This window comes from Rhipicephalus microplus, chromosome X (genome assembly GCF_043290135.1).
Source record: "Rhipicephalus microplus isolate Deutch F79 chromosome X, USDA_Rmic, whole genome shotgun sequence".
NCBI classification, from domain to species: domain Eukaryota; kingdom Metazoa; phylum Arthropoda; class Arachnida; order Ixodida; family Ixodidae; genus Rhipicephalus; species Rhipicephalus microplus.
Window position 1 is genome coordinate 75,761,735 of NC_134710.1, and position 240,116 is coordinate 76,001,850.

Sequence of the window (240,116 nt, forward strand, 5' to 3'; positions counted from 1 at the left end):
ACGCCATCTTGCATTGTCTTCCAAGTGAATATAGGCATTGCAAGCTCCCCGTTGAATGTGTACCACTATACGCGATTCATGGAACAAGTCATTTTTGATTGGTTGGCCTAGTTAACAATATGTTAGCGTAGTTTTTGAATTTACATATGCGTCCACCACACCGGACCGTTCACTGTATTGAAAAACTATTCGTTAGTTTACATTTACATGAGCTTCGAATACTGCGCGTTCAGGCTTCTCTTACAGGCGATAATAATGCCTCACACATCACGTCGGGCTACATATCGCTCAGAAAGCGAAAAGCAAGCTCAGGAGTACCTATATCCAGAGGCACTCCTATTTTCTCCCCCTCCCCTTCTTTTTTTATGCAGAGATTTTCATGTGTAAGTCGGTCTAACTGCATTATGGGAGCATGCAAAATAAGTGATTAATTGTTCTCACCAAAAAGTTGGTGCATCCACGCCGACAGCAACGCATGCATCATTCAATCAATCAAACATACGTACTGGCTTGTACCAAAAGCACGGCTGCCAAACATGTGTGGATGTCTTCGCGACGACACAATTTGTGTATCAGTGGGATCATGCTCGTGTACATATATAGGCGACGGTGACGCATGACAGCTTTCGAGAGTGGAACGGGACAGTGCCGTCGGGCTCCGTCGCCTTCTTTCCACGCTCCTGGTGGCCAGCATGCGGGGCGCGAAGAATGGGACGTCGGTGCGCCTGACAACTACCTCGGAAGTGCAGTTGCGAATTGTGACGACAACGGCATTATTGATCATTATATACGAATCACGAGCGCCTGTTCAGCTGCACTCTTCGTTGATGACCGTGATGACGAATTATGCCTGAGCGTTTCGTGATTGGTCTCTACAACACTCACTGCTTGCGCAGTCCATATGCATTGCGATGCCTGGTGTGGGTCTGCAAACATGACTCCAGACCTATACGTGGCGCTTATGTGAGACTTTTTTTTTTTTGCAGGCTTCAACTGCTGGCGTGGCTCTGTGGCAGAACAGCTAGATGACACGCAGAATACATGGGTTCGATTTATGCTTGAACCCTCTATTCTTATTATTTGCTTCCATCGCTACCTTTGGCTCACGGACAAAGTAGATTTTAGTATTAACTTGCAGGAATCAGCCCAAACTCACGATACGATTTCGAGCGACACTTCGTAAAGAGCTCCGGAAACATAGACCACCTGGTGTTCTTTAACGTGACATCGCAAAGCACTAGGGCCCACTGATATTTCGTTGCCATCGAAATGCGACTGGCGCGATCGGGATCGAGGCCATTTTCGGGTCAGCGGCTGAGCGCCGCAACCACAGCCGAGCACCAGAACCAACGCCGCCGACGCCGAAAATTTTTGCGACGTGTTCTTTTTAAAACTATGGCGTTAAAACATTCATTAAGGCTGAAAGACGTTCCACGTGAGTCAAATTTGGTGACAAGACAGAAGCGACGTCAAGAAAGCACAGGCACGGGGATCATTCAAAACCTCAAAGTAAGGTTTCCATCATACGCTTAAGGGTGACTTGAGCGTTGCCTAATCCATTTGTCGTAACTTTCAATCGAGAAAGACGATGGAGTGCTATAAACCAGGTATTTTTTTTCTCTCCATGTCAGTGACGACCATCTGCAAGTATAAAAGTCTGTATATTTCTTTTCGCGGTTCAGACATCTTGAAAACACTTTCAGGCCTCTACTCATGCCGCTTCATCAAAACCAAGACGCTGAGGGCGAGCGGACTTTGACTTGTTGACCACTTGAGGTCCGGACGGTTAAACATAATCCCCCCGGGCCGTGTGTACGGAGCTTGCAAGCTTGCTAGCATGGTCCAGATTCACTCAGAAGGCGATGCCACGTGGCGATCCGAAATGAGCCGCGGAAGTGAGGGCGAGGCCAAGAACAAGAACAATAACGAAAAAAAAAAACTACGCGGTGAAGGGCGAGCACTCAGTAGCCCAACAAGGAGGGGCACGCGCATGCATTGGAATGGATCGAACGGCCCAACAATGTCCTTGAGCGAGGAAAACGCAGCGCCAGCGCGAATTGCCGAGACACGCGCTAGACAAAGAACGTGACGGAGAAGCAGCTCACGGGATCCGGACCGGACACGCGCTAGAGGTGATGCTTGACAGGCCGCCAAAAGACAGCGAGAGAGAGAGAGAAAAGGGGGGTTCTTTATTGAGAACCCTTCCGCCGTATGTAAAGGTACGTCGAAGGAAAACACTTTACAGAACCCTTACTAGTGCTGAAGGTAAACTGAGCAATAATTGAAGTAACGAACTCCAAGCAAGGTGCAACCGTGTACCATGCTGCTCTCTCTGTATAGGGAAGGGGACCGCACCGGGACAGAAAGGAGGTGGAAGGCAGAAACACACACACACACACACACACACACACACACACACACACACACACACACACACACACACACACACACAAACACACACACACACACACACACACACACACACACACACACACACACACACACACACACACACACATATATATATATATATATATATATATATATATATATATATATATATATATATATATATATATATATATATATATATATATTCCAATGGGCCAAACGTACACTTGGGAAGAGAAGAAACAGAACTTAGCGGTTGTCTTTATCTTTATTACCAACGGTTTCGACCGGTGGACGGTCTTCGTCAGGGTTTGCGAACAAGTGCGACGCTATGCGAACATGCCGCATCGACATGGTGGTGCAAGAAGGAAACGGGAGAGAGCGACAAATTCGTGGTGTTTTACAGTGGTGACATATGCTGTGCCGAACAGTTTCTTCTTCGTCTCATTCGCTGGAGCAAACCAAAAGAATCCAAAAAAAGAAAGAAAAAGGAAAAAGAAGAAAAAAAAGAAACAGGGGGTAGGAGGAGAGAAGAAGATGGGGCTAGGGCGGCTTCGGAGACGCGTCTTTGAAGGTCAGGGAGGGGCATTGTGGGTGAGCCTGGATTGCTACAGGCAATTACCTGTAGCAAGACGAGGGACTCCGGCAGGAAGAGTGCCTCATTCGGACCCTTCTGTGGTCAGTTAGAAAAAAGGAAAGGAAAAACACGCGTTTCGTTTTCGCTGAAACTATACTGACACATTCCATATGTGGGGAGAGGGGGAGGGGGCAGATTTCGGGGCAAAGATGGTGAAAGCACAAAAGGCGGTTTGGAAAGTAAAGCCGACATCTAGGGCGGGAAGGCACACGTTGTCAATATGACTGCGTGCGTGTCTACAGCCCTTTTGTACCACTCCCAGAAGCGCCAGTGGTTGAAATCGGCTGGTGCTGGTTGGGCTCTCCCACTTACAGATAATAAGGCAAACATAAGTTCAACAGAATGGCAAGGAAAATATAAAGTAAGGTGAACAGTGAAAATAAAACGAATAGTAACAAACATAATGGAACGGGTGATATTGTGCGAGAGATATGTGCACAAATCCAGAAACTCGGGGAAATGCAGACAGACAAGAAGTAACACAAAAATGAAATAAATATGATCAATTATTAATAAAATAATAAAGAAATAAAAATCACACAACTAAGGTACATATACGAGTAGTACATGGAAAAAATTTTTTCGGTTGGTTCGTTCCCCCGATAACTATTGGGTACCTCTGTTGAGCATATCGAGGATTAATAATAATTATACTATTTTTAAAAATAACAGTTACAGTTAAAATGAATTTTTCTAATTTAAAAGTTATTGAAAACATTTGAAAAGATTAAAAAAAAGAAAACTCTGCCAGAATCGATTCCTGTCCCATCTCACCGCTGCACGACCTCGGTAGGTTGCCGATGCTTTCATTGATACCATGTGTTAGTGTTTGGAATTTGTGGATGAAGTATGCCTCCCTTTGTTCCCGTTCACGAGTCCCGCGGAAGCCTGACTGGAGGAGGGTGACTCGTATTTTCTCGAATGAGTGCCCTGGCAAGTTCAGATGCTTGGAAAAAGGCAGATCTGCGTGCGTGGGCTCTGTGGTTATTGAACCGCAGTCTGAATGCCGTGCCAGTCTGACCGATGTACTGCTGGCCACAGACATCGCAATGCAGCACGCTCTGGCTGTCACAATTCAGCGTGTCCTTAATTTTGAATGTGGAGTCTGAGGACGAAGCCTCGGCAACAGAGGTTGTAGTCATGTGTTCGCAGACTTGGCAACCCTATTCACTGCTTTCAGACTCGGTCGTCTTAGCTCTAACTAGGATGTCTTTTGTGTTTTTTCCGCGGCGGTAGACCACTCGCGGCGGCTCCGTGAAAATTGAGGATGGACGCGCACTCTGCTGTAAAATGTTTTGAAAGAATATTGTTGAGGTGCGGTAGTGTGGACGAGTATGTGATGGCAAGGTTAGTTTGGTTTTTCGGATGGCGTGGTTTGGAGCCCGACAAAATTTCATTCCTGTCTAAACTACGTGCCCGGCTTATAGCATCATCAATTATTTTATCTGGGCCGGTACTCTTTTGCCACAAGGGCCGTTTTAAGATCCTTGGCATGATCTTCGAAATCTGACACGTCCGAACAAATTGTCTGTCTTGCGGGGATGCGGATGGCTACTCTTAAAATGTAGGTACTGATGGCGATCCGTCGGTTTTTTGTATAGGTCCGTGCAAATTCGTTTCTCATTAATTTGAACAGTGACATCGAGAGAGTTTATAGTTGACTTAGAGTACGTGTGTGTGAACGAGATTGATGAGTGAGTTGAATTAAAATCATCCAATGACAGCAGACTTTCCTCTCCGTGGTGCCAAATAATATATATATATATATATATATATATATATATATATATATATATATATATATATATATATATATATATATATATATATATATATATATATATATATATTCCGCCCATATTCTTGTAGGTTTCTAAATAAGTTACCTCATTACCGCTTTAGTGAAGAGAAAAATGTAGCAAATTGTGTTTGCCACACATTATATGTTGCCGGAGGCAAAGCTCATTTCCGTCTTCTATTGCTCATTTCAGCGGTCCGCATCACGTCGACAAGCTCCAAAAAACACTTACGGGTGACCCTGGGATCCTGTGACCTCTGACACCAGTCACTTCGTTGGCGCATCTTCGTGCTGCACATCAGGTGCTCCCTGCCGGGCGCCACAAGTCGTCCGGTCTGCGCGCGTATACGTTACCCGTTATTGTTCGCGTTGATCGTCCCCGCGGGCTTCAGCGTGGACGTGCCGCGGATAACAAGTTCGTCGTCACGATCAATGGCGAGCTTGGCAGTGTCTCCCACGCACACTGTCTCCATTCCGTGCCGCGAACATCGCCCATTGAGGCAAGGCATTATTAAAGCTACGCTCGGCTAAGCGAACTTGTCCGTTCGTCAGCTTGCACGTGCGGGGATGGGTTTTATACAAGCTCTCGTTCCTTCCCTGTGACCAAATACCTAACGCTCTTGTCAATGAGATCGACAACGGTAATAGAAGCGCCAGAAGGCAAAGGAGAAAAGAGCCGCCAAGTAATCAGCGAGACACTCGGCACCCAATCAGCCACAGCGTCTGCGAATCCATCGCACAGCGTGTTGCACCCCGACACCCGATACACGCAGAACCGGCAATCGGAGGCACTGCGCCCACTCTCAACTTCTGGCCCAATCATCGGCCCTGGGACCTGCGACACCGGATACACCGGCGCACCGCGAGAGGTCTCGAGTAGCGGTGAGGCAGCCCGTTGCGTGCCACCCCGCCCCTTCGATGAGGCACGCGAACTGCAAATGTGCGGAAATGAGCATACCGTGGGTGCCGGACCTTATGCCTGGCGTAGTGACCTCCGTGGACGCCTCGTTGCACGGCAGGAGTAATCGAGACAGCACTCGTCCTTTTCTGGGTCGCCAGCAAAAGAGGCATCTGCTTGCAAAGGCCAGCTAATCGGTGCTGCTCTCATGTCACTCCTCGCACGGACTGTAACGAGGCCCTATTATGCACCCGACAGGTCGGTCTTCATGGCATCACGGCACTGCATGCAAACACTCAGGGAAGGGCTTTTTAACCGGTGTTTTACACTGAACTGCACACGAATACGTGACACGACTCTTCCAGTTCGCAACTTTCTTCTGTCTGTCGATAATGGTACGTATCTACTCACTACGAGTGCATAGTTTATAACCGGCTCGTCCAGCTTAAGTTCCACGTGCGCGCACATGAGTTGAACTCGACTTCTGCCTCATTCATCATTTTGCCGCGGCGAGCTCCAGCGGGATGGTAAAGAGGAATATTAAAAGTGACCTCTACAAGTAACGTACCAGCCGATATACCAGCTTCTGTGATAGTTACGTATATAAGTAATGGTACAATATGCTCACTTGGGAGCCGTCTCGGCGCTAAACCATGCAGTCAAACAATAAAAACGAAAGTTATTAAGCGAAGGCTGTCTTGCACTGACTCGACAGCATCATGCACAAGATATCAAAGAAAGCGGGACCAAAAAGAAAAAAAGAAAAAAGGAAATCAAATTCACAACTCGACAACAAAATGTATATATTAAATGTAGAGTGCCTGAAGCGAGAGTTTCTGAAAAGAGATGGTGCTTCCAACTATAGTTTTTTATATATATACCACTTCGAGCTGTTTTTATTTGACACATATTTAAGTACTCCATCGTTTTTTTCTACATGTTAAATGCGACTCCGGTAACAGGGATTTGAACCTGCGACGTCGTGCTGAGCTGCACAACGACGCATATGCATCAGGAACGGCATTTATTCACAAGACGCGTGTCCATGTGGTTTAAAACACACAGCGGAGCACTATATGTTGACTACATACGTTAAAGCGTATCTGTTCAAAGCGTTACTCAACACGGACAAGAGTATACAGTATAGTGAAAACACACTGAACACAACTAACACGCATCATGCAGCGATCTACTGATCCATCTGCTGAAAAGACCATATATCAGCTGATGTGTTCTAAAAACATTTATTTAACACTTACCAGAATAATTTTGCTGCGGCACGTATGTTATGAAAAACATGCAACTAACTAACTTTGCGTCAATTCACTTCTAGAACACGATACCGTAAAAGCAATTATATCTCAAGTGGAACGTATAAGTTTTTTTTTTTATCCGTGTCACAAACGAACGCTGCGAATCCGAGATTAGTGACAATTCGTCACTGTTAAGCGAAAATATTTGTGCACACATTTTGTTTCATATTTTCGCGTGTGTTTGCATTATTATGCCACATTTATATTTTTATGGCGTTTAACATAATCGCGTATATTTCTGTTATTCAACTGTTGCAGCTTGTCATTGAATGCTGCTTTGTTGCATTCAGCTGGTTGATTGTAACTTTATTTCATTGACCTGCAGATTTTATGGCGACCCGTGCTCAGGTCTCACGCGGTGGGACGTAAAGGTATTGTCCGACGTCACGGGTAGCCACGCTATCGCGGGCCTGCTCGACGGTCCAGAGTTGGTCGCCAAGGTCAGCGATATGGTCTCGAAGTTACACTCGTTAGCGTGCTGAGCTTTGCAATCCTATAGCATGTGTGAGTGTAGCAGTTTCCTGTTTGCATATCGTACATGTATCCTTTTTGTGCACTTCGGGAAATATCCACTTCAGTTAAAATGAATTCAGGAAGGTATTTATTTGCAGTTGGTACACGGTCACTGCTTGCACCCTGTTTATGTCTTGCTCAGGTGGTGGGGTGTTCTTCTGCTTTGCCTTTCTCTCTTTATATATATCTGCACGCGATTACTAACAGGGTGTCCCCTTTCAGTAATGTGATACCGAACATGCTTCTTTATTATACACCCCAGAGCACGTATTTCATTGCAAATAACCAAATATTTTTCATTTGATTTTAAGCATGCCCACAGTGAGGCAACAAGAGAGATAAATAAACGAAGGAGAAAGGCAGGGAGCTTAATCAAGCTTTGGCTCTGTTGGAATTGCTCTTCACGTGGGGTGGGGGAAAACAGTCCTGTTGTTTGTGTTTCGTCTTCGTTTTTTGTGTGTTTTTCAAGTTTCCTCTTGTGGGGAAAGCTCTCACAGCTTCAGTGGTATTTGCACCAGCGAAAAGGAAGTCACACGTTAAAAATATGCATAGGCGGCCTCAGTGACAGCGATGATGCGGGGCAAGGGTCACTTGCGTGACTCGCCAACGATACAGACACGGAGCGAGGGAGCTTATACGCATAATTCTCCAAAGAACTGCGATATTTATCTCTACTTTCATTACTCCAGGCCACTTAAACCGGAGTTCTGTCTAACTCCTGACTATATTAGCATTTTCTGCGTTCGTTCATTCTGCACCCGTTCGGGTGGTTCGGGAAATAAAATTATAGCGTAAACAGAAAGAAATTGAAAAGAGAGGCTGGGCTTCATTAGCAAGTTAAATCGAAAAGGAAAGCAGGTAGAGGCGGAGGTTATTTCCGATGAGACGATATTGCACATATTCCGCGCGGTGCGCGTGGCGAAGCACCTTCGATGCATGAATGAAAACACGCACGAAGAGTCTCTCCCCCCCCCCCCCCCACACACACACACACACGTCGGCTCCTTGGATGAAAGGCCCACCATCAGAAGGGCAGTGGGCCGTTGAAGAAAGGGGCGCGCGCCCACCTCAGTGCCGAGAACTTTCGGGGCCGGAGGCAGCAAGGAAAAAGGCTGCTGGCACGCTTTCTCGGGATTCCTGAGCTTTGGAACTCCCGCGCCGCCGAGGCCAGCGCGTTGGCCCCTTCGGGGGAGGCCGGCGCTTGGAGAGGGGGCCTGACAGACCTCTTTTGTCCCCCTTGCCGCACCGGTTTCTCAGCGCGGCCGCCGCCGCGCGTGATCGTGCGCTCCAGAAGCATGACGCGGCCCGGCGAAGCCATGTCGGCGACTGACGTTTCTGGGAGAAGCCCGCGAACGATGCAGCGCAGGTGACCCACCGTGTTGTCGTACACCATGCTGCTGTTCCTGCTGCTCGAGCTGTGCTCGGCGGCGGGTCTCGGTGACCACAGGGACCTACATGCCCCGTTCAACATGGCAGGGGTGCAAGGCGAAGTTCGGCTGAGCCCGACCGATTCTACCAGCGTCAACATAACGGTGCGTCTCGTCGGGCCCCCAGGCGAGTTCAGCTGGAGCGTGCGCGAGATGCCGGCACTGTTCGATGCGGCGTCGCCGTGTGGAGACTTGGGCCGCGCACGCCACGACCTGTCGCGGCGCCACGGGCCGCTCGAGCTCAACGGCACCGAACTGAGCTTCGAGGACGATCAGCTGCAGCTGCAGGGCTCGGCAAGTGTGTGGGGCCGCGCGCTATTGCTGCAGCAGGGCAAGACGCAGGCATGCGCCAACCTGCTCCTCGAAGAAGGTTCGCTCCACTGGGCCGAAGCGCTGTTTGCTGGCCCACGTGTCGCCGGACGCGTGCTCTTCCTTGCGTCGCCCAGCGCGTCGCTGCTGACCGTGCTGCTCTTCCAGGCAGGCCGCTCGTCGCGATACACATGGCACCTGCTCGAGGCCGACGTGTTGGATGCGGCACCCGGCTGCCGCTTTCTGCAGATGCTCTACGATCCGGACCGCGCTGACGGCGAAGGCTGCGGACGCAGCGCGCACGAACGTTGCCGTGCGGGTGATCTGACCGCCAAACACGGGCCCCTGAGCGTCGGCTCGCCGCGCGGATCGCGCCGCGCCGTACTGGACACGCACTTGCCGCTCGGCCACCGGCGGCTCTTCCTGGCGCTTCGCGAAGAGGACACCATGGCGTTTGCAGCGTGCGCACCGCTGCGCGTGCTCGAAGCACGCACAGTGCACGCCAAGTTTCCGGATGGTGGCCAACTCAGCTTCACCCAGCAGAGCCCCTTTCAGCCGACGCTACTGCGCGCAAAGGGGCTGCTGGGCGCCAGCTTCGCAGTGCATCCGGCCCCTTACTGCGAGGGACCACTGCGTGGAGCCCCGGCCTATCAGCTGTTGGCCCCAGTCTCTCTGGAACCGCAGCTCGTTCTCTTCGGACCCCGTCGCATCATCGGCCGCTGGATATCCGTGACGCGTGCCGATGGCGGCCAGGCCGAGTGCGCGCGCGTCGGTTTTCCCGGACCTACTGTGGTGGGCAAGGCAACCTTTCATTACCCCGTCTCCGGTCAGGTGTTTCTGCGTCAGGACGCCGATGACGAACAGTCGGAGACTGCTGTGCTCGTTAAATTCGACCCGTACGGTTTCAATGACACCACCCAGTACAAACTGCAAGTGCACGAGCGCCGGCCGGGCCGTGACTTTTACAACTGGACCGCGCGGTGCGTGAGCGCCGGCGACGTATTCGACCCCCTCAAGGTGGGATCGGGACCGTGTCCACATCCTTTGCTCTGTCCCATTGGTGCCTTGACAGCGAAGGGAGCCAAGTTGACGGTGCCCAAGAACTTCTTTTACACGGACCTACACCTGCCGCTGTCAGGTCCGAACAGCGTACTGCAGCGTTCGATGGTGCTGCACGACAGCGGAGCACCACCGCACCGCGGTGACCGGCTGGCGTGTGCCCATGTGCTTCCCCTGCACCCGATGTCGGCGGCCGTACGACGCTGGCTGCCCGCTGAGCAGGGCGTCCTCGGCTATATGGTCTGGTCACAGGACACTCCCGAGGACACTGTGCACGTGGAAGTGCGCCTTCGAGGACTAGGTGGTCGGGCGAGTGAATACCGGGTGCACGCTTTGCCGGTGCCACTCGAGCAGCACTTCCCCTGCAAGGCCGTGCGCGAGGCCCACGGTGCTGTCACAGAGCTGAGCGACCGCTACGGGAATCTGGCCGGCAAAAATGACGAGTCACTGAAGGCACTTGACACCGAGCTGCAGCTGTTCGGCAACACCAGCGTGGTGGGGAAGTCAGTGGTCATCCAGATGGGTGAGCGCCGCTCAGCCTGCGGCACCATCTTGCCCGAGATAGAGTCCCGCCAGGGCCGTGAGCTAGTGGCCATAGCCACCTTTGACCACCCGGAATCTGCATTGCAGGGCTACATTCGGCTGGTGAGCAGCCCTCAGAGTTTTCTCGTAGTGTGATTAGCCTGAACGATGTGTTCTATGCATGCAGAGGCAGCTCGAGTACAAAGATGGCGGCACCAGTGACACGTTCATCTTGGTTGACTTGCGCTATCCAGGGAAGTACAACCGAAACCAGGTAAGTCACCATCTCTTCGTGCGTAAAGCATCCGTGATGTTACGCAGACATGAGAGGCTAACGACGTATCACGGGTCCTTGACTGAGAAAGGTAACCATTGCTAGAAAAGTTAAGCTGTGCGCTGAGAGTGAGCGAGGTACACAAAGTGATCCTGTCATTGTTGAGATAAACATTTATACTGAGTAAGGTACATTGCAGCATTATACCTCATGTCTAGAAAAAAAAATTACGCCTAAGTAAGGCTGCTAAGGAATGCGGCATGGGGGGAGGGGGGCAAGCGCCTCCACTGCCCCATCCTTCCTCTTTCCGTGATTGGTGCATACTTACATAGCCGAAGTCTATGTTAATTTCACTGTGGCTCTCTCATACATAGACCAGGGGTCACCATTGGGCCGTGTACGTGAACCAAGTGGCGCACGATGCTGTAGAGAAGAGCGAAAAGTCACGTTGCATCGCGGCCGGCTACCGCTGGAACCCCTACCTGGCCCAATCGGACAAGGTAAGACGGCGATTCTCGAAGTTTCCGGAACGCGTTCATGAGGCTCGTGTACTGCAGGACAGCTACCACAGCGAGTGCAGCCCACAGACACCCCTCCGGTGCGAGATGGGTGACCTGTCGGGAAAGCTGGGGCAGCTCAGCATCGGAACGGGCCCCGCCATTTACACAGACACAAACCTACCACTGGTTGGAAACTTCTCAGGTACAGAAGCCATTTTGCTCTTTAGCTCACGGGAAGTGACCTACGTTTACGTACTTTCACCTGGACAAGATACTTCCTCGATCTGCACTCGGCGACTTTACAAGAGGTTATGCTCGTGACTCCTTGATTTTTATTCTTCTTTTTTTTCATCACAGGAGACCTAAATAAAACTGCTCGTGTGCCACACTCACATTCTGAGTGATGGACAAGCTTAATTTTTTTCCTAGAGTAAACGCGTTGCGTTCCATTGAGGCAAGCGCTTGCCGCTGCCGTTTTCAGATTGCCTGCCATTTTGGCTACCGCGTTTTCGGAACAGGTGAATCTGAGCAAATCTACCAAGCAACTTGACTGCAACGTCTTTCTGTGTCACCTTGAGCGCGAGTGGACACGTGCACATGGAGCTAAGGCAAGTGTTCCGGTGTTCGTGGTAGCGGTTATCGCAATAGCGACACACTTCTCCCTATACGAAAATGTACGTGCACAAACATACAAACTGTGTACAGTTAGGACCCTACGAACGGTAGGGTGATTTCCTTTTTTCACTATACATGCTCACTTAATAGACCCTTTTCATAATTCGCAAGTGCGCTTCTCGGCACTGCATCTTTGCCCCAATAGCGGCACCTGTCCTACTTCAAATGGAGACCAGGTCCTAGTTAAACACGCTGGGGCTTATGTATTACGTGCATTAATGTCGAGATATCTAAACCTTCATTTTCTATGTCTTAGTGCAAATAAACTGCGCTTGAACACTCTGTTTGCAGAAAGTGACTAGCCGCCATTAGTAGGGCAAACTGCATAGCAGGAAAGCTAACTTTACAAATATAAAAATGGTACGTGCAAATTGATAGAAGAAAACAGCGCGAAACCACAAAGACAAAAAAAGCAATCACGACTTGCGCTGACTATCAAAAACTGCGTTAATTTTTTCACTGCAAGTATAGACACATTCTGGAAAGGAGCAAACAGAGGGAATGGAGACGATTTTCTTATTACATGCGTAGATGCACACGCGGACAAATATGACGATTGATGTGTGGGGTTTAACGTCCCAAAACCACTATTTGATTACGAGAAACGCCGTAGTGGAGACCTCCGAAAGTGTCGACCACCTGGGGTTCTTTAACGTGCACCCAAATTAGCGGGCACACGGGCCTACAGCATTTTCGTGTACGAATATGGTGTGGAATGAACCATTAACACTAAGCACAAAATCTTGATCTTGGCATTTGTTATGATGTTGGTCGATAGAAGCCACCACTGGTGCGGGTTCAATTGTGCTCGTATGCCAATTAGCTTTAAACGTGGTTCTCTGAAATATGTTTGCACCGCAACTTACTTTTATTAAACAAGGCTTCACTTGAAGGAGAAAGTTCTCACTCTTTTATACAGCACCGAGAACTTTCTCTTCCGTGTTGAACAAGGAAAATAAGAGCAAACGACGACCTCGGTCTTTTAAGTTGTCACAATTGTTCACATGAACCCCCCCAAAAAAAACAAAGAAGCCGGTGGAAGCATACAGATATTCAATTGTTTTTCAACTGAAATGTACAAATGATACAACGGTAGCTATAGGGTTCATTTACCAGATATACCTAAACGTAAAGTTGACGTTATATGTGGCGGCTGAGGTTGAAAGGACGTTCAGATTCGTCGTGACAGTCATGTGTGACGCTGGCTACCACTCTTCTGCAGGGCTGTAACTGGCACATGTGCACGAGTTCACGCACGGAAGCACAAGTTTCGGAGAAGCGAACGGGTAGATTGCCGTTTTTGTTCAATTGGCACCGCGCGCATAAATGAACACGATGACACGTATGTGGACAGTTAGTTGTTCTTTCTATTCATTATGGGAAACTCCTTATCATTTCCACGCGAAAAAGGAGAAGAAAGGAAAATAAATTGAATGTCCCCTTTGTTTTTCCCCGCATCATTGTCTGGCGGAATGGACAGTGGCGAGGCAAGATCTGAGGATAGTCGAACAGCACGTCCGCACCGCGCTGTGCGTGGTCGACGTCTCTGGAATTACGAGGCAGTGGGCGACATCGAGCATCATTTAGGGCACGGCAAATTTTCCTGCTCCACTCCTCCTCCCGTATCGTCTCAATCTTTCCTCCTTCCATTTTCCTTCTTGCAAACCATACTTTATTACGATTCATGTACGCTTTTTGTCTCGCACTCTGCGCAGCACGGACACGTGAGAGCGTTGGTTGTTTGCACCGCATCAACTGCAGTACAAGAACCACCTTTCCTTCACGTCGGCCATGCCCTCTCCTGCTGTGCAACATGAACTTGACCTGATGTTGTTGCATGCTTATATAACCACAAACTCAAGATCTTAGCTAAAGGGGTCAGCCCTAATTATTGTTCATACTGTGCAATTAACATGTCGTTTTTCCCCTATTGTTTCGTCAGATGGAAAAGTCGTGCAGAAAGCGTTGTATATATCCAAGCTGCAGTGTCGACGCTGTTGAGTGCCGTTCTGCGCAAGCGTCAATGGTTTGAATCTTGCACGCAGTGCTGGGCCGCTCCATCATTGTGTTCGCCCAGGACGGCTCGATGCTGCGCAAGGCCTGCGCCAACATCAAGCACGACATCCACCTGGTGCGGCACGTCTCGGTGCGAAAGTTCCCCGGCTTCTCCAGGTACGGCACGCGCGGTCTGCGCGCCGAAAATGTAGCCCACACGCGCGTAGCCGTGCGCGCTGCATTTTCCGCATTCCGGCTGCAAACGCGAAAGCTCGAGTGTTATACGCAAGCGCGAATTCTGGACATGGCGCGCGAAGTCTGGCACTGTGACGAGCAGGGGCGGCGCCAGGATGTTTTTACTGGGGGGGCAACCACGAAAAGTGAGTTCCTCCGGGGGGGGCAAGCTAGCTCTGCTCCTACTAGGTTTTCAATATATGCTTCCGGGCACTTGGGTGGGCATAGGGGGGGCAGGCGAGAATTTTGGGGGGGCTCCAGCCCACCCTTGCCCCCCCCCCCCCTGGCGCCGCCCCTGGTGACGAGCAAGAGAAGTGTGGATACCGAGGAAGCCACACAAAACACGGCCTCTTGTGTTGGTCAAATAGCTCCAGCAACCGCTCACGCACAAAGTCACGTACGATTTTTTTGCTCTTTTGTAGACATTACTCCCATCCAAACAGACTTTGCTGCGCAGCACGCGGAAGTATACGAGCATCGCCAAGGGCAAAAAAGGATTATCGGCAGGTTTTTGGGACCCGCGAGGAACGAAAGAAATTGGTGTTCCTCGCGACCTGGATCGTGAATCTCGGGTAAAATCAATATCTGCCGACACATACACAAGTGAACACCTTCGTCTAGTTATCGCTGTAGGTGTTTATAGGCTACGAGACGTTTGGGGTTCTCTGCGGACTCAGAGCCTTCGAAAGAGGCATAATTCCAGCAGCCTAAACATGCTTCGTGTTTCATATACATAGGCCTCTGTATCCCGCAGAACCAAAGTAATAGAAGGATCCTCCGCTTTGCATGTCAACGAACGTAATTTAAAAAAAATTGCGCATCTTTAACTATACCTCGCTGCGCAGAACTTGCATACAAGCATAGGAAGCCAATGAGTACTTAAGGCGTATCTGTTGTTAACACGTTCCACGGCCAGTGTGCAAAACTTGAGGGCAGAACACTGGCGCGTCGCTCACTGAAATATACGGCCAGACTGAATGGACGAAACTGGAGCAAGCAGGCATATCGAGGCCAAATTTTGGTGGCAAGCATGCCTATAAATTGGACTTTAGGTTCATGTTTATAGCATACGCCTTCAAGCAGACGGATGAGAAGTTGCTCAGTCATTTTTGGCATTGCAATGCCTTTGTGCGTCATGGCGCACAAAGGATTATATCACGCTAAATAGATGCCAACGGGCACGAAAAACATGACGCAGTAAAAAAAAAAAGTACTTCTTTGTGCGTATTGCGGCGATGTGAGCAATTAATAGAACCCGCCTTAAACGCCATTTCATCCGCGAACGCTTTCCTTGCTGTTTCAAGCATCGCTCTTTCGGCTGAGCAGGTTTTAAAGGGCTGAAAAGTAAGTGCATTCAGTTCAGTCTTCTATCGTCGATTTCCGTGGGTTCGTTCTTTTTTTTTTTTCCCCGTCGACTATATATAAGCTTTGTGTGTACACTCTTTAGTTGCATGATCTAAGGCAGGGGTGAGCAACCTTGAAGCCGAAATGGCGGAGACCACGCGACAAATCTGGGAAGGGGGATGGGGTTTTTCCAGGCAAACAGAAAATCTGCCGAACTGACCATAATTTTGTACGGAACCAAAAAAAGAATAATATATGGAGTTTAACGCCCGCCCCAAAACCACGTTATGGTTATGACAGACACCGTAGCAGAGGGCTTCGGAAATTTCGACCACCTGGGGCTTTTTAGCGTGCTCCTAAATATATGCACACGGGCCTCAAACATTTCTGCCTCCATCGAAAATGCAGCCGCTGCAGCCGGGATTCGATCCCGTGACCTTCGTAATAGCAGTAGGCACAATAACCACCATGGCGGGGCGGAACTCTAAAAGAGAAATAGTTTATTACAGCCTTGTAAAATGCCCCGCCGCGCTGGTCTAGTGGCTAAGATACTCGGCTGCTGACCCGCAGGTCGCGGGTTCGAATCCTGGCTGCGGCGGCTGCATTTCCGATGGAGGCGGAAATGTTGTAGGCCCGTGTGCTCGGATTTGGGTGCACGTTAAAGAACCCCAGAAGGTCGAAATTTCCGGAGCCCTCCACTATACGGCGTCTCTCATAATCAAAACCCCACAAATCAATCAATCAATCAATCAATTAGCCTAGTAAAATGCATGTCACATGTAGGGCAGCAATTTATAAACATAGATTACAAGAAATAAAAAAAACAGAAAAAAAAACTTTCATTGCGACTTTTGGTCTACACCAAGGATGTCCACCTACAGACACAGGCAGTCATGGCGGTGCTTATTGGTTTATTGATCATTCCTTCTTTCGTCATGCGCGCTAAGCGCTGTTTTGGGAACGTACCAACTCGCGCAATCTGCGTGCCTTTTTCACTGGGGCCGCGTAATGTATACCACGGCGCGGGCCAGAGGTTGCCGACCGCTGATGTATGGAATGCGCTCCTGATATACTTTGTAAGATATTTGTACAACAAGAAGGACACAGCTAAATTAAGTATTGAACGTTATACCGACAGTTCGGCTTCAAATTCACGCTATTCTGCATCGAATCCGCGAAGACGATGGAGAGAGAAGGGAGGTGGTGCGAGCGGGTCTGCAGTTTTGCGGCCTGATTTAATTATCAAATTCAAAGGGTGTTGCTTCAGTGTAATGTACGATTTTGTCATGAACAAGTCGACTCGCTCTGATGAGCACTCAAATAGTGTGACCATTTCAAAGAGGAGATAAACAGCGCCAAACAGGGCATCGACGAGAAAAATGAAACGTTAGGACGGCCGCCCATTCTCGTGTCTTGTTTTGTTAGTTCCGCGTATGCGCGGTTAATCTTTTCCTTGAGACGTGAGCCAATCGAATGAAGAAAAAATACCAGCTCCACCCGCAGAACTGCTGCGCCCCTGCAGCTCTTCCCCCGTTACACCCGTATACCGGGAACACTTGTGTTCATACCGTAAAGTCAACCATCTGAAACAATCGTGAAGTGCTTGACCTCGCGATAATCAGGGATATTTGATGGAGCATTCATGCGAATTATCTCTTCAAAGTGGGGAAGGAAGCGATTGCTGTGGGAGGAGCGGACTTTTTTTTTTCTTCTTAGGTTGGAACGATGAACAAGCGAGATAAAGACAGCGATAAAGACACTGCAGTGCGTATTTTTCACGCTCTCGTATTCTCCCTTCGGGTTCAAGTGAACTCCGTTGCTCTCTTGCGACACAAAGAAAGACCGCGGAATAAAAACAACATTTCACTTCTAAGTTCGTGGTGACCTTTGATGTCGCCGTGTATATGGAGCTGTATTGACAAGACACGAGTCGCTGATTCTGTCTGCTGGCGAGCGGGACGCATTAGCAAGAACACGAATCTTTTGCGCTGCGCTAACTCTTATTGACTTTGGACAGCATTGCCCCGCCGTGGTGGTCTAGTGGCTAAGGTACTCGGCTGCTGACCCGCAGGTCGAGGGATTGAATCCCGGCTGCGGCGGCTGCATTTCCGATGGAGGCGGAAATGTTGTAGGCCCGTGTGCTCAGATTTGGGTGCACGTTAAAGAACCCCAGGTGGTCGAAATTTCCGGAGTCCTCCACTACGGCGTCTCTCATAATCAAATGGTGGTTTTGGGACGTTAAACCCCACCTATCAATCAATCAACCATTTGGACAGCATTTAGTTGACACACTTTCTTCCATGCGTGCATGCAGTGCGCATACATATACACCGTAGGCGGCTTGTCGGTTTCTTTATTTGATACTTGTACCTTTATAATATTATCTAGGGTTATACGTCCTATACAACCACGGTGCGATTGTGAGAGACGCCGCAGTGAAACGCTCCTGAAATTTTTACCCTCTGGGGCTCTTTAACGTGCGCTGACATGGCACAAGCCTTTGTACCATTTCGCCAAAATTGTACCATTTCGTCTAAATTGGACCGCCCCGGCTGGAATCAAACCCGCCACCTTTGGATAAGCAGCCGAGCACCGTGTAGCCACTGTTCCACCGAGGCGGACGATGCTTGTACCTTTAACCAGAGTCCTTTAATACCGTTTAATACCGAAGGGCTCTGCTTTAACGTACACTTTGTACTGACCATTATTAGTTGATCGAAACCAACTAGCCGACAAGTTCACTCTTAACCATTATTGAGTACCGGTCGTGGCGGTCGCATTTTCGATGGATGCGGAAATTCTTGAGGCCCGTGTACATAAATTTAATAATAATAATAATAATAATAATAATAATAATAATAATAATAATAATAATAATAATAATAATAATAATAATAATAATAATAATAATAATAATAATAATAATAATCACCAGCCAGATTACGCCCACTGCAGCGCAAAGGCCTCTCCCGTGATCCGCCAATCCACCCATTCTTGTGCCTTCTGCTGCCACGTTATACCTGCGAACATTTTAATCTCATCGGCCTACCTTTCTCACTGTCTCCCCTTCATGCGTTTGCCTTCTCTGGGAATCCAGTCAGTTAGCCTTAAATACCGGCGGTTTAGGTGCCCGTTAAACAACCCCAGGTGGTAGTATTTTCTTGAGCTCTCCACTACGGCGTCATTTATAATAATATCGTGGTTCTGGGATGTTAAACCCCAACAATCGTTATTATTATTATTATTATTATTATTATTATTATTATTATTATTATTATTATTATTATTATTATTATTATTATTATTATTATTACTATTATTATTATTATAGCAACATACATATTGCGCTGTCAAAGGTATATACGGTACAGATTTGAACACTTCTTGCGGCATAACTTTGATACAGAAAACTTCATGCAGAGAATGGGCGAATCGACAGCAGGAAGAAAAAAAGGTGTTAAAGCTTTGCTAGGCATTCCTTGAACTTCTTTAAAGAGAGTTCTTCTGACGAAAAATTAGAGCGCGTACTTCGAAAGTGGACAAAATATTACGCAATATATGTCATACCTTATACTTCATAGACCAACAACGTTCGACACTGCTAAAGCTCCCGCGTTAACTGTATCATGTGACATCCTGGCGAGCTACTGCAGCAAGCTCGGATAGACAGATAACTGATTGTTATGCATTGTGGGATGTTGCACGCGCGTTGAAATATTCAAAAACGTCGTTCAATGAGGTGACGGTCCGCGCTTCGGCATCTCCTCGCCGGCAAGCTGTGGAGATGCACCAGCCCTAGGTAGCTTTGTGACATCGTGTTGACGTATACTGCTTCTAAATTACACACATTCTTATTCCGTTAGCTTTGCCGAAGAGTTGTCTGCAGAATTAGACGAGAAAAAAAAAGTATACCAACTGTGCGTATTTGTTCGATTATATATATATATATATATATATATATATATATATATATATATATATATATATATATATATATATATATATATATATATATATATATATATGTGTGTGTGTGTGTGTGTGTGTGTGTGAGTGTGTGTGTGTGTGTGTGTGAAATTATTCTGTTTACGCGTCGTTGTCGTCAGGCTCCTACTATGCTCCATTAGCAGCATTTAAACGAATCATTAGCACCTTACTAATGTTGGTATAAAGAGCTTACGTGTCGGGAACATCAATTTGTTAGGTAATTAGACCAAAGAATGCGGGAATTTCCGACGCTGCTCTTTATGGCGCGGCGGTGAGTCTCTTTGAGCAACTCCTTTGCGCGCTGTTTGCATAGGCAAACCGCCGAGCACTCGACGGGGCTAGTGCTCGAAGCACGAAATATCCGTTGCTATTCTCGGCCAGCACACGGGGGCGAGATAGGTTTCTCCTTGGAGCTTTGCGTCCTGCGCGGAAGCTTTCGTCGCGCACCATGAAGAGAGAGGCGAGCGAGCGGCGTCGGTCAAGCCATGGGAGTTTCGCGAGCAAGTTCCAGTGAGCACGATCTGACCGTATAAGGCATTCCAAGAGAAGCTCTACAATTTCGCCGAAGGGTGGTTATAATGCATAAATGCTGTATACCAAATCCTCTGAACTCGGCAAACTTTGCACACCTTTTCTCTTCCACCTCCATGAACAGATACAGTTTCAACGAAAGCTGCCATTTTTTCGTTGATGCAGATTAACGTTAGTTGATTATAAAGAGGTCAATACGTCAGTCAAGCAGCCTTGTTCTTCGCCAAAGAGAGGCAATCACGTGGAAACAATACACACGCGGAAGCACTCATGCGATCCTATATACGTCACATGCGCTGTCGTAGGATGGACACACGAGCACACCCCATAACGTTCGCATGCATCTAGCGGGAACGCAGTGGGAAATAGGGCCACCCCGCTTTAGGGTTCGCTCGTATGCGCGAACGGACGCGCACAGTCGCACGGAAACCCGCATGCGTTGCTGTTTAGACAAAACCTTCCTTCAACGACCTTCTTCAGGCTGCAGTTCTTCTCGATCTCCGCAGTGACAAACTTAATTGTTGGTTGAAAGGGCACGGAGCGTTTGTCCCAATTGGGCGCATTTATGTTCGTCCGCGAAGAACAAAGAGGCACGAGTGGAGGAGAAGCCGACGCCTAGAAAAAACCGAGAGCCGGAACGGGAGCAACTCGGCGTCCCGAGATGCTGGAAGAAAAGCATTGCGTAAGCGACACAAAAGAGGCGTAGGGCAACGAGAGGAACTCTGCCGGCGGCGTTCGGCGCTTTCTATACGCGCCGTCGTTACGTCGCGAAGCGGCCCGTTTAAAAAGCCGCGGATGACTCGGGGCAGTTATGCAGACCCTGCAACAAAAGAGACGGAACGTTTTGTGTGGGGACACGCAAGTATTCTCTCACGTCTCGCGTTCTCCGTACTCGAAACGCAAAGCGTATTCCGAAGGCGAAGTCGCAATGAGAGCCTGCTTTCCAGGCCACGGGTCAAGCCGCTAGTGGCCTGACTGGACATCAAGTCGTCTAAAAAAAAAACATATTCCGACTCGAACGGTGTTGCCGCGGGTTGGATTAGCGGGTATAGGCGGGCTCGACATCTTTCGGAAACTTATTTCCACATTGAATGTGTATGTTTGAGCGCATACAAACACATGCACGAACATACTTAAAGGGGCAGCCCCCCTCCCCCCAAAAAAGATTTCTGGCTATGCACCAGGCTGATCTTTGATATACTTTTATTTAAATGTGGAGCATGGTTACATGAAATCATAAAGATTGTAATTTGGAGACAAAATGATAATTTCGCCTAGGCCTAGCGTGGTAGCAGCATCGAATCTGGAAACTTACGCGACGGTCTCCAATACAGTGAACATGGCGAACAGCGCAGCCATCGAGACATGTAGTACGAACAGGACAAGTGTGTTGTTTGCGCTATCCGCCATGTGTGACGAACTTAAAGGCGTCCTGCCAATGCTATTATGCCACCATAAAACTTCGTTAATTAACTTTGTAATAATTACCTACTTATTGAGGCGCGTTATGATTAGAGAACTGAAGTGAGCTAGTACGCAGAGCATGGCCTTTTTGCTAAATTCTTTGTCTTGCACCAGATTCGAGGAATGCGGAATGCCGAAACGTATACCATACATTCACGCACATTGCAGCTGCAGTGAACAGCTTGCTAAAGTGCGTTATTTTGACGTTGCGGAAACATTAATTGGAGCATCAGTGCATCTGACTGGAATTCGAGCGCTTATTTCTCAAAACTTGTGGAAGCCTCTAAGTTTCCAGCACAAGCTTATACGTACTGGCAAGTTGTAGTAGTACAACTACAACACAAACTACATCAGGCCCTGGAGTCGATCGCCATAATCATTAGACTATACCATAACGCACTATTAACGCACACTCATATACGTACGTCATTCATCAGAACGACCAACATGCGATACGCCTCACTCGTGACGGAACACTCACGGAATTCTACGTGTTTGCTTTATGTCTGTCCGCCATAGAGGCCAAGTAAGCAAAGCTTTCCGCGTAGAACATACGTATGCAGATATATACTTATCACGTACCTAAGGTGTATACAGGGCAGGACAGATGTTAACGCGAGAGCGTCGAAGAGCTCGTTTCGCAGAAATTCCGGCATCAGCGTCGTTGGTTGCGAACAAAAAAATCATGATCTTGTACTTGACAAAAAAAAATCTGGAAAGATGCAAATAAAATTAACGAAAGGCCTGAGTGGGAATCGAACCCGGGTCGTTTGCGTAGCACGCCGGTGTTCTAACACACAGCGACACGTTTGCTTGTGAATGCCACGAAAATATCTTCATCTGCTTGGAAATGCAGTGAAATTAACTGTCGTGCTTTACAAACACACGAGTTTTAAACACATGCTTCCCAACACACTGTCTAGTGCTTAGCGAAAATCAAATAGACATTAGAGACTCCATTATCCATTAATTCACTTGGTGTAACATTCGATTTGCCAATGAAGTGGACAAATCACGTCACTTAAATCCAAAAAGGAATTGCATAAGACAGTTGTTTTTTTTTTTCCTTCCAGATGTCGTTTTGATTTCTTTACCCGCTTTAAACTAACCATCTATTATATTGTGTTTCAATCGCCCATAAATTTTTGCCACTTGGTTCGGGGCACTGCATCAAAAACTAACCTTAACAGACTACTTGTACTACAAAAGAAAACCATGAATCATGAGACACGCAGCACTATCACATGCAGCGAAAGTCGGAGGAGTGCACGACCTTCGCGTCCGCAGTTAGCTATCTTGGGGCGACCGCTACAAGTACACTTGCAAGGTACCCACTACGCCAGGAATAGTCGTATTTTTTCTCAAGTACGAAAGCACCCACTATGCCATCATTCGTCATTCTGCGGAGAACCGAGGTACCCGCTACACAGGCATTGTGCACGCATTGTTGATGCTGTAGTGGCCGTAGCTCATGGCAATCGAGAATTATGGCTGATTCGTTTCATTTGTAATGATTTGAAATCATTTTGTTGATGCTAGAGGATCACGATGAACAATTGTGACTTAACTTCTTTGTAATGGGTTTGAAGCATTAAGCGACCCACTCGTCATACCATTGCATTGTGTGACAGCTGACTGGTATTTTTTTCTTTCTACCACAGATTATTATACATGTGAATGCTGAATGCTACCAAGTGCATGAAACTTTACTCCAATGCCTGCCCACTACGTGTGATACAAAGGAAGACGCTAACTTCGACGCTGGCAGGCATCGGGGTAACAGCGGTTAGTGAAAGTTGCATTTTGTCCGCAATATTCAACCAAACAGTTTCGAAAACTGCTACAAGGGCTGCTCTAGATTGTCTCAAAAGCACTGGGGACTGGGTACTAAGCTGTAGAGAGAGAGAGAGAGAGAGAGAGAGAAATAGAGAGGAAAGGCAGGGAGGTTAACCAAGCTTGGCTCGGTTGGCTACCCTACACTTGGGTGGGGGAAAAGGAGAATAATAGAACGGAAAGAGATAAAAAAGAAGAGGAGTATGAAAGAGAAGCATGAATAGTCAGCTCGAGACTACACAGCACGGTCTCGCACAGTTCTTTCACAAGCGGTCGTGAAGTCTGGTGGTCCTTAAAAGTACAAGAGGGATTTCGTGGCTTTGCGCGTATGGGAAGCCGTCGGCCAAGGCCCTAGGATCTTCTCTTCTGTAAGCGGCCGTGAATCCAGCTGACAAGAGCTTGGCTTCCATAATACGTCGTTCGGTCTGGTAGGCTGGGCAATGACATAAAATGTGCTCAAGCGTTTCCTCGCAGGCGCAGATGTTGCATGCCGAAGCGCACTAAGCTGTAGGGTGATCACTGTGCTACTCTACATACGCACCACTTCTTTCTGTCCCCATCGTCACTCTTCATCTCTCTCTCTTTTTCCTCCTTCCATTAGGGTCGCAGACTAGAGAGCATTAGCTCCAATCAACCCGTCTGCTTTCTAATAAATTATCACTCTGTCGATTCCTTGCCCCGCGTTACATTTGTATAAGGTCGTTTTGCGACGGAGTGTCAAGCTCCGACGTGTACAGCTGCGGGGTAGAATACTCGACTGCCACTCTCAAACCTCACCCGATCCTGGATATTACCGCGAAAGCTGTTATCAGATCACAACGGCAGTGCATTGCAGTGCGGTGGTTGTCAGCCGCCGCCGCCGCCCGTAACCACTATCGCGATAAATTCGAAAAAAATTAGACCAGAAAAAAATTGTTCTCACTGACTGTCATCATCAATCAAGCATAAGCACCTCAGCGGGTTAGGTTCCGTGCCTTCAACGTCGCTGTTCAATAACAACCAATGGAATTAACTATGAATGGTAGATACCACCGGTGGTGGCTGTTATTCTTTGCGTCCACCCACTGAGCCAGGAGCAGCCCTGTATTGTGTGCTCTCCGCCATGACTCTGGCGACAGTGGTGGTGGTTGAGGCCCTTGTATATATATTACAGTGCCAACTGGACTGAGATCACAAAGAGCGCCAATTTAGGCGCCGTAGTTGTACGCCTCCACCAACGCTACTCTTCGTAACCACCACGTTAATTATTGCGAGAAATGAAAAAAATATTTATGTAATTAAAAAATTCTCGGAGTGGATGGGATTTGAACCCGCGGCCTCAGCGTGTCCATCGAATATTCACAGAACCACGCTCGTTAGTGAAACTCCTTCGCTGAAACACGCTATGCCGGCGTTGATTGATTGATATATGGGGGTTTAACGTCCCAAAACCACCAAATGATTATGAGATACGCCGTAGTGGAGGGCTCCGGAAATTGCGACCACCTGGGGTTCTTTAACATACACCCTAATCTACAGCATTTTCGCCTCTGTCGGAAATGCGACCGCCGAAAAAGCCTACAGCATTTTCACTTCCATCTAAAATGCGGCCGCCGCAGCCGGGATTCGATCCCGCGACCTGCGGGTCAGCAGCCGAGTTCCTTAGCCACTGGACCACCGCGTCGGGGCGCTATGCATTCGTCATGTCGGGCAAGAAACCGTGTGAACATATATAATATAGAATCGTAGACGACTAAAATAACGACCATTGATTGATTGATTGATTTGTGGGGTTTAACGTCCCAAAACCACTATATGATTATGAGAGACGCCGTAGTGGAGGGCTCCGGAAATTTTGACCACCTGGGGTTCTTTAACGTGCACCCAAATCTGAGTACACGGGCCTACAACATTTCCGCCTCCATCGGAAATGCAGCCGCCACAGCCGGGATTCGATCCCGCGACCTGCGGGTCAGCAGCCGAGTACCTTAGCCACTGGACCACCGTGGTGGGGCTAAAATAACGACCAGGCGCCACACAATGCGAATCGCGCAACCAATGCCTCCGACCCAATATAAAAGACTGAGCCACATCTTTTCACCGTCATCAGCACAAAGTGCGCATAATGCCTTACATATGCGTAGCGGGTACATCGCTTATCCGCAGAATAACGAAGAACAGCATATTGGGTGCTTCCTAAAACTTATACGGTGGCATTTGTGGCGTACTGGGTACCATGCATACATGCATGTTCGTGTTAGTTGTCCCAAGAGAGTCTACAGCAGTCTCCGGAAAGGACATCCTTCCAGTTTTCGTCCGGACTGTACTGCCTGTTCTTGTTCTTTTTCACCTTCTACTTTGGCTCACAGCCACTGTGGGGGATTGGCCAAGAATTTAGAGGTTTTATGAAATTTTATGAACATTTTGAATAATAGCGCTTATAGAATAGAAACAGCACACATTTTATATGAAATTTGGTGCTCAATAAAATGTACAAATAATAATACTTTTTCATTAGTAATAGACAATAAATTAAATCTACACCAACAAGGCACCGGCAGAGCATTGGACTGAAGAAGCCGAAAGGATAAAAGAGAAAACTCAAAAATGGGGTTGTCATAAGTTCTCAATGTGTTTGAGAGCGAGGGTGTGCATTATATTCCTAATCACCATTTTTTTTACGTTCTGAAAATACTATGCATGACAAGCATATCAGTTCAGAGCCTGCACAGAGTGTTTGCCGTTGATATTTGGGGCTCGAGTTGGGAGCGCACGAGTCGTTGCAATCTCTTTGAGAGGATGCAGCATGAGGAACCATGCATGCAGGCGTGTCTCACCTTTTTCTGAAACACGTGTTTCAAAGTTTATTTTTTTTTTCAGAATAGCGTTACAAGTTCGCCTGCGTGAGCACCTCGCGGACTATGTTGCAACATAGTGATACCTGGTCCACTACCACTGTTTTTTAGATCTCACTAATATTGCGTCTAAGAAAGAAAACGAACCCTTAAATGTACACTTCTGGTCCACCACCCGGATTTCTAAGCGAAGTAGTGGCTTCTTACAGAATGCTTAAAGCACATTTTAGCATTGATATTCTGTAACTAGTCCCAAAGAATAAAGCTGTGTAAGAACGTAACACATGTACCATAATAGATCAAAATACTTTTTTGGATTCAGAACGCAATGTGCTTAAAAATAGAGCGACGACATTCATTGAATCTATTTAAAAAAACACTACATGAATGTCACGTTGTGGAAGGGGCCTCCTTGGCGCATCATATATTGCGTGGCAGAAGCGTATCGCGCTATGCGTCAAAGCATGTGAACGTGCAGAGGGTGATTTAAAGACCCACCCACTACGGAGCACTCAGACATACTTGATCGTCATCATCAGCAGAACCATCAACAAAGTGAACAGCAGCTGCGTAGGTTCGCGTGTTGCCCTACGTGGACGCCCTTCGCTGATTTGCGAAGAAATAATTATGGCATGGTGGGCACCGCTCAACTGTGCTTGCAATAGGCATTAAATAACACTTTGAAACGACCAATGTTACGGGCCCAGTCGTTCGTTTCCTCAAGGCACGGTTGAGGCATGCGTCGAGAATCGAAGTACGCTAGCACTTCCGAAGGCGATGCGCGCAAGGCATGATTACGCTATCGCGACCCACTCTTGAAGGCGAAACTCAGTCTTCCTTCAATATTTATTATTCGTACTCATTCGGGTGCATAGTTAAAGACGGGGAGCTGACGGACTGTGGAACATATCGCTTCATATTAGAAAAAAAAATGCGTTGATTGATGAAGTTGCCCTGTCCGTATCCGCCTTCTTTTTTTTTTCTTCTTCTTCGTAGTTCTTCATGTACCGCGACAATGCTTCAGCCATTGTACCTTATTTTGGACGAAGTTCGATGATGTGTATAACAGGACGAAATAATAGGGCATGACTGGGCACACACGTGCTATCGATCGTGAACTGCCAGCTACGAATACTGCAGGAAAAGGTGCGAAAGGGTGAGAGAGGAGAATAATTGAAAGGGAATAGTGCTAAGGTTAAAGCTTGGGCGAGTTGGTTCAAATACATGATTAAAAACACAGCGCAAACAACGGCAGGAAGAAAGGAAGAGACAGGACAGAGCGCTGTCCTGTCTCTTCCTTTCTTCCTGCCGTTGTTTGCGCTGTGTTTTTAATCAGGAATAGTGCTGTCACTTTAGTAGCATTGAGAAGGGGAATGTGCATTAAAAGGAAGAGAATGGGCAAAAAGGGCACGTCTTTCGACAAGTCGTGCAGCCGGAGTTATGGCTAATCAATAAACTCGATGCAGCGCATAGCAATTTAATTCCTTATGCGTGTGCCTTGTATACTGCACAAGTAGTGTTTTCCTTCGGAACGGCGGATGAAGCAGAACGGCTACCTGTTGACGCCTGAAGAGCTCACGAACTATATATACTGTCTCTGCTTCGAAATGCATGCAAACTATATTGGGAGCACTTTGCTATGACGCATAAACTTCGCTGGCATGCGCTTTCGGCGGGCCGTGCGAGGAATCTCTGCTCCGCAGTTGCTGTACATAGAGCAGCTCATGCCTATGAATTTTCCGCCTTACGGATGCGTCATTTCTCGTGCATCATATTACACATTCCTGGTATAATCATATTAAACCAGCAAGTAATGAAGATAATCAAACCATAAGGGAATTCATTTTTTGTAGCTTCAATTGATGTATAAGAATTATAAAGGGCAGAAAAATCAAAGAGGACGAAACAACAATTTGGGAGCATTGTTGAGAGCCCAACCAGGCTGCCGTCGGTTTTCATCATCGCGCACAAAATTAACTGAGCCACAGACAGTATATATATCTACAAAACAAACATTTGTGTTTTTGTTTCCAGTCTATTGTGTCCATACTTGCAGATCTTACTTTTTTTGTTTTCTGCCGTGAATCCACACAATAGTCGGTGACAGCCTAAGGACAAATACAGACTCCACACACAAGGTCGCAATGACCTTGTTTTTCATGCCTCCGCCGTGTTGCTTCTTCACGATGCGGAAACAATGGAACGTGATAAAGCGTTGCGTAACACTCTGAGCTGCTGCAGCTTCGGTGCACCTCAAAGGCGGCGCAATCACAAACTTTAATTGATATGCGGAGTTTAACGTCCCAAAACCTCCATTTGATTATGAGAGACGCCGTAGTGGAGGGCTCCGGAAATTTCGACCTACTGGGGTTCTTTAACGTGCACCCAAATCTGAGCACACGGGCCTACAACACTTCCGCCTCCACCGGTAATGCAGCCGCCGCAGCCGGGATTCGATCCCACGACCTGCGGGTCAGCAGCCGAGTACCTTAGCCACTAGACCACCGCGGCGGGGCAATCACAAAGTTCAACTGCATCGTATGAGGACCAGCGACGCTGACGCTGTGCACCTGTAGATAAGAGTAGATTTTTTTATTGGTACTTTCTAACCATTACGGCATAGCAAAGGACAGCTCTATAGCTATACGCGCATAAAACAAATGGATAAAGGTACACTTTACTTCTTTTTATTCTTAGCTTGTCACCGACTATAAGTGTAGCTCAACTTTCTGTCAATGCCGTCGGTGAGTTCGGGTCCCACGGGTGGCAACTTGTATTTATCTTTACTTTCCCTGTGAGTGTCAGACCGCAATTGGAACTACAAGCAAGTTCTCCCATGCTTTGGTTAGGTTTTATACAATTTTTGTCAAACAAAAAAGGAACCGCCAGTCGCTTTCTATTCCTGGCACAAGCATGGAAAAAAAGAAAAAGAAAAACATGTCTTACGGTGGAATTTTTCAAATCACCCTGTGACCTCTCCCTGCAGCCGTGTCACCTCTGCTAAGTTTTGCCCTCTAGAAAGTTCATCTTTTACGTTTGGTCCTCTGGTCAGTTTGTGACCTTGAACATGCACTATCAAGCGTGGCAGCTGAACCGTAGAGCGCAATGGAAGCAGTTATCTAATCATTCGGAAACCACAAGAATGACATATCACCGTCACGTACTTCAAGGAAGTCCCATATCTAGAACATATACGAGCATAAATATGGCTAGCGACGAATGCCCTGCAGTCACACAAGGCATTTGTTGCATTCACCATGTATGGCCACTGCCACTGGTCACACTAATATTTTCCTTTAGATTCCTGGACCCTGTGGCATACGTGAAAAATGAAAAAAAAAAACACGAATTTAGCCCGACTGTCTCGTGACGCATCCATTCTCGGAGTCATTAAAGGATCACGTATATCATCACGCAGCCTTAAAGAATTCGCTTCATCGCACATATACACCGAATATTTCTGTGTATATGTAACCCCTTATGTAATACCCCCTTGAGGGGTCTTTAAAAAAATGAAGCGATGTGATGTGATGAATATGCCGCTTCTATGGATCTTTCAACTGTCGGGTCGGTGTCGCCAACTGCTTCAACCGAGGCAGTCATCGTACCGGACTTGTAGATTAGAGTAAACGCTTCCACCTCGGTCGCCCTGTTGTCAATCATAAGGCGATTCGTTATTATATCAGCTATTATATTAGATTGTTGTCAATCATGAGGCGATTCGTTATTATATCAACGGAGCTGCTTCAAGTCCGGACTACTGGCATTGCGGCACCGAGTTGCACGACTTTTCCCAGCGAACTGGTCCCCGCATAACGCTTCAATGCATGGATTACGGGACACTGTGGCTTACGTGGAAATGGGCTCGCCAACGTTGATACTAAACATTACACACAAAAAGGCCGCGTAAACGCGGGCCTTATATAGTAGCGAAGCTGCGTAAGCCGGAGTTACGAGAGTTAGGTGCGCGCAGGAAAAAAAAAAGCCCTCGCCGAGCGACAACTACGTCACCTTGCGTCGCCTCGCAACGTGTTGGGGGAAGGAAGAAAGAAAGAGAAGTCGAGAGGAAGAAAAGGCGGAGAGATAAATTGGCGAGGCGCCATTCTATGTCTATGTCTACGCCTGTGTCTATGTCTATAGACTTAAGTGTCTGTCTGCTACGGAAATATGTCTAGCTCTGCTGTTCCTCGACTGCAAAGCTGCCTTAATTTTTTTTTCATTAACGGGCCAGTAATTTGTGTAACACAACATATTGTGCGCTGATATGGCGACGACGATGACAGTTTCTGCCGTCAGGCTGATCTTTTTAACGCTGCTAAGGTTTAGTAACGTGAGTAGTCAGAAAATGTCAGTCAAGCAAGACGGTGTCCCGCGGCTTCATTGTCGTCGTTTGTATCACAGTCATTTTCGTTCTCGTTGTACGCTCTCATTTCGCATTGAGTTTCAGTTAACCGAGAGAATGGTTAGGGTTGGAGACGAGTTGGGAGGAATGTGGTACACTTGTCAATGGAAGACGCGGAAATTGTCAGCGCATGTGACACAAGCACGATACACGATGGCGCATCATTGTGATCGTTGAGAGAGAGAGAAAGCAACAAATTTAATAAAGTAAGGCTTCTTTGCTGATTCTTCAGAGGTTTACATAGCTAGCAACACAAATGAATACAAAAATGAGATTGCCATCATGGAATCACACATAATTCAGGAAAGGTATAAGTTCAAGGGCTCGTGTTCTTTGTCAGACACATTACGCGTATTAATGTTTGTTATAGTTCTCGTTAATAATACAATCATAATTCGTAATTCAAAGGCTCTGGGTTTTGATTTCACAAAAGAAGAGTGTGATATTTCGTCTACTTTAGTTTCTTTCAATTTAAGTGAGAGTCATTACAGTACAGTTAAGAATAATGTTCCCTGCGGTTTTTTTCTGTTTGATTGTTTGTCTGTTTAATTAGTTGTCCACAAGAAAGAAGACAAAACACTGGGACAATACTTTCGTGTACTCATATATCTGTGTTTCGTGTCTACTGTGTGCCAGAAGCTCATTTTGTACTACCACAGGAAAGTTTATATTTTGTTCTGTTCAGAAAAACTTGTTCTTGTGCGTGTGTGTGTAACTTGTGCCATTTTATTTTGTTCTGTTTCCTTATATACCATTCTCGTATATCTTTTTATACCCTTTGATTCAGAAAACAGCAGTATAGTCAGCACTGCCTGCACGCGAAATTATTTGCTTCAATTCAGGAAATAATAATAAAAATAACTGGTTCAAAGTATTAAGAATACAACATAAAAACTATGCTATAAGAATACATTGATAGAATTTAGAACAGCATATCGCATTCCCGCAGTGACCGACATTTCCTTTGTATTAAGAAACACATAAAGGTCACACGTGGCGCAGCAAAGGCCGGAAGTGGCTCCTCAATCACTCCTGGCTACTTTTGCACTTCGTGAACCGATTTTTTTCGAGAGCAGCGTGCCTGTGAAACGCCCGAGCGGTCATCCGATCGCCCAGCGATGTGAATAGACTTGTGTGATGCTTACGTGATGTGCTTGTGTTGGAGCTGAAGTACGCCTGATCGGGTATGTTGCCAACGGACGCCCTTTTTTTAATTGCAGCGGGGCCTTCATGGACCACATGCGCACCATGCTGAATGGCAGTGACTGGTTGGTCATGTCGGACTCCCAGGCAGAGCAGGACATCCTGGAGGGACAGTGCACCCAACTTACGGTGCACTTTTTCGGTACGTCTGCGCACGGCCAGCGCTTCGGGGTGCCTCGCTCGTATCCCAATGACGTATACACAAAAAAATCCACATGACGTACGTGAAACAGAGCACGTAATCTGACAGTATATGGCGTATACATATTCGTCCACTGAGCTGCCTCGTGGCGAGCTGCATCCCACACGCGCGCCGTCAGTGTGCACACGCCCGCTGAAGTGTCACGAATAGCTGTCTGATTTGATTGATTTGTGGGGCTTAACGTCCCGAAACCACCATATGATTACGAGAGACACCGTAGTGAAGGGGCTTCGGAAATTTCCACCACCTGGGGTTCTTTAATGTGAGCCCAAATCTGAGCACACGGGCCTACAACATTTTTCGCCTCTCTAGGAAATGCAGCCGCCGCAGCCGGGATTCGATCCCGCGACCTGCAAGTCAGCAGCCGAGTACCTTAGACAACCGCGGCGGGGCACGAATAGCCGTCTGATTCTTCGGAGACCTTGTGCACTCTGACGTGTTCTGAAGAGTGCTTCGAATTTTCCTAACCTTCTTTCGTGATGCCAGGATGGTTTTATGACTGCGAAATGTACGGGTCGAAGTAATTTGGATGACGCGCAACGTATTGCTACTCAATGTAATGAATCCAAGACTACACTGCGTTTCGTAGTAGGTGGCGTTCGGGCGGAGCTATTGCCGGCAGCCTTTGCGTGGTCAGGGCCGCCTGCTGCAAAAATAATTGCTCCTTTGCATTCGAGGTACAGCAACAACACAGTAAAACTAGCTACTTTTGCACCTTTTGAACTTTCCGTGTGCCTAGGCAGAGAAAATGAGCTACAGCTGTAACAAGTCAGATTTATTTTCTACCCAAAATGAATACTAGTTGAGGCATGTTGACTGGTAAGACAAGAGGCGTACGCGAAGCGAGTGGTGGGGGGGGAAGGGTCGGAGTGAGTAAGCTTCATATTTTTATCATGTCCGACCCGGCCTGCCGCACGTTCAGTTCAATGGCCAAGGAGTTTGTTTTGACGACGGTGGCAGACATTGTATTCCAAGAACATTTACCCCTGTAAAGCTGGTGACCAAGGGCAGGCGACTGCGAGCAGCAAATAATTGCTTCATATCTGTTATTGCATCCATTGCAACACTTGATTGCATTCGCCCATTTGAGGGGAGGGGACTGCGGGGAATCTTCTCTTCCTAAGTGTGGAACGCCGCGGACGCCCTACAAGTACGACAGATTGTCAGCGGAAAGTTCTAGCACTCATTTAGCACTGAAACAGCAGCTTAAGGCTCTTGTGGTCATGCGAGAAAGTCTGCAGGTGAATTGTTACACTCCGGCTATGTCTCAGAGTAGCTTGCGAAAATTGGGGCGCGCACATTTCAAGATGTCTGTCAGTCGTGTCACGCGCAGTACTACTGCATGAAGGATATAGAAGTTATATTGTGATGACCACTGACTAATGGTCGTCTCTCAACACCAACTCATGCTCTGGTCGTACAAGGTTACAGCTAGCCAGTGTGAACCTGGGAACAACGACTGGGGGTTGGTCACATGTTCTCATTGGTAAGCGATGGGTGAGTTTTTATTCAACAGCGAGACTGCCTTTTTCAGTAAAACATGGCCATATCATGTAGCCCGGTGTTACTCGCATGGCGATCCTTTACCGTCTTGCTAATTCATCTGCCTTGACGAAATCAGCTAAATTAATTCGAAAACGAAACTTCATGTAACGGGGTTGAAATATGCGGACCTGTTCTTTAATTAAGCTTCATTTCAATTCGTTTGAGTCTACATCGCTGCTCGTTGGACGAAGATGTTGAGAGGCCCAACAGTTTAAAAAAAGGGCTCCCAAAAAATCAGCTTCATAATTCCCCGCTCCCCGTTCTCACACACAAAGTACACAAAGAAGACAACGCATTAATCCGATAGCATCACGCAAACTACATTATTCTACATTAGGAACCCGTAAGAAAGAAGAAAAAAAAGAAGCTGCTGGCTTCTACATAGGTAACCCACCACACGACAAAACAGTCAATCCAAATTAGTACAATGAGTAATGATTGAGTGTAATGAGATAATCAGAATAAGGAGGAAATCAGTAGGAGGTTCAACGAAACGGAATCGGATGAACGCGACGAATGAAAAATCTCAAAAGTGAGCAAGCGAATTCATTAGGTAACAGTGAAAAAGACGTTACCATACATATCTGACCTACGATCGCAACATGCCCTCCGATCACGTGCATAAAATTTCACCCGCTATCGTGTCGTGCCTAACGAGATCTCACAGGACTGCAGTGCAGGTGCATGCACTCCTGTTACAGACAACTCCAGGAGCTTTCGCGGAAGGCTGTTGACCTGCAGGTCGCGGGTTCGAATCCCGGCTGCGGCGGCTGCATTTTCGATGGAGGCGGAAATGTTGTAGGCCCGTGTGCTCAGATTTGGGTGCACGTTAATGAACCCCAGGTGGTCGAAATTTCCGGAGCCCTCTACTACGGCGTCTCTGATAATCATATGGTGGTTTTGGGACGTTAAACCTCACAAATCAATCAATAAGCTTTCGCGCAATGTAAGTGTTCCAATTTTCGCTGGAACGTGAACGTATACATGCTTGTTGATGTTTTCAACAACGTTGCTTGTTGGGTAAGTTTTTTTTTAAACACATCGCGAATCAACGATATGATTATGACACACACCGTAGTGCAGGGCTCAGAAACGTTTGACTATCTGGTGTTCTTTAACGTGCACTCACATTACACACAACACGGGCCTCTACCATTCCGTCTCCATCGAAAAGCGACCGCCACGGCCGGTACCGAACCGGCGACCTTCGGATCAGCAGCCGAGCACCCAATTCCAATATTCCACCGAGGCGGACAGTCGGGAGGTTCGGAACAAGTCAGCCACAATGGCGTTTAGCGCAAATGCTATAGACAACGGAAAAACGACAGGACGTAGATGCAACGCGTGATGCGATTGTAATGTTTTGCCAGTCGCCGGGAAAAATGTTTTCGTACACTCTAAAAAAAAGAGCGAGTAAAAAGGGTGTCTTTTTGTCCCACAACAATAATCGTCATCTATATTGCGTTCCATCCTTGCGCTATCGCCCCGCGCCCGGTACATTCCGGTCACGATCGACATGGCCATTATCAGGGTTATATTGCATTTTCGATAGGAAAGTGGCCAGTGCCAAGTTTTCAAGAAAGGAAGCGCACGCAAGCCTGATGACGATTATTGTTGTGGGACAAAAAGACACCCTTTTTACTCGATATTTTTTTAGAGTGTAGTAGGGCTCAGTCATTCCTGTACTACGGGATATGATCCGTACTATACGGGATATGACTTTCTTTTTTTACGTGTTAGGTAGCCAAATCGAAATAAACTACGATCTCCCTGCTGCTCGCGAGTATACACGCAAAAGCCAAGCGCTCGTTTGTGCACATAAGCGCGCAGTTGCGGACGGTGAACATTTGTCGCGATAATCTTTACGCTTACAGATAAAAGCAAGTTGTCACGCACTAACCCCTCCCCCCCCCCCCCCCCAAATTTGCTGTATCCTGCAAACAAGTCACAAAACACCTCCTTTGCTTTATCAATCGTGGGAATTGCCAAGCTGCAACGCTTTGAGAGATTTTATCTGAAGCCACGGGCGGCATAAAAATTCCTGCTTATTAAGAGTCAAGGAGGAAGCGGTAGCACTTTTTTTTTCTTTTTGAAATACTAAGTGGTGCCTCATGTTTTCAGAACGATAATATGGGGGAAAAAAACAGACAAAAAAGTGCCGCCTTCAAGGTTCGCCAGACAGATGTCCTTGAAGACGCAATTGAAGAAAATGCGAATTCTAAAATACGCGCTGCGGAGTTCAGGCGTGCGCCTCCGGAGCAGTGTGAATCATCGTCGTCCCACTATTTTTTCTTGTTTTTTTTTCAGTCGAATAATTTACGCGCGTTAAACGGTGTTGCACGATTGTACAAAGTGCACTAAGAGGTAGAAATAGAAGTGTTTGAAAAATGGATTAGATGAGATGCATTTTAAAGGGACGCTAAAGAGCATAACGATTTGTGACGTATTAATAATATACGATTTCACAATCCCGAAAACACCACTCTTGGCTCGACACAACGCTTGATAATGCGCGGAAAGTAAAAGCATGCGCAGACACCACCTTGAGATTTCCGCACCGAACACCATGACGTCATAAATATTAAAGGTGTCTGAAGGTCGTACGTGTATCTTCTAATCGATAAATATATGAAGTACACTGTTAACTGTGGGTGACATAGATCTAGCGTACGAAATAGCAGAAGTAGTACACATTTTTTATAGTCTCTAAAAATTTCATCGCGCCAATGTCGCGAAACTAGGAAAAAATGCAGCTGGAGTATTTTTTTTTACGTCACGCGGCGAGATATCGGCGCGAAATTTAAAAATGAAACTTCAACTCTATTTTTATCTGCTAATAATGAACTTATGATAGAGAAACATGTGACGTTAAGAGTTCTCAGAGTGCAGTTTGTCAATCTAAACCAAGTCAGTGTGTCTTTTTTGTGTCCCTTTAATCAATAAGGCTTCCAATGAATCTACATTTTTTAACATCTCAAGTCTGCAGTACTCACCGTTCGTACAGCAAGCTTGTTACTGATTACACACGGAGCACATACATAATTTGAGCAGCTTGAGCAAGCGGGGCTCATGGCCGACCTGAATTATTAGCAAACTTTCAGCGCGGTCCCGCCTCTAGAATGATCAGGGGACATCTACGCGCTATCTCAATCGGTGAGGTTCTCTCTGTAGATCTGTTCCCGTTTGTTCCTTCCTCTTGCGTTTACCTGTTCTTAGCTGCAGCTGGCACCCACACACACGCAATGTAAAACGTTTACATTGTGTAATAAATGAATGGATGGGCACGACGGATGCAGATTCATCGTGTCAACCTCAATGAGTGTGCTGGCCACAGGTCTTGTTATCCGCCAAATTACTAGGCGGTAGAGGTCACTCTACTTTGACTATCGTCATTTCGGGAATGTACGTCACCAAGAGCGAATTGCTCTCACTTATATAGTCCATCCTAAGACGAATATATAGGAGGACAAAGAGAGAGCCCGCCAGTTGAGTTTACAAGCGCTAGGCGCGGCTTAGTTTTCTGGTCCGATGGAGGCGGAAATGTTGTAGGCCCGTGTGCTCAGATTTGGGTGCACGTTAAAGAACCCCCCAGGTGGTCGAAATTTCCGAAGCCCCCCACTACGGCGTCTCTCATAATCATGTGGTGGTTTTGGGATGTTAAACCCCACATATCAATCAATCAATCAATCAATCAATCAATCAATCAATCAATCAATCAATCAATTAGTTTCCTGGTCACTCGAAACGGCGGAACAAAAGTTCAAACAGCTCCGCTGTTCGTGGGTGAAGGCCTAAATCAGCAAATTCAGCTTGTGCGCTGATGCAAGTGCGCTCTGCCAGTCGCTCACACGGAGCAAACGATCCACGAATAAGGCATGCCTGCTTCTTTCGAACCGAACTGCTGCGTTTATACGCGAGTATCCACGGTGGTGTATGTATCTGTTACACCGCTAATGGTTAACCTGTTATGACTGTTCTGCCGGGCACGCTAAAGCATTCCAGATGGCCTCGGGCCGCTGTAGACGCGCGCCCTTGCCCTAGCCCGGCCAGAAATAGTACCGCCACGAGCCGTTTTTACTGTGTACACACCGACAGGTCACGATTGCTGCTGAACAGCGAGCTTTCAGCGGTCATTAAAAGAAAAACGCCGACCCATGCCCTGAATGCGGGCATAATGAGACGCGTTAAGGACGTCGTCCGTCGCTATGGCAAGTATATATATACGCTGACACACGGCACTCGAAAGAACCCACTTTTGATTCTGGGAACCGTAGTTCGCATTCACGTTCGTAATTCTCTCACATTGGGCCTTCCACAATAATAGCTACACCAGTCTAGTTGGATGAATTGTTTTCTTACGCGATGTAGTTTGTGAGCACTGGCGCTGTTGAAGAATAGCCACGAAAACAGTGCTGCAACCTACAAGTTACTGACTGTAACAACAATATGTTGTGTTTTACATGCCGAAAACACGATACGATTTAGAGGCATGCTCTTGCAGAGAACTCCGGGTATTGCTACCTCCTTTAGGGTTCTCAGGCGTGACCTATAAGTCTATAGGTACACGGGCCCCTAACATTTCGCCTCCATCGAAATTTGATCCCCGCGGCAGGGGGATCGAACACGCTACTATCAAGTAGAACTGTGAAAGCAAGAAAGGCGGAAATTTAAGCTGGGATTAGCAGATAACAGTTCACTGCAGGAAAGCATCTTTGTGTGTGCATATAGCGGACGTGCGAGCGCGATTGGGCGAATAAAAACACCCCGCAAAATATTGCCGATTACTCTGTCAAGCGAAGTTTTTGTAATATTATACACTTTCCCTTGGCAGTTATATCACGTTGTCGTTCTAAACAGTTTAGACTTTTTTCTGGCGGAAGTAATCGATACCGTTAATGCCCCTTCATTACAATTCCATTCTTCAATCTTTTTACAGTGTAGCTGTTATGGTCAAGGTTCGCTGTTTGTCGTAGATCGAAAACTATCGTCATCACTAACAGGCACGTGCCCGATCAATGCCCAATCAAAGCGTTGTGTACAGATGGTTAACAAGAGAAGCTGAAACGTGCCCACCAGCTCTGCTGTGATCCAGCCCGGCGCGACTTGATGCAGACTGTGCCATTTTCGAGAACGCATGCTGCAGTTGCGACAGAGAAAGTTGTGACGTCAGTGAAGTCTGCACATTACAACAACACGGAAGAATACGTGTCAGAGGAACCCTGAACAACCTCTGAAAATACTAAGAACGGGCGCGTCGTTTTCTTTTGCAGCTCCCCGTCTTTGCAGCCCCCGTCTTTGCAGCCCACACGTTAAACCCCACATATCAATCAATCAGTTCTGCCTTGTCCCAAATGACTATTGTTCGCGATAAGTACCCATTGTTTTGTGCGATTTCGACTGTAACAGCGCGTAGCCTGAAAGTGTGAAATCCTGATAGGCTCAACGCTTACTGCAGACATTGTCCACGTGATTCATGAACAAATGGGTGTCAAGGAGTAAATAGTGCTTGTAGGAAGGGTAGTGAAGGTAAAAAAGAAAGCACTTTCTCGTCGTTCTACTCTAGGTGGTTCACAGACCCTTTGAAGCACGGTTATTTAACCGGAAAGTTCCGCACAATAGACGAAACAGTAGGACAAGTAAACCGAAGCATCCTCTTATCGGGAATATGCTCTTGAGCAGTGGATACCTAACGATTGAAGCCTGGAGTGATATAATAAGTCCGATAAATTCTTAGATCTCAATTAGGTACTTTCAAAACTCCGGTTCCGAACATGGTGGAAAAGATTAGAGGGCTTTGTCTCAAAGGTGCGCTAAGTGCGGTTTAATGGAATTACATTACCCGCTCTTCAGATCACTTAAGTTTCATCACTATGACCTTTCTAATGAAAATAATAGTGACGAAATCAAAGAGGGGATCTTCAGCACAAAGCCGTATGCAAGAAGTTCAAATTGATAAAAAAATAATTACCAATTGCAAATATCAACTGTAATATATTTTTTATTGTTAACCGTGACAGCCGTAGACATATTGGAGCGCCCTCATCTAAAACAAAAACAACAGCGAACAACTTAGAAGTATGACAAATATTATATGTAAGTATAATATGTATATACGTAATCAAACTGACTTGAAAATTGGCAGTTTACAAGCACCCGCCCAGTCCAGCTATGACATTGTTTTAGTGCTGCTGATACTATAGGAGTTCCAAAAAGAGATGCACAAAAGAGCACGTATTGCTTTCCACAATTCGCCGGCATCATAAAGGGATTTATGGCTGTTGTATACGCGAAATATCTCCGGCCGTTCCTTTTCTGTATCGTTCAAACACAGTCGATGCCCACGAGTCTTCCTAATCTGCTTGCTCTCCATATCATGCAATTCAGGACATCGCTTTTAGTTCACAGTTTTTCACACCAGGTGGCATACAGACCTTCATGCTGTACTTCATGCTGTATTTCATGCTGTATTTTTGGATATCAAGCTATTGAATTTATAAGAACAAGGGTGACAGAAAAATTTCAACAAACAAGTGTCTTATGCACCACAATAGACAAGGATGGATCAAGTGGCGTAATGGCTGCATTTTCACAACGAGAGTGGGAAAGGGCTGAGGATAGGGTTCCTAGTAGTACATCAACAGGCCCAGATGGCATTCCAATTATGCTGATAAAGACATTAGGTCCGAAGTCTAAGCAGGCTTTGAGAGAGACAGTGAGCAAAATAATAATCGATGGTGAAGTCCCCGATGGATGGAAACTCAGCAGGATGAGCGTGATCTATAAAGGAAAGGGGGACAAAGATGACATAAACAACTACCGTCCTATAGCAGTGACATCAGTGGTCTACAGGCTGGCAATGCAGATTATGAAGGAAAGACTGCACGTGTGGATAGAGGATGAGGGGGTGCTGAGGTAACTGCAGAATGGGTTTCCAAAACACAGGAGGTTGGAATACAATCTGTTCTCACTGACGCAGTGCGTCGAAATAGCAGAAAAGGAACCCAGGCCCCTGTGGCTGGCATATTTGGATATCATGGGAGTGTACGATAGCGTGGTTCAAGGGGACTTGTGGGGAATACTGGACACACTAGGTGTGGAAGATGGAGTCACTAATCTTTTAAAGGATATCTATAAAAGTAACAAGGTAGTTATACAGTGGGAAAAACAGGTATCCAAGCCCACAGAGGTAAAATGGGAGCTTAGGCAGGGGTGTCCCCTGTCTCCCTTGTTATTCATGGTGTACCTACAAGGATTAGAGGCCAAATTAGAGGGAAGTGGACTTGGCTTCAACCTCTCTTTCGTCAAACAAAGAAAACTCATTGAACAGGCACAACCAGCATTGATGTACGCAGATGATATAGTGCTAATGGCCGACAACAACGAAGATTTGCAGAGATTGATGGACATCTGTGGTAATGAGTGAAATAGGTTATTAGATTTTATATTCAGTAAGGAAAATCAGCAGTCATAATTTTTAATGATAATGAAGGTGGTGAACTTAGGATACAGGAGGTCACGCTAGAGATAACAGATAAATGCAAGTATCTGGGTGTAGGAATAAGGAATGGGACCAAGTACCTAAGGAAACATGAAATATACGTAACGACTAAAGGTAACAGGAATGCAGTGGTGATAAAACTAGGGCACTGTGGAATTGCAATAGGTATGATCTTGTGAGAGGAATGTGGAAAGGGGTCATGGTTCCTGGTTTGACGTTCGGCAATGAGGTCTTCTGCATGAGATCAGAAGTTCAAGCAAGATTAGAAATTAAGCAATGTGGAATAGGTAGGCTTGCTTTAGGAGCTCACGGGAATACACCAAATCAGAGAGTACAAAGTGATATGGGATGGACATCATTTGATGGCAGGGAAGGTAGCAGCAAGATAAAATTTGAGGAAGCGATTGGGAGAAATGGGGGAGGAGCGTTGGGCTAGGAAGGTTTTCAGCTACTTGTACACGAAGAATGTCAATACAAAATGGAGGAAGTGAACCAGAAAATTGACGAGTAAATACTTAGAAAAGAGCAGGGGGCCAAACCATAAATAGCTATCAGTTAAGAAGAAGGTGAAGGAAACGGAGACCTACATGTGGATAATTGGCATGATTAAGAAGTCCGCACTAGAAATCTATCGAACTTTTAAGCAGGAAATTGCCAAGGAAAGGGTCTATGATAATACTCGGGGTAGTTCTCTACTGCTTGAGGCCAGGACAGGAGTATTGCGAGCCAAGACATATTGGGCCAAATACCAAGGGGTAGACACGGTATGCAGTGCGTGTGGAGAGAAGGAGGAAACTGTCGAACATTTGATAATGTTCTGTAAAGGGCTTCGCCCTATTGTTCAGGGTGATGGCGCAGCGTTCTTCAAAGCACTGGGGTTCAGGGACAGGGAGGGCAAAATAGACTTTAAGTGGGTATAATTAACTAGAAGGAGGCTATCTGATTGGTGGCTAAAGTCAGGGCACCAGTGAAAACTAAACCCTTCACTGCAAAGTACCAGTCCTCAACTTCACTATTTAAAGGGAAAAAAAGATAAACCTAGTTTTTGGTTCACTAAGTATTACGGCTAGCCCCGCCGCGGTGGTCTAGTGGCTAAGGTACTTGGCTGCTGACCCGCAGGTCGCGGGATCGAATCCCGGCTGCGGCGACTGCAATTTCGATGGAGGCGAAAACGTTGTAGGCCCGTGTGCTCAGATTTGAGTGCACGTTAAAGAACTTCAGATGGTCGAAATTTCCGGAGCCTTCCACTACGGCATCTCTCATAATCATACGGTGGTTTTGGGACGTTAAGCCCAACATATCAATCTAACCGAGGGCAAGTGGAAGTAAAAGAGGGCAGGTGGAAGTAACGGACATGACACGAAGGCTCACATTAGCAACAGTTAATGCTTGTTAATCAAAGCAGGAGCATGTACGCGCGAGACAGGGCCGGGGCAGGGGGGGGGGGGGGGGTTATTTCACGGAATTTTTTTTTCAGTTGTGCTGGCGTATATACACACGCACATGTACAAACGCACGCGAAAGCATACGTAAAGTGTGTTTTTTTATTAAGAGATATATATTCGTTCGGCGTCTCCTAGATGTTCGTTCGGTCGGAGCCTTCGTCGAACAGTTTGTCTGCACATGTTTGAGTGGCGACGTGGTCACGTGCCTAGGTTCTTGCATGCACATGCTCGTGCTTTGATCAAAAAGAATGAGCAGTTGGTGCCTTGCCTCTATATCGTTCGTTCCTTTCGCATCTACTCGTTTTTTTTTTTTTTTTTTTTTTCGTGAAAGCACGTAATCCCTTGAGAAGTGTGCTCCGCCTCATCGACCATGTGTATTGCGGTGAAAGATACATCTGCCAACCAGGGCCGCTTCTGGATGGTTCGCCTGTGGTCATCTTTCATCATCATCATCATCATCATCATGATGATCATCATCATCTTTACAACTCCTTAAAACGTTTGCTCCTGCATAAGAAGGACTCGGAACCACCACGCGAAGCGTTGACCTGTGGGAAATACGCACGACTGTGCGACCATTTAGGAATGAATGAATGAATGAATGAATGAATGAATGAATGAATGAATGAATGAATGGCACGCACGAAAATTTGCATATACACGCCAGCAAGTGTTAGAACCCCGAATCACAGGATTTCTTTTTTTCCGCAATTTAGCGGGTACAGTGTTGCATAACACTCACCTGATTACAGCCTTTAGGGCAGCTTAAGGGGGCATGGATGTCGTCGTCGCTTTGCGTAACGCAGACAAAACCGCATATATAGCATAGCCAGCTGTAGCGTATTGAGTGCGCGCTCACTCCAAAGACAGATAGATAAATGCTTTTATTAGAAAAAGGGATGCCCCATGGCATTAATGGAGTGATTGGAGGAGGGTAAGTCACGCGCGCAAGAGCCAGTGGTGATTACGAAGTGGCCTAATGTGACAAGCCGATGAGGATATGCCCTTTTGTTCCGCTTCCAAATCTGGACGCAGAAAAAAAAAATGGTAGATCCCACGTACGGTAAGAATCGATGATATGTGAAGCACGAATGAGGAAGGTTGAATTGTCACATTAAAATCAGCACAACTACACTAGGCGGACGTAAATTATGCCGTACATGACTTCCATGTCATGAATATCATGTTTGCGCCTGGCATTTGTACTCAGTCGTCAATTCACGTCACGTAATACCAAATTCGGTATATGTGAAGCTAGCGAAACGGCCGCGAGCGCATCATGAGCGTGGCATGTAGTCATGTTCTTACATGACACGCATATCATGATTTCCACGTGAGGGCCTGTCACTTATGTTCGCCATGCAGACATGTCGTACCATACAAGTTTTGCGATATGCGAACGAAACCACCGCAGGAGAAGGAAAACCCCTGACATGTAATTCATGGCATACATGTCATGATTCTCATATTATGACTAGTCACTTCGGCTCGTCGTGCAGTCATGTTATGTCATACCGATTTTGGTATAGATCCCATTATCCAAACGGCCAGAAGAGCTAAGTCACAGACAGACAGACAGACAGACAGACAGACAGACAGACAGACAGACAGACAGACAGATAGACAGATAGATAGATAGATAGATAGATAGATAGATAGATAGATAGATAGATAGATAGATAGATAGATAGATAGATAGATAGATAGATAGATAGATAGATAGATAGATAGATAGATAGATAGATAGATAGATAGATAGATAGATAGATAGATAGATAGATACGCTCAAAGTCGCCGAAGAAATGCTTCGCATTTAAAATTGCGTTGTTCTTTCGATAATGATGTAGAACAGGACAGTGTAGAATGAGGTACTCCGCGTTGGCTTTGGATGAAGAGTGGCAAAATTATACATATGCAGGGGGTGAAGGTGTTAATGACCCTTTTCGGGTCAGCAAGAGTCTGTCGTTATAAATTATGTGAGGCGTAGTGGCTTTTTGCAAGTACTTTGTTATTGAATATTTCCTAGGATCGGCTGAGGGCGAGGGTCCGAAAGATACGAGGAGGGGTGACATCAGTGAGTCTCTCCTGGTTAATACACCTTAGGAAGCGCCGTATGCGCGCCATTTAAAAGTAACAGCTCGGTGACAAACTCGAGTAGGGGTGGCTATACCGAGATCGGAAGATCCATGTGGGAGAGGTCGGGGATGATAAGGTAAAACTCCAGCATTTGACGTGGTGTGTGCCTCCTCGTTACCTCTTCCTTGGATCCACACGTGATACGGCGTCCAGGTAACTCTAGTATCAATGTCATTATTCTGTTTGTGCAGGAGAATGTCACGGAAACCTAAAGCTGCGAGATCTCTATTTGGATTGTCTATGTCCTTCAATGCTTCGAATGAGTCTGTCTAGATAGGTGACGGCGCTATGTTATCCTGTAGGGCGGACCAGATGGCCGAAAATTCGGCTTTTGTAGGCGCCGCGTAGCAATTCTTCTTCCTCTTGTTCATCGAGCGCCCTGATGATTATACAAAGTGCGGAAATCGATCCTATGACTTGAGAAATACAACACAGACCACGTATAAAATCGAAAGATGACGCAAGCAAAAAATACAAAGAGAGAGAGAGTGAGAAATGTGGAGAAAAATATAAATGGATAGAAATAAGGACAGAAAAACACACGAGAAACTGGAAAAGATAACAGGAAAAAAAAAGAAGAGGAAAGGAAAAGAAAAACGGAGAGAAGGCTGCCCATCTCCGCGCTTCGTTCAGGCACTAGGGCGAAGCCGCCTTAATTTTTTTGTTTCACCTCGGAGCCCCAGTTTTTGTTTCACCTCGGTGCCATCAGACTGACACTAGATGCCGTATCTATAGAGAAAACAAACATCTGGGGCGCGTTCACAAAAAACAAGGAATCGCTTGTCTCGCTGAATCGCTTGCCGTCGTCGTGATCACTGATCACCACCCGGGTAGCACAAGGTGTCCAACGCACAGTCAGTTGGCGCCACCTCACTCAACCTGCGCGGCGCTGAGAGTGACGTGAACCAACCCGAAGAGGAAACAAGGGCTTCCCTCATTTTTCGCCCCTGATCGTCCCAGGCCTCACGCACGGATCACTGGCTCACAGTGGGAGAGTCCTCCTTTGCCATTTTCCATCCGGTATGCGACTCTCGCTGAAAAAAAAAAATTGACTGACGAAAATCGCTGGTTTCGTTTCACTGCACGGATTTGGTTGAGGCGCGGTGTGGGTTATCGGACGCATTTCCTTTGCAGCTGTTTGACGACCCTCCCATTCGAGTGGTGACTGCGTGTGTACATGATGTCGCTGCTCGCGTTCGATGCGAAAACCGGCCCATCGGTCAGGCATGCACACGAAAGCGATAGCTGCGAAGATAGCCGTAAAATGTCTTCACTATTATTATTATTATTATTATTATTATTATTATTATTATTATTATTATTATTATTATTATTATTATTATTATTATTATTATTATTATTACCTCTTCAATAGCAGGTCAAAAAGTTTGGACAAGCATTATCCATATCTTAATATGACTGGCAGAGCAAGGACATTGCCCTGCAAGAGACAGAGATCGGTGAGTCCTGCTAACGCGGTCCGCGTCCTCCAGCAAAGCGAGAGGCGTCCGTGTGCGCCACATCGAACGCGCATCAGCGTCGGACAAGACGCGCGTGCAAGGACGAGGGTATAAAAAGAGCGTCGCGTGATCGCTCAGCGCTCTCTCTCTCTCTGTCCTTCGCTTGGGCCTGTGGTCTCCCATGTCATGGCGCGTCTCGACGCCTAGTCTATTGAACTCATGTAAACACGTGAATAAATTATGTGTGTGTGTCGTCAAGAAGCCTCGCAAGAGTTCCTCCTGTCCCGGCGCCTATAGGTGTCCGCCTGTAGCCCACTCCTCGGTCACATCAATCTATAGGCCTGTTATTGAAAGGTCTCAACGTCGCACTGTCGAAAGAAATTCGCGAGCTCCGACCCGGCACGTAATATGAAGAAGCCATACTTTAACTTGACGAGCAAAAGAGGAAGACCATGCATGACCAGCCCTTCCAACTGATCCCACTTTTCTTTTTTTTTTTGTCCACATTTTAGTTCTTGTATAAAAAAGCCAATCACTCGAAAGATGGGAGTCTCTGTCGTTAACATAAACGCCGAAAGCAGCTCCAGCTTTTTATCGCCAAAACACGACATGCTGAGCGCACGTTATTTCCTTCAGTACAGTGCGCATTCCGTACAAGAGAAAGCGACGGAAAAAAGCCGAGCCACGGCTGATCGGCTCCTGATCGAGTCCGACGCTTGAGATGGGTCACGGTGTTTGTTATACGCGACGTGCGCTGGCGCTGCGCACGCCAACTCTACAAAAGGGTGTAAGAGCACCCAGATGACCCCCTTGGATCAGTGCATGCTCACGGCTAACGCAAATGAGACGTACAGCGTAGTTTGTCGCTTCCACCTGTTCGGCCAGAGGGTTCTCTGTGGAAACAACTCGACTGTATAACCCTGGCTTATTAGACGGGCAATTTTAGTGAGACTTTGAGCAACTGACACTATTCGGCAGGGAATGCCGTGTAGTTGGGTGGCGGGCGCCCTGACGGAACATAGAACAGTAAGTTGGAAATGAGATATCACGCGGTCAGTATATCAGTCAGCACAATGTGTACAGACCACGTTATACTTGGAAGTACAACGTGCTGTGTGCACGGCAAAATGAGGGCGATACAGAGGAATTGAGTATACGGCTTCCGTCGGCAGAGGACAAAGGCAAGTTTTCTGCGAGGCTCAAACGGTCTTATGTAACACAATGGCGTCACGATTGAAAATTATTTTCGAAACACCGATACCACTGTTACAAAGTGTTTGGCACGGCGAAGTCAAGCACCGAAATGCGCTAAACTGGGCCAGGAAGAACTCCCCCCGTCCTCGTCGAGTTTTGCGCATTCCATTCTCCATTATAGGCGTGACCCAACTCCGACCTCCAATAAGTTTAACTGAACTTCGGCAAACGCCATTGCTGGCCGAATGCGATCTGCACAGGCTGCCATTAAACTTTTCCGTAAACACGGTAGCCTGCGACCAGCGCATGTGGAGACAATGGGCGAGAATTACTCAACTTCTTGGTGGGTTCCTGTATATTTTTCACACGGTAACTAACAATGTGGCTGCGGAATATCAAAATGACACACTAACAAATAGTATGAAGCAATTTTCACCAAAATACGACCATTAGTTTGCAAGGAAAAAAAGTGGGGCGTATGTGTCCCCATTGACGCGCCTTTGGAATAGTGGGACAACACCTGTCCCATTGACTGATGAGCGCACCAAGCTGCGATTCTTTCGCTAAATTTCACGCACAAAATGATTTGAAGCCAGTGCTTCAGAGGGGCACTTCATTACCTGTGCAAAAAAAAAAAATGAAATACTCTGGCGCAACTCATTTCCGGCCGTGGTACAGCGAAATGGGCGCCTGCGCCTGCTGTGATCATACAACCACCATTTCAGCTCATTTCCCTTTCTTCCGTAGGTGTAGATAAGGACAAGCACCTCAAATGTGCCTGAATTTCCGCACACAAATAAATTTGCGGCTATGAATCAAGGTATAAGCCACACCACGCAACGTACGTGGTGTCTCCGAATTCACGGAATTTCCGCAAATGCATTTACGAACTCCATCCATGTCTGAGGTATTCGCTTGTCTTTTAGCTTTTGTACATTTGTGTTCTATTTCGCTTCCTCACTGTCCAAAGAAGGGGTCAGCAAGCTGTCCCCCGCCGTGCTCTGTTGCGGCCCGAGGCACAACATAAGAGCCTCCCCCTTCTCCTTGTCACTTCCTATCCCGACAGCTATACTTCCTATCTCTAATGTAAAGAAACTATGCTGGCATTGAACATGATTGCTGTTTCAGTTATAAATAAAGATGATTTCTATTCATGTTGCACACATTACGGCCAATTAACCATTTTTTTTTTTTTTTTGTCTTGCCAGCAAAACCCCACTCCGAATAGCTTTGTGGCCCCCGCCAAGTCGGCTTCATTTAAACTCGGCCCTCCACCTCAAGAGGTTTGCCGACCCTAGGTCTAGAGTATCAATCGCGTCATTCTTTTTTTTTTTTTTTTGGGGGGGGGGGGGGGGGGGCTTTGAATTTTCGGAACAACTTCCTAGCCACAACTTATGGTCTCTTTGCCACTGTTACCGTATAGTCGTAAAAAAAGGACAAAAAAAAATTCAGGGCTTTCTCGGTCAGAAAGCGTGTCTTGCGACGTAATAGTGCCCATAAAGGTTGAACTAAACATTTATGGGGGATTGTTTTGTAGTTCGAATCAGCAAGAAACTGCTTGAGTTGTGTGCGAGTGCGCTTGGACACGCTCGTTGGCCAATTTACTGCTCCAATTTTGAGACAAAGTCCAAAGATTCATACCACCACTTCTCTCGCAATTCAGAAAAGGAGAAAAAAACACCATAAGTCTATAAAGTTCAGCTATCTTGCTCGCAATAAAACAACAATTTTAAAAATAATCCACAGAGCAAAGCAAATTTCAACACCACGCATCACTGACCCCACATATCGTTAACTTGAGAAATATTCTTGGATGTTTAATTATTTGTGCCTACTACATCATAATATCATAGGGCCGATTTCGACGCGCAGTTGAGAGGGAAGCTTTTTTACAGAAAAATACAAAAATTACGACAGATTCGTTCCATTGCCAATCAAAGGGTTGACCAGAGATGGCACGCTGACGAACTTCAAAACTAATTATATCCCTAGGTACCTTCCAGTTATTCTGTCGAAAGCGCGCCCCGCCGCTGTGGTCTAGTGGCTAAGGTACTCAGCTGCTGACCCGCGGGGCGCGGGTTCAAATCCCGGCTGCGGCGGCTGCATTTCCGATGGAGGCGGAAATGTTGTAGGCCCGTGTGCTCAGATTTGGGTGCACGTTAAAGAACCACAGGCGGTCGAAATTTCCGGAGCCCTCCACTACGGCGTCTCTCATAATCATATGGTGGTTTTGGGACGTTAAACCCCACATATCAATCAAATCAACCAATCAATCGAAAGCGCAAACGTTCGTGTGCCAGCGGTCAACTTTTGGTGCCCTTGATTGCGTTTCGTATAGCATCGCCGGAGAGGGAGAAGAGGCACAGACTATAGGGACATATGCATACCTTTCACTCATTGACAAGATCTACCCACGCGTCGCTTTAGCTGGATCAGTAGAACTTTTATTGGGGCGATTAGTGAATGAATAGCGTTAATCAATTTATATTGCAAAACTATACCAAGTCGGCTAAAGTATCTGAAGCAATCGCTCCGACAACGACACGCTAGGAAACAGATATGGCTGCTGTAATCAACCACGTGTTCCGTGATGCCTGCATATTAAGTAAAAAGGTGTTCGACGGAAAGCAACAGCCGGGACGAGGGCTGCACTTGGTTGAGACATTGTAGCTCGTCACGTTTACAGTTGCAGTGAAGTGAATGAGTGACTTTACAGCGAAAAATAGAGCTTCGGCACTGAGCGAGAGATTTAAAGTCGGTGCGACTCAAGGTACACAACAGTGCGGCAATGTCTGCAGTCTTGGGTACCCATTGCCGTCTTCAGATATGAAAGAGGTGCTCAAACCGGAAACATTACGTACCGTTAAGAGCTCCTCTGAAGTTCCTCCACGAAAAGCGCCATCGACGAATGGCACCCGCGTCGGATAGCAACTTGGCGTTTCGCGTCCGGTGGGAGCGTTAGGTCAAGGTCGCTCGTGTTAGCTGTGACGAGTTAGTTGGGTTACGAATCGGTTAAAAATGGAGCGATAGAGTTTATAATCGACACGAAACAACGTGATCTTCCGCATATGCAGTGTCTCAATCATTGGATAGGTGCAGACTATAATAAGCACAACGCCGAAAGTCTTAGAACAAAATTAGCAAAAACAAAAAGGGAAAAAATAAAAGCAGTTACTTCCTGAAAGGAATCGCCAGCTGTTCGGATCCCAGGGCAACAACACAGCAAGGCTAAACAGCGCAGTGGGTATTGCCAGGTGCATCACTTTTCCGCACATATGCAAGCGCGCGTGTGGGATGGCGTCTTCCGCGTCTGAGGTGGCATGGAAAAAAAAGAAAAAAATAGAGGAGTAGTAAGAGACCGCTGGGAGCGCGCAGTTAAGCGCCATCGGGAGAGCGTGCCCGGACGGTCGGCGGTATCGAGGCGCGGCGGCCGGGTGAGAAGTGGCGTCGACAGCGAGTGCTTTCAGGGGCGCCCATGGAGACCCTCACCTCGACTCGGAAGACGCGCGGCCGGCGAACCTCGTTGCGCAACGCGGGAAGACGTGGGCGGCCAGCGTCCCACGGCGCGTGCCGACACCACGGCCGGAGAGTTTTTGCGTAGGCTCGCACGGCCGCCGAACACCTGTGGCCAGCCGAGTGCCGGCCGCTCACTTCGGACGACCGGGTGGACGCCGGACTGGACGTTTCCGCTTTGCACGTGCCGAAAAGACGCCCCTCCCGTCGGCGCAGACTCCGACGCGCGATGGATGAACCGCGATGCACTCGGCTGTTCTGGCGGCACAATGACGCTCGGTCAAGGCTGCGTCTCCTGCCCGGGGGGGACCGGATGCCGGCTGAGTAGTACACTACTCGGTCTTTCCTTCTTTCTCTCTTTTTTTCTTTCTTTCTTTCTTTCTTTTTTTCTTCTTTATTTCTTTCTTGCTTTCTTTGTACATTCTTTTTTTTTTTCCGCCTAAAATGGAAAGCGGCTCGTCCTGATTTCCGTCACCTGCATACTCACGCTGCAAACCTGTCGCATCTTCACTTTATCATATTAGAGCGTTACGCGCTACTCTTTGGGCCATTTTTGGGAAAGAAAGAATGAGAAAGAAAATAAGAATAAATACAGAAATAAAGATCGCAAGGAAATTTAAGGAAGTCGTTTAAAGGTTCCGCGAGAAAAGGAGATAACACAGGAGCGAATGCAAGCGAGTTCGATAAACGGCACGGCCTCGTATTCACAGGAAAGTTCTTCTATAACTGCTGGGAAATTAAGTGGCTAAACCAAGATACGAATATAAGGCACAGTCAGGGATAGAATAACGTATACATATATAGTGAGGGACTCGGCATCAACTTCGACCAGCTGGGGTTCTTTAACGTGCACATCAGTCGTTCCACTTGCGTCTCGCCCCCATCCAGATGCGACTGCCGAGGCTGGGAAACGAACCCGCGCCCTCTAGCTTAACGACGCGACACTTGCTAAGCTAGCACAGATGGTAAGCAAGTTGTGTCATGCACTATATAACTTTGAAACGGTTCGTAAATGTATACGTGAAGGAGTCAACCAATGGAGAGACCGAACCGTTCTTACAAATGAACAGCTTCACGAATCCAGATCTTGCGCTTCAGGTCATCTAACGCTCAGCGCATTGCTAACATGCGGATATCATTCTTCGTTGATGAGACCTCCGGCTAACATTTGTGATATGTTTATTAATATGTAAGATATGCCACGCTTCCCGAACTGCGGCGGGCTGCCAAACCTACTTTTGCGCACAGAATAGAGAACCGACCACGGTGAATCGGGCACACTGATGTGAAACATTGCCGGCTGCGTACATCTGTATGCGCGGTTTCGCAAGCCTACAAATTGTGCGATCAGCAGGCGAGAGACGAAAGGCGTCGCCAGGCGCTGGTCGCTGGGCGCGCTCCTTGGGACCAGGGCGCTGCTTTGGCCCTGTGCTAATTGGGCGCACACTCATCTGCGCCGCCAGCACAACGCGTAGGGGGGAGCGTGCTGAGTGAGTTCCGGATGTGGCCACCAATCGAGCGGGGCACCAAAGATACGCGCGGGAAAGAAATAACGCGAAAAGAAGAGACAGGGAGAGAAGATGAACTTAATTTAGGCTCACGTAATGCACAATTGGAATTAAAGAAAAGGACAGCAAAAAGAGAGAATATAGGAAAGATTCTAATAGTTTGCATGAGCAACTGCCACTTCAGTGAAGGTTTTGCGTAGTAGTTGACCCCAGCGAAGCGGCGTTTCTATGGAAGAAAAACGTACTCGCAAATTAAAAGCTTCCTGAATGCGGCACAAAGATATTACAGAATACGTCACGCGGTGTCGCCCATGCTTCACAAGAAATAAAGATTCTGGAGATGAGGAACAACGAATCTTTCAACCGTGAATATCATTATCAAACTACAGTTAAACATGATCATCTTTTTTTTTTTTTTTCAAGTGCGGAATCGGGGCGTGGTGGCCGTTTATGCTTTAGTTCACCTGGCGTTCACCCGTAAGCATATCGGCCGATATGTGGACTGCAGAGCCCGCGCGGAGCTGTAAAGGCCAGACCAATCGAGAAGCACTCTCCTTGAACAGAGCTACTCGAGCCAAGACGGATGACCACACGCACAAAAAAAAAAGTTATAACCATCACGAACTGTTACGTGCCACTGAAATCGTGGTCCACTAAAAATGATGCAGGCCAGAGGCGGGCGGCAAACGCCAAGATTTCTGGACAGACGAAACGAGTAAATGAGAAAAGCTTTATAAACCATGCCGGGATTAACCTACAGTGATGAACACCCACAACCGGATGGCGAGCATAGCATATATCCTTGTATATAGCGGCAGGAAAGGGAAGTAGTAGTAGTAGTAGTAGTAGTAGTAGTAGTAGTAGTAGTAGTAATAATAATAATAATAATAATAATAATAATATGTCGGGCTTTACTTCTCCAAACCATGATACGATTATGAGAGACGCCGTAGTGAAGGGCTCCAGAAATTTCGACCACCTGGAGTTCTTTGAAGCGCACAGTAGTATACACTGCATCGCAGTGGGCAAAGGAGGAGGGAAAAGAGAAAGTATAGAGACGAGAAATTGAGGGAAGGAAGACAGAAATAGAAAGCAAGACAGGCGTAATTAAAGCAGGAAAGAAACACGGAGGATAAAAATACAAGGAAATAAAACAAAATAATCGACATAAATAAAAAAACATAAATAAACACAAACAACCGAAGAAAGAGAGAGAAAAAGAGAGAGAAAGTAAACGGAGTTAACCGAAAGGCTTGATTTGATTGATATGTGGGGTTTAACGTCCCAAAACCATCACATTATTATGAGAGACGTCGTAGTGGAGGGCTCCAGATATTTCGACCACCTGGGGTTCTTTAACGTGCACCCAAATCTGAGCCGAAAGACTTGAGGATCGACAATGGCATCGCTGTGCCAAGCGTAACCACGACATTGTGCAAACTTCCGACGTGTTTTTTTTTCTTTTAATAGTAAAAAAAGGTTAGGTTAGATTTATACGTTCACGTTTCTCACAGAAACGACATAACAGTCGTAACTACTGAACGGCTCGTGTTCTTGTACGAGCATTTCTATAGAGCGAAAACTGCGCATATACATACATGCCCGCGTGCGTGCTTTTGTGAACGAGGTGATCAGAACTATACATATATTGATTGATTACTATGTGATGTTTAACGTCCCAAAACCACCATATGATTATGAGAGACGCCGTAGTGGAGGGCTCCGGAAATTTCGACCACCTGGGGTTCTTTAACGAAAAAAACTATACATATATTGAACCCCTCGCTATAACACTTGACGTATTACCCGTAATGTGCGCCACTGCGCATATATATATATATATATATATATATATATATATATATATATATATATATATATATATATATATATATATATGCACGTCCCACCGCGGACACGGCATGCGGAAAACGTTGGTGAACACGTAACAGCATGTTTTCGGAATGACATCGCCCTTGAACGGAGACGAGAATATCATCTATCTATAGCTCCTGCATTCGACGGCTGGGCTATTGTGTTACCGGAGCGTTATATATTGTCCCGCCCATCTTTTCGGAGGAGTCGGTCGGCTAAAGTGGGATTATTTTACGCTTCCCCCCCCCCCCCCCCCCCTGTGGATACGTGCTTTTCGCAAACAAATAACTCGTGCCTCAAGTCTGTTTCGAAACGGTCCGACGGCGAAAAGCGAGAAGCATTATCGGATATTTATTACGGTGGCCTATACATTAAAGTCCTCTTTTCGCCAGAAACAAGCGCGCAAGTTCAGCGGGAATAATGCGAAAGAAAATTCCCCTCGGGACTTGGGAAAACAGATGTTGAACAACAAGCGAAAACATGCCACGAAAGAAAAAGTAGCCGATATACACCTTGCATAATTGCACAAGCTCGCAATCGCCAACCGAGTTTAGGCCACGTACACGATGTATACCGCTTTGGGGCGCGTCACGTACATCATAGACTGCGTAGGGAATGTGGTGAGAGAAGTTCGTGGGACTGCACATTTCCCCCTCCCCCACACGGGGCCACTTTCTTTTTTTCTTTTTTTTTTTCAAGCCGCGTCGAGCGCATCCGACTGACTCGCCCAAGCAACCACGTTAGCAACCACGTTATAGTGACTATATCGATGGCGGCAGATATCTCGCGACGCCCGAAAGCTGTGGCGTGCATCTCGCTAGATGTCGCACGCACTGCGCGACGGGAAAGTGATCGGTCGAGAACATCTTACAATGAAGCGCCTCGCGATTGCAGATATATGTAGTGCTCAAGGTCGCCGACTTGCTCGATTCGAAGTGCTGTCGCAGAGCACGCGACATAACCAGCAGGCGTGCCGCGCATAATTACCCTCAAGGTAAAATAGTTTCGTTGCGTAAGGCCTCCTTTAACTTCGGTCGGCGGGGACGCGCGCCACCATTTTGGAAACGATCGCGCGTGACACGTGTGCTAACTCGACCCACGCTTAAGGCAACTGTTTCGATATACGAATGTCCATTGCTGTTGGCAGAATGACCGCGAAGCAGCGCGCCGACAACATTCCACAGACCGCGATACATGACCGCACTGAGTAACAATGCGCGAGCGATGTTTTGATGCAGCCGAAACGCGAGCATTTCAACTAAAGTTCCGGATTAGTTTTTCCCGCCACAAGCGGCACTTCAACATACGGGATCTGTTTTTCCTTTTTTCTTTTTAATGCACTTCGTGAATAGATAGATAGATAGATAGATAGATAGATAGATAGATAGATAGATAGATAGATAGATAGATAGATAGATAGATAGATAGATAGATAGATAGATAGATAGATAGATAGATAGATAGATAGATAGATAGATAGATAGATAGATAGATAGATAGATAGATAGATAGATAGATAGATAGATAGATAGATAGATAGATAGATAGATAGATAGATAGATAGATCTGTCGTTTATATGACCCTATGCTCAGCATGATGAGCGCTGCAAACACAGAAAGTGAGAGAGCAGAGCACCGTCGTTCGATCCCTTTTCCGCCGCATTCAACGGGTGGAAAATAAGTCCGAGAGTTTGACTGCATGCAGATAACGAAATTTATAAACGTTCAAGCTGCTCTTGCAACTCAGACGGATTTCTTTGTTGCGCAAATACACGCCTCTCATCGGCACCTACCTTTCTCTCGCTATGCCGATATATGTCACGGAAGATTAGCTCTTACGTATGCTATACACGTATACGCAACAAGTGACCCCGGTACCCATTGTGGAAGCGCGTTCTCGCGGCAGCTTTCGGAATACACAGAAGCCGCGCAAAATCCATCTCAGCCGGAAGGAGCAGGCTTGAAAATAGGGTTCACAGGCACTGCTCGCTTTTCTGAGAGCACTATAGTTTTCAGATTCGACCAACAGGGTCGCTACGACATTCATTTTTTTCAAGCTTTTCTTCGCTGGTCTAAATTTCCGGAGACCTCCACTACGGCGTCTCTCATAATCATATAGTGGTTTTGGGACGTTAAACCCCACATATCAATCAATCAATCAATCAATCAATCAATCAAGCTTTTCTTCGCTGAGAGAGAAAGGACCACGCGCGAGCTTTCGATGCGAGGCTCGCATCGATTTTTCTTTCAGCCCTCTGCTCATCGTGCAGGTTTGGCAGGCTCGAATGACCGAAGGTACCTACAGAGTTCCATTCATTATGTCGCATGCTTATGAGGCGGCTACCGGTGAGAGGAGGTGCAACGTTCCTCACGTCAGGAGGCAGCGCCAAAAGAAGAAAAAAAAAAGAAATAGTGGTTTCGTGCATAGTAGAAGCGTTGGGAATCGTACACTTTTCGACTACAAGCAGCGCACAGGAACAGGACATGTACGCGCACAAACACACACACGCACGTACGTGGTGTGAAACGGTTTGCACCCTTAAGAGTGTTTCGCGTGTACTAACACCCTACGTTAAGGGTGTTCTGACAAACCAAAACACCCATGACATGTTTCCGTTTGTCAAAATACCCTTATTATAGGGTGTTAGTTACAGACACGTGCACGCAAAACTGGTTTACAGTGGGTGAATCATGGAGAGAACGAAGAGATGACCTATAGAGTATAATGTAAAAAAAAAAGTACTTAGTAGGCGTGCCCGTTCTTATTGTTTTGCATATTCTACCGTAAAGCAAAAAAATATTAGCTACGGATAAATACTTAACGCGTATGAACGAATGTGTGAATAGGGCCATGAAGCCAACGAACGCACGTGTAGTTTGTTATTCAAGTAGTGTCTTAGCTTCTGCAACTACAGCCTCTCGAGTCATGTCAAAGAACGCAGTGTTAAGGTGAGATCCCAGGAGTTTTACAGAGCACCTAGACACGAATGAATTCGGCTCAGAAAAATTTCGGCGAGTCTGAGTGAGTCCAAGGCACAATATATATTTCTTGAGTGAGCCCGAGCCAGTTTCACTTTTTTTTTTGTTTTTACCGATCTATGGTTTTATCTACTCGTTTTCAGCATTGCTGCGAGCCTCACCTTGATGAAAGTTTACACTCATGCACACACGTATTTCCAATTATTGTCATTCACAGAGCATTTCGACAATTATTGATGAGAGGTGCGAAGTACGTAGGGGAGGGGGTGCGTTGACCCCCCCCCCCCGTTAGATCTTCCAGGGAAGTCTGTCATAAATTAATCGCATGTTGTCATCTCTTTCAAGAAAAAAATGATCTTACTGTCTAATTACGAGCACTCGTAACTCGTATTCGAAGGAATTATATCAAAAAGGCGCCAAGAAGAGCACCGGTCATTATGGAAGATGTTGTTGTGAAAGAGCACCGACACCATGGCCGAAAATGCCAATTCTAATCAAACGGACTCAGCGCAGGAAAACTTTGGTCAGCCTTAAGCGCCAAATATCCGAGTGAGCTCCACAAGTTTTTTTCGACCTACGCGTGACAGATGCCACACGAGGTTCCGAAATACACACGCCGCGCACTGGCTGTTATCTAACGTTGTCTACAACTGCGCGCGATTGTTTCAGGCCTGAGGAAATTCAATTTGCGGCTGCGTACACGCGTTCAATGGCCTCCGACATGTTAAGAGCCGTTTAGGTGTACCTTACTGCTGCGCGCCAATTCGCACCTGATTGCAAATGGAGCCAAAAACTGCGATACTGTGGCGGACATGTTCTCCTCCTACTCAGTAAGGATTGATTGATTTGTGGGGTTTAACGTCCCAAAACCAACATACGATTATGAGAGACGCCGTAGTGGAAGGCTCCGGAAATTTAGACCACCTGGGGTTCTTTAACGTGCACCCAAATCTGAGCACACGGGCCTACAACATTTCCGCCTCCATCGGAAATGCAGCCGCCGCAGCCGGAAATCGAACCCGCGACCTGCGGGTAGCAGCCGAGTGCCTTAGCCACTAGACCACCGCGGCGGGGCCACTCAGTAAAAACGGAGGGAGAAATGTCTAAACGAACGGTCCCGCATTCGCAAGTGCAATGAGGTGTTTGTAATTTGAATCAGTGCTATGCAGCATATTGCGCTGTTAATGGACATACCCCATAGCCACGTCATGCGCATGGAATCTCATCTGTACGGACTCTGTCCGAGGTAATACGTCCGACCACACTGTCCGACAACACTGCGAGTATTGAACTCTTCACCACGGAGGTCGCCTTCATACGCCAGAGAACGTATGTGTACACAATGCTCCTGATGATCGTTATTATTTTGCGCTCTTTTTCTTGTTTCTAGTCTCTTTTTTATTCAATATTGATATCGTTATGATGGGATAGGCGGGCGTACCTTACCGCCATCCTTCATTCGTCTGTCACCGCGTCACCGAAGAGGTACTGGGGACGTTTCCTAGCGAGCGGCCAACTTGAAAGTGACGACAAAACAAAAATATGCCAGCCCGTCCGAGAAAGAATAAGCGCACGTTCAGCTCAGCGCGTGTCGGCGGAGCTCCAGTCATGAAGTACGTTCGTGCGATTGATCGCTGGCGGCATCTACGACTTAATGGTTAGTGCACACGCAAAATTAAGCTGACAAACACGCCTCACACAGCTGCTCTAGAGTGTGCGTATTCTTGGACTGTTTTATAAGCGGTGGTGGAGGTGCGAAAGGCCCATCTATACGTCGACAACGACAGCGTCTTTCGCAAGATACCCACGGGGAGCGTCATTAAGCGCACACAAAAATGTCACAGTTCGGGCGCGGCCTTCTGGCCCTACTACGAGGTCGGCCGTCTCCACTGCATCGTCCTCTCGCATCTCTTCGGCTAATGAAACATTGCGGCCAGGCATCTCATCCGCGTTCATCTCGGGGATGTTCGTTCATTCTGCTCAGCGAAGAGTGCCGCAATATCAGCGAGAAGAGCTCCTCACACGGCGATAAAAAAAAAGCGGCACGACCGGCAGCAAACTGGCTTGGGCGAACGCGAGCAGAATCGCTGCGGCCTCCCGAAAGCCCCGCCCCGCTTGTCGACCGTGACGTCGTCCGTGACGTAGAGCCTCGGCGTGACCGCGTGGCGAAAGCGCGTACGCACCGCGGCCTCCTCCCCCTCGAAAGCACCGGCGGCCTGAATGAGCGCGCCGTGCGGGGCTACAGTAACGCTGTCGTGGGCCCCGCCAGCTGTGAAGTAACCCGTTACTCGGCGCCACCAGCGCGACCCGATCGACGCCGCGAGGCTCCAGAGGGCGCGTGGGCTCGAGACCGCGGCGTGTAGTACGACTTATCGCCAGTGACCGACTCGCAATCTCCGTAAAACCGTTTTACGCACGCGCCGCTGCGTGCGCGCATGGCGCCCGGTTGACACTAGTATCCCTGCTCCTCAAAGCTTGGCATCTCAGTCCCCACGTGGGAGCTGCCCGCAACACAGTGATCTGTGTTTTGGAGGACCAAATAAAAGTTTATCCAATCCAATCCCTGCTCCTCAACCCATCGGAGAGAGAAAAAAAAATAAACGCAGGACGCGTTACGATAGAGAAAAGCACGCCGTTGCCGAAATTATCCACAAAAACGCGAACTGCCAGCTGCGCAATAAGCGTCTACGTCTCGTTTAGCGAAGCAAGCATGCGTGCTTGCCTTTGCACACTGCCGCTTTCATTAACAAAAAAAAAAAAGACGGACGTGTGTATGCCTAAGTTAGGAGGTTGCCACGATGAGCACCCAGTACAAACACATTTATGAATAACTCGCAAGCGTAATGGCACTTGAACGTCTGTAACTGCACCGCACAGGTAACTTTTACTCTGCAATGGCAGTCCAGCGAGTTTTTGCATTGACGGCTTGAGTGTGCATACAAAGATTGTGATACAAACGCCTAAATAATGAATCGAAAACGGAATAACTACAACATACAGCTTACGTTTTGTACTTGCATGCTTTATTTATACAACCAATCAAGAGACGATGCAGAATACAAATGCTTGTACAAGAAATAGACATTAAGCAGGTAGCTGCCCATTTTTGGTATGGGTGACAAAATGCCACCATACAAAATAATGAACTAACGTGCAGTGTGCCACTAATTATGTATTGTTAACACGATTTCATTGTTTGCCCGACCAGAGCAAAATTGCATGATTCTGCACCTGAAGTCTGTTGGTGAGGCCACAGCTGTTGCAAACTGACCGTAACTAAGTAGATGCTATAGCAGAACATTGCAACTTTTCGCTCCAATTTTCTTTAGTGTGCATGCTTGGTGACTTGACTTGCTCTTGTGCATCCAGGTCCCGAAGCACATCGTCTCCAAATTGAGTTTGGCAATCTGATCAGTTTTGGCAGCGTTCGTCGACAGACAAGGACTGGTCTGAAGCTAATCAAGACCTTCTACCGGCCTTGCAAAACACGTGAGTAATAAAAATTCCCCAGGGGAACCAACATACAAATATAAAATAATAATCTCACAACATTTCATATAAAACCACTAGCTTCTTTGAGTATGATGTGGTTTTACCACTTAACAATAGAGAGACTCTTTTCCAACAGTCAATAAACATATTCATTCCATCATAATGTGTAAACTGTATAAAAAGCCCCACTTACTGTAAAGGCACAAGTGAATCAATATGTCTTGAGAAAAGGAGTTGTGCACTTGAGCAAGCGGCACCTGCACGGTGCAGCGTTGTGCACCACATCTGAGTGCAGTGTGACAAAGAGTATGCATCAGGAAGCTCGTTTGAATTGCAGTGGACGAAGAGCTGAGTGACCAGTCCGTCCGTGTGGCAGTGAGTCTCCCATTGCTGCTGCTGCTCCTGCTGCTGCCCCTGGCGACGGTTTAGGACGGAGGGTTGCGCCGGGCCCGGGACTGCTTGCGTGCCAGCAGGAGGAACACTGCGGCCAGCACCAAGAGCAGAGCGAAGAGCACCACGAGCAAGACGAAGAGGTTGAGGCCAATGCTGGGCGTCGATGGCTCAGCAGCAGGAATGGCATTTGTCGCGTTGATCATGAAACCCAGTGACCAGCCTAATTCATAGCCATTGGCTGTCTTTTCAAATGACAGGTTGGGCCAGGTCTCCTCAGAGAAGCCGTACATGTCTAGCAACAGCTCTCGGATATACATAGCTTGCAGGCAGTAGCGAGACAGGAATCGCTCGGGTATGCCAGTCTTCACAGCTTCATCCCAGGGGACCGAGCAAATCCAGTCCGAGGCATTCTTGAAAGCGCTAAGGGATTTGTGAGTCGAGTTGAGAGCATTCAGGGTATAGTAGTAGGCAGAAACACCCTGAAAAAAAAAAAAGTGCATGATCCTTGAATTCCCACACCATGAAGGAGACAAAACGGGGACAAACTTACAAGAAACTTCATCTGATGAGGTACAGGAACTGAGGGTTTCTCCATGCAGCTAGTATAGTTTTTCTTGCACTCGTTAGGGTCCAACAACTGCTGAATATACTTTTGACATCCAGCACTTGTGCCATCTCCCACAAATGTGAAAACCTGAAAGAAAAACATTGTGACAGCTTTGTTTTATTTAATTCAAAATAAAGATTATTTTGACATGATGTTGTTGTCACTGTCTGAGTAAATGCAAAGTTCCATCTCTGGACTTACTGCACTGGGATGATCCTTCCGCCATTGCTCAGTTTCAGAAGTCTTCGTGCAGAAGTTGTCAAACACCTCCTCTGCTGTTATATTGAAGCTGAAGCCAGAGTTGTGACACGGACTTTTCATAGGTGTTGCATATTCGTAGTTCTGAAATAGCAGCCCCAACGCAAGCATAAGAGAAACCAAGTCAGCTTGTCGGAGCTCACCTGCTCAGTGATTATCTTGGCCAGGTACCTCCGATGCAGTTCGTTCACTCCATAACACAGGTATGAGACAGCGAACACGTTGTAGCGCCGGCCATATAGCTGCAGGCTGCTTATATCGTTTCCCGATGTATTGGCATCAACGGCAAAAGATATTTGCGTAGACGCTCCTCCGAGGTCCAAGGCACCAATGGTCATGGGATCTCCCTGCGCACAGACAAGAGGAAAGTAGCAGGCCAGCGGGAGATGAGCAGGTATCTCACCGATTTCGGAGGGATCACTTCGAATAAGTAGTTGGTAGAGAGCCAGGCAAAAAGGCCCTCATCGTGGCCGCTCAGGATGGAAGCTCGCTGCAGGCCCAGTGGCTTCAGTGCACACTCCACAGCCATGAGGATGGCATCAGCTTCCACCGGGTTGGTGAGGCTGCAAATTCAATGGTTAGAGCTCAGCGCTGGTGAGCCGTGAAGGGGGCAGCTTACTTGAGCACCCGCATGCCCGCTGTGGCGCCGAGGTAGACAGGTGCATCAAGCTCTCCGCGCACCTCGTTCACGGCTCGCTCCAGAGCGGGGCCCGTCTTGCGCGGCCCGAGGCTGCTGATGCCACCGTCGATTTCGCGGAAGTCCACCTGCACGACGCGCCCCGTGCCGAAGTACTTGGCGCCCTCCCAGTAGTAGAGCGTGGCCTGGCTGTGGCTGGAGCCGGCGTCCACCACGACGCCGTGCACGAAGGGCACACGGCCGCCCGTCAGCCCGTAGGCCATGGACACGAGCAGCAGGCCGAGCAGTCCGAGCACCGCGCAGATGACGCCCAGCAGCCCCCAGTTGGCGAGGAACAGGTGCGGCGAGCGCTGGTGGCGCACGTACAGCGTGTCGCCGGGCTGCACACGCATGGCCTGCAGCGACGCTCCTCCGCGCAGCGGCTCGTTGGAGTGCGTGTAGAGTGCCAGCCGCGGGTCGTAGTCTTGGCCCAGGTCGTGGCAGAATGCGCCAAGCAGGCTGTCGACCGTGGCGCCCGCATGCGTGCGCACGGTCACCGGGCTGCGGTCGGGTGCCGCGGCGCTCTTCAGCTTCACTTCCATGCTCGACGATTAGCAGCGGCCCTGCAAAAGCGCCATTTCAACCTGCGGCCACGGGTCGGCACCCGGGGCGCGCCGCCGGGCGCGCGCTTGCGGACCACAGCCACGCGCGCTGACGCGCACTGACGTAGCAACGCGTCAGCGCCTGTTTGCCGATCAATGGAGACCTACTATTTCGGGGACGGCGCAGCATCGCAAGCCGCGGCTCCGAGCCACGTGTCCAAGAAACGGCAGGTGCGCGGCGCACGCCCGGACAATTCCCGCAGCCGGGCCTCCGTCGCCATGGCGACGCGCCGTAAATGAAAGCTGCCCGAGCGGCCCGACGTCAGCGTGACGTCGCGCTCGGAAAAGTTCGGCTACTCTCGTTGACCAAATATGGACAGCGCTCCGGCGGGGAGTCACGGCTGCGGCCAGCATGCGATTTACGCTGGCCCCCGGGGGCTGCCCGGGGTTTCTAGCTCGACCCGGGGCCGTTAAATCGGCGGCTACGGCCGGAAAGTGCCGCCTGGCACCGTCAGCGCGGACCCCGAGCAGTTAGCGGCTGCGCGGGAGACCCTTTAAACATCATAAGGTGGCGCAGTGAATGAAGCCAACGTCAGAGCGACGTCAGGCGCTCCGCGCGCCGCGATTGGCTGCGGGGGGTTCCGGCTCGCCAAATAAGGCAGCGGGGCTCCCCGGGGCCCATTCATACGGCGGCGGCGGCCCGCGAGTGCGTACGTCGCAGACACACGGATGGGGACTCCCTAGCCGTCATGACGATGGACGGCCTGGACACGCTGTCTCGCGACTGCCTTCAGTTCAACCTGAGTTTCGAATCGTTCAAGGCGACTGGCGCCAGCGGCCTCGCGCCACCCGAGGGCTCCGACGACCCGCTGAACACGCCCGTGTCCACGACCGCCGAGTTGATCACCTTCTTCGCCACCGATGCGGTCATCCCCGACCCCGTGCCCATCTCAGGTGAGCCGGCCCACCGCTGGCCCGAGAGGCCGGCGAGCCCACTGCGCGATGCGGAGCAGCCGAAGGACCCGTACGGCCGGCTGGCCTACCGCGGCACCTTCACCACCGCCTGGCCCGGCCCCGACGCGGCGCCCTTCTTCGAGCAGCCCGAGCCTTTCCCCCCGCTCGACTCGTTCAAAGCCGCCCCGTACACGGCAGAGAGCGAGCAGGCAAAGTACCCCTGGTTCGCCTACGAACACACCGCACCCCCGGCGCCACCTTCCTCGTCGGCGGTGGCCAAGCCCGAGGAGCCGTCGGCGACACTGGCGGAGTACAACCAGGCGACCAGCAAGGGCCACGAGATCCTGAGCCAGGCGTACCAGAACAGCCCCGTGCCCCTGAAGCTGGTGCCCGTGAAGCCGCGAAAGTACCCGAACCGGCCGAGCAAAACGCCAGTGCACGAGAGGCCGTACGCGTGCCCCATCGAGGGCTGCGACCGGCGGTTCTCGCGCTCCGACGAGCTGACGCGCCACATCCGCATCCACACGGGCCAGAAGCCGTTCCGCTGCAACATCTGCCTGCGCTCCTTCTCGCGCTCCGACCACCTCAACACGCACATTCGGACTCACACGGGCGAGAAGCCCTTCACCTGCGACGCGTGCGGCCGAAAGTTCGCGCGCTCCGACGAGCGAAAGCGGCACGGCAAGGTGCACCTCAAGCACCGGCTCAAGAAGGAGGACCACCCGTGAACGCCGCCGGCCCTGTACATAGTGCTCTGTACATAACCCGACCCCATCTCTCATCTCCCCGAATAAAACAGTGCGCATCGACTCCCGGTTCGTGTCTCGCGCACCACCTGGTGACCGGGGTGCCCGCGCGAAGCAGCCACCTGTTCGCCACCTGGTCGCTCGAGCACCCGTGGTCCGGACCTAGGGCGTCTAGGAACGCCGGAGACCTCGTGGGGTCATCAAAGGGCCCGGAAACGTTCGTCTTCGCACGAATACCCGCGCCGACCGCTGCGCGAACGCCAGATATCGGCGAACAGGTGGCTGCAAGGCGCAACAGGTGATCGAAGTGGCGGCGGGATGGAGGGGGGGGGGGGGGGGGGGGGTGCTTCTAAGCGCTCCGCTATGCGCGAATGTTCGCATAACGACGCGCGTTCGCTGCTGCTTGCGACGCAGCTGCGAATTGATCGCGACGTTTGCAGCTGCACTCGCTCCTTTTGTGCCCGCGTGCTTGCTTGGCATCGACTCTCTCCACGAGCTTGGCGCTTTGTTTGCGGAAATACGAGTTATTTTTGGCAATCTCATCACCAGCGACCTGTGTGCCGCTGGTGCTGGGAACGCTACACTTTTGTGAAAATTCGCTTGTCGCACCTTAGACTCAATAGCGGCAAGAAGGAACGGTTCCAGTTACTTTGATGAGAATATTCAGTTTCATGTACACCCGTTTTCCTAAAACACAATTCAGAGGGTTGATTGAAATTTCTTGCTCCGCAATCGACACCGCGCTCTTAGTGCGCTTGGTACACTAACCATGCAGGCTGAGGAATCGGTTCATTAAGAAATGCCCCCTTAATTTTGTCGCGACAAAAAAAACTCATTCGCGCATTTCGACGAAAAGTGCCACTTTAAGTGGGCCCTTTTCGACGAAACTGGCGCTGTGCGCCCTTTAATCTAGCAGCGAACTTTCATCTGGCCCGTTCCGCAGTTGGGTAACATTACGGAGCCATGACTCACGGGGGCAAGCGTTCGCCAGATGTTGGTTTGCGCAAGTGTCGCGCAGCGACCGACCCCGATCGGCGGTTGCCGGGACCACAATCCAGCTTCCACCATCGTAAACCGACACTCGATCGCGTTATTTCCCAGATTAGCAAGGGATAAAACGAAAATCGAGCCAGCGACAGGAGCAGATTGCGGCGGTGACGTATATACTGCCCGCCGGCGCGCGCCTGTTCTTCGCGTGCCTCGCTGGAAGAGAGAGGCGCGACAACACTCGCCAGAATGAGCGGTGCACACGAAGCTGGCAGCAGCGATGGAATTGACGAGCGTCAACGAGGCGCCACAAAGGTGAGTGAACGAGGAATTCGATCAGCGACGCCTTGCTGTCCATGCCGTGGATTCAAACCCTAAGTGATTCATTTTTTTTTTTTTTCGATCAGGACTCCGAACCGGACGACTACACTGCATGAGGGTCGAGATTTCACCTATCAACATTTACTATAATCTTTCAACGGCAACTATAGTGATACTAATAGAGGGCTGGGCCATCGAAACTGTCGACACAGGCGACCCTACGCTTTCTTACGACATCTTCTTTCTTTTCAAACAACGCCCCGCCGCGGTGGTCTAGTGGCTAAGGTACTCGGCTGCTGACCCGCAGGGCGCGGGTTCGAATCCCGGCTGCGGCGGCTGCATTCCCGATGAAGGCGGAAACGTTGTAGGCCCGCGTGCTCAGATTTGGGTGCACGTTAAAGAACCCCAGGTGGTCGAAATTTCCGGAGCCCTCCACTACGGCGTCTCTCATAATCATATAGTGGTTTTGGGACGTTAAACCCCACATATCAATCAATCATTTTTTTCAAACAACAAAAGTTGCCCCGCAACGCAGTCACGTGCGTATACGGATGAAACATTACGTTCTGATACGTTCCGGTTAGCTACAAGCGCGACTGTTTGGAGCAGATGCATCTATGGGGGGGGGGGGGGGGGGGATTTTCTTAAATACCGATTTTTTTTTTCAGCAGAATGTTGAAAGCGACACGTCCATGTTTAAACTTCCACATAGAAGTGCAAAGAAGTGGGTGAACAGTGGCAATTACCCAGTATCCGAACGGCGAGAAGAGTAGTACTGCCCGGCGACGTGAACCCACCCCCACCACGAAAAGGAAATGGCGTTTTGTCCGCTACTCCGTGGTTACTGCTCGCATAACAGCTGTGCGCTTTCCGGCTAGGCGCAGGGCAACTACACCGCAGCGCACCATACCACAGCACTCGCCTCCATTAAGCGCCGTGAATGACAAGGATGTCTCTCTTCAGACGAGGACTTTTGATGAGGAATGTTTTTTATTTTTCTCCTACGTTCTCACCAACACGCGCGCACGCGTGTTGGTGAGAACGTAGCAGAAAAAGAAACACAGTCACCTTGACGTTTTTTTTTTTTACGTTACGAGTCAGGCTTACTGCCAGGCAAGTAAAACGGTGACGATTGACAGACACGAATGCTTCTTCCAGCGTAGCAAGTCTCCAAAGCATGATTGATTGATTGATTGATTGATTGATTGATTGATTGATTGATTTGTGAGGTTTAACGTCCCAAAACCACCATATCGTTATGAGAGACGCCGTAGTGGAGGGCTCCGGAAATTTCGACCACCTGGGGTTCTTTAACGTGCACCCAAATTTGAGCACACGGGCCTACAGCATTTCCGCCTCCATCGGAAATGCAGCCGCCACAGCCGGCATTTGATCCCGCGACCTGCGGGTCAGCAGCCGAGTACCTTAGCCACTAGATTCATCACGCTAACACACCGTTCTTGCACTAACATTGGGAGAAATAGTGGTTTTACAATTTCGGAAAAATTGCTCCCAGCGTGCCGGTAATAGCATGCCGAACTTCCTGGAGCTTCCAATACCTCCTCACCCACTCTCCTTGCTTTTCTAGCTCAAAGATGTCGCATGTTCACGAGAGTCATGCGGGAAAAAACAAAACAAAACAAAAGCCCCATCCCTCCTCTCTAAAATTAATTACGTTGACGACCGTTCGTGTGGCGCGTCGATTTTTCTCGCCAAGTTACACAACGGTCTAAATGGAAATGGGCATTACGTATTCTGTTTCCATTTGGCGGGAATAAGGGGGCACGTTATATTAGTTATACGCCGGCAAAATTCAAATTACATAGACTGATTAAAGCCTGCGTACTTACGTATTCCCGCGCTGTATAAAGTATACATAGATTATTCAGCTTTAAGAGCGGCGCAGCATTTCGTAAGTGGGGAGCATAATTCCACACACGATCGAGATTAAATTTAAAAACAAAAATGACTGGCCAACTACAGCATAAATAAGTGCACGAAGCTAAAGGTATCTGCACTTCGTACCATTTTCCCAACCATAATAATAATAATAATAATAATAATAATAATAATAATAATAAAGGGCACGAAAGCGTGACGCTGCCTCTTTCAGGCACTTTTCGAAAAGTATTCAATTGTTGGCGTTTAACGTCCCAAAACCGCCATATGATTATGAGAGCCGCTGTAGAGAAGTGCTGCGGAAATTCAACCACCTGGGGTTCTCTCACGTGCACCCAAATCTGAGACGATAGTTATAGCGCGAGAACGAAACGACGACACAGAGACAAGAAGGACACGAAAGACACGAGCGTCTCTCGTGTCCTTCTTGTGTCTGTGTCGTCGTTTTGCTCTCGCGCCATAACTATCGTCACGCCATACCAACTAGCCCAAGCTGCCACACTTCCAAATCTAAGCACACGAGCCTCAAGCATTTTTCGGCTCCGTCAAAAATGCAGCCGCCCGACCACCACGGGGGTTATGGTGCTCCACAACGGTGTCAAAATAACACGTTACAAGACATTTACATTTTGTAGAAATATGGTCCACCTTAAAGGGACACTAAAAGCGAGACATTGAGTTAGTTTAACGCATAAATTATACTCTAGAAACTATACCGTCATTAATGTAATCACCGCAGGTTTGTTAACGCTAAAGAAACTCGAGGTTAAAGTACCTATTTTTTAATTTCGCGCCGTAATCCCCGCAGGAGTTGCCAGGAATTTCAATGTTTCTTTTCTTTTTTTTCCCCCCCTCGCATGCTGCTAATATTGGTTCTACGAAATTTGATGATATGTGGGGTTCAACGTCCCAAAACCACCACATGATTATGAGAGACGCCGTAGTGGAGGGCTCCAAAAATTTTGACCACCTGGGGCTCTTTTTAACGTGCACCTAAATCTGAGCACACGGGCTTACAACAATTTCGCCTCCATCGGGAATGCAGCCGCCGCAACCGGGATTCGATCCCACGACCTGCGGGTCCGCAGCCGAGTACCTTAGCCACTAGACCACCACGGCGGGGCTCCCCGAAATTTTTGGAAACTTGATATGCTAAGTATCCGGCCGTCTGGAAGGACAATGTACTTCCTTTTTACCGACAAGGAGGGACGTACGCCCTATTACACGCGTAGAGTTTCCTACAATACTCACTAGAGGGAACTCTGGCGCTAGCGTCTATGGGAGCTGCAACGCACGGCGCTTCAGCGAGCATGGGAATGATGGGTAGTACACACATTTGTCTCATTTTCGTACTTCTGGTGGCTCCGTGTGCGTTCGTGTGGCTTGGAGCTGTTTTCTTACGAAACAAGTATTAGCGTACTTACGAAACAAGTACTTACGAAACAAGTATTTTTTTTTTAGAGTTACTTTCCAAATCAGCTCACGAAGATCAAAAGGGTTCAATCTCTCTTTCAAAACAAAACCGAAACACAGCAATAAACGAAGCCGCAAGTACGATTCGCCGCCCGCAAGTACGAAGACTAGGCAAATGTGTGTGCTGCCCATCATTCCCATGGTCACCGAACGATCGCAGCGCCAGAGTGGCCTCTAGTTAATTTTAGGAAACTCTACGATTACACGGCATCGAAATTCACGACGGCTAGGCGATTGGTGCGGGAATTTCAAGGTGGCGTCTTCAGCCGAATTTTCCTTCTGCACGTCTCCTCGCTTACAAAGCGTTCTCGGGGCTTTAGGTATAGCGAAATAATAATAATAATAATAATAATAATAATAATAATAATAATAATAATAATAATAATAATAATAGACTAATGCGAGAAATATTAGTTCTCCTCTCTAGTGTCCCTGCAAGCACAATGCGTCGCGAAATCCTAACATTTTTTATTTAACAGGCAGGATTACAAATGCCGATTAAAAACCTCGGTTTCTTTGTGTTATCATGCATTAGAGATTAGTCTGGAGTCCTAGTTGAACTGAACGAAGCATCTCGCTCTTGTCTGGGGAATGTAGGGACCATATTGTGCGTGACGTGCAGGCAGAGATGAAAATGGATGGGGTAACTACGGTATCAGCTATAAATTACCAAAGTCAGCGATCCGGACCGTTATAATAGGTCTGCTTTGAAAACAACGCATAATGTATGCCGCGGCCTTGAGAGAACTCCAAACGCAACAGAGAATAAATTTAGTAAAAAAAAATGCAGAAACGGGGAGTGCGAAACACAATGGTCAGCGTTACGGCGGGAAGTAAAAGTTGAGAATTAGTTCCGTTGTAAAAAAAAATCACCAACTAGTGCTTAAAAGCATTACATGAATGTTTTGAAGTATATGCGACTTGGGCAACCATTTCTTATTGCAACGACTCACAACAAATGGTCCGCTAGAAATTATGGCAATTATGCAAGGTCACTCAAGCCAACAGCTTTTTTTTTTTTTTAGTAACCACTTATGCGCGAAGAAAATTAGTCTTCGACCTGATGTGCCATGACTGGACTGAAAAAAAAAAAAAGAAAACACTGCTGCTAAAATGGCACAATAACGAGAGACATTCGAAAATACATATAGTAGCTGCCTAACTGTGCTATGAAAGTTGAGAAAACATTGCAAAAAGTAGCTTTAACGTCGCAGTGCGACAAAAGAGGGCACTGCTGAGTGGACTACTTACTTTAGAGTCACTGAAAAATATCTCTAGACTAGTCCGACCGCGCATGCTCGCACATAAGCTCACCGACTTGACTACGGTTGGCTGGAAGCCCAACTAAATGTGGAGGATTTACAGTATCCAACTACGCGCACAGCTGTAGGGAAAACTACGCTAAGGGCGCGGCCGCTGCGAAACATAGTGTTTACGTTCTTGCATTCCAGAACAGTCGAGGGAGGGGGGGTGGAGAAAAACAGTCACGCCAGCTACAGTTGCGCAGAACCTACGCTTGAATATGGGCAGCTGGATGCGAATTACGTAATAGCGCGCATTGTTCTTTCAGTAACGAGAACACAGAGCGCGCATAAATATATTTTTCCCTGGGTGCGGTTATATCACTGCTTTCCCACAATAAGCTGACGCACGGGTCACGCATCGGAAACGCTTGCTTTTAGCGTTTCTGCGTTCAGTTTACGCTAAACAGAATCACATTTCATGGACAGTCCGCGCTCGTCGTTCATTTCAGAGCGCTTCCCTAGCTGCCTATAACGTTCGCAAGTGTTCCGTCGCGTGATTACCACTAGAGTAAACATCAAAGGCGAGCGTGGTGGAAGAATGCCACGGTCGCGAGCCACCACACAGATCTCGGACATGCAAGGCCAGTACTTACCAAGTCCTCCACGTCGACTGCTTTAAAACTCGCAGAACCGACGCGACGGAGCAGAGCGACGACCAGATAAATCTGCCAAGCGCACGACAAATCTGACACGGCCGAACGCGGCCCCGCCTCCTTCGAGTAATCAGAGGCGCGGTTACACTGAAGCGTGTGTTCGGTGTCGCGTCCGAAACCGCAGACGATATTACAGAATCGACGCGGACGATAACGTGCGGTTAATGACCGAAAACATCGAAGCCCACATTTCCGAGGAAAAAGAAAAGAGGGGGGCGAATGTAATTATTTGTTTACATAGATGGGTTGGATGGTTTCAGATATTCCGGAGCAAGACATCCACTTCGGAAGGCAACCGTGTAGGCAGCTCCAGGCAATAAACAATATCTAGAGAAACTCCTTCTCCTAGACACACGCTATGAAATCGAGTCATCACCTTCTATCTGCTTGCGACATTCACAACACGCTAAAACCCATCTCACATCGATGTACTGCATTCGGCGAGAGATTCTATTAAATCAGGGGTCACCATGTACAGTCTCTTTGCGCCTGTTAAAAAAAAAAAAAACACGGCTCAAGACGCGATCCATCTTCGGCTTGTTCGCACAACTATTAGTCAACTTCATCGATTGAATTTCTAATTAGCGATTCATGACTAAACGAAAACGAGACCCAGCACATCATCATTTGAAACTAATCACAACTAGAGATACCGAATTTCGGGTGCAATCTGCAGCGGTTACAGCGGCAATTGAGCCGTTTATCGAGAATCACAAAGCTGTCGTCAACTTCGCGCATGTTTAGGAGTTGCCGAAAAATGAAGGCCGCCCACCAGGCACGATGCGGCGACTGGTAGCGGTACGTACCAATGCGCACCGGTAGCAGCGAAGTCTCCTGGGTGACTACCCGCGCCGAAAGCTCCCACACGTACTCGGAGCTGTTTACGCAACCGCGAAGCCACTAGCATCTCATACAATCGATCTTTGACCTCCCTTGAAGGCCAGACGAGATTCATGCAATCACGTTGCGAGTACAACAACACGACGAGCAAGATAGAAGAGAAAGCTTACCATTAATTTGTGCGATTCGGGTGCTTGCTGCAGACCCCGAGGCGGTCCCTGCACCGTTCACAGCTGGTGCAGCGATTTAAGCAGCTGTGCAACATGTGCACAGGCCCCGAAAATGTTTGTGCTAGTAGAAGAATAAAATTAAATGGTAAAACATTTTTACAAGGTCAATAAGGAAAAAAAATGCACTCAAGGTGCCAAGATTCCCGTGCAGTTGGCCAGCGGCGCGAAATTTGCGCGCTTGCAATCCAATACCGTCCAAGAAGCCGCACGCCGCTTGCAGGTATAATTAGCTGCAAAATAAATAGCGCTAAATAACAATTTAAGAAGCATAAAACTAACTAAACATGCATAAAACTTACCTTTTTATTGTTTTAAATGAGTTAGATTATAAATATATATATATGTTTTTAAAAATAGTTTTGTTGTGTCAGGCCGCTGCAATCGACATCGACAAGCCAGCTGGTCAGGACTGTAATCTTGCTGTAAGTGTTCTGTTGTAGCGTCCTCTGCTGCAACTATCGTGGAGTCGAGTGTTTTGTGTCGTGATGTCTTTGCAGGTGTACTCCTGGAGCTTTTAAAAGAATGGCTACGCAGTGTGTATAGTGCGGTTGCGGTCATCAGCGCAGGCACCGAGTAGCGATCACTGCGTTGAACACCACCACTCTACTGAGTCACGATGGAGTCTTGTTTAGCTGTTGAGCGTGAGATTGACAAAGTGCTTAGTAAATTTGGCACTCTGAACGAACACACGCAAACCACGCTGAGTGACTTGATAGCCCAGGGACAAGAAATGTACCGAGAGCTCGGCGAAGGTAACTACCTCTTGGCTGTCGCTTTGAAACTGCTAACATTTCTGTTTTGCGCAGTACCTGCCGACGCTGACGTGACGACTTCGCATGGCATAGCCCTCACGCAGTGCGCTCAGAAAATGAAGGACCTGAGCAGTTCGCTTGCGACAGAGCACCGAGATTTGCACGGAACCGTGTCTAAAGTTGGCAAAGCCATAGACAAGGTGAGTCGGTTGAGATTTGCCACGGCTTTACCGTATGGGGGTGCACGTTACATTTCCAGAACTTCGTGCCCGACTTCTGGGCCACAAGCAACGAGGATGTGTTCGATCGGAGTGACAAGAAGAAGGCGCTCAACCAGGTGATCGTGGAGCACCTGCTGCGCCAGGGCATGCTGGACATCGCCGAAGAACTGTCGCGCGAGGCACGTCTAGAGTCCGCCCAGAAGGAGCCATTCGCCGAACTCAACAACGTCCTCGACGCGCTGAAGCGACGCGATCTGGGACCCGCGCTCGACTGGGTGGAGCAGCACGAACTTCAGGGCACGGCCCTGCACTTCCAGCTACACCGGCTTCACCTTGTGGGGCTGCTGCAGCGCGCAGCGGCGGCCGAGGCAATCGTGTACGCCCGCGCCCATCTCGCGCCGTTAGCACGGCAGCACGAGCGCGATTTGCAAGTGCTGATGGGTAGCTTAGCGTTCCTGCGGGTGCCCGGCGGCCTATCGCGGTCGCCGTACGCCTTTCTGCTCGAGCCGACGCTCTGGAGCGACACGTGCGAAGCGTTCACGCGCGATGCGTGCGCGCTTCTTGGCCTGTCGGTGCGCAGCCCGTTGGCGGTATGCGTCGAGGCAGGCAGCTTGGCCCTGCCTGCGCTGCTCAACATCAAGCAAGTGATGATGCAGCGCCAGGTGGCCGGCGTGTGGAGCTCGCGCGACGAGCTCCCCATCGAGATCCGATTGAGCCGTCAGTTCCACTCGGTGTTCGCCTGCCCCATACTGCGCCAGCAGAGCAGCGATACCAACCCGCCCATGAGGCTCGTCTGCGGACACGTCATTTCGCGCGACGCCCTTCACAAGCTGGCCAGTGGCAGCAAGCTCAAGTGTCCCTACTGCCCGGTGGAGCAGAACCCTTCCGATGCCCGGCTTATTCATTTCTGAGTGTACAGTAAACTGTGAAATCGACCAACTCCTCGCGATACTGATGATTGATGCATGGCTGCCCGATAAATATTCTGGCGTGATGAACTGTAATATGTGAGATGGCATGAAAGTTATAAATCGTGCAAAGCCGCAGTGTTGGTATGTTTGACTTGACTGAACAAGTCCTTGATCAAAGACTTATTTGCACTCTGATGCAGACCTCTTTCTGCTCGCATTCACATTGAGAATTATTATGTTTTGCAAACAAACATTAAAAATTTGGCAGTGCATTTTTTCTGAATTTCATTCGTTTATGGTGGAAAATGTGCAGTGCACCATATTTTTTCATGTCAGGCCGCATATGGTGCTCTGCTAGAAGATAAATTTGGTGTTCGTGCGTTCATTACCTTTTGTTTCATTAGTTTTGTCCAATACTTTGTGGTATTTCTGTTTTATTAAATATAGTGTCTTTATGCCTAGGTTTTCGAGTCTCTTGAAGCTACAATTAGCCTTGTCAGTTTTACAAATCTGGTAGCAGAGTTTTGGTAAATTTCATTCAGTCGGGTCAGGTTGTTGACAGAAAAAAAAAAATTGATAAAGCACCTGTACGTATACATGCAGAATACGTGTACAAGGTTGAAATTAGTTTCTTGCTACATCGCTGACTTGGAGTGCCAAGCATTAAGCCGAATTCCCTGCAGGTGATAAGTGGTGGTTCTGTCCGCAAGGATACAAACCATATTATTGTTAGCTTTGCCGCTGCAACACCTCATTGCTTTTACATGCTTGGAGAATGTAAGTGCGAAAGCACTATCCAAAACTGCAGGCTCCATTCTCGGATTTCCATGGAAAAAATGTGTGCCACATTTTTTCCATGGAAAAAATGTGTGCCACATAGAGGCATGAAAACAGTGGCCACTCTTAAATACTAAAGGGCTTGTGTAGAGAACATGGAAGCAAAGCATCTTTAGCATGCAATGCAAAAGCAAACATCACATTGAGCAGCAGGTATCCAAAGTACAATCAAACTTGTAGAATGAAGTTTGGAGGTTGCTGCTCACTGCCAATGGGTAGACAGCTGTTCAGCATGTACAGGGCTCACAAATAGAGATGTGATCTCAAAACTTTTTAACATAACTGGTATGTTCAACTGCTCAAGATTAGTGCATTATAGGTGGGGAGTTTAACCAGTTTAGGACAACTGCTTTGCTACCCTAAGTATGGGCACAAGATGGGAGATATTGAAAGATGTAATGAAAAAAGTGATGTAGTAATCTCTGATGCTAGTGTTCAACTTGAAATTGCAACACTGACATGAACTGAACACAATGGAGATGAAAGTATGTGAAATGTATAAGCTTGTGCGAATAGTAAATTTTAGGTGCGGAGCGAATGGTGGTTCAGTTAGAATAATTTCAGATCAACTTTGAAGAGTATATATCCTATAATAAAAATGAGCTTATTTGTCATGACGAACTAACCTGTGCAATATCATTTTTTTGTTAATTGAAACGAGTGTACAAGTGTCATTCTTTTTGGTTAAAAAAAAAACTGGAAGCATTTTTGAATAGTGCCATGATTTGACTTTCGGTAGAATGTTAGTGATAACCTGTAAAATATGCTGCATTTTTGCTATACTTCGAGCATAAAACCACCAGGCCTGCACGGAACGTGCAGCACAGTCGCAGCGAAAGCTGGAAGAGCGGCCTTTCAAAGCCTTTTTTTTAAACACTCAGAGTAACGGCTACGACCACACTTGCAGGGTACCCACTATACCATAAATCATAATTTTTGTGTAGTAGGCAGGCATTCGCTATGCCATGCTTTAGAGAAGCATGGTACGTGCTACACACTTGCAAGAAATTTCGTTGCAGTTTTTCGATGCTGAGGCGGATGACGAAGAATTGTGCCTGAAGCTTTAGTAATGGGGTTGGAGAATTCGATGACCCCAGCCACTTGTTATGGAAGGCGCATTGTCCGATGCCTGGATGTTCCTAGTTGTAAAACGCTTTATTACTTATATTAACGCGGATCCTTTGCCGACATCAAGCCTGCCTAGGGTCAGTTTGGGACGGAGTTTCAAGCACAAGCTTGGCTCAGTGGTAGAACACTGGTCTGGCACGCAAAAGACCCGAGTTCGAATTATGTCATGTTCTTGGTATTTTTATGTATTACGTTTTTCTTCCTTATTTCATGTGATAGTGATAATGGACATCGGCGGCGGACACGACCCCTGTTGTGATCTCGTAACAGCTTTCACTGTAAAAGCTTTTGAATTTGAAGGAATAATTGATGTGAGGGTAGTATATTCGTTGAACCTTGAAGTAGGGCTTTGCAGCTGTGCAGAGTTTCCTTGTAAAAGTGTATTAATGGTACAGGATGATGATGATGATATGTAGTGTTTAACGTCCCAAAACCACCATATGATTACGAGATACACCGTAGTGGAGGGCTCCGCAAATTTCGACCACCTGGGGTTCTTTAACGTGCACCCAAATCCGAGCACACGGGCCTACAACATTTCCGCCTCCATCGGAAATGCAGCCGCCGCAGCCGGGATTCGATCCCACGACCTGCGGGTCAGCAGCCGAGTACCTTAGCCACTAGACCACCACGGCGGGGCAATGGTGCAGGATCCCTCCACTGCAGTGAAACTAGCTTCAAAGAGGGAGAGGGGCTACACGCAGATTTACGTACACCTATTCATTCATTTCAAATACTTCAAAATTTCCAATAATTTAAGTTTGAATTGAAGCCAATTCAAATATCTTTTTCTAATATTCGAAGTGCTCGAATATTTGCACAACCCTAGAAGTATATAACCCTAAATTATTGCATTCTAATTCGTGATCACTGTACAATCTGAGGCACTTGCTACTTAAATGGCCTCTTTTTGTACTTTCTAATGCTTAATGTAAACAAATACGGCCATATTAAACTTAGAGGGGTTCTGAGCTAAAAAACTTTTTCCTGTTGTAAGTTAATTACCCATTCACAATATCAAAAACACCGCTCTTCATGAAAGACAGCAGTTGGTAAACCAGAACATACAAAAAGAAAACATGTGTGACACCACCACCTCCAGGTACCAGCACCAATCATTCGTAATGTGCCAGATTTTGACGGCATCTGCTACAGCTACATAGTCCACAACTGGCAAGAGTAAAAGACAGGCCTCACAGTTTGAAACGTGAAAACTTAGAGCAAAGTAGTGCGAGTACTTTGGTTAGCACCAGCTTGTGTGTACCATCAGTGTAATATTGCCTCGCATGGACACTTGCATTGGCCTTCGTTTTGTAGTGATTGCTCACAATGTCAGCAGGACAATATATATATATACTTTTGGCTAGCAAATCAATGAAGCAATGACGAAAAGGTTTTCACAGCATTCAATGACAGGTTTTCGAAGTGAGAAATCACCAATGCACCACCCATGGCTTTAGCGCTGTTGCTTAAAAAAAGTTTCCTCAATCTGTAGCCTAGACCAATGGAATTTTTGCTGTGTAAGTTGCATAGTTTTCATTTTGTACCATGACAATGTATAACATGTAGTTCTTCTTGGACAATTTTTTTCTGACATAAAACTGTTATCGTTCTGGGCCATGAACTCATATTGCTCCACATTAACTTCGAATACAAATAACTAACAAGAAAGTGCATGTAAGACATTTTAATGGACAAGAAAAATTATAATGTGAGAAGTATCAGTATGCTCAGCCCATACGAATTACTTTAGGTTTGTGATAATTATGTAGGTGATGTCAAGTTTTTAAAGAAGATACTTACACTCTTCATATGTTAAGCAATATGTGGGCCATATTTCATCCTGGTCTAGCTATCGGAAGGACCAAAAACATAATGCCAAAACTCAAGAAGTTGCCCAAAAATGGATCTTGAAAAAACTCATTTTAAAGGTATAAGTGAAAGCTCATCTATGTAGCAAAGATATATATTTATTAATGATTTTTTTCCATCATGGTAGCTTGGGAATTATGGTCATTTTGAGCATGTGGCTTAGGTGAACTGCTCATGCGAAATGCAATGGCAAGCAGCCAGTTTTAATAGCTACCTAGTGCTTTTTAAAAGAAATTTTTACCAAATAAAAATTATATATATGTAACTTAAAAAAAAACGTGTTTTGACTTTCATCTCTCCTTAAATTGTTCTAAATTAGGTGAAGAGCAGCACTTCTAAACCAAGAGGCAGAGCCACGTTTTTAGTGCACTTTCGTGCCAAGCGTAATTTGCAAGGGGCAGACGATGCGTTGCAGGCTCGACCTCTCATGTTATCTGGAAAGGGGAAAGAGTTGTACTTTTTTTTATTGGCACTTGCCAATCAACAATGCCTGGCTGTTTTGCTGACCAATAGAGGTCACCGAAAGCAGGCATGCTTGCTCTCGCTCCAACATGAAGGAGCTGTAAGCAGCTGCTGCTACCGCAGGCCACATGCTCACGTGTTTCCTTTCACAGGAAAAAAAAAACACTGTACATTGTTCTTCAAAGAAAACAAGTTTCAGAAAAATTTATTGTGCAAATGTGGCTAAATACTTGTTTTAAAAATTGCTGACAATTACGATACTCCGTAACGCGAAATGTGAGCACATCTGTATGAATGTTTTCCATTTCGCCAGGCAACATAAATCCCAGCAGCATTAATTGTGCGCGTTTCACCACAAGTAACATACTTTTCATACTAGTGAGCATAATAAGTTGTCATTCAATGCTGCTTTATCCTTTGGAACATTATAAAGAAGCAAAAGGTGAAGATGACGTGTATATGTACATTAGCACCAGTAGTATGTCTTTTCATTGAAAGGTTTCAATGCACATGCGCTTTCGTCGAGAAAAAGTTATATCAAGATGCACAGAGAACACAGCTATGTCGTAAGAAGACAACGCCATGACACAAGGCTGCATTTTCAACTCTCGTTGGTAGGGGCACACACTATATGGCACTCTTCAATGTTTTTTTTTATCTTTTGATATGCTCATTAACTCTGTTACAATGAGCAATAAGGTATGCCAAAGCTCAATGCAGTAATGGGCACCTAAGAGATGCACTTTGAAAGCCCTTTTAAATTTGTGGTGTCATGCTGATAAATTATGCATAAGGATATATTGGTATGACATTTAAAACTGTACCATTTGCTTTCATTTTCTCTTTCAATAACAAATTCATAATTACGGGATAACAACAAATCATTTGCAAGCCTAACCTGATTTGCCATATCACTTCAGTGCCCCATTAATTTTTTTATTTGCACTCTGCTCTCTCTTAAAATCATTTGTTTTTTTAGAATAAGGAATTGTCAACAAAAATAACATCTATATACAACTAATCACTGAATGCACACAAGAAAACTACAGTTAAGGACTGGCAGTTTTAACAATTCAATAATTAGTAACTTAGTTTTTCAAAGGCTTCACTTTTCTTGCAAGCACTGCGTGCCTACTTCGACTACTACAGGGGAAGAAGGAGGGGTGCATGGTCGTCAGCAGGATAATCTCTTGGGGGGTGCGAACCAGTGTTACATCGCAGCTGGGGTAGGAGGAAAGCACTGGTGTAGAATTGGGAGAGGGAAAGCGAGACTTGAGGGGGGGCAAGTGCCCCTTTTGCACCCCGCTGCCGACGCCCATGAAGGGATGGGAGAAGGGAAGTAGACACACAATTAAGCAGCTGCATACATGCCTCTTTGCCTCAACATCTATGCCAAGGCTAGGGTAGTAAGATTATGGCTGGAACTTGTTACTGGAGGCGATCCATAGGCTACAATGCCAATATTACCTCTGATTATTCTACTGTCATCTCGCAGTACTTGTGGGCAGAATTCCATGAGATCTTCATCACCTGAGACAACACGGTGGTCTAGATAAATCCCATGTGAATAATTTCAAATGGCAACTGCAAAAATTTGGCTAAATTACTTCTGGAAGCACCCTACTTCATGCTCAAGATAAAGATAGTTCCCGAGTTAACTATGAAAAAGTCTGAAAGCAACAGGTAATGCATTCCAGTGTATTTGCTGGCACTCCTGAAAGGTTCATTAATAGCTGTGATTGTTTGAAGGCTAGAAATGTTTTGTTGACGTGTGTGTGCACACACACAACTTTTAGATACCGGGGTGTTACTGTGTATATATATATATATATATATATATATATAGAGAGAGAGAGAGAGAGAGAGAGAGAGAGCATCGAACGCATTATTCGGAGGTCGTAGGTTCGATTCCTGCTCACGGCAAGTTATTTTTTCACCCACTTTTCTTTGTTCTTATTTACTTTACATAGGTTCTAATAACTTCCCCTATACATTCCTTAGCATTATTGTCTGTTATATCTCATTATTTGTGTCAAATCGAGCCCTCAGGTTTACACTTTTTTCCCTTTTTTATATTATATATATATATATATACATATATATATATATCCACACAATCTCAGAAAAATTGCAGGATATCCACGGAGTGAATGATGAGGGGGGCAAAGCCTTTGTCAGCCCGTCCGCGCCTCCGCCGGTCCATTCATTCTTGCTTCCATCCATCTGTGTGCCCGCACGTCCGTCCGTCTGCTAGTCTGTCTGTCGGTCCGTCCATGCGTCCATCTAGTGCACACTTTACCCCCATCTCGCATCCCCTGTGGCACATACCCGCTCTAGAGCGGGTATGTGCCACCGGAGGCTACTTACTACAACTACATACATCGGAGGATCTACAGATCCACGCCTTAAAGAGCTTCGCCCCAAAAACATTTGAGAATGTATGATGTAGCTTATGCCGAGTGATAACACTTGTAGCAGTTTAGCCGATAGAAGGCGGCAGTTTGAGAAAGATGAAAGCTTGAAGAGATGAAAACATTGTGAACAAGGTCTACAATTAAGCATGTAAACTAGGGAGAAAATCAGCACTTGAAGAGCCCCCAAAACAGCCCAACCAGCCACTAGCATTTATAACCAAATATTCAAGTGCACTCCTGAACACAAATATTATGCTTCGCAAGTATTACCCGATATCACCAGGCAACAAGAGCCTTAGAACACTGTTTTCCTGAGTACCAAACATCTTGCATCACCATGATAGGAACTTCAAGGACATGTCAGTGCATGCAAAAGTAAACCCGCATTATAGTGCCTGCATAACTCCTTGCTGTCATCCCAGATGTAAGACTTGCAAACACCTTCAAAATGAAATTGTAGTTAAAATTATTGAAAGTGATTACGTCTGTCATATAAAATATATTCATACTTGCATTGGTTGAAAAGTTATGTACATAATCAGATGTTCATACTGTCGACGTATGCTGCACAGTAGAGAACAAGGACAAAATTAGATGGGGACGAGCGCAGGCCCTAGCCCAATCGTCCACTTCGATTAGTTCATATTGTTACAAAGTACATTGGCAAAACAGGACAGCCTGCCAATATTAGATTAAACAGACTTCGTGCAGACACAGTTAAGAAATTTCTGAAAGCAGTGTCACAGCATTTTGAGGTGGCAGGTCCCAATTTCAACTATCTTAAGCTTTGCATACTTGAGTCAAACTTTCGGTCCCCGATAGACAGATAACATAAAGTCATTCCTTATTCACAAGTTTGATACTCTCCAGTCAACAGGCACAAATGTTTCAAAGGGGTCTTTTGAATCTATCGGCTATGGTACATATGCAATGAAGACTAGTGAGAAATAAGCCTTTAGTCTAGGAATTTCTAACCATGCCTATCAACGTGAAATTATCATTGTTAGAAAAATTGGAATATCAAGGTCAAGCAGCCACAATTCAACGAAATTCCATCCTTTTGTTCTACCTTTCGACACAAATGCCTCCAACCACCCAACACTTTCTTTTCACTGACTGCTTCCACTTTCCTTATGAATCGATCAATTCATCAAGCCGCCCCCTTTTTTCTCCTGCCCCTTGCCTCTCACCCACTTTCTGCAGCTGCCCTTTTTCCCACTTTTGTTTGGGTTGGAGGAGATGGCACGAAGCATCTATGCACATGCACTAACGAAAGCAGTTGCAGCCTTGAAGCAAACAAGCTCGCTCGTCGAATTCGTTATCACCAACAACACTTCATGTTCATGAAGTTTTAGAATGTGAAACATGGTGGTTAAAAAACAGGCTCACGCATGTAAATATATATTGAATTTCAGTATATAATGGAAATCCACATTATTTTCACCACAATTTTCATGTTTACTGTTAGCATTCCACAACAAGCGCTTAACTATTTTTAGTAATGATGAAAGAACTTTCTTTTTATTCATTAAAAGGTACTATTTTTAATGGTACCATAAGCAATGCATCCAATCACCTAAATTCTTGATCATGCGATAGTGTCACCATTGCAGCTCACCTTGGTCGCAAGCCACGATAGCATGCATCACTGATTCCTTGGCTGTGTACTTTCCTGAAAATATTTGTAACCACTGCATTTGTTACAGATGTTTATGATCTGCAGAAAAACCATTTATTTAAAAAGCTTGGCATATCTGTGCCCCCTGAGGCTTGCTGGGATGTGCCATTGTTGCATCTGTTTTTGTGCGTTGGAGGGGTGGAGCGGAAGGGAAGTGAAGGCGCCACCAGCCTTAAAGGGGCCCTGAAACACTTTTTCAAGCAACCATGGAATGAATTCACTGGAAGGGCTTATTGCCTTACGAATTCAACACCGCAAAAATTTTAAGAATCCATCCAGTTTGAGTGGAGTTACAAAGGTTTGTCGCATGCTGTAATTGCATCTCTCTTCTCTCGTCCTGATGAAAGTGCTGAAAGCTAAGCAGGGAGGTATGGCAGGGCCACAGAAAAACGTCACGCACGTCTCGTGACCTTGAGCACTTTCTTCTTTTTCTTTTCTTCGAATGCGCAACTTTTTCAGTGTGATTGCCCGCGCACGCGTGGAGAGAGAAGAGAAAGCAATTTTTAACTGACTTTGATCATTTATTGTGAATTCCAAGCCGCATGCTGTGCTATAACATTTGGCTCGCCTGTTGTCGGGAGTCTCTACTACCGATCGGCAGTGTTTTCTGACCATGGTCAAAAAGTGTTGGAAAGCCCTTTTAAACAGGCAGCATTGCACTGGTAGGCTACCATGCATCTTCAAGGCGGTACACAGAGTAGAGCGGGCTGCCCTGCAGTGCACCACAGTTCTCATCGCCCCGCCGGTGCACACGCAAGTCAAGGCACTGGGGTGGCGTGGGTGCCTCACGTCGCATGCTCAGGTCCAGCACATGGCAGTCTGAGGGTGCCTCGTCCAGCCGCCAGCATGGTGGCCGATCCTCACCACGCAGGTGCAGCTCAAACGGCAGCAGCAGTCTGAATGGAATGAGTGCACAATTTTTGAGCCAAGCAATATTTTTGTTTATTATGTTACCAAAGTTTACACCCCTGAATAAATACTAGCAAGCACTCTAACTACCTAAATGTTCTAGTGACTGTTTCTATGAACCAGTTTTTGTACTTGCAAGAGTGACGTGTCATGCCATCATAAATTAGCTCCCTCTGTTCATGTAACTGCTGCAGCAGCCACGAGAAATGCTTGCAACACTCTACAACCTTTTCTTAATGCTACCATAATCAGCATAATAGTTTCAAAACTTTCTGTGTGCGATGGTGTGATAATGATAGGTCGGTGGTACCTATGCCGACTGTATATAAGTATTTCCTTGCCCGCCAACCTATGAAAGTATGTGTTTTCAAGATTTTGTTACCAGAACCACCCAAGAAGGTAGGGGGCGGGGAGGGGACATTGTATTCTTTTAGCAATTTTTTTAACCTTGCCCCAAGCTTTTTCAGCGATGCATATGCACTTATTAAACATTAATGGCGGCATAACTGTTTTGTATACTAAAACAACTTTTTCGGTGATATTGGTGCTGCATATTTAGGCTGCTTCAATACTTGTGTGTATCAACTTCCTTTACGAGAAAATCAGTTCAAAAGCAGTTGCATGGGAAGTTGAGCAACTGTGTCAGGCCAGCATTGCTGAGATCTATAGCTGATTCAATAAATAACGCTGTTAGCATAGAGACTCGTGAACTGATGACATTACTTGAGGTAGTTATTATGTAAGTCTTTGCAATTATTGGTTCGAAATGCCCATAAGAATTCCTAGATACGACAATATCTTGAGCAAAGTCTCACAAGCCTGCCGCCTGCTGCTAACTCAGGAGCATCCATGGAGAGCCCAGTTTCGATCTTGCCACCTTCTGTAGACACCCTTCCAGAGACAGAAATTGAGCTAGCTAATAGGGATTTATGAAAGAGTTTACAGCCAATGTTTCTGTTGCCTGGTTCCCTTAATTTGTGCCCCTATCTACATGCCTTACCTTTTGTCACGATGGCACCTTTGGAATACAAATAACTCATGCACAATAAACCCACTGACTAACTTTGAAATGTGATCCCTCAACCTCTGGGCACGTTCGAGCATAACTATGCAGAAGCAGATTCCACTCTTAACAGGATCAATGGTAGTCTACACTGGTATGAGCACCAAAGGCAAGCAGGTGGTTCCATCCACCGTGGTGTTTAAGTACCCATCCATATGTTCCAAATATCCATACGACCTTTCAACTGCAGTTCCATTCAAAAGAGCGGTACGAGTTGGGCAAGTTGGTCAAAGTTCATGATGGGTGGCAACGCAAAAAACAAGGATGAAACTGGTCAAGAAACAAGACGCTAAACTGACAACTCAAAATTTTTCGAAAAAAAAAGTAAGATATAGATATTACTACACTACGCACATCTCAAAATCTGCTAGCTCTATCGGTCAGAGTTTAACTTAACAAGCGCATGCAGTAGTCGTATTACTATTAGTTATCTCTTTATCATGGCCAAAATTTTTGTGGTATTGATACCATGTTGTTGCGAACGTTTCTTATCCAATTTCCACATCAACATAATGCAGCCTGAATGCTGTTCAACTTATCACGACAAACACAAAAAAGTACATTACTTTCCATGTTTTGGGAACACAGGCACAAGTACTGCACTATGACATCTAATACAACACACTTAAGTAGGTGAATTAAAACAAGCCAGCTACATTAAATGAAGCTCAGTGCTCTTTTTACAGAAAGTACACAAACATGCATCCTGGTATTGAATGTATACTAAGGAGGTTCAGGATAACCTTGGGAATCAATAGAACGTTTGGGGGTGCTATCATCCCCCGCAAAGTGGTTTTTGCCTCGTGGCACACATGCATCCAGCAAATTAGTTAACTTAAACACAGCTGAGCGAGAGGCGGCACTGTGCTCAAGTGGTGTACAGTGCCTCAATGCTAACAGCCCCTTCATGGTGTTGCCATTCTTTGAATGGGGTGCCGCCACTGTGATGTCATTTTTGGCCGTAAAGAAGTGAGACGTTGGCAAGATGCCGCGGGCACGAATATGGCAGCTGTGCCCCAGTAGACGCTGCATGTCTTCACCCTAGAGCGGAGAAAGCTTGCATAAAAGCACCCTTGCGGTGTGCGAGACTGACATGGTGGTGCCAGCAGCGCCTCTGGCAGGAGCGAGGTTATTTAAGCACCTATGGAAGATTTCTTTCTCGCTACACTTGAGGAAGACTTCTTTCTCCTTTGGGGTTTGGCGCGGTTAGCAACTGCTGGCTCCTGAGAGGGGGTCCATGGGTGCAATACTGCAGCTCGCTACCGCAGGCCCTCGTGGCGAGTGGACATCAGCGACTTTACATTTGTGGTACATAGCTTGTGTTTGGTTGTTTTGTGTGTATTATGTTCTCTGTGTGTTGTATTGACATTATGTAGGATTATTTGCCATGTAACTAATCATTAGAAGATTGGGCTGATGCGTTTGCTGTGATGTAAAAGCAGTTAAGAAATGTTCACAGGTTTCTTTTTTTTGCTCAACAGCATGACTATATCTGTTTGTTCTGATAGCAAATCTTGCAATCCCATACACATTATGTTCTGATAGTTTGAAAGCAGCCTTACTGAAGCCAATACGGCAGATAAAAAATGAAAAGGACACAAGATGAATTTCATGGACAAAAATACGAACGAGTGCTGCCTAAACCTTGTAAAAAGACAAGTCATTGCATGTCATGCAAGCTCTATTAAAGCGGTCTTGAACCACTTTTTTTAGTGACATTGAATGACCTCACTATCAGAGTCTACTACTTCATGAAGCGATTGCCGCAAAATTTCTCGAATACGTCAAGAATGAGCGGAGTTACAGGGATTAGTAATTCACTCTGACTGCTTCCTTTTTTCTCTCATCCTAACGAGCACACAGCAAGCTGCACAGGAAGAGATGGCACTGGGAAAGACTTCATATAAGTGCGCATCATGACCTTGAGCAAGTACAGTGGCTAGAAAGGAGAATGTGTGACGACCGGCGAGCAGCTCCTATGGGAGGCGCTGAAGCCTGAGGAGAGGGAACCGTGTGAGGGAACCATGTGGGGGTGCTTGCTTCCGCATTCACTCGCTGAAGCTCCATCGCACTGAAAAGCGCAGTTTCTTTTCATTCAGTGCCATGTGCGTGCAGTTAATTTTACGGAGCTGCATGCATAGTTTCACGCCGTCTTCTGTAGCCATGCCGCAAAGGCACAGTCACTGTTTCATGACTTGGTGTACGACACACTACAGTCGCCGACAGATTTTTCGTACTCCAAAAATTTGAACTCGTTGGATATTTTGGATTTCACAAATGCACCGTAAAAATTCCCATTACACTAATGCATTTTCGCGACACATTTTTTGGATTAATTTATGCACCAAAGTTCGATTTTCAGGACTAAATCAGTCGTTTTGAGCTATGCTGGTCGATTTTGAAAGCTGCCATGTTGAATTTTTTGTTGGTTTGGTCAAGTTTGGTTTGCAGTGGCTAGTTGTGTGGCCTCCAAGATTAGAAGCGCACACAATCTTCCAGTTTCGCTGGCCATATTTAATTTTTTCTTGGCTAGCAAAACTGCAAAACTTTTCTTTTTCAGTGAGCCCTATCATCATCATTAGTACGCCGGTAGGTTGTTTTTATTTTCTGGGCATTTGTTTTTCTGGTTGTCATTGCGCACGTGGTCATGTTATTAGTGTGTCGAATGTGTTTGAGCCATCGTGCGCATCACATGCTCGCAGCTGCTCCCGGTTGCTCAGTAGGCACACAGAACACATGGTGGTTCGTGGTCACGATGCTCGGCTACTCCTAGAACACACGCGTTGAATCGCGGCCGGGTCGCGATAGCATTTTGATAGTGCCGAAACGCTAAAGGCGTACTGTGTGATGTCGGAGCAGGTGAAAGAAGCCCATACAGAGTTGTTAAATTTCACCAAACAGGCGAGAAGTAGCATGCATCTTTTTGCGAGTGGCATCAAGTTTTGTTTTGCATGGTTCCATGGAGCCACCAACTTTGTCGCCCGCAACGGTTGGCGGCAGCAGTTGCCAAGGCGATTGCCAGCGACGTTACCGTAGCTCAAATAGAACAAAATTTGCCTGTCCCCAAGAACAGCGTGGAACATGGCATTATTGAGGATTTTTTTTTTTTAAGGCTTTTTTCAATCTGAATAAACTTCATTTTCACAGCTTGACTATTTTTTCAGACTATTTCGCGGTCCCCGCAGGTAAAAAGAATCGGTCTGCGACTGTATAAGTCTAATAGATTTAACTGTCTTTGTTTGGTCTATCGAAGGACCCAGCCTTGCTCGCACAGTGGCAACACACTGTTCCTTGCACCGAAAGAAAATTGTGCAGTGTGTAAACTCAACTTTGGTGACAGGTTCATTTCTAGATACTTTGAGCACACTTTGAAATGGAAGCTCGTCCGAACTGACAGAACCAGGCCTGTGCTGCTTGAGGGAGCAGTTCCAACGCAGTTCCCGAACCTCCCTGCCCATTGCTCAAAGAGGCTACCATCAGAGAAAAGCGCCCTACAAGGATTGACCAGTATGCCTCACTGAGGAAGGAATGTGCACAAAAAACTGTCACATCAGTAAGTGCTGAGAACGTGATCGACAGCGATTCATACATGCTGTTTGACAATCTCCCCTTACCGTCGCCTTCCAGGGGGAAGCATACATTCAGTGTACCTCCGCTAATTGTTGGTTACAGCATGTGTGAACCAGGAAAAGTCAACACCACGCACATGTGACTATACTATAGTCACATATGTGCGGTGGTGGTTGAGGCACGTAATGAGGGATGGGTTCAGAGCATATTTTGGTGTAAAACACGTCGGTCTTGAGTCCCAATGAGATAGTTAACGAAGACGTAAACAATTAATTTGTGGATTTTATACTGCTCTTATGCACAATAAGTACCTCATATACCTATATATCATGAAAATGACAATGCACTGATGTAATAAACACTTGTTAATTGTTTTCTCTGTGCTTCCAACAATTCGACATTTGGTTAATTCCAACATTTTTTCCAGTCCTGTGAAATCCAAATTAATTAGCTTTTACTGTACATGTACGGAAAACTATGTTAACATATTTTTATTTTTGCTAGCTGAAGTTTATGTCACTTCAGAATAATACTGGCTGATACACTTAAGGGTGTCTACCATTTTTATTTTTTTTCAATTCCCTGATTTTTCCAGGTTTTCCATGATGATCAAAAGCGAATTTTACGACCATCACATCTGCTAAAACTCTGCACACAGAAAACAAACACTCAAGAGAAAAAAAAATAATAGTCAGGCGCTCTTATAGATCAACTAAACATATTTACCGCACGCGGCCAAAATGTTCTGAGCATGTGCGGTAATTATGAAAAAGTACATCTGGCCAAAATAAAACATCTGAGCTAGGCAGTGAGCAAGTTGGCTCTTTGATGTTTGGAAGAACCAGGAAGCAAACTCATGAATTAAAATTATTCGCAGATGAAAATTTGAAGAAGCCTGCGATAGTTCAACAACACAGCCAAAACTGCTACGAAACAGAGAAATGGTGCCTTCTCATGGCAACTGTGTAAAAGGAGGAAGCAGAAGCCTGCCGGGCTCTGCCACTGAAGTATATTTTAGTTCAATATAATGGCTACAGCTCAGGTCGCTCAGGATATGGATTGGGCTGGATTAGATTGACATGGAATGCTGTATTCACTATTGATTTGCATCTCCACCTAATTTGCACACCTCTAAAATATACTTTTCAGTCGAAAAGAATAACTGATTGATTCATTGATTTGTGGTGTTTAACGTCCCAAAACCACCATATGATTATGAGAGACGTTGTAGGGGAGGGCTCCGAAAATTTTGACCACCTGGGGTTCTTTAACGTGCCCCCAAATCTGAGTACACCGGCCTACAACATTTCCGCCTCCATCGGAAATGCAGCCACCACAGCCAGGATTTGATCCCGCGACCTGCGGGTCAGCAGCCGAGTACCTTAGCCACTAGACCACCGTGGCGGGGCCCGAAAAGAATAACTACTACTCGCATATTCTGTGCCCCTTGCCTTGACGACGACTAACAACAATGTGGCAAGAACGAAGCCGTACTGCCAAATCCTCTTCCTTTTTTTTTTTCCTCGACGAGAACATGCCTGTTGGTGTTTTATTTCTCCGAACTTTGAGGCTTGGAGCACGATGAAGTTCTCAGATGCCTGCAATAAAAGCTGGGGGTAGCGCTTAATGAGCTGACATTTGAAAAATATGATGGCAAGAAGGAATCTGTCAGGTCGGAACAGCTACCTTGATTACTTAGATGAATCACGAATGCCAGCATGTAACCTTCGTTTACGAACTCTTATATGAATGTGACACTAAAATATAATCGCAGATTAAAGAACACAATCTCAAGCAACTAAAATAAGAAATTTAGCTGAAAATACTCAATGCTGCCCTTCAAATGTGAGCTGCCAGCAATAAGCGTGTAGCTGAGGACAATTGTCATTGCATTGCCAATAATAAAAAATAATAATAATAACAATTGAAGGCACAATATACCCCAGCAAGCCTCTGCTGATGGCAGTTCTAGCCCAACCAAAAGGCCTTCAAGCCAAGCCAAAATAGTGGTCAAATCAAACATGCACAAATTTACCTACATGAGTAATGTTGTGATTGGAAACTCAGTTATGCTGTGTGATACAACAGACATCTAAATAGTTCATGTACGAATATGGAAGCTCAGAAATGATATAGTCAACGTGAAGGACAAGTTGCTTAGCAAGAATTTCCCCGATCTTGTTCACACCATAGGCCCCACGAATGTGACAACCTGTACAACAGCAGAATAGGCGATTTGAAGAAGAGTTAAACAACATGAACATGATGTCACGAAATGATGCGTGTCCTCGAATGCCCTTGCTGAACATGTGGAATCTACAAGCCATCAAATTGACTACTAGTCAAGCGCACATGTTCTGGCAAAAAAAAAAAAAAAATGAAGCTAGCATCATGCCTGCACGTGGAATCCCTGCCCATAAACACAACTGCCCTTTAGATGAACAGGAGTGATGGGACACTTCCAACAATGTTCTCTCCGGGTTATGTCACGTACTTAGGCGTACCTAAAAGAACACTAAAGCAAAACAGTGACTTCATTTAGAGTGACAAACTGAGAACTCTAATGCCTTATTTTTCACTATCATAAGGACAAAACAAAAGTTGAAGTTTCATTTTTAAGTTTTGTGCTGAAATCTCTGCTTGTGAAAATATATTTCAAAATGCATTTTTTGTATTTTTGTGACATTGGCTTGAGGAATTTCCTAGAACTTCGTATGCTAGACCTATGGCACCTACAGATGACAGTGTACTTCAGTTTTATTGAGTAGAAGTTATATAGGAACCAGCAGCCGCTTTCAAAATTTATGACGTCATGGCGTTTGGTACAGGAGTCTAAAGGTGGCGGGCGTCTTCACTCGCATTTTCTTTTTACGCACGTTCTCGCTTACCAAAGGTCGTGTCGCAGTAAGAATGGTGTTTTAGGGATTATGAAATTGTACTTCACTATAACGGCAAAAATAGTTTCGCTCTTTAACGTCCATTTAAATACAGTGTCTTTCTTTTATGGCTTTTATTGAGAACAAGGTCTTTGCATGAGGTGGCGAAATGTCAGTAAACTGTGTTCTTTTGGTTGGTGTATCTTTTCCTGATTGCACTAAGAAGTGACACCTATGCACTGCGTTATTTTCCGACCTATTTTAGCTCTTCACAGTAGTCAGCCGAAGGAGCGACGATTAAGCTTCGATCAATGCTTATTTTTGTGATGGACGCACAAACTGCTATCAGTTTCCATGTCCTGGCCAGGTTTTTCAGAAATTGCCTAACATTTCCAGGTTTTCCAGGTTGGTAGACACACGCTGCACTTACATTAAGGCCCACGCTGCCTTTAGAAGTGGCCAGACTTGTAGCAGGGTCATTCCACTCCAACTGTCCCAAACATGGCATACGCCAAAATTCAATTTCTATTAAAAAAAAAACTCAGAATTTTACACACATATAGACAATAGTTTTACAGCATGTTCCCAAAATATTTTGAGGGGCAAAATTTTTTACGCATTGTACCCGTCATTTAAAATTCACAAAATGGTGGAAAAACCTGGTAAGAAAAAATATTTCTCATAAATAGATCATTTTATGCATTTGTTCATCACTTGCTTCTATGCAGTTTTCAAGTATCATGGTTTTATTATAGGTGAATTCCTTATGGTCGCTTAATATTTTTTACTTCATAATGGAACAGCAATGCAACCACGCATGGACAGAGACAGAGAAAAGAGCGTACACGAAACACAGGTGTGACGCAACTTCAGTTCAGAGTGTCAGCGCTGTGTTTCATGCACCTTTCCTTTGTCCGTGTGTGGCTGCACTGCAGTTCCATTATGAATCATGACCATCTAGCCCAAGTTTATGTTTTGTTACATTTTTCACTCCTTAGCACGTTGGCAAAACTAAGTAAATTATAGCGTTTGGGGGAATTTTCCAACAAAGATAATTATTAATAAAACAGATAAATTACTTCTGTCAAACTCTCCATAAAGTACACTATCTCCTAATAGTTTTTTTTGTTTTGCCTGTATGCAGCAGATAGGCTTTATAGTAAAATTCTGAATTTGGCAAAAACGACACTTTGGCTTATGTTGAGACATTTGTAGCACCCTCAGGTGGTTCAAGAAGAAATCGGCACAAAAGCGCATACGACTGAGAATCATAGCAACTTTATAGCAACTTTGTTTACAGCAAGTATAATCAAGGCAATTTTTCCTTTAATAAAGAAAAATTTTTCTGACATCCCACTATTGCATTATTTCGCTATGGTATCAACACAAGTCAACTGAATTTACTGCATAAGAAAGAGTGGTAGTGTGGTCATAATACATGGTTTTATGTAGTTTTTGTTAGTACTTTATCTTGTATACTACATATCAAAGTGATTAATAAACAGAGGTAAAAATATAACAATGTGATAGGCTCAGATACTGCTAATGAACTAATGAACCGCATACAGGCAAAACAAAAATGTAAGGAGATAGTACATTTTACGGAGAGTTTGACCAAAGTAATTCATGCATTTTATAAATATACGGTAATTGTTTGATGTAGAAAAATTCCCCAAAACACTACAATTTACCTAACTTCACACATGTGTTAAGGAGTGAAAGATATAAAGCCATCATGAGACTGTCGATAATAAGATGACGATGCTAAAAAATGCAAAAAAAAGCAAGTGCTGAAAGAAGGCACAAAATGGTCGATTTACAGAGACTTTTTTTTTTGGTACTTGGTTTTTCACATTTTTTTTTTTTGAAATACAAATGATGGTCACGTGCGCGAAAAATTTTTGGCGCTCAAAACATTTTGAAAAAATACTGTAGAACTAATGTCTATATGTGCATAATCTCACAATCTTTTATAGAAAATGATTTTTGATGAGCCATGATAGGGATGGTTGCCGTGGAATGACCCAGACACAATATTCTCAGGTGTTTTCAGGTCGCATGTAATTCTTCACGCACTGTACAATTAACTGAGAATGCAGCACATGAAGAGGATACTACACAACTACCTTAATTGACTGGAATGAAGATAATAAAGTATACAGAGGGGTAAAAGGGGGGGGGGGGGCAATTCTGCAGATAGGATGAAAAGCATGGCATTGTTTATGAACTCCTAAAACATCAATCTATGTGCACATTTGGCGTGCTGATGCAACATAGCATGCAAGGCAACTCCTGCATAGGCTGTAGCACTACAGTCGAACCCTGCTACAACGAAACTGATGGGGCGCAGAAAAATTTTCGTTGTAGTGAAACCGAAAAAATATAGCTGATCTGAGCTAGAAAAATAAAGGAATGTTTATTCTCAAAATTCAAAAAATGTCCGCTGCTTCCTATTCTTTCCCATCAGCGCTCCGACGTCATTTTCACCTCTGTATAGCGAGGTCATGGTGAAAAGTACGCTGAAACAACGCCTAAAACCGTTTTCGTGAACGAACCAAACCGTTGCATTAACACGTTAACACCAGCAGCTGTCCGCAGTCAAAAGTATCCGACAACACTGAGATGGAAGCATGGTATCGTAGAGCGGCGACTTTTGCATTATTCTATGCCATTCTTTTAATCAATCACTCGCAGCTAGCTGCTTTTGTTGATAATGTGGACAAACAGCTGCTCTGATTAGTTACCACACTGGCCAAGCGCAAGCATAACGATAGGCATCGGAATCAGAAAAGGCATCGTTTTGCGGTTGCACCCAGCAGCTGCGTGAAGGAAACTGTGCAACTCAGCTTCAGCTTCGGATCGTCTGCAGCTAGAAAGCAAGCCAGTGGCGAAAGCAAGGCCAGGGCAGTCTCATTGCCATCGCTATCGAGCAATGGCGGCACCCTTGCATGCTGAACAGCGGTGGTATAGCAGCGGTTTCTGGTGGTGCCAACGCGTGTTTTAGACTTCGTTGGCACATTTTCAGGCTCTAAAAATGCATCGAAATGTTAAAGATTGGTTATACTGCATAGCAATAAGTATCTGAGCCTAGAATTGCATCGTAAAATTTCGTAAAGCGGGACGATCGAAGAAAATGTGTTCATTGTGGTGACAATATGCATTGACTCTTACTACAGAATATTGTGAATTTTTCATAGTAGCGGAAATTTCGTTGAAGGGGCGTTTGTTATAGCGAAGTTCGACTGTACTAGTAGTATTGCAGGTCTAGCAACCTTGATACTGCATGAAATAAGTTAGTGTGAGCCCATGCCCACTGAATTTAACATAATGTCTAACATAATCTATATTCAGTGGGCGACATTTGATACACCTAAAATTCACAGCCCTTTCCAATAAGACCAGTCCGTACTGTTATGCCTGCGAGTCCACACCGAACGTCCATGCCTCTGAAAAGGGCAATCTGTGTCAAGGCCAGCACGCGAGCCCGCCTGACGCAAACAACTCAACGGCGTCATCATGCGGCGGTGCCTTTCTGTCGCGCACGCACAGCGAGCCTGTCGAAGCAATCGGCGCCTTCCTGTCTGGCGAGTCTGACGCAATGCGTGGCGACGTCACTCGTCCTTGGGTGCAGCCACGTGCAGCGCAGCGGCTCCAGATTCGATGAGAATGACGCGACCCAGCAGCGACCCCATTGGAGGATTCTGACCTCACGGCCAGCGGTGCTTCTGGTTGGACATTTGGTTACTCAAAGAATCCTCCCGATGCATATAAAAAAAGCCCAGCGGCGCGTCGCGAGAGTAGACCTATGTGTTAGAGAGGAGAGCTCGGCTCTTCGGGTCTCTAGGCTGTCGGCCCCAGTGCCGAATCTTTAACGCCTCTGTATATATGCTGTACATAAACCTTGTTCAACTCACCGTCGTCTCGTCCGCTCGTCTATTAGCTCTGCCCAGAAGCAGTCGCGAGCTGAGAAACCTACGCTACCAAACGGCTGGTGACCTTCCCAGCGGAGTTTGAAGCAGTGGCGCCCTTCGTAACGTCGTTGGAGGCGCGCTTCGCAACAGTGGCGGCAGCTATCGTGACAGTACACACAGCAGCTCGGCACCTAGTATGCTTACTATCTTAGTGGTACTGACAACCAATTATTATGACACCCATTTCTTCAACTGCAATCAAAAGCTGAAAAGTCCGAGTATCCACATGCACAGAGATACCGTATTTACTCGCTTAATTCTCGCACTCGCATGATTCTCGCACCCCCCACATCGCCCAACAAAAATACGACTTCTTTTTTTCCTCGAGTAATTATCGCACCCCCAAAAACTGCTGCAATGATGTCATCTGCTCGTTCCAGCCACTGATGATGATAGCGTGCACCATCTGGCGTCATCTCTTAAGCATCAAGCGTACTATTACTGCACGGAGATTCAACCAAGCCAAGCCGAAGTGGCAAGTGCGCGTTGCGGCGTGTTTTGTATGTTGTGTTGGTAATCTTGTCACGTTATGGGGCGATACTGAAGCTGCATGGCTACTTTCAAGTTGAAAGTAATAGATCATGCACTAAACAACGACAACAGGGCCGCCGGTAGGCCCTTCGGAGTTTACGAGTTTTGTGTTCGCTACTGGGGACGGCAGCTGAAAGCCACCAAGACGCGTTAGGCCTGCCGTGTGCCTAAAACTGGGATTGATCGTAAACTTTATTTCTTCAGAAGCAAACTGCGGACAATTCTATTAAATAGCCATCAGCAAAATACTGACGTCCTACACTTACCTTTTGAGGGCTCCTGTTGCGCGACGAATGCTACTGTTACGGCTGCAACACCCACGAGGTTTGCGTATGATATTCTAATTCCCGACTATTTGCTTGCACTTTTAGTGTCTCAAATAAATCTTGCCTTGTGTTGAACCAATGCTTTTAATGTTGAAGTAAGTTTTAATCAGTACTTCTCAAAGCTTGCTGTTAGTTGCTGATGTGATAATACCGATTTGCGGCCACTTCGTTTTCTTTTTTGCACTGTACGTTTTCGTGGAAAGTTTTCCCCGCGTATTTCTCGCACCCCCCAACTTTGCATCGGTTTTCTGCCAAAAAAAAGTGCGAGGATTATGAGAGTAAATACGGTAACACGGAAAATTCAACGATGGTGGAAACCTACAAGAAACATGTTGAATTTTAATAGCGGAGTCGGAGCAAGTTGGTATGGGTTCATATTGGTTCATCTGCTCCTTTTGGGGTAAGTGTGTCCCAAGTAGAGAGTCGGAGTGGATTCAGAGCAGGAGTGACTCCGAGGAGCAGGAGAAGTTGCTCCACTGAAATTGGCGGAGTGGACTCGGCATGCCTGGCCGCTGTGTGAATGCCCTTAATACATTCACCTGCTTGGGGGACCTGCCGCTGTCGCATGTTTTGCCAGTAATGGTGGACGACATGGCCTACTGGGTAAATCAATTCGTCACAGAGTGGCAGCGAACAACCGCGTACGAAGAATTCAACACAGGAATCAGCGAAATGGAATGCTACACGCGAGGTGTTCTGAGCAACTCAACCACTTCTGCTTCTAACTTGCTTCCCATACTAGCTCCGGCAGTGTGGATTGTGCTCCAATCGCAGATTTGGAGGTGTTGCTCTATAACAGAGTCGAATGCTCACTTGCAGTTTATTGGCTGCTCTCACTCTGCCATTGCAATTCAACAAAAGTAATCGTTACAGCATTTATAAGACAACATCATAGACAGGCAAACAACTGGAGCCCTGGCTTTACGAAGTAACATTTTGTCAAGCAAGCAGTTATTTTTATTGTTTTTGTTTTTTTAAGGTGTTGGATTATTTCCACAACAATATGTAAGTGCTTTCATGGTTTTCAGTCCAGCTGCTTTCATAATATACAAGTGGTAACATATTCCAGTAGTGCTGATTATGCACACTGGCACACATGCAGTTACGACACATTAGGCCTTATGCAAAATTGCTGCCATCTGTTGAAGGTTTGATGAAGCTGCCGATGCGGCATTATGTTGGAAACTTTTGTTCTTTTGTCAAGCTGTACTGTTGTTGCTGCTACAGGTGTTTGTATTTACTTTGAGCACCATCATTCACTGCATAAAAATATCTTATTACAGTGCAAGGTCCTGTCCACAAGTAGAATTTCTTAGCGACTTTCCAAAGAGATAATTATTAGGTCTAATAAAGCGGAGACAGAAAGTTAGGAGGGCAGATAAGATTAAGAAGTTTGCAGGTGTAATGTGGCAGCAGAAAGCACAGGACCTAATTGATTGGTGGAACATGGGAGAAGCCTTTGCCCTGCAGTGGGCGTAGTCAGGCTGACGATGATGATTAGGTCTAAAGAACTACCTCACAACACTGAAGATAGAAGTTTGTCACCGCGTCACATGTGAGCCTGCCGTTGCTGAGAAGGAAGCCGTGTGCAAGGTCATAAACATGGGTGTCAGCAAGGAAGCATGAAAGGGGCAGTAGCGCCGCTATAGCTAGACCAGCACCTGCCCTCGCCCAAGCTACACCAGTGCTTTCCGCCTCACCCAGCCACACATGCTTACACTTCCAAGATGAAATCCTGCTGCTACCTATAGACATAAATATTGTCTTCCTGTTGTAATTCTGGCAAATAAGGAGTTTACCTATCTGAATATCCCGGATGTAGTGCAGAATTGGGCACTGTGAGAATGTTAAAGGGACACTGAAGAGCAAAATGATTTTGCTCGTATAGTAAAGTACCATTTCGAAATCTCAAAAACACCAATCTTACCATGACACGACACTTAGTAAGCAAGAAAACGTGAAAAAAGTAAATGTGGGCGGAGACACCGCCTTGAGATTCTTGCATCATACACCTTGACATAATAGATTTGGAAGGTTTCTGCCGAGTCCTATGTAGCTTCTCATGGATAAAAACTCAGTACATTGTCATCTATATGTGCCATAGACCTAGCATACGACGTTTCAAGAAATTTTGTCAAGCCAAGTCGCAAAAATATGAAAAATAAATTTTAAAATTTTCTATGTCACATGCAGAGATTTTGACCCGAAATTTAGAATTGAAACTTCAATGTTCATTTTCTCTGCTAATAATAAACTTATGATTGAGAAAGATGTGTCATTAGAGTTCTCAAAGTGAAGTTTGTCAATCTAAACCAAGTAATCATTTCTCTTCAGTATCCTTTTAAATAAGAAAGTGATGCTGATCAATTTCAAAGCATGCTTCATATTTGGCAGGGTACATATGAATTGTGGCAGGAACATATTAACCTTCTACACCAAAAATGGCCACTACAGTGATCCAGCTTCTTTCATTTCATCCAAAATGGGGGCAGAAGCTACTTGCGTTTAGGGGGCATAGTTTAGGGGGCATAGCCATCTCTCAATAACAAATTGTACTTTCAACTGTTCGAACTCTTGCTGAAATTTTAAAGAAGTAGGCAATGGACTCGAGGGTAGCCAGCACCACCAACTACTGCCAAGACCATGAGTGGTAGCACCCGCTAAAATATTGAGGGTTGTATCTATAATCTACGCATGAATACCCAACAGAAGATTAACAAAATAGCATTGAGTAGCTCAAATGTCTTTGATATATGTGTAGGCATGTGTCTGGATCCTACCTACGACAAGTTGTTCACTTCGTCCACATTTAGTTTTGGTTATGCTAGCATTTCTATATATTTCAATTAAATAAAGCAAGTTACAGATGTGTTTTTTTTTTTCATGTCTGTTGGTTTAGCATCATTCCACTTAAGGTTAAATAATGAAAAAAAAAAAATTTCACTGAGGTCTGTTAGCCAAAACATGAATAGAATGCAAGAATCGATAACATTTACTTTTCTAGATCAGGCAGAGTGCAACTGGGAAAATATAAAGCACACTACAGGAGTGTACATACATTTGCATTAAAGCAGTTTTTTAAAATAAACAATGACCAACACACCTTTCATAATGGCGACGTGTACAGGTCGCTGCGCTTGTGCTGCTTGGGTCACCTCCCAATTGGTCGTAGACCTGCTTCCACTGCTTGCGTCCCGTGATCTGCAGCAACCATAAGATAAAAATAAAAATTACCCCAAAGCATTTAGTTTACCTTGCACACTGATAGTGAGCAAAATAGCGGTTTCCAGCCGTGATAAAATGGGTCGTGAGCTACCTATTGCAAAAAAAAAATGCAAAATTTTTGTGTCACAGCTCCTTTAGGTGAGAGTTCACCGTAATGCTTTCATTCCAACTGTTGCATCAGGACAGTTTCACTGAAGCCAGGGAGATGACAGAATTGCAGGAATGAGTGTTCGTACAGGTTTCCAAGGCAAACATTCAAGGATATTAAAGGACTTTCCAGGACCTGTCACAAGTTTTTCAAGAACTCAAAGTGGCATGCAAAGTAGCAATTTTCCCCTGTAAAGTTATAAGAAAAAATTTATCTTATTGCACTTACAAGAAAAAACTAATATTGCAATTATAACACAAACATCTAGTCTTAATTCAACATCACAACTCACAATTAAAGCTCTTAAAGCGGTTGAGATTTTTCAGCGTAGGTTTGAAGTTACTCAAGTACATTCAAATTGTCCTATGTAGCGTTATTTCACTTATATAAATAAATGTATAACTTAATGATATAACAATGAGTTGCCTGGATCACAGTAAAAACAAAAAGCTCGCAACACAATGGACTCCTACAGCAGCGGTTGAGATTTCTTTACTGTATGCTCTGTACCAAACATTCAAAACATTCAGCTTAATGTTGTTTGACTAATACAAGGATTAACAAACGTATAAGAGGCATGAACTTGACGTCATATGCGAGGAGCGGTAGCGGCGGGGTCGCCATTTTGCAGGTCCGTGCAGCAGCCGCACGCGAAAGAAGTATGCAGCACGTGCGAGAGTGTTTTTTTTTTTTTTCCCCAAATTTTGAAGAAAAATATAAGAAGCTATCAGGAAAGCACCAAGCACTGTGTTCGAGAAGCTGGAAAGCTATGTGTGCACAGATTTTGCCTTCGCAGCAGGTCTGTCTGGCTAATTCAGACCCGGCAGCAGTGGCGAGATAGGGGGAAGAAAGCCTGCTGTTGCTGCGTTTACGAGGTCGCAATGTCGATATGAAAGTGCATATTTCACTAAATGATATTATGTCATGTCTACAATACCAGTCTGCGGTTCTCCTTGAGGCACACATCAAACTTTCAATTAGCTTCACTGTTACAAGGATCAGGTCATCTGTTTTATTGCCGCCATCGCACTTAAGCTCAGTCCTTGCTTTGTCAACACATTCACAATATTCAAGGACGGGAAAAAAATACAGGACTTTCAAGGGCCTTGCAAGCGCATTTTTCTAATTCAAGGGTTTTCAAGAATTTCAAGAACCTATACACACCCTGATGAATATGTTAGCATCTCAAGCACTAGTAGTAACTTGAAGGGCGTTACTTCATGTGTGCCTCAAGGAGAACTGCAGACTGGTGTATAGACATGGAACAATATGCACAACAGTGAAAAAACTCATTTCACCAACTTGCACAAACTCTTCAAAGTGAGAGCTTGATATTATAGACATGGAAACACAATGTCCAAAAGCAAAAGTATAAACAAAATTCTTTGTGTTCAGTCTCTATGCATCGTGACATTGCATAAACACACTGCTACTAATATAAGTATGCTATGGAACATTAATCTGAACATAATTATCTGAAAAAATATTGTCTACCACTGGCTATAACTAGTGCCATATATCTATTTCACTCTAAAAAATTAAAGGGGCCCTGCAACATTTTTTGAGCATGGTCAGAAAACGCTGACGATCGGTAGTAGAGGCTCCCAACAACACCCAAGCCAAATATTATAGCCCAGCACACAGCCTGCAATTCACAATAAATTATCAAAGTCAGCTAAAAATAGATTTCTCTTCTCTCAACAAATCATGCTATAAGCCCAAAAATCACTCGTAGTAAGCCCATCTATCAGCCATAAGCAGATTTGAACATGGCATGCTCGGTTGTTACAGAGGTTGCCGTAAAAAACCGTCACTTGTCCACGCGTGCGATCGCACTGAAAAAGACATGTATTCTAAGGGAAAAAAAAAAAAGTGCTCAAGTTCACGAAGCACGAGTGCGTTTTTCGTTTGCCCCTCCCATCCCTTCCTGCTTAGCTTCCAGCACATTCGTCGGGACGAGAGAAGAGAGAATGCGATTGCAGCGTGTGACAAATCTTTTTAACTCCGCTCGTACTAGACGGCTTCTTAAAATTTTTGCGGTGTTGAATTTGTGAGGTCATACGGTTTTCAAGTCAATTATTTCCATGGTTACTCAAAAAAGTGTTTCAGGGCCCCTTTAACAGTCTTTTAGTTTTCGTAGGCACACTAGTACAACTTTCTGACGATTATAGTTCATAGAACTGGCAGAAACTCACCACCGCTTATTCAAACCAGTAAAGTCATGCTGTAAAATCCCAACCACAGAAAGAGACTTGGTAAACCAAAGGAAAAGCATGCAAAGTGCTATTGTACACTATATAAAAAAAGCCATAACAGCTTTCATGAGTACTCATGATGTTTACTGAAGGTTTCTGGCAACCAAGTCACAAAAAAGCCTTATTTTGACTGGAGGAATGATGTCTCAGAAACCCTCAATTGCAACATGGGTGCCATACCTTTTCATAACCCCCAAGCCGTTGAGAAAACTGGTAGAAATGGTAGAGGTCAACTGTGAGGTAGAAAAAAAAAGGAGTTCAATGAGCCTTGGCAAAACACAAATAACCAATCAACACTTGTAATCAAATAATCAAATGAGGCAACATAAATTGGGAAAACATGTCGCGGTGTGCATGTGGTCATGATGGTCTACTGCCGAACGTTACAGGTTCAACTTTCTTTTACAGTGGCTGCAATGGGAGCCGAAATACCAAAATGATTGTGTGCCTGGATATCAGAGAATAAAGAGCCCCTAGACATCACGACCAACCAAGAGATCCCACTCTATCACCACTCATCCTGTTGTGCCTCATTGTGCACTGTGCAGCACTGAACATTAAATCCTACTGTTTCTTTAGAAGTAGTTTCTTTAGAAATTTAGTAGTTTTAGTCTAAAGCAACTAGGTAAGCCTTCAGGCTTTTCAATAAATATTACTATCCTTCAGCACATTTCTTTTTCTTTTGAAATAGCATTTACAATATGCTGAGGAATCATTTCTAGACATTTTTTTTAAAGCTTGCATCAAATGAAAAGTATCATGAAGCAAGACACAATGGGTCTCAGGAGAAGCACATCAACGGGTCTCAAGAAAAGCAAGTGCTAATGTCTCGGAGTTTACTAAACACAGCTCTTAAACATTGGCAAGAAGTTATTGAAACAAAAAGATAACTGAAAAAATTATAGCTTATAAGCAGTGATTCTACTGCAAAACATTCCACTGTTATTGATGGTACCACAATGCACATGCATGGACTGTGTAGCTACCCCCATTCAGATTGATTGATTGATATGTGGGGTTTAACGTCCCAAAACCACCATATGATTATGAGAGATGCCGTAGTGGAGGGCTCCTGAAATTTCGACCACCAAATCTGAGCACACGGGCCTACAACATTAGCTACCCCATTCAAAAAAGCTTGTGTGGGGTCTAGTTCGAACATCCTGCAGAAAAAGGCTGCGCTGCAAAGTTCAGGACGAAAAACTGTGCCAGTCCAGTTTTTTCGTCCTCAACTTTACAGCGCAGCCTTTTCCTGTAGCTACCCCATGACTGCAAGTTATAGAACCCGTAAATACTTTAAACCATGAGATATGCTAGTGCAGTAATTGCAAAAACAACAACGTGGAATATAAGTGACATTACTGATTTTATTCACTTCTTGGGCTATGCAAAGGAAAGTGTGAGAAAGCACCAAGCTTTCTGTTTCATGAGAGCCATTACTTAAGCTCAAAGAGCAGCACGAACTACAAAATGTTTTTTAGTGAAAGAGGAGCAAGCTACAAATTATCAATACCATATTGGTACCTTTGATTATTATTATTTTTCGCAGCTGATCATAATAATAATAATTATTGGGGTTTAACGTCCCAAAACAACCATATGATTTATGAGAGACGCCGTAGTGGAGGGCTCCGAAAGTTTCGACCACCTGGGGTTATTTAACGTTCAGCCAAATCTGAGCACACGGGCCTCAAGCATTTTTGCCTCCACTGAATTTGCCACCGCCGCAGCCGGGATTCGATCCCGCGACCTGCGGGTCAGCAGCCAAGTGCCTTAGCCACTAAACCACCGTGTGGGTATTTTAATTTTTTATGATGTTTTTCCCCACAGCTCATCTGAGCTACAGTAACCCATAATCATGTTACCAAGCAAAAAAAAAAGGTGACTGTTGCTTCAAAATAGAGGAGCTGGTATGCTAGAGTGTGCAAGCCCCTATAAGTGTAAGTTAAAGACTTATGCAAAGGGTCACTAACCTGTCTGTATGCTTGCATAAACTACATTTGAGAAAGAATTTGAGCATTCATGAAGGGCTGTACAGCCACAACAGCGCTAAATATCAAACTGTTGTTTGCGTGCTAAACTACCTCATAGTCAGCTTATTCAATAAGCTACGTATAGCAGAAATTAATACAACTTTAGAATGTCATAACTACCTTCACATAACTTGTTCCTAATGCTGTTAATTGTAATTATTGACTGACATGAACACCAACATATCATGCCACTGTGCCTATCATGAAGAATCCTGTGCTATTTTCTTTCCTCGTAGATCAGACAACATTACACTGACTAGTCAACAAACCAAAGAAAATGCTACTCGATTAAATGCATTTTTATTTTATTCACATGCCTCACACACTTATGAGGCTTGTGGAAGTGAACTGCTGCCAATGAAGATTACTGTGTGATTCCACGTAAGAACGAACAAAGCATGGTTGGTCGGCCTCTTGAACTTTCTTTCAGAATTTTATATTTTGTTGCCTGATGAGTGGGAAAAAATGATCTGCAATTGGTTTTGCTAGAAAAATGTTTTTGTAGCACAGTAAATCAATAATGACGACGAGGTGGAGTGCCACGCTTACCTGCTTTGCTATTTTTTTTTATTTGGGGATGAATTACACAAAATATGTTAAAGCTACGTACCTCTCATTTCTTTAGCTTAATATATGTGTATACTTGCACTTGCAATCAAGTATATTTCGATTTTCTGCATAGTGTACATTTTTAAATAAAAATTCTCAGATTTGACTTAAAAACTTTTTTTGCCGAGTTTGCAGGCCTTTATTTCAAAAAGAGCCTATGACAGAGCGGTGAAAACTGCACAATACTTTCTCAGCATGCTTGTTTATAAAACTGCCAAAACTAATATAATCGAAAGATATGATTGCACTTAACTTCAAGAAAAGAGCATGCAAGGGAAACTTCTGATGATGATTAAAAAAAGTATTTTTAATGTTTTCTTTTATAATTGCCCCCACTAAATCTCCTGCACATCAGTTTTCACAAACAAAAAAAATATGTTGCATTATATGGTATTACTTGCAGTTACAGCCAATAAAAAAATGCCCTCGCGCAAGAACAGGCAACGATAGATCGGACTTTCTGCCCGCTAAGTATGGAATGCAGGCTTATACTCAAGTTTCTTAAAAGGCGAACAGCACTGAAATAGCTGGCGACTGCACTGAGGACGCCAATTTCGAAATGGTTTGGTCAAGGGAGCAGCCAAGACTCCTGGATTAACGAGCAAGTAAGCACGCAGAATGCAGCATGTTCCGGGGCAAGGAGTACTTGTGTATTTAAACAAAAGCATCCCGAGGTGACTGATATAACTTGGGCACGGCTGGATTCCAATGCACGCGCTTGGTGCGTAAACAGGGGCAATCGGCAAAAGTCGCAGATTCACTATCTGTAGCCCAAAGTTCCCTGACCGCATTCAGCGTCCATACAAGAAACACTTTGAGGCATCAACATGGAAGTTGAAGTTTGACTGTGTTCCCTCGGTGGGAAGCATCAGAAAACTCTTGTCAGGAAGCAGCGAGCGCTCGCCTTCCGCACGCGAGTGACAGCCGCTTTATCTAGAGAAACTGTGCTGCACGAATTGATTCATCTCAGTGAAAAGTATAAAGGCGTTCATCCAGGAGCCAAATCATATAGGAACTGTAGAGAAGCCTCCAAATACTAAAATGGGTCGAACTTTCAAGTGCTTTCTAGTGGGTCTAACCAAAAAAGACGCCGCTCACGCTGGGAGTTCGTGCTTGGCTGTGACTGTCGCCATTGTGTATGCTCGCTGTGTGCCGGCTAATAAACACCTTAACACTCCTAACAAAATTATATTGCCAACTACCATTCGAAGCACAAGAAGCTCATTTCAAGGACACGAAATTTTCACAGAGTTACCGACTTATACATCACAGCTTGACGCCACAGTGCCTCAATGAACCCCACGCGTACAACACTAATTTCTAATTATTAACAATATTGAGACCCACATGTTGTGCTCAGTCTTGTTCAAAGGCCTTATTTCACAAGCCCTCTTCACACCAAAACATAGACTGTGCGCGCTTGCTTGTTCGGTAATCCTGCACTTATGACCACTCCCTTGACCAAACCGTTTCCAAATCGGCAACCTCAGTGAAGTCGATCGCTGTTTCAGTGCTGCTTGTTTTTTAAGAAACAGAAGTATAGGCCTGCATTTCATACTTTAGTGGGCACGAAGTCCGATCTACCGTTGCCTACCCTTGCGCAAGGGCATGTTTTGACGGGCCATAACTACAAGTAAAACCATATAATGCAACATATTTTTATTGATTGTGAAAGTTGATGTGCAGGAGAATACCGTACTTATTTGAATCTAGGCGGTTAGTTTTTTTTTTTTTTCCAAATTTTTTCGCATCAAACTCCACGGTTGGCTTAGATTCAAGAATTTTGAAAAATGGGTCATTTTTCATTGAGAAAGTGGTGCACGCCTAGCGCCACCTAGGTGATATTATAGCTGCTAGTAGCCAAGCCAACAGCTGGCTTAAGTACACACGTAAGCTGCCATTTCGACCTTTGTGGCGAGTGTTGAGGCAAGCCATTTATCATTTAAAGTCGCATTTCAAGTGGCCTGTGTTTAGCGTAGCTTAATGGCGCCAAACAGGAAGTGTCATTAGAGTGCTGTTTATAAAAGGAAAGTTGTCCTAGGCATGGAGTTGCTGTCCAATGTTCAAGCGGAGTGGGACTTAGGAGTGAATGAAAAAACTGTGCATAGCTGGAGGGGCTGCAGCTAGAGATGTCAGTCGGGGAACTTTGATTGTGCGCTCTTTTTTAAGAAGTGCGACATATCCAATGCGCTTTATGACACTGAGGATTGCGCACTGTTTGAAGACAGTGACAAAGAAGTCAGTGACAAAGGAAGCAGCGGCGACTACTCGGAATGAGCGCGGCAAGGACAAGCACGGCATCTTTTTGATGCAAATAACTAGAAGCAGCGCAAAAAAAAATGATGACAAAGAGACACACAAGACAGGACTAGTGACTGTATGTTTCTTGAGTGAACAAACTGCTTTGTTTTTTTATCTTGATGTTCAATAAATGTTTTCTTTTTGTGAATGCTGTCTTTGCTGTTTCGTTCGACTTTCACTCGGCCTACATTCGAAGTAAGCTTTTTTTTTTTATGGGCTTTGAACTTTAGGGGGTTTGTTTATAATCGGGGTCCGCCTAGATACGAGTAAATATGGTACATGGGGAAAGTACAAAATTATCAAAAATGTATTTTTTTAATTGTCATCAGAAGTTTCCATTGCATTCTCTTTCCTTGAAGTTAAGCGCAATTATGTCTTATTGAAAAGTGTTATGGATATAAGCTTTGGCAGTTTTATAAATAAGCATGCTGAGAAAATATTCTGCTATGTTCACCGCTCTGTCATAGGCCCTTTTTGAAATAAAGGCCAGCAAACTAGGCAAAAAAACATTTTTCAGGTCAAATCTGAAAATTTTTACAAAAAAAATGCACACTATGCAAAAATCGAAACATTATTGATCGCAAGTGCAAATACACATATATTAAGCTAAACAAATGCAAGGTACGTAACTTTAATATATTTTATATGTGATACATATCCGCCAAATTTGAAGAAAAAAAAAAAAGAAAACAGCAGAGCAGGTGAACGTGGCACTTCACCTCTTTGTCATTATTGATTTACTGTGCTACAAAAATTTTTTTCCAGCAAAACCAATTGTGGATCTCTTCTTTCCACTGATCAGGCAACAATATATAAAATTTTGAAAGGAATTTAAGAGGTTGACCGGCCATGCTTTGTTCAATCTTGTTACCATCCATCCCTTGTTACAGCTAGTTAAAAGAGGGTGTTAAGATAAATGTAGCTTACTATTATTCCAAATATGACAAAAACCATAATTAACCTACTGACATTGCTTTTATTAATTCCAATTTTATAGGAGAACACGAAAAGGCCTTATAACAATGACAGTTCAAGTCTAAAAATAATAGAGAGACAATTTATCATAAATTTCTAAAAATGTATGGCACAGCACTTTCTTTAACATTAAACCTAGTTTAACATTCAACAGCTTAAAAAGTCTGTGTTTTAAACCGAGCATATTAATGAAAAATGGGTGCTTTTTAAGGCCAACAACAAGTAGACCCCCCCTCTCCCCCCCCCCCCCCCCCCCCCCCATTCCTGGCTACGGGCCTGCACATGCTACTTAGTAAAATATGGCAGTCATCATCATCATCAGCCTGACTACGTCCACTGCAGGACAAAGGCCTCTCCCATGTTCTGCAGTCAACTCGGCCCTGTGCTTGCTGCTGCCAATTTATACCCGCAAACTTCTTGATCTCATAAGCCCACCTAACCTTCTGTCTCCCCCTAACCCGCTTGCCTTCTCTAGGAATCCAGTTAGTTACCCTTAATGACCAGCGGTTATCCTGTCTACGTGCTACATGCCCGGCCCATGTCCATTTCCTCTTCTTGATTTCACTATGATTTCAACTATGATTTCAACTTTTTTTTTTTATGGCAGTATCTCGGGATCTCTCATTTTGCAAGTCGATTTTTGGAATCAGTAGAAATGTTGCAAATAAAACATTTTGGCTGCCACTACCAAAAGCAGTTATGACACCATACTCTACAACTTTGAAGCTATATAACTTATATCTACAGCTCAGTGTTTTCACAAAAATAAAAAAACTATAAACACTTTCTATAAACACTTTTGATAAACACTTACCGGTAAAACTTTTCACAATTTGGATTTTTTTGATAACCTCCGATTTCAGAAGGCACTTTTCAACATTAAATTGCACGCCTCCATCAGCGGCAACTTCATAAAGTATGCTTGCGTCTACTACAACGCACTTTTAAAAAGTTGTAATATCAACAAACGTAGTTGTTTCATACTCAAGTATTTGTGCAAGTATATTATGTGTTTGTGCATTCAAACCTTTCCGACACCTAAAATAGCCTTAGCATGTTCACATGTTTTTGTGTTCATTTATCATTCCATCTAAGATTTCGTAGTATTGAGAATAATAGTAATGATAAGGTCATTTACTTTACATCAAAATAATGAGGAGGCTGACAGAAACAGGCTGAGAAGCAACTTCACTACCTCCTGCCCCCTCCCAAAAACAGAAATAATAAACAGTACACTTATAATTGAATTTACAACATAACACATCAACAGCCTTAATAATGGATTAGATAAACAGGAAATGAGACAAAAATGAAAAGAGTGAGAAACAGTATCACCAGCAATAATGGAATGTGTTTTCATTGGAAATAAAATGAATAAGAACACATTGCAACAGCTTATATGCAAAATTGAATGCCAAATTACAAAATATTATAGGTTTACAAGAAATCAACTTCAATAAACGTTCAAGTTTCTAGAAAAAAATGCACACCAAAAGGCCCTCTTAATTTCAAGAAAATTAAAACTCCAAAAACATGAAGCCCTACTTATATTCTACTAATAGTAATGTTTAAAACTTTATAACACACAAGTGTGAAGTCTAGCTAACTTACAAATTACAAGGCTGTAACTGAGTGACCCATGCTTCCGAAACTTATAAAAGTTGTGATGTACAACAAACTAAATTCCTAATAATAGTATTAATAATAATAATAATAATAATGATAATAATTGTTGTGGCTTCTTTTCCTGGATCATATGACCACCTGGAGTTTTTTAACATGCACTTAACTCTAAGCCTACATGCTTTCCGCATCTTGCTGCCACCAAAATGCGGCCGCTGCAGCCAGGATTTTACATGCCAAGTTATAAACAAAATCACGTACATTTTTTCATGCTCTAAAGACTTTCATATGTACACTGGCAAAGAAAAGCACTAGTTATCGGCTTGCAATTGCAGCAGAATGACTCAAGAAATATAGAATATTGCACATATCAGGCTGCATGCAGGGAGACATGTTTTGGTTTAAAAATGGCAATAGAGAGCTGCCTAAAATTTACTACAAGGGTATTAAATGCAAATAAATTTTTATACTCAACTAATTACATGCGTGCAAATGTTTGCCAACCCGTTTACATGAAGGTGTTTTTTTTTTAATAATACTTTTTAGACCACAACATAACAGCCACTCAAAGAAGCATACAGTATCTTTTTATCTCAATAATTATTTATTTGTAGGCATTATTGACTTTTTATAAGTTATATATTTATAGTAAATTTGTCAACATTGTGCTCAAAAGATTCGAGAACATCTACTTAAATAATTCACAGCACTCTACTTCTTGTGTGCTTCTTTAATGTGCTTTTTTTTTTGTTTGAGCTCAAAGCTAGCTTATCTTGATATAAAATGCCACTGATATAAGGTATCAATATAAAATATTAATCCAAGACACCAGAAATTTGGTCAGCATTTGTGGCAATGCCTGTAGGTTATAAAGATACCATTTTTTTTTCATAATTTTTATAACTATAAGATAAAACACAGATTCAGTCATACGGCCTAGACAATAAATCTCTACTGGTCAGTGGCACCTCTCTATGGGAATCTGTCAGATGACTTCAGGGAACAGCTGCTGTCAGCTGATGAGTTAATCTGCCCCGAGTGAAGAGAGAGCGTTGTCAACTTCATGTTCCCCTTGCAAGATTCATGCACCTAGCACGGCTACAAAATTTAGCTGAGACATTCAAAGCTCTGCCTATCGACATATTCACTGTATACACACACACACACACACATGCACACTTTATTAATATCTGCCATTACACGCTACACACAATCTTATAACAATATGACTAGTAACAAGCAACACATTAAATGGTTTTAATGTGGATAATGGATATTCTGCTCCATGAATAGTGTGGTTAGATCTGCACCACTTTGATGTGAAGTGCTCTCCGAGTAATTGTGGACAGTATTGTATCATTGTAGCCATTACTCTAATGCCCCAGGGAAAATATAAAAAATAAATAAAGCTAATATAGGATAAAACAAAGGTATTTTTATGTCATTGGCAGTTTGACTGTACCATTAGATGTTCTTTGGTAGATGCACCATAGCAAGGGTCTCAAGCTCACCTCAGGGTCACAGTTACGCAGTTTAGTACCACAAGGGCTGTGTGGGGTAGTTGCTACAAATTGTCAGCCCACTACCACTTGAAAGACAACCTTTCTTAGTATATCTCATACAGAGGTCCTTTACGAAGGAGATTTCGCACCAGGATTTCAACATGTCTATACATATCTCCGCATTGACTAAAATCTGGATACTGATTCTCAAATATTGTTTTTGTTTCCCAGCTAAGCTTCAACACATGGTGATCACATGGGGTGCCTACTGAAAACAATGCTTTAGACCAGCCATGGCTGTGCACCTCACGAACACACTTTTTGAGAACATAGAAAAAAAATGCGTGAAGACAGACATGTAGGTCCGCAGGCCACATGTTTGAGACCCCTACACCATAGTGTTGCAATCCACTGCAGTACTATCTTACCACACTTATAAATCTTTTCTCCCAGCACAATTTATTTCTGTAACAGTATGACTGGTTTATTGGCAAAAGCAAAGGAATAAGAGAGCTTGTCCTTGTTGAATAAATACTTGAATGTTGACATTTAGTTAACATTTAAGAATTCTTGAAAGAAATAACTGTCATCCACACATTTGTAGCACGAAGCGACTGAATAAACTTAAATGAATCTTTTTTTTTTTTTTCCAGGCTCCACTACATTAAGGTTCCCCACTCACACACATACACATTAATCTTCTATTATAATATTTATCTATGCTTAAAAACATTCTGTTGGATGACATAATGTGTAGGCTTCACAGTTCAATTTAGTGTTTTTTTGCACAGAACAGAGATGCATTTACTGGCACCATTTTGGTCACTCAGCATACAACGACACACTTATAAACCAATATATTCGGCTAGACAGCACCGAAGAACGATTGCCTTTCGGTGCTATCTCGTCGACAAAGCTTAGCACTGATATTTTTGGTGGAAATACCTAGTGCACAAATACGAATACTTAAAATTTGTATAAAACAATGACAAATGCTGCTGCACAACGAATGAGAAATATGTAGTTCAGAAGCTGTGGGCTCAGCATGTGCCTGTAGCAAGGTGTCTTTTTATTCACTATTGTTTACTTCTTCCTTAATTCACATTTTTATTACAATGAAAAAATTGTATTTTCCCATGATTTTCACAATTTAATTGTCTGTTTGTTTTGCAACATACAGTTTTATAGTAAAAACAAGAGGACTATCTGGCATGTTGATGGGAATGATGGGAAGTATAGGCTACAGATCAGGAAGTGTTAGCTAACTGTCCACAAGTCTTGCTTCTGCAGAATTTGTTTTCTTCTGTGCAGTAGCTGGATCCTGCTGCAATTTTTGCGGTTTTCTCTGGCCTGAATATTAGGGTGAGGCGCAAAGCGCTCAGGTGGTGCCTTTATAGTTAAAACTGGCTGAGGCATAATAGGTCTTGGTTTATGACATCATTACAGCTTTGCAGGTTGTATAAGACAGTTTCGCTCATGCTTCACCCCTCAAAGATGTAGCAACCTGAGCTAGTGCAGTGCAACTACATAGATTTCTCATGTTCCATAATGTGTCATGCAAAAATGCGGTCAAGTCAGCTGCAAAACAGCAGCAAAGCCAAGAGTATACACCATCACACTCTGCTGAATCAGCTTTTGCTCTCACAATCATTCTGCACATAGGCATTACGGTTCCCACTATGCATTTGCTTGGTCATAAATTATTTTTGTGAGTATCAGCACTGTGTCCATTTCTTTTTTCTGTCCATAGTCTAAGGCTGTTGCACTGTGGGTTATTTCACAATGAACATCTACCAACTAGCCAAACTTGTAATTTTACTTCAGAAGAAGGCTTACTTTGTTTGAACCCAAGATGAGGCACACGTTGAATGGGGGTGTTGCGTTCCTTCATGAACTGGAAGAGGCGCCGTAGAAACTCGTCGGCACCGTTTCGTGTTTTGTCCAAAAGCATTTTGTCATGTGGCTTCCTCTCTTGTGACACTGTGTCAGGCAACAAGTCTTGTGACGTCCTACCATGAGGCAAGGTGTCCAGAGGCACTTTGTCCTGTGCAGTTTTTTCTTTAGGGGTGCCCTCTGGAACACTGTCATGTGACATTTTTTCTGACTTCACTTTCTCTAACTTGACATCTGCTGTTTTGTCTAGGGCTGTTTTGCCATGATGCACTGAAGGTTTTGATGGTGTGCTAGAAGCCGCTGTCACCTCCGAGCTTTCTTCTTCAGAGGATTCGGATCCAGAATTAGCCTTGCGGATGCGCTTTCGTTGACGGCCCCTTTCCACTGGAGCTGCAAAGCCATGTCACAGAATTTATGTCTCATATGGAACATTTAGGTTACAGTTACATTATTTTGTGAAGGCGGCCACACTAAGTCACCCCTCCACTTTTCAACTGAACAATGCACTTTCCAGCCCACAGGTGAAAACTTTTTGTAGTAGTGTTATATGTCACCGGCAAGCAAAATTAGGAGAGCCTGTGTGAATATGATAGCTTACTCATTTTTATTTTTTAAAATAGGCAAAAGATAAGTTGTTTTGTCCACTGTAATATCCAAGCAAGAATACAATAAAAAAAAAGGAGGGTAAGATAGGGGGTATGCAGTGTTCAAAAAATTTCCTAGGGGCGTTCTGACGGCAAAATACCCATCTGGCTACTCCCCTGCTTGAAAATGCACTTGTAAACAGAAGAACGTCCATCATCTTCACAATTTTCTGAAGAGATAGCAAGCTTTTAACTGATGTGGGGGAAAGGGTTATTAAAAGGAAGGTATAACAACTGACGTGTAATGCTTCTGACAACCACTAAAGTAGACCACAATAAAGTCACAACTCAAAATTTTTATTTATACAATGAAGTAGCTTTAGCTTCTTTATGGTCAGTATTGGCATGCAATGAATATATTGTACAATTAATATTGTGTCAAACAACATTGTAATGCTCTACATAATAAGGTTCAACTGTATTTAGAATTAACTATTTTTATTAACTATCCAGCCAATCACGCTACTACAGATATTATATGCAGTGACTCACTACTCTTAATTCCAGTTACTGAACACAATACAAGTTTTAAAATTTTTGAAGGCTGTGCATAACATGCATTCAGTCATCCATTTCTCCTTTACCAATTATTAGAGACCTTTCCCAAGAGGAGTGTGTGGCAATGCTGTAAAAACGACAGCAAACCAATATAGGTACTTAAGAGTGTCCAATAACAGTATTAAATTTCAAGCACAAAGATTCTTAGCAGCCAGTATTCAAACGCACCATCTTCCAGAACATTGTTAACGGCACACACACAATTAGGAAACGGTACACAACTTGTGGAGGCCAGCAGCATGTATACACTGTTCTACAGTTAAACCTGCTTATAACGAACCTCCATTTAACGAATTCCTCAATATAACGAAGTTTCTCCATTCCCCACCATTGCTCAATAGAAGCACACGTATTTGTGACCTTTATGTAACAAAGTAACAGAGGAAGACAACCTTGATATAACGAATTTTCCCCACGGACAATCTAGAAGCTTTGCCCCGGATTTTGGCAAGAGCATGCATCTTCCGCTAATGCCCCGCCTCCGACAAAGCGAAAAGGGGTGGCGGCGCGCACAGCGCAGCAGGAGAGAGTGAGCGCTCGTGATTGCGCATGGGTGAGTGCAAGGCAGGGCTGCGCCCCACGAGCCAGGATTGCTGCCATTCTTGCCGCCGCAGGCGCGGATGTGCCCCTTTTTCCTACAAATTAAAAAGAAAACTACTTTTACAGTTGTAGTGCCAAGCTCTTAGTTAGCTCTACATATGTGCGACAACGCTGCACATGGAGGGTGCTTTACCAAATAGTTTCCTACGGTATCTGTGTCTGTGTCGTTTGCTTTTCGTTTTCAACGCCATGTGCGCGTCCATGGTTTCATTGCGCACGCATGGTGTCGCCCCCAACGACTTTCAGCTTTGCTATTTTGTGGCTTTTTTTTTTAAATGCGGACAATTGTGTCGTCACCACCGAGGGGCATCAGAATAGGTACTGATGAAAACTCTCAGAGACCACGGTGACGACGAATCTTCAGAAGTCGACTCGTCACGCGCTTTCGTCTTGTGCCATTCTGCGAGTCCGCAGGCTCGTAGCTTTCACGATTAGCCGATTAGTTCTGGCAACAACATGATGGCCCGTTGAATGCAATGCAACGAACATAATAGCGAAAAATTATAATGTTGTATGAAGTAAGGCGGTCAGCCAACTTTTTTGAATCTGATATTGCGGAACTCCTACAAAATGTTGATGTAAGCAAATACAGTGACTCCAGCGAGAAGTGCTCTTTTTCATGTAGTCCCTTCGCACTGGAAGCCCACTGATACTTGCCAAGATAGCAAGCGCGAGTGATTGCGAATGTCCTTATACTCAAAGTTCATTGTTGCTACTCGAGCGATTCCCCCCTCTTACGTTTTTCATGCTCGTTCAAGACAGGTGGTTTCCTCTCCGTTTGAGCATTCGACATCAGTTCCAACACACGGGGGATGTAATCTTATGTGCCTTCCAGGCGATAGAGATGGGCCGACTCATTTGATTTCTGCTTCAGCATCGCTCGCATGCTTTTACTTGCTCGTCGAAGTTACGATGCGTGGGAGCATGTTATCAATTTCGACTTGTTACGGAATTTGGCGGCAATGGCGCAAACCCACCGAGAGTAATTGCTACCGCAACAGTAACGCACTTTTTACCACTAAATAAGTGCTTTGGCTTAGCTCTGCCTTCAATCTCCCTTGTGTTTACTTTGTGCATTGGTTTTTCAAGTATCCGTACCAAACATCCATATAACGAAATTCTCTTTATAAAAAATTTTTCTGGGAATTTATCAATTTTGTTGTATCCAAGTTTAACTGTATCTTCTTAATGAATCATTACCAACTCACCCAAGCTTTAATTCTTACACTATCTCGCTTTCCACAATTATCTCTTTAAGTGGCATGAACAGATTTTTTACAACCATCAATAATGAGCAAGCATAATTGTAAATTTATTGTTTATCATGCCAAGAACTCACTCAAGTATAAGCATACCAGCTGCAATATGGCACTGTCAGACATTCTCACTAAATTAAGCGTACACAATAAACAAATGAAGGAAGGAAGAGACCGACACCAAGAATGTTTAAATTGCAATGAGAATGTAGAAAAGAATTCAGTACCTGAGCACAGCTCTTATCATATATATAAGTGACTATGTATTTCACTGTGCACATGTCAATATAGCCAACAATCAACCACGTCCTTATTTTTTTTTTATGTCACTAGCCAAACAACTTGTGAGAAAGCATATTCAATGTTACTATATTTATAGCTTAAAACAATACTATTGAATTTCTCAGTGGAAACCCCGCACATTGAGGAAGTCACCAAAATGGTGAAGCACCCTTAGTCTGCAGCTACAAAGGTCCTCTTCGAGGTCGAGCATGGAAAGAACCACTTAGCAAACATCATGAAATAGTCCAGTCCTTGCTCTTTTTCATTTCGTTTAAAGAAGAGTAAATCTGTTCACTACAGAAGTTACTATGGCTGCCTATATTAACCGACATTAAGCCAGAGGGCACTCTATCAACAGCCTGTTCTCTTCACAAAATCAATCAACAATGTTTTCCTAAGCCAGTTCCAACTGCAAATAAAATATACTCTTCAGGCATATGATCATCTCGTCTTGCTTCAGGCGTGGGGTTACAACATACATGCCCACCAAAGAACATGGCTTCCCATGGTTAGGTTTGCTGTTTCTTCAGAAAGCTGCCGTGGCCGTGCCGTGGTTTCCTCACGCATGCTACTCAAGGGGGAAAAAAGCAGCCTAACTCACCAGAACTTCACTCCCTTCACCATCAAGTGGCCAGAAAAGCATGCCGCGACGTTCACATAAAAAAAATCTGTCCTAGAGCACTAGCAGTTGTCAAGTGATGTTAAAACGAAACCACCAGAGCAACCAGAAAACAACAGCCTTGAAAACGTTTACATTCGTTCTGCCCCTCAAGCACGCCTCCACCGCAGCCTTCACCACTATGAGAATGCCATAAAGTGGTACTTCGCCACTATGAGCTGCCGTAGAGTGGTAGGTGCAACTGGACAAACAAATCACAACCAGTCTTTTATGTGGCCTAGAAGTTTGTTTCAGCTGACATTGCGGTACTAAAAGTTGCTTCTCATTCGCATTTCTGTGCTTAGTTTTTTTTTTCTTATATATATATTCTGATTTTCGTGTACATTTAGCTTTCATTGCATATTCCTTATTCATGCCAGTATTCTCACACTGTTCACAAGCTGCCACTATGTGTATACCATATACACTCGATTAAGGGCTGCATTAGTGTAAGGACCGCTCTCCTCAACTTGGCAGTACAATTTTTTTAAAAAAGAAAAAAAACACCAGCAAAGAGCAGCGTCATCTTATCTCGCATACGGTGCATTTTGCAGGAGCCCCCAGATGGCAATAGCTGTCCTTCGGCTTTGATGTCCCTGTAAATGCTAGTGCAGGATGCAGAGTTGCGTATAACTTGTGCTTGTGCCGCTATTCAACGAGCGCCGTTACGTGGTGCAAAATGAAGTCAAATGTTCAATTTCACTGTGGCAAAGCCAACTTTACCGACAGACCGACACAGCTCCTGCACTGATCTGTTTACGTCAGTTCTATCGTTAAGGTTTTTTCTAAAAGAGAAGCAGTTGTGACGAATTATTAATGACAAATCTTACTCTTTCAGTGGTCACCAGTATAACTGTATGCAGCAGTAGTCTTTTGGTGAACGTCACCGAGCAGCCGGCTTAGGTGCTGTGGAAATATACCACCCTGATTGCGGACCATATCTGCGTGAAGTTTCTTTCAAATGCCCTCATAGACAAATAGTTCGTGCCTTCCGGCTACACGATAGAAGGTCATGAGCATGTGCACTACTTTTTGTTGCAAGGTACCGTGTGGTAGGAACCGTACTTTATATACACCCTATATAGATGGACGCACTTTTGGTCAAAGCCTAGCCATATACAGCTTCACTAAACGCATTACACCATTGGTTCATTTAGGGCACTGTTAAATTAATGTAACACATTTTAGTCACTTATTAATTCAGTATGAATTAGCTCCGAAACATTAAGTACATTTTATGGGCCTTTAATTCACCTCCAGTCTCACTTGGTTCATTCAATGCACATTTTGTTGGGTATACAAGCCTGCTCCATGCCTGGCACTGCACCATGATTCGGCCAAACACTGTGGAACTGTTGTTGTACACGTAATTTTGCCCGCGGACGCAATGAGCAAGAATCTGTAGCCATACTCAGCTTCACCGTAAGTGTGCAATCTTGTTGAGCGCTTGTAATGGTCTGCAGCATGTCGTGCACGCCGGAACATCACGCTGTGTTTATACCCTGCGCACAATAAGTGGCTTCACTGTGCAGCCATTGAACATAATGGCGACACAACTCGGCTCCCGTAGAGAGCATATCCAACTACATACCATAAGCGGCTTCAGTACTACCTGTGAACTTCGGCTGTGTGGTACCACCTGGGACAACTTGGCGTTTTTCTCCCCAGCAACATTGACCCTTTGTGCCACTACTGATTTTGACAACTGCCCATAGCACAACCGTTTGTTATGTAAAAGAAAAAAATGCTTAACTAGGTTTAAATACGTTCTTTCTTATCTCAATCGAAAATTGTACAGAAATTCCACACTTCCGTTGAAGGACCGCACTCCATCAAAATCACGGAAAAAAGTGCGGCCTTTACAAGAGTGTATACGATACTGCATGTAATATTTTGTTGATGTCGTCTTCAACTATACCTCACTTTCAAGATTTCATTTCAATGCACCAGGACACTAATAAGCTTAACACAGTAAGATTTTCTTCATATATAACTTGAACAAACATTCTTTATGCTATAAGCTGCTTCGGTACCTACCTATATTAATGCATGTTTAGTCTGCCAATTAGCATTAACAAAATCCCATTTTCCTGGACAGGGGACAGCTACTGCACAGTGGTAATGTGTCAGGGTAAAAAAATAGGGTAAATCACTGTCATAGTTGGCATCAGCTGACATGTTCAATTGCATACGGTCACTTTTAACATTCTAGCTGCACCTTTTCCTGAAACAGCTGTACCCACCCAAATGATCACAGATGAGGTCATTGTGTGCAAGTGCCTCATGATCGAAGGTGTCACGGCAGAACAGCAGGCGGCAGCTCCCACCGCTCCGTGACGGCAACTGGTCAGCCCCAAGGAGCAAGGCAAGGCTGCCCTCAGGAGGCCAGTGGCCTTCAAGGCGCTTGAGAAGGGCACGGTAACGGCAGTAGCGTGGATACGACAGAACCACCACACCTGGGGATGATGCACCTTCAGATGGTGGACCTGCCAGCAGGCCGTGGCTCCACTCCACTTCATCTGTGATGCAGCCCACAAAGTCCTCCAAACGCAGCACTGCCTTTTCCGAGGCTGCCAGCACTTCATGCTGTAAAGGAAGCAAATGCTGCTATTTCTGGAGGAAACTAACAAGGTGTGACCACTCATCAACTCAGAAGCCATACCATACTGCTCACAAGCACAATATCTACACATTAATCCTAGTTGACTGCTTGGATTCAATATGTCCGGTCACATTAGAACCAAGGCGGCATCATAACCAAGGCAGCAAAACAAGGCTGAAAATCAGAGCTTCCTTAAAAGGGAAGACACTAAGAGTAATACTATGCAGGTTTCCCATAAGAAACAAAAGTAGCTTGCTATGCTACTTTCTATTGCTTTTAAAGATCCACAAGAGTTCACATAAAATGAATTTTCATGCAAAGCTATTGCTAAGAGGAAAAGGCTACTTTAAAAGTGAAGGCTTCAAATAAAACTAATATGAAAACATTGCATTAGAGCAAGATTTTTTTCACTAAACACTGGCCACAAAAATTGGTGCTGATAATTAGATAGGCCAACAGTGGTAATGCTCATGCTGATTTTCTTGATTCTGAGAACATTTCGAATGCAAGATTATAAAAAGAATTTATGCAGAATCCTTTTCTGAAGTAGTCTAAGCGATGTTTAGGTGTTGAATTTCATTATAGTTAGCAGCTGTCTCTAGACCACTGTTTCCAAGCGGCATTGGCATGCCGTCCTTCACCTTCTTTGAAGCATTCGCCAGCCTTTAGAACAGCCACATGAAATGTCCATCTTGTGATCAGAAAAATGCCTGTTTGAAATTTTCAATTACGAAAGTTAAATTTCCTGATATGTGCAATGCTCGACGTTGACTATTGGCCTTGAAATCTTGGAGTGGCACCTTCTCGCGTGTGACGTCATTTTGTGGACTTTGCTTTCAACCGAGCTGCGGCAGCCGCTAATTCTGTGGGTGGATCGTCTGCTTCAGACGGGAACTCTGTCGAACGAACCAACAGCCTCGCGAGGGTCAACTAATGCCCACAACGAATGTTTTCGAGTGCTATTATGAATTTGTTTAGTTGCAGCCCAATCAACAGCGCCAAGAAACCTCCTAGATGGCCAATAAGCATGCCGATGCCGCCGACTGCATTGCTGGTCAGAAAGTGAAGTTATGAGCAAGTGTTCACGCTCGTCATCTGCAGTTTCTGCCGTGCGATACTAATTAGTTTTGGTGTTTAGAAATTTCAATCAGCGCACCTTTCTCTAGCATTTACAAGCATGTAGGTACAGCAAGCGAAACGTCACAGTCTCTCATGGACGGTTGCAGTGGTGTACGATGCAGGCCACCTTGTTGAATGTGCGCAGCCAATGTCATCACTGTAGATTGCATCACCGTCGCGGCTCTGGTCCTGAAAACACATGGACTGGCAAACCCACCACACAACGTCCCTGTGGCGATCGAGTACTGCGCAATGATGAGGTACTGATTTGTGCCTCGGTGTTTTTTGTCTGCCCGTGAAAAGGACATTAGCTTTCACAACAATCCTAAAGAAAAGGGCACGCCTGCCCTTTTCCTTAGGATATTTTTTTTCTGCTGTGCAACGATAGTAACAGTGAGCACAAGGATATGTGTGAGAATCGCTGATTTCTGCCACTCTGGCATATAATTACTGCAGAGCCGATGTTTAAATTGCTGCTTCGGCATGAACTAAAATCATCTACTAAAAATGCATGAACTAATGAACATGAACATGAACTAATGGCATCTACTAAAAATGCAAAGCAGCATAAAACTATTAAATTTGAGATAATCGTGCTTGGATTGCAGTTATGGGTGTCAGCAAGGTGCAAGATCATGTATCGTAGCTAGAAAAGTCTTGAGGGGTAGGTGCTGGTGTGACTCGAGAAGGGGCAAGTTCCGTTTTAATGCACCCCCCCGCACGTTTAAATGACGGCAGTTTGTCTCAGTAATGTTTGTTAAATGAGAGCGACATCATGAAGTAGTTCATATTAACACTAAAGAGGGCTGTCGCTCGGGTACCAGAACATAACAAATAGCTATCGCTGATTGTATATACTGCACACAGGGCGACAAAGATTATATGTGACAACCTTTAGAGAATGTGCACTAAGTTACCGAGATGTGACTCAGTTACCGAGATGCTAAAATCATGTAAATTGGAACTGCTTGAAATTAGGCGACAGAGGAATAGAATATAATTATTATTTCAGATTCTTCAGGGTCAAATAAATATTGATAAAAGTATGTACATACGGGAACCTGGTAGAATTATCAGAAGAATAAACCATAGTGCAGCCATTAGAACATATGTCACCCGCACAAACGTCTTTCGGTATTCGTTTTTCCCCAATGTTATCGAAAACTGGAATGCGCTACCTGCACATATTGCTGAGTGCACGGATGCAAGGGCTTTTGAATATTTGCTTGACAACTATATGTTACCTAAAAATCGTTGGATGAAGTGTTGATGTTTTGCTTTCCTTTTGTCATGCCAATGTTGACAGTTGACATTACTTGAGTGTTTTTATATACCAATTATTACTTTTATGTACTCCCTCCCTGTAATGACCCACAAATGTGGGTTAACAGTATGCTCAAATAAATAAATAAATAAATAAATAAACAGCGACAGCAAGTTTCGCCTATGAATTTATGATAAGCACTGCCCTAGGTGCACTTGTCTTGATCAGTAAACTATGTATATTTGTAAGTATGTACACCAACCAAATCAAGCTGTAGTCTCAGATGTCCTGCACCGCTCCGCTGTGCTCACGAGGCGCACTTACCTGAGGCGATTCGGAGGCCATGTCGTCGGCTCCTGCGGTAGGTTTTGGGACGGCATCTCACCTTGTGTAAGTAGCCTATGTGTGTAGTCTGCATGCAATGAATGGCTAAAGTACTGACGAGGCATTGAAACACGGTTGAGAGCTTACCGAAAAGTGGAGCGTAGGGAGAGTATAGCGAAATTCACTGTAAGCGAAGTGCTTGTTGCACACGGTCGATCAAGGTGCGGGGTGCTTTCCCTCTCACAGTTTGACTATTCACTTCTTCCTCAGCTTTTCGTCCTTAAGGTAGTTGTGAAAGCTAACACCCTTTTATAGGGTGGGTGATCATGTAGAGGCACAGAGCAGTACTCCACCATTGCGCAGCGCTCACCACGGAAACAAGCAGCCACAGTTTTAAAAAACAAAGCGCTGGGTTTTTAAAATGAGCATTAAAAGCGGACACCCATGGCTGTTTGAAAACCGTCGGTAGTCACCACACACAAAATAACCAATTCAACTGCTTTTTTGAATTTCACCACGACGGTGATTTTTATACGGCGCCACTCCTCATAAGTGCGTGAATCCTCAAACTGACATCATACAAGCATAGTTTGCAGTGCCGCCATCAGTCACACACCAGGACAATAAACGTAGTACTACAGCGGGATTTCATTCCACCAACACAAAACATTTCAATGAAGCATCCATAGCAAATGTTCTGCTTATCGCCTGTTTTTTTTTATTATTATTATTATTATTGCGGGTACAACGTATTTGTATGATTCAGATATATTCTTACTCTGCAAGCATGGGTGTGTGGCCCAGTGACACTCACCTTCCGACAGTGGTGGTTGAAACTCCACTTCACCAAAAAAAAAAAAAAAAATGTTTTGTTTCTTGATGGTGATGATCCTCTAACATGACAGAGGAACCGACAGACATTCGATTGGAAAGTTTTCTTGTTTAGTGAGTATATGAGTGCTTATGCATTTCCATGCAAACACCTTTTTTCCTAATCAACATTAACCCATCCTTTCTCTCAACCTTTTAACCAACAAGTGCAGCATCACAAGCTACCTAAAGGAAATTGGAAATTATGAAACTGCATTAAAAGTAATATTCGTTTATATTAAAGATAAAATGTGTGCTTAAAAATAAACCACTGGCAACAGCTGTAGAAAAGCTACAAACACTAGTACAAAGTTAGCAAGTTGGCAAAAAAAAAATTATCAAGATAATATAGCAGTCGCGTCTGACCAGAACGCTACCAAGTCACAAGTGAAACAGTGTCATCAAGAACACTGTTCCACAGATTGACAGCATGTGGGAGTTCTGATTAACTAAATGCTTTTGTAAGTCTAAAATGTCCAAAGATGCCTTACAAACATAAGAGACTGTGCAGTCTGCATCAAGTACAACATGAAGACTACAGAACAGAAAGGTGGGCTAGTTGGTCTTGATTCATAACCTATCGAATGTACAGTGAAGAATACAGAAAAAAAAAACATGAAACATTGCCTGTGTATTGCCAAAATGCTGAAGGACTTGTCCGCGCGGTCTATTAGAATAGAGGCATCCCAAACAGCCATGTCCAATGACATATCCGAGTTAAAAGAGCAACAGAAAGCAGCTACGAGCCAAATCGCCGACATTGGCAAGCGTCTGGGTTCTGTGGAAAGCCAGTTAGCTTGTTTCGACAGCGTGAGGGAAGACCTTAATGCGACACGTGCTGCAGTGGAGCGCGTGGAAACTGAAACGAACTCGCTTCGAACCCGTCTTGACGATCTCGAGGACCGCTCCCGAAGGGACAACGTTGTGTTCTTTGGGATTGAAGATGTCGCTTCAGAGACTGCCGAACAATCTGAAAAGAAAGTTCTTAAACTTTTCGCTAGCAAGCTTCAGCTGACGATATCGTCCAATAGTATAGCCCGTGGGCATAGAATTGGCAAATTCTCTAGTGGCCGGAACCGCCCTCTTATCGTAAAATTTTCGGCCTACAAAACAAAAGAAACCATTTTTGATAAACGCTTCTTACTAAAAGACTGCAATGTTATTATGAGTGAGGACATTTGTGCAACTACGCGTGATACGAGAAAGGCTCTGTACGAATATGGCAAAGGACTGCATGTTCCGTTCAATCTTCAACACACGAAGCTTTTCGCCAACGGAAAATGCTACGGCTATGATAAAACCACTAAAGCAGTGTACGTCATCGGTTCATCCACAAGAAAAAGTTCCCCGGCTAGTAATAACGTAGGAGATAGCGCAAGTGTTAGCAACGCTGTAAGTAACGACGAAAACATCAGTAATACCACACACAGAACCGCAAATAGTCATGCTGCCTCCCCGCGTCGACTCCGGTCTGGCCGTATGCCGCAAAGTGATCTAAGTTAGGGTCACGCAGGGGGCGGTGCTCTCTCCGTACTAAGTACTAACATACGTAGCCTTTTGTCAAAAAGTGATGGCTTGTGTGCCCTGATGAATTATTGTGACGCTGGTATTGTCGCTCTAACTGAAACGTGGTTGTCGAATACAGTCTCTGATGCCGAATTATTAAAATGTGAACAACGTTACAAAGTCTTTCGCTGTGACAGATATGGCGACGAGGTGGTGGTGTTCTACTTGCGATTAAAGATGACATTGAATGTTTCCTTGTTCCTGTTCTCACCGACTTAGAATCGGTATGGTGTTGTATTCGTACTGGCTTTAAAAACCTAATAATTGCAGTTAGTTACCGACCCCCATCCAGCCTATCGAACTTTTGCAATTGTTTTCATGACTGCTTAAACCAGATTACTGTTCGTTTCCCAGGTGCGACTATTATTCTTTTAGGCGATTTTAACTTCCCGGACATTCAGTGGTCAGACACTTACCAGTTCTCTATCGCAACGTCATCTGAATCTACCGAATTCCTTTCGATTTGCAATGACTTTGGGCTATCACAATTAGTTCAGCATCCCACACGTGTCACCTTGACTACATCATCACTTCTAGATCTCGTGTTGACGTCATCTCGAGCTCTTGTGTCCCCGATAACACTGCTGCCTAGGTTAAGTGATCACGACATAATTCATTTTTCTCTATCGTTTCCACGTTTGCGCTCATCCAACCGTTTTAAAATGATCAGTGATTATAACAGAGCTGACTTTAACACCATAAACACTAAATTATGCTCTTTCTTAGATACTTTTTTCCCTGCAAGTTTTGAACGCACTGCAGAAGATAACTGGAACCTATTTAGAAGTAAAATTTTGGAACTAACAAATAAATATATTGCGGTAAGAAAGGTGTACTGCAATACTAATTCTCCCTGGTACAACCGACACTTAAATAGACTCTCTAACCGCAAGAAAAGACTGTTTAGAGCTGCGAGGACATCCCAGTCTTCGGCTTGATGGCTAGCTTACAAATCTGCAGCTGCTACCTACTCAAGTGAACTAAAAGTAGCTAAATTTACCTTTTTTAACAGAACCTTACCATCAGTGCGGCAAAAAAATCCCAAACAATTTCGGAACATTGTACGAGGTAACAAGCATAACAACCTGTCTTTAATATCCCAAGGTAATGTAATTCTGGATCATCAGTGTGCATGTTCACTTAACCGTACTTTTGCTGAAACTTTCTCTGAACCATCCAGTAGTAATGACATACTTCCTGCAAAGCCGTTTAATTTTCCCTCAATGGACATCATTGTCATTAGCTCGGAAGGAATACGGTCCATCATCAATAAACTAAAGATTTCATCTTCATGCGTCTGCGATGGTATCACCACAAAATTCTTGAAAAACACGGCAGAGTATTCTTCTCTAATCCTTGAACGAATATTCACACGGTCTCTTCTTACGGCAGTGCTTCCTAACGACTGGTTAATTAATAGGGTGGTACCTTTACATAAGTCCGGAACAACCCACGATCCAGGTAACTTTCGTCCCATCTCTCTCACATCAGTACCATGTAAAATTTTAGAACATGTCATTTACTCTCACCTTATCAAGTTTCTTCAAGACAATGATTTCTTTACACCTGCTCAGCATGGCTTCCGAAAACAGTATTCGTGTGAAACACAGCTTCTACTTTTTACTAATGACTTACACATATCCCTTGACTCTGGAACAATAACTGACTGCATCTTTCTAGATTTCAGCAAAGCCTTTCATAAAGTAACACACTCCCTACTACTACATAAACTAAGCCCATTAAACATTGACTCATATGTGCTCGCTTGGATCCGTAGCTTTCTTACTAACCGCTCCCAATACGTATCAGCTAATAATTTCGACTCGTCTACTACACCAGTTCACTCCGGAGTGCCACAGGGGTCTGTTCTTGGACCATTGCTGTTCCTAATTTACATTGACTTGCCTAACAATATTTCTTCAACAATGCGCCTATTCGCGGATGATTGTGTAATTTATTGCCAAATATCTAATAATAATGACATCACTACCCTCCAAACAGATTTGACTAACGTGCTTAACTAATGTAAATTATGGCAAATGGAATTAAATGTTTCAAAGTGCAAGTATATACGCATATCACGTAATAGTACCGCATGTCCAAATTATTTCCTTAACAGCGCCGTACTCGATCCCGTCCCCTCTTATAAATACCTTGGTGTCCATATTACTAACAACCTATCTTGGAAACATCATATCAACTCTGTCACATGTAAGGCAAACCAGGCTCTAGGATTCATGCGAAGAAACTTTTACATGGCCCCTGTTGATTTAAAAAAGCTTCTTTACATTAAGTACGTTCGTCCGCATTTGGAATACGCGTCATCGATATGGGACCTTGGTAATATCACTTTGGTTAACGAACTTGAGAGCATTCAGAATCGCGCTGTTAGATTTATATTATCAGATTATCGCCGTACCGCTGGCGTAACAAACATGAAATCAATTATTAACATTCCTTTACTCGCTACACGCCGTAAGATATCCTGTCTCGTACTCTTCCACAAAATTTACAACAACTCCCTTCTGCGTTCACTTTTAATTAATTTTTTTTCAACTCGTACTGACCATGCACAGAAAGTTGCTGTTCCTCGCTTCAAGACATCAACATATTCCCACTCATTCCTGCCTAAAACTCGCAAGGATTGGAACCACCTCCCACAATCAGTTGCATCCATCACCTCGCCTTGCAGTTTTAAAACATCGCTTGATAACATACTTGGTGTTGGAAATGTAAACGTTTGATTTTGTTGTTAGTTTTCTTGTATAATCTACTGGCTGTATAACATAGTTGCAGTTGATAATAGTTGCTTTCCAGTGTTTAATAATGTTCTAGTGTCTTGTCTATGTATTCTTTTCTTTAACATTGTTCGTCAGTGCCCGCTCCCCTCTGCAATGCTGTAAAGCCCTGAGGGTACAATAAATAAATGAATACATTTCTCCTTCATCTTTCATCCTGTATTTTGCACTGTACAATTTCATGCGTTATGAAGTACAACATGGTTCAGAAAGGGGTAAGGTGATTAATTAATCTTGAAGGTTAGCTTATGGAGTAAGAACAGAAAACCAATCTTTCAGCACAAATTCGAAAAATTCACCGACAATTATGATACTGCCTGATGCAAGTTCCGAGTGCAGCTTCATGATGAGGCAAGGCCAACAGTGTTGGAAGTTGTAGCTCTTGGCAAGGTATCGACTATGCCATAAATCGTCGTTTTTGTGAAACGTGACAGCACCCACTTTGCCATTACTATTTTTTTCGAGATGAGTGAGCCCACTACACATCTATATGGTATTAAAGCCCTTTGCTGATGCTGCATGTGGCTGAGTACTTTGCAGTGGCTGGGAAGCACTGAACCATGTACTCGTGCAATTGGAGTTGCGTGATGACTGGTTCTTATCTTAATCTTCCACCATGCTATATTACAAAGGTTAATACAATTTCTTGCCTAACTTGACGCCTGTCTAGGGTATTTTTACAAATAAGTTTCAAGCACAAACCTGTTTTGTGGTTGAATACTCGTCTGCCATGCAGGGGGCCCAGGTTCAAATTCCATTTGATCCAAGGTACTATTTTTTCATTTAATTTTTTTTATATCTATCTGTTGTGCCATCGACCGCAACAGAAACAGCGACGGCAATGCCACTCTACAAAGGAAATGGCACTTAAGAGCAGCGCTATAAAAATTGAGAGAAGTGATGTGAATAGTACTGCAATGGTAGCTGTATTTTTGGCAATCAAATGTGCTCCATGGTTGAAGAGTCGAATGACTGTGTCAGATGATCTTGATTTGGTGATGAGAACGCAAAGCCCTTCATAGTTTAACAAATAATGAGTGTTTAGAAAGTGACCCTACAGGTTCCAACTTATCTCAACATGACACTGATAAAAACACAATTGTCCATACTTCCTCTAACATTTAAGCACTGCGAGGAAGCTGCACTTCTGGCCCCAAAGGCTGCAACCACATATTAGATCAGAAAGTAAACGGTCTGCCTGCCTCTGCATGATCAGTCAAAATAATGTTTCTGCCACTAAATGTATCCTATAAAGCTATAAAATAAGGGCATGTGTACAATTCTTCTTCCAAGCTACACTACACATTGCAGAAGGACTTCACATTCCTCACTGGCTGCAGCCCTTTGCCTGTGAAATGAAGAAGAATCTATGGAATTTGATAACGTACATAGACAATTTCTAAGCACATAAAACAATCCCAACAACAGACCCAATAGTCATCTTGACGATGCCATTTGCAATAATAATTTGTTATGCTAGTCATTATTAATGAACAAATGGTGCCTTATTTGTGTTTCTTAGCATTGCATGCGACAAAGACCCACAAAATATTCACTAATATTACAGCTTTCAAAGTCAGTTTCAGACTGAAAATTTATTCGGGCACTGCCAGAATTGTCAGACAAGATTTTTTTTCGCTCTTTCTCGCTACTTTCAACAGATGCAAAATGCAGCTGAAAATATTCCAATAGGAACAACACAATGCCACAGCTAAAAGCCAGAAACAAAGCACTATGTTTTGATGAACTCAGTGAATGTAAATTCCTTCCAGGAATACTAGAAGGTAATTTGTGAGGGCTTGTTTCCTTGTTTGACACTATGTTAAGCATTAACATTCCATTTTCATTAATATTCCAGAGATATTATGAATAATACTTAACTTCATATATACAACAGCAGAGCATACCTTTTTGGTTCCTTTACATTACTGTTCTTATGCAAAAGCCCCTAGTGCCCTTGGGGGAATAGTGGAAGAACAGAATTGAATGCATCAGTTTTTCCACTGCTCCCTAGAGAGCAACAAGAGTTTTTTCGCTTTGATGCTTCAAATGTGTATTCCAAGCACTAAATTGATAAAACCCATTGTGCCTTCTGGGGAGTAGTGAAAGAACTAATGCATGCTTTAAAGTTTTGAAGAAGACTCGTCTCCAGTCAGCAGCCTCATCAAGGCTTGGTGTGCTGGATTTGCTAGGCTCGCTCGCCTTGAGCTGCTCATCGCTGGCATCTTTCTCGATGGCATGCTGCTCTGACCCGTGTTTTATTCACACAGTTACCACAGGAATGCACCATCAATAACCTTCTCAATGAGATAAAAGCCAGGCAGTATGCGTTTCGCCATGCAAGTTGAGTCGATGTTCTGTGTTGGAGCAGTTGTCCGTAGAAAGTATGGCATGGCCATCAATGGTGAGAACTCCCGAGGAGTGGCATGCTTATGAAGAACAGTGACGAGAACAGAGATAAGGTTTTCAGAAATTAATGACACTTTACTATGAAACTCCAAGTATAATGATAAACGTGCAGGGCAGTAAATATGCTTTAGCAACTCCCAAGTTTTGATGCTCCTGCATGGATGTGCAAGATGACCCACCACTTCAGCTTTCTGCCAGCTCCTTGCTAGCAGAAAGTGTCATCGTGAATCGCCTTCAACATGTCCTAAGTGTTGACATGAAGCGTGCTGTGAAACACTACAAAAGACAGATGCCTGTGCTTGCATTCATCAAAGGAACTTATATGGTTTTTGGCACTAGAGATGAGCCATTGGGACCCAAAAACAAAGCAACTGTCTTCGCATCGGGAGCTTTTGGGTTTGTATTTTTCCCATACATTTAGGACCCAAGCAAGAAGATGAAAGAAGCCATTTTCTGGAATGCTAAGAAAATGCTGCAGTTCGATTACCTGGAACATAATAAGGCCTTAAAAAGTGAATGCTATGCCAACAATCTCTGAAAATCCTGTGTAGTCACCATGAAAAAAACTATTGGTGACCAAAGTGTAACAACTCACCATTCTGAATGTCTTGCAATGCTCAGGCTGTCATTCAAGACCATCTTTTGAAACAGCCTAATCACCAATCCAACAGTCTCAATGTGACCTCTGGTAACTTTTGGCAATCCCAAAGCCAGCAGGAGCACATAAAGAGATCAAGGTCCAACAACTAAAAACCAGACTGGCCCAAAACAGCAATTCGATTTTTTTTTTGCATGTGTGCATGAGTGAGTGCTTATCAGAAGCTTTCCAGAAATGTCAATATAATATAAAAAAAAACAAGGGACAGTTTTGTTCGTACATGAACTGCAAAAGTTATGCCAACACTTTAATGCTATTATGCTAAGAATTTCATTGTCTGAAACTACAATGGCATCAAAATTTATGGCAGGTGGACATCTTACACCCCTCAGCTACTGCACAGTTATATTGTAGCCCCCTTGAATGACAGCTTGGCCATAGTTGATCACCAATATTTATGCATATATTATGTCATGAACATTCACCATCATATGCTACAGTTCAATTCATGAACACATTGAACAAAAAATTAAAGAGAAGAAGAAAAACGTCCTACGTACAATTGATTGTGTGCAGCATCGCTGGGAGGTACTTCAAAGCATCGGCAATAGTAATCCCGTGTATACAGAAACATTAATTAATCGGCCATAATAAGCGTTATGACGCAGCATAAACGGAGGCAATTACACGGGCAGATAGCGTCGCCGGCCGAAACTTGCCTATGCCGCCGCATTCTAGTACACTGTACCGCCGCGTTAGATGTGACCACCACCTTTATATATATGCGTTTGATTGAGCGAACATTTCTTTTCCCTCCGCCTCTTTCTCGGACAATTGTATTTTCAACGTTCGACCTTAGCACGCTACACGCCGATTATTTTAGCGTAAGCGATTTCCCTTTGCGTAATAAAGTGTAGTGACCTTCGCTCACAGTCTAGTCAACATAATGCAAGGAAAGAAAAAGAAGCGATTTGAATGCGAAACAAGCAACAGGGGCGCCTGATGTTAGGAAGCCAACCGCAGGCAGACAAGAAAAGCATTGATGCTCGATTTTACGCACCCTTTTTTGTTATTCAGTTAAATAAATGTCAGCGTTAGTACGGAGAGATTAAGCCACGCTTCTCCAGGCAGCGCTGGCAACACCCCTGCCCGCTTTCTTTATTTTTTCAGGGGCCATATAAAGACACTGCCGCGGGTTCCTATTTATTTGCACGAAATGTAACCAACGGCATGGACATGCAACTGGCATCTGAAAATATGCGGGAGATTGTACTTAATATTGTTATTAATCAGGTTCTGGAACAGGAATTCAGGCGCCGCACACTCTAATACCTAATAGCAATGTGCTGGGAAAAAAAAAGGAAAGAAGCGATAACGCATATTTTACTCCAAAGTTAATTTGGATTGAAATTTTACTTTTTGACGTAATATAAATTTTAATACAAACAAGATTAATGCTACCAAATGGCCCGATTTGACGACGCAATGAAAATGGAGATACGTCAACAGCAGATGCAAGTAATTAATTAAAGTGAAGCGAAACGCCCTTGATGGCGTATCGCCCATTACGAGTAATGAAACGAAGTCGCCTAAAGAAGCCTGCAAAATTTAGCCTCGATAATAATGGTGACCTCCAAGCTTATGACTTAGGAAACACACATAATTATAATTGCATTACAAATACTGAACTAAACCTGAAATTCGTATATAGGTCAGCTTATTATGTTTACTTGTCCCAAATTTTTATAACGACATCGGATTCAAAGCGTCGCGATCGTTTCTACGAAGAGAATAAGGTGTTTTTATTCGCTGCTATGCACAGGATTTCTTATTTTTTCTTTACTATATACGAAAATTGGAAGCGAAATAGTTGTATTTCAAAGGTACGACGCAAGCGGCTCTATTCACACGCACTTGTACTACGCTTGCAGGCTTCCAATCAACTGCGAAATTGCGATTTATCTCAGCATTAACAGCTCCCCGGACACTTATAGACTGCGCAGCAATGACATACACTGCACTACACGGGCACAGCGAGTCGCGTTAACTATTGCCAGGCAATGTTTACACGAAACTGCATCACATGGTGCATCAGCAAGATTCACGAAAACAAAGACGTACTGTACCTGGCCCTGGTGGGGTAACCTGCCGTCAGGAGTCTGTTCGGGCAAGAAATATAGCTGAATACTGGCCAACTGTGCACTGTGTTGGTGGTCTTTCCACAAAAGCTGCAACTCGGCGATGCAAGGGTCATCGTTGGGCGAAATCCGAACGTATACAAACTGGCCCACGGAGAGGGTGGCAGGACCACTTCGATTCTTGTATTCGAAGCCGCCGTAAAACGTGCAGCTGCCGCTCCGTCCTCGAGGATCGCCCACGAACGACATCGCCGCAGCGCTGAACGTCAAAGTTCAGACGGAAACGTGCAAAGCACACTGTAGTGCACTAGCTTAATCATCAAAAAGAAACACTGCAACCGCTGCAGCTACAACTATGGAGAATAAACATCACAATTGACTTCCCATCGTGCATTGCGCTCGCTAATATGGCGGCAACGTCCCAATGCGCGAACTTCGCGTCCCACACCAAGTAATTACCATAACGGTCTCTGCAGCCGAAGTTTTTACCTCATCATGCGGAGAAAATTAAAACACGAAAACCAACTTGATCGCACGAGTTTATTACGCGCGCATTAATAGCACACACTTTGCCGTACACTAAGCGGTCGTTTGTTTTCAAATTTGCACTAGGAGTTAGTACATCGCAGCAAGATCAACGCTAATCTGGGCTGAAATTTTAAAAAATAATAATAAAATAACGGTCAACAATGTTTCACCTCAATGTCCACCATCACGGAGAAAAGAGTACCTGCTATGACCTTATGTCAATAAGTCCATTTCTTAGATGTCCATACTCAAACTTCAGGCGCAATTCGCCAACCCGACTACGGGGAAGCACGTCAGGAGTCCACTCAATAACGAACGGCACCGAATGGGGTGGGTTCCCCACTTTCAAGAATGTTTTAAGTTCCAGAGGTCTGATGACCGGTACGCCTTCAGCGTGCAGTTCTTGCGACAAACAAGGAGGTTCATAGGGCTCGAAAGTCCCATCGCGATTCTCTACGAAGGTTCTACTCTCCTCCAACGGCACGTCAGGAGTCTCAAAAATGTGACGCACATGCAAGAGGTTGGTGATGTTCCACGTGCACTTGGCTCCGTCCTTCCGCGTAAGTTGCCGGCGCCCACATATCCGCTGCTGCAAACACTCAAAAAACTGGTGAGGCACGTGAAATACAAGCGGCTCAGGCCTACCCGGTCGATCATAGCGCATTGTTTGATTGATGCGCTCCGTGACGCCCGCTAACCACTGCAAAAAGCTGAGAGACGGTTCGGGGTGCTTGGGCGCCACAACACGCAATTTGTCCGCGCTAGTAAGTGCACACATGCACGCGTACGAGTGGACGCAGTTTTGCGATGCACCCTTTCCGCCGCAATCACCGCAGCGCAGCTCACGGCGGGGGCTCACTCGAACATGCACGAAGCCGCCCTGACGGCTCCGCGCCACCAACACTGCCTTGGAGACACGTTGCACGAGCGGCGGGCCCTCGGTTGCGGCCAGCTCCCAGATGGCATCTCGCACGCTCTCCTCTTGGGCTTCCACAACGGAGTCCTTCAGTGGCAGCGCCTGGGCTTGCACCACACATCGCAGAGCGGCCTGCACGTGCGCGCAGCCAGGTGCACCCTTGCAGCCCTCACACTGGGCCCTACCTTCGGCCAACAGCTGCACAAATGTCCGTGCCTCGCCCCGTTGAAGGCGCACCGAATAGAGCTGGCCCGGTGCGTGCAGCCGCACAGCGTCGGCCGCGCGCTTGCGTGCGCCACGCTCGCGAAACACTGCGTCGCACGCCTTGTTCTTGCAGCGCACGCCGCGCGTGCCGTTGTAGGTACCGCATTTGGGACATTTCCGAATGCCGCGAAGGGTGGCCTTGCCAAGGTCACTGAACAGGCCCTTGCGAGATGACATTGGAGTCGGTGACTCACGAGATGCAACGGTGTTGGACATTGCACCAACTAAAGGCGCGAAAGCAAGTACTCCGCGGCCACAGCCTCGCGTGGTTACAGCAGTAGCAGCAGCAGTTGCGCAAGAATGCTGCTGATGCTGCCTGGCGATTTCAGCGACATCGTCCTGGCGGAGCAACAACTTCAATCCGCTCTTTCGGAGTAGTAGCTGTTCGCACGCATAGATGCCGCTGCCAAGCCATGTTTTTATAAAGTCCCTGAAAAATAAACTTTTTATTTTTCAGTGGCTTAGGGGACGTGTAAAGGGCTCAGGTTGATGGCGCAGAGTTTTTCAAAGCACTGGGGTTTAGGGACAGATAGGGCAAAATAGACTTTAAGGGGGTAGAATTAACTATTAGGAGGTTATCTGATTGGTGGCTAAAATCAAGGCACGAGTGAACATTAAACCCTTAACTGCAAAGTATCAGTCCTCAACTTCACTATTTAAAGGAAGAAAAAAAGATAAATCTATTTTTGGTTCCCTCAGTATTACGGCTAGAAGGCGTTAGCCACCGCCCGATCTAAAGGGTACAGCCATATCAATCCATCCATTCATTTACCAACGTTTATAGATACGTTGGCTTTTACGGTTTTGCTTGTTGGCTGAATTCATGCTTGCTAAAGCACATGTCAAGGAAAAGGACTGACAGTGTAAATTCCTACATAACACCTCCCTCTCTCACATACAGATAGTAAACCACAGAAACAGTGTGTGGGCTATAACTACCGCAGCTATGGCATCTGGGTTTTGTTATGCTTATTCATATACTTGTTAATTTACAGTCGTTAGTTTCGACACCATATGTTTATGAATAAATAAAAAAATAAAGCGAAAGTTTTATTTTCAAATTTTGCGCCAAAGTTTACGTCAGCATGACGACACAAATTTTGAGGTGTTCTTTATTGGCTAGACGAGATTGCCTGCATCTTGATTGGTTTAATCCCTGCACCCTTCAGAGGACAATCTACTCCATTCTTATCGATTTAGAAAGACGTACGCTCAGAATACGCCGTAAAATATCTGCCACCTCACGGTGGGTGGTGCGGGAAGTCCAGGGTGGTACGTGTCGCCAGACTCGCCCCCCGCACTTTGAGCGAAAAAATGCAGAAAATTCCGTTGTACCAAGGAGGTGAGCAAATGTACTACGGGTGCATCGTTTCTGATTAGTTTCGTTCTTTTTTTTTTTTTCGATCGTTATTTATCCACAAAGGTGTCCTTTGTAGCTGTTCCAGTACGAAGGAGGAATAAACTTTATTGACAAGCAGCAATTGAAAAGAAAAAAAATTCTTCCTCTTACTAGGATAAGGATGGGCCGGTGGGGATTAGCGCAGGTGACGTGATTGCATACTTCATGGGCAATACCGAGGGCAAGCTGTGCGAATTCGCACAGCCAGGACGCCAATTTTCCATTGTGGCATCACGCATGTGCAAGTTCCGGCCTATCCGGTAAGAAGGAAAGAGAATGCGGCGCACCTCGGCCACAAACGTTCTCCTTTCTGGCAAGCGGAGCTGACTGCGCTGGTAAAAGCAACGGGCCCCTGTGAGAACTCGGCACGCTTGCTGACTTGCCGGAAAATTCCAATTATCACGTTAATTCTTGATATTGACCAACTTCTGCTTTCCTTTTTTTACTTATTCTCACCCATTACATACGAGAATTTTACACTCCTGATCACATTCACTCTTTTTTTTTTCTTCCACATTGAGCTAGTAAAAGCACCCAAGACCCAACCTTCGAGATTACAGTGTAGGAGGAGAAGAGAGGGCTACCCGTGAGTCAGGACGAGGGGACACTCGGTCGCCACGGGCAGCCAATTTCTTAATCCGTCCCTGCGGCAGCGCCATGCGTGTGACGTTTGCAAACTAGGGAGCACATCAAGAGCGCTGAGCTCAGAACTGTTGCTGCTGGCGCGAGGAATGCGTCGCACGAGTGTTGCGCGCTGCATAATTTTTTTTCGTTGGGCGGCCGGCCAAAAATCATATAGGTCAGCAAAGCAAAGAGAGCCAGCACGACAGCGAAAAGAAAAATACCCCACATTTTTATTTTCTCTTTTTTTTTCTACTTTTCCAGTCGAGGTGAAGCAACACAGGTCAGTGTGTCACTGTGTGGCAAAATTTAAATCGTTAAGATCTTTTGTTTCTATGAAGGGAGGGATGTAGATCAACTAATTCTTATTGGCGATTTTTTATGCAAATGTACGCACGTTTGCTTAAAGCGCCAGACTTTCAGCAAAGCCCGACACGCCACTGTCCTTCTACACGAGCCATAGGTGATTCCACTTTGCACTTCTAATGCAGAGCGCACTTGCCATGGGAATTTACAAAGAAATCTACAAATCGATTCTTGAGGCTGACAAAAAATAAAAGCTCTATTGTATGTATTCACCGACAACGAAAGAATGCGACTAAAACTGCGTCGAAAATTTGTGCGATGCCTGCATGTGTGTGACAAGTGTTTTCACACATGCACTTTGGTTATACCTAATTCGATTACTACGACATGATATGTGAGCGAATCTTCAGGGTGTGAAATGCCGTTGAAAACCACCGTTGAAAACCGCTGTTGTATTCTGCACTTTCTGAACTTTTTTTTTCTATCTAAAACGCTGTAAAGGACAAAAGTGTTAGCTAAAGCTTATTCTCGTTCTTGATGACCCCTATTACGTATAAGTGATATCATCTCAATTTGTACAGGTATACAATTTTTATAATGCGGTGCTGGTTAAACAATGACGAGGTTAATCATATGGTGGTTTCGGGACGTTAAACCGCGCATGTTAATCACTCAAACAATGGTTAGGTGTGAGAATGCGGCGCAACATTCGATTATTATTTTAACAACGTGCATCTGAGGCCGAAACAATCTGCACATTACATGCTGTCACGGTTGTCGAAATAAAGTCCATAATTCAAGGCAGTTAGGCACGGAGCAATACTTTAGGATTAGGATGTCGTAGGTAGCCGACGCATCTAGCCTTGCATAATTTGCAAGCAATTGTTCCGACCGGTTTCCTCTTTGCTAATTGTATCTAATGTCTTTTAGTTAGTTTGTTTTTCAACTAAGCTAGTGCAGGCTATTTAAAAAAATCGCACACAGTATGACGTGAGCCTGCATAAGCCGGCGGCCTCTGTGCTATTCCACATGCAGTATTGTGCCATTACTCTATCTCACTGCGCCATGCAGTTGTCATTCATCACCAGACACATGCGTGGTCTGTAGCATTGAAACATTTTAAAAGAAGTCGCGACACCTGTTTCTTGAAGATCCAGTGACCACGCGGAAGCACAATATCAGTCACGCTGTCGCATGGCGAGCCTAAACGTTGCAGTTCATCACATAAACCTTGCCGTTCCTTCTTAAGCTCACTACACTTAAGCGAATAACGCATGTTTATCACCATTTTTCTTCCACTTCGGGCCCAAGGGCGCAGCGTAGAGTCTGATATAGTGGAGCCAGGCTGGTGTACGAGCTGATCCCGTTCGGATGCGACTAAGCAAGCAGGCCTCTTCTCTTGATAGCCCTTTTGTCACACTGGCTGGTGAGGCGTCAGCCATAAGGAGTGGAAATGCTTGTCAAATTTCTCAGTGAGGCAGGGCATGCACAGGCTCAGCATATAAATTTGATGATTTTCTTTCACACGCAAGGAGGCTGTCGAACGTCGGCGTCTGAAGACGCGAACATTCCCAAATCTCCACTTGATATATGCATGCATAAACATGATTGATTGATTGATTGATTGATCGATTGATTTATATGTGGGGTTTAGTCCCAAAACACGAAGTCCTTTTGTTTTTCACGGTCCTTTCTTTCTGCACTACAGAACATAAAATAAACTTTGATTTGATTTGAAAAACCACCATATCGATTATCAGAGACGCCATGCATAAGTATACTTGGCCCGGTATAACGACGCCTGTCCAGGACGTGGCGCTATTCCAACAATCTTTCACGTCACCGTCAAGTGACACACCTCTTTCCTGCTTCCAATCCTTGGGTCAGGGCAGTGGAAATTTCTTTCCTCCTTCCAATCCGTGCTCCAGAGCAGTGGAAATTAAGGTAACCTTCGCGACGGCGCCCCCGGAATCCGCCTGGCACTCTTTCAGTGGGCTTTCGCAGAGGTTGTCATGGGTGTCTCGGGATATAGGGACCCTCCCCGTTTCCTGTGCATTTAAATAACCAAAATGTTTTCATTATCACCAGCGCAACGACAACGCAGACGAATGAGGGGAACAAATCGCAGCGCTGACTCGCAATTGAATGTTTATTCAAGCTTGCACATCCATGAAAGCTTTCGATTCTTCTTCGGCATATGATAGCGGAATGACAGTGCAAATATGTCGCGGGAACTGATCTCGCGCGACAGCTATATATAGTGTGCCTACTAAATCATTTTTATGAGCAACAGATGAAAAAAAAAAAAGAGTCGGACGTAGAACGTACGTAGTCTGCAGTCGTGTGCATACAAAGACCGAATGCCACTTCACATACTGGTGCTCAGTGGTGCCAACTTTATTTGATAACGTTATGCCCTGCGCCGCAGGTTGGCTCCACACGGGAAGCGGCTGTTTAGCTTTTATACGGGGGTTCCCAAGAGTTCGTCTCATGTCAGTTTTGAGGGAGCCGGCGGGAGATGAACTTACGGGAACTCGTCAGATGAACTGATGAGGACCGATTTGGGAGAAAACCTCCGCATAATATGCGATCTTGGATTGCTGGTTCGCTTGTAGACAACAATTTTGACAGCTCTGATTCAATTATCCATGTGTGATAATTTCCAGAATACGAGGACTGGTGAAAGAGCGCGTTTGTGGGCGGATTTTGGCGCGTATACACTCTAGTGAGGTATAGTCCCCTGGGGATTTGTGAGAGCACTTTAAGAAATCAGTGCGTCAACTGTGCAGAGCAGGGCCGAAGGGCGCACCTATCGGTTTTGTTAGACTTCGGGGCGCCCGATGCGGATCTTCATTCCCCACCTTGGGGCACAGACGCACATAATCACGACGCTTAAGCCGCCCCAGTTTTTATCCTCACCGGGCGGACACACCCCCTTCAGAGAAATTCGAGACTGCTTGAGAACGGCCGAGCAGAAGTGCTCGCAATCGCCAGTGCGCTGACAGTTGGTTCTGTGACAGTGCCAGAACCACTCCCAACGTGCATAACCCCACTTTTACCTTGGAGCTGGCTTTGGGCCCGGATTCCACCTCCGAGACAAAGCTGCTCGATAAACACAAAAGATTTATTCATTCAAGGACAAAAGGTTGAATCTCTACCATTGTCATTTAAATGACAATGGCAAAAATTTTAAGTTCTTACTCGAACCAGATAACTATTGTTGTACTCACTGTGATTAAAGAAAACGAATAAATTGGATACGATTTTTTTCGTGTGTGTGTGTGCGTGTGAATCGATTGGGTTTATAACTGTTTCCAAAGAGGAAAGCTCGTAGATTTGAAACCGGCTAATGTGCATTCAATGTTAACCAGGGAGCCGGATCAATTACGCATGTCACCGATTTTTAAGGCTGAACTATAAATTCCATCATCTCATAGCCAGGTGCATGCAAAGCTTTTGCTTACACAAATTGTCGTTGTTCTTGGCAAGGTACATTCACGGCCGCTGGACCTTGTTTTTCATCTAGCGGCCGTGGTACATTGTACTATGGTCCCTGGAATACTATTATAGGGACCATAACTGTACTTGTAATGAATCATTCCATCGGCACAAATGCACGAACAAATTTTTATGTTTAATTTCGTTTTTACCAGACTCCACCTGTAATGTAAACAATAAGTTATTTGTGCTCTAAGAGGATAATCATAATTTTTTGAAAGGCCATATATGTAGGAGGCACAATGCAAGCTCCTCAGCGGTGACGTGCGAACAGGGTGCTCTGCGACCGCAGGTCCAGCAGCGTTGCCCTTCTGAGCGAAATAGCGCAAGGGCGTAGGTAACATTAGCCGCCTGTTCCTGGCGCCTCTGGAAAGCGTGCCAGCAATGTTCTACAAATCGGCGCGGCGTAATGCGCAGTCCACCAGCGACCGCGACACAGGCGCGGCAGCAGGTGTCCGCGGCGTCCAGCTCCACTGGGTGCCGCCGGAACCTGGGGCAGGATGGCCGCAGGTGGCGCGCGGGATCGATGATGCGGAAGCCCTCCGTCCACCACCCGGCGTGGCGGCTATTTTGGGTGAAGGCCCGCTTGGCGGTGGCCCAGCTGCCTGGGGGCGCCCGGTGTGCGCCCGATTTGGGCAGCCGCTCCCAGCGGGGCAGTAGAGGCGAACATGTCGTCGCGGAGCCCGTCGCCCCGAGCGGGCCGGCGGCCCGCGTTCCTCAGCCAGCCGTCGGTCATCAGCTGGCAGTCGGATCCGACGAGGCCACCCCAATATTTAATCCTCAATCCTATGCACATTGTGAACCTGACGGCTGACAAGACGAAAAGCTGCGCCGTTCGCGCCGCCCAAAGCATCAAGGCGTTCAGCCAACGCTGGTTCTCGCACATTCTGCTGCTGCTCGTTCTGCTCGCGTACGCAGCCATGGGGGCTGCGCTCTTCCAACTCATCGAGGGTCCATTCGAAGACAAGCAGAAGCAGACCATCCTGAACGCGCGCCAGTACATCATCGAGGACCTGGTACTTGCTCAGCGCACCCTTTCCGTGGCCGGATTCCGGCGGCACGCTCTGCGGCGGCTGCGTGAGTTCGAAACGCAGGTGCGTGTGCTCGAGGACGAAGCGCGCATCGTGAGCCACTCGGAGAAAAAGATCTGGTCCTTTTGGGGCGCTCTCTTCTACTGTGGCACCGTTTTCACAACCATCGGTGAGTGCATGCGCCATAGCGGCACCCGACCTACATTCCGGATGTCGCAGGATACGGGAACATCGCCCCGAGCACGATGGGCGGCATGGCGGTGACCATCCTGTACGCCTTCATCGGCATACCGCTGCTGCTCATGGTGCTGGCCGACTTGGGCAAGGTGTTCACGCGCGGCATCAAGTGGCTCTTCCTGTCGCTGCGCCAGCTCGTCCGCACGGGCCGCTGCGGCAAACACAAGGCGAAAGCACCCCCTCCGCAGGTAGGGTCATGTTGAGCGTCCAGTGGGTTACCGCTACAGTTACCGCGCTTGTTTGTTTCCTCGCAGCTACAGTACGTTGCTTTCGTGTGGCGCAAGGTGAATGACACCATGGCGTACGTTCCCTACCCGGCCTACCTGAAGCAGGAGCCCACCACACCTACCGCCGAGGAAGGCGGTGAGGAAGCGAGCAAGGCCGCTAGCGAAGAGGAGCTAGTCATTGACGACCAGTTCAACTTGCCTGTGTCGCTGGCCCTCCTTCTGCTTTCCATCTACATGACCGTCGGCGCCTGCATCTTCACCATATGGGAGGAGTGGAGCTTTTTCGAAGCCTTCTACTTTGTTTTCATTTCGATGAGCACAATAGGATTTGGTGACTACGTCCCAGACCACCCAATGTTTATGATGGCTACTTTCATTTACCTGCTTTTTGGCCTTGCGCTCACTTCCATGTGCATCAACGTTGTGCAGGAGAAGCTATCGGCCATATTTGAAAGAGCTCGAATGCAGTTGGGGACAACCATTGGATTCGACGCCATGGTGATAGACCAAGAGCGAAAGGAGCCTTTGGAGAGCGATATTGACGAGGCAGTGACTAAGGACGCCATCGCCAAAGAAGCTATTGCCAAAGGACTTGCTGCCCAAGAAGCTGCGGCCAAGAACGCTGTGGATAAAAAAGTAGTCTCGAATGACGTTACAACTAAAAATAAGACCCAGCACAAAGAGCCCACCTGAACAGCCTTTTGAAAATAAATTATGCCCCCTGTAGGCTCTCGAACTAAGCCATGTCAGGCATGGCAGGAGAGACAAACATGCTGCGAACACACGCGAAAACACCAGACGCTCACCACGGTGCTGCAGTGTAGAGCTGAAAGTTAATCAACAGCCGCACGACAGTGTCCACTATTGCTCATAACTGATGTAGTGCAGATGTGACAGCATTTATGCTGCTGTGGATCAATGTGTTACTCAATTTGGTCATAACTTTGGTCAGTTTTTTTACACCATGGAGGTTGGCACCTGTTCATACCGTTTACTACTGCCGCAGCACCAGCTGCATCTTGTGTGATCTTGACAACAGCGCTTTGTATTCAGAACTTTAGATGTGAACATTACATCTACAGAGCTGAATGCACTCATTCCTTGTCGATATAAAATAGCTGACAAAGAGCATAGAGGGCGCTTCTTAACACACTAATGCAAACAAGCGTTGCTATTCTCTCCATTCTTTGTTTGTTGCCCCGCCGGTTGCCCTAGTTACCGTGTGTTGCACCGTCAGTGTCGCTAGTGTCGCGTTGTCGCTGGTTGCTGTTGCTTATCCGTGCTTCTACCACGGTAAACTCGTGGTGGTGGTAAGCGCGATGCATTTCTTCGATGGTTAAGGTTTCCTTGTCTGCTAGAAAGGAATATGTCGATCCGAGGACAGATTTGGGCTGTTCTAGATGTTGTACTGCGGGTGCCGCCGTTGTTTGTGATGGACGCCGTTTTAAGCTGCAGTTTGGGGCTTCGACATGGCAGTGCTGTTCAACCAGGTGTCGATGTAATAAAAGACAGCAGTGACGGGAGCAATTCGTCCACTGCCCTGCTTGAGAACGACATGTTTACGCACTTCGACCTACCGACGTTGTTGTGGTCGTTTTTGTACCTGCAAGGTAAGCCGTCAACAGTTTTGCAATTCATAGCTAACGTTGCGGTAGACGAATGTGCACGTATTCGCGGTTTAGCGCTTGAATATGCTTACCACATTTAACCGTCGACTGCGATTTAGTGTGGAATTCACGACGATGCCTGTTTTCAAGTAAAAGAAAGCGTTGACATGTTGCGTTTGCATATGTGATATTATGGAACATTCGTTCAATGATATGCCCATTCGCTTCATTCATTACGTGTGGCGAACACGCGCGACTGTTTATGTCATCATTGAAGTGAATATCGAGTGAATACCTGACTGTGTTGTATTTTGTGGCTGAAAAAAAAAACAAATGAACAAAGCTGCTTCTAACTCAGCTGTGCTGTCTGAAAGACCGACGCGAAGCGATGATTTCGAACGAATATATATATATATATATATATATATATATATATATATATATATATATATATATATATATATATCACTTCAAGGAAAGGAGTTTTGTTTTTGTTTTTTTGCAGCACATATACATATCTTCAATAAGTGCATGTTGCCCTTGCTTGCTTGCGCGGACTAAGATGAGGGAGGGAGAGAAGAGAATGCAAAGCTACCTTTTGGCTGGAAAATTTGGCAGTGATGGCATAAAGAGAGACAAGGACGATATGTATCTCAAAAGCAATAAGAACGGCCAACTTATCAGGCCAAGGGCGAAGTCGCTTGGGGACTGGGTGGTCAGGCGACGTCTGATTCCCCCCTCCCTCCCCCCGCTCGACCCGGCGTCTACTAGAAGGCATACTTTATGGCAAAAAGGTCGACGCACCCTGCTTACGAAAACATCCGCATTTGGCAGTGGCTCCAGCCACTGTGAGTGGACCATTTAACTGCCTACAAACGTTACCTTTTTTTTTTTTAATCCGGGATTGCATTGCAACAGCATTAAATTTGCGTGCTAATCAAAACTGTTGCGATTATATGTGTGGCTGTCCACAAAAGTGGCAATATAACGCTACCTTACCAGAATCGCAGTCACGGCGCCTGCGGCAGGTTGTTCTCAACGTATAGAAAGATGTTCCATCTTTAGTTGCGCCCTATCCAGTTAAACTAGATATCACTGTATTGACGATCATGGGGGTCGCTGCACTGAACCTAACACTGATTCACGGTACGCTGCTGGGCGTCGTTTTCTCGTTTTGTGCGCGGTGTAGAGTTAACGATACCTATAAACACTGTAAACAGAAACCTAAATTTTATTCTGACGGTGAGCTTTACAGCTAAAAAGAATTTCTTCGACTATTGACCTTCCCTCACAGCCCAGTCAGATTGGAAGAGACTGCCGTATCTTGATTCAGAAAGTTAATCATGTTAAATAAGCACTAAACCTGACATAGGACGCTCTGCGACAAACTATCAGTAGTTTTAGCATTATTACTCTGCTAGCTTCACTACTTGCACGGGTGGCGTTAGCGGACGTAAGTGTCGCCAAGAGGTAGAGTGAAAAAAGAAGGTAATCAAATTTGTTAACAAGGTTTTTGATTTCACAATTAAAACAGTTTGTATTAGTAACTCGTTAAGACAACCATACCCCAGGACATCTTCATTTACCAAATACTTTGTCTTTATATCAGAACTCCTGCATTTAAATTATATGATATAAAATTTAATTATGAACACCCAGGTACACAAACGCTTAAGGATTTCAATATGAAATGCAGTCAACCTCAAATTGACTTGTTCTAGTCTAAACGTACGTGTAAATCGTGATATTTCAAACAAATTTATTTATACTGTTACGGTGCATCATCGACAGGAGCAAGCGTGGCACTTAGCGAAGATGAAGAAGACGCCTGTGTGTTGGGCGCTTGCGCGAGAGGCGACTCAGACATCTTGTTCGGCTGCCGATTCTCGGTGGACGCTATCCTGTAAGCCTAGACCTCGCCCCGCCACAATATATATATATATATATATATATATATATATATATATATATATATATATATATATATATATATATATATATATATTGTAGGCATCTATTATGCGCTTCATCCTCATCTGAACAGCAGTCAATCATCATCTTATGTTCTGGCTGACAATCATCATCTTCTTGGAACGTGCGCTTCTTTTTTGGGTCCGTTGCGCTTGTTCGTTCCCGAGTTCACGACCAATAAACCTCGTTACAACCGAGTCGTCATACATACGTGGTGGAGGTGGATTGACGTTCCCAGTACCTCTCCTTACAACGCCTACTCGCTGGAGCTTTGTTCAGGCCGCCGCTTGGACCCTCAGTCCGCCAACATGTCTCAGAGTGAGTGGGTGGATGCCCTTTCTGCTCCCGTCTTTGCGCCGCAAGCCCCTCCTCTTTACATCGTAAACCACCAGCGTGACCCTCCGATCTTCGCTGGTCTCCGCGGCGAAGATGTGGAGGACTGGCTCGATAAATACGAGCGAGTAAGCGCAACTAATCACTGGGACGACTCTAACAAACTCCGCCGAGTATCGCTTTATCTCACGGGCGGTGCCAAGACATGGTTCTTGAACCATGAGATTGACCTCACCGACTGGCCTGCCTTCAAGCAGCAGCTTCGCCAAGTATTCGGCACGCCAGCCGTTCGATCCGCTGTAGCGAGGAGGGCCCTAGATACTCGCCAACAACATCCCGGCGAGTCATACACATCTTACATCGAGGATGTCCTTGCGCTTTGTAGGTGCGTCAATTCTTCGATGTCCGAGTCGGACAAACTGCGCCACATCCTGAAGGGCATCGGAAGCATTGCCTACAATGCCCTTGTTGCCCAGAATCCTTCTACTGTCACTGACGTCGTCTCTACGTGTCAGCGTCTCGACGAACTTGATTCTGTTCGCCTTCAGTCGGGCAATAGTGAACACCGTACAGCAGACCGGGACTTGCGTGACATGATACGGGAGATCATACGAGAAGAACTTCAATCAATGGGCATCTCACAACCTTCTCCATCTGTCACAGAGCCTTCAAGCATGGCCCTCCGTGACATCGTAAGGGAGGAACTAACATCATTCACCGGTCCAGTCTACGTACAGCCACCTCCGTCTAGCCCTCCAACGTACGCGCAAGTTGCGGCCGCGCCTCCTCGCAACGTAAACTCTACTTCGCCGCTGCCATCATTCACGCCGGTTGCTGCTGCACCACCGGTCCACTTCTGGCCAATTCCACCCGACCCTCCGTCTGTCCACTTGAGTGCGCTATCTCCTGGTGCGTCGAACGCCCTCTACTACCCGCCTTGGCCCCCGTCTCGCCCAACATGCTTTTACTGTGGATATCGTGGCCATATATCGCGCTTCTGCCGCAAGCGCCAGCAGGACGAGCGTCGCAGGTACGACATGCGCGAATGGGACTTTTCCAGTGGGGATTCTTACACTCGGCATTATTTATCTGGACAGCAGCGGTCTCCATCTCCGCCCGCGTCGACTGAGACGCGGAACACTTACCGTTCAAGCCGACGCCGATCACCTTCGCCCTTCCATCGCTCCTCCTCTCCTCTTCGGCCAGCCTCGTTTACGACTGACAACCGGTCGAAAAACTAAATGATGCAGTTTTCGGAGGAGAAACTGCATGTAACAGTAGGACTCATATTCCTCCAGCACGCCCGTTCAACATGGTTTCTGTTACGGTGGAAGGAGTTCTCGTGGACGCTTTGGTGGACACCGGTGCTACAGTTTCTGTGATTAGGTATGATTTGTGCAAACGCCTGAAAAAAGTAATGACACCTTATAATGGACCCAATCTAGTCGAAGCCCAGGGGAACACTATCCGCCCTTTTGCTCTTTGTACTGCTCGTGCGTTTATTGATGACATTTTGCATTACATGAAGTTCACTGTGCTTACCCGGTGCTCTCACCAGCTAATTCTAGGGTGGGACTTCCTATCTTCTTTTTCAGCCGCTATATGTTGTGGTGAACGGATTCTGCACCTAACTAATACGGACTCCATGTTCGACGAAGGCGTCTACAAGCCACTACGCCTGTTCGCTCGCGAAGATCTCGACCTACCGCCACATCAAGAACGAATTGTGACCCTGATCTCTAAGGACATCGACCACGGTGACGTCTTGGTGTCCCCTTCGTTGACTTGCGTCGCAAAAGGCGTAGCCCTTGCATCAGGTGTCGTACGCTTTCACCATGGCTTCGCGCTCGTCATTGCTACGAATGAAACGCCAGAGAAAGTTCTCCTGCCAGAGGGCACTGCAGTAGCCTGTGTTGTGAATGCTGAGCCTGTCAGCGTCACGCCACTTAAACCTGTCTCTACCAACGACCGTTCTATGAGTAAGCCTGGCTCATCCTCTCCCTTCACAGCTCTTATCAGTGATGACTTAACAGCTATCCAGGCGCAGCAGTTGCTTGCGTTATTAACGAAACACGCCGATTTTTTTGACACCTGCTCAACGTTGGGCCGAACTACCACTGCAGCGCATCGCATTCAGACGGAGGGAACATCTATTGTACATAGCTGCCCGTACCGCGTGTCTCTCGCTGAGCGAAAAATCATCGAGGAAAACGTCGCTGACATGCTCCAACGAGAAATAATTCGTCCATCAACTAGCCCTTGGTCATCCCCTGTTGTTTTGGTACAAAAAAAAGATGGCTCCGTGCGCTTTTGCATTGATTACCGGGCACTTAACAACATCACACGCAAGGACGTATACCCCATGCCACGCATCGACGACGCCCTTGATTCACTGCAAGGCGCCGAATACTTTTCAAGCCTTGATTTACGCTCGGGATATTGGCGAATTCCCGTGCATGATTACGACAAAGAAAAAACGGCATTTGCAACCCCCAATGGCCTATACAAATTTAACGTGATGCCTTTCGGGCTCTGCAATGCGCCCGCGCCGTTTGAACGGATGATCGACACCGTCCTGCGTGGTCTGAAATGGTCAACGTTTTCTCAGCACCTGAGGTGCTTGGATGACGTCCTAACATGCCTCGCTGGTGCGGGTCTGCAGCTCAACACTTAGAAGTGCCGTTTCGCCACCAAATCCATCAAGGTTCTCGGTCATGTCGTCAGCAAGGACGGTATTCGTCCTGACCCCGAAAAGATTGCTGCAGTCCTTCGATTTCCATGCCCCACAAGACTTAAGGATTTGCGAAGTTTTCTTGGCTTCGCATCATATTTTCGTCGCTTCATACGAAATTTCGCTTCAATAGCTGCGCCACTTTACAAACTACTTGCATCTAATGCACCCTTTGTGTGGTTCGAGGAATGTCAGTCGGCGTTTCTCCTATTGAAGAGAGCTTTGACGTCAGAGCCTGTACTCTGCCATTTTGATGACACCGCCCCAACACTCCTGCATACTGACACCAGCGGTTGCGGTATAGGTGCTGTTCTCCTCCAACGCGATAACTCTGGACGGGAAAGGGTCATCGCATATGCTAGCCGAGTGCTTACTTCTACCGAAAAAAACTATACCATCACTGAGCAGGAGTGCCTCGCTGTGGTTTGGTCCATACAAAAGTTCCGTCCTTATCTGTACGGCCGTCAATTCACCATCGTAACGGACCACCACGCCTTATGCTGGCTTTCTACAATGAAGAACTTGTCCGGACGCTTGGGTCCTTGGATTTTATGCCTACAGGAGTATCAGTTTGAGATTATTTATAAATCGGGCAAAAAACATCAAGACGCCGACGCTCGTTCTCGTTGCCCACTACCTACGGCGTCGTTCGACACTCCAGTTGCCACCTCCAACGACACCAGTGCGGACGTGACTCCCACTTCTGTTGCCTTGCTCGCCTCGCTGTACTAACCGCTAAGCGACGATGAACAACCCTTCAGTTCTCGCCAGCAGGCTGACCCGTACTGTCGGCGCCTTATAGACCACCTCTCAGGAGCTATGCGTCCACCCAATGCATGCCTTCGTCGACAACTCGAGCACTTCAAATTTCGGAACGGTGTGCTGTATCGTCACATATATCATCCTGACGGCCAACGCTGGGTATCTCGTTTTTCCGTGTTTTAACACAATATTGATGAGATATAACAGACAGTAATGCCAAGGAATGTACAGGGGAAGTTATTAGAACCAATGGAATGTAAATAAGAAGAAAGAAAAGTGGATGAAAAAATAATCAGCCGTGAGCAGGTTATTTTTTCATTCACTTTTCTTTCTTCTTATTTACATTCCATTGGTTCTAATAACTTCCCCTGTACATTCCTTGGCATTACTGTCTGTTATATCTCATTATATATATATATCCCATTTAACACCCTCTAGTTCCTCGAATAGTACAGCTAGACTTTCCTCACTAGATAATGTTCTAGCGTTAAACATTGCCAAGTTCAGGTTCCAATGGCGGCCTGTCCGGATCCAGAAATTCTTAGCACCCTCTGCTGCGTTGTAGATCTGACCGCCGCCGTGGTCAGTTGCTTCGCAGCTGCTGGGGACTGAGGGCCGTGAGTTATTTGACGTATGCATGTGGGAGGTAGTGGCCAGATACTGCACCAGGGTGGCCAATCCTTCTCTGGTGAGGGAGTGCGCTCCCGTCAGTGGTTACCGGTGAGGCCGCACCCCAGGCCTCGTAATGCAGTTCCATCACCACGCGGATTTTAGGGCTCAGTGAGGTTAGGAGGACAGATGAGGCCTATACTGTGCTACAGAATGGGCACGTAATTTGCTATCAGGGCTTGGCTGACAGAAGAGAACTGGGAGTAGGGTTCCTAATTCACAGAAACATAGCTGGCAACATAGAGGAATACTATAGCATTAATGAAAGGGTGCTAGGTATCGTAATTAAACTGATTAAGAGATACAAGATGAAGGTGATACAGGCTTACGCGCTTACATCGAGCCATGATGACGCTTCAGTTGAAAGTTTCTATGAAGACGTGGAATCGGCAATGAGTAAAGTAAAAACACAGTATACAATACTGATAGGAGACTTCAATGCAAAGGTAGGGAAGAAGCAGGCTGGAGACCAGGCAGTAGGAGATTATGGCATCGGTACTAGAAACGCCAAAGGAGAGCTACTAGTAGAATTCGCAGAACGCAATAATTTACGGATATTGAATACCTTCTACCGAAAACGAGGAAACCGCAAGTGGACATGGAGGAGCCCTAATGGCGAAAATAAGAACGAAATAGACTTTATAATGAGTGCACACCCAGGCATCGTGCAGGATGTGGAAGTGGTTGGCAAGGTACGATGCAGTGACCATAGAATGGTACGGTCTCGAATTTGCCTAGACTTGAGAAAGGAACGACAGAAACTGATACGCAAGAAGCCAATCAATGAGCTAGCACTGAGAGGTAAAATACAGGAATTCAGAGTCTCGCTTCAGAACAGGTACTCGGCTCTTAGTGAGGAAACCAACCTTAGCATAGATACAATGAATGATAATCTGACGAGTATCATTACGGAGTGTGCAGTTGAAGTTGGAGGCAGGGTAGTTAGACAGGACACTGGAAAGCTTTCCCAGGATACGAAGAATCTCATTAAGAAGGGTCAAATCATGAAAAACTCAAGTACAACAGACAAAATAGAACTGGCAGAGCTTTCAAAGTTGATTAATAGGCATAAGGTATCCAATGTAAGAAGGTATAATATGGAGAGAATTGAACACGCTCTGAAAAACAGAGGAAGCGTTAAAGCAGTGAAGAGGAAACTTGGGATAGGCAAAACTCGGATGTATGCACAAAGGGACAAAGAAGGCAAAATAACTACTAATATGGATAGGATAGTTAAAATAGCGGAGGAGTTTTACAGAGATCTGTACAGTAGCCGGGACAACCACGACTTTAATACTATAAGAACTAGCAGTAACCCAGATGACACGCCACCAGTAATGATAGAAGAAGTCAGAAAAACTTTGGAGAGCATGCAAAGAGGCAAAGCTGCTGGTGAGGATCAGGTAGCATCAGATCTGCTGAAAGATGGAGGAAAGATTGTGTTAGAAAAACTAGCCACCCTGTTTACAAGGTGTCTCCTGACGGGAAGAGTACCAGAGTCTTGGAAGAACGCTAACATCATCTTAATACATAAGAAAGGAGATGACAAGGACTTGAAGAATTACAGGCCGATTAGCTTGCTCTCTGTAGTATACAAGCTATTTACAAAGGTAATTGCTAACAGAGTAAAGAAAACATTAGAATTCAATCAACCAAAGGAACAAGCAAGATTTCGAACAGGCTACTCAACAATCGATCACATTCATACTATCAGTCAGGTAATAGAGAAATGCTCAGAATATAACCAACCACTATACATAGCCTTCATAGATTACGAGAAGGCGTTTGATTCAGTAGAAATATCGGGCGTCATGCAGACACTGCGGAATCAGGGCGTAGATGAAGTATATATAAACATCCTGGAAGAAATTACAGGGGATCAACTGCTACCATAGTGCTTCATAAAGAAAGCAACAGAATACCAATCAAGAAGGGTGTAAGGCAGGGGGACACAATCTCCCCAATGCTATTTACCGCTAGCTTACAGGAGGTTTTCAGAAGCCTAGAATGGGAACAGTTAGGGATAAGAGTTAATGGAGAGTACCTTAGTAACCTGCGCTTCGCCGATGACATTGCATTGCTGAGTAACTCAGGGGACGAATTGCAACTCATGATTACGGAGTTAGACAAGGAGAGCAGAAAGGTGGGTCTTAGAATGAATCTTCAGAAAACGAAAGTAATGTACAACAACCTCGGAAAGGAGCAGCGCTTTGAGATAGGTAATAGTGCACTTGAAGTTGTAAAAGACTATGTCTACTTAGGGCAGGTAGTAACCGCGGAGCTAAATTACGAGATTGAAGTAACTAGAAGAATAAGAATGGGGTGGAGCACATTTGGCAAGCACTCTCAAATTATGACAGGTAGATTGCCACTATCCCTCAAGAGAAAGGTATATAACAGCTGTATCTTGCCGGTACTTAGCTACGGAGCAGAAACCTGGAGACTTACAAAGAGGGTTCAGCTTAAATTGAGGACGACGCAGCGAGCAATGGAAAGAAAAATGGTAGGTGTAACCTTAAGAGACAAGAAGAGAGCAGAGTGGATTAGGGAACAAATGGGGGTTAAGGATATCATAGCTGAAATCAAGAAGAAGAAATGGACATGGGCCGGGCATGTAGCGCGTAGACAGGATAACCGCTGGTCATTAAGGGTAACTAACTGGATTCCCAGAGAAGGCAAACGGGTTAGGGGGAGACAGAAGATTAGGTGGGCAAATGAGATTAAGAAGTTTGCGGGTATAAATTGGCAGCAGCAAGCACAGGACCGGGTTAACTGGCGGAACATGGGAGAGGCCTTTGTCCTGCAGCGGACGTAGTCAGGCTGATGATGATGATATATATATATATATATATATATATATATATATATATATATATATGCCCATGCAATTGTGCCCTCGTGTAACTGAAGGCTCTACGATGAAATTAATGTACTGTAGCTGCTTTGCAACTAAATGAGTATTGCAACCTGTCAGATGGGTATTTTTCAAAATTTCATGTAGTTTTTGCAGGAGATAAGACTTTATGTCGAAGGCTTTTGAAATATCAGTATAAGTGATGTCGAATAAATTACTGATAACCATTTGAAGTGCAGGATCGTGAGCAAACTGTGTGTGATTATACTGAACCCACATGTGAGGCCGTGCATTAGATAAAATAATATACCTTAAACAAATTTGAATGTGATTATGCATTGAGAATAGCCAATTAAAATGATTTTAGAACATTGTTAGATATTGCCACACGATTTGAGTGCACTATTTATAGAAACCCTAATGTCAAAACCGAGCAGGGTGATTTGGAAGAATTTTTGAAATCATGTCATTGTTGGTAGCGTATAGACAGACCGAAAATTGTTGTTGAGTGCATTAAAATTAGTGTAAGATCATTAACATTCTTGTCATGTATCGTGAATGGTCATAAGTCGTTGAAAACTAACGCAGAGACCCAATACTTACCAGGAAAAGGTTTCAGTACACATGATCGAAAGGGGTGGCACCCGGGGGCAATGGTATCCATGTGATCCCAGTGTCCCATTTTCTTGAAGGACGTTGTGGAAAAATCCTGGCTCCGCTCCTTATTTGGAGATCACCAAATATGTAGCTCTCAAAAAGCTTGCTCGCGTGATCTGTACTTAAAGACACTAAAGTGAGGAGTTCACTTGAAATGCCGCGAAGTACTAGTAAAAAATATTCACCAAAAGTCGAATAAGATCACTATACCTATCAAGGCGCGAGGTGACAGAGCATAATGAACGCTATAGGCGGTGCGTGAAAGTCTCTCTGAAAGGATGAAACAAGATTTGTAAAGTTGTGTTGAAACGTAGTGTAAAGAGAACTGAACGGAGAACGATAGAAAACCGAGATCACAATAGCTTCTGTAGATCTCCAGTTTCTACAGATAGGAGTGGTCCGCTGCGTTATAGTTGCATATTAGACTCTGTATGTCAGCTTTACGAAAATTATTTAGTGCCACATTCGAAATACCGTGCAGCCACCAGATTCCGCTAATTATGCGTTGGCGAATAGAAGAACTCTCCGCATGGCCTCAAGTAAAGCAGTCCAACACGCTCTGGTACAAGCCAGACTTCTGTGTTTGAGAAGGGATAATTTACTGCGTGCACATGTGCTCAGTCTATAACTCTTTTCTAGCTTTTGTTGAAATAAAGAGACCAAGGTATCACCGTAAAATTTCTCATGAAATTCTGCGAGGATGATGCCGGAACTCACCGTCAGATTTCACGTACAGACCTATAATGAATGCTTTAAGAACTCTATTCACCTGGTTAGGGCTTTTCAGAGGGTGCCCTCGATTAGGAGAGGCAGTACCGGGACTGCGCTTTTTTTCTTCCTTTTTCCTCTTTTCAAAGCCACTTGGATGCCATGAGCATACTGCAAGATCTACTCCACTTTTTTCTCTCGTCGGAAGACGAGAGCATCGATCGATCGCATACACCCAGTGACACCGCACGAGAATTACATTCTTAGTTTGGAACGTCGTTCGTTCACCGGATTTTGTCCGAGATCTTCAAAGAGGAGAAAGTTTGCACCAAGGTGGGCCTTCTGAGCAATATTTCCGAACTCGATCTGGCAGTGATGAGTCTTGCAAAGGGTTGTCACCGAAAACAAAGCTTGTATTTACGAACACGACATCGAGCTGTTCACAAACCAAGAATGGTTGAAAATGAAAGATGAGCTAAGACTAAGACGGAGACAGAATAAGCCTTATGAAAAACAGCCCGCGAGCGTGGCCAGCGTCCCCTCTCAGCAAAGTGCTGTGTTGCCATATCAGGCTCGAGTCCAGCTGCCTTGCCGCTGTAGGAGCTGGACAGCTCAATGGCCTCGTGGTGGATAGTCGAATAGCGAAGTGTGCGCTGTGATGCGGTTTCACGTGTGGGTACCGTGTTGCGCACTTAGAATACTGCACAGCGTGGTGCGACTCAAGTGCATGGATGTCCGTTTGCACGGTTTGCGCTGCGCTAAGGTTTTCTTTCAAGCTGGCTAGAGTCGTTTCAGACCGTAGAGCTACAATTGTCTGTCCCTATTCCAGCTTACACCTCTGTGCATGGGGACGCTTCAATTATTCTCCTCCGAGAGTTCAGCAGATTGATCTTAGAACCCCTACTTGACGCGTTCCGAATCGTTCAGCTGCAGTATCGTTCAGATCCGTTTCGACAGCTCGAAGGTTTTACACAAACTAGAACTGCAGTTTCTGCACGGTTTATGTTTTCACCGCCTGACAGAGATTTTTGAAGAGCGCTTCGGGCTTAGAGGTATTTGACTTGCTGGTGAAACTGTTGTTTGCGAATTCATGCGCCGTCGAAAGGAAGCAGCAATGTGCGCGTTTATAGAAGGTTTTTTCGAAGCGTCCCTTGCCTGTGGGGACCTCAAAGAAATCAACCGGACGGGCAACATTTAGGGCATTATTTTACTGCACCCACTTGAACTGCTGTGTACATCGCTGTGTGCTAGCAGAGTGTGTATCAGAAAGCCAGTCCAAAGACCGCTAGGCCTGTCTCCGAGATGGTTTATCGCGATCGACCATAAATTTATTTCCACCGTGGATACAGGTGGAGGCCAGACAACGAAAAAAAAAAAAAAAACCTTGCCTAGAGGTGGCTTGACTAGTCCGATGAATGCTGTTATCATGCTTTGGGGTGTGGTTTTGGCTCTACATTGCATACATACGAGAGCCTACCGGTATGCCATTTACTCAAGGAGCAGTTCGAAGCGCCTTGCCTCGATACTTAATAATATAATTGTACGGGTTTCACGTCCGAAAACCTCGATATGATTACAAGATACACCGTAGTCGAAGGATCCGGAAGTTTCAACCGCCTGGTGTTAAACATGCGGGTCTCTATCATTTTGCCTCGATCGAAATGCAGCCTCAACTGCCGGGGTTTGATCCCGCCACCTTTGGGTCAGCACCGTAACCGCTTCGGCGGGTTTTAATTAAAAGGACACTAATGCGGAAAACAAAGTTATTAGTAAATTGCCCTTTCACAATTCGAGAAGATGCTTGGCAAGTGGAATAACGCACAAAGACATACCGCGGGTAGCGACGCCACGCTGAAATTTCGGTCAAATGCCGTGACTTCATAAATTTTGACGGTGTTTACTAAGGTCCACGCAGCTCCTGATAGGTAAAAATGAAGCACATGGTCTGCTGACGGAGCCAAAAACTTGCATACCAAGTTTCGGGAAAATTCGTTGAGCAAATGTCGGCAAAATGCGATGAATTCACTTTAAAATTTGTGACCTTAGGCTCGCAGATTTAGGCTCGAAATTTAGAAATGGAAGCATCTTGATTTTCTCCTCTAAAAGTGAACTTACGATGGTAAGATCAACATTAGAGTTCTCAGAGAACACTTCATCAATGTAAACTAATTCATCATTTCACTTTAGTGTCCCTTTAAGGGCACGGTTCCAGGCGTGTGCGTTATATCGGCAGACATCAGCAAGCGGCCCACTTCGCGTTGAAATGACCAGCGGCTCCTATATTTTTTTTCAATGCCAGCCAGATGCGCCCGATCCAGATGTTTACCACCTTCTCCTCTAGCCCATTTCTGCTCCCGCCCATAGGAATGCCTCGCGCGCATCGAGGCACCCTAGGCAAAGCTCCGGTCGCTCGCACGGACCGCGCTTCCTTGGGTCGCGCTTGCTTGGCGCACAGAAAATGTGTTCCTTTGGGCTTTTATCTCGTATTTCGCACGCTATGGGCGCCACTCCTTCGTCATCCTGGAAAGCATTGATTGATTGATTTGTGGCGTTTAACGTCCCAAAACCACGATATGATTATGAGAGACGCCGTAGTGGAGGGCTCCGGAAATTTTGACCTCCTGGCGTTCTTTAGCGTGCGCCCAAATCTGAGCACATGGGCCTACAACATTTCCGCCTCCATCGGAAATGCAGCCGCCGCAGCCGGGATTCGATCCCGCGACCTGCGGGTCAGCAGCCGAGTACCTTAGCCACTAGACCACCGCCGCGGGGTCGTCCTGGAAAGCAGGCACACACTCCTGCTGCATTGTGAGCTGTTACAAAAGTTTGAAAATGTCTCAGAGCCGAAAACTACCCGTGAAGTTCTACTGTTTCCAATGCCAGCAGTGCGAGGAGCAAAGGAATCAAGAGTGGATTATGGCAGTTCGTCCATACTTCCGCGATCTTGTCACTTTGGAAAATTTTTCGTCGTGCACAGTATTACCAACTATTAACGAAGAGAAATGTGATGGCCGGACTTACTTAGCAAAGAAGTGCATTTGTAAACTGAAGCTAAAGCAAATAGACAACTGCTGTACATTCCGAGATCGGGTACTGGCTTTTCGAGACAACCATTTGTAATGCAAAAGCGGCTGAGCTTGTGAGCTTAAACGGACACTAAAGTCAAATAACAATTTAAGTCAGAGTGAAAGTTCAATGTATGACATCTAAAACGACATATAATCAGCAGCACTGCTCTACTTACCGAGAAATTAAGATGAATGTACAAAAATACATGCGGCACCAAGGGACATTCTCAAAATGATACCGACGACGTCAGACGAATCGTCTGCAATAAATAACTAGTAGTCGATCTAGATGCACTGAATAAAGAACCTTTCGCGCATCAAGAGACGCAAAAAAATGCTGCTTGTTTTTTTCTGTTTGATTCATAAAAAACAGAACCGCCGGACGTTACTATGGAAAATGGCGCGAGTGGTTCAAAAATTTAATTTTCGCGTGGTTACAGTGGACATGTGCGATTTAGCGGGACCCAGTTGAGCCAAAACATGTCTGCGATCTTGCAGGAAATCGATCAATGTCTGTTGCTGTGGCTCTCGCTGCTTTCGTTATGTCTACTAGTGTCGGCGACCGCGCAGTAAAGCCGGGCAATGTTGTGCACGGCAACAGTGACGTGAGTCGGACCGCTTATCGAGGTGGGTAATTTTAAATGCGCTAACCCAATGCGGGCCACTAAAACGTGATTTTATTTCAAAATAAGCCCTTCCTTGGCACAAAAGTAACACTACAAGGTTTCTGGACCGCTATTTCAACAATCAACGTCGACTTATAGTTGCCTTTAGTGTCCCTTTAGTACACCACTGTTAAATACTGTACCGTGAGCCCTGCAAGTGTTCAGCCGATTGCTGCAGACTTCTCGTCGCCGCTCAGTATCAACAGATTTGTGCTGTGTATTCACGCTGAGTGTTTATATGTACAGGTTTTTCAAACAACACCCACCGATAAGTCAGCATGCTGAGGTGTTGTGATGCTAGGATCAAAGTCGTGAGTTCGATTCCCACATATTCCAGCTGCATTTCCAAGGAAGCGTAACGTACCAACATTGTGATTAGATTTAGGTGCAAGAATGGCAGACAGGGTGTGTTGGTGTTGCATATTTGAAGCGTACGATTGGATAACGCTCAATTTAAACAGAAGTGGTGCTCGGTGTGTGCACCCTGTCTTCGTTGTTGTCTTCACGCCTTACCTTTCAAATAGATCTAGGTGCACGTGAAAGAAACCTCAGGTGGCCGCAATTAATCTAGAGTCACGTGAAAGAAACCTCAGGTGGCCGCAATTAATCTAGAGTCTCACACCACGGTGTGCCTCCTAATGATATTATGGTTCTTGTATGTAAAATATTATATCCTGGCATGCGCCTGGGCTGCGGGCGATATACAGCTGCCGCTATGAAAATGAGTCGAAAAAAAAAAGACGACAAGGCAGCAGTAAAATTTTCGATGGTTTCGCGAAATTACACGCGATTATCAGGGGCAAATCTCGGCGTAACTAAAAAGTCACAGCTTTGCCGCAAAGGCGAAACAATGAACGCGAAGGCAACAAACTGGAAGGTCACGTGCAGAATGGCAAGCAGATCGAAACGTGCCCTGCGTGTCTAACGGACAAATGACGCACAAAACCTACTCACAGGTGCAGATGAACGCAAATAAGCGTCTCAGTTGTCACTTCGATGGATGGATGGATGGATTGATTGATCGATCGATTGATATGGCTGTATCCTTTAGATCGGGCAGCGGCTAATACCACCTAGCCGTAATACTTAGTGAAACAGAAACCAAATTCATCTTTTTTTTTTCCCCCTTTAAATAGTGAAGTTGAGGACTGGTACTTTGCAGTGAAGGGTTTAATTTTCACTCGTGCCTTGACTTTAGCCACCAATCAGATAACCTCCTTCTAGTTAATTCTACCCGCTTAAAGTCTATTTTGCCCTATCTGTCCCTAAACCCCAGTGCTTTAAAAACTCTGCGCCATCATCCTGAACAATAGGGCGAAGCCCTTAACAGAACATTATCACGTGTTCGGCAGTTTCCTCCTTCTCTCCACACGCACTGCATACTGTGTCTACCCCTTCGTATTTGGCCCGATATGTCTTGGTTCGCAATACTCCCGTCCTTGCCCCAAACGGCAGAGAACTACCCCGAGTATTATCATAGATTCTTTCCTTGGCAATTTCCTGCTTTAAAGTTTGATAGATCTCCAGTGCGGACTTCTTAATCATGCCACTCTTCCACATATCGGTCTCCGTTTCCTTCACCTTCTTAACCGATAATTATTTATGGTTCGGCCCCCTGCTGTTTTCTAAGTATTTACTTGTCAATTTTCTGGTTCGCTTCCTCCATTTTGTATTGACATTCTTCATGTTCAAGTAGCTAAAAACCTTCCTAGCCCAATGCTCCTCCTCCATTTCTCTCAATCGCTTTTCAAGTTTTATCTTGCTGCTAGCTTCCCTGCCATCAAATGATGTCCATCCCATATCACCCTGTACTCCCTGATTTGGTGTATTCCCGTGAGCTCCTAAAGCAAGCCTACCTATTCCACGTTGCTTAATTTCTAATCTTGCTTGAACTTCTGATCTCATGCACAAGACCGCATTGCCGATTGTCAAACCAGGAACCATGACACCCGTCCATGTTCCTCTCACAACATCATACCTATTGTAATTCCACAGTGCCCTATTTTTCATCACTGCTGCATTCCTGCTACCTTTAGTCGTTACGTATTTTTCGTGTTCCCTTAGATACTTGGTCCCATTGCTTATCCATAAGCCCAGATATTTGTATTTATCTGTTATTTCTAGCGTGACCTCCTGTATCCTAAGCTCACTAACTACCTTTATTATCATTAAAAATCATGACTGCTGATTTTTCCTTACTGAATCTGAAATCTAAAATATCTCCTTCATTACCACATTTGTCCACCAATCTTTGCAAATCTTCCTTGTTGTCGGCCATTAGCAGTATATCATCTGCGTACATCAATGTTGGTAGTGCCTGTTCAATGATTTTTCCTTGTTTGATAAAAGAGAGGTTGAAGCCAAGTCCACTTCCCTATAATTTGGCCTCTAATCCTTGTAGGTACATCATGAATAACAAGGGAGACAGGGGACAGCCCTGCCTAAGTCCCCGTTTCACCTCTGTGGGCTTGGATACCTGTTTTTCCCACTTTATAACTACCTTGTTACTTTTATAGATATCCTTTAAAAGATTAGTGACTCCATCTTTTACACATAGTGTGTCCAGTATTCCCCACAAGTCCTCTTGAACCACGCTGTTGTACACTCCCTTGATATCCAAAAATGCTAGCCACAGGGGCTGTGTTCCTTTTCTGCTATTTCAATGCACTTCGTCAGTGAGAACAGATTGTCTTCCGACCTCCTGTGTTTCCGAAACCCATTCTGCAGTTCCCCCAGCACCCCTCATCCTCTATCCATGCCTGCAGTCTTTCCTTTATAATCTGCATCTCCAGCCTGTAGACCACTGATGTCACTGTTATAGGACGGTAGTTGTTTATGTCAGCTTTGTCCCCTTTTCCTTTATAGATCATGCTCATCCTGCTAAGTTTCCATCAATCGGGGACTTCACCGTCAATTATTATTTTGCTCACTGCCTCTCTCAAGGTCTGTTTAGACTTCAGACCCAATGTCTTTATCAGCATAATTGGAATGTCATCTGGGCCTGTTGATCTACTACTAAGAACCCTCTTCTCAGCTCTTTCCCACTCTCGTTGTGAAAATGGAGCAATTGCGCCACTTGATGCACTCTCGTCTATTATGGTGCATAAGGCACTTCTTTGTTGAAATTTTTCTGTCACCCTTGTTCTTACATATTCAATAGCTTTGTCCCCTTCTAGCCTAGTACCTTGAGCTCTAGTTATAAACACCTGTTCTAGGCTTGTCTCATTTCTTAGGGAGCTTAGATTGTTTCCAAATTTCGCAGCTGCCTTTCTATCCTTTTTATGTACTTCTGCCAGTCACTGAGCCCCCTTTCTTGTAATCTTTTCATTGATCAGAAGGGATGCTTCTTTTCTACAGCTTAGAAAGATGTCTCATTTCCTTTCAACATCATCTGTTGGTTCACCCCGCTGCTTAGCATGTCTGTGTTCCCTAGAGGCTTCCTGACGTTTTTCTATGGCTCTCTCGACTTCCTCATCCCACCAACTCTTGGGTTTGTGTCTTCTTTTCTGGGATGACTTAGCAAGCTTTAGCTCAAACAGTCTAATTAGATTCATGTATGTCCACGCTGTTTTATTATCCTCAGTGATTACTTTCTCTATTTGTTTAGTAGCTATTTCTATTTGCCTTTCTGAATTAAAATTTTCTTTTAGTAGCTCATCTTGTCTCATTCCCACTTTCACTGCTCTTCCAAAACTTAGCTTGATACGTTTGTGATCACTACCTAGACTTCTGGAGTCACATTCATCTATGTGCATTCCCCTGAGCCTATCATATATTCTATGTGACATCAGTGCATAATCTGTCGTCGACTGTAGACTTCCTGCCTCCCATGTTATTTGCCCTTCACACTTCTCAGTAGTGTTGCAAATGATCAAACCATACCTTTCACACATATCCATGATCATTTTACCTGTTGGGTCGGTATACCCTTCTATATCTTCCATGTGCGCATTCATGTCTTCTAGTATAATTATCTCGCACTCTCCTCCTAATTCCTCAATGTCCTTTGATATACACTCCACCATTGCCTGGTTTTCCTTTCTGGCCTTTGCTCCCGTCCACAAGTACACCAAACAAAGGAGTGTCATCTGCCCAGCCACTTTCCCTCGTAACCATAAATGTTCCATGCATCCCTGCTGGACTCTTTGTCAACCCATACTTTTATGTATAAATGCACCAATTCCACCCCCATTTTTCCTACCCTCTGTTCTATTGCAACATTCCCATACGTAGTCCGAATTGCAAGGTGGTTGCTCCATGTCCCGAAGATGTGTCTCCACAACCCCATATACCATCAGCTCCTCCTGCCTTAACTGCTCTTCCCACTTTAACTCTTCCCACTTTAACCTACTCCTGCCACCCTGCATGTTAATATTGTCACGTCACTCCAGGGGGTGTCGACAAGGTTTACTGACGTCTGAGCAACAGGGCTCTAACCAAGCGCGTCGGTTGTGCTTGTTTGCCAGAGCGGGGGCCCACGTGCACTTCTTTCTTCTCTGTGGTGTGAGCCTTCACCTTGCATACGACCCACTACTAGAAGTAGTTGGCAATATTCCTCCTCAACAACAACAACAAAAAAAAAAAGAGCATCGTCCCGATGCTGTAAAGTTATTGAAAAAAAAACCCCCAAAACAAAGTAGTTCAAACAATGAAAAAGGGCACCAATAATCAAATGTTAGACGCGATAAGTTCACCAATGATGAGGCAATTGTCGGAGCACAAATAAAAAAACACACAGGAAAAGTGGTCTTTTAGGAACGCGCAAAATAAGGCTTCATGCACATCACGTGAACTATGTCAGAGGTCGGTTGTTTTCGTTGTACCCATCGTGACGACGTAGCGTCCGGAACCACTTCGTAGTTTACGTCACTCACGCGGCGTAATACTTTATACGGGCCGAAGTATCTGCTGAGCAACTTTTCGGAGAGGCCACGGCGTCAAACAGGGGTCCAAATTCAAACCCTGTCTCCCGGTCTGTAAGATACGTCATTGTGATGCATATTGTAACGTCGTGCATCGACCTGTTGCTGCTGACCAATTTGTAGCCGCGCGAGCTGGCGAGTTTCCTCGGCACGCTCTGCAAATTCTTCTGCGTCATTTGTTAATTGATCGGCGCCTTCACAAGGAAGCATCGCATCCAGCATCATCTGAACTTCGCGGCCGTAGAGAAGGCGAAACGGTGTAAATCGGGTCGTTTCTTGAACGGCGGTGTTATAAGGGAACATCACATAAAGCAAAATGTGATCCCATGTTTTGTGTTGGACGTCGATGTACATGGAGATCATGTTTGTGACTGTCTTATTTAGTCGCTCGGTTAAGTCGTTGCTCTGCGGATGGTAAGCAGTCGTCGTTCGATGCCTAGTGTTACTTAGTCGAAAAACTTCATCAATAAGCTGTGCAGTGAACGCTGTTCCTCTGTCGGTTATCACTGTAGATGGAGCACGGTGGCGCAGAACAATCTGGCACATGAAGAACTGTGCTACCTCAGAAGCCGTGGCTCGTGGTATCGCCTGTGTCTCAGTATAGCGGGTCAAATAGTCAGTTGCAACGATGACCCATTTGTTGCCGTCGGACGATAAAGGAAATGGGCCGAGAATGTCCATACCGACTTGGTCAAATGGCTTGTGGGGTGGATCAATTGGCTGAAGTAATCCAGCCGGCTTGCTTGGTGGCGACTTTCGACGCTGGCATTCACGACAGCTTTTAACGTACTGCTTCACGCTTGCCGAAAGTCCGGGCCAGTAGTACACCTCACTTACTCTGGCGAGCGTTCGCGAGTAACCTAGATGACCAGATGTGGGCTCGTCATGACACGCGGAGAGGACTTCGTCCCGCATGTCCTTCGGAACGACGAGGAGGTAAGCGCGGCTCGTAGAACGGGCGTTTTTTCTGTACAGGACATTATCTCGGAGGCAGAAAGACGTCATGACACGAGATAGATGGCGAGGTATAACGGCGCTATGACCCTCCAGATAGTCGATGAGCGATCGAATCTGTTCATCCTCTCGCTGGCGTCTGCTCAAGTCAGATGAGCTAAGGGCGCCCAAGAAACCGTCATCGTCCTCTTCTTCTTGATTGACTAAAGGTATGGGTGCACGCGACAGCGTATCAGCGTCTTCATGCTTCCGTCCAGACTTATATACGATGGTAACATCAAATTCCTGTAGACGCAAGCTCCATTGGGCCAGTCGTCCAGAGGGATCACGAATGTTTACCAACCAGCAGAGGGCATGGTGGTCCGGCACAACTTTAAGTGGACGACCATAGAGGTACGGACGAAACTTGGTGATCGCCTACACTACTGCGAGACACTCTTTCTCTGTGGTCGTGTAATTCACCTCGGTACGGGACAGTGAGCAGCTGGCATAGGCTATGACTCGTTCTTTGCCGTGTTGATGCTGAACGAGCACTGCACCAAGGCCGATGTTACTGGCGTCAGTGTGCACCTCTGTGTCAGCATCATCGTCAAAATGCGCAAGAACAGGGGCTGACTGCATCAGCTGTCATAGCTCGGCAAAAGCAGCCTGTTGCTCAGTAGCCCATACAAACGGTGTGTCGTCGCGTGTAAGGCAAGTCAAGGGTTCCGCTATCTTCGAAAACCCTCTAATAAATCGTCGATAGTAGGCGCACAAGCCCAGAAAGCGGCGAACAGTCTTTTTGTCTGTTGGATGCGGAAACGCGGCTACAGCGGCAAGTTTGTCGGGGTCGGGTCGGACTCCTTTGGCGTTGACTACATGGCCAAGGAATTTGAGCTTTTCATAACCAAAGTGACACTTCTGCGGTTTGAGTGTAAGATCTGCTGATTGAATAGCCTGTAGCACACTCCTGAGGCGGTGAAGGTGTTGCTGGAAGGTTTCAGAAAAAACGACAACATCATCAAGGTATATGAGACAAGTTTGCCACTTCAGACCAGTAAGCACAGTGTCCATCATTCGCTGGAAGGTTCCGGGCGCTGAGCACAAACCAAAAGGAAGGACTCGAAATTCATACAGGCCGTCAGGGGTCACAAATGCCGTTTTCTCGCGGTCTCGCTCGTCAACCTCAATCTGCCAGTACCCGCTTTTTAAATCCAAAGAGGAAAAATAGTGGGCGTGGCGTAATCTGTCTAATGAGTCGATGCGTGGCAGCGGGTACACGTCCTTTTTAGTCACGCTGTTCAGCTTCCGGTAATCGACGCAAAAACGTAGCGTTCCCTCTTTCTTCTTGACTAGGACGATTGGAGAGGACCACGCACTGTTGGAAGGCTCGATGATGCCATCGTCAAGCATTTCTCGAACTTGCGTACGAATGGCTTCTCGTTTCTTCGCTGACACACGGTAAGGCTGTTGGTGTACTGGGCGGGCGTCGTCGTAAGTGATGATTCTGTGCCTAGTGATCGAAGTCTGGCGCACCCTAGAGGAAGCAGCGAAGCATGACTTGAATTCAAGCAAGAGTTTTCGCAGTGCTGTCTGGTTTTTTGGTGTGAGTTTAGAATTGATATTGATACAAAACAGCCGCTAAACACGGCCGCATGAAAGAGGAGGACGAAGTGGGTTTTTCCGTTGGATGCTGGTCTGACGCCATCTTGCTCGTCGGGTTCTCTGCGCTGTAAATAGCTCATTAAACAAGTTACTCGTAACATTATTGGTGGAGGTGGACGACCCCCATACCTCGATGGAGACGCGCAGCGGTCGCACCATCGGCGACCTTTCGACTGCTTCGACTGCTGGTACTTCCTCTACGCCGCCCTCATCAGTCCAAGCCACCACCTACGTCACACTACCGCACCTCCGGGATCCCGGCACTTTCTCCGGTGATGGTACGATCGATCTCAACACTTGGCTGAAGCGGTATGAGTGCGTCAGTGCTACTCACCGATGGGATCCCACGCTCATGCTCGCCAACGTGCTTTTCTACCTGGACGGCACTCCCCGAATATGGTTTGAAAGCCACGAAGCCGACATAACGAGCTGGGATCTCTTCAAAGAAAAGATACGTGACCTGTTTGGCGATTCATCTGGTCGTCAGCTCGCTGCGAAGAAGACTCTTGCCACACGGACCCAGTCTTCTACCGAATCGTACGTCTCTTACATTCTGGACGTCTTGGCCCTTTGTTCCAAGGCCGACCAGTCCATGTCGGAAAACGAAAAGCTTAACCACGTCTTGAAAGGCATTGCTGACGATGCTTTCAACCTGCTGGTTTTTAACAACGTCTCGAGCATCGACACAATCCTTAAAGAATGCCGATGTCTCGAACAAGCTAAAGCCCGCCGCGTAGCCCAAAGCATCGTGCGCCTTCCGAACACAGCGGCTACTTCTTTGTGTGACGACGCCTTCCACCAGGCCCCTCGATGTGACAACCTTACACGCATCATTCGTCGAGAGGTCGAGGCAGCACAACCGGTAGCCGCGCCATTACCGACGCCTGCGCCTTCCCCGACCACGATCTCTTTAATACAAGCGGTCGTTCGTCAAGAGCTATCGAATGTCAGCCTACATCCTGTTCCTACCATATACTCTGCTGAGCCTTCTTATCGTACCTCTTCTGCACCTCGCATACAACGCAATCCGTCCGAATGGCGTACTCTTGATGACAGGCCCATATGCTTTAACTGTCGACGCGTTGGTCATATCGCTCGTCACTGCCGCAGCCGCTGGGCTCCACCGTCCCATTACGCACCTCAGTATCACACCACTTCTGCTCGCCAGGCGTCCCCACCACTTTCTCCATCAACGCCGACCACATTTTCCGCTCCTACAGCACCTCTGAGCAGACCTCGCTACGACCGGTCACCGTCCCCTGCTTGTCGTCAGTCCCGGTCGCCCCCACAACACTGTGCTGCCTCCCCGACCTACTCGCAGCATCTCCGACCGGAAAACTAGGCCGTGCAGCTTCTGGAGGTGGAGCTGCGTTGACGACCTTCGTAAGAAATCCTCGATTAACATTAACAACGAACCGGAATTTTTTGGACGTTACTGTCGACAATGTTCGTGTCAGTGCATTGATAGATACTGGCGCGCATGTGTCCATTATGAGTACTAACCTTCGCCGCCGACTTAGAAAAGTTGTCACGCCTGCCCTCAACCGAGCTGTACAAGTCGCCGATGGAGGAACTGCCGCAATTCTTGGCATGTGCTCTGCGCGAGTGTCTATTGGGGAGAGAAGCACTGTCGTTCTTTTCGCCGTTATCGAACATTGCCCTCATGACCTCATACTCGGTATGGATTTTCTAGCCACGCACTCTGCCCTCATAGACTGTTCAGCTGGCTCTCTCCATCTCGATTTACCCCTATTTTCCGACCCGACCAGCCCACCGCAAACCAGCCTCTGCTGCATTGATTTCACGAGCCTCCCTCCTAACTCTGTCACACATGTCGACTTATCCTCCACGCCGCCAGTACCTGATGGTGATTACATGGTGGCCCCGATTCCTGCAGTGATGCTTACGCATGGGGTTGCTGTGCCGCATATGATTCTGACGATTAAGAGAAACCGCACCTTCCTTCCACTGGTCAACTTTTCACTCACCACCCAAGTTTTGCCACAGGGTATCTCCCTGGCCAAAATTACTGCTCTCCAAGATGACCATGTCGAGCCCTTCAGAGTTGACGATTGCTGCAGCTCAGTCAGTGGTTCCACTCCATCACGTTCTTGGGGCGCCGACATCGAGCGAATGGTGTCATCGGACCTTAGGTCTGAGCAAGCTGCAGCGCTTTGCCACGTTCTTGAGGGCTATCGTAGCATTTTCGACTTTGCCAGCAACTCTTTGGGCCAAACGACCATTGTCACCCATCGCATAAATACTGGCCATGCAACCCTCATTCACCGACGCCCCTACCGTGTGTCGGCGTCGGAGCGTGCAATATTACAACATGAAGTCGGCAAAATGCTTGCGAAAAACATTATCGAGCCTTCATGCAGCCCCTGGGCTTCTCCAGTCGTCCTTGTTAAAAAGAAAGATGGAACATGGCGCTTTTGTGTCGATTACCGTCACCTTAACAAAATTACCAAAAAAAGACGCTTATCCTTTACCTCGCATCGACGACGCCCTCGACTGCCTGTACGGTGCCACTTATTTTTCAACTATTGACCTTCGATCAGGGTACTGGCAGATAGCCGTCGACGAGATGGACCGCAAGAAGACCGCATTCATCACTCCTGATGGTCTTTATCAGTTTAAGGTGATGCCCTTTGGACTCTGCAATGCACCAGTCACATTTGAAAGAATGATGGACTCATTGCTCCAAGGGCTGAAATGGTCCACCTGCTTGTGTTACCTTGACGATGTTATTGTCTTTTCGCCCACATTCCACTCGCATCTTGATCGTTTGTCAGCTATTCTAAACGTTTTTCGTCGAGCCGGACTCCAGCTTAACGCCTCCAAGGGCCGCTTCGCTCGTCGTCAAATTTCCGTGCTCGGTCACCTTGTCGATGTACAAGGCGTGCGTCCAGACCCAGAGAAAATTCGCGCAGTCACGAACTTTCCCGTTCCGAAGACCACAAAGGATGTCCGCAGTTTTGTGGGGTTGTGCTCATATTTCAGACGCTTTGTTAAGGACTTTGCGACCATTGTACGCCCACTCACAGACCTCTTGAAGAAAGACGCCTCGTTTACCTGGGGCCATGACCAAGCGTCATCGTTTTCGCAACTTACGACATTGCTTACAATGCCACCAATCTTGGCTCACTTTGATCCATTAGCCCCAACCGAGGTTCACACCGACGCCAGTGGACACGGCATAGGAGCTGTGCTATTGCAGCAACAACGCGGACACGACCGTGTTATAGCCTACGCAAGTCGACTGCTATCTCCAGCCGAGCGCAACTATTCTATCACGGAGCGCGAGTGCCTCGCCCTTGTATGGGCAGTCGCCAAGTTTCGCCCATACCTGTACGGGCGCTCATTCCGTGTTGTCACAGATCATCACGCGCTCTGCTGGGTAGCCTCCCTGAAGGACCCCACCGGACGTCTCGTTCGTTGGGCTCTACGCCTTCAAGAGTACACGTTCTCTGTAATGTACAAAACAGGGCGATTACATCAGGATGCGGATTGTTTATCCCGCTACCCTGTTGACGAAGCAACCGATACTGACGCTATCACGGACGTTTTTTCCGTGTCGCAGCTGTTAAACATTGGCGAAGAGCAACGTCGGGATGCTTCTTTACGAGCCATCATTGACAAACTGGAGTCAACGCCTCGCGACCCGTCCCTACGAATGTTTTTGGTGAAAGACGGGATCCTATATCGCCGCAACCTTGATTCCTTCGGATCGGACTTACTTCCTGTCATCCCAGCGCACCTGCGTTCCACTCTCCTGCATCAACTTCATGACGCTCTCATGACGGGCCATTTGGGCGTTTCTCGCACATACGATCGGGTACGATGTCGGTTTTTTTGGCCTGGACTTGCCCGCTCTGTTCGACACTATGTCGCTGCTTGTGAGCCCTGTCAGCGTCGCAAAATGCCGTCAGGCCTCCCAGCCGGCTACCTTCAGCCGATCGACGTTCCCAACGAGCCTTTCTTTCGAGTTGGTCTCGACCTGTTGGGCCCTTTTCCACTCTCCACAGCCGGAAATAAATGGATTGCTGTTGCCACGGACTACGCGACGCGGTACGCAATCACACGAGCACTCCCGACCAGCTGCGCTACCGAAGTTGCGGACTTTCTGCTGTACGACATAATATGACAAGGAGCACGGTGCTCCTCGTCAACTTCTCACCGACCGTGGCCGCACGTTCTTATCAGCTGTCGTTCATAAAATCATGAGGTCTTGCCATACCAAGCACAAATTTACTACTTCGTACCATCCCCAGTCAAATGGCCTCACGGAGCGCCTTAACAGGACCCTAACCGATATGCTTGCCAAATACCTTGCGCCAGACCACCATGATTGGGACATTCATTTGCCATATGTGACGTTCGCCTACAACTCATCTCGTCACAACATTGCCGGATATTCGCCCTTCTATCTACTATATGGCCGGGACCCAACTCTACCTTTAGACACGTTACTGCCTGCGGCCACTGAATATGCTGGTGAAGCCATTGCCCGCGCCGACCACGCGTGCCAAGTCGCTTGTAAACGTCTACAGGCTTCACAGGCGCGCCAACAACAGCTCTACAATTCTCACCACAGGGACGTGCACTTTTCTCCGGGTTCTCTCGAGCTCCTCTGGTCACCTACTCGGCGTGTGGGACTGTCGGAAAAACTGTTGTCGCCCTACACTGGACCATTCCGTATCGTTCGCCAAGTGACAGACGTCACATACGAGATTGTTCCAACCGATCCAACAAAGTCATCGTCAGCTCCGAGCGACACCGTTCACGTGGCTCGGCTAAAGCCCTATTACCCCCCTTCGACATCATCTGCGTACATTTAGCACCGGGACGGTGCTTCTACTGCCGGGGGTTATGATACAAAACAGCCGCTAAACACGGCTGCATGAAAGAGGAGGACGAGGTGGGTTTTTCCGTTGGATGCTGGTCTGACGCCATCTTGCTCGTCGGGTTCTCTGCGCTGTAAATAGCTCATTAAACAAGTTACTCGTAACAATATCGATATTGTTTAGAGACGTATCGGCGGCCTGCACTGCTTCCGACGAGAAGCAGATGGGAAGGGTTCCTAATTCATCTGCAAAGGCTAACGAAGTGCCACGGAAACGGTGTCGGTGTTCGTTGCTGAAATTTGTAACGAGCAGTTGAGATCGGCCATCACGTAGCTGTATGATACTCCTAGCCACACAAACACCTTGAGTCAGCAGGTGTTCAAGATTACTTTCTGCAATCGCTTCTCCATTTCGAAATCCACAGCATGTGACGTCGACAATAACACTGGCTCTTGGAGGAAGCGTTATACTTTCAGCAGAAACACGAAGAACGTCGGTACGTTGTTGGTCGTCTTGCTTGTTGATTGCTCGGTCGGCTGAGAAGGTGATGCGATTTTCTTGAAGATCAATGACAGCTCCATACTCCTGCAGGAAGTCAACACCAAGAATAACGTCGCGTGAACATTCACGGAGCACAAGGAAACTTCCTACAAAAGTATAACCGCAGACCCGAACTCTACTCGTGCAGGTTCCAAGCGGAGAGACGGTGTGGCCACCAGCCGTTCGAATCACGGAGCCATGCCAGGGCATGATTACCTTCTTTAGTAGTCTGGTCATTTTCCCACTTAATATCGAATAGTCAGCCCCGGTATCAACTAAAGCACCTACTGCATAGTCGTCTATCAGCACCGGTATATCCAGAGAAAGCCGCACATATCGCTCAGTCGAATCTATACCCTTTACTGTTAGCGTCGATCGGAGGTCTTCAGCACGTCGACTGCCAGCGACCTCGCCTCCAAGGGTCGCTTGCGTTAGTTTTCCCGGCGGGGACTGGAGGACCGTGCGCCAGCATGGCGCTGTGGCGAAGATGAAAAGCGCCTCGGCGACGGTGAGCGCGACTGCTGTCCAGAAGGCAATGGCATGCGCTGTTGAGCCAGGTAGTCCTCAATGTCCCGGGGTCGCTGGCCATACCGAGGAGGCGCTGAATATACTGAAAATCCACGCAGCCCGAGGCGCCGGTATGGACACTGGCGGTACAAATGGTCCGCTTCACCGCAGTGGAAGCACAAAGGTCGGCGATCAGGAGTGCGCCAAACATCAGATTTCCGAGGCGAAGCACGTCTGTCGTCAATGTAGTGTGCTGGTTGTTCCACAAGATGCACAGGGCTGGCGTAAACGAGGGGTGGGGGCGTGCGTGTGTTCTTGTAGTACCGTAGAGGCTGCGCCGACTGAAGTGAAACCGTAGGAGGTGCCTGAACAAACAGCGGGGAAGAGGAAGCTGGGCGCTTCAAGGCTTCTGCATAGGTCGCACGGTGGTAGTCAGCCGGGGCGGGTGTGGCGTTATTCAGACTCACAGGGTCACGAAGGGCATGATGCAGCTCGTCCTTGACGATGCTTGCAATGGAACTCACCGTAGGTAGTGCTGGTGTGGCAGCCTTTTGCAGCTCCTCGCGTACTATGGAGCGGATAAGGTCGCGCAGACACTCGGTGTTGCTCCCAATATTCGTTAGAACTTGAGCAGTGGACGTGTTCACTTGCCGCTCATACAGGGTGGATCGATGCTGAAGCATCTTTTCCATCGTGACAGCTTCAGACAAAAACTCGGCGACCATGTTCAGAGGGCTCCGTACAAGGCCAGCGAAAAGCTGCTCCTTAACTCCGCGCATCAGGTGACGCACCTTCTTTTCTTCTGTCATACTCTGATCAGCCCGTCGGAACAGGTGCGTCATATCTTCCACATAGGTCATGACTGTTTCATTGGGCATCTGGATGCGGGCCTGGATCGCTCGTTCCGCTCATTCGTGGCGATCAGCACTTCTGTAAGTATCCAACAGCCGGCGGCGGAATTCGGGCCACGATGTCATCCGTTCCTCGTGATTCATGTACCAGGTACGTGCTCCATCCTCCAAATAGAAGTACACACGTTGTAGTTTGGCCGCGTCGTTCCAGTCATTCAAAGCAGCCACGCGCTCGAAGTCGACCAACCAGTCCTCGACGTCTTCGAGCTCGGTGCCATGAAACGGTGTCGGAACCTGTGGACTTTCGAGGGTGTACCGAGTCACCGGGCGGTTTTCCGTACCTGTTAAAATGGTTTGAATGGACGTGCTCATCATACTGTTGTGAACTGTAGGGTCAGCTTCGGGAGGCAATCCCCTGATCCTGCGGCTTGTCCGATGAACGGGAGTGTTGACTCGCACTGGGCTTGTGGTGCCGCTTCCAGGAGGGGTCTGAAACATCCGTGAGGGGCTTACCCAGCACCTCCACCAATTGTCACGTCACTCCAGGGGGTGTCGACAAGGTTTACTGACGTCTGAGCAACAGGGCTCTAACCAAGCGCGTCGGTTGGGCCTGTTTGCCAGAGCGGGGGCCCACGTGCACTTCTTTCTTTTCTGTGGTGTGAGCCTTCACCTTGGCATACGACCCACTACTAGAAGTAGGTGGCAATATAGCCTATGTCTGACTTAGCTCGGCCCTTGTGCTTACGTCTATTTCTTCTCCCACGGACCCCATGTGGCTTGAATATTTGTGCCCCTTTAGATCCGTCTTTGGCTACACTGTTGGCCTCAGGGCCCTGGGTTCCCCTAAAAAAGCTGTGGCTTGATGACTCATCTTATTACCAACCCTCTTGCTCGTTGCACCACTGTAATGAATGCCATCCTGTGCAAAGGGGCGAGCACCGGGCTCGTACATGTCTTGGTTTAGCTCCATTACGCTGTATCCGAGCTGCCAGCTCATACCCTTGATCACACAGTTGGCCTCCACTACCCTCCTTTCAATCCCATGAGACTGCCCCCAGACCTCTGAGACTGTGGATATGGTAACGTGCACACTCCCAGAAGCGCGTTGGAGCTTACGCATCCCATCCTCTAACTGTCTCTGAAGGTTCTGATCCTTGTCCTTCAACACATCATTGAGACCAGCATGAATAATGACGAGATTTTCACCCTCCATGCTGTCCTATACAACCTCCTGAGCTTTGGCCAGTGCATCCACCATGCTCTTCCCTGACTGGGCCTCCACCCTCACTCTCCCATCTTCTTTCACTGTCGTGAAGACGCCATCCCTAACCCTGGCCATGTTAGAGTCCCCCATCACTAAGACCCTTTTACGCTCCAATAGCTGGCTTCCTGTTTGTGATGGCGCCCATGTTTGCTTCACCTGTTTCTCTCTCTGCTATCTGTCCTGTGTTCCTGCCCTGCTCGAAGACTGCCGCGCCACTGAGCTGTATGTTCTCGAAGCCTCTGTGCTGTGGCCAGACACTGTGGCCCCCTGACCTCCCTTCTCGCCTGTTCCTTCCCGCCGTCGCCTTCTCCGCTACCCACACCTTCCGTCTCGCACCACTCGGGGCCGGGGCAAAGCCCCATTGGCTCCTTTACCCGCTACTCGAGCTCGGTCCGCCCTTCCCGTTCTTTTCGAAGGTCGCCCTTCATTTGCTCTAATAGGCTGGCGGGAGCCTCCTCCCGCTGACGTGACGCTCCGAGCTGTTTTTGGTGTTTTATCCTCTGCTCCCGTTCCGCCCTAAGCTCCCCCTGAAGCCCCTCGATGCTAGCCTCCATGCGCTGCACGGCGGCCTTCAGTGCCTCGCACAGCCTGCACACAAAGCTCACCTTTTGCGCGTCCGCTAAACTCGCGAATGCTGTCTCATCCAAGTCGCACCAGCGCTTGCATTCTTCGCACTGCACCAGCTCACTCGCGCTCGTGGTTTTCCTAGCCTCCTTAGCCATCGCCCGCCCGACCATCGGAACGCGTGCCCGACAGCCCCAAGTTCAACCGTAATCGCGCAATCCAGCCGCCTCCTACCTCAACTAACTCCTACTTCAACAACTGTTTGAAGCTGCCGCCTACACCGCACACACATATGTAGCGTCATCATCATCGCCATTCATCATCATCGTCATTTTCTAGCCACCGCGCTGCGCCTCTCGTGTAGCTGATGCGACATCTCGAGGCACGAGCTGTGGAGATCGAGCTCACGTCCCTGGCGGTTCGGACGTGGCAGCTGCCGCAGCTCCGCTTCGGCAATCGCCCTGGATAATAAAGTGGCGAGAGAACGACACGACCCTGTTGGCCGCCGTCCCGTTTTCCTCTCTCGCTACATTGGTGACCACGGACACACGAACAAGCGACCGGCGCTGCACTACTGCCACCGAGCTACGCGGCCATGCTCCAGTCAGCACAAACCTGGCAGCCTCAATTCGACCCGCCACTGCCCCCGTTCCGGACCTCTCACCTAGAGTCGTGGTTTGAGGAGTTTGCGGCGGCCTTGTATCACAACGGCATTTGGATCCAAGAGCTCATGTACGAGGTATTGGAATACCATCTTCCACATACTTCTCCTGGAGCACTCGCCCGTACGATCACTTGCGAGATGCCGTGCTCAAGTTTTACGGCCTTAAACATGCTCCTCCTCCCAAAAATGACACAACTGCACCTGGCTCATCACCTTCCAGGACGCCTCTCGCCCCACAGCCAGTGCAGACCATTCCCCCCCCTGCCGGCAACTGGCCACATAGATTCAACACCGGCCGCTGCCCCGTGCACTGTCGCATTCGCTGCAGAGACTTGGTCGGCTGAACTGTCTGTCTCGGGCGATTCGACAACCTCAGCTGGGCCAGCTGACCTTCCTGCAGACTTCCCGCCTGTCCCGGCACCTGTGGAGGCCCACGACACCACTCACACTATGGGCCCAGAGCCCGCTGTGACACTGCACGCCATCAGTTTCCCCTGCACACCGGTGCCTGCTGCTCAAAACCTCATGGACTGCCAGCACCTACTAACATCATCCTCGATGTATCCTACAGAAGTTCAAGCCCCTGAGCATGCACGGCTGAACGTGCATGATGCTGTGACGATGTCAGGAAATCCTGAGGGCCGCACACCTGGCTCACCACAGGTGGAGCACACCGTGCATTCCCCAACAGATGCGCAGTTAAACCATCCGCCTACCACTACGTACGCGTGCTTGAGCATTTCAACGCCGTCGACGGCCCATGACAACTGTGACGCCACATACCCGCCGCTCGATCTCGCATCACCAAACGTCGGTTCTAGCTCGAACAACGCGACGACTCATCGGTGTACACCTACGCGTTACACGTCGTCAAAGGTCGGAAAAAGCAATCTATCAGTGCCCTCTGAGCTGGCTCGTTATCACTGGAAACCATGTCGCACTTTATCGGTCCAAAGCGCACCGTTTCCAACTTATCTGCACCCTACTCGACCGACCAGGCGGCCGCCGCAGCCGGTAATGTGCCACCGGAAGCGACGGTACCAGCACGGTAAACACACTACCAGGGTTGACCGCACTCCCTGTCGATGTTCCCACCAGCTCCAACAAGGAAGTAACACTAGACCCTCTGGACTGGCCGTACTACGCTCATGCTACAGTCCATCTTTTAAGCATCAGTGTCCGAGTGAGCGCGACAATCGGCCGCACCGAAACGGCCCGTGTGTGTTCTCGGCCCTTGACCATTTTTCACCTTGTCGTTGGTACTCGCTATCGACAAAAGTGTCCCTTCATCACGACCCTCGCCCGCTCCTTCCAACAGCATGCCTGCGTAGCCACCCTCGTCCGCTGCGCCATTCCCAGTGTCGCCCGCCAGAGACCCACTGGTTGCTGATTGTCCCTTCCATTTGACGACCTGGACTGCTCACGGACCCCGTTTCGTTTTGCAAACCTAACTTGCTTGTATATACGCTCTCATTATTTTCATTCCGGCTTCATTTCTGTGGGGGGGAGTAATCTGTAGCGTCATCATCATCGCCATTCATGATCATCGTCATTTTCTAGCCACAGCGCTGCACCTCTCGTGCAGCTGATGCGACAGCTCGAGGCGCGAGCTGTGGAGATCGAGCTCACGTGCCTGGCGGTTCGGATGTGGCAGCCGTCGCCGCTCCGCTTCGCCTGCCCCGCCGCGGTGGTCTAGTGGCTAAGGTACTCGGCTGCTGACCCGCAGGTCGCGGGTACGAATCCTGGCTGCGGCGGCTGCATTTTTGATGGTGGCGGAAGTGTTGTAGACCCGTGTGCTCAGATTTGGGTGCACGTTAAAGAACCCCAGGTGGTCGAAATTTCCGGAGCCCTCCACTACGGTGTCTCTCATAATCATATAGTGTTTTTGGGACGTTAAACCCCACATATCAATCAATCAATCATCGGCAATCGTCCTGGATAATAAAGTGGCGAGAGAGCGACACGATCTTGTTGGCAGCCGTCCTGTTTTCCTCTCTCGCTACACATGTGTTCAATTTCACTAGTAGCCTCTCGTTAGGTTTACGTTGTGTTCGGTTTTAGCTGTTTAACAACTAAACGGGTGCACCGAACTTCTTCAAAACAGTCGCCTACCCCGTTCACGTGGTCAACGTCACTGCAACATTGCTACTCGAACATATTATTTTCTCTCATTTAATGGACTTCCTTGAAACAAATTCCTTTTTTCATCCTTCCCAACACGGCTTCAGGAGAACATTTTCATGCAAAACCCAACTAGTATCTGTTATGTTTTGCCGCTCATAAGTTGATCGTGCAGATGGGACAGCACCAGAAGCTACGTTATTCAAAGCTTCTTTCTCGGATCTCTCTCGGCAAGGTCGCAAATTGCTTCCTTTGAGCATGGGACGACAGCGTGGGAAGCTACGTTATACAAAGCTTCTTTCTCGGCTCTCTCTCTGTATGCCCGTGTAACTGTACACCACTTATCCTCTGGAATGCAAAATACGTCCGTCTCCTCCGCTGTCGGGGACAAACACACAATGTGAAACGAACCCGCTCTGCCAACCGGCTTGGAATGTTTGTGGTTTAGAGACAAATCGCCGCTGCCGGGGCCAAACGCATAATGGGATTAAGCGACCCCGTCCTGCCTCCGCTGTCGGGCGCGAGCTCAGTGGGAGTAGGCGACACGCTCTGCCCTGGCGATCGTCTCAAAGTCGCAGCGATGCACGACCCGAACACAAGGAAAGTGGAGAAAGTCAAAGGCCGATTGCTACCTGCGGGGTCAATAACGTTCCGCGCGCGATCACTTAACTTCCGGCTTTGAGGTTCGTCTTGGCTCGCTGGGTGTGGAAAAAGGCATGAATGTACCAGGTTTACAATGCCGATATCTCCCGAGCGAGAGAATTCCTGAGCGCGTGGTAGGTGGAGAGAGACAAGATGGGAAAGAGTACCAAAACGCCTGTTTAAACTGTAGAAGCGCTGCTGTCGAGAGTAAGGTCAGCCCAGTAGGGAGAGACTTAATCTGAGTGGAAACAGATTGGAGGAGAGAATGTTGAGGCGGACCAGCAGTGGCCCCCTCCCCTTTTTCTTTGTTACCGCAAGATGCTTAAGACTGGAGGGAATCCGTTTCTCTTCAGTCGAGGCTGCAATCACTTAACTGATAGATCAGTACGACTCCGTACGATGCAACTTTTGTCTGGGCCGTAACCACTTGGTGGTCGAACAGTGAGACTAGGTACGTTGTATGTAGTAACAGTGTTCTAGGCTCTAACTTAAGAAAAGTTAAGTAGAAGAGTAAGACGCTGTTGATGTCTGTGTTATCATGAGTGTGCTTCGGCAAGATGTACATATGACTGTAAATATTTCGCTGTAATGTACCTTCAAGTTCTCATTACTTCCAACCTGCCTCCTGCTTCATCGACGCCGATCATCTCCTTGACGGGACTTCAATCCATATCAAGGAGATCAACGAATGAGAAGGAAAAAACTGTATCTTTCACTAACGATCTCTTTGCCAATTCTGACGAAGGTTACGACACTCATTGCATTTTTCTTGATTTTCATAAGGCGTTCGATACCGTTTCTCATGAACTTCTCCTCGTTAAAATAAATCAATTGAACCTTGACCCTAATGTGCTTGCCTGGATTAAGTCCTTTCTCTCTAACAGGTCGCAATATGTCACTGCTAACAACTGTTCTTCCGATACCTCTGCCGTAACATCAGGGGTGCCGCAGGGCTCTGTGTTAGGTCCATTGTTATTTTTGATTTATATAAACGACCTGCCTAACTGTGTTAAGTTTTCAACCATTAAATTATTTGCTGATGATTGTGTGCTGTATTCCAAAATCACTAACCCAACTGATTCTATCAGACTTCAGAATGACCTAGATAACGTGTCTCTTTGGTGTCGTGACTGGCGGATGAAACTTAATTCAACAAAATGTAAAAGCATGCGTGTATCTCGAAAAACTTCAGCTTCTAACACTTGCATGTATCTTCTTAATGATGCTCCCTTATCATCAGTGCACTCGTATAAATATCTTGGGCTTAACATTACTAATAATCTATCCTGGCAGAAACACGTCGAATACGTCACTAATAATGCTAACCGCATGCTCGCATATTTGCGACAAAACTTTTCTTCCGTACCCATGTCAGTGAAACTAAACCTTTACAAAACGTTAGTACGCTCTAAACTGGAATACGCATGCGCCATCTGGGATCCCGGTCAAGTAACCCTAACTCTCACTCTAGAAGCCGTTCAAAACCGTTCAAAACCGTGCAGCCTGTTTCATTTTGTGCAATTATTCCCGTCATGCCAGCGTCACAGCCCTGAAAAAAACTTTGAATCTAACCGACTTATCGTTCCGTCGAAAATGCTCTCGCCTTTCTCTTTTTCATAAAATTTATCATTACAATCCATCTTTAAAAGAGAGCCTTCTCTCTTCCCCCTCTTACATTTCACCTCGTTTCGATCATTGCTTTAAAGTAGGTGTGCCATTTTGCCGAACAAACCACTACAGTGATTCCTTCATTCCCAGAACAAGCAAAGACTGGAACTGCCTTTCCGCTGCCACCGCATCCCTCATCGACCCTGCAAACTTTACTCTCCATTTTGCAGCAATTGTAACATTTCGCTTACTTTTTGTTGTATAACCCCCACTCCTTTCTGTAAAGCCTTCGGGCATGGAAAGTATTCAAATAAATAAATAAATAAACGTTGCCAGTGTCCCACACCCACAGTACTCGCAACGCAAGTTATTGATTAGGAGAAAAAACAAAAAAACAATGGTGTTCACAAACACAAGCAAATAAAGGAAAACTTATTCGCTGTGTCTGAAAAGCGCGCCCATTTTGCAAACGAAGACTTTGCAATGATTGCAGTGACCTTTGTGCACCCGGTAACTACAACAGATTCGTTCCGGTGAAATCTCAAGGCCAGCCAAGACGTACGATCCTCCCCACCGCGAGATAAGGGCGTGCGAAGGGTGCGCGAGCGAGCGACCACCCCCCTCCTCTTTGCAGGGCAAAGTAAGCATGGTGCATGAGAGCGCGTGCCGCAGCGTTGTGACGATGCGGCAACGCGCGCCCATTGCACCATTTTGCTGGTAATGCTGAAAACATGATAGTTCCTCCCGAGATGCCTGTCAACAGCGGTAAGTGGTAGATATAAATAGCTTGCCGTTTGAACAATGAAGGAGGTGCTCCTGTGTGGCTTAGTGGTTCACGTCTGCGCACTCAAGTTTCAGAGGTCCTACATTCAATTCCGTGCACTGTGGTCTTTTTCTGGATTATTTTTCTTTCTTGTGTTTTCATATATATAGATACATATACAGTGAGTGACGTCAACGCAGTGGCAAAATCCAGCGGAGAGTGTCCATGTAATTGCTATGCTTGATAAATATGCTTGATACTAGTGGGCATTGTATATTATGATGAAGACTGAGAGAGCTGTCAAAACACCAAATTAACATTCGAATCTGTGAACTTGTTGCATGATCAGGCATGGATATTAATCCGAAATGAAACATGTGCAGCACAAAACATGCATTGGCAAAATGGACATAAAATTCGTTCTTTGTGTGCATCATTATGCTTTCAAAGGAGCTGTAAAAAATCCAAGGAGTAGCATTGAACTTACGATACGACGTGTTTACCATCTGATGAAAACCTCGGCAAAAGTGAAACTCGTATGAAACTGAACACTGCATATTGCAGTGGTGCCAGGGACTCAACAAATCAGACGTAAGTTTAGTCTCCTCACACTGACCTCCTAATAAATTTAAAGCCACACGACGAACTTGGCATCCAAGCAGTCGAAATTCGAACGCTAAATACAAATGCACGCAAAAGCGTGGTAGTGGTTTGCCGACAGCTTCAAAAAGACACGACTGCCGCAGCAAATGCGCATTTTACCAGTAACATAAATATAGAATAGAATGGGAAGGCGGCTGCTCACCATTGACATGCACATAGCACTCGCTCAAAGATATCGTGTTCGACTTGCTCGGTCCCGCAAAGATTATCAATGAATCGCTCACGATTCTCGTGAAATTCACACCGTGAAAACCTTTTTCCAAACTTTTTAAACCTTCAGAGCAAGTCACAGGCTGAGGTGACGCTACAAGTGCAGGGCGACAAAGCCCCTTGATCCAAACTACGGTGCAAGAATACTTTAGGTGAGTGAACAACGCGAAACAAGCTCTTGCGGTGTGCCGATAGATGGCTCGTCAGACTGAGGACTGTGGCGGGCTGCTGGCAAATTCTTCGAAGCACATGAGCGACAGTTTCCAAATCTGAGAAAACCGCGTAATGATGCGATATAAATCACACGACGCGCATAGAGCGGTGCCGCGAAAGAGAGGGTGATAAGGGAGGAGGTTGACGATGCGGCAAGAGTGTTGTGACGACGATAAATGAGCACCGCTACTTTCCTACATCACAGAGTTTTCCTACACCGAGACGGGGGGAGAAGAAGCTGGGGCATAGAGCCCCTTTTCTCAGGGGTAAAGTTTCTAGTACCATCTACCAAGCTCCAAGCGAAGCAGAACATTATCGGACAGCGTATTGTTCCGGCATTTGCTCACCTAAAGTAATCTTGCACCATGATCCAAACAACAGTGCGTGGAGAGCAGGTGAACATGCTGAGAGAGTGTGCAGGTATAAGGTAGAGTAACTGTATATAGAGTAACTGAGGGACCATATACTACTCTAACAGAACACGGAAGCGGTGTATCGAGCGACTGGCGTTGGCTAGAAAGGCGGAGAAACGCGCGTGGCGCAGCACCCCCTGGCTGAGGTTGGGAGGTCTCTCGCCGAGCCTTCGAATGTGCTTTGCGTAGTGTTTCTGAAACATGGTGGCCCACTTCGAACGCCTGCTTCGTAGTGATTTAGGCGTAGTTGTTGAAATATTCACTTCGTTCGCAGCAAACGACTCAGCTTCGATGACCGAGTATTACGGATAAGTTATCATAGTTATTGGGATAGCTTCTCTTTTCAAACGTCTTTAGACCTAACTAGAAGACCAGTGTAAGCAAATCAGCAATGCAAATGTTTTGGTGTTTGGTGCATGGTTTTTATTCATTTACTTTTATTGTTACTGTAGCGGTTCTTGAAAGAGAAAAGTGAAGAGAAAAGTGCGGAGCTGTTATTGTCTTTCAACACAAAGGCACCTTTGCTGTGCATGGTGACACAAACATTCTTTTTTGTTTCTTTTCACTGGTCTTTTACCCTCTGATAGGTGGCGCCACCGTCCCAGCTGGGGGCACGTAAACGCCATCCCGTTAACCAGAAGGCTCTGTGTGTAACGAACGTTTGCGGCACAGTAACGCTATTTCGTTAACCCGCGCTATCGCGGCAATGGTAAACTAAAGTAGATGTATGTTGAAAGAAATAAAGGAGGAGTTGAAATGACAAACAGCACGATTACTGCTTCGCTTCATGGAACCGCCACATTTCCTTACATCAGTTTTATGAAGGGTTACGCAAGATCGTATCAAAAAGACGTAGCTGCGAGCCTAACTTCGTTAAACATTAACCCTGTCCCGTCGATGATTATGGCGGTGCTTCATGTGACAGCTCTAAATTATTGGGCCTGGGCGGCATTTCTAAGTGAGACTGTTATGCGCCGTCACCAACGTCACGGAGAGAGCACCATGTGATTTTGCTTTGGCGTCCAACATGGCTAGGGTAACATGGCGTGCCACGTCGCGATGACAGCGCCACATGAAGAAACTAAAGACTACTTGGGTAGAGTGACCTAGCTTGGGTGCAGTTCCGGCAGAATAATGTGTTTAGTAGCAGGATGGCTGGCACAGCAGAATAGGATTGGCACAGCCTTGCGCACCTCAATTAGGGTGCCTTCATGTGCGCCCTTCCGTAAAAACGCTTTCGTTTTTTAGAGTGGTGTCAGCCTTTGACCCATCACTTGCTGTTGCCTGCTAAAACACAATATTGCCAGTCCCAGTTTCCATGGCAACAAGCGCCATGTTGGTTCTCAGGGTTCTCGCAGCTAGTCGTTCCTGCTCCACATGCTGCATGTTGGTGCAGGTGTGCAAGCTGCGGTATGCCTTGCGTTTGACTAAACCGCACCTAGCTTCCGCTACGACACCATATTCGCGCTAAGTGCACCTACAAAAACTTTGAAGTGAAAATGCCAGGGTGCTGTGTGCCGCAATGAAAAATATGTAGACTGTTTCGCTTCCCGACTTGCTCTAGCCCACGGAAACGCTGGATTACACAAGTAAAGCCAGATTGCTTGGAGCCGACTACTTCTCCCCGTGTTTGTGAGGTGAGTACCTATTGTATTGCGAGTGGATTGAGTATATCGCCGCATATTTTGTGAAACGATTGACTTAGTCATACGAGAAAAAGCAGTTCGCACACAGTAAATCCAAAACTTGCACAGCAAAAAAAAGGAGGGGGGGGGGGGGGGGGCTTTGTTCAGCTATGCTGGGCTATGCGAGCGAAAGCTGGTTAACTTGGATAGGCTTGTTTATCTTCATAGTCGAAGCGCAGTTCACCTATCAAATGATATGGCTGGTGGAATGTGTACTGCGTACATTCACTACCTGCGTTTCATCAGTTTTCAAAGCCGTCGCCACATTCGTTGCCAGAAACGCCAGGCCCATGAACCACCAACAGACGCTTGCGTTTGCATCTTCCTTTGCTAGCAGCTGTTCACGTTCCTGCAATTTCACCTCTGTCGCTGAGGAAGTGCATTTGGAAAGGTAGACAGACGAGCTGGCGAATGCGTTCCTTGTAGACTCTTGCAGTCTTGCACAGCTCTAACATGACAACTAAATTTTCTGCGGCTTGCCATGGGGTATTCGTTCTTCGCTTCAAGGACACATGGAAATACACACCAAAACTTGCTCAACAATACCATAATGGCTTTCCCTTTGATAATATAGAATGTGACTGATTTACTGCTCCAGTCCGTCCATCTGTCTGTCCTGAACGCACCACGTAGTATGTGCACTAAGTACTAAGTAAGCCGGTTGTGGGCCTATAACTCAAATATGCTCTATGGGAGATTGGTATTGCGCCGCGATTTGTGTCGCTTTTTTTGTTTCAAAACAAGTCACAATGATGATTCGATATCGCGAACTCAGTTTCTATTTAGTGCTTGTGGAGAAGAAGTGTACAGACTGCGTATATGTGTTCGGTGTGATGTATGGCCTTATTGCTTTATTGTAGGGACACTGCGAGGACACAAGCTTCCAGCAAAGGAGGCAGGACAGTTTGAAAACGTTAAGGCCAGATGCTGTTCGGATGCTATTTGCAATAAAATCTGACCTGAAAAAACTTGGTTTGTCTCTTGTTGCTCCCCTTTGCTCTTCTTCTAGTGTAATTTCAGACTGGGGGGTGGAGGGTTGGTGTAATATGATTGAGTGTCCTACTATTTTCTGGTAATGCTAACTGCTTGTAAGGTTTTTAAATAGTCCATTGTACGGATTTGTTCACAGGAAGTAAACTTGCTGCAGGAAATTATATTACGGACAAAAGCAACATTTAGGGTATGAGAAACAGCTTAGTGGAATTATGTAGTTGAACGAGAACATAGCGAGCTATGCGGTTGTTTGATCCACCTTCCCCATCATTATGGGTCATCATCATAATCAGCCTGATTACGTCCACTGCAGGGCGAAAACCTCTCTCATGATCTGCCAGTCAACTCGGTCCTGTGCTTGTTGCTGCCATTTTGTACCCGCAAACTTCCTAATCTCATCTACCCACCTAATTTTTTGTCTCCCCCTAACCTGTTTTCCTTCTCTGAGAATCCAGTTAGTTACCCTTAGCGACCAGCGGTTATTCTGCCTACGCGCTACATGCCCAGCTTATGTCAATTTCTTTTTCTTGATTTCAACTATGATATCCTTGACCCCTGTGTGTTCCCTGATCCACTCTTCTCTCTTCTTGTCTCTTAAAGTTACACCTACCATTTTCCTTTCCATCACTCGCTGCGTCGTCCTCAATTTAAGCTATACCCTTTTAGTAAGCCTCCAGGTTTCTGCTCCATATGTAAGTATTGGCAAGATGCAGCTGTTATATACCTTCGTTTTGAGGGATAGTGGCAATCTGCTAGTCATGATTTGAGAGTGCTTGCCGAATGTATTCCACCCCATTCTTATTCTAGTTACTTCAGTGTCGTGGTTCGGCTCTGCAATTACCTGTCCTAAGTAAACGTAGTCTTTTACAACTTCAAGTGCACTATTATCTTGAAGCACTGTTTTCTTTCAAGGTTGTTGTACATTACTTTCGTTTTCTGCAGATCGATTTTAAGACCTACCTTTCTGCTCTCCTTCTCTAATTCAGTAATCATGAGTTGCAGTCCCCCGAGTTACTCAGCAATGCAATGTCATCTACGCAGCGCAGGTTACTAAGGTACTCTCCATTAACTCTTATCCCTAACCCTTTCCATTCTAGGCCTCTGAAAACCTCCTGTTAGCACACGACAAGCATTCTGGAGATTGTATCCCCTTGTGTCTACACCCTTCTTGATTGGTATTCTGTTGCTTTCTTTATGGAGCATTATGATGGCAGTTGATCCTCTGTAGATTTCTTCCAGGATGTTTATATATGCTTTGTCGACGCTTTCATTCAGCAGTGTTTGCATGACTGCTGATACTTCTACTGAACCAAATGCCTTCTCGTAATCTATGAAAGCTATGTATAGTGGTTGGCTGTATTCTGAGCATTTCTCTATGACCTGATTTATAGTATGAATGTGGTCTATTGTTGAGTAGCCTGTTCGAAATCCTGTCATTATGGGTACCGTCAGCACGGTCTCGAGCCTTGCACAAGGCCTATGAGGTGTCTACAGTGATAAGGTGAACTTGCTTCAAAAATGCTGCGCATGCATTGAATTCTGTTCAGTGACATCGAGGTTCTCCCTTGCCCAAATAAAGCCTCTCTAAATATCCTCACTAGGCCAATGCAGTGGGTGTACCAGCTGCAAGAAACAAACTGTTTAAATGGTATTTTATGCAAATTGGAGTCAAAATGTTTTTTCTGTTCTACAAAATGGCAGCTAACTTCAGAGAACGACCTTCCAGCTTTCAGAACTTGCTAAATAATAAAACCCACCCCATTTTTGTTGAAATTACGCTACCTGCAATGTAAACAAGCCACCACTGAGAACCAACATAGTGGCCCGTCAAGTATGGCGACCGTTATACTGTTGTAAGTAACCATGATCGAACTTTTCACCACTCTAAAAAACGGAGGCGGCGCGCACGTGAAGGCCCCTTACCTCAACCCCTGCTTTTACATGGTCCTGTGTTCTATATGGGGAAAGTCAGTCTTAGAGGTGGGTTACGTCAGCTATGAATGAGGGCCAACTCAGCTTTCGAATTTGACCGATTCCGGGTGCGAGACCAAAGTTATAGAGGTGGGCAAAGAAAAATATGGGATTAGTTGTGAATGTCGGTCAATTCAAATCCAACGCGACGCCATCATTTGGTGATGTGAGCGTTTTGCCTTTCAGCTTCATGACGAACTCGACCTCTCCTCCAGAAAAGGAAGCAAAGTTTGCAGTGCATGAGCAATGCGATTCCGCATTGAAAGGCACCGACATGAACCCAGTGTCTGTGGAGCCCAGTGGACGGTGTGGCTTATTCACCTGCATCGTAGCTAAAGTTTTAACTCCCACCACCAGCAAAGCTGTGAATATCCCAAGACCACTGGCGTAGCCAGAGGGTATGCCAGTGGTCTTAAAATATTGAAAATTACCCAGGGTGCCCCCTGGGTAACTTTCAATATTGCATGTGTATATAAACACACACAACTACATCCAAAAGTTTATGGAGCGTGGGCTCCACTGCTAATGGCGCAGTGCTGCTCTGTTAGTGCACGGCACTTCTAACCTGGCAGGCAGCTGTGTAGGTCGCAGAGAACTACCACAGGCTAGAACATCTATTTGGGAGGCCATGCTTTCGAGGAAAGCGGGCTCATAACTTTCTCAGCCACTTCGTGCTCCGCAAACTTTTTTGGGGGGCGGGGGTACACATACAAACGCATAAACATGCAAAAGTATGGTTGAACCCCCTCTAAAGAAAAATAAATGTTCCTGGCAACACCTCCGCCTCAAGACGATTTGGTTTGGCTGGCGCGCAGTGCCCCATAGTGTTTACATGAGCGATCGTGCAAAGTGAATATGTTGTTGCCTTTACCAAATATCGTACTATGTTGTAACGCAGCGTTCCTAGGTGCCCTGGTGATGGCAGTGCTGCAGACACGCCAGTTGCTGCACGTCTACCTCTGGCTGAGTGCGCAGGGTGCCGTGCTGTGGTCGTACATGTGCAACCGTGAGCTGGTGCGCTACGCCGAGGAGCTTTCACATGACGGCAGCCTGCTGCTTGAGCTGCTGCGGCTCGAGCCTGGGGCGCTGCTACGCACAGGCGCCAACTACGTGCTGCAGCTGCTGCTGGCTTTGCTGCTATCGGCCGGACGGGGTCCCCAGGCCACAGCAGCCCTCGCCCTGGCGCTTCTGGCGCCCACCGTCGCCAGCGTGTGCCTAGTGCCAGTGCCTGGGACTAGCCCAGTGGCATCAGCTCTCGGCGCGCAGCTGCTGCTCATGACGCCTGCGCTTCGCCACTCGGGCCCGGCATTGGCCGCCGGCCGCCGGGCTGTAACCCGCACGCGTGCCTTGCTCGGCCAGCTGGGCGGCCAAGCCCTGCTCGAGGCCCACTGGGCGCGCTTACGGGCGCCCACTGTGCTACGTCTGTTCTGGCTGCTGCGGATGGCAGTTCACGCAGCGCTGCTGCAGCCGCAGCTGCCTGCTGTGCAGGCACTGGCAGAGCTTATAGCACAAGGCTGCGATACGAGCGTGGCCCTCCTTGGCATGGCCAGCCTGGTGGCCGCGCTGTCGCGGCAGGTGGCTGGCGCGGCACGCCGCCTTCTTCTGCTCGAGGGCAGCCCTGAACGCAGCCTGGCTACCGTGGCAGGCCTCCTGTTCCTAGTGCTCGCTCTACAGACGGGCCTGACGAGCCTCGACCCGCCACACCGGCTCGCCCGGCTGGCGCGAAACCTCTGCCTTTTGGCCACCGCTGTGCTCCACTTTGTGCAGGGAATGCTGGGCCCGTTGCTGGTGTCTTTGGGAGCGTCTCGCAGCGGATCGCACCAGCGGCACGCACGCGCGCTGGGCCTCAGCCTGGCATTGGCTGCATGCCCATGCATGCTACTCACCTACCTGTGGACACACCAGCCAGTGAGCACGTGGCTGCTCGCCGTCAGTGCCTTCAGCGCTGAGCTCGTCGTCAAAGTGGTCATCTCACTGCTCATTTATCTACTCTTCCTAGTGGATGCGCGCCGAGAGACCATGTGGGAGCCGTTGGATGACTATGTTTACTATCTGCGAGCAACAGGCAGTGTCCTCGAGTTCCTGTTTGGAGTCTTCCTCCTCTTCAACGGTGCCTGGATATTTGCATTCGAATCACGTGGCACCATAAGAGCTTTCATGATGTGCTTTCATGCTTACTTCAATATATATCAGCAAGCAAAGGCTGGCTGGAAAGCTTGTGCACGGCGGAGAGCTGCTCTTTATAAACTGCATTCCCTTCAAGAGGCTACAAGCCAGCAGTTGCGTGAACTAGACGATGTGTGTACTATATGTTTTCAAGAACTGCAGACTGCCAGAGTGACTCGATGTCGGCATTTTTTTCACAGTGCATGTCTTCGGAAATGGCTCTATGTGCGAGACATGTGTCCGCTTTGTCACAGCACACTCTACCATCAGTAAGAACTGAAAAAACTGTATTTTTCAAAATGTATTTATTGCATCAGAACGCCTAAACGACAAACTTTATTCAAACTGTATCACATCACATCTTTTAAATGACATAACTCAACTCAAAGCATTGGGCTTGTGCTCCAGTGCAACGCTAGTCAGATCCCTTCTCTTGACGGCCTTTACAGTGCGTCAGCTTGCCTTCACAAACGCTCAAACAACAAACTAAATTCAAATCTTTTGAATGACATAACTTAAACCGCTGAAATGGCATGAATAACTAAATTTGAATTGTATCACATGAAATCTTTTAAAGACGTAACTCAAACAGCTCAAATGGCATGAATAACTAAATTTGAAATGTATCACATGAAATATTTTAAATGACATAACTCAAACCGCTCAAAATGGCATGAATAATTCGGAGCATCGGGCTTGTGCTCCAGTGCGTTATATCCATTGCACCGCTAGTCAGATGCCTTCTTTGGACGGCTTTTGCTGTGCGATGGCTTGCCTTCACATTCAGCAGGTGGTCTTGGACGTAGCCCAATATATCCACTGCAATTTTCCGATCCACAGGCACATGCGATTCTTTCATTGCCACGACACTCCAAGTTGTAGTTGAAGGTGAGCTCAGTGCCTGCAAGGAAGGGATTGACAATCAAGAAAATATATGCACCACGATAGCCACAACCTAACTGCACACGATATGGACATATATTGGCACACATGCAAACACCATGGCAGGCTAAACCTCAAAAGCCTTGACCTTACAAAAAACTCTGATGCCCACCTGATCCTGATCAAGTCGGGAGAACCAACTCACTCAGCCCAACCTATGAGTCTTAATGAGTCCTGCTGGGCAAAATTTTCTAGGGCTTGTTCCAAGTGAGTTTTACAGAGCATGATATTCCCGCGTTTGACTGTGTAGGACTAATATTTTGGCGAATTTTGAGCACAAGTGAGCCCTGTTGGGAAGGATTTCGATGAATCTGAGTACCAGTCAGCCTCAGTAGACTATGATTTCGATCTAAGTGAGCCCTACACAACATACACACACATTTATATCTGCAGTCAAGTAGACACACGTACAGAGTAGTTTTATTGATGTTTCGGCTGCGGGTCCAACCTTCATCAGAATTCATCGGTATAATTCTGATGAAGGCTGAACACGCGGTTGAAATGTCAATAAAATTGCTTCGTGCGTGCATCTACTTTACTGCGGATAATTTTACCCGGACCCAGTCTCAGTTGCTTAGTGTGTGTGTGTGTGTGTGTGTGTGTGTGTGTGTGTGTGTGTGTGTGTGTGTGTGTGTGTGTGTGTGTGTGTGTGTATACACACACACATACATGCACACACACACATACATGCACACACGCATGGGGAATGGATGAGGAAATTACTGAATTGATTGATGTGGGGTTTAACGTCCCAAAACCACCATATGATTATGAGAGACGCCGTAGTGGAGGGCTTCAGAAATTTCGACCACCTGGGGTTCTTTAACGTGCACCCAAATCTGAGTACACGGGCCTACAACATCTCCGCCTCCATCGGAAATGCAGCCGCCACAGCCGGGATTGGATCCCACGACCTGCGGGTCAGCAGCCGAGTACCTTAGCCACTAGACCACCGCGGCGGGGCTGGGAGGGGAAATTACTGAAGACGCTCAAAAACCACTCATAGAACGTAGAAAGCCCACCTATCAGTCATTGGCTGATTTGAACATGGCCCGCTTGGTCGTTACAGAGGTTGCCACAGGAGGCCGCGAATCGTCCACGCATGCGATCACATTGAAGTAGCCGCGCATGGGGGGGGGGGGGGGGGAGAAGTGTTTAAGGTCGCGAGACGCGGCAGATGTATTTTGTTTGCCCCCCTGCCATCCTTCCCTGCTTTCGTCGGGACGAGAGAATAGAAATTCAATGGCAGCATGCGACAAATCTGAAATTCAACTCGAACTGGACCGATTCTTAAAATTTTTGCACCATTGAGTTCGTGAGGCAATAAGCTCTTCCAGTGAATTAATTACATGGTTACATGAAAAAGTGTTTCAAGGCCCCTTTAAACAAAAGTTTGCAAACTATTTTTTAAGTTCCCACACTTTCACGGATAAAATTACATGACTGAAGAAGAATCAAAGCAAAGACCGATTTAACGCAATTTCCTTAAGATTAGCCAATAAACAAATAAGGGGGACATCTTTCAGCTCATACTGACAGCAGCTGATGCTAAAATATTTCCATCCCCTTTATCCTGTACTACCCGTTTTTTTGGCCTTAGCCATGTTTATACATTAGTGACCTGTTCATTAGTTTCGTTTCTCCACCTAAAACTTCTGTCTCTTCAATTCCATGACCAGAGTAGTAAAACCGCTTCGACCAGCTTCTACATGCACATTTTGTTCACATTTTATAATCAATCCCAAATGCACACTTCAATTACACAGGCAAGACTCAACATTGTTTGCATGATAGTTTAAATTTCCCACAGCAATAAAATATAATTTTCTTATGTATTGGTAAGCTGATAAAAAAGAACGCCACCCATGCTTCATCGAACCCCACTGTACCCTGTTTTTTATGAAAGGAAACTGCCACGTGAACAGTAATGAGTGTACGATCACAACTCGATTAAGCACAACCCAAAAAGAAAAAGAGTGAGAGGAAGAAAATAACATTGAGCGTTATGGACTCATACTAGTGAAAATAGTGCCTAAATGATTTTTAGAGCAAAAACTAGATGCCATGGCTCCCAAGGTCTACGACTTGTCTATGCCAGCCATGTCGTCACAATACCATGACCTTAAGATGCATTATTTGCTCTGGATAGGCGTTGCAACAGCACTCGCTCAGAGCCTCATCGCAGTGGTACAACAAGACTCATCTTTTCTGACAAGATGGTGTCAAGAGCAACATATGCTGTCGAAAGTGAACAAGAACCTGTTTGTTTGCTAGCAGGTGCACACTTTGAGTGGCATGAAAAAGCACTTCGAGAGGTAGAGAGATGAGCTAATGATTTGAGCATAGTGATGAAACTAGGGCCTTATTCTGATTATCAAACGTGTCTTTACTCCACAAGCATTCGCTGTAGCCTCGTGTACAACTGCAGCGCCATAACCAAATTTCTACATCTGCGTTGTTTCAACATCAAATTTACAATAAAGCCTAACATAAATTAAGAACTGCGTACAGAGGCGTGCACTTCCACCATGAACACCCCACCGTGCGGCCAGCGCTCCTTGGAGCTCCTCTCGTGCACAGTTGAGAAACTAGCGCGCAAGCGCAATGACAGCTGTAGGTGGGGCCTCACCAAGTAATCTGCTAAAATGCGTGAGTTCCACCAAGCACGATTGCCTTGCAGTGAAGCTAACTTACCTCTCGCTATGCTCACGCAAATTAAGAATAAGGCACAATTTTCGATACACGCAGCAACAACGCCTCGTGCTATCCTGGTTTTGCTCCTCATGCCAGGCATACCAAATCCATGCAAGAAACGGGCATAATGTCACGAGGTGATAGGAGCCACTTTGCTGCCATGTGGCTCTGCATAAAAGATTATCCGTAATAGAGCTCAATATGTCTTTTAGACGTTATGTTTAGAAATCGTTTGCTTTATTCGGGACCAGGATTAAGTGATGAAGACACACGTGCCATAATTTTCTGGCTGACTAGCCAAAGTAAGTGTTCCAACCACAGGATGAGAAATTCGGGAAATGGAAATGGTCTGGGTACCAACACTCTCACTGATGACATCACCAATCATTATATATTAGAACTGAGACTTTACCTGCCCTGCGAAAGCAGTTGACTAAGGCGCAGGAATGCGTCTGGAGTAAATAGCAGATGTGATCTTTTTCCAACGTGTATGTGCGGAGCAAACTATACCTGAAGGAGATTAAGCCGCAATGTAATACCCCTGTCACACGGCCACCACTAAACTCCGTTGAACACCGTCAACGTAAATCTCCCCTAGGTGGTTCGACCGAGAAGGAGTTGTGGCAGTGTCACACGGCAATGAAAAGTTTGTAACAGTTGGCGCGAGGGGGCTCAGCTGGCGCTGTTTGATTTTCGGAAAAGTATTCTAATTTCATCTCTATTGATTTTTTTGTGAATCCTCGTTCTAGGGTTTTTACAAAAAAACCCTAGAACGCTAAGAAAGGTAAGAAAAGTAAGAAAGGTAAGAGGCTAACAAACCATAAAAATATTTTCAAAGAAAAACGAATTGGCTAAATGTAGCGATGCTGCTAGTGACGCTGGCCACATTGTGCTTTTAGTTGTTTTGTTGCCTGTGTTCATGTTTGTGTACGAAAGTTCTTGTGCTTCCTTGCCTCGTGAGCGCACATTTTGTGTTCTTCCGCCATGAGTGACACAGCGACGACCACAACCACACGCATGGACGAAATATTTTTCAATGGCGCCGGCCGGCCTGACTCGCGAGGCACGGAGTGTAGAGCATCGGTGTTGAGAGTAAGTGAACTCTGGCGGGCGTAAATATATGTAAACAAACACGCGTTGTGAATGAGTACTGCAACGAAAGAACGTTTAAGATTGCCAAAATGTATTATTCTTTCACTGCAGCCACTTAGTGCTCGAAATTTTTCTCTGACCTCTAGACTGCTGGGGACGAGAGTACCTCGTTTCGCTGCGAAGGGAGATCGTTGAACGTCCTTTGCGAAACGCTCCGTTTACCTTCGTTTGGGTAAGGGTGGCCGTGTGACACGGACCGCATCTTCGTTGTCGTAAGGACGAGGGAGTTAAACGGTCTTTGCGGGTGCCCGTGTGACAGGGGTGGTGCCAGGCAGTGACAGCATATGACCATATACCGGGGGAGTCATGGTGCCAACGGCGGTGAATGTTATGTGCGAACCCTCTCACGAGCTCTGGGAGGCCATGTGGACGAGCTTCAACCGAGTCGTCCAGACAAGGGTGGCGGAGTGGGCCACACAGGTCGCAGTCAACCTTGGTCTGATGGTCATCTAACACTGAATAGTTCGCAGGGGTGCCTTCTGATGAAATAATGTTTTTCCATCCATCCAATTTAGACAGCACCAATAATTAGTGCATTGAAGCAGAGCCATCAACAAGCGAAGTCCTCCTGAACAATGCTACTGCTGATGATGAAAGCATTCAATGTGAATATAACCATGAATGCATTGGTAATGATAATCAACGAGGATAAAGATGCCGACGAACACGCTGAAGTAGAACTGTGGGCAAGCAAATGGGCCTTGAACGGTGACAATTAGAGGCTGGACTATAGGCAAATGCCTATTCTGTTCCTTGCTTTCCTATCGTGCCACTTTGATATATTAACAACAATTAAAGGTAAAGAAGGGCTTTTACAGTGTTTTTATAGTGCCTACAAATGCCTATTTTTGATGTTTCTGCCTAAATTTTTGTAAGTCCCGATAAATGCCTATTTTCAAAATCTATGCTTATATGAATACTATTTAAACTCAAATTTTTCTTTTGAGTACAACTGGAGATCCGTATTCATGTTAGCGGGCAAAATTGGGCTTTCGGAACTCTATGGGATGCATCCTATACTCCACCTCGGAAGTTCCTTGCAGCGCTGTCAAGGCTAGAAGGCCCTTATTGCCAATAGGAAGGCCGATTAGCCTCTACACATGTATTCATCGCATTGCATCGCCACTCAGCATCTTCCCTGCACCTAGAGCATGATGCAGAACGAATGCAAAACCGTGAAGTGTCATCACTGCTAAGTATAGAGTGTGGGTAAAAACAAAAAGACGAAATGTCCACACGTTTCTTTTGTTTTGTTTGTCATTTACTTAACTGGCACTTCACAGGTCAAATGAGAAATTTATGACACTCGAACTTGTTGGATGCCCATGACAAGCTTTGTACCACAAAAATTTTTTAATTGGTTCATTACGAGCGAAGCCATGAAAGCATATTGCGAGGAAGTAAGCATGAAACCTTTGCTGCTCGCCCTGGTAGACTTTGCAAGCCCAATTCCTTCCCTGACCTCTTCGGTATCGGAGCAACTCAAAGCCGCAAGATCACACGACGCAGACGCATGAACACGTCATGCGCACACAAGCGTTGTTGAGTCATTTCGGCGTTCTATGTATTAAACTGCCTGTTTCTGTGTGATGTATCCCTCTATGCACGCACGTTTGCAGAGGCAGGCACAAATTATATATCGTTACCATGATACACAGAGCCACACTGCTGGAATTGATCTAAGGGATGATGCACCAAAAACAAACCAAGTGTTGTCAGGGCTGGCATCAGCGAAATGCGATAACACCAACGCAAACGAAATGGAGGCAGCCTAGTCTTGCATCTAGCTCGATACGAAGTAAATAAATAAAGCGCACAGATTTCGTTTGCATGTTTTAATATTTCTGTATACCTTCCTACCTTTATCCAAGCACAAGTTACACATGTTGCCTTGAATGATTATTACAATCACATACTACTTTGACATACGTATGTAGGACCAGGGTGGTGTTATATATGGAGAAACATTCTCCCAAGGAAGGAGGCTACCACCCCCTGGGCACAAGGCAGGCAAATGGTCATTTTGCGCTATGTATGCATGGCGCAAAACCCCCTGGCTAAGCCCCTGCACAGGACCATTCCTTCTACGTCACCTCCACTATATTGAGGCACATGGCTGCTAGATGAAGGGCAAGCGGTGTTCAGTTTCACATCTCATCTCTTTCCAGGGCGCATAGCGTTACAAATATTGGCAGACGAGATTATGAGCGCCCAGCGGATGCACTTCTCTTGCCAGCTCGAAATGCTAAAACCTGGTGAGAGGCCGTTTAAGGTGTTCACACACAGAGGAAAAATTGATCTTGTGTGATTAGACTTAATACAAGGCTAAAAGACCCTTCTGGACTATATTCTCCTCCTGTGATGCCCTTCTCAGTCATGCCGAAAAGAAAGGGGCCCAAAAGCGTGTTTATTCGATGGTGGTCAGTTAACTCGCCATGCTGGACAATAAAAGGAGAGACCGTGTTCTGCAAACGTCGCGGGAAAAATTGCATGGAATGCTAAACCATTGGAGTCTTTGTATTATTATAAACTAAAACATTTCTTTTTGCTTTCCTGGTGTAGGTCCAGCATGTAATTCTTTGAAAATTTGAATTTTTGTAAAAATTTACTGTGTCTATGTCTGCGACATTGGGGGCCTAAAACTGTGTTTTGCCTGCCTGTTTCTGGCACCAAAAACCTGATTTTTGCCGATAAATCCGGCCTTTAGTGATAATGACGGTGGCAAGAGCGGTGAACACGAAGATTAATGTGTTGACAGTGGCGATAATGAATGATGATGATGTGATGAAAATGCCAAATCAGAGGTATTAACAAGCAGCCATGTAATGTTTCATCATGATTACGATAATGAATACTTGCATTGAAACAGAGCCATCAGCAAGCAAGGTTCCTATGTATAAAGAAGAAAGATGACGAAGCTAGTGTAAGTGGAGTTCACAGCGTCCTCAAATGTGGACACTTGCTTCCTTATAAAAATAAAGCTACATATCTTAAGTGTTTGGTTTACTCCCACTTCCATGTGTATAGCACAAAAAAAAATTTACTTGTGCAACTAAATTGACTGTGGGATACAAATGGCACAATGGAAAGAGCTTTGTTGGGTCATTTAACTGTGTTGTAGTAATTATGAGATAAATTATGAGAAAATTAAAGTGGACTAAAAACAACTTGCTGCCAGCAGAGACCCAACTAGCAGCGATCAGAGAAAAACACAGTTAAAAGATTACAATGTTCTCTATACCTTCCTTGGCTTAAATGCCCATTCATTTTCATTAAGATTGTATTTAACATATAAAAAAATGAGCCTTTAAAATTCCACTTCTTCACTCTCATTCGTTCATTCCCAGTGAGGGTCTTACTCTGGCACACTCCATGCCTTCAGGCAGTAAGAAAGGGATTATTGATCATATGTGAGCTCGATAACAGGATCGCATGTTGTGAGACACCAGCTGGCAAAAAAGTGTTCCACACTCCCCATTATTGCTAAATGTGGTGGACTAATACTCCCAGGTGTACATACACAAAAATGCCCAATAAAGTGGCTGGGAAGACAACAGCCCCTGTAGCTCGATTAGTACAGCATCAAAAGCTTTCTCGAAAGGTTGCAGATTCAATCCCTACTGGTGGCAAGTTGTCTTTTTGTCCACTTCAATTTCTTGAAATTTATATCATAACCTATCGAAGTTCATAAGTCGAATGATTTCATGGCTGCTTTTTATGCATTATGTTCATTTCGTGTTACAATATGTTCGCTTGTATATGTTTTCTTTCCTTTTGTTTCGTTTTCTCTCTCTTGTTGCAATGCCCCTCCTGCTTGGGCCACAGTATTGGCCTGCAATATTTCTAAATAATATATACTAAATATATTTTTTCCTAATAAACAAACTAGCTCTAGTCTAGAATGACAGATAAACAACATGATGTATAGAAATGCTAAGCTTTGACGAAAGAAGCAATGTATGCGTTTACTTGCGGACATTACTTCTTTGATCACAGCTCAGCATTTCTAGGCATCATGTTGTTTATCTGTCATTCTACACCAGAAAACTGGCTTGTTGATTAGGGGAAAAATATAGGACAAGGACCCTCATGTGAGCTAGGCCGCATGCGGCCCTATACACGCCATTTGGGACCTATAGGGGGCACAGTGAAAGTCGCGTGCAGCGCGCCACGTTGAAAATCCTATAGCAGACAGCAGCTCCTCATTGCTTTGACAGATATGGTGGCAAAAGCGCCTTTGGCCAGCGCATTGGTTGTTCGAACAGGATTTCAAGATATCGTCGGAAGACATTTTTCTGCAATGCCAATATGAATAAATGGAAAAGTATGCATGAAAGCGGCCACGTTTTTTACGTTAGTGAGTGCTCATCAGTACTGACGGCAAATGGCATACATCAAGTCTGTGCAATACAAGATGCATGTTTTATAACTGTAGCGATAAGCTGTCATTTATTCACACTTAGAGTATTATTGGTGCATGCCCACTACGCACACACTTGCAAAATGCTCAGAGCATTAAGAAATATCAATGGCTCCACAGCCATGCGCCGTGGAAATCATGGTGAGTGGCCAGCCACGTGCTCATTTCTTGTGGCTTCGTGCCACGGCAATTTTCAGCCACAGAGTCTCGCAAATTGTTTTGCTTGATATTGCCGCAGCATCATTCTTGGTTATCATTATCATCGTCTTTACCACACCGCTCGCGCAGCTATGCTAAGAGCTTGAGGTGCAGGCAAGAAAGAGAATGCGTTACTATTTTGGCCAGAGAGGATGCCGCAGCCCTGTTTCGTCTTTCGCTTCACCTTGTAAAGGAACGATCACTTCGACCACAATCACTTCGTTCATTGCGACGTCTCTCATTCACTACAACCTTTTGTGTTGTTTATGTTGTTTTCTGAAACGCACATACGTCGCTATAGCATTGGCAAAGCTTCGTTTTTCACCCCGTAGTTCTGCTACTCTTTGCCGTGCATCATTTCTTCCTAACATACAGATTTTTTACCAATCAAATAAATAAGACTTCTGGATGAACCACTTCGAATGATGAGATTAAATTTATCACTAGTGGGGGTTCTTTTCTTTGGGGCTACAGAACTGGATTAAAGCCAATGGAGTGTTTATGATGACAAATGCAATTTACTGCGAGAGATGAAACGAATTGAATGCTAAGGTTTTAAATCAAGCTTATTTGTGAACAACATTAGTGTTCTTTTTTACTTTTACTTTCGTTACTTTTGTTACCACACCTATTGAAATCGATCACCGGTAATTGACGCCTTTCGGTCATCGATTTTGGCATGTTAAATTTTTTACTCATGCACCCAGCACTTTTTAGTAGTCCAGCCACACAACTTTCAGAATCTTTTTGATTTTGCCGATGTAGGCAACATAGCAATTTTTTACAAACTTTTGCGCGAACCAATGTTCGTGTGTAGTTGGGAAAATGCACTAGGTTGGCCACCTTGACAGAAGTACGTGCCCCTCATTATTACCTGCGCATGCCCCTCATTATTATAACGAAGTTTTGTAATGAAAAGAAACTTTACAAGCCAAATATTGAATTGATGTGTTAGCTTCGCAATTTGATCAAGTTGAGCAGTAATACTTGCCTGAAATTCATGCCAGCTAATCAATAAAGAGCTGTTGCTAGGAGTCGAGAAAAATTAATTCTACAAAAAAATATTTGCCAAGGTCCACCGCATGTAATAAAGTGTGAAGGTGGCGTCCACAGCCAGTTTCCAGACGCTTTGGTTTTGCTTGTATTGTTATATCAGACATAGGGTCACATCTAATGTCACTAGTTGCCTCTATGACGCCGTCATCACGCGCACATGGGTGCGCATCAGCGCTGCAAAATACATGTGCTGCTTCAAATTGTCTTGCGGCCCCACCTGAATTGTGTGAGGACGAGCTTAGATTTCGTGGATGACAGCACCTCAGCTTCAAGTTTTATCGCGACAATGTTTTGCATCAGCCTGAGACATCCGCCACCGTTCATGGGTTTGTTTTGTTTATATCCTCAAGTTATCTCCTCCACTGAAAGTGCATATAGCTTCTGACCTTTGTGCAGAATCTTATACCCCTGCCACACCGGCGGAGAAAATGGAATTTACCTCCTAATGCCTTGAGATTGAAGGTCATTCGTGCCGTGGCACAGGGATGAACGAAATGGCATTCGCCCAAATGCCATTTGTCACCTAATGCCATCGCAAGAACTCATTCGACTGAGAAATGCGTACTCTCGACGGCACAGCTGATGAAGAAATTGTATAAAACGACATTTGATTAGACTGGAAGAAAACTTTTTGCGTATTTTATTTACACTAATCACTTAGACAACTGCTTAAAAACTTCTTTTCACCTGGTAGGCGCTGTAAAATAGATGCGCCAGGCGCCATTTTTTTTTATGCTGCAGATCTGACTAGCTTTGGCTTAAGTTGCTACATGGTCGGTAGCAACGTCATGAAACAAAGTAACGAACAAAATCTAACGGCAGCATAATATGCTTATTTATACTTTTAATTATTATCGGATGTGTATGAAGCTTGTAAACGCTTGTTTATTTTTTTATTGCTACTCACCCCATGCTCACGAGGAAGGTGCTGCGATCGACATCATCAAGTCAAATGTCATTCGCTTTGGACGTGTAGCAGCGCCACCGAAAAAAATGTCATTCCGGAACTGAACGCCTTCGCTAACGAATGTCATTTTCTATGCCCGAGTGGAATGGGTATTATAGTTACTCAGGTTACGTGCGTCATCTACACTTTGCTAGGGCGTGGTGTGGTGGCACTGGCTGCAGACCTTCTAACGGCAACAAGGCCCCCCGAGCACATCTTGGCCCTGACTAAAGAGCAGCGTGAAACGTTCCAGAACTTTATTACGATATACTCAAAGATGCACAGAAATTTGCTTGGATGCATATATTTGAACGCCAACCTATGCAGAGTGAGGTGGCTCATGGAAAAAAATGAAGCTAGATGAAAGAGCGAAGTTCATTGGACATTTCATTTATAGAGGGATTATTCACATCACGGGTATCCATTTATATTGGAATACCTGGAGACTTATCGCAAGGCAACAAAAATTTACTGAGAAAAATGTTTGAGTACACTTGTGTCTCATAAACATGCTATGTTTCACTGCATGGCATGAGCAACAAAGCAGCACTTCAGTTACAATTTTCTTGGTCTATGTGAAGAGAAACATTTTGTACAACATTCATTATTCTTATACTGTTCTTCAGCCATCTATCTACAAAATGTATATTCTGAATTTTCTTTGTTTCAAAAATTTTTACATATATAGTGTTTTTTATTACACAGTTTACCAGCTGGCGATAAAAAATTCTATATTTTTCACATTTTAACTCATTATAAATGATTTTTGTTGCTCTACATCATATATTTTTGGAAACGGCATTTCATTCTGCAAAGTTTGGTATACTGCAATACATGCTGGAGCATTTTTCACGCTCCTAAAAAGATCTTCCCGAGACAAATGAAAAACCAGCATTTTCGCACGGTCACGAAAGAGTTAAGCTAATTATTTGTTTTGAAAACAAAAAACTATTGCTAGGCATTTTGAGATTATTAACAAAAAATTCCTTTATATAACAAGGCACCGCAAATTTCATGGCCGATCCCACGTGGTGAGTTGCACCAGTTTAGTAAGGGTCAACCAACCTATCAAAGTCCTGGCTTGATTTAGCCACCCAGCAGCGTTCGCATAGCGCTGCTGGGTGGCTAATTGTGTTTATGATAATATGCTACAGAACTCGGTTCACTCCATAACTGATGGTCCGATCAATCCAGCAAAGCACTAATTTACCTCGCATTGCACACCCCAAAACTGCGAAGGGTAGACGCAAAGTTAATAATTATTAAGATCCATTAAAGCATTCCATTAGCCTTGAGCTAAATTAAAATGCCTTGCATTAATTTTTTTTTCTCACCAGCTTTATGGCAGCAGGACCATCACGAAAGATCATTGCATCTGTAGAGGTGGTGTCTGAGATCAGGCATGCAGCGGCAGAATGAGACATGGCAGAGGTAGCAGGAACCAAACACTTTTTACGTCTCGCAACCCTGATCCACTTATCTTGTTGCCCGATAAAGCAAGGTCAACTCAAGAAGCTGTAAAACATTGTGCCTGCAGGACACGATGTGTACCTTTTGGTGCAATTGACTAAGCAGCAGTTGATGATTCCGATAAGCTACGTGCTCTGGTGTTGGGAGAGCATGTGGTTCTGCTCGGGCTCTCAACAGCTGTCTGTGCTGACGGCCGCGGGGCAGTGCGCCAGTCGCCGTGCACAGAGTAGTGCATGAGTGTCCTTGTCCTATATTTTTTCCCTAATCAACAAGCTGGCTTTCTGGTCTAGAAGGACAGATAAACAATAAGATGCCCAGAAACGCTAAGCTGTGATGAAAGAAGTAATTGCCGCAAGTAAATGTGGACATTACTTCTTTCATTACAGCTTAGCATCAGCACCCCCAGCTCTCTTGTCTAGAATGACAGTTAAACAGCTAAGCTGTGATGAAAAATACTAAGCTGTGACAAAAGAAGTAGCATCCACAAGTAGATAAATGCGGACATTTACTTCTTTCATCACAGCTTAGCATTTCTAGGCATCATGCCAGCGCGCCTATAAATTTAGCAGTTGCTGTGCACTCCAGATGGAATAGAGCATTAAGACTTAATTAAATGCCACTCGCATTATTTTCTTGCCTGTTCTAATTGATAACACTTTGTTCAGGTAAGCTACACAGACATCACTGATACGAAGCACTTTTTATGTGAGGCACCCCATGCAATGACTATTTGTTGAAGCAAAACTGTGCAGTGAAAGATATATTTCGATATCACGTCCACACTTTCACTGTTCTGGCTCGCAGTGTCAACACGTTTCTTGAATCCCAATGCCGAATCTCCTTCAGAAATGCGATATAAGAAAGGGCTTATTTCAAATGGGAATCCTAGCCGACCCTTTGCTGCCCCCACCATGCATCATTTCGACCTTCAATGTAGCAGCCTCTGTTGTACTAAGTTTCTTGGCTGATGCTGACGAGTTGAGGTGCGTTTAAGAACCCCGTCTTAAAAAGACTAAAAATAAATTTATATGCTAGCTATTTTTTGTTTTTCAGTGCCGCGGGAAACATTCAAATCAGTGTCTAATCATGGAATGGTTACGAGAAAAATGCAGTAAAACATTCATCATAATTGTTCTATTTACAATGCTGTTCTATTCACAATGCAACACATACTGCAAACAGTGGTAGCTCTGGGTGAGAGCAATTAAACACCAGGAAACAAGTAAAGCACTACCTGCAAGAAAGTAATGTATTTATAAAGCTAACATTCGTGAAGTGTTGATGCTCTGTGATAGGCCGCAGCTTAATGCAGATTTTCGGTTCTACTAGTTGCCATGAAACCAGCACCACTTCTCTGTGTTAACTCCTTTTGCCACATAATAAGCATAGAATAATGTAGGGATTCCTAATAACATAAAGAGATTTTAATAACAAAGCAAAATTATTATCTGCCTAAACAACAGCAGGCTGCACATAGCAGTCTGAATTACTCCTTTGGACAGTGTCATGCAGTGTGACATGCCAGTTTCTGAAACTTTCAAATGCAACTAAAAAATACAAGCCCTATTTAAATACAGGGATGTGCATTATTGCGATACAAGAGTATCGCAATAGCATTTCAGAGATACTTTTCAAAAATGTATTTGTATCTCAGTAGTGAAATACTTTTACCATGTATCCCCCGTATCACGATACTATCCGGGACACGGGTAGCTCGTTACTTTTTTTTTTTTTGCGGTGCCCCTTTGAGAAACCGCAACTTATCACGGAAACCACAAACCACCCAAAGAATTTGGTGTGTGGTGCCGTGTGCCATCAACAATACTTCTTTCGCTAAAGCATTTCTGGAAGATGCCAACGTGGCTACACTGCAATTGGAAAAAGGTCTTTTTGCGTTTCCTTTCACATTGCTTGTTTTGTTCATTCTTCTTTGTGCTTTTTCTATGTTTCTAGGAAACACTAAACCTTCAACTGGAAGTAAATGCTCGTCTTCATTGTTTATGTGTTCTTGCTTCACGCTAGACCACTTAAGAAAAACCAGAAACCAACTAGCCTGAACCGCAAGTCTACTAAGTAGAAGGTCATTGAAGTAAGTACCGCCATTACAGCGGCAGCAAGGAATTCAGGAGCCTTACTTTCTTTTTCAGCCAGAGACACGTGCTGACTGCGGAGAATAAAACCATACTTTTTCTCAATTTGTTTGTTTATGGTTCCAGCGCTTCGCTTGAGCTACGCTACTTCTAGCATAGCTAATACTGTTGCCGCCAAGTATCACAATTTCGGGGTAGAATGCATGTGACTCTTTCTCTCATACAGCATAGTTTTTCATTGCGCCTGATATCTGTAAATATCTCGTTATTAACAATTATGTGCAGCATAAGCCTCCATTGTAATGCCTCAATGACACTCAGGGTACGGGGATCAAATAATGAATAAATCTTTATGCAAGTTTCAATGCACTGCGCATTTTAAATATTATGCTGCACATAACAAATGTCTGTACGGAGTATGACTATCCCCGACACAGAGAAAAGTATTTCAGTATCTGTATTGCTGTATTTGTGTTTCGGAATACTTTTTTCGTCTTTTGGCAAAAGTATCTCTGAAATATCTTGTAACGTCAATCACAAATGTATCTCAGTATCTGCATTCCGGAATACTTTTTTGGGTATCTCTGCCCAGCCCTATTTAAATATTAAAAAAATGCCATCACTATGAGTCAATTTTTCTACTTCCGCCAGCATCTAATCACACGTTCAGGCCAAAGTCAGATCCTTTGAGTACTAGTTGGCACATACCCAGCTGAGGAACAATGCAGTAATTGCATTGCAAACGTGACCGTTCACTTTCACAGTACATTAAAATATTGAAAAATGTTTGTATACCATGTGTACGTTTACAGGGATGAGTGGACTGAGACTAAACTAAATTGGGAGCAGTTTTTGGAGCAGCGAAATTTCCATTTTGTAGCAGAAGAATCTTGCTTGGGAGCAGTTAGCAGAATTTGATATGTCGTCCTGGGAGCTTGAAAAATACAAATTTTTAGCAACGTGGGGGCACCAGTGCATATTATAATTGGTTTATAATACACATAACACTGAAACAGATTTTGAAGGAAGTTTTTAAACAGATTATTGCTAGGTGTGAACTGCACTACGTTTTTACATACCACGGCCCTCGTAACAAACATGTGAAATAATATGTAATAAAAAAAAAGGTTTTGTTAAAAACTAGGTTCCCCGGAAACAGTTAAAAAGATATACGCATCACACTAAAAAAGAAATTCAAAAATTGCGATTGTACAAGAATCTTAGCTACGTAACAGTGGTCCTTCGCTTAAAGAAAAGCCTGACATGATAGCGTCAAGAACTTTTGACAACAAAAGTGCGCTGCACCCCCCGTTTGCGGCCACCTCGTGCAGGACCACCTTCAAGATTTCAGCGCGGGTGCCAAGAAACTTCGTCACACCAACTATCTCGTAAAGCGCGTGAGTGTGGCACTAAGTGATAAGCGAATGATGCTGATAATGCCTCTCCACGCGAGCAACCACGGATTATTAATACGGCACACGCCGACTAGTTTAACACACACACACATATATATATATATATATATATATATATATATATATATATATATATATATATATATATATATATATATATATATATATTATCATAGGTTACCGTCGATGTAGAACTCCCAGTAATACATCGACTTGTGATTGCCGCTCCGCGACTCAGGTAAAGTGCTCGGGCAGCGCAGGTAAGAAATTCGTGTCTACGCAAACGAACTGCCGAATGTACAGAGGCCAGTTTTATTGCATAAGAAAAATAAATAAAAAGAAAACGAAGTCACACTGCCACCGCCCGAAACACCGATCAAGCTAAGCCTAAAAGCACAACTCGGAGCTGGCACGCATGCAGCGACGTCGCTTAAAGAGTACATTGAGGATTTAGATTACAAAACGAAGCAGCGGCACATCACCATTCATGACAACTGTGCCATGTGATTGCCAACGCGTCATGAGTCACGAATAAAGCGCCGAGAAGCCCGTTCATAATGTTTAAAATGGTTCGAACGCGCGTTCCGTCACCACGGCTTCGCAAATAACCAAGTGCGTCTCTCTACCTGAAGACATTGATGCGCGGATATTAAGTGCGATGGCTTTTATAAATGCAAAGTTCCTGCTGAAATACATAGCCACTGATGAGGAGTCTGTGGACTCGTATAAGGTAGTTATGCCCAAAAGTTTGAGAGGCGCACTGTTGCGAGCCTCTCACGACAAGTTCATGGCCGGTCACCTGAGTGGCTCCAAAGTCTTTGCGAAACTGAGCAAGGTTGTGACTTGGCTTGGCATGAAGCATGACATTTTTCGCTATTGCCATTCCTGCCACGTCTGTCAAGCAGTGAAATAAAAGGGTGGCAAGCCGCCCAGCTTGATGACAGATTATCAATGAGCGTCCGTGGCAAGTAGCCACCTGCGACCTGATGGGGCCATTCCCCAGAAGTAAGCAGGGGTTCATACATCTGATGGGTAGTTGTTGATCAGTTTTCTAAATGGGTGGAGTTGTTTCTGCTACGGAAAGTGACAGCGAGAGCGGTGCTAGAGAAGCTACAGGAAGTGTTTAGCCGGTTCGGCTTTCCGAAAAGATTTATCACGGACAATGTGTCGTATTTCACCGCTTGGTTGTTTGGGGATACGTGCCGTTCCCTAGGCATTAATCACTGCATCACTTCACCCTACCATTCCCAGTCCACTTTGACGGAGCGAACCAATCGTACGCTCAAACCGATGTTGGCGGCCTTTGACAAAAGTCAAAAGGACTGGGCAGACCATTTGAGTGAACTCGCGTTTGCAATTCAAACCTCCGAGAGTCGCTCTACTGGTTTCTCTCCCGCTTTACTTAACTTCGGAAGAGAGTTGGCAAATCCGGTGACCAGTGTCATGCACTGCCAGCTCGAGGAAGAACCGGCAGACTGTTCTGCTTACGCTTCAACACTTTGGGACAGGCTTTGTCGAGCTCTCAGTTGAGCAAGACAGAGTTTGGCATTGGCCAGGGTCGAGCAAAAGGCCCAGTACGACCGAAAACATTGCCACTTTTCATATAAGGTAGGTGACCTTGTCCCGAAGTGCAACTACGCTCTTATCGACGCGAGCAAGGGTTTCTCAGCTTCGCTTGCTCCTAAGTGGCTTGGTCCGTACCGAGTGGAGAAAGCTTGGACTCTGCTCGCATACTTACTGAAAGACCCGCTTTCAGGAAAACTCGGCCATGCCAACATCGCAGACCTGAAAGCCTTTGCGTCGAAGTCTGATGAGCCTGCGCCAGTGCCCAGTGGCTCTTTGTGCAACCAAAGGCGCATACCCAGCGCGGCGGACCGCATTCAGACCATGCATTGGTATAACCAGAGGAAGCGGTCACCTTAGTGATTTCGCGTCGGACGGCGGGCTTATTCCTGCAACCGAAGGCCCTTATTTTTACTATCTAGTCTAGTTAGCTAACTTCTTTACAGCCTGTGCTTACAAAAAAGTCAGCTCCGCCCAGTTGCTGCTGCTTTCATTCATTTGAGTGTTCATGTTCTTCTTTACTTGATGTTTTCTTTTTTTCTTTTTGGCCTGCAGAGGGGTAGCGACCGGTTACTCGCGAGATCAACGAAGGACGCTTTAGTGGTGCCGGTGTGTGTGTCTGTGTGGGGGAAGAACCGGGTCAACGACCCTTACATGAACATAGGTGGCGCTGGTTGTCGGTGAGGCGAGGGTGAAGTCGGAGACTGCCAGTGATGTGCCATTCTCTTTCTGGTGCCGGTACATCGTGCAGAAACATGCCCCCCAGCCAACAATCGAGTTGCCGGGAGAGGAAGAAGGAGAGCGGCCGTACGGCGGAATGCCCGCAAAATGGTTGCGGGCGCACCTCAGATCCCCACAGAACCCAGTTGTCTAAATAAGCTAGTAGTTAATGGGGGTAACCCGGGAATAAGCTGCTCGCGTTCTGTCGCTGATGGAACCCATGTTGAGAACCCATGTGCACACGCCAGAACATCCAGGAGACGCGTCGCATGCAAGGAATTGACTCCACGTTTACAGTTACTTGCTCACGGCACAAATAGGTGACTGCGCGCAGCAGCATTAACAGGAAAACTGCAGCGACCGGAGGAACGCACTATGCGCAACAAAGAACCCGAGAGTCAATCCCACTACGCTCAACACTCGACTCTGTAGTTTTTGGAAGGCGACAATGGCACCAGAACACACAACCTAGCTAGTAGAAGTAGCACGCTTCATGCACAACAGCACATTTTTTGTGGGGTCACGCATGTTTACAACGGTTTAGAGGAGATTATGGCGGCACCACGGGAGCATTTGTCATCAGAAAGGTGCAAAACAAAAGAAGAAGAACATGCATAGTTGCGTCTTATTAATCAACTTGGCCCTTTTTCCCACTGAAGCTGAGGTTGGCATCAAAATTACAGCCTTCGAGGCTGTTTTGGAGCAGTTCGATGCAAGAAAACGAAAATGTATCAAAAATGTGCAATATTTGCAGCTGTTTCACCCCTGCATTTATAGAACATGCATAACAAAGCATGCATAACAAGCCACTAACCTTCAGGAATGTCACGAATGGCAAAGATACCAACTCGTGTATCTCCATTGACAGTCCACTTCTGCGTCACGCAGTTTGGCTGGCACGAATGGTTTATAAAACGGGACATGTTGCCCATTGGTCCAGCATCGATGATGCGGTCCTTTGCTAAGGTCAAGAAGTAGAAGTTTTGGATATTGTCCGTGTGTAGCTCTTTCAGCCGTCGTTCACACTCCTTGTCATCGATCAATTCTCCAACATACTCCATGACAAAATCACCTGCTGCCAGTGCCTGACTTGTGAGCAAGCCCCATCCACGGCCAGGTGTCCGCACCAACGCGGTCTCAGCATATGTTCGCTTCTGAAAGCGCTGGTTTTCACAAGCGGGACCTGCAGGGCACAGCTTACGAGAGCATTCGTATAGAAGAAGTCGATTCAGGCAATTAGCACGGCAGGGGTCCTGGGGGGTGCACGTACAGACTGATCTCTTATGTACAGCAGCGGAAGGCATTGCTGCTCCTGGACATACAACTCGGTTGACACGGATCATGCGGAAAGGTGCTGGTTTCTCACCCAGCTCACGAGCCCTTCGCTGCTCCTCCCAAGCCTGTCTGGCTTCTTCAAGGGCAGCTTGAAAAAGGCGTGCCACACTCTTGCTGCTTGCATTCAGGCTGCCACTGTCACCTTCTTCGAAAAGGAACACCCGTTTCCGGTTTGTCCAATAGTAATCATGTGAGCCATAGAAACGCACTGCAAAGTCTCCAATAGGCTCATGCTTAAGGGCCTGAATATTTAATGGTATGTCACCTGGTGCACACACTTGGGCTGGCCACCAGCGGTAACAGCCCAGTTTGACCCAAATCATGTCACCGTATTTGGGATACTTCCAGTCTTGGCAGTCGGGGCACAGGAAGGTCCCTTCTGGTGTTTCTTGCAGGCCAAGGCACGTCTCATGGAAGGCAGCAGGACAGCCCTCGCAGCACAGCAATTTCCCACCTTCGGAGCACACCATGCACCAACTAACATTAATAGCAGAGGCTGTGTTCTGCGATCCATGTCGTGGACACACCAAGGAACTAGAACCGAGAGTATTTGAGCCAGCTGGCAGGCACTCAGGGTGGAAGGCTGATGGACACTGCACACAACGCAACAGCCGACCTGCAAACAATGTATGCAGAGAGATGTTAGCACTGGGGTAAAAAAAGCTCATTTTAACACTAAGCACCTCAATGCAGAATTTTTTTTCACGCTATAAAAAATTATAAGTATAACACAATGTTCACATCTTGACTTTCTGCAACTCTCTATGAATTGGAGAGGCCTCAGGTTGTAGCTCTACAACCTTTTGCAACAAACTGTCATTTCTTACTTATGTTGCTTCATGGTAATAGTACTACACACTAGGAAGAAAACTTGCATAAGCTGAAATTTCAGCAGAAAATTTTAGTGCCACAACAATGTGGTTGCTTGATGGCAAGCGTGTTTCTGCTTGAAATCATTTAGGGTCTGTGATAAGTGACATGCGTGAAGGATCAAAGTGCACGCCATTACAAGAGTTGGAAGCAGACAACGACGAAGGTGGCACGAGTGCTGGGCTGAAGACCAAACAGAAGAAAAACAGGGAAAAAAAACAATAGAAACAGGCTACGGTAGGCATGAGAAAAAGGAGGGAGCGTGGCGGCGAAGGTACAAGAGAAGGAACGAGGAAAACGGGGCTCGCTACACGGCCGTTGGGTTCCGGACCTGAGCCTGGTAGCAGCTGAACCCGAGCTACCTGCCACGTACTACCTGCCACGGCCGTGCGTCGCTGACGTGCTGCGGCTTCAAGGCATCCTGTGCCCGAGGACACGCGGAGCTCTCGGGCTACAAACACGTGTTCCAAAGCAGGTGTCCGGCCGGGATGGATTACAGTGGTGGTGCCAACTCTTCAAGTAGCTGCCTGGTCTACCGTGCGGACAACGGGATCCAGCTCAAGATGTAGCAACGAACTTTGGCGAGACCGGCCTCGTGTCTTGTGTCCATGCTAAGATGAGGGAATGTTAAGATAAGGCTTCGGTAGTGCAAGGAGACAGGGAAGGATTGTTTACATAGTCTGTCCATGTTATGTGTGCCCGCTTTTTCATGTGTGTACAAAGTGTGGTGTACAAACGGCCTCGTCTTTTCGTAGGTGTCTGGGGTCTCAGACACCCATCCACTAAGAACTTGCACGTTGCAATAATATACATAGCAACGTAACAGGGTCATAGACTAACCCCCATACACTGGAGGAAAGTGATTCCATTGGGTGTCTCACAGTAAACAGCTCTGCATCAATTGCCATGGGAAAAACAACGTTTCTACAGGAAAAGCTGCCATCTGCAGAGAAATATTTAGGTGCATGGCTAGCTGTTTCGATGAGGAGATTAGAAGTGGACTGGAAGTGGTAGTACAGTGCTCTTATATTGAAATGTGACATCAAAACTTCAAGTATAACCCTTTCAGGCATGAATAATGATGCCCCGTCTACAAGTGTATCACATTCACATAACGTAATGCCAAAGCACTCAATACTGCATCCCAAGAAAGAAAATGAAGTAATGTGTGGTTTTTTTTTTTTTGCAAGTTTCAGCAGCTAATTTATTTATTTATTTATTATACCCTCAAGGCCATGGGCATTGAAGAGGGGAGTGGGAGTAACAAGATGTACAAAACATAGAAAAAAAACAGAGCATGTGTTTAAATAGAAAAAACATAGATTATCCTGATTATACAATATTAGCTAATGCTTGATGAAACAGGTGATTAACGCGTATGGAAACAACATCGGCGGGAAGGTGGTTCCACTCTCGGGATGTTTTTGGAATGAAAGACTCAGCAAAATATTTAGTGTTAGATGAAACAACTCCAACTTTATGATTATGGTCAATTCGACATGATATGTACTGAGGTTGTGAAAGCAGTTCAGCATGGAGAGAAGCATGGTAATAAATCTTATGAAATAAAGTTAGGCGAAAAATGCGACGTCGTGATGCTAAGGATGGGAGGTCAATACTACTTTTCATTGCCGTTACACTTGCCGTTCTGTTGTAATTTGATAGTATGCAACGGGCTGAATTATTCTGAACAAGTTCAAGTGCGGTGAGTAAGTTGTCGTGGCAAGGATCCCATACTGGTGTTGCATACTCTAGTTTGGATCTGATTAGTGTTTTGTATAGAAGAAGTTTTAAAGAAGACGGGGCTGAAAAAAAGTTTCGACGTAAATAACCTAGCATGCGGTTTGCCTTGTTAATAATGTATTCGATGTGTTTCGTCCAAGTTAAATTGTTGGTAATATGAACACCTAAGTACTTGTAAGAGGAAACGATTTCAAGTGGTGTATTGTTCAGGTAATATATAGGCATACAACTAGTAGTTCTCGATACACGCATTACTTTACATTTAGTGACATTAAGTTCCATTAACCATTCTTTGCACCAGTTGCTTACACTATTTAGATCTGACTGGAGAGAGTAGGAGTCGTTGTCAGCAGTTATTTCGCGAAAAATTACGCAGTCGTCGGCAAACAAATGAACATTAGAGGATATAAGAGAAGGCAGATCGTTAATGTAAATAAGAAACAAAAGAGGTCCAAGAACAGATCCCTGGGGGACACCAGAGGAAACCTGGCTGAATGAAGAGTTATGATTATTAGCTGAAACAAATTGCGAGCGATTTTCAAGGAAACATACAATCCACTTCATTATGGTGTCATCGAGTTGGAGTTTGCTTAGTTTGTGTAGTAGCAGCTTGTGGCATACCGTGTCAAAGGCTTTAGAAAAGTCTAAATAAACACAGTCAGCTTTTGATGATTGGTCTAAAATGCGATGCAGCTTGTGAGTAAAGGATATTAACTGTGTTTCGCATGAGAGCGATTTGCGAAAACCGTGCTGTGCAGATGTAAATGGTATCTAGCAGGTAATCAAATATTTCATTCTACAGTCAGTCAGGTTTTATGTTGACATAAAAAGTATGACATTTTAGGCCTTAAATGTGTGTGCAATTAGATCTTGGTTGCTTTCATTTCAAGAAAAGCACAGTAAGGTTTTTGATGTTGGTTCTGAAAGTGCGGCACATTAAACAACCCATTGAACCCAGCAGTCCCTTCACCAAAGTGATTGACTACACATATGCAGCACACCGAGATTTTAAAGTGGTATGCAAAAGGTTCCATTCATCTAGCGAACAATGTGTCTTGCTCTGTTTTTGCCGCCAGGTCATACCACTAGCATAAACAAGTTGCCACTGCCGCTGAATGGGTTAACAACAGGCATGCGCAACTGCTCGAGATAACCACATATGTCGCTACGAATCTGGCAACTAAAGGTGATATCAACACTGATGCAAGGGTACAAGCCAAAAAGACGCCGATGAGAGATGACCCCAGAACAATGAAAACAAGTACATGTAGTTAGCCCTACATTGACACAATTCAATCAAAAGCCACTGTACTTGCAAACACAGGGTAGAGGCAAAATCTACTCACCTCTTTTGATATGCCTTAACTTTGAATTTTTCTATGCATAAGCCACTTAGCTACATTTGGGGTACTGTTTTTTACTTCAAATAGGAAAAAATAAAAGACTGCTGTAGTGCTACAACACTTCTCTGAGAGTCGACTGTAAAAACAATGCTAAATAACCACAAGTAAAGAATAAGTTGCCTTGCACACATAGATAAGTTAATGCTGTTTATAAGAGAGTGATCACCTACATCTATTTGCTAACATTCCAAAAGCACAAGCAATTATCATACAGTATGAGCTCTTTAATTTGGCATTCACGTGACCAGAAGAAATGTCCAAATGAACCGAATGTAAAACTATTGACAGTATCAAAAAAAGAAACAAATGTCTGTTAAGTCAATACATTTTCATTTTCTTCATGAATACGAAAATACTGCACTTCCTCTGCATAAGAGCAGTGTAAAAGCTGCAGTATTCGTCATCCTGCAACTTCGTTATCAGTGAGACCGTGGTGCGAGACTGCCGTCCTTAATTAGCCCAAAACATGCTTTACACTCCTCCTTTATTATGTACCACAATGTTCACCTGACTATAGTTTTTTCACAGGTGAAGGAGACAGAAACTGATGGTTTGTTCATCATCATCATCATCAGCCTGACTACATCCACTGCAGGACAAAAGCCTCTTCCATGTCCTGCCAGTCAACTTGGTCCTGTGCTTACTGCTGCCACTTTATACTCACAAACTTCCAAATCTCATCTTCCCACCTAACTTTCTGTATGCTCCAACCCGCTTGCCTTCTCTGGGAATCCACTCAGTTATCCTTAATGACCAGCGGTTATCCTGCCTACGCGCTACATGCCTGGCCCATGTCTATTTCTTTTTCTTGATTTGATATTCTTGCCCCACCGCGGTGGCCTAGTGGCTAAGGTACTCGGCTGCTGACCCGCAGGTCACGGGATCGAATCCCGGCTGCCGCGGCTGCATTTCCGATGGAGGCGGAAATGTTGTAGGCCCGTGTGCTCAGATTTGGGTGCACGTTGAAGAACCCCAGGTCGTCAAAATTTCCGGAGCCATCCACTACGGCGTCTCTCATAATCATATGGTGGTTTTGAGACGTTAAACCCCACATATCAATCACTCAATTTGATATTCTTAACCCTTGTTCGTTCCCTGATCCACACAGCTCTCTTCTTGTCTCGTAAGGTTACACCTACCATTTTCCTTTCCATCGCCTGCTACGTCATACAGAGTTTAAGCTGAACCCTCTTAATAGGCCTCTAGGTTTCTGCTCCGTATGTAAATAGTGGCAAGATGCAGCTGTTATATACCTTCCTTTTGAGAAATAGTGGCAATATACCAGTCACAATTTGAGAGTGCTTGCCAAATGTGCTCCACACCATTCTTATTCTTCTAGTTACATAAATCTCGTGGTTCGGCCCTGCGGTTATTACCTGTCCTCAGTAGATGCATTCTTACTTTTCCTCTTCACTGCTTTGATGCTTCCTAAAGAACGGAGGAAGCGTCAAAGTGGTGAAGAGAAAACTTGGGTAGGCAAAAACCAAATGTATGCACTAAGGGACAAGGAAGGCAAAGTAACTACCAATCTGGATAGAACAGTTAAAATAGCAGAGGAGTTTTACAGAGATCTGTACTGCACAGTAGCCAGGACAACCACAACCATATAGTAAGAACTCGCAGTACCCCAGATGGCATCCCACCAGTAATGGCAAAAGAAGTCAGAAAAGTCTTGAAGGGAATGCAAAGAGGCAAAGCTGCTGGTGATGATCGGGTAACACCAGATCTGCTGAAAGACCGAGGAGAGATTGTGTTAGAAAAACTAGCCACCCTATTTATGAAGTTTTTCCTGACGGGGAGGGTACCAGAGTCTTGGAAGAATAAGAATGCTAACATCAACTTAATACATAAAAAAGGAGACAACAAGGACTTGAAGAATTACAGGCCAGTCAGCTTGCTCTCCGTCGTATACAAGCTAGTTAGAAAGGTAATTGGTAACAGAATTAAGACATTAGAATTCAGTTAACCAAAAGAACAAGCAGGATTTCGAACAGGCTACTCAACAATCAACCACACTCATACTATCAATCAGGTAATAAAAAATGTTCAGAATACAGCTAACCATAAATTACAAGAAGGCATTTGATTCAGTAGATATATCAGTCATGCAGACAATGTGGAATCAGGGCGTCGACAAAGCATATATAAACATCCTAGAAGAAATGTAAATAGGGTCAACTGCCACCGTAGTTCTCCATAAAGAAAGTGACAGAATACCAATGAAGAAGGGTGTAAGACAAGGGGATACAATCTCCCCATCGCTACTTACCGCATACTTACCGCAAGCTTACAGGAGGTTTTCAGAGGCCTAGAATGCGAAGAGTTAGAGATAAGAGTTAATGGAGAGTACCTTAGTAACCTGCGCTTCGCCGATGACATTGCATTGCTGAGTAACACAGGGGACGAATTGCAACTCATAATTGCTAATTGAGCAAAAAGGTAGGTCTTAAATCTAATCGGCTGAAAACGAAAGTAATGTTTGTTCATCACGACGTTTCAAATATGAGTTTTATTCCAGCATAGTGACCGCTACTGAAAGCTCTTCATCTTTAACAGCTTCTGCCATGTCTGAGTTCTGTGACATATCGCGCACAATGCCAGATTCACATGGGGACCAAACCGTGGTCGATAAGTGATGACAGAGATGCAGACAGCGCTGCATCATTTCAGTTGTCTGCAAACGCCGTTCTCACTCTCTTGTGTAGCTTTGCACTCGGCACATATCAAAGATCGTCCAAATTAACCGGGCCGTAACCAAATCTGACTGAATTAACAAGCGTTCAATGCCACTAAACAATGCTAATGGTGGCTAAGACCAGGAAACAGTGCTGAATTATCAGACTTTTTAAATTAACAATCTTTTACTGTACTTATTTTCAGTGCTTGCCAGTAAATTCACCAAAGTTTTCTGGGAAAACAAGCAAGAATGGTTAATACAAAACACTGGTTTAGGGTCATGACAATCCTCTTCCCTCCACACACACACATGTTGCTGCATATGGCATGCTCATATGTATGCAGGCTTATCTGTAAATTTAAATACTTTGATTTATGTGGGACAACAATTCAGTTGCTAAATGATCATAGTGTTTCAGTTTAAAGTCGCACTTAGGCTCACAGACGAACCCCCGCACATTTGAGAAAAATGATTCCATTTGGCTGCTTTGCAGTAAAGGCTTTGCATCAATAACCATGAGCAGAATGTTAATGAGACCTAACAAACAGACAATGACGTTAAGGAAAGTATAGGGGATGTTAGTAAAAGTAATTTTAACATGAATCTGAAGAAAGAAAATTGGACGAAAAGATAACGTGCTGCCTGCAGGGGCCAAACACGCAACCTTCAAATAACATGTCCAATGCTCTACCACTGAGCTACGGCGGCAGTCATCCCTCCATTTACTTTATAGGATATATATCCTGTTGGCATCACGTAGCACATGAACTTATTTCGAGCTGGCAGCTGACCAATAATCCCTTGCATACTACCTGAAGACATCAAGTCTGCCAGAACGAAACCCGCACAATGAATGAAGTATAGATTTAGGGGTTCATTTTATTTGTTAGACACAATATTGAGAATTAAGAAAAAATAATGCCAAGGAAAGTATAGGGGATGTTATTAGAAGTAACTGTAATGTGATTGTAAAAAAAAAAGGTGGACAAAAAGATAACCTGCCACCGTCAGGGACACGTGGCCTGTGGAGCCCATTATCCATAAGTAACCGTTTTTAAGACTGCGGTTTGTTGTGTCTATATCCTGGCATTGAAGCACACTCTCATGTAGCCTTTACCGTTTGACACAAGCAGACACAAGCGGAGCACTAGGGTACCTCTCGGCTAATTCAAGTGTCCGATTCCGAGCACAGGCCATGAATGTATAAGGCTCTGCCCAGCCTGAAGCGAGTCGTTGGTGGGGTTGATTGGTGCTGTTCTGCAGCCAGAAAGTTGAGCATGAACAGACAAGTCTTCAGCCTGCTTAACCTAAAATGCATCAGACATTGCAGTACCTTCTGTGCTAGTGCTCCTAACAAGTCTGCACAGAACTCTATGGGGACTACCATTCCAGTGGCTATTGGGCTCGAGGACATACCATGGCGCCACCATGCGGAAGCATTGCTGTGATGTGCGTAAATGGATTTCTACGCCGCCCTCCCGTGCGCAGCCACTATGGCGTCTCCTTTTTTTATGATTATTCTTGTGGCACTTCACTCAACGAAATCGGTAAAGTACGGCTGGTGCTTCTTTCCTGGCTTTACGAAGTGCAGCACAGCAATCTTACAGCCACAACCTTCCTGCTATGATTGTGGACAAACGTGAGAACCACGTGCCTCATTCAGAGTTGTAACACGCATAAGCAACTAGCCACGAAAATGACCGAAATAGGGTAAAATTAACTAAAATAAAGGAGAAAAAATTGGACTTCCGGGGTGTATCTTGACTCTCTGACAATTGAGACAACGGTGCACATTCTTGAATTTAATGATGGCAAGTTTCCCAACGTGTACACATCTATGTCTTATCTTAAATTATAACGTAATCGGACTCTTTGCACATTCATTTTTTATTGTGAGCGAGGCTCCCGTGCGGACACTGAAATGTTCTGCTTTTATGTGATCATTCATGGTCGGTGCTCATTTTAACCCTGTAAGCTCGAAATAAATACCACAACAACAAAGAAAGAGAGAGTTGACAGTGGCACAGCCAGCGGCCGTGACAGTGCTTTCACATTACGTGGTGCACTGTGGCACGCCGCCCTTTTACTGCAACTTTCCGGAATGTTTAGTCTACAGAAGTCTACAGACAAGAAACCAGAGCAAAACAACGCTGTCCAAAAATGAAAGCACTGTGAAGTCACGGTAAAAACAACTCATCCTACCACCAGCTTTCCTTTGCCAGAGCGAGGCAAGATCACATAATCCAACCATGCATGTCACAGTGATTTTAGCGCTCGCGCATCCAGTCTTGCGCTCAATACTTGCCATGCTCACCCCAAGGTTGCCCATAGGACAATGCTACCAAAAGCCATTTCTACTCTCCCTGCCAAAAAGTGGCATCTTTTCTGGGCACCTGGCAATGGTGCATGCCTGAAGTGTGGCAGTGTGGTAACATTCATTACAAGGTCCGTTCGATTCACTTGCACTAATCTGACCAGGTTCACAGCAATGCACAAAAAGTTGGGTATTTGCAGAGCTCGAGTTCTATGGTGCAGGCACCACACTACACTAGGCGAAGGGCCGACATGGTGCACATCTAACTTATGTCCGTTTAATGTACACCATGCAGGTAACCTTCAGAGATATCAAACTGAACATACAAGAGGTGTGAACACACTCTAAACTTCATAGAAGCAGCACACACATAAAGAGGGTTGACTGACACCTGTACCTAATTAATTGCTGCATTGTTAGTTGCACTGCTATCATGAATGCATATCTGTATCAAGCCAGCACAGTCAGTGTAGAGGGTGTAGGAAAATCGTGAACCAGCAAATCACATTTCTTGCATCATTTTAAGGGACACTAAAGGAAAGCAATAAATTAGTTTACACTGACAAATTATACTGAGAACTCTAGTGTGGTTAATTTAACCACCATAGGTGAAATATAGAGAAAATAAATGCCGTAAGTTACTTTTAAAAGGCCCCTAAACCACCAATATTTTTTTAACATTTCAAGTAAACACACGAATTGAGTTCAGCATGCAGTCATGACCAACAATGCCAAATGTGGCAGCGCTACTAGCCATGGACACGTCATAAAATCAAAAAGCAATCCCGTGCTCGTTTTTGGGATTTCAGTTTTTTTAACACGACACATGACATCAGCACCTGGTCATGTTGGCAGCACGAAGAATTTATTCATATGCAGCAGATAATGCGTACTACCCTCTCTGCCTGCCCTCACGCCAAGCAGGAGCACTCTGCGAATAGAGACGAACAGTGCAATAAAGCGTAGCGATGAAAAGAGTGAAACAAGTGAGGGCCGCATTTCTACCACCAAACATGTGTAACTCCACTATTACAGCACTACATTGAAAATTTCTCACAACAAGGTGCTCATTGTAGACTTGTGCACAGGTGCCACACCACAACCAAATTGCAACTTATGGGTTATTTTAAGGGCCCTTTCAATTTTTTGCTGAAATTTCCAAAGGTGATGTCACAAATTCCAAAGTGTCCTTTTCCTAATTTATCCACATTAGCTTAACGAAATTTCCTGGAAGTTGGTATGTTAAGGCTTTTAGCTCTCTCAGTTGACAATATATCTCATTCCTACCGGCTAAGGAGCATGTAGGCCCTAGAAGACGGCATAAATTTTATGGAGTCGCAGTGACTGGTGCATGAGCTCAAAAACGGTGCCCACCCACATTTTCTTTTAGCGTGTTTTCTCACTTACCAAGCATCTTCTCGTAAGCGTGGTGTTATTGGTATAAAAAAAAAAGTTACTTAGTGAAGTGAGAATTGTTTTTCTCCTCAGTGTCCTTTTGAAGTGGAAGACACTGTTGAGAGAACACCATTGCTGCCCCGCTGGAACGAGTGGCAGGGTGCAGCACCTTCTGAACTGCTTTAGGTGGATGCATGTAAACAAAACGAACCTGCAGACTTCTCGTTTTTAAAGCCACTTCAGATAGGCACACTCGTTCAGAGGTAGTGATTAATATGCAACAGTCTTGAACTTACAAAAGTTAATATTCGGGCTCCTGTGTTTGTATGCATCCATAAAACCAGCTCTGCATGGTGCGTACATGGAAGGTGCACGAAGTAATGTACTTGTTGTTGTTCAAGACACCCAAAAGGACAAGAGCCAAAGACCAACTTACAAGATCTTATGCCAGTAGGAGGAGTTGGAATGGCTCCCACCAGTATGATGACAGCGGCCATGTCTATTTTAAGGGACAGTAAACTACTTGTCAGGATACCTAGTTCAGAAATTCAATGAAAGCACCACTTGCTCTATATTTATAGCTCACCTTCACATTGCCAGGTGTAGGCAGAGATGCTTATCATACTCATTTGAAGAAGCTTCAACGAAGCATGTTTGAAACATTATGAAGCCTTTCAACGGTGCAGTTTTTCTTCTAAAAGGGGGGGGGGGGTAACATTACTCATCGAGCTCAGATGGAGCTCACGTGCCTGGCGGTTCGGACGTGGCAGCCGCCGCTGCTCCGCTTCGCCTGCCCCGCCGCGGTGGTCTAGTGGCTAAGGTACTCGGCTGCTGACCCGCAGGTCGCGGGATCGAATCCCGGCTGCCGCGGCTGCATTTCCGATGGAGGCGGAAATGTTGTAGGCCCGTGTGCTCAGATTTGGGTGCACGTTAAAGAACCCCAGGTGATAGAAATTTCTGGAGCCTCCACTAAGGCGTCTCTCATAATCATATGGTTGTTTTGCGACGTTAAACGCCACACATATATCTATCAAAGTAAACTATAGCTTACTCCCGAAGAACTTATCGAACATTACCGCTGGAGACGCTTCGCTGACAGCGGTTCTTGCTTGTCATTTCTGTAATTGATAGAAGTTACTGCTAGCTGAGCTTGCCGACCAGATAGCGGATTGCCACCTAATCACACCAGCTTCAATAAGAAGCCTTCACATGATGGCACAAATACTAGTGTACAGTTTCAGCTTGTTCATAAAAGACCGTTTTGCAATACCAAATGACTGTTGCACAGCAGCAAAAATGCTGGTAGCAACGTTTTTTTTGTTCAACATTGTATATATTGGCCGACGTTTAGCGCATAAAGCTGCGATTACATTTCTTATTCTTCTTATTTGCTGGGTCCGTTATCTATATATTCACCAACATGCAATCAGTTTTTCTTGAGCGAGAGACTCACTTGTGCACTTCAGAAACTCGTCAGAAGTATTGTCACGTGGTGGTGACCATGAATAAAGCGGCAGTCACTCTGGGAGAAAGGAAACTCACTTATGAGTTATTTTGCACTCTAAAAACCAAATTAATCAGAGTAAAAGTAAAGCACGCTGTACTCTGATAGGGGCAATAAGTGTCATCAGCCTTCAGCTATCTGATCATTGGCTGAAGGCGTGTTGTATTTATGCAGCATTTATCGCACCTTGAAGTGTTATCACTATAGTGCATGCGTGCTTGTGAATTAACAAGACTACACATACTGTGCGTAATTGGAATAATAATTGTAGAATTTTTACTCTTAAAACTATAATATGATTATGAGGAATGCTGAAATGGAAGGCCTCAGAAATTTTGATGATGTGGTATTCTTCAATGTACAATCAAAATAAAGTACATGCGCCTTTACCATTTCACCTCTATCGACATACGGCCGCCACAGCAGGATTTGAGCGTAATATTATCAGCATTCTGAGAAAATCTTCACGTTTCAAAATATTGTGGGTGGCTTCCTCCGAGCGGTCATAAGTTGTTTGTGACTTAGACCCAATCACACACAAATAAAAATAAAATAGGAGTGTGACAGCACAGTTGTAAGAATTTCGCAGGACGATGCCACTGTTCACGCTATTGCCACCTATAGCTACGATTGCCTGGCAATTATTAAAACTAAAAAATAGAAAGGACTAAATAAAAGAAAACAATTATAACTGAAATAAAAAATCCATTCTGTTTCAAGCATTCGTGGTGAATACGTTGAGACGCACGATACAGGTCAAACTCCTACACTCTAAAAAAAGAGCAAGTAAAAGGATGTCTTTTTGTCCCACAATAATCGCCATCTATACTGCGTTCCATCCTTGTGCTATCGCCCCGCGCCCGGTACATTCCGGTCACGATCGACATACCCATTATCAGGGTTACATTGCCTTCCCGATAGGAAAGTGGCAAGCGCCGAGTTTTCAAGAAAGGAAGTGCACGTAAGCCTGATGACAAATATTGTTGTGTGTAACGGGGTATATTTGCAGAGCAGAATGCAAAGCAGTCAGCAGCGTGTGGCCAAGCGCAGCAAGCACGAGCTTATGCTGATGGCGATGCCCCTTAGGCGCCGAGAAATGCCACTGAGGCCCCTCTTCTTCACTACAATCGCCCTCCGCAGAAAAAGGCGCCATCCTGGCGGATTAGGGAGAAGAAACGACTAATGGGTCATAATATGGCTTGAGGCGAGAGACGTGCACGGTGTCACGGCCGCGGTAGCGTAGGTCTGTGGATGGGATGATGGGCTCCACGATATAGTTGACGAGTGACGTTTGCTCTACAACGCGGTATGGCCTGATGTATTTAGGAAGAAGTTTTGCGGAGCGGCCAGGTGCAGTAGCAGGTGCCCGAAGCCATACCAAAGAACCAGGTGGAAAGTTTGGAGCCAAACGGTCCCCAGTCAGGCAGGATTGCTGCTGCCACTGGTCCTCCGTAGAAAAAGAGCGGGCAAGCTGGAGGCATTCTTCAGCATGTAGAGCAGCTTCGGACAGAATTGTACTTTCGGACTCATAAGGTTTATATGGGAGAATAGTGTCTACTGTATTTGAAGGTTCTCGTCCGTACAGAAGAAAGTATGGCGAAAACCCAGTAGTAGCTTGTACGGCAGTATTGTACGCGTAGGTGACGAATGGGAGAACTTGGTCCCAATTTGAATGATCAGAGGCGACGTACATCGACAGCATATTGCCAAGAGTACGGTTGAAGCGCTCCGTCATGCCATTCGTTTGAGGATGGTACGCTGTACTTGTGCGGTGCACGATTCGGCATTCGTTTAGTAATGCCTTCAAGGCGTCAAAAAGGAAGGCACGGCCTCTGTCACTTAAGAGCTTGCGAGGGGCACCAAGACGCAGAATGAAACGTTGCAACAGAAACGTTCTAACGTCACGGGCTGTGGCAGTCGGCAGCGCGGCTGTTTCGGCATAGCATGTCAGATGGTCTATCGCAACAATAATCCAGCGATTACCAGCTAGAGTTGATGGTAGTGGTCCGTAAGCATCAGCGCATGGCTCACAAACAGTTCTACGTGGTGCGCTCAACGGTAAGAGATTGTGCGATAAGAGCAATTCTCCCTGGAGCGGCCGTACTTGCTCTCTTACACCAGCATTTTGTAGAGTTTCGTGATGTCGGATCGAAAAGAGTTAGCTGTCAGCTGCAGCCTTCGTACTGTCACAGGGTCATGATGTTGACGAAGGCAGCAGCTGCTGTTTTCATTTGTGAACTTCTTATTTGGGCGAACCTGTGCCCAGAAAACAACATGTCACTATACAAGCCATACACGCTGTAGGCTTACAGCAGCAAACATAGAGCGTCAGCTGTCGATAATCCGCCTAGCAGAAGTGCGTCGGCATTTATACATGTGCCATTGAAGATTCAAGCGTTATCGCTAGTGGCTGCATAAGTTCCAAAACAAACGAAAGTACGCGTTGTGCGCGTAATCTCATCGGAAGGTTCTAAGATTATCTAGATTGTTCCCAGTCATTCCGGCGCGGTTTGCGCAAGGCAGCGTTACATGAGTAATGGTGCAGTAGAAAAAATAGAAATAAAGGAGCGCATGCGGCATTACCATAAAAACATTAGAAATTCTTTCAATTGCAGTTATCGCTTCATCGGTGAAATTTTTTTTTTTTTTTCAGTTTATACAGTTCGGCTAACAACTTTGGTGTTATAACATATATAGAGTCGCATAATGAGGTATGCATACAAATGCCACCTTAACAAGATTCTTGCATGAACCGAAATACGACGTGACCAAACTAATTTGATATGGAGGCGGTTGCGTAATTTGTATAGCCCTAGCATGTTGCGCTGTCAATAATAAACTCGACTAAATTTGGCATTGCACACGCAAATTGCCATTTAGGCACAGCTTGGCGCAGCAGGTCAGACTGGCACAGAATGGCGCAAATGGCGCAGCACTTCCACCCTTGAGGTTGGATGCTTCAGGAGGATCGAAGAGGAGAGTCGAAGGTCCGGGTCCCGAATTTGGCCCCTTACAAGGACCACCTCTGTCAACGGACACCCCTGTTCAAGAAATGGCCTCGTCAAGCCACCCAACACAGGTAACAATCCAGAACCTTTGAATTCCTGAGCCTTTTCACGGTCATGAAAACTAAGATGCGGAAGACTGGCCAGAGCAGTTTGATTGGGTAGCAAAGCCTAACCACTGGACCTCTGACGACGAGAAGCTATTCAACGGTTGCTATTCGCGGTTGAAGACAACGCTAAGACATGGTTCATAAACTGCGAGAGAACTTTGACAACGTGGGATGAGTTCTGCCGTCGGCTAATTGACAGCTTTGGGAGCCCAGATCGATGTGAAAACACCTAACGCCTTCTTGAATCATGCATTCAAAAGCCAAATGAAGGAGTCCCGATGTTTGCTGAAGACATGGTGCGTTTGTTTCACCGCGCGAATCCCAACATGCCCGAAGCTAAAAAGCTCAACCATCTTATGCGCGGTGTCAAAGAACAACAGTTCTCTGACCTATGCGCAATCCTCCGACAACATTGGACGAGTTTATTAGGGAGGCCACAGCAATCGAGCGGGTATTGCAGCAGCTGTACCGTCAATACAATCGTCTCATGACCAGCGCATCTGTAGGCGCTGCCGCTATGACCATGTCGTCCAATGGAGAGCTGTCTGCGCCAACTGATTCGGCAGATTGTACGTGAGGAGATTGCCAAAGAGAACGCCAGGCACACACCACCGTCGCAACCACCGTCGTAGCCGGAGGTCACAGTTGCCTCCGTCGCTTAAGTAGTGTGCCACGAATTCCGACAGGCGTTCACTTACCCCAATCCTCATACGGAAGTCTCCTACCAGCTGCCGGCATATAGCTACATAGAAGCTGTTCGTCGCCCGTTGTCTACTGAGCTATCGTACCAGCCGAACACATACAACTATGTGGATGCAGTTCGTCATCCGTTGTCCACGCCGGTGCTGCAATACCACCAACAACCCTTTATGACAGCCTGGACCCAACGAGATCCTGCCAGGCGACCGCCACTGTCGAAGACAGATATATGGCGGCCCGCAGATTGCCACCCTTTGTGCTACAATTGTGGGGAGCCCGGACATATTCACTGTTATAGCCCGTATCGGCCAGCTAGATACAGTATAAGCCAACCTGATGCTACTCACCGCCAGTTTGACGAAAGTTGTTCCTACTTTGACGACAGCCCTGCCAGCCGGCAACAAAGCTCCTCCAACCTGTGAAACCGCTAACCATCCCCAGCCCGTTTTTCTTCCCCAAGTCGCCGGAGTTTTGCTGAAGTCACCAGAAGTCGGTCTCCAAGCCCAGGACGGAAAACTAAAAGCAGCGACCTCCGCAGGGAAGGTTGCAGGTCCTCAAATTGCTGAAAATTCCCCATTATTGCCAAATGCAGACGACACTGACGAAAAACGTTATGCGGAGAACACTGTGACTGCCGACCTCACTGTGAAGACTGATGGGCAAGAAGTGACAGCTTTGGTTGACACTGGCACTGACTTTTCTATTATGAGTGAGCCACTGGTCAACAAACTCAAGAAAGTAAGAACGAAATGGACGCGTTCTTACATTCGGAATGCTGGAGGCCAGCTGATGACCCCTGCAGGCAAACGCACGGCAAGACTTGCCATCGAAACATGGCGTTTGTTGCCACATACATGATTCTACCAGGGTGCTGCAAATCGCTAATATTAGGAATGGACTTAAGAGATTACGGCGCCGTGTCAACATACCGAGACGGCGTGATAACATTTTCAATTGACCAAGACGCCACTCATGACGCACAACAACGGCGCAGGGTGTTACGTGTGGTTGACAAGAATGTGTGTACACCACCGTGATCATGCAGCCTTGTTTCGGTCAGCTGCAGAGCATAACGAAGAAGCACTAGCCGAGCATGCAACTGCGCTTCTCCTCCGTCAAGGTGTCGCAATTGCTCGTGGTATTGTCACCTTAGTCGAAGCGCATCCAGAGGTGCTACTGACGAAATTTATGAATTAACGCCGATACATCGGCAAAGGCACCACTGTGGCATACCTCGAGGAGCTCGACAACAGTTACGACTGTCTTGCTATGCAAGAGGAGGCAACGGCTCCTACACTAGCCCATGAACCTACTGTCGACATCGGACCAAGCTTAACTCCAACTGAAAGATGTCATCTATAAAACTGCTAGACCAGTTTAGGGACTGCTTCTCTTCAACGTCAGGAGTTCGTCAGACAATGCTGACTAAGCACCGCACCACTCGACAGAACCCATACTGTGTTGCCCAGGAAGAATGTGAGGCAATACAGGAGCAGGTTAAGAAAATGCTCAAGGATGATGTAATACAACCATCAAAGAGTCTTTGGGTGTCACCTGTGGTGCTCGGCAAAAAGAAAGATGGTAGCCTGCGTTTCTGCATTGATTATCGTAAACTCAACCATGTTACTAAGAAAGATGTTTATCCAGTGCCACGGATCGATGACTCTTTGGACAGGCTACGGCACGCATGTTACTTTTCATCTATGGATCTTAAAAGTGGATACTGGCAAATAAAGGTTGATGAGCGTGACCGTGAAAAGACCGCTTTCGTGACGTTTGATGGGCTTTACGAATTCAAAGTCCTCTCTTTCGGTTTATGCTCAGCCCCTGCCACGTTTCAAAGACTTATGGATACTGCTCTATCCGGCCTCAAATGTAAAACGTGTCTTGTGTATCTCGACGATGTGATCATTTTTTCCATCACGTTCTAAGAACACCTAAAACGGCTGCTGTCGGTTCTTCAATCCATACGATCGGCAGGACTCGCATTGAAACCAAAAAAAAAAAAAAAAAAAAAATGCCACTTTGGATTTGAAGAGCTTCAGTTCCTGGGACATGTGGTCAGTCATGAAAGCATTAAACTAGACCGGGACAAAACTGCTGCGGTCGCAACGTTTCCAAAGCCCACGGACAAGAAGAGAGTCAGATGTTTCCTGGGTCTTTGCGCCTACTACCGGCGATTTATAGCAGACTTTGGGCACGTCGCCTCTCCACTCACCCAGCTATGTTGCGTTTATATGAGGTGAGGAGCAAGAGATGGCATTCAATGAGTTACGGCAGCATCTACAATCTTCGCCGGTGCTCGCTCACTTTGATGAGAATGCACCAACAGCCAGACACACAGATGCTATCCTAGGTGCTGTTCTGGTCCAAAGTCAAGACGGTGCCAAGCGAGTGGTTGCCTACGCTAGCCGAACCTTGTCATGTGCCGAGGCCAATTACTCAACCACTGAGAAGAAATGTATGGCGGCCGTTTGGGCAGCAGCAAAGTTTCGCCGATGTTTATATGGCCGCGCTTTCCAAGTGGTAATCGATCACCACTCCCTTTGTTGGCTGACTAACATGAAAGATCCTTCTGGACGTTTAGCGCGCTGGAGCTTACATCTTCAAAAGTACATGACAATAGTCTACAAATCGGGAAGGCAGCATTTAGATGCTGACTGCCTCTCAAGATCTCCGATTCAATCAACAATCACAGAAGACGAAGAAGGCGGCCGCTTTCTAGGAGTTTTCCATGTGACTGTCATCTCTGAGCAACAGCAAGACAATCGGGAGCTGAACACATTGATTGAGGTGTGGAAAGGACGAGCTGCAAACGCACCGAGAGTGTTTTCGAGAAGTTTGCCATCATTCTGCTCGCGTAACGAAATATTGTACAAAAGAATTTCTCTTAAACAGGAAAGAATTATCTTCTGGTACTTCCCGAAGCTCTCTGCAAGGAAATCTTGCAAGCTTGCCATGACGAAGCCACCTCGGTTACACGCGTACATTGTCACGAATAAGAGAAAGCTACTAGTGGCCAAGGCTTCCAGCGGAGGTGAAGCATTACGTTAGAACTTACTTTGACTGTCAGCGACGGAAGGCTTCACCGGATACTGGGCTGTTACATCCTATTCTAGTACCCGAAACTCCGTTTGCACAGATTTGCATGGGCCTCTTAGGCCCATTACCAATATCAGATAATGGCAACAAGTGGATTATAGTCGCGACTCACTACCTAACCAAATACGCGGAAACCAAGGGGATTCCGAGTGGCACTGCAGCTGAAGCGGCACAATTCTTTATTGAAAACATTGTCCTGAGACACGGTGCCCCGCGGTCATCATAACGGACAAAGGAACTGCGTTCACAGCTGAGCTTCTATACACGGTGCTTACACTCAGTGGCACAGCGCATAGGAAGACGACAGCTTATCACCCACAAACGAATGGGCTCCCTGAATGTCTCAACAAGACTATCGCAGACATGCTTTGCATGTACGTCGACGTGGAGCACAATAATTGGGACAAAGTTTTGCCATATGTCACTTTCGCGTAAAATACGGCCCGTCAGAAAATGAGATTGACTCCATTCGAACTGGTCTATGGCCGCAAAGTGACTACAATGCTCGATGCTATGCTGCCCCATGGTTCCAATGATTCATAGACAGATGCCACAGATTTCACAGAGCGTGCCAAGGAAGCGAGACAACTTGCCCGGGTCAGAATTTACTCACGTAATGAACATACTTTTTTTCCTAAAAAAATCGGAGCAAAGTTGAAGGGTGTGTTTATTACGTGGGGTAAATTTTATGAAACTTTTTGAGGAGGAGCGAAAAATGCAGTAATGCAAAAAAAATTAGATTGCTTAGCTTTTCGCAATTGACATACAAGTGCACTGTTAGGAAACAGCTTCTTTGTAGCACTTTACTGATCTTCGGTGGTTGATTGTGCTATCTTCTGCGAACTGTCCCCCGGCCGCTTGCGCACACCATAAAAGCGTTTTGCAGCTATCCTTTCTTGCAATCGTTTAACCGCAATATATCCTGTGATCTCGAAGGGCACGCAAAAGCGTGCGCTAGGACGCTACGTTGCACTTTGCCAACTTCGCGGCAACCTCGCACGACGACCGTGACGACGCCGTTAACATTATAGCAAGTAACCAGCATTGCAGCAAGCTACCTCTGAAGCATGAACATGAACAAGAATACCGACAAAATACAGCCGCCGTCTCGCTTCTACATGAGAAGTTCCTCAAAGCGTGTATAACAAGTGAAGCGAAATTCCGGGTGCTACCAAGTTGCAGAAATCGCCACGGTTTTTTGTGGACCACAAGCTATTTTTTTCTTGTTTTCCAGAAATCTGCACGCGATAGCAACGAATGACCCTTCGCGACAGCAAATCCTGTTGTCATCGCTCGAAAGTCACGTGCACATGGTTGGACTTGTTCGTATTCGCAGGAAGCGATCGTCGGCTGGCGCGGGCAGCTTCGTGACCTTCGGTCGCTGGGTGCTTATCAGCTGTGATGTCTACACTCGCACAGTTCATGAACCCTGCTATGACGCACAAAGAAGATGGGGGACGTTGCACGCACCGATAGAAAGAAAAACTACACGGCGCGGCACGCGGCAACAGGCGAAGGGAGTGAGCCGAAGTTGCCGGGGAAGGGGGCGGTCGGCAAAATAATAAAAAACAAGAGATCCAACGGGTGAGGAGGCGCCAGGTGTCAATTAGCGGGACTGCAAAGGATGAATGTAGGGGGTGCGTTTATTACGCGGAGAAAAAAACTCCAAAATTTGATGGCTGAAGTTGTGGTTGCGTTCACTATGCGAGTGCATTCATTACGTGAGTAAATACGGTACATTCTGATAGTCTTTAGGAAATATTTCTTTGAACAAAATACAATCGTCAGCAAATAATTGAATGCTTATATCCTCAGGCACAATATCAGCCAAGTCGTTCATGTAAACTTGCACATAATGAAGTAACACAAGCATTTTTGTATTTAACACCATGAAACTGCAGTCGCCATGGCCCACAGCATCCTGCTTCACAGTGCGATGCCATGGCTGCCAAGTCACCACAGCAGATAAAATTCTACTAAGGGGGACACTGTACTTGAGAGGAAATGTCTGATATTTTCATGTGTTTAAAAAGAAAGTTCACAGTGTGGTTGAGTTGTTGGTGCTGATTTCAAAAATGTAATTACTTTACTCTAAGTCAATTAGTTTTTGAGATATCCTAAAATAAATTAGCTATTGTTTGCTGGTATAACACAAGAAATTTGTACTAGAGAGCTACTCTTGGCACATGCCTGGATACGCCACACAATGGTAGGAGTGCTTTTTTGATCTGATGATTTTTAACAAAGTTTGTCACACCTTAAAATTCAGTGTAGTAGACACACCCACTTTATGCTCCAATTTCCAGCAAGAATAAAATTTTTGACGATCTCATTTAGACATTCACACCTACCATTGTGTACACTAAAAATAGAGCTACATGTCACAACGAAAATGGCAGTCCTAGCCGCTCTGGAGGCAGAGATATCCTTTAGGCAAGTCTGCAACCACAGCAAAATTTTAATCCTGAGAATCATGCAAAAAACACAAGTCCATTTCGAGCAAACAGTAGCATGGAACAGCTGTTCATTTACAATAATTTACAAATCCAGCATTCTCAGTAGGACCAGGCATGTAGTCCTCCTGTTTTGAGTCACCGAAATGACGTTTTTTCAATGGCCGCTGCATGTTTTCTGCGGAGGCACGCTTGCGAGCTGATGCAATCGATCTGCGGCAGTCTTTTTCTGCCATGTGTTTTTTTGCTGGGAGTCCAGGATTGACGTTCAGTTCCTTCAGGATTGCTGCTGAGGCTGCTTCATTTCCAGCACTGAATTTTAACACAGCCTCACCCACAACTTGGATGGAAAGCAGTGACGCATGGCGGTCTTTAGCTGAGAGCACCCAACCAACGGAATGGAGGCTCTCGTTGCCATCATGGGCTTTCCCCCGCTGGCATGGTTCAAGAAGCCTTTCATCCGACAAGCGTTCGTAGATGGGCAAAAGGGCCTTGCAGACATGAGGTGGCAAGTTATAGTGATGCTTGGGGATTGGCTCGCCTATTGCTGTGGCTGCATTCAGGCAGCACCAAAAATCTTTGCCTGTTTGGTCACAAACTGTGGTTAGACACTTCGTCATTAGAGGTGACATGGTGATAGGTTATGACAGCTCTTTCCATGGCCTTCGTGTCACCTTTATTGGTCTTCAGTGCCAAGCCATAATAGGAAGTGAGCGTGGTAACTAGGCAACCAAGGCTCTCCCTTCCAGTCCCCCTTTTGCTTAGTAATGAGGTTACATAATGCTGTGCCCATTCGTTTTCCAACATGGTTGACAGCCTTCCTTGTTGAATGGAATATAGCCATACACTTTGGCCTCCTGCTGTGCGAGAAAGGTGAGGCTGTCACCATCTCAAAGTATTGTTGTATACCTGAGGTTGTATTTTTCCAGGGATCTCTGAAGAAGCATTAGTCCAGCTTGCACTTCCATTTCCCCAGATCTTTTGCTTGAGTTCTTTTGGCATATGAGGCTCTCCTTCCACGACTGGTACTTTGCATTCCCTTCTTTCGGTCCCCGTTTGCACGCAGTGCAAAAATTACTTAGTACCACATAGTCAAGGACTAAACTCGTGAAAAGTTCTACAGCGCCAACACAGATATGGGATGAGTGTCCATGCGTCATCCACGAACCAACGGAGGAAACGGCAGTGTTTCCTTGGTCACCGAGCTTCAGTTTGTTGTAAAGATTGAAAACAGTGAGCGCGCTTTCTGATATGCATTTATCAGCCGCTGCAGTCGCGGCCGACGTCCGCTTCGACTTTAGATGTGTCTGCTATGTCTTGGTATGCATGCTTCGGAAAGACACATTCATTGTCACAAAAATGTCATTCAATGCACTCTGCTGACTGCCAGTGCTTTTCATAGCACGTGCGACAAGAATGTTCACGACAAACGGGTTGCACGATTTTCCGTTGTTCATGCGCGGCAAACTCCACACCGGCGCTTTATCACCACAAATCTCGCACAACGTAACAATCTTTAACCTCCTTAGTCCCAGGAACGCACCAATGAAAAAAGCTTTTGGAAAACTGTATTATATGACTCCCTGCCCTTAAAAACAAATGCAGAAAAATTATTAATTCAAAAAATTGAACGGTTGTCTCAAAATGTGATGGTACCCATTTGCGTACTCCTGATCTCTTGAAGTTTCTAAGATTGAGTGCAACAAAAATATCGGACTGAAATGACTTTCAATATAGTTTACAAGGGGTCACGTTAAGGAATGCACTAGAGATGATGTCGTTCACACTACATTAAGAAAAAAAAAACTTTCACTTATCACGAAGACGCATCCAAGCGCTCGTTCAGTACTCAGTCATTTTCTTTCGCTTGTTTTGCAAATATGACCAGACACATGGCGCCACTACTCAGGGCTTCGTGAAAGCAATTCCTCCTTATTGTGCCAAGACATATTTGGACACACAGATATCAAACTGTGATGATCTGTAGCCTTTAAAACAATGATACACAATCGCATACCCAGAGACCGAGAAGGTTATGGCGAGGCCATATTCGTGCTCACCTAGGCACACTAAAACATTGCCGCCGCACTCTTTCCACTCGAAGTTCGACTGCATACCGTTTAGAGCGTCAAGGCTCACCTAAGCGAAGTGTGTATCTATCACATGTGAGCCAGCCACGACGTCGTCCGTGGCAGTGTCGTTTGCACAAGCAAGCAGATCTGATTTTCCCTTAGTAGCCGGCGTTGATGAAAGGTTTGGTAGTTTTACAGCGAAAGCTGTTATGAGATCACAAGACAAGTGATGCGCGGTGCCGTAGTTGTCCACCACCGCCCCCGCCGGTGTCTGTAACCACTATCGCATGAAACAAGAAAAAAAAACTCAAATAAAAACACCAAGAACATAGCAGCATTCGAACCCAAGTTCACTGCATGCTAGCCCAGTATTCTACTGCTGAGCCACGCCGGTGCTTGGGACTCGTTCACAAACTTGCCTTAGGCACACTTGATGTCGCGAAAGAAATCACGTTAATATGAGTAATAAAGCGTTTTAATAAAACTGCAACCAGACGCCACACAATGTGAATTGCGTAATGTGCATTGTGTGATGTATGTAATTGCATACTCATTATGCAATTCACATTGTGTGATGTCTGGTCGTCCAATGCTCCAACCCATTACAAAAGCTTGTTCTTCATCACCTATTAACTGTGGCAAATATCCACTTCAGCCGTAATTCTTCATCATTGTCAGCCACTGATTGTAACAGAAAATTCGTTGAAAGTGTTTAGCAGATGCCACGCTTCTTTGAAGAATGACAAAAAATAGCATAGTGAATGCCAGCCTACTACTACACAAAAATTATGATTACTTATGGCATAGTGGGTACCCAGCAAGTGTGCTTCTAGTATTTACCCAGAGTGTTTATAAAAGACTCTGAAAAGCTGCTCTTCCAGTTTTCGCTGTGACTGTGTGTTCCGTGCAGGCCTAGCAATTTTTTTCTTCGGCATCCTTTTCAATTATCAGTAATTCACCAGGCTTCAACATGATGGTGTCGCACCAAAACGTTAATTGTACGTCATTCCTGTTAGAGCCTCCTTCACGCGCTAGGTATAACCCACAGTCGGTGTTCTCAGCAGCTTCTTCGAGTCCACTCGCCACGGGAGGCGAGTCGACATCTGAAGGTGATCGGCTGTTCCTTTGAAAGTTGTACACCTTTTGTTTTTTTCGTACGTCCGCCAAACTGGTGCTTTGTAGCCAACTTCGGCATGGTTGTGCGCTGCAGCCGCATTTTCCGATGCAAACAGCTGCAGCTTAAGCAGACAACTGTGCAAATCTGCCAACGGCGTGTGCGCTCACTGTCATGTACACTAGTAGACCAATAAGACCGCACATCAGGTCTATATTTTCGCGGGCTTTTTCTTGGTGGCCACTTGGTGTATGCAGTAGCAGTGGTGTGAAAAATAAAAAGGAAACGAGGCTCTTTCGAACGTGACCAAGATGGCCACGATCAGACACGTAAAAGGGCAGATGCGTGTCCCGGAAAAAAGCCCATTTTTGTGCATCCATCGAGGAATATTCTCATCACATGCATAATATAAAATGCTACCACGGCTAAAATATCAAATCAAGACACGTGAAAATTCACCAGATTGTGCATCGGTCACTACAGAATCCGAAAATAACATAAAAAAAATGACTTGTTTTGACCTCCCCCTTAAAGCAAAAAGATTGTTGGGAAGTAGTGACGTGTTCTATAGCTCTAAGAACTTGCCTCTCATGCTAACTGCACGTGGCTTTTGCTGGACACAGGGCAGACAGAAATGCGCAGGGCACATCGGTGAGTCCTCCTTGACTGGCAATGGCAATGTTTTCAGGCAGGACATATGGTAGAATGTGCCACACTGTTCCATGGAGCATTTCTGAGTGGCCTCTGTGCGATTGCACACAAGACATGGGTGCGAACCTGGCAGAGAAAAAAAAAAGGATGCAGAGCAAGAAAAGGTGGCAGTCGAAACAGCATATGTGACACCCTTCAAATATATAATAGAGACACTACATTGATTTAGAATGATGAGGTGTTTTTGTCTCCTCGAGAACTCAATTATAATCATTGATGTCTCGTACCAAAGTTACACAGCTGCATTCATTCATTGTACAGAGCCTCATGCTATTTGATAAATGTGCACCAAAAGACACTGCTGACATGTCCATCTTCGAGGGTGAAGCCTTGTACAATACAGTAATGAACAACACAGCCATGTATCAATTAAACAACACTTTGAAGAGCTCAAGTTGCAGTGTGCACGTATATTTCATATTTTGTGTGTTTTTTGCATGCTTTCCTTTCTTTCACTGAAAAAAAAAAAAAAAGCTACTAGGCCTAATCTCAGCAAAACATAAATGCACGATTCAAGTGTTGCTTGAGGCAAGGTACAACATAAAGCCAACGCCTTACCAACTGAAGCAAAGAGAAAAAGTTTGCTAATTTAAGGTAAGTAATAAGTACTTAGTCATGAAAAAAATACAGGTATGTACATACGACTAGCACTAATATACAACAAGAGGACTTCCTTGAGCACATTATATATTTTAATTATTTTTTAAAACCTTTGTCCTAGTTCGCTGCGATACTGTATGTGTGTGGGTGTGTGTGTGTGCGTATATATATATATATATATATATATATATATATATATATATATATATATATATTACTACTGAAGTAGTACAAACTGCTTATTATAAGTTGATTACATTAGTTCCTTAGGTGCATATTAAAAATTCCAGATGGCCAAAGCTTACATTGAGCCTTCCCGTAGTGTCCCTCATAGCACACTGTGCAGGTGCGCACGTTAAATCTCTCAAACCTACTACAGCAGCTTAGCAAATAGGGTGTAAGGTTGCGAAGCTCGAGCATGCGGGTTCAGATCCGAGCCACGATGGCTGCTTTTTGATGGGGGTTAAACGCAAAAAAACATCTGTGTGGTTTTATTTTGGTGCACGTTAAACCCCAGGTGGTCAAAATTAATCCAGAGTCCCCCACTATGGCCTGCCGTGTAATCACAGCGGTATTGGCACATAAACGCCAGCAAATAAGTACCTGTATCGCACAAGCCCAGAGAGTGGCATTAAATTCATAATGCCTCAAGATTTAACTGCATTTTCACAGGACCAGAGTGCAAACCTAACATCATTTGCCTTAAAGCCATCTGTCAATTTGTCAATCAATTGACAGATGACTAACTGCAAAATGCGTGTTCTTGATTCAAGAGCTCACCGAGTGCAGTACAAAATTATTTGAAATGGCATATACTGGGCAAAGAATATTTTATACATGACATATAATAACATGACAACCTCATGTTATTCTGCAGTTGCACTATAGTGGGATTCAATTCAAAATGGCATCCACTTTGACATGACAGCCACAATGTTACCTGTGGGCTTCAGATTCAACATGCAGTGGCCAAAGCTACTATGGTTGGCTACAACATTGTAAAAGATGAAAACAAACAGCCAATGGCACCTACAGTATGCTTAATGTTACATTTCACTAACCTCGAATACGGATTACACTTGTTAAAATTAGTATGTTTAAATCAAATCCTTAAAATTTCTTACTGTAGTAGTTGCTGATATCGACTTTATAGCTCCAATGCCATTAAATTTAGACCTATGGCAACTGCATAAAAAAATGTAATTCAGAAATTTCACTACTGCATGTAACTTCTTGTGTCTGTGTAGCCCCGCCACGGTGGTCTCGTGGCGAAGGTACTCAGCTGCTGACCCGTAGGTCGCCGGATCGAATCCCGGCTATGGCGGCTGCATTCTCGATGGAGGCGGAAATGCTGTAGACCCGTGTGCTCAGATTTTGGAGCACATTAAAGAACCCCAGGTGGTCGAAATTTCCGGAGCCCTCAACTACAGCGTCTCTCATAATCATACGGTGGTTTAGGGACGTTAAACCCCACATATCAATCAATTGTGCCTATCTAGCATGGGTGTAACGGTTGCAGTGTCAAAGCTGAAATGCAACTTCCTCAACTAGGGAAAGGGCATGGCACCCCAGCAATTACAGCGACTTTCACGCTGTTCCACAGATGCATGCTTACGATGAAATAGCCCATTTATGCACACGTTCACAGAATCACTTCTGCTAGTTTTGTATTTTACTGAAAAATTTATACGAGTTTCCATGTACTTCACTAACTTGCCTGCTGTTCTCGAAAGCTGAATGCACAGTGAACATCAGCATGGTGAAACTGTACGATTAAGCCCCGGGTTAAAATCTGATAAATGTTAGGATGCAAACAAAGTCAGGCCAAAAAGAGACTTTTTATGTAAGGAAAGAACTGTCGTCCACCCGTTGCATGGCAATAAAGATACGAAGGACATCCACATGAACTTCATAAAATGGAAAGTCACCTAGCTGACGAAAATTACTCCTAGTCAACGATTCATCAAATACTACCTAGCTGCCGCATCAGCAGGGAAACTTTCTTTAAGTGCAACCTGCATTTATTTCCTTTGACTTATAATACAAACAGGTGGATGACAGCTTTTCCTTTCATGAACCTTCCTCCATCTTGTGAGCTTCCACACAACTGATGTGCCAACTACACACAACTTTGGGGGTGCTTCAGAAGGTGAACCAGCCCGCAGGTAAAGATGGGCAATCGCTGTGGGTCAACTGATGAAATGCACGGGCCAAAATTCCATTTCATGTGTCTTGCAATAAAGCCACATTCCACTTTCAAACACCCTTTGCACATAGTAAGAGTAGCATTCTCAAATGAATAAACGTGCATTTTTTAAAGATCATTGACAGTGCCAATAAAACAATTAACTTGAAAATATATTTGCACAGCGCAAGACTACGAGTAGTTACGACTTGTAGTATTGCGCTGTGCAAATATGTTGATTCGTAATCACCAACTAGCCCAAGCATCTGTCTTATTAACTTGAAAATGGTCTCAATGCTGCAGCACTGAGACCATCTAAGGCCAAGGTTAAGGTAAATAAGTTACGCTTGTAATAGTCAACTCACCAGCGGTGCACTCGTCACAAAGAAAGGCATCCGGCGGTTGAGTGATGCCAATGCAGCCCAGGTGGAAGCTCATCCCGCATGTCCCTGTACAAGTCAGCGTGGCGCCTGACGCTCCGCAGATGAGACAGTTTTTTTCTGTCGCCTCCTGGTCGACGCCATTCTCCTTGGGCGGATGTTCCGACTTCAACTTCTTCGATGGCGGATCGTAGTATTTGAAGGTGAGTTGAAGTTTGCGTTGGGCTCGCGTCATTTGCATGGCGGCAACCGCTTCCTCAACTGCTACCTTCCAGTCATCTCGCTTGCGAGGAGGCACGCCATGCGGTACGCGTCCTGAATCAATCAGCTCCATGAACTTCTCGAGCCCTTCGAAGGGCAGCGTGCGATTCGGCTGCGTCCAGCCATGCTGAACCGCGGTTCCGAAATACTGAACGTGGTAGATGCGTTTATTTCGGACCACTTTCGTGTGTGTTCCACTCACCGGGTCATAAGAAACCATAGTAGGCCAGTGGGGATGATTGCCTACTTTTACCCACAGCAAGTCTCCCACGAGATACTGCGATGACTGGGTAGGTTCGCTCGCAGCCGTCGAGACGCTTGTCGGCGTCTCGCCGCCATGTGACGGGGACGGCGGGCTGTGCGACGGTGTTCCCTGTTTCGCACGGTTGTGCGATGAATACCCTCGAACTATGGGAGTGTATTCCATGCAAGGGTTGACCTTGGGTTTTCGCACTCTTCCGAATTTGCTGCGCCGAGCAATGTGGAGGCGCTCAGGGTCTTGCTGCGCCGAACTCGGGGAGACGCTCGATGTTGGACTATCAGAAGATGTTCCAGAGCTGTCCAGAACAGAGCTGTCACTCTCATTCGGTGTCGATCCATTAGTAATATGCGATGAATGTCCGTTTTGAGCTTTGGTTTCTTCGAGATTGTTACACTCAGCTTTTTCCTTCATGCTAAGCTAGGAGATCTAGACGCGAGTCCTCAGAGGCCACAACGCATAGTATCGGCGAATCGACGCACTCAACAAGCCTTTTTCCGCCTATTTTACAGAACGCAGAGCGACAAGAGCTTTGCTTCACAATACAAGGATATAAATTAGGTGAAGTATATACCTAAACAATATATGCATGCTCAAAAATCGTTTGCTCACGCAGTTGAAAGCGCTGACAATCTCCAACGTTTTCTGGTGCAAATCGCGCCAAAAAGTGAAGCTGTTCATTGGTTACACAGCAAGAAGTAAAAGCCAAAACGCCAACAGCGCTGCAGTCGTCAACGACGTACTTTTATGCACGAAGGAAGCAAGTGTACTTTACAACTAAAGTTAAACAATGTATTAGACTTACAAATATAGCTAATTATAGCGTTTATTTGATTGGCAGCAAAGAAAACAAAAACAAATTGGCTTTTATAACAATTGTTTGACTCGCTGGGTCGACGCTGGCTACGCTAGCTACTGCCCCGCCACTACTAATTTGCTATAATATGTTTGTGCTACTCTTCACTACAGTGACTCTGTTAACTGTTTAAATTGACAGAGTCGTACATAGTTAACAGAGTCTGCTCACGCCTGCAAATGTTACAATGACCGACTCTGTAGGGGCTCTCTTCTTTTTTTTCAAGACTCGTGAGCATCGGTACACTGATATGGCCCTTGCAGCTGAAAACAAGACCTCTGAGGCGCACACTGCAGGCTCGAATCCACACCATGAGCTAGGCCTTTCACAAAAGCGAGATGAGCCGGAATAAATGGGCTCACCGGTTGAGATGCAAACACGGTGCACTTTAAAAGGTCAGAAATGCAGGCCTGGGCCGTGGAGCAGCACCGGGCTTTTTCCAGAATTAAAACTCTCTCCTATGCTTGGCAGCGAAATGACCACGAATATTTCTTTTTTACTTTAAAAACTTGGCAACCAATATAGTGGCAACTGTTACACTACACGGTCAACATACATACGTTGTATAAATCTATAAAATTGCGCAGGCCGAGATTCAGTACGGGGTCGCCGGAGAACGGTTGTGCAGCGTGAGCAGTCAGTTTGTTCAGTCGAGAAACTCGCTATAGCGGCAAGGAACAATGCCGCGGCATTGTTTCTTGAAGGCGAGAGCGCTTTCTCGTTCCCTGTGGTAGATGAGAGCTCATTACAGAACAGAGAACTTTGGAAGGAAAAGATGCAACTGCTGCACCATATACGGCTCAGAGCCATTCATCACAGAATGATTGCGTGGTTCTTGAAGAAGGTAATAAGGCACCTAATTGCGCAGTGCATCAAGCATTTGTTTGTTGTTGTTTGTGGTTCTGTGGAAAAAGACGCTTATTTCTGCAGCCCTATCTATATAGCACGGCGCGCGCCGTTCGCGCTCTCTGCCCACACGGCGAGCGCCGAGGCGGCGACGTCCTCTATTGCGCTAAGCAAATGTACCATTATAACCGAAGACGATGCACGCTGACACGCTAAGGTAGTTTGCTCCTAAAACTTTTTGTATATACATCGTAGTGGCATCGAGAGTGTACCTAGAGGAAAAGGTAGCATTCTTTCGAGGGCGGGTGCCGGAACCAAGGCAGCTAGCCAGAGGTGCGGTATGGGTGCAATTATTTCCTCTTTTTGGTGGTGGTGGTTGTGGCTAGGAAGAAGGCACCTGATTTCTGCAGCCCGGTAGGGAGCATGGCGCAGTGCCTCCTCTTTTTGAGCCGCTTCCTTGAGTAGGATAGCTGCACTTAGGGGAGTAGGGTGGCTTTCTAGTCATGGTAATAAGGGCTGCAGCGCGAGCACTAAGGTGCTAGAAGAAACGTGAAACGAAAGGCGAGGCAAGGAAAACAAAGAGGACAGACAACACGAGCGCTGACTACCAACTGAATTTTATTATTCGCAGCACACATGATAGTATATACAACAGGCAATCTATTAACATCAAACGTGAGCAACGTGACATAGTCTGGGGAAGGGTATGATAAGATGGCTAACCCTTATCTAAAAGCGTGAACTCTTTGTCATGCAAGGCCACCGAGGGTTGGCTCACGCATCCGTCACATGTTTTCTAATCAAATACGCCTCAGCTATTTCACGAGTTACTTTGTCCATGTGGCAGTTGGTGTTGTTTACATGCTTCCTTTAACGTGCGGTCGTTGTTATATAGGCCACACTGGGCGGTGCATTAATAAAAGGTTAGGAGAACATATGAATGATGTATGCAAAGGAATTAGTTGAAACCTCGTTCTGCACTGTAAAAGCTGCGAGTGCCAGCCTCGATTTCCGGGCGTGAGTGTGCTGGTACGCCACATGGACAAAGTAACTCGTGAAATAGCTGAGGCGTATTTTATTAGAAAACATGGTGACGGATGCGTGGGCCAACCCTTGATGGCGTTGCATGACAAAGAGTTCGCGCTTCTAGATAAGGGTTAGCCATTTTATCATTGTACCTTCTTTTTATCATACCCTTCCCCAGAATATGTCACGTTGCTCACGTTTGCTGTTAATAGATTGCCTGTTGTATATACTATAATGTGTGCTGCGAATAATAAAATTCAGTTGGTAGTCAGCGCTCGTGTTGTCCTCTTTGCTTTCCTTGCCTCGCCTTTCGTTTCACGTTTCATCTAGCACCTTCGTGCTCGCGCTGCAGCCCTTATTAGCATGTATTTCAGCCAACTAGCCCAAATAGCCGTTTTTCTAGTCATCCCTACCTTCGAGCGCCGGAAAGCTCCAGTACCTGCAAGGGCGCGCATATATATAACTGGCACTTTTTATTATATTTAAGATAACCCCCCTTTCGCATAGAGTTCTTGACTAAGAGGTACAGGCGTTCCTTCAGCTTTGCTCCCTGGCTCAGCCTCCTGGAGCTTACGAGAGGCGCCGGCTTTTAGGTTGCTTATAATGTTGTTTCATTACATAAATGTGGG

At 45.7% G+C, this 240,116-nt stretch overlaps 9 protein-coding genes across 11 annotated transcripts; 5 read left to right on the plus strand and 4 right to left on the minus strand.

Moving 5' to 3' along the window:
- The first annotated feature begins 8,816 nt into the window (after positions 1–8,816).
- Positions 8,817–62,142, plus strand: LOC119175975 (uncharacterized). The gene is made up of 8 exons (XM_037427064.2): positions 8,817–10,990; positions 11,055–11,141; positions 11,516–11,641; positions 11,699–11,843; positions 14,362–14,488; positions 32,161–32,285; positions 60,868–60,987; positions 61,328–62,142. Exons 1-8 carry the CDS (start codon positions 8,942–8,944, stop codon positions 61,417–61,419), a joined length of 2,871 nt encoding a protein of 956 aa, XP_037282961.2. The 5' UTR covers positions 8,817–8,941; the 3' UTR covers positions 61,420–62,142.
- Positions 60,500–73,054, minus strand: NTPase (ectonucleoside triphosphate diphosphohydrolase NTPase). The gene is made up of 7 exons (XM_037427060.2): positions 72,814–73,054; positions 62,868–63,487; positions 62,652–62,811; positions 62,392–62,595; positions 62,192–62,332; positions 61,934–62,077; positions 60,500–61,862 (listed from the first exon to the last, which is right to left on the minus strand). The coding sequence occupies exons 2-7, from the start codon at positions 63,464–63,466 to the stop codon at positions 61,416–61,418; spliced, it is 1,695 nt and encodes a 564-aa protein (XP_037282957.2). The 5' UTR covers positions 63,467–63,487; positions 72,814–73,054; the 3' UTR covers positions 60,500–61,415.
- LOC119176675 (uncharacterized) lies at positions 63,721–65,229 on the plus strand. Its single transcript, XM_075877161.1, has one exon. It carries the CDS (start codon positions 64,216–64,218, stop codon positions 65,146–65,148), a length of 933 nt encoding a protein of 310 aa, XP_075733276.1. The 5' UTR covers positions 63,721–64,215; the 3' UTR covers positions 65,149–65,229.
- Positions 73,055–73,204: 150 nt separating the features above from the next.
- On the plus strand, positions 73,205–75,218 carry Sou (required for meiotic nuclear division 5 protein souji). Of its 2 annotated transcripts, XM_037427068.2 has the most exons (4): positions 73,206–73,295; positions 73,371–73,625; positions 73,680–73,825; positions 73,885–75,218. In XM_037427068.2, the coding sequence occupies exons 2-4, from the start codon at positions 73,490–73,492 to the stop codon at positions 74,755–74,757; spliced, it is 1,155 nt and encodes a 384-aa protein (XP_037282965.1). In that variant the 5' UTR covers positions 73,206–73,295; positions 73,371–73,489; the 3' UTR covers positions 74,758–75,218. The 2 variants fall into 2 exon arrangements, with proteins under 2 accessions (XP_037282963.1, XP_037282965.1); XM_037427066.2 differs by having other exon boundaries at positions 73,205–73,295; positions 73,371–73,825.
- Positions 75,219–83,179: 7,961 nt separating this feature from the next.
- Positions 83,180–133,031, minus strand: LOC119175976 (AT-rich interactive domain-containing protein 5B). The gene is made up of 6 exons (XM_037427065.2): positions 132,633–133,031; positions 119,200–119,542; positions 112,902–113,348; positions 102,203–102,255; positions 99,498–99,595; positions 83,180–84,044 (listed from the first exon to the last, which is right to left on the minus strand). The coding sequence occupies exons 1-6, from the start codon at positions 132,891–132,893 to the stop codon at positions 83,816–83,818; spliced, it is 1,431 nt and encodes a 476-aa protein (XP_037282962.2). The 5' UTR covers positions 132,894–133,031; the 3' UTR covers positions 83,180–83,815.
- Positions 133,032–133,170: 139 nt separating this feature from the next.
- On the minus strand, positions 133,171–134,656 carry LOC119175978 (uncharacterized protein C2orf42). Its single transcript, XM_037427070.2, has one exon. The coding sequence runs from the start codon at positions 134,566–134,568 to the stop codon at positions 133,378–133,380; it is 1,191 nt and encodes a 396-aa protein (XP_037282967.1). The 5' UTR covers positions 134,569–134,656; the 3' UTR covers positions 133,171–133,377.
- Positions 134,657–140,712: 6,056 nt separating this feature from the next.
- Positions 140,713–142,407, plus strand: LOC119175981 (TWiK family of potassium channels protein 18). The gene is made up of 3 exons (XM_037427074.2): positions 140,713–141,376; positions 141,427–141,632; positions 141,699–142,407. Exons 1-3 carry the CDS (start codon positions 140,845–140,847, stop codon positions 142,362–142,364), a joined length of 1,404 nt encoding a protein of 467 aa, XP_037282971.1. The 5' UTR covers positions 140,713–140,844; the 3' UTR covers positions 142,365–142,407.
- A 391-nt stretch (positions 142,408–142,798) lies between these two features.
- On the plus strand, positions 142,799–188,228 carry Trc8 (TRC8 ring finger protein). Of its 2 annotated transcripts, none has more exons than XM_037427073.2 (2): positions 142,799–143,281; positions 186,634–188,228. In XM_037427073.2, exons 1-2 carry the CDS (start codon positions 143,038–143,040, stop codon positions 188,172–188,174), a joined length of 1,785 nt encoding a protein of 594 aa, XP_037282970.1. In that variant the 5' UTR covers positions 142,799–143,037; the 3' UTR covers positions 188,175–188,228. The 2 variants fall into 2 exon arrangements, with proteins under 2 accessions (XP_037282970.1, XP_075733277.1); XM_075877162.1 differs by lacking the exon at positions 142,799–143,281 and adding an exon at positions 182,645–182,723.
- On the minus strand, positions 188,188–237,440 carry LOC119175979 (histone-lysine N-methyltransferase NSD2). The gene is made up of 4 exons (XM_037427072.2): positions 236,225–237,440; positions 232,949–233,140; positions 207,382–208,518; positions 188,188–188,802 (listed from the first exon to the last, which is right to left on the minus strand). The coding sequence occupies exons 1-4, from the start codon at positions 237,171–237,173 to the stop codon at positions 188,630–188,632; spliced, it is 2,451 nt and encodes an 816-aa protein (XP_037282969.1). The 5' UTR covers positions 237,174–237,440; the 3' UTR covers positions 188,188–188,629.
- Between the last annotated feature and the right edge of the window lie 2,676 nt (positions 237,441–240,116).

Bases quoted from the DNA above. Each gene is read 5' to 3' on its own strand.
- LOC119175975 (XM_037427064.2), top strand. From the start codon at position 8,942: ATGCTGCTGTTCCTGCTGCTCGAGCTGTGCTCGGCGGCGGGTCTCGGT. The intron at 11,844-14,361 runs GTACAGAAGCCA...TCTTGCACGCAG, and splicing joins ACTGGTTGGAAACTTCTCAG to TGCTGGGCCGCTCCATCATT. The intron at 60,988-61,327 runs GTGAGTAATAAA...TTTGAATTGCAG, and splicing joins CTACCGGCCTTGCAAAACAC to TGGACGAAGAGCTGAGTGAC.
- NTPase (XM_037427060.2), bottom strand. From the start codon at position 63,466: ATGGAAGTGAAGCTGAAGAGCGCCGCGGCACCCGACCGCAGCCCGGTG. The intron at 62,812-62,867 runs GTAAGCTGCCCC...TTGAATTTGCAG, and splicing joins GCGGGCATGCGGGTGCTCAA to CCTCACCAACCCGGTGGAAG. The intron at 62,333-62,391 runs GTGAGCTCCGAC...CTGCTATTTCAG, and splicing joins CCAAGATAATCACTGAGCAG to AACTACGAATATGCAACACC.
- LOC119176675 (XM_075877161.1), top strand. From the start codon at position 64,216: ATGACGATGGACGGCCTGGACACGCTGTCTCGCGACTGCCTTCAGTTC.
- Sou (XM_037427066.2), top strand. From the start codon at position 73,490: ATGGAGTCTTGTTTAGCTGTTGAGCGTGAGATTGACAAAGTGCTTAGT. The intron at 73,826-73,884 runs GTGAGTCGGTTG...TTACATTTCCAG, and splicing joins TTGGCAAAGCCATAGACAAG to AACTTCGTGCCCGACTTCTG.
- LOC119175976 (XM_037427065.2), bottom strand. From the start codon at position 132,893: ATGTCGTTCGTGGGCGATCCTCGAGGACGGAGCGGCAGCTGCACGTTT. The intron at 119,543-132,632 runs GTACAGTACGTC...CTTCCTTTACAG, and splicing joins GGTTACCCCACCAGGGCCAG to CATGAAGTGCTGGCAGCCTC. The intron at 113,349-119,199 runs GTGGGTACAGCT...ATGGCTTTGCAG, and splicing joins CCTCATCTGTGATCATTTGG to CTCCAGTGGAAAGGGGCCGT.
- LOC119175978 (XM_037427070.2), bottom strand. From the start codon at position 134,568: ATGTCCAACACCGTTGCATCTCGTGAGTCACCGACTCCAATGTCATCT.
- LOC119175981 (XM_037427074.2), top strand. From the start codon at position 140,845: ATGTCGTCGCGGAGCCCGTCGCCCCGAGCGGGCCGGCGGCCCGCGTTC. The intron at 141,377-141,426 runs GTGAGTGCATGC...CGGATGTCGCAG, and splicing joins CACCGTTTTCACAACCATCG to GATACGGGAACATCGCCCCG. The intron at 141,633-141,698 runs GTAGGGTCATGT...GTTTCCTCGCAG, and splicing joins CGAAAGCACCCCCTCCGCAG to CTACAGTACGTTGCTTTCGT.
- Trc8 (XM_037427073.2), top strand. From the start codon at position 143,038: ATGTCGATCCGAGGACAGATTTGGGCTGTTCTAGATGTTGTACTGCGG. The intron at 143,282-186,633 runs GTAAGCCGTCAA...GTTGTAACGCAG, and splicing joins GTCGTTTTTGTACCTGCAAG to CGTTCCTAGGTGCCCTGGTG.
- LOC119175979 (XM_037427072.2), bottom strand. From the start codon at position 237,173: ATGAAGGAAAAAGCTGAGTGTAACAATCTCGAAGAAACCAAAGCTCAA. The intron at 208,519-232,948 runs GCAAGTTCTTAG...CATTGTTTGCAG, and splicing joins ACGTGCAGTTAGCATGAGAG to GTCGGCTGTTGCGTTGTGTG. The intron at 188,803-207,381 runs GTTAGTGGCTTG...CCTTCCTTGCAG, and splicing joins CATTCGTGACATTCCTGAAG to GCACTGAGCTCACCTTCAAC.